Here is a 287,985-nt window from a genome sequence, read left to right on the forward strand (position 1 = left end):
TATTTATGTATACATAGTACCCAATGTGGTTTGATGGGTTAGAACTCTGGAGACCAAGACTCAAATACCCAGTTGACCATGGAAACTCATTGGGGTGTTGAAAGAACTGGTAATACCACTCTTAAAATATCTCATTTACCTTGGAAGCCTTGTTAGGGTTGCTAAAAGTGGCTAACATGACATCACATAACTATGTATAAAAAGCACATGGAGTTGAACTTCCAATGGTTGTATTAGCCCTTCATTTGGACAGAATTAGATTATTTTCTTGCTTGTATCATTTGAATGGATTTGGTAGGTTGATACTGAATCCGATTCTGATCACACAAAACCAGAATTATAGAAAATAAATGGTCTTAATCTTGGTACATAAGGTTTATATTTCAAACAAATCATTTTCCCCCTGCCAACTTTTACTTTGCAGCATTCATACTCGTACATAGTGATTGGAAATACAATAGTGTGGATGATATTGGTCTTTGTCTCCAGGGATGCATATGTACAACTTTTTAAATCATCTTTTCTAATTCCTTTATTCTGAGTCTCAGGTGTCCTCTAATTTCTTGGCTGTAATCTCCATTTGGACTGATGATTGAACCAAGATATACAAGATCTTAAATTATTACAATTTCTTCATTATCAACATTTGTTTGTTTGTTTGTTTAACACCTATCTGGCTGAAGGCCACTCTGGGCAGTTTATGACATAAAAGAACAAAGAACAATCAAAATCAAATTATACTTATAAATCGTAGAAACAACACATCTATAACTTATACAATAAAAACAATCAAACAATTAAAATACATATAACAATACAGTAAATGATGACTTAACATATAAATTGGCAGTAATTATATAGTATTTTGGCTGTAGCAGCAATTTAGGTAAGCTCCATATATGGAATATTTTGAAATGCCTGCCAAAATAAGCTGTTTCTTGAAAATACCCAATGTAGGGGCCAAGCAAATAGTGGGTGGTGACTGATTCCACATCTGAGGAGTAACTACCAAGGAGGCCTGGCTTCTTCTTCTTTTCTTTGCAGGTGGGTCAGTATCTCCACCCATCCTGCCTGGGATGTACAGGTAGGACAGGCAGTCCCAGTGGGGAACAGACTTCATGGGTTAATACCATCACCTTGAAGCTGGGATGGAAATGGACAGGTAACCAATGTAAGACGGCCAGAACCGGGAACATATGTTGGTATATGTTGGCTCCACTTAGGAGCCTGGCTGCCATGTTCTGGACCTGCTGAAGTTTCCATACGAGCCTCATGAGTAGCCAGCCCAACATAGAGAGCATTAAAGTTCTGCAGTTCTTCTGCAGTCATGATTTTTGTCTTCTTGATGTTCACCTGCAGTCCTGCTTTGGTATGTTCTTCTTTCTCTTTCCCTAACAGTCATTTCAAGTCATTGCTTCTTTTTGCAAGTAAATTAACATCCATCTGCACATGTTAAATTATTAATGTTTCTTCCACCATTTTCACTCCTCCTTCATCTGAATCTAACCCAGCTGTCCATATGATATGTCCTGCATACAGATAGAATAGTTCAGATAAGGAGATAAAATGCACTCCTCACCTGACACTTTTGCCTATAGGAAACCTTCTGTCTCTCTATATTCTTTCTGAACAGTAGCTTCTTGCCCACAATACATGTTGCACATCAGGACAGTCAAGTGCTGAGGCACACCTATTTCTTTCAGAACAACCCATAGGTATTCATAATCCATACAGTCAAAGGCTTTGTTATAGTCTATAAAGCATGGCCACGAAATTAAAAGACGCCTGCTTCTTGGGAGGAAAGCGATGACAAACCTTGACAAAATCTTAAAAAGCAGAGATATCACCTTGCCAACAAAAGTCCGAATAGTCAAAGCTATGGTTTTTCCTGTAGTGATGTACGGAAGTGAGAGCTGGACCATAAAGAAAGCTGACCGCCGAAGAATTGATGCCTTTGAATTGTGGTGCTGGAGGAGGCTCTTGAGAGTCCCCTGGACTGCAAGGAGAACAAACCTATCAATTCTAAAGGAAATCAACCCTGAGTGCTCACTGGAAGGACAGATCCTGAAGCTGAGGCTCCAGTACTTTGGCCATCTCATGAGAAGAGAAGACTCCTTGGAAAAAACCTTGATGATGGGAAAGTGTGAAGGCAAGAGGAGAAGGGGATGACAGAGGATGAGATGGTTGGACAGTGTCACCGAAGCAACCAACATGAATCTGACCCAACTCCGGGAGGCAGTGGAAGATAGGAGGGCCTGGTGTGCTCTGGTCCATGGGGTCACGAAGAGTCGGACACGACTAAACGACTAAACGAAACGAATAAAGCATGGACTGATCTTCTGATCTCCAGTGCCTCTTCCTTTTAAAATCTAGCTCAGGCATTTCTCACTCCATATAAGGTAAACATTTTGTTGCAAAACCTGAGCATCATGTTGCTTGCTTGAGAAATTGCAGCAAAGGTCCTATAATTACTGCACTCCTTTGGCATCTCCTTTCTTGGGGTTTGAAACGTGTATTGAGCATTTTGTCTGTGGGCCATTGCCTTACTTTCTATATTTGTTGGCATATTCTTGTTAGGGTTTTGACTGATTCAGTCTCTGTGATTTAAAATAGTTCTGTTGGTATTCTGTGTACCCCTGGTAATTTATTTCTTCCAGTGCTTTCTGTGCAGCTTTCATTTCAGTTTTTAGAATTACAGGTTCTTCATTATAGGATTCCTCTTCAAATAAATCTGCCATTCTTTTATCTTTCTGTATAAGTCTCCAGTGTACTGTTTCCACTTTCTCTTTATTTTATTCTGGTCAGATACTGTGTTTCCTTATTGGTTTTTCTTGGGAGAGATGTTGTGTTTCTTCTCTTCTGTTGTTCTCTTCTGTTTGTTTGCACTGGCCATTATAATACTTCAGCATTGGACTTTCCTTTCACCTCCGTGCACATCAGTCACTAGACATCCTTGACATCTTTTTGGCTTCAACTCAGTTTTGTAATTAGTGATAGTGCTATTTGTACCTGCCCTTTGCTCTTCTGCACTAGCTGATTGAGTGCTTTTCAATTGGGAGTCTCATCTTCTAGTACTATCTCTTGTTTCATTTTAGACTGTTTCCTCATAGGGTTTTCAAAGTGAGAAATGTTGGTGCAGTACTGCCAAATGTCTGTGCAGTACTGCCAAAAGTTAATTGAGTGTCACCACCATCATCTGTGAAAATATCCTCTGTCACCTTTGATTATTGCTGCTGTCCAGTGATGGCTCTTCAGAGGTTTCTCCACCCTCATAACTATTGGAGCTATTCATTCCCTTCTGCTCATGCAGCCATTACTTCTGAAGAGGGTGGATGCATCTTAGTCTGGTGCTTCAACTGTGAACTTTCCATCTTGGGTGATCTTCTTAGGAGCCCAGGCTCATAAAGTAGTCTAACCTCCTGACAGCATTGCTTTCAGCTTCTCTGTCATAATGAAAGCCCCTCACCTCATTAAGATGTTCATCCACGACAAGAGGATGAAGAATCCTAGCAGTTGTAATTTGGCAGAAGTGCTGAGAATCCTATTATTCACCATTAGCAAACTCTACATTCCCCTGTGACTGGACCATGATTGTTAAACTATTCTAAATGAAAAGGGGAGGATCTGTATCTCAATAACAGGCACACTATTTGCATGCAGTAGGTCAAAGTTAAATCAGGACATCACCAGGTACAGCTGGAAACAAATCTTGCCTGAAACCTTGGAGACCTACTGACTATATCTGTTGGGTGAGAGGGATGAACTTTGGTCTGGTTTGATGTAAAGTAACTTCCTATGTTCCTATAAATGAATGGACATTTTGCTAAGGGCAGTTAAAATGAACAGCATAAAAATCATAAGAATGCTCACCACATAGGGAGGGAGTTTCTGAAGAGAATGATAAAGTCACGAATGAGCCAAGGCTTCATTAAGTGACGAGCACTTGCCCCCCCATAGATGGCGCGAGGCTCCGTGTTTCCTACTGGAGCGTTGGAAAAGAGGTGGAGGACGTCTTACGTTATAAAAGACGTCCTCCCGGGTTAACAGCCTCTTCTTTCTCAGGCACCCACCCGCCCACCCTAATTCTAGTGTGAGTTCTTGGCTGGTCGTCTTTAAGGGGCCGGATAGGAATTTTTACCTTCATCCTGATAGGCTTTTGGATGGGGGGATTTTTCGCCTATCCCACACTAGTACGGGTTGTTGGCACTTGATGATGGAATTTGGTCATACTGGCGGGGAGTGGGGAAAAACAGGTATTTCTCGGTGAGTCCCAGTTTTAACATCAGGTAAGCTAACAGCGCATCGGACTTCCCAGGGCTGCGAATCGTGTGATTCAGCACCTGGGCGGGCAAGATGCACTGGGCCACTTCCGGACCAACAGTCAAGGGAAGATGGCTCGAGGTCTAGGGGTGTTTCATTAGTGGCCAACCAGGTTCCTGCAGCCATTGAGACCGCAGGAGCCTGGGGCCGGGGACTCGCCCGTATGATCAAGGATCTATCTGTTCCGCACTACTGCAGGCCCCCCTTTGCCATTTGAATGGCAAAATATTTATGAATGATTATAATTTTAATAAAGTGTGACCCGTTATGTATCCATATTTGTTTGTCTTGTGTCTTTATTCCAGGGTTGGGGGCCAAAGGTCAAAAATGTGCAGGAGACAAGGCTGCAGCTTTGATGAGAAGCTGAGAAATCTCAATGATGAAGCAGAGTCTCACTTAGAAAAGTTCTGAGAATGAAACCTCTGAGAGTCCTCCTCCTACCTCTATCATCTGGTCTCTAACCTGTGCTGAAGCCAGAAAGACTTAGCCATCTTTTTTCAGATATGTACACAGGAATCACTCAGACATCAAGCAACCAGAATTTTGGCAGGTTTTCCACATAGCATTCTCAACACCATCTGATACCTAAGGAGTCCTATAAGATCTTAAAGAGTAACCATTTTATTGTTATATACTAGCTCATTAGATGCTGATAGGACTTGGTACCATTTCACAGTTCTGGAACAGGAGGTGATCTCTAAAACCATTTAAGGGTATTAATTCTGGAGGATTATATTGGGAGTGTGACTGTAAACATTGTGGTGTCATCAGGTTCCGCATTCTTGTCCACTGGTGGCTTAGTCTAAACAAAACATGAGTCATTTCATTTTCAATTTTTGGGTATATTGCAAACAGGCACAGCCATGAAACTGGTTTGCTGATTTCATGCATCATTTCTTTGAAAAATGTCCTGCTTTTCCTTTCTCTTAGTGATGCTACTTCTGGTTGCCAGTATCTTAGACTCTTCTTAAAAACATCACTCAAAGGTGAGGGAAAGCCTCAGTTCTCTTGACGCTTTGGGGGAGGGCAGAGCACTTGGAGTGAACCAAATGTCCACTTGGAGTGAACCAAATGTCCACTTTCAGGCAAACACTGAGAATGCCATTCCAACAACCTAATGAAATAAGTTTCAAACTATGCCTTGAAATTAAATTGAACATTCAGTTTCTTGCCCAAAAAGAGGCAAATGTCCCTGACTTCTCATAAGAGTGATACACTATCTTGCACATGATCTACCCACCTTGTAGCAGATGTGAAATGATATATTTAGTTAGAAAAGTGTAAGTAAAGTCTCACACTCACGCTGGTTCTAACAATGAAAATTAGGAATCCACATTTATTGATATGTACATAAAAAGTACAACACTTAGTGAAACAATTGTCTTCTCTTATTATTTCCAGTATATAAAGAATGTCCAGTTTTGTTTTATACATAAGTTACAGAAATCAGTTCACACAGTAAGAAAGTATTAAAAGCAAACACTTGCTAAAGGTATAAAGAATATTTGATCTATGAAAAATATGCTCAGTAAATGAGATTGTTCTACAACAATACGGAAGTTAAGCAGAGATGATAGAAAGTTTAGTATCTGCATTGATTAGTTTTTACACAAAACGTGTACAGCTACTGTACAGTACATCATTTCAGCCCCTGGACGAACATTTTCAATCAACGCCAAAGACCAAATTCATGTCTTCTTTTGAATGATTTCACTGAATGGATTGATCTTGACAGAAATCATATGAATCCTAAAGTAAAACAAAGACTCTAGCACAGTGATTCCCAACACTGGGTCCTCAGATGCTCCTGAACTACAACTCCCAGAAATCCAAGCCAGCACAGCTATTGGTGAAGGCTTCTGGGAGCTTTAGTTCAAGAACATCTGGGGATCCAAGGTTGGGAACCACTGCTCTAGCATGACCATGTAACAGTTCAGTCTGAAGCATCGTTTACATTGCCTATGATCTCAGAGTTTACGAACACTATGTAGCTTGATAGGGAAAGAGACACATACAAGTCTACATGGATCTGCTTTTTCCATTCCAGATTAAGGGGGAAGGATCCACGCATTTGAGGTCTTCAGGATCAAATTAATCTGTTGAACTTACATTTCAGGAGTGGATACAGACAGTTCACAACAGGAATGACAGATCTAAACATAAATGGTTTGTAGCCTAGTATAAGAGTAATTTTGGGACAGGTAATAGCTAGCTTTATTCTCGGATCATTTACCTCATGGAATACAACACACAAAGAAGTGTTACATTTCTTGAGTGAAAGCAGCACTGGTTTTGCATGCAACTTGTGTTTAATATGCTAGCTTCAGCCCTGTACAGAATTTTAAAAGTGCTGTAAAGTGAATCAATTCAGCAAAGTAAATGAATTATGAACATTTGGGCTCTTTCCTAGTTCTTCCACTTTGTTTAACGATGTAACCTAAAAGTGAGTTTATTGTATATATTCTCATAGACATTCATATTCATAATATAAAACATGTTAGTTCTGGAGGATCAAAATTATGAGAAACAAACATTTAAAACTGATTGGAAGTACACGTCAAACCTCCAACAGTTTATATTTTTTTCCAGACTGACATTTGGATTTAATACAATAGTCAGTGAGCTAGTGAAAGCAAATGAACATCAGAGGAACCTTGAAATGCTGTTGGGCAAGGATGGATTCCATGCTGTAAAGACAAGCTTTGAACCACTTTTGCAAAAGAGCAGAGATACAGCAAGGCTGGTTTTAATTGTGACCCTCGAGCTAACCGATGCAGTGACAGATTAATATCCTACCTCTACATTTCCAACATTATCAAAGATACAGAAGAAAATACTTGACTATCATAAACTCAGAAGAAGCGTATGACTACATTAGTTCATCAATGTCAAAATGGTATTGCATTCACAGTGCAGAAAATTCAGACCGCCACTCACATTCACTAAGTGCCAGAGATTTACAGACTTACACCCACGCTCACACATGCTGCTGGTTAGATATATAAAAACAAAGACTAACATATTTACAGTGGGTTGACTGCAATGAAAGATTTTGAAAATTACTCAAACACAACATGCATTAACATGTTTATATTATCAACATATAAAAATGATTATCAGACTAGGAAGATTACTTTGTTAAATGCCTGGGAATAGAAATACCAAAACAGTAGCCAAATCCAGCCAACCCAACAACAACAAAAGACCCTTTTCCAAGCAAATTGTAAAGTTTCTATTCCAGTTTAACTGACGTTAAATTAAATTAAAATCAAATAGAAACTATTAATACTGTATACACAATTTCACTGAAATTACACCAAGATAAACTATATTATCTACACAAAGTGCGGAGAGGCACTGTTCTTCATGCGGAAAACAACGCACCAAAATTGGTATTTATAAGAACACCATGCTTTGACAGCTATTATTAGTTTTTGTCTCGTCTACTAAACCATGTGCAATTCTAATTTAAAGGATATTTGAAAACTGTGCTTTAAAATATCAGAGGCTTACAAAATAATATTATAGCAACACACCTTCTATATCTACTGTACAATTTCACTCACCCAAACGCAAGGCATGTACAACAGGTTTCACAAGTTAAATGTACCTGTTTTGTGAATCACTGGTGCTTTTGGTACATAGCCTGTGTAGTGTGCTATGTAACCAATGTGCCAAAAGGGGCAATAGCTCTATAGTAATTATGCCCAGCTATATTTGAGTATCAAGAATATTTTTGCTCATACAATGTGCTTGGGTAATAGGAAGGCCATAGGATTACAGATATTTTGTAATTAACTGCTAATAAAGGAGGAAAAATAAACACCACTCCTCCTGGGAAAAATATAATGCTCATTTTCTTACAAATGTTTAAAAAGTCAGGAGGTATTTTTCTATGTGCTAGTTGATTGACATGGTCCTATAAGTTTGTAATTTGGTCCTTTTCTTGAAAAGCAAAAACAAGAAATTAAATTCTGTAGTTCCTTACACAGTCTGAACTTTGATAACTTTCATTGACTTTGCTTGACTGACATGATCTGGGAATTTACTCTTGCCTCTCAGCTGAAAAAGGGATGGCTGCATTAAAATTTGGAATAGATATCCCATGCAGAGCCCATAGGGCATGCTGGTTATTTAATAAATAATTCCTGATGTGTTTTGGTCATTTCTCAAGGACTAGTTAGACACATACTATGCCTCACTCATGTTTAGGGAGGCAATATTCGTGTACAAGACATATCAAAAGTAGAGGTGATCTGCAAAGGTTCCCTTGATGAAGATCATTGTCAAGATTATTTATTAAATAAGTAAATCACCTAATCAGCTAGGCCTTCCATATCCCTTCTTGTATTTCTGAAGCAACCAAAGTTCAGTTCAAAATTCATTGTGAAAGAATTGGAAGCCTTGCCCAGTACATTTCCACTCTGATCCAGCAATAAAGGTCTACGCACATAAACAAGCAAGCATACTCATCTCCATCCACAGAATGGTCTCATAAGAGCACTGCTGAGCTAGGGAGATCCCAGACCATCATTTCTGATACCTGATTGCCCATCACCGTAGCTTGATCAGTGCCTTCTTCAAAAGTTGCATTCCCAGTGAACACAGACTTTGAAATTAATTCCACCGAACTCAGTGAAACTTACAAGTATGTCAAGGAACAAAAAAGAATGGTTGGATCAGAATCATTGTATGAAAGAGGATGGAAACCCTTCTGAAGTTTCCTGGTAAAAAGACCAGGTTAAGGCTGCAATCCTAAACATGTGTGTTAGAATGTAAGCACCATTGAATGGAGTGGGACTTACTTCTGAGTAAACATGCATAAGTTTGCACTCTACATATAAAAAATACATAGATCAGCTATTTTTTCATCTGATCCATCTAAGATTGCTATATCAACATAGTGGTCCATAAGAAACTGCAGCATTTAAACACACCTTTAATTCCTGTTTGTGCTTTGCTTAGAGGTTATAAATAAAGTTTACGGGATTATATTACTTTAACATAAGTCAGGTCATTTTTATTCATCCATATATGTTACAATAAAATCTTCCACTTCCACTTTAATATGGATTCTCTTTAAGGATTGTAATTTTTTCTCTGTTTCTTATATGGTTGTATAAGAAAATATCGTACTGTATGTCTGTAAACATGATAAGAAAATAGTTGTGTGTATGTAAGTTACAGATATGTGAATTCAGTCTACACTGTAGTTCAATGCTGCTGCAGGAGAGGTACTAATACATAAAGTATGAATAAGTAGTTATATCAGTATTGGAGATATATTAAGAAGTAGAAATACATTTCATGTATTCCATAAATTACAGTTCAAATTAGGAAGAAGAAAGGAAGACTTCCGTTGTAATACTCATAAGGAAGTACGAAGAAACTTGCAAGAAGTAAGAAAATGGAATGTTGGAATCTTGAGTACTGACTGGAGGAGGAAAAAATAGCTGTAAGTTCACTTTGCAAATAAACTTTCAAGGCTGTAAAAATAGAATACTGTAGTACAAATCAATACATAATCCATGGTATATACTACCTTAAATCCTGACCCTACTGATATTATTTAAGGATGTAATTTTCCTGTTCAAGCAGCTTTGAATTAACTGGTCTTTTTTTTCCCCCATTTAAAATGACAGAAAGCCAAACAGGCATAGGAGCTTCTAGCGTACATTGTGCTTCTTTCTGTAGCAATAATGGTTCTCAGTAACAGGTGAGATGTCTTATTAACATTGCAGGTTGAGTTGGTGAACAACTAGGTTGGGTAACAGAAAAGCCTCATTGCATGAGATGAGGAGAATCTAAGACACGGCCACTGCCTTTTCCTATACTCTTCTAGGCATTCACAAAGAGAGAGAATGGTGGGATGGCATATTTGCAGCTCCTTTTTATGCTTTCTCTCTTTCACAGTATCCCTCCCACTGTTTCCAAGGAGAAAAATAAATAAATCACACCAGCTCCAAAGCTGGCATAGTTCTGACCTCACTCCAAGACGTGTGAAGAGAACAAAGGACCTTATGAACCCACAGCATCTTCAGAACATCTCCCCCTTTTTCCTTCTCTGACCTCAGAGCTCCATGATCACAGAAGCATGGGCTGTAGATTCTTCTCTAGCTTCACAAGAAGCTTACAAGATCAGGCATCCAAAATGCTAGTGCCCTGATGCAATTGTCAAAAAGAAGGATTGAATCAGAAGATCTTCGTCACCTGCTTCTTACAGTATTTGGCTGCAAGGAATGGACTAAAAAAATGTGTATGAACATAATTTGAGATAGCACTAGCACAAGCCCATTGGTTAAATGGCACAAAGCTCCAGCTGGTGTTAAAAGTTTATTGCCTTCCATAAAACTTCCAACAAATGGTACTCTTAATTATTTCATGTTACTAAATGTCTAGGTAGCGATCCCAAGTCCAAGATGTCCTGGCAAGAAGAAACTATACATGTGAGATTAGGTTGTGGAGATGATTACGGCTGATTTTATGTTCCGCTTATTATATGCTGCAGTCCAATGAGGGAGATAATAAATATGGGATGATAAGATATTTTCAGCTAGTGGGAGAAAGTGCAATATGCAATTCATAATTAGGATGAATGGCAGTTTGACATGAATTGTCCATTTAGATGAAAACGTGCATGAGCTTTCTGTATGAACACTTGGCTTCTTTTCTATTTTCATCATTATTATGTTCCAGTGCCTTGGATTCACAATGGACAAGCATCCTATGAGATGGTTAAGAAGTGTAATCAGATATCCATAGTGGAAAGGCTTTTGAACGGTCAAGCTGACCAGCCAATATGACAGGATTATACAGCAGAAGAATGAATCTGACAAATGCATGCAAACCATGAGCAGAATTGTTGTTCTCCTCTCCCTTGGTTTAGCTTTTAGAAAAAGAATGTCATCAGATTTAAATTCCCTGAGTTATGGAACACAGCAAAAAGTTCCCCAAACCCCTGTAAAAGGCTTCTTTCTGTCTGCAATGGTTTAAAGAGTCATGTCCTAGGCTGGGCACATTATTTCCTATCTTCCTCTCCATTTTTCAGGTTGAGCATTTCTTTTTTTCCCCCCAGTTTGAAATACTGTGTGAAATCAATGGCTAGCTGTTTTAAATTAAATTAGTGCTTTTGAAACTGTTAACATAGAACTTGGCCAGCTCGTTAGCTTACTTCCTCTTTCTCATCCCAGCCAAGTATAAAATATCTGAGAGAAAGAGTACTTCACAAGTAATCAATCACCAGGATAACTCACATATAGCAAGTTAATATTAGTCAGTTCAAATTTGGGGTAGATGGGTTGAATTCTGACTTTCTCATGGCCATCCATAGAAAATTCTATGAAAGAAAGCAAAATAATCCATGGATATATTTCTTCTCCTGTAGATCCAGAGGCCATATTCCAGCCACAAGATCTTCTGGGGTACTGCATCAAACCCCCGCCCCAATGAAACCAGAGGATTTTTGGTGATCTACCACATATTTCAAAAGTGGCTCACACGTTTCAAAAGAGACCCACAGAGAGATCTGTGTGGCACAGAAATGGCCTTATGGCTGCACAGAAACTACAAGCTGCATGGTTCCCATCCCTAATATAATGAAAAGAGCTATCTCTCTTTTCTCTCTCTCTCAGACTCTCTCTCTCTCTCTCTTTATCTTCACACACTACATGCTTGAGAAATCCATAAACAAGATGTCTCAGCACACTTCCCTTCTCCACTTCCTCTTCTTTCTACTGGGTCAATTATACAGCCATTTGCCTCAGCTAAGGATACAAGAATACACCGCCTTTTTCTCCTCATAAATTTAAAATTTTGAAACTTCAAGTTCCATCTGTCCCAAATAATCTGTTTATCAATCAAAAATAAACTGCAATGAATTTTGCCCATTTACACTGGCCAAATTCAGCAGATACTGCTATTCCCTGCCAGGAAAAATGTCATGTTGTACCTGCTACAGATAAAAAGGAGAGGCCTCTTGTTTTTTAAAAAAGCATGCCTAGCATTATTCAGACTTTTAAGCGCAAAGACAAGCATTCTAAACCCCTCTGTCTGGATGAACAAATTTACCAGTTTCACTTTGCTTCACATTCAAATAGTTTCCCCCTCCCAAATATAAAGAAATGTGTGGGGTGTTTCTTTCTTTGCAAATTAAAAAAAAACCAAAAGGCAATGTAATCCTTATCAAACTCCATCTGGAGATCACTGAAATGAAATAAAAAGGGAGTGATGTATTTGGATAGGAGAACTATGCCCAATCCTGTAGTTGATTCCTGTAGTGGCCTGGCAGATTATTTGTGTGGATAAAACAGAGACATGGATTGAAGCCTATGGGGGTCCCTTCTCACCTGTCTGGGGAAAGACAACACCTTTTATGACTTTGCAGAAAAGATCTACCAGAAAAAGAAAGAAAAAGACCCTGTGTAAATTTGCAGATGTTTGCTGCAATAATTGGGATTCTTGTATGATGGGTTGTCTAGAAATTATTACAGTGAAGATAACACAGAAATTAAGAAAAAATGTAACATATTGCCATTTCAAATTCACATTATTGGCACGTCTAAGCCAACATGGCCTTTGACAATGCTCATTCTCTTAAGATTTGAAGTTTGGTTTACCGGACCAAATGAGAGATATTGTGAGACAAGGTATCTAATACCTTAAATAGCTCATTGGAACCAGTATAGACATTCCTGCTAAATGTTGCATAATATTGCTAAGCATACTCATTTCTTAGAAAAAGGAATGTTAGGTAGGCTATTTGCTCTTGAACACATCATCCTTAAAGAATAGCACCTTATTTCCTCCCAAGTCTCAACAAATAGTTAGATGCTATATGCTGAGAACTGGGGTTGTTTTGCTGATCTAGCTGCACTGGAATGTCAGCAAGTTTATGATATACATTTCTATGGTACATATCATGATACTGCTGGACTCAAAGCCCTGCCCAGTTTTTGTTTCTGTAGATGATCAGAATTGCGGTAATTGTTGTTCAAAATCTATAGATATACTCAATTGGGCTAGCTGCAGTGTAGCTGCATTGATATGAGCAGTGCATTGATATGAGCAGGATACCTCCTGGTACGGGTTGTTAACTCTGAAAACAACATGGGGCAAGATTCTTAGTCCCAAATTAATCTCCTGGAAATAAGTTCTATACAAATCTATAAAACAGAGAGCCATGGGCACAATAAATTCAGTTCTGCAGGTTGTTAAGGAAATTAATTCTTTTTGGAAAGCAGTACTATACACATGCACATTGGTGCCTCTGAATACACGTGTGTACACAACTCACAGTCCTAAACAAGTCACTGTTCTTGTACCTTTAAATCTAAACAGAGACTTATGGTTCATAGCAGTGGGGCACAAATGTCAGCACCAAGTGCTATGGCGTAAATTGATGGGTATGTGTATAAATCTGGAAAACATGAGGCCCCAAATTACAAAGCTCTGATTTACAGAGTCTAGATACATTTAGAATTGAGGTGTAATACCATCAACTTTTAAGCTAGCCTGAAGAACAGAAAAGCAAGAATGTCATGTACTAAGAATGGTCAAAGTTCATATAAAACATTCTGCAGTGATAATGGCCCAGAATCCTATCAGGAATTTACACCATTCTAAGGGTAATTGCATAAATCATGACTTGTCCATGACCAGGAATACGAGTGGCCACTTGTGAATTACTGGCAATTTGCAGTCACGATTTTCACAATTATACTTAGAACAAGATAAATCCCTGATAAGATCCTGTGGATCCTCATAGGAGTCTGCAGTGGCTGCTGCATTCAGTCTACACCAAAGTGGCAGCTGGGGAGCTCAGCAGGAATAAAAGACAATGCAAATACTGCACGGTTTCCACAATACTTAATGCTTACAATTTAGCCTGAGTCCCTGAAGTGAGCCAACAATATTGTGGCTTTTTGTTCTTTCCTCTTTATAGCATCTACATTCTCTATGTCTTGAGTGAAGAGAGGAAGCCCAGAAAAAAATGTATCTCTGAAACCAACAGAGTGTCTTCCAGCCACATCCATTCAAATGGTGACACAAGTGAGCCAGGTTGTTATGAATTATTTGATTAAGATGCTAAAGGAATAATGACTTCATAAGACCGTTTCTAAGTTACAAGTATCAGCATCAAGTAAGCAGACTGTTTTTATGCAGATTGTTGTTAAGTTAAATGAAAAACAGTGGACAATCCTGTTGAATCTTCTTATCGCTTTTACCAAAAGACAAATTCCGGGCTTGTTCAAGATAGGTCTGGATTGCTCCTGTCCTTATTTTTCATGTTTCCAAGGTTCTTCTTCGCCAGCATTGAAATCTGCAGATTTGCCATTGGTTGCCAAGGTTACCTGTAAGTAATTATCATCAATACCTAACTTTAAAAATCAAGGCACTTTGGCAGGATAACTCATGAATCAAACAATTAATTTGAATATTTACAAGATTTACATCAAATCCCTGTGTGTTTTTTAATATGTGTTGAATCACTTCTGCCCTTTCAAATTTTCTCACTGTATAAGAACAATTCAAAATTACAAGAGTAGATCCTCTGCAATGCATAAAGTGAAGATAGAAAACATGCACACACACATATATATACACATATATATACACACATATATGTAAACTACACACATGCTGAACTACACAAGGCTAAACACTAAATGGCAAAACTTATCCTCAAAAATGAACTGTTGTATTTTGATTATACATGTTAAAGGTGCAGTTATAGTCAAGTCAAACAATTCTTAACAAGCATGCCCTTTAAATACAAAAAACCCAGTCATTTATATCAGAATCTCTGTTAAAAAGTGCCTTTCAGCAATGACTTGATTAAAATCAGGGAAGACCAAGTATGGTCAATCATTCCATGGGAAATACTGGCTAGTAAGCAACATCTCAGCAGTCAATATATATCTATATTAAAAAAGACATTCAGCCATGCATAATCTTTTTGCTCCAGCGGAGATGCGCCAGGCATCACTAGATGGGCCAAAAATGGCTATGGTACTTGTTTGACTGGTCAGAAATGAACTGGACCTTTACATAGTAAGGGAACCTGTCATCTAATTCTAAATGGAATCTCATTACAGTATTTCCTAGCTTACCTTCCATGTTACTGTCCTCAGCTTCACATGCAAACTTAAAGACAGGACTGATATTCCACATGATGGACAAACTGGATGCATGGAAGCATTGAGACATGAAAACATGAAAAAATGCATCCATGTTTGAAACAAAGCCATCCTTTTCCACACATATTTGAAAGGGAGAGACATGCATTATAAAGAACAGCGGACATTACACATTTGTAGCTGGAATTGTAGGTTAGTTCAGTAACAAAGTTATGTGAAATATGATTAAAAATACAGAGAAAAACCCATGCAACAACAGTCAAAATAGCCTACTAATAAACTTGTATTGGCTGTGAAAATTAGAAAGCCATTTAGAGTACAAAAAAGTAGAAATTCCATATGGTTATATCAGTAATTAGAGGAAAGAAGTAACAACAAAAGCCACTGCTGACCAGAGCTTCAAGAACCTCTCTTTGGCAGTGAATTTTCACACTCACATTCAGAGTTGCTTACTATGTTTAAATTTACTGGGGGCAAATCAGCCAAATATAATTTATTTTATTTTTAAATTTAAATGTATATTTAATGCTTTCATTCAAATATTTGAAACTTAGAAGTTAATACATTTTGAAATAAATCATGGATTTTTTCCTTTGTTTTTATGGTCATATCTAACCATGATGAGGGAACCGTTTAATATATGCCTAATTCATATATTAAACATCATGTTTAATTCTTATCTAAAATGAGATCTGAGGCATTGCGCTCCAGCAATGATATATATCTTTCAAACTATTTCATGTATATTTAGTCATAACCCTTTCAGTTCTAACATTCACTCCTGTTGCTTCTCAACACAGCTTGCAGAAGCTATTATTTTGGACCATAATTCCTGGAACTCCATGATTCTGAAATTATAATCCATCCAAAAATAATTTTTTCCAGACTCTGCTCCCCATTGGGCAAATCCCCATGTTAATTCTGTTCATCTCCTTATTTGGCACTGTCATGATTAAAAGATTGGACACATTCACTTCCACCGTTTTTTGCTACATCTAAACCCTAAACTGTGGTCAATCTTAACTCCCATTCGTTGTAATAAGACAATGTTGATATCCATAATTTTAACTTGTTGGTTTAATTTGGCTAGCAGAATTAAGGTGGAAGCCAATACTGACCAGGAGCTGCAGCAATAGCTAGAACTGTCCCACTTTCTGAGGTTGGAAGAAAACCATAGCTTCCCTTTCTACATTTCCTGGGATCGGGGAGTGGGGGGTTTGTGGCTGCACCAAGCAGCAAGTGCTGCTCTCCATAGATTGGCCCAGGCCCATAGGCCTACTTCTGTTAGATGTCTCCTCAGAGGCAGTTGTTTAGGCCTAGCAGCTCTAAAGCACAAAGCAGGGTGGAGGAGCATGAACAGTTTGCCTTCTGACCCCTGCTGGCGATCCCTGATAGTTGGTTTGATTCATACATTACAAGCTTTCATAAACAGAAGCAAATACTTCTGAATGTCTTCTAGTGGCCTCAGTAGAGGAAAGGAGAAATGGGAGGGCAGAGCTTCATTTGTGGCAGAGCCATCATTAAGGAGCCAATTCTGATACGCAAAGCACCCAGGATACTTTCTCATTCATCCAGTGGAGCTTTCTGAAATTCACTGCACTCTCGGTCAGACCAATTTGCTGTTATTGTCCTTCCTTAAATCATGCTATTTTTTTACAGGCTGGAGTAAGTAGGCAGAAACTGTAAAGTTGGTATAGCCATAATGACCCAAAATGACAATGAAAACAAAGCATAGACATGCTGGATCAGCTCGCAGGTATTGAGAAAGTATGTACAACATATGTGTCTTTACAGTGTATCATGGAAAGCATTAAGCTGGTGTGTGTGTGTGTGTGTGAGAGAGAGAGAGAGTCCTTCCCCCCTTTTTGTGTGCATTCCTTTCTCTTATGAAGCCATATAAAAACAAGACAGTGCCCATATTTTTATCTCCCATTTTCTTACAGTACAACGCAGCTACTTGGAAGTATTTCCCATGCGTTGCAGTGGGAATGAATCTTGCTGAAGTATGAACACAAGATTTCAGCTCTTTAAAAAAAAAAAAAAAAAAAAAGCTCTGGAAATCTGAATCTGTTAGAAAAGATTCCTTCATTAGCTCATTGGTAGATGATAGATGCCATGCCCAGTGCATCATATGGGTGATGGGGTATGCAAGAAGGTGATTTGGATGTGTTCGCATCTGTTGCCACAAAACCTGCAACTTCAAAGTGTGGGCTCAAGAGGCTCAAATCATAGCTCCTTTTGTCACGGACAACTAGATAAATAACAGAAACGGATATAATGCTACAGTCTTCCTGCATCATATTGCCTTCCATAACACATTGCAGAACACAATGTTATTTGTAAACATTGTATGCAATTGCCATTTAAAAAAATACTGGGGTGAAAACCAGTGCAAATAAAATATGAATCCGCATCTTTAAACAGATTAACATGTTAATATCTGCCATTGGTGTTATCACCTTGTCATTAGTGATAAATGTTAGAAGTACATGCAAGTTTAAAAAAAAAGCAAAGGAAGATGAATGATGAGGCTAGATGCAAGTCTCAATATCCATAAATGTGAAAGGTACCTTGCACTCATCTATTATGACAGAGTTATGAGCTGTATAAACACACTGGTTTGAGTTATTTTCCCTGTGGTTTTTCAGGTCATCATAAATTGACTGAGTCTTGGTCATTTCAATATCTTCATGCCCTTTGTGATGGGAATCAATGTTATCCAACTCTGCCTTGGAGAGATGGTACACAATGCCGGCTCCATATGAATCACCCACAACATTGACAGACGTTCTCATTCGGTCTCTGCAAGGGAAACAGAAAGAAGCAAATGGATGGTCTGATGCAGAGAATGATCATTTGATGATGGAGGAAGATGACATATGATTCTATTATCATCCAAACATTGAGATCTGCTAGAGAGAGTCTTGGGGTTATACCACCAGCCAATTAATTAAGACTTATCTCCCAGAGCCATTTCAGTAGTGGTGCTCCAGCTATAGAATATCCTGTCTTTGGTTGTTACATTGGCATTAATATTGATCAGGTTTTGGCACCGGGTGGAAATAAGCCTTTGGATTGCATACTTGGTAGCAGCCATTGGCTCCCAACCTTAGGTCCCCAGATGTTCCTGGACTACAACCTCCAGAAATCCTACCAACATAGTTAGTAGCGAAGGCTTCTGGGAGTTTTAGTTCAAGAACAACTGGGAACCTAAGGTTGGGAACCACTACATTAGAGCAAATTATACAACAAAAGCAAAACCATCATCATCTTGTTTTGTGCTATACATGCTGAAACAGACAACCATAGTGATCTTTTTGGAAATCAATAGGTTACATACATGGAATCTTTGCTAACTGACTATATTTTGGCCATTTTTATACAGTGGGGTCTCGACTTACGAACGACTCGACATACGAACGTTTCGACTTACGAACCGCTCTCATAGGAATATATGGACTCGACTTACGAACTTAGATTCGAGTTACGAACTCTTTTTTTCCCTTTTTTTAAAAGCTAAGTCATCTTAGGTTAAAAGGAAAAAAAGGAAAAAAATATCCCCCTCTAGTGGCAGAAGGCGGAATAGCAGCTTCCCATTAGTTTCTATGGACGAAAAGAGCAGATACGGATTAAATGGTTTTCAATGCATTCCTATGGGAAATGCAGATTCGACTTAAGAACTTTTCGACCTGAGAACTGCCTTCCAATAAGGATTAAGTTCGTAACTCGAGACCCCATTGTATTAGTTGTGTTTGCACTCATAACAAAGGCATAGCAACTGAAGTATTGAAAAGCAAAAGGGTACATGCAGCTAGAGGAATTTTATTCTAAGAGTAGTCTCAGACCATGTGCTGAATCTTCTGAACATGGCCTGTTGAACAACTTTCACTGAGATTGATGATTATGTGGTTTCAAAGAATCAGATCTGGTTTGCAACGACAGTGGTGAGTAGCTTTCAATTTTGCATGCAGTTTTATTCCAGACTTTTCCTTTTAGGAAGAGAAAGCATCTCTGTTTCTGTGGAAAGGGACATGTTGGAGTAGAGAAAGAAGCAACTTGAGAATAAGGGAGAACAGTATTTAGAATGTTTCAGATATCCTTTTTTGCTTACAAAACTTGATGTCTTGTTTGTTTGTGTGTGTGCTGCTGCCGCCTGTACAAGCGACCGAGGCGAAGGCAGCAGAACCCACTGGGGAGCTCGGCTTCACTTCCTGCTTCAGGAAGCAGAAAAGCTTGGGTCTCCTGAGTTCAAATCTGATACCCTATTATTCACTTAATTAATAAAGCAGCCAGAAAGGGCTCAGAACTCAGTAAAGTCAGATGGAGCTTGATTAGGGAAGTAGCCCGTTTGATTTTAGATTTTTTTTTCCTGATAATTGTAGTTTTTTTTAATTTTAATTTTTATAACATGGTACATACATACAAAACAAACAAAAACATATAAGACAATCAAAACCATATACAACAAGCAAAACATATAGGCGGGGAGGTATTTCCCATTCAAGCTTATCCTTATATAATTGTGACTACAACAGATCTTATGCCCTACTCCCATACTAAATCATACTGTATCCATATATATATACACATATTGTATTTCGTATCACTATTTTAAATATTTAATTCAATATCTAGCCTCCTAAATTTATGATAATTTTTATAAATTCTTTCACCTGCATTTCCATCTATCCGATTATCATCATAAACATTTCTGATTTCATCATTAAGATTACTTGTCCATCAATAAGATCCAAACATGGCCAATACAATCATCAAAAATCACCTTTTCTAAAGACACAAAGATATTATCTACATAGTCACTATTATAAATTCACACATATTTGATATCTCTGTATATGTGCCTTAGAAGCAATAGCATCTAAATATTATATTCATCATAAACATTTCTAAGTTCATAAGTAAATGTGCTTGTCTACCAATACAATCCAAACATGGCCAAAACTGCTTATAGATATGTTATGCATATTAATTTGTATATAGAAATATCTCTCTCACACCAATGATTACTATTGTTGTGTTCAGCAAGTAACTTTCTCCCATTTTATTTGTGCTTATCAGCTCCGGTGTCATATATCCAAAATTTGCCTCTTGCCTCCTTTTTACCAGTTTTAAAATGCCATCTATAAAATCTCTTTAAACTATTTTCTCTCCGGTTTACTAATTTTATCCCAATAAAATTAATGTCCTGTTTTCGAAGTAATGCATATCTATCTGATCTGTGGTCATGAATTTCTGCCCCCAGCTTTGCCCATTCCTCTTCCTCATCCCCCAACACCCGCTTTCCTCCCTTTTCATTCCATCCAGCTTTCTGATGAGAACAGTCTCTCTCTTTGGTGATACCATGATGCATTCAGTGGTTTGTCCAGTCGATTTGTCTTTCCTCTCCATCTTAACATACGATCCAAGAAGTGTCGCCTTAATATCTGCCTTAGCTTCTGAGATCTGGGCCTTGATTTGACTAATAATGTTCAATTGAATTTCCTGAATACAAATCTTGAAGTAAACCTCCATTGTGGGTTTAAATAGTAAGGCTCAGTCTATCTCCTTCTTTCCCGGTCATAGCCATAAAAGTCAAGCAATTTAATTACTCAGATTCCTCTCATGATTTATTAGCCAGCCCAAACTCAGACTCCTGTGAAGACCACTCCAATCGTAAATCCAGCCGTAATAAAGATGTTGTTTAGTTTGTAATCCACCTTTGTAGCTCAATGCAGAGTCATTTAGGATTAATTTGATCAGAGTTAGTTAAAGTTCTCAAGCCTCTAATTTATAAAAAAGCCAATTTTCCTATTCATCGGGGTAGGGGGGTTGAGAGAGAGCAGTCAAGAATTAGTTTCATTTTCCATTCTTCTCAGCCGTGACACAGTAAAAAAAATTCCAGCATTTCAGGGTTACCAAAGTTCTTGCCACCTTAAGATCTTTCTCCTTAATATCAGCCTTCAAGAGAAAAGTCTGATCTATTACTTGCTGTAGCTAAATAGCAGATTCATTTAATCTCTGTTCTGTCAGATCTTAAATCTTCATTTTATCATTTTTGTAAGCTGCCCCGAGCAGACTTTGTCTAGAGGGGTGGGGTATAAGTCTAAATAAAGTAAAGTTAAGTTCATACCTCCCCTCTCTCTGGGCAGCTACTCACCATCATCATGGTGACTTCATGAGATAGTTGCATGTAGTAAGGAAAACTCATTCTGAAAGCCAGATTGCCGTCTGAAATTCGGCGTTCCCAAGCCCCACTTGCTGCAAGTCCACTCTTTTGTAGAAAACTTGCCCCCCTTCTCCTGGGGGGTCTGCTGACTCGGAATAAAGCCCAGAGCCCTGGGAATTCCCGTTCTAACTGCCTTTTACTCCGCCCCTCTGAGGGTCTGATTTCAGATTTAAGAGACTTGGTCAGGCAGGGCTAACCACTGTATTTTCTTCAAACTGAGGAAAGGTCCTAGAAGGAGCCAAGAAGGTTTTTGAATGTGTGAATAAAAGCAAACAGCCTTTCTAGAAGGTCCTGCCATTTTAGTGAACAGTTAGATTGTCAACCATGGACGTGGTGTCGCTGCAAGTTAAACCGCAGAAGCCTCTGTGCTGTGAGGCCAGAAGACCAGCAGTCGTAAGATCGAATCCACATGACGGAGTGAGCTCCTGTCGCTTGTCCCCACTCCTGCCAACCTAGCAGTTCGAAAGCATGTAAAATGTGAGTAGATAAATAGGTACCACCACGGTGGGAAGGTAATGCCGTTCCATGTCTAGTCGCACTGGCCACATGCCCATGGAAACTGTCTTTGGACAAACGATGGCTCTATGGCTTGGAAACGGGGATGAGCACCATGCCCTAGGCTGGACTAAATGTCAAGAGGAACCTTTACCTTTTACCTTACCTTAGATTATCAAAGTCCTGTGTGGAGTTAATGTGGATATGCAGAATCAGCAAGCCTGTTATTAAAATATCTACTGTGCCATTGACAAAACAACCATCAAACATGATCCCTTATTGATAGCTTTAAAAATGAACTACGATTTCAATTCTAAATTCTGTTCCATGAACATTTAATGCTCAGGTCAGAGGAAAAGTCGTGTAAAGGAATCCTCTGACTATTAAATAGCATTAACTCTAGTTTACATATTATGCTACCAACAATGTAAAATAATATTATTTACCACTTAGTAATAGAAGATTTATTATACCATATAACCTTTGGTTACTCCTGCTTTCAGTCACATTACCAAGCTCTCCTCTTCAGTGAGGAAGTTAATTGCAGAGCATTTTTGAAGCACTGTGGAACCAGGATGAACCACACTTGACCTTAGTGGGTAGTTTTCCTTAAGCCATATAACAATGGGAACGTATTAAGAACAGGACACTTACCATGACGTTGAAATGAGTATCATCAGATTCAGCCTGATCCCTTAGGCTCCGCTCACTACTGTCCCAGTTTTGACAGGAGTGAGGACACCTTTATTTCTCAGTGGGCCAATCTGCTCTTCACCATGGATGCCTCCATCTTTGGATGAAATTTCCCCCTATGTCTATCAGCACAATATATTTTTGTTTTGTTTACAAGTTTACAACAGAATGGAGGAATTCCTCCTGCTGTTGCCACAACATGGAAGAAGAAAAACTGCCACAGAAACTCATTTTGAGGGTTTCCACAAAAACATCTGCTTCTGCTTCATTGACTATGAAAAAGCTTTTGACTGTGTGGACCACAATAAACTATGGCAAGTTCTTAAAGAAATGGGAGTGCCTGACCACCTTATCTATCTCTTGACGAATCTAGATGTGGGATAGGAAGCAAGACTTAGAACAAGATATGGAACAACTAATTGGTTCAAAACTGTGAAAGGAATATGACAAGGCTGTATATTGTCTCCCTGCTTATTTAAGTTATATGCAGAATACATTATGTGAAAGGCAGGACTGGATGAATCCCAAACCGGAATTAAGATTGCTGGAAGAAAAATTAACAACCTCCGATATGCAGATGATACCACTCTGATGGCAGAAAGTGAGGAGGTATTAAAGAACGTCTTAATGAGGGTGAAAGAGGAGAGTGCAAAAAATGGTCTGAAGTTCAACCTCAAAAAAAATAAGTCATGGCCACTAGTCCCATCACCTCTGGCGAAAAGAAGGGGAAGATATGGAGGCAGTGACATTTTATTTTCCTGGGCTCCATGATTACTGCAGATGGTGACAGCAGCCATGAAATTAAAAGAAGCCTAGTTCTTGGGAGGAAAGTGATGACAAACCTAGACAGCATCTTTAAAAGCAGAGACATCACCTTGCCAACAAAGGTCTGCATAGTCAAAGCTATACTTTTTCCAGTAGCAATGTATGGAAGTGAGAGCTGGACCATAAAGAAAGCTGACTGCCAAAGAATTGATGCTTTAGAATTGTGGTGCTGGAAGTGACTCTTGAGAGTCCCCTGGACTGAAAAGAGAACAAACCTATCCATTTTGAAGGAAATCAATCCTGAGTGTTCACTGGAAGGACAGATCCTGAAGCTGAGGATCCAATACTTTGGCCATCTCATTAGAAGAGAAGACCCTGATGTTGGGAAAGTGTGAAGGCAAGAGAAGGGGATGACAGAAGACGAGATGGTTGGACAGTGTCATCGAAGCTACCGGCATGAATTTGACCAAACTCTGGGAGGCAGTGGCAGATAGGAGGGCCTGGCATGCTCTGGTCCATGGGGTCATGAAGAGTCGGACATGACTTAACGACTAAACAGTAACATAAATGTGAACTCCATTTACATTGGCCTTTATTCTACTTTATTCAATGATTGGGGAGAGGGGATTTTCAATTAATAAATATTAAAATCTGATTTTTTTTCTCAGATCTTAGTTTAATACAATACAATACCAAAGATGATGAAAAATCAGATGTAAAGTAGCACAGGTACTTCCATATCTCAGCAAACAGTGCTGGAACTGGATTTCTAACCATTTACACATTCCTCTTTCTCCTTCAGAGTTTCTCAGGGCATAGCATCTCTGTGCTGGAGACCTTTTCTTGACATTTGCTAAGCCTGTCAATTTCCCCTTTGGAAAGCTACAGTTCTTGGCTACACTTATGACACTGGATTAATTCCAGCAGAGGACAAATAGCACTGTTCTTTAAAATGCCACTTTTTGTTCAGTTTGAAATAGAGGAATAGCAGATATCTGAAAATTTTAGAAAGGATCCCTTGTGAAAACCCTTCTTTTTGTACTTCCCCCACCTCCAACAGAATAAGATGAAATGTGTCTAGTGCATTTTATATGCTTTTAAAAAGAGACTTTGCAGGCCAGAAGGATGGCAATTTTTAATCAGGATCTCTGTGGTATAATAGTAGTTGTGAAGATTTAATCCATACAAACTGTTTTTGTGGGGGTTTTTTTTCAGATTCTGCTTTGTAAAATGATGAGTAACATTTTTCATAACTTGATTTTGAAAGTACAGAACTCTTTATTCTTCCCAAATTTCATTCACTTCCATCTTGATAGATTGATTTTATTCCTATGCTGCCCTTCTCCAGTCAAAGAGACCCAAGGCAGCTCACAGATTGTGAAAAAAAAATGACATGCAACTAAAAGTGCAATAAGTTACATTAAAAAAAAGATTAGGGCTATAATACGTAAAAGACTAGCAGTTTAGTAACACTTCAAAAAATTTTTTAAAATAACATGGTGTTTCAAAAAAGTACAATAAATGTACAGCAAGCTATAGAAAACACCTTTCTTCTGTAGTGACAGTCTTTATCATTTTAATTACTGCCTAAAACTCTTATTTTGAGTACTTATTCTATTTTACTTTCCTCATGTAAATGATGTTGAAAGTTTATTTTTTATTAATGGTGAGACTATTCACTTGACACTGATGGTTGAAATTTCTGCATGCACCTAGGCCATATAAGGCTAATGATGTCATAAGCAGGGTGATTTTTCAGAAATGAATCATTTCCTACTTCTGTTCTGAGGCTTCCATGACTCCCATTCAATCCCTGTCATCATCAGGAAGCCATGGGAGCCATGGGTCAGGAGGAATAATTCTTTAATTAAAAGTCATCCAAGTGGTGGTGATTTTTTGGTAACTAAATACTCCATACTGTTGTTCTGTGGCTTCCAATGGCTTCCCAATTATGAAATTGAGGGGGGGGTAGTCTTGCAACAGACGTAGGAAATGTTTCATTTCTAAGGGGAAAAAAACACTGCTCTTGACGATATCATGAGCCTTATGCAGAGCAGCTGTGCAAACAGGATTTCAGTGAAAGACGTCTGGTTCAAACTAGCCGGACCAACAACAAAGAGAGAGAGAGAGAGGAAGGAAGGAAGGAAGGAAGGAAGGAAGGAAGGAAGGAAGGAAGGAAGGAAGGAAGGAAGGAAGGAAGGAAGGAAGGAAGGAAGGAAGGAAGGAAGAGAATAAATCCATTGCACTTCAAGAAGCTACTACTTGCAATAGTTTTTCCTTTCACAAAATGAAAATGTTAGTAGCCTCATTTGGGCCTTCTAATGTTTGAAACAGTTTTAAATGTGAAGTTACTAGCAAAAAGAAAAAAGAAAGTATTAAAAATGAGCCCTAAATGTGCTGCATAGATTATTATGCTGGTGGAATTGAAATACGTAATATGAAGCTAAATATGCCTCAAACCAGAAAAGCTGAGCAAATCAGGCATAAACTTTTCTATTTATTCTAAAAGTGTGGACCTTGAAAAAGTCACCTTTTTCAACTATATCTTGCAAAATTTCCATTTAGGTAGGGACTACTAGCTAGGCTGGGAGTTGCAGTCCAAAAAAGTATCTTGCGTATGGTCTAGGGAAGACACATCTAGGACTGCTGTTCACACATTCAAGGATGTTTCACGGTTGACCTTCAGGTCCTCTTGTTATTACACTGAGCTCTTCTTCCTCTCTCTGACCTTTTCCATGGAAGCAATGTCATCATTAGAGCTCACCACAGGAATTGCTCAAGGGGACAGGTAGTTCTACCACAACCTACATGTGAAAGGTTTAGATTGATACAACTGGATCTCTCTGCCCAGCCTGCAGCCTCTGCTCAATGAGTTATGGCTCTGGAACCTGTCCATACAGGAGGCAGCTTTCTTTGTTAAGTGACATGTATGGAAATGACATTTCCTTGAAACAACAAACAACTATGCACACTAATTTAACATCCTCCTACTGGCTCTAGGTCTTTGCTCATTTCTAATCCAAAATAAACATGTCTTTAAAATATGAATACACTCTCCTTGTTCCTGCCCTGAGTCATACTTCTATATAAATAAACTAGCAACACTGAATGTAATCTGTGTTTTGCTAACTGCTGAGGTATACCCTGCTTCCCCTATATATTGGTGTCTTCTGTCAGAATTCCAGATTATTTACTATACCTATTTATTAATTCAGAGTTCCAGATTATTTATAACATTCAGGATATGATAAGACTCCCGGGCTCTGGGAACTGACTTGAAGTTGACTCAACCTTCTATCCTTCTGAGGTCAGTAAATTGAATATCCAGCTCACTGGTGTGTGGGTGTGGATGTGCAATGTGTAGCTTGCATAATTAAATTGTAATCCTCTCAGAGAGAGCTTTAAGCACCATGAGGATGTACATAAGCCAGGCAGTGTGCTTTGCTTCACTTTGTGTTATGCTTTGACAGACCTTTTGTTTCAAGTATCATAACAAATCAAATAAATCAAATAAATAAATAAATAAATAAATAAATAAAATAACAATCTTCCTTCTGCCAACCTTATGTCTCTCCACAGAGATAAATGTTGTTCTGAGGTGACTACGACTTTGAGACTGAACTCCTTTGAACTACAACTACTAGTGGCAATGCTGGCTGAGGGATTCTGGGAACTGCAGTAAAAAAAAAAAAAGCTTTATCCATCTCTGATACGTCATTCGAGGCTTGTCTCCAAGGATGAGAGAAAGCAGTGTCCCATCCCTCACGATGCATTTTGCACATATACAATTGTTTCCCCAGAGATCCTTTAGCTTCTCAGTTGTTCTGGTGGTGACTTTTTTTAAAAAAATGTGCTCAAACGTTCCAGTGTGTGCTTGCAGTGGGTTTTTAAGAAATAATTTTATGGTTTTGTTTGATTTCATCTTACTGTTCTGCCTCATTAATATCTGTTGATTTATTACTATTTTCATATGGTGCTTTAAAAACTGATTTAAGGTATATTGTATTGTTTCGGTATATGAACTAATCTGGATTTGTTTTTAAACTGGGGGAAATGCATTAATATATTATGCCAAGTGTTATGAACAGGTAACAGAATTAGTCATAATAGACAATAATGGAGTTATTAATTAGGATGAGACCAGGGCAATCAAAGCAAGAGGATTGTATGCTAACAAAGGCACCTGAACTGTAAGTGTCCAAAGGACAGAGTGCTCCATGCAGAAAAGAAACTGTAAACAGGTGTTTGAACTAGTAAGTCACCAGAAGAGGAACAGATAAACAACAAAAAGTCAACAGGAATCAGAGGAAAACAGTTGAAGATGATGTGATCTGGAAATGATAAAGAAACACCTTTCTGGTGGAGGATCCCAAAGTTGTGGGAAGCCATAAAAAAGGGAGGACTTCTATAGGTGCCTTTAGAAAGGCACCTATAGAAACATTAAGGTGTGCCCATGTCTCCCACTGCCCTTTGTTTGACCTGGCCAACCCCGGGATACAGGTATGTGTGGGTGGATGTACTTATTTGATTTACTGAAAACTCAGAATTAAACTAGATAGCATTAGAAATCCCACTGGTCTCCGTGGCATTCTTTCTCTAATGTATCATTCCACAAGCAGCTCTAAAAAACTTAAGGAATTTGTAACACATGTGCGAGCGTGCACACGTGTTGCACTTGCATGGGCGTGCGCTTGCACACACACACACACACACACACACAGAGAGAGAGAGAGAGAGAGAGAGAGAGAGAGAGAGAGAGAGAGAGCAATTACTGAATCTGCTATTGTGCTATTGCAACAGACACACCAAAAAAAGAGAAGCCTCACTTGTTCTGTAGCTGACCTGGAATTTGTCAAGAGGCCAGGCAGCAAAAAAATGGAAAAAGTTATGTTTTACTATTCAGAATGACCAACTATATATTGGATCCTAGTGTGCACTCAGGAATATGAGGAAAAGAAATAGTTGAGCAGATGGGAGCTCTACTGCAGAGCAGGTGAGGTTAGGATGATTAAGAGAGGTTACAATTTTTATTTTTTTATTTTTTTGGTGTTACTCACAAGAGCCAGTCCACCGCAACTAGTAAGCTGATGTCCTGTGTGGGAAGACCTACAGCTGTGAGAATGAGAAGCATCGTCACCAGTCCTGCGCTAGGTATACTTGCAGCTCCAACACTTGCAAGGGTAGCTGTCAGGCTGTAAAGTTAAGCACATTAGTTTGTTTAATTAGAGTTTATCCACGTATATTTTTCTTAACAATGCTGGAATTACCAGACATCGTCTCTAGCTGTGATCACCAACAAATTCCGTAGCAACACAGCCCCCCACCCATCCAAGCCATTAATTTCATTCTGCCTTTAATAATGTTTTGCCCATTCAAGTGTTTCTAACTAAGCTTACCATATGTTCAGCGAGCTTTTATTTAAAATAACTCTTTTTTGAGCTACTATATCATGATTTTGAAAAAAAAACCACGACATTTTCCTGTTAGAATTGCCATTTAAGAGTGGATGAAGGCAGTATTCAAGAGAGCTGAAAAAGCACAATCAAGTACAACAAGAAACTCTATTCAACATGTTCACATAATTGCCAGATCCTGTTACTTGCTTACTCTGAAGTTAAGTGCAGTGATGTAAATCTCAGCAGTGAGGTGCCTATGGTTACGGAGTTAACACTTGTATACCTAGTCTTGCACTAGGTTTAGATAATAGTAAAGAGGTATGTCATATGTTACACATTTCATATGTTACACCCATGAAATCTCTACACAGGAATCATTTCAACTGCAGTTTACAGAGATGCAGAAAAACCTTCTTTTTGGACCACTACAATTCCTGGGACCAAAACACATGGGAATTGTAGTCCAAAAATACAACTTTTCCCATATTTGGTGACCGCCATCTGTAGAATGTAACACATGATGTGTGTACAAATATGGCAATGGAGAGCCATATTTCTAGCTCTCCATTGCTTATTACAGTGGAGACCTAACTAGTTCTCAGTATGAACAAAGGTTCACAACTATTTCTAAATGCAAACTGCTTTGGAGCAATCATCCCTGGAATATTATTATTATTATTTTACTATTTCTAATGTCAAAACAGGGTTTGGAAATCTGAAGTTGTCTGGATAAAGTTCCCAGACTGATCCACTAGCTGACATGGTTGTTGGTCACATCGAGGATTTGTGAAGTATTAAACAAAAAAGTATATGTTTTCAAGCTTCATGTCAGATAAGAAACCCACCTGACTGTCACTATCTGTCCACCGTCCAATGCGATTCCATTCATCTGTGCTATGAAGATGGCAGCCACTGCTTCATAAAGGGCAGTTCCATCCATATTAATAGTGGCTCCAACGGGCAATACAAATCTTGTCACACGCTTGTCAATACCCAGATTTTCTTCAAGGCAGCGAAAGGTGACAGGTAATGTACCAGCACTGATGGATCAGCGAAAAGGAAAGAGACAAAGGACAATCAGAAAGATTCTGGGATGGCAAGAAACCACCAGACATACCCACCAAAAGGGTCAGTCCTAGCCCACAGTTGATCTCCTTTTTTGTTCTGGAATGGTAGAATCTGGAGCAGCCCATGGACCTGAACAGGGCTCACCTCAGCCCAAAATTTCAATAGTCACCCTCCTCTCCCCAGCTCCAGTCAAGAGCTATTTAAGGTTGAATTTTAAGAATTCTATTGTTACAAATCTGGAGTACACAGTGTGTTGTGATGACACAAAAATCTGCCCATGGTCCTGGAAATGCTTATGGTTTGTTAATTACAGAAGGAGCATCAAGCTAAACAAAATGCTAGAAGTAACACTGTAAACCACAACACAATGTTGTAATAATCATTGTAGTCATGGAACCACAGTCAGTGCCTGGACATCACATATATCAGGAGATGTATTCCCTTTTAAAGTGTTATAGGAAGGGGACTAACAAAAGCATGACGAAGTTAAAATTCAAAAGTAAACAGAGTGCAGTTCAGGATATTGGGTGATTATCGCGTGATCCCTTTGATGTATGGCAGAAATATTTTATTTGTGGATGGCTGTTATTCCTCTTCAGTTTGGTGTCGTTTTCTTGGTTTGATCAACAAAGAGGTCACGGACCACATGGTGAAACGTTGGAAAAAATACAACCTACAAACAACATTCAAGCCCACCACAAAAATACAACAAATGTTATGATCAGCAAAGGACAAAAGGGACCCGCTCACCACTGCAGGAGTATACTAGATACCTTGCAGTTGTGGCCAGATATATATTGGAACCACGAAACACAGCATCCACACCAGAATCAAAGAACATGAGAGACACTGCAGACTAAAACAACGGGAAAAATCGGCAGTAGCTGAACATGCCCTAAAATAAGATGGACATGAGATTCTATTTCAAAACACAAAAGTACTGAACAACACCAGCAATCATTATGTTAGACTGCACAGGGAAGCCATTGAAATCCACAAACACCAGAAGAGCTTCAACAAAAAAGAAGAAAGTTTACAACTCAACAAAGCCTGGCACCCAGTACTGAAAAATACAGCCTGCAAAAAGTCAATGAACCCTATCCAGCCACAAGGACCGGTGATCACTGCACACAAAAGACTAGCTAACGGCACCCATCAATCACAGTGACAGATAATCTCTCCTCCTTATCACAACTATACACTCATAACAAAAAACACACTGATCACTATAATCACCCAATCTCCTCAAAAGGACAAAAGCTGATCCCACATATAAATACTCAATATAAATACTCAGCTATGCAAACAAACTACACCAGAGCACAGACAGAGTTCTGATTCCTGTCCTCTGAAGATGCTGGCCACTGAGACTGGTGAAACGTTAGGAAGAAATACCTTAAGAACATGGCCAAACAGCCCGGAAAACCCACAACAATTATCGGATCCCGGCCGTGAAAGCCTTTGAGAATACAATGGGTAATTACTTCTAATACACATTGGGCAGTGTTTTAAGCCAGATTGTTCAAACTTTATGACATTCTTTTACCAATTGTGAAGTTTATGTGAGTTTAGAAAACATGGTGAAAAATAGACAATGTAATTGGTAGCCAATTTCTGGGTGCTATACTAAATATTTATTTTTATTTATTTATTTAATTTATATCCTGCCCATTTAGACCGAAGTCTACTCTGGGCGGCTAACAACAATATTAAAATAAAAAACAATATTAACATACTAGAAGATGGTGAAATAAGTTAGGTATCAACAGGAGGGAAGGCCTGTCTGAAGAGCCAGGTCTTAAGTTGGCTCTTAAAACCGCCCAGCAAGGGAGCCAGACAAATTTCTGGGGGGAAGATTGTTCCAGAGCTAAGGGGCCACTGCTGAGAAGGCCCACTTCATTGTTCTTTCTCTTTGGGCCTCTCTTGGTGTTAGGTCCTTCAGCCGCCCATCCTGGCTAGAGTGAGTGATACCGGTAGATCTAGGTGGGAGAAGGCATTCTGCCAGATATTGAGGTCCTAAACCATTTAGGGCTTTATATGTAATCATTAATACTTTGAAATCAATGTGGAAATAAACAGGTAGCCAATGCAAGGCCACCAGAGAGGGGGAGATATGGTGTTTTCTCACCCCATTAAGAAATCTGGCTGCTGCATTTTGCTCTATTTGAAGCTTCCGCATCAATCTCAAAGGTAGCCCCACATAGATCGCATTACAGTAGTCTAATATTGAGACTACAACTGCATGGACCAGAGTGGTCAGGACCCCAACATCAAGATAGGGACGCAGCTGGACGATCTGCCGAAGATGAAAGTAGGCGGTGCGGACCACTGACTCTTTCCATGGTAAGCGCTGGATCAAGATGTACCCTCAAGCTGCGAAACTCAGTCTTCATGGTGAGAGTCACCCCCCCCAAAAAAAGTGAGGGAGTTTCCCAAACCACCAATGTCTAGGCCAACCACCCTCAGGACCTACCGTCTTGTCCAAGTTCAGCCTCTGACCATTTGCCTGCATCCATCCCAGTATGGCATCTAGATAGTGCTGAAGGGATGGAAAGGCATCCACTGTTGTAGGAAAAAAAAGGAAATGTAGAGCTGGGCATCATCAATATGCTGATGAACTGACCCAGTGGCCTCGTAGATATTAAACAGCATTGGGGAGATAATTGAGCCCTGCGGAAACCCACAACTGATATTCCACAGAGCTGATACACTGTCCCCAAGCTGTACTCTCTGGGGACAGTCCTCCAAGAAGGATCAGAGCCAGGCTAATGCCAGACCACCAATTCCCAGTTCGAAGAGCCTCCCCAGGAGGATACAATGGTAAACGGTATCGAAGGTGGCTGAGATATCAAGAAGGACCAACAGAGACATTTTGCCCCTGTCAGCCTCCCTCAGGAAGCAATAAAACATGGTGACCAATGCTGTTTCCATACCGTGGCACGGCCTGAAGCCAGACTGAAATAGATCCAGGGCGTTGGTTTCATCCAGAAGTGCCTGAAGCTGGTCAGCCACCACCCTCTCTACCACTTTACTAAGGAAAGAAACATTGGAGATGGGGCTATAATTGTCAATATCGTCTGCCGCCAAATTTGGTTTCTTCCTAAGAGGCCTAATGAATGTCTCCTTGAGGGCAAAGGGAACCTTGCCCTCCTGGAGAGACCCATTAATTATTGCAGTGGCCCATTCAGTTGTTGTAGGCTGTCGACATGTTGGAACATGTCCAAGGAAGCCATGGTTTCCAAGAACTCAAGAGCCTGACTGGAAACCTCCGCCTCTGCAAGGATGTTGAAATCACCCATGACCAAAAGCCTCAGGGATTCCAACAGTGCCGCGGAGATGAAGTCCACCAGCTCTAGTAAGGAAATGGCTGGGTCACGGGGAGCTCAGTAACCCAGCAAGATCCCAATACCATCCCTGGCCCCAATTGACATGTGAAGGGCCTCAAGACCTGGTGTCATCACTGCGGAGGGCCTAACAACCTCTAGAGTGTTTTTATATGCAATGGCTACTCGCCCCCTGCCCCTCCAGTCTACCCTGGTGCTGAACTGCATAACCTGGAGGGCAGGCGAGGGTCAGGCGAACACCCCCTTCCCTGTCCATCCAAGTCTCAGTTAATGCATAATGCATTACCTCAAGGGGGGGGGAACGGGTCCTAACAAGTTACAGAATGAACTTCATTTTAATAAATAACTTACTGTATCTATGTTTCATGACAGCATAGATCACAAATATTGTCCACACTTGTTCATCCCCCCCAAAACTAAGGATGCATGGTTTTCCACCAAAAATCCATACAATGAATCTTTAGCCAAGTATGTTCTGTAAGTGAATAACTGAATCCATCAGAACTCTAGTAGAAAAACGAAGGCAGAAGTTGACATTTCTGTCCCTTGTTGTTGCGTTTCCCCAGTGTCCCCTGTTTGTTTTCCCTCAAACACAGGTCCACCTTTGGACACGATGTGCTATTTTCTCCCTTTACATGCTGCCACCTGTGGATCTTTATCCACACTGTACCAAATATGTTTCTTAGATCCAGGCTGCCAAATATAACAGGTACATTTATTGTTTGATTGGTGAATCACAGAAGAAAAGTCATAGATGTTCTTTTATTGTTCAATCAAACTTGGATAGGTTTACACGTTTGCTTGTTTGTATTCATTCACATTAACCACTGTAACAATATCTTATGACTGTCTATCTATATCTCTTATCTATTCTCTAATACACACCAACTTTCCAAACTCTGTCTTAACACTTCAAAAACTCCTCTCTCTAACACTCCTCAGTCTCCAACAGTTCTCTTGACTCTGCCCTCCTGTCCTGCCATAGGCTCCTGCCCTAGGGCTCCATATGATGGACAGGCGTGACTTGGACAGTCCACCACACTTGTCTTGTTAGGTTTCTGGTAGGTTCATTTTTTTTTGTAGGTTGACATACTGTAGCTCCACTGATAACCCATCTACTCAGGATATATCATATTTCTTCAACTGAAAGCCATTTTTTGTTGTTGTGGGTTTTTCGGGCTCTTTGGCCGTGTTCTGAAGGTTGTTCTTCCTAACGTTTTGCCAGTCTCTGTGGCCGGCATCTTCAGAGGACAGGAGTAGCACTCTGTGCTCTGGTGCAGTTTGTTTGGGAGTTGAGTATTTATAGCCGTTAATTAAGTAATTAATTAATTAATTAATTAATTAATTAATTAATTAATTAATTAATTAATTAATTAATTAATTTATTTATTTATTTATTTATTTATTTATTCATTTATTTAATATCGCGCCTATCTAGTCAGCTCAGGACCACTCTAGGCGGCTTCCAGTAGGAAGCCAGACAGTCTATCTATAGGATTCCAGTGGACTGTCTGGCTTCCTACTGGATTCTCTTACAACAGTTAAAGCCACATCTCGTCCATTCATATAGTAGAAACCTTCAGAAATCATATAACTGATCCAAACCTTGGTTCAACCAAAGCTGTAAGGCAGCAAAACAATTAGTAAATCAGACATACCAGGAATACCTGAGAGCAAAAGACCATGTTAAAAAAGAGGCCCTCCTAAAACTACTGATACATAAAAAAGAATACAAACAGCAGATACATCACAGTAAAAGAGAACACACGAGAGAACTATGGAGGAAGGTGATTGAAGCAGCAAAAGACAAAAATCCATCCCTTTTCTGGAAACTAATCTCAGGCAGACTATCAGAGCCCAAACACCCATTATCCTCTTGTATTCCACCAGATAAATGGGTATCCCACTTTACAAGCATGTACGAGGATGTCATTGTACCCCCTTCTTCACTAATGCTTGGAAGCACTCCCAAATGGCCCCCGGTGACCCCAGGTGAAATAATAGCTCATATAGTTCAGCTAAAAAATGGAAAAGCCCCAGGCCTTGACGGCATCCCACCAGAACTCCTAAAAGAAAACAAGATATGGTGGGGCTCTTTTCTAGCACCTCTCTTTACCCATATTAACGACACAGGCCATATCCCAATATCATGGAAAACAGCCATAGTGGTCCCATTTTATAAGAAGGGAAAAAGGGAAGATCCAGCCAACTACAGGCCAATAAGTTTGCTGAATATTATAAGCAAACTATATGCAAGGCACCTCCTAGACAAACTCCTGGAGTGGATCGAAGTAGAAAATATCATCGGGGCAGAACAAGCACGCTTTCAGCCAGGGAGATCCACAATAGAACAATGCCTAATTATACAGCATCTTATAGAGAAATACTCAGCCAAAGGAGTAACATCACTCTATGCCGCCTTTGTGGACTTTAAATCAGCATTCGATTCTATATCGAGAACACACCTCTGGGACAAACTAACAAACTCATCTTTAGACAAGACTTCTATATCTAATCAGGGCCCTACACGAAGAAACATACTTGAGAGTCAGGTGCAGCAGACAAGGACACCTCATGGAATCTGTGCAAACGCACAGAGGTGTTAGGCAAGGCTGCCTACTGGCACCAGCATTATTCATCTTCTACATAAATGACTTATCAAGCTGGCTTAACACTGCCGATCTCCATTCTCCTAAACTTGTAGCTAGAACAGTGCCAGCTTTACTCTATGCTGATGATACAGTAATTTTATCCAGAACCCCTGTAGGGCTGAGGAGGGCACTTAAGAAGCTTGCCTCATACTGTGAATATAAATCCCTAACTATTAACTATCAGAAGACCAAGATAGCCGCCCGAAGTAGACATGGTCTAGAGGGGCGGGGTAAAAATCAAATAAATAAATAAATAAATAAATAAATAAATAGTCGCCTTTGGACAGAGACTCAAGAGTCGGCAAATAAATGGACACAGTATCGAGCAGGTGAACAGCTTCAAATATCTGGGGGTAGTACTACAGGCCTCGGGATCTAGGCTTCAGCATAGTAAATTTGTGGCAGATCAGGGAGAAAGATCGGCAAATAGTATAGTAAATAGTATAGAAAGTTTATGCTCCTGCCGCCTGAGGGAGATCGAGACCATACAGCACATGTTCTTCACCTGCCCATTGTATGAGGCAGTGCGAAAAGAGACTATAACCCCCTTAATAGATAGATTGCCAGGACGTTAAGAGGGAAATAGGCTTGAGTTCCTTCTCTCAGATGTTGATGTGCAGATCACCTGTCAGGTTGCGAGGTTCTGTGTAGCAATACTTCGATTGTGGAAGTTAAATACCAATTAGATTGCCGTTCCCAGTTGTATGTATGCCAACATGTTCTAATGGAATACTGAAAGTTAGAAATTTTAAGGTTTTTATAAGGTTTTATATCTATGTGACTGGTCTAAGGACTGTAAATAAACTATTATTATTATTATATTATTATTATAGCTGTTGGATCAGCTTTTGACCTTTTCAGGAGATGGGTGAAAGCCATTTTCATTTCACTTTGTAAAATAGCAGGTTCTTCAACAAAACTTTTCTTTGAAGGAATCTGTCATCCGTGCATATATTCTGTATTATCACTTCCATCTTCCTTTTATGTTATCCTGATCATAATATATTCCCCTACTGATTTTTCAACATCCCTCATCTTGGTTTAAAACTTCCTCTGATTTCTTAGAATTTATGGAAGAAATTTCTCATTTTTTTCTTTTCTGTTGCTTTTCTTTTCTTCTGTTTCTTTGCACTGATTATTATGCTTGTTCTTTTTGTCCCTTTGTGCAAGTCACCCAAAAGCTGAATTTAGGAGTCTGACCCTATTTCCCTAAAACACAGTATTAAAAATCCACAGCAAATCGGAAAGGATTTGGCATATCTTTAGCAGATATATAAAATGTATATCAAATACCTTGAGGCAGTGCCTAAAGCAGTAATCCAGGCTTGAAAGATGCCAGCAAAGAATGAAAAGGGATTTTTCCTTGTTATTACAAAGTATAACATAGGCAAGAAGATCCCTCCGTGGATGAGAAGGCCTATGATCACAGTGACCATGTACATTCCAAGCTGTCTTGCAACTACTTCCAAATCTTTGATTGCAATGATTTTTCCACAGATGAGACAGGCAATGCCCAGTGGGGAATACCTGGAACAAAGTGAAATGTAGTTTAAATATATATATATAGAAAGGTAGTTGGAAAATTGTCCCTCAAAGCAATAAATGGAACTGTGTAGTAACTAACTTTAAACAAAAACAAACAAACAAACAAAAACTCCTGGAGATATGAGAATATAAATATTGTTTTAATGCGCCTTCAAGTGGAACCGACCTACCGAAGGTAGAGCTTTCAAGGTAAGTGAGATATTTAAGGACTGGTTTTACCAATTTCTCACCCCCAGTGAGTTTCCAGCTATGAATGGAGATTTGAATCCAGGTCTCCCAAGACCTAAGTCCGCAGCTTGGGGGTCCATCTTGACCCAGCGCTTACCATGGAGTCCCAGGTAGAATCCGTGTTCTGCACTGCCCATCTACATCTTCTGCGGATTGCCCAGCTGCTCTCCTATCTTGATGCTGGGGTGCTCACCACTCTGGTCCATGTGCTCATAATCTTGAGATTAAACTACTGTAATGCACTCTATGTGAGGTTGCCCTTGAGATTGATGCGGAAACTACAAATGGTCCAGAACACAGCCACCAGATTATTAACTGTGGTGAAAAAATATCCACATTTCCCCACTCTGGCGGCCTTACACTGGTTGCCCATTCATTTCCACATTGACTTCAAGGTATTAATGGTTACATATAAAGCCCTAAATGGTTTAGGACTTCGATACCTGACAGAGCCCCTACTCCCACCTAGCTCCATCCATGTCACTTGATCTAGCCAGGCTGGGCGGCTGAGGGCTTGACCCCGAGAGAGGCCTGGAAGGAGAGAACTAGAAACTGGCCTTCTCGGCGGTGGCCCCTCGACTCTGGAACATCTTGCCCCTTGAGATTCGCCCGCCACCCTTGCTGGGAGTGTTTAAGAACAAGCTGAAGACTTGGTTCTTCAGGCAGGCCTTCCCCCCTTCCATTTCTTAGTTCCCCGTGTCTTACCATTTTGGACTTTGCTTATCTCTGTGTTGTTTGATATTGTGTGTTTTAAGTCTTGTTTTATATTCAGACTAAGCCGCCCAGAGTAGATTCGTTGAATCTACATGGGCGGGGTGAAAGCCAATAAATAAATAAATAAATAAATAAATAAATAAATAAATAAATAAACAAACAAACACACACACACACACACACACACACACACACACACACACACACACACACACACACACACACACACACAATAAATAAATAAATAAATCTTCCCGCTATACCACTCTGGGCATCATAATATAATATTAACATGCAATCCACAAAAATCTTATCTCAGCTTTTTTTCATGATTAAGATGTATTTAATGTTCAGGGATTTATTCCTGCACTTGCGCACTCCATGATCCCTATCATTTTCAAGTTTACGGTTTTTTGGTTTGGAAAAGATGAGCATTTCATAACCATCCCCCAGTGTAAACATTGTCAACAAAGAGCCATGACCCAAATATAGAGTAAAGTGAAGAGACTTGGTTCTATTTAGAACTTTTATTGATGCCCCAAATGTCTTCTCTACAATGAAAGGGAACTCATGGGAGTGTCAGGACCCTTGAGGGGAATTGGAAAACTTTATGTGAAAAAGTATCACTGTTGCTGATGACATCATCTGTCTTACACAGTGTAACTTACAGACCAGGGATTCAGCCTATTATTTTGTAGTAGTAGTAGTAGTAGTAGTAGTAGTAGCAGTAGCAGCAGCAGCAGCAGCAGCAGCAGCAGCAGTAGTAGTAGTTTTGTAAAAGCTATCTTTTCTTCCGATTTAAAATGGTATTATTATTAGCCATATGGTGACTGCTTGGCTTCTCTACACCTGCTGGTAAAAAGGTCCTATGACCTTACTCAAGGTACTGAAAGCTTCTAGTTGGGAGCCAATACTCTTATGCCCTGTTTTTAATATTAAGAGTTTTTTTAAAATATAAAACTTATTTTTCTTCCATTTTGAAAACATCAAATTCCAAAAAGTAAAACTGAAATGGGTTTCCAATAATAATAATAATAATAATAATAATAATAATAATAATAATAATAATAATAATAATAATAATAATAATAATAATAATAATAATAATATGCCTGCTTCACTTCTGAGCTCTCTATGAACTAACTGCAGAATGCCTACAAGCTGCAATCAATCAGATATCTATAAACATTTCACATTTACCATTTTACACACTACTTTCTATAAGTGCCAGAGCCTCTTCGCAGAAATGTTTTTTACTGACAATTCTTATAAATTCTCACACAACCCAGGTTTGGTTTATGGCTTTGACATATTCACAAGAATTTAATAGATCGCCCAAGCTGCTGGAGGGAATGTATCTTTTCCTCAGAGAGTAGTTATAAATAGCTGAACAGAATGTGCTTTGGCTGCAAAACAAAGGAAACTTATCTTCCTAGAACAAATATTCCCATCTCCAGAAATGAACAACAGTCATGGGCGGAGCTTCACAAAGCACTCTCCCTTTTTTAAATCACAACTCCCAGAATTCCCCATCCAGCAGGAACAAGTGTCTGTGGTGCCCAAATTCATGTGCACATTCTCCAATCTCTTTGAAGTAAGAACAGGATGCAGTATTGGAAAACAAATGCATTATATGAGTTTTACTGTTCTAGACCAGTGGTTCTTAACCTTTGTTACTCGGATGTTTTTGAACTGCAACTCCCAGAATCCCCAGCCAGCACAGTTGGTGGTGAAGGCTTCTGGGAGTTGCAGTCCAAAACTCCTGAGTAACCCAAGGTTAAGAACCAGTGTTCTAGACCATATCATAAAATATATACACATGAAGAAACTGTACGTAAGGTACAATAAGATATCTGATCATGCAACAGGGTTTGGTGTACCTCAAGTGGGTGATTATGTCAACTTACCACATGATCATTGTTACTAACTTCATTACAATCTCATTCAAGATGTTGAAAAAATCCACCATCATCTTGGCTTGTTCTCCCATTTTGCCCATTGCAATGCCAAACGCAATGAAGAACCCAATGAGACCTATTGAATACATGTTAACATGTTAAAACCATTGTGATTCTTAACAATATAAAGTAAGACCATGCCCGCAATATTATTTGTCAGCTTTCACAGACTTTAAACACAGGAAAAAGTGGCAGATATCACCTTTACTACAAGAAGAAAAAGCCCTGCAGTGAAAGTGCCAGTGTTCTGACTCTGTGAGCCTAAACTCTTTTTCACTACTGGAATCACTCTTAAATAAGTGTAGTAGTGATTCAAAGGGACGTGGTGGCGCTGTGGGCTAAACCGCAGAAGCCTGTGCTGCAGGGTCAGAAGATCCGGCAGTCGTAAGATCGAATCCACGCAACGGAATGAGCACCCGTCGCTTGTCCCAGCTCCTGCCAACCTAGCGGTTCGAAAGCATGCAAATGCAAGTAGATAAATAGGGACCACCTCGGTGGGAAGGTAACAGCATTCCGTGTCTAAATCACACTGGCCATGTGACCACGGAAAGATTGTCTTCGGACAAAACGCTGGCTCTATGGCTTGAAGAGCGGGATGAGCGCCGCCCCCTAGAGTCGGACACGACTGGACAAAAATTGTCAAGGGGAACCTTTACCTTTTACCTAGTGATTCAAATGCTCTTAGGCTGCAACCCATTGCCCATACTCTCTCTACACAACAATCCCATATGTCCTTAGGAAAGGATAAGGATGCTAGAAATGAAGCAACATTGGGAAGGAGATTGGAGTGGTGGTGGGAAGATTGTACAAAAAGGATCGTTCTTGATTTTCCTCTCCTATTGTAATTCCTTCAGCATAAAATTTGCGCTAGAATTAAAAAAAAAAACCTGGCTGTGGAACCAGGGATTGGGAGTCTGAGTCCTCACTATGCCTTGCAGGAGAAGGGGCAGCCTATATGGCATTGGGCAAGTTACACCTAGAAGAAGAGAAAGATGAAGGAGTTCGGATTGTTCTGTGCCTAGAAATCCATGGGAAAGGCAATCAAAATTCAGAATTAACTTGTGAACACATATTATGCTTTGACAAGCCAGTATTAAAGCATATTACTGTTTTTAAAATCAACTTAATGAAAATATAGATATATAAATCGAAGCATTTTAAAATCAATTGGGTTTTTAAAAAATATTTTATGAATTGGAAAGATCAGGAACAGAACAGTTCATATGAGCAATCTCCTGATGACTTGCAATCAGTAACACTAAGTTTGTATCTTGCAGAAGCAGTGCAGCCTAGCATATAAATATAGCATATGAGTACATAGCAAAACAAACGAAAAGGTTGGGCTAAAATTACATTTTTAAAAAAAAAATCAATCACTTCTGTAGACACCTAGTAAACACAAATTGATGTGGGAGTGGGTGTGCATACTCGCTAAAATGCTTTTACACTCCCTGATAGTTTCTCCTTTCAATATCTTCTTTAACTTTTATTTCAAATTTCTTCTGTTTTTAACATGACTGTATGATGCCACTGGAATGTATTCAATAGATGTTTCATAAATGTAAACAATAAAAAAACAGATAAAATAAATACCTAAGACATTCATTCCATCCTTAAACTGAAGGCCTTTCTTAATGACCATCTGAGGTTCTGCAGTCACCTCACTTTCATTCATCATGGCAAAGATGGAGTCTGTAGCATTATCTGGTTCTTCAATCTCTTGAGGGACAAGCACTTTCTTGGTGACTGTTTGAATCTGTAAGGAATCAAATAACAGACAGGCTGCAAATGAAATGGTCAACGTAACTTTCACAGAAGATGGTGTTCCTCAGATTTTGAGCTTGAGTTCCCCTGCTAAACGATTGCCTTTCAAATCAGTTCAGTTTGTCTGTTCCACATCCAGGTGGGCAAAGACACTTGTACAATCCTTAGTAGAAAGATATGGTTGGTTCCAGAGCTTGGGATACCTGTTTACAACCTCCAATGACCATGATAGGTGGTGAATTCTTGGAAGGGCTCTGCAGGTTTGTGCAAGACTAGAGATGAGTCAGAACTTTGTTTCAATTCTTTATTTGAACAAGAATTTGCTAAACCAGCTCAAACTTTCTAACAAAAAAGGGCTTTCAAGCATGAAAGCAAATATTTTATTTGGGGCTTGGAAAGGTTTGGGAATCTGGGAAGATAACAAAGCATAGTGTATCATAATTTGTTTATAACACCCAGTCCCGGTTAATATCTAGCCATATTTTGCACCAACAAATATATTGAGACCATGTCCAAAAATAGTCTAAAATACTGTATTAATCCCAATGTGAAGGTCCCAAGAACAAGGGTAATAGATCCATAGAATCACAGATCGCTGAAGGCAACCTATCTTTGTCAGTGTGGATCAGTAGAAAATCTTTCCTGAACAGCATTTGACCGAACTACATCTTTTTGCACTTTTTAGGAGAAAAATTCTCTCTGCCTCAGGATCATCCTCATTCCTTGATGTTTGTGCCCCCTCCTTTCAGGTGTTCCTTGTTCCTCTTTGGCTGTTGCACATCTTACAGCTTTGGCAGTCTGTAGATGGGAATGGTAGTTCCAGCATCCAGAGAGGCAGCTTATATCAAAGCCCTCTGTTCTGAGTGTCATGTAGAAATGTGTGGCCTTGAAACATAACACATGCAAAATATGGTCAGACCATGACTCAAAGCCTGAGCAGAAGCTCTGAAACAGGCCAACATTCCTGCAACTTCTCCTCTGGAGCTAATTATTATCTTGAGAATTCTGACATCTTTTAAACATTAAGAAAAGCCTGAGAATATTAGAAAGTGTGCAGTAGCTGAGGGCTTGTCGCTGGAGATCTTGCTGAAAACAAAGCAATGGTAGAGATTCTTAGCATCCTTGGAGAGGCCAGGCCTGTCATTATTTGTAAATGTCAGTCAGGCTTTATTGTCGTAAACTATGGTTGCCGGCCAAGTCTCAGGCTTTGACCCCAGAATCTCAGGCAATGTGATACAGCCGACCTGGCAATCCTCGGCAGTTTGGGGGTTCATCCTGACATAACTATCCACTAATCTACTGATTGATCCAAACTTACTCTTATCCCACTACTTCTTTAGAAAACATGCTTTTTTTCTTTTAGTATTGTCTCTTCCCTCCCTCCCTCCCTCCCTCCCTTTCTCTCTCTCTCTCTCTCACACACACACACACGTGCGCGCATGCGCACGCGCGCACGCGCGCACACACACACACTTTGCATTTATTGCTGTGGTATGTCCCCTGTGATACCACAAGAGGGCTTTACAAGGAAAGGTGAATTCCATTAAGCATTGGAAAGCAGCAGTGGAGGTGAAGGGATATCCTACCAGCATTATATAAGTTATTGACTGTTGAGATGTTCATTCACTGAACATCTCCCCATCTATGGTGGATCTCTTGTACAAGATCAGCCCACCTATCATACAGGGTAAAGCAATTGACTCAGGCAACCAGGGGTAGGTGTGTGTGTGTGTGTGTGTGTGTGTGTGTGTGTGTGGTGTGTGTGGTGTGTGTGTGTGTGTGTGTGTGTGTGTGTGTGATGAAAGGGTAGGAAATTGTTCATATATTTTGTTGTTGTATTTTTATACCAAGAGATGGGGACAGGCATTTCTGAATTTTTCCGCATTATGTGCAAAAAATAATAAGCTTCCTTGAATACTAAGCACATTGACTGGAAGAGTGGTAGAAGTGGTGTCTGCTGCTCTGCCTTAGGCAACAAAATGGGATGGCCCTGGACCCTCCCTGTCTCCACCCTGGTGCCCTGGTGCCAAAAAGCAACTGTGGGAATTTCCCTTCTCTCAGCATTGCTGTGCAGCTGACAGCAGCTATTGCAATCCAGGAGGAGAAAGGCAGGATTGAAAGTATGGCTACAACCTGATCTATTGCAAGCACAGAAAACCAGTCACAGGAGTGAGGAGGAACTTTCCAACTATCTCTCTTTAGGTTATTTCTGGGGAATTGGTCTGTTTTACCATAATGTTTAGTATATTCCACTATTCAGCTCTTGCCCCAGCACCTTCAACTCCAACACACCATGACTGGGTGGCATAAGTGGGCTGAACATGGTTGAGTCTGCCTTCCCTGTAACCGTTGTGCTCATCTGCTTGTTGACTTCCCCACAGCTCCCTGTTAGATCATTTACCCCTTGTAATTGTTGAACAAATTTCTTTTCCCCCATCCAAAAAAACCCCACCCACTTTGATTAGGACCTGCTGGGTTAGGACAGCAGTCTTGCTTGGCTACTTTTCTATCCATACCTGAGATAAACATGACCTCCGCAATATCTTTGTCCAAGTTACTTACATCGGTCTCACATCCTTTGTGGCAAGTGGTGGGTGCCATCCCCTCAGAAGAGATGAAATTCCCCACAAATCCTTGGTGACACCACATTTCAACCATCACACACTATGCATAATGTCTGTTCTGCCATCTCAGCACATTGTATTGACAGATTCCAGGCATTTTTGCTAAAGCAGAGATCCTTAGACTCCTGCACCCAGAAGGTGCTTGTCTTGGCTGAAAAGGTGCTTTTCAAAGTGTTCTGTTGAAAAAGTGTCTGTTCCCTCATTCCCTCCCTCTTTTCTTTCCTTTATTTTAAACCTGTCATCTTAGGTTAAAAGGAAAAAAATTCTGCCCCTAGCGGTAGGAATGGATTAATTGGCTTTGCATTAGTTCCTATGGGAACTAATGATTCAAGTTACAAACCGCCCCTCGACCTAAGAACCAAAAACAGCCGGAATGTATTAATTGGTTTTCAATGCATTCCTATGGGAAATGCCGATTCGACTTACAAACTTTTTGACTTACAAACTTCTTTCCAGAACAGATTAAGTTTGTAAGTCAAGGGTTGACTGTACTAGCCCCAGATTTCATACATGCTCATGAAAATCCCTGTATTAAATGAGATCTAAAGTTAATAAGAGTAAAAATTACAGAATTTCTACAGATGCTGACTTTAGTTTCCTGTTTTTGCTTTAAAAAGAGCAAGAAGCCTTTCCCTCATGTCTTCATAAAACTGCACAAAATGTGGAAGGTTGGATGTTTGGTATAGACACACGGCACACACGTAAAACCCACTCCACATTTGCATCCCATGAAGAAGTCACTTAGGCTTTTGTGAACTTAAATGAGAAAGGCTACAGAGGAGTCTGTAAGCCTGTCTAGTCAAACACAAAGTCAAGAGTCTAAATCCAGAATTAATCCTAATAAGAACAAACCCACTGGAATCACTGGGCAGGATCCTCTTGCAGAGCTCTGCCTGCAAGGCAGGAAAGACATCACTGACAGTGGAGGATTGCTCCCAATTAAAGAGTTCCCTTTTCAATTTTGGAGTGTGCACCACTTTGTGTCATTGCGTGCATGTCACATGCACTCTGAAAGTGACAAAGGAATTCTTTAATTAGCAGCAATCTGTTGCTGCCAGTGACATCATTCCCATCGAAGAGGTGGAACTCCGCAAGGGCACACTGGCTAGTGACACTTTCATAAATGGGAAATAATGTAAATCAATTTCAGTGGGTTTACTCTTGTTGGTACTAACACTGGATTTAACTCAAGTGTTTTCACATCTACTAAAATACAATTCCTGGAAACAAACTATTTTAGTGTTTATTACATACTGTTCTAATTTTGGGACGCTCTGTCTACCCACTTCACATGACTCTTATTTTGATGATGCAGTCATTAAATTTTATAACCAGTCAGACTGTAGTTCTTCTGAGCATGCTTCTTTAGAAGTAAGCTACACTTAAATCTGTTGACCTTACTTCTTAGTAGGCATAATTAGGATCGAGTCTTACGCAAATTTGGCTGCCAAGTGGAAGACAGAAATGCAGATTGCTTAGCTCTGTGGCAGCTTGTATTTCTCTTCCAGGAGGTCCAGCCCTGCCTTTCTTCCCCACCCACACAGTACAGCCTCCAGCGACAACCTCTGATAATATACTGTCTTAAATCTTTTAAATGACGGTATATAGGAATGTTTCAGAAAGATTTTGGTGATGGATCTTGCTGGGCCCATTAAAAAGAGGCCAGATAACATAGCTTCAGGAGGAAGGGCAGGGGAAAAAGATGATTAGAGCAGGAAGCAGTTTGTGAATCCTTTAAAAAAAATCACACCAATAGACTTTTCTGAGGAAACATGACTGAGATGTTTATCTGCTGAATAGAAACAGAAAAAGCAGCATCAGCAGCAAAAGGAAAGCATTCTTCCCACCCCATGTTTTATCCAATAGCAACTCTCAGTCCTAATGAGGGAGATACACCCACTAAAGACTGGCCGATCTTCTCATGCCAGTTGTTTCGTCTGGTCTTGGCTCTCTTGTTTTAAACATCCAACTCCTTTGCCATGTGCTCCAGTGGTCACAGATCATACTGTCCACATCTTCTCTACACAGAGGAAATAAAACAGCCAAATGTTTTGGGTTGTTCAAATAGTTTAACACAAAAGCATGATAATATATTCTAAGTCGAAGTGGCAAAAAGAGATGAAAAATAAATGTTCATATATAGTAAAATGTCGAGCATGATCTAATCAGAATGAAGCAGTTTAAACCTAAATGCCTTAATTTAAAACTGGGTTGATTTTTTCCATGACTTTTCAGTTTTTTGTTATACAGTAGGACTGCCGTATCCGTGAGGGGTTGATTCCAAGCCCCCCACCCCCCGCAAATGTGGAAGCATGGAAGCTATACATTACATGGTCTCTGTCTTCCTCTAGCGGCCAGTTCTGCTAAATACACCCTGGAAATATGCATAAATGTGTATTTCTGGTTTTTGTTTGTTTGTTTGTTTTTTAGCATTTTCAGGCAGTGAATAAGTGAATCAGGAAATACTGATCCCATGGATAGGGGATCCTACTGTGTTTAGAACACAAATTGAAGCGAAATATTTGGTTGAACAGCTAAGTACAATGGACATCTAAGGAGCTCTAATCAGAACAGCTATGCAAAAAGCCCATGAAGTCTCTTTTTGAAGAATCTAGAGGAATAAATAGAATTTTAAGGAGGCTCATGAAAGCATGGAAGAAATTAGGCAGTGTTTTCATCACTAGTGAACGGCAAACTGAAAAAAAATTCTTCTGAAGATAGGACAAACTCTGGCATCCAATAGAAGCATTTCTTTTGGCAATAGGTGATTAGGCATAGGGGATCCCAAATGCACATAGAATAAGGCCTAGTTATACAGTAGTAGGATTACTGTAATTGTTCAGGAAGGTGTATAATTGTTTATTACAGTAAAAGTTGTTTATTTTTAATGTGATATACAGTATTACATGTATTAATGGAAGATAAAGGTCTGTTATTCACCTGCTGAAAGCATGCTTGCACAAGGTTTTCAGGGAACAAGTTTCTGATAAGGTCCAAAAAAGCATCAAGACTGGACACTTCATCATTCTTTTTCCCTTCCCCCAGTTGCTTCTTGAGCTTTGGGTTGCCCGGATGAATGGCTAAAACCAGAATGACTCCAAGTACAGCAGCAATGATAGTTGTAGACATATAGTAGACCATTGCTCTTGTTCCTAATCGACCACTAGCCTTAGCATCCAAGCCAGACAGACCTGTTTGGGAGGGAGGGAGAGAGAAAGAAAGAAAGAAAGAAAGAAAGAAAGAAAGAAAGAAAGAATTAGGAGTTAATAAAAATTGGTTACCTCAATATTATGACTCTACAATACCTCAAAAAATGATTATTTATGCTTCAACTTAAAACAAAATGAAGAATATACTTGTAGTAGTTAATACATCAATGGTGGTCTTAGTATTATAACCGTCCACAATGGCCAGGAATAGTTATTATGAATAAAATTTAAAAATAATATTCTCTTTTGTACTAGTTAATTCACTGAATAAATGGATCTTTTTAGCAGTCTATAGAGTCAGTCAGTGTGTGGCAGTTGGCAAAATACCAGACTAGGGCTTAGGAGACCTGGGTTCAAATCCCTACTTGGCCATCAAGTGGCAATGGTAAATCAGCCGCTGAACATCAAGTGTCTTCAGAAACCCTAATAGGATTACCATAACTTGGGAGTCATTTGGTGTAACAATAAGTGCTGTTCTATAATAATAATAATAATAATAATAATAATAATAATAATAATAATAATAATAATAATAATAATAATAATAATAATAATAATAATAATAATAATAATAATAATAATAATAATAATAATAATGCCCCATTGATTCTGATTTATAGTGACCCTCTCCAGGGTTTTTTAAGGATTCAGATTCCTGCATTGACCAGGGGATTGGACTCAGTGGCATTATAGGCCCCTTCTAACTCAATTATTCAATGATTCTAAAAAGTACTCAGACATGGTTTACCATTCCCTACTTTCAGAGATATCCACATATACAGAGGCAGGTTCTTCTCCTGGGAAGCAAAAATGGTGTAGTAAACAGAGTGATGGATAAGGACTCAAGAGGTCTGGGTTCAAATCCCGGCTTATCTGTGGAAGCTCAGTTGGGGTGAGGAACTGATAAAAATACTCCTTAAATATCTTACTTGTCTTGAAGGCTTATTAGGGTTGCTATAAGTCAGTTCTGAGTTGATGGCACATAAGATAGCACATGTGTACACCAAACCCTTAAGCTACATTAATAAGCAGTGGACTCCCCAGGGTTTCTGACAGACACTAATGTTCTGAAATGTACAAATGTTCTCATATATATATATATATATATATATACATCCTACTATACCACTATGTTCAGAGGTGTCCAAACTGGTGTACTTTGGACTGCAGCTTTTGTAGTTCAAATACATTTGAGAACTGATTGAAGTAGGAAACAATTTTTCCTAAATTAAACTAAACTCAGTGCAACTAATTCTGCCTTGGTCCTCTTCAAGATAAATATTTTTAATTAACTAACTTTTTTTTTTTGGACTGTTCAGTCTATTCCTTTACTTATAATATTTTCATAATGCCTTTCCAGGGAAAGTTTCCCCAAGAAACATTAGCAAATGGAACTTTAAAATAATGAAATAAAAACTGTTGGTTAAAACTGTTAAAATAGCTATACAACACTATAGTAAGATGTGTTTTGACACTTGATGAAAAGCAATTGCAAACAATCAGGCATTTTAAAGTGTCTGAGATGGAGTCATGTGCAAATCCTAGAGTAGATCATATCATAACAATGGAGCCACCAGTTTAATGCATCTTATAGCCAGACTGATGTGCATGGCCTCTCTGTTGATCTTAGAGCTTGGACCGGTTCATATAGCTGCAAGTAGTACTTCAATTATCCTGGTCCAAAGCCATATAGGAGTTTAAGGATGACATCCAGCACTTTAAATAGAGACCGCAAATCCACTGACATGCTGTACAGCTGCATCCTCTGTTATTTGAAGCCTCCAAACCATCACGATACGCTGCCCCACAAAGAACACATTATGGTAGATAGACAAGTGTAAGAAAGCACACTTTTTCAAAGCTGAGGCACAGTTGCTGAATCAACTCAAGCTGACACTAGATCAACACTGGTAATCAACATCACCTGCATCTCTCTAGGTAACACTGAGTCCCGGAAAATTCATAAGCTCTGTGGAATTCACTTCTAGTCTCATGCTTCCATCCAAATCATGAGATTTCCCTGCCAAAAGTACTTTGGTTTTATGAGTAGTAAGCTTCTATTTGTTTGTCCTCCTTAATCCCTAAATTCCCCCCGGACATTTTTTTTAGGGTTTGTTATTATGTGCTGTCAATTCCTTTCAAATTTATGTGTCCTCATGAATTAATAACCTCCAAAAGGGTCTTGAAAACTAGAGGTTACGGCTTCTTTTCTTGAGCAAATGCCTCCCATGTTGTCTTCCTCCTTGACTACTATTTTCCGCATTTCCTAGCACTGCTGTATCTTCCGGTGAGTCTTCTCATTTGATGTCCAAAATATGACAGTATCAATTTAATCATTTCGGTTTCTGATGAAAGTTCAGGCTTGATTTCATCTAGAACCCATTTATGTATCTTTCTGTTGGCTTATGGCATCCATAAAGCTCTCTTCCAGCACCACATTATATTTCCTCTCAGCTTTCTACCACCCAGTTTCCACAGCATTACACTGTAACGAGGAATGCCACAGTATGGATGATCTAGGTCATGGTTTCCAGCAATGGAAACATCCTTATACTTTTTTTTCTAGTTGCCCATTCAGATGCCATTCAACATGTTGAATTACATAGTCCTGTTTTTGCACTGGGTTTGGCACAACTAGAAAAAACACCTGCTGGAGGGGTAGTTTATTTTGAATCTATTCTGGTTGCATTTTAGTTTACTTGATTTGGCATGTGTGATTCCCTGTATCCGAATAAACAGTGGGTTCTGCGGGGATTTGCTAAGTGTAATGAGTTCTTGATCGCAGGACAACCTGCAGTCTGAACTCTTCCTTTCTTCCCATACCTTTTTTCTATTTTATCACAGTATCAATGTAGTGCTAAGCCAGTTTAACATGAAATACAAAACAATTAAATATTTAAAAATATGATTTATCGGATATGACCATTCCTAAATTACAGAGGAAATATCTGTCAGAGTAGTTGTGGACTTTGATGTAGGCTACTGATGCTGGCTTTGTTAGATAAAAGCTGCTAAGTCTGACATCAGCAGAATGCGGTGAAGTTCCCAGCACGGAGCAAAAACAGGGAAAACAGGGACTTGGAACACCCGAGCGCTTGTGTACCACATAGTTTACCATTATACTATAGATTGTACCCTACAGATACACACATCAGCAGAAAAATCATGTGACGTTAAATTGATTTCTAAAAAACCCAACCAGCTCGTGATTTAATTCAATAATGTAGTCAAACCCTCAGTTTAATTTCTTCAAGTGTATACTCACAATAGCCATTTTTAAAAAGTTGCTGTAATGTTGATCACACTGCAGAGAACATCATGATCTCATATAACCTCACTATGTTGGAGGCGGTTTTGATGAATTCTGTGCGGGAAAAGCTGACAAGGAATTTAGCTTGAAGTTACAGCTAAATTCAAAACAGCATCAATTCTAGTCTCTTGCAAAAATAAGACAAAGATCCATCACGACTTGATCCTTCTTCATCCAATAAAATCCTCATCTGCCATTTGCCAAAATGTTGCCATTTTAGAAGACATGTGAAAAGTGTGGCATCCTAAGCAATCACTTAATTTTTATAAATATGAACATACCACACCAATCTCCCTAGCAAGAATAATGCGGGTATATAGCATTATGACAAACCAACTGAAATATTGATCTGATGAGCTGCTGCCATGACTCGCTTTAAGGCAATCTCTCACAAAAGATTAGCCTTCTAATTGCCATAATAGAGCTCACCTGTGATTAAACTGGAGATAATTAGAGGAAGAATCAACATTTTCAGCATCCGCATCAGGATGTCTCCTGGGAAGGCTATCAACATGATGACATCCGGATTAATAGGTGTCGCCATGCGAAGGAGGGCTCCACATACTGCACCCATAACGACGCCTGTAGAGATTGAGAAACAAACATGTAAAAGGGGAGCATACAGGACAGAATTCTGAGTAATTCATTTAGAATCCTAGAAAAACAGGTTTCAAACAGATGTTACTATGAGAAACTAAGCATAACAAGTTTCTCGCTCACCAGTCTTCAACCTATCTGCCTGGCATACCCATTTTTTTCTCCTCTGCAGCAGGAAAGTCTGGAGAAGGGGAGAAACTTTCTTACTGTACTCATCAGAAGCAGTTTCTAACATGGTCTGCAGGATGATTCATGGTAGATGGTATAAAACATGGCAGGAACTAAACATTTGCCGATAACCCACAGTAGGCTTTTTCCTGATGGTTATCTGAAAACAGGTGTGAAACCAGCTGTTTTCCATGCCCTGATTTAATGCAAGTCCTCTCATTAAAGCCAGACATTGAGCAGGCTGGCCCATGCAGGAAAGCTTTCTGTTACTACTGACAGCACTGGGGTTGGGGCATGACCTCACTCACTGGACATGCCACAAAAATGGAGCTACTGGGGATGCCTCCCCTGGCAAGAAAAAATCTTGCTAGCCAGCCAGTGCCAAGCTAGTTGAGAGGCCTCCCAGCGCTGGCTGGGCAGTGATACTGTTCTTATCTGGGGGGCAGCTCCAATGGCTCAATTTCTGCTGCAGGTCAAATGGGCAAGAACAGCTGCTCTGACTATGGTGCTGGCTGGCCGTCGATGGAAGCTCTGATGCTGTTTAAAAAGTGCACTTTGGTGCAATTTTAAAACCAGATCACAGCTTGCATTTTGTACAGTGGGTTTTGCTGAACATGAAGTTATTGTCCCGTGTAGAATCTAAAACCCTCATTTGCTGTTCGTGGCAGTCTGATCACATACATCACTGCCATGGCAACTGGCTCTGTTTTTGGACTCTCTGTATTAAACCAGGCTTAATGCCATCTTTGCCCAATGAAGAGTTCTGTGCCATTCAAAAGCTTACGATATTTGTAATTTATTAGATATGCATTGCCCAGAATTTGAACTGCCACTTGTTGAAAGCACTTGGGCCTCCATCAGACATTGTTGTCCAACACACCATGGTCCTCCTGCCTTTCTACCAGTGGAGACCACAGTGGCTTGCTGGGAAAGGGGAAGAGTACTAGCCACTTTCTGCTTCCACCATTTAGGCCACACACGCCAGCTATTAGTGCCCCATTTTGGAAAATATGCATGTTTTCCCCAATGAAGCAAATATTAGTACATCAGTGCCAAACCATCAGGGCTCGGATAGCAGATTATAAAAGAAGGTGCAGTCATAAATCTCCATCTAGTTTGGCACAGATTGTGAATTAGGGGAGGTTTATGGATTGCTGTGGCTGTGTTTGCCTCTTATCCCCCTGTATCTGTCTATTTCTCTCAGTAAAATAGAGCTTCTATCCATCAGAATCACCCAAAGTGGAATAGTTACATAGGGAATTAAGAGTGGCATCATTGAAGAGAATTGATCCAGTGGTGATGGGAGTGGAGAAATTCTGGAGGGGTAGCTATTGGGCGGCAGCAGTGGTCGAAGGTGACAATGGAACAGCACTTTTCATAGACAACAGCAGTAGTAATCAAGCTTCTTAGTACTGCGCAGAAGAAAGCAATGGTAGATCATTTCTGAATGCTTTCTGAAAAGAAACTAGAAGGACTGCAAACTGCAATGTAGTATAAGGAGTGCAAACTGAAGGAAAGACAGTACTTCCAACCACCTGATATTATTATTAATTTGGCATTAATTTGGCTCCAATGGGCTTCACCTAGTGGGCAAACTAAATTTTAACTCCTACTTCCTGGGGGAGGCCCATTGGGCTTTTGAATTGCTGAATTGGGGCTATCGTACTTTGGACATGTCATGAGAAAAAGAGATTCAACTAGAACACACAATAATGTGTGGTAAAATAGAAGTAGGAAAAGATACAGACCTAATATGAAATGGATTGACCCAGCAGTAAAGCATTCCCAGATTCTGGTTTGTGGGACTTACGGTAAATAGCACTGTTAATGACAGAACCTTTAGAAGGTCATTAATTCATAAGGTCACCGTAAATCAGAAATATTCTTATGGCACTTAACAACAAACTGAATGATTTTAAAATAAATTCATATTATTTCAGTCTATCCTCTGAGAAATTTCTTGAGGTGTTGGGCTGTAGTATATAACAATGGATGAATCAAACAAACATTGACAAAGTAGAGCAGGGGTTTTAATCTTTGTTTGGGTCATAGATGTGGAATGACTCTTAAAACATGGAGAAATAGGGAAAATAGTATGTAAATCCTGACTAGACAGTGGACTGGATATCTCAATCTGACCTACTAGGCTAAATGGGGAGTCAGTGTCTGGATGGATGCACTCAGTCTTCGATCCAAAGTTGGCTGCCAGTTGGTTGCAATTCTCTATACTTGGTTGTAATGGTTGCATCTGTCCAGCATTTATAAGACTGTGGACAACACAAAAGAGTTCTGCCTGTTGGTCGAAGGACTCATTAATCAATTTGGCATTATAGCCTGTTTTTGCATCTTTGCTACTCCACGTCTCTTTCCCAGGTTTCAAATGCAGCATTTTCACAATGAGACTCTCTATCATTCAAAGAATGCATGAATTTCCCAGGCGGCTGTGTTAATCTAAGTGAAAATAATCGTCAAGACATTTCTCCTGGGAAAGATTCTTGGTCATTTTAGAATGAACAATCTGAGCCAAAAGGCAATGTCAAATTAAATTTACTGTTAACCTCTTTTCAGGATATATGAATATATTAAAACTATATGTACAGTTTTCCTCCCCTACTATAAGTGTAGCTGCCCATTCATGCTGAAGGGAATAAAGGCAGGCTCTGTGAAGGCTGTGCATTTGACTCTTAGCTTCACAGAACTGTAACATTAAAAAACGCACAAAAACAATCTAGTAAGCCTGGGCAGAAAGCCAACAAACCACACCAAAATGTCAAACTGCTCCATATTTGGAAGCTGCTGTGCTCAGAAGGCAATTGAGAAAACTGGATCACTGTATCGTTGGCCGAGTGTACAGTGAGAGAGAGCGAGAGCTAAAAGGTATCAGTAGCTTGTGAGAAAAGCCAAGGGATGCATGCCTTTCACTCCCCTTTCTCTCTTTCTCCTGGCAAGAGGCAGAGGATTTCAGATGTGAGGATTCTGTTGGTGTTGCTTTGTTTTTGCTAGAGATTGTGAAATGAAGTGGGATTTTTCTTGTGTGTTTGTACATTGAAAAACCATTTGATTCAAAATGTAGGCACAGAACTTGGACTCCTGGACTGTGTAACAGGCCAATATCCTAGTGGTGATGGACTATGTTAGAAAAAGCACACCCGGGGACCAAGCCACCCCAGCCAAAACACCATTGTTGCCTCAGAAGTTCCTGCTGTTGGTACAGTCACCATTGAAATTCAGAGACAAAGGTGCACAGGTATGTTTGCAGATATTTGGACAAAGAAGTGTCCAAACCCATACGTTTGCACTCATCTATTCAGTGGCAATTGCATCAGCTCTCTAGGGTCCAGAATGGCGCTGCAGCACCTTCCTGAACTGCAGAAACCCACTTCCTGACCTTCTTTCTACCAGGGAAGGGAAAGGGGAAAGAAGGTTTTCTTTGTGGCAATGCACATTTGAGGAGCACTTATTTAGGAGTGGTGATAGAACCGATCGGGGCCGAAACAATGTTGGAAGATGATGCAAAACTAATTGGGAACAAGAGGGCAGAGGTCTCTAATCTAGCATTCCAACACTGCTTACCTACTGTATGATGTTAAGGAGGTAGGTTGCATAAGAGAAAAGGCAAGCATAACCTACTACTTTTCGTCTTGCAACCCTGCAAATGCTGGTGGCCATTGATTTAGGTATGGATCTACGTATTTTGGCAACATATGATTAATTCTTAGGACTAATGATTACTACTATTGGATTTATTGACTCACAAAACATCATCTTAAAATGCCCCCCCCGCCACACCAAAGGAGCAGAATCTGTGTTGCCCTGTGGTCTGAAACTTGTGTTAAAGCATCCTCATGGAGTTATTGCCATTACTATCCATTCATGTGCCTCTTACAAAAAAAATCTGACTCAAATAGAAAATTAAGGCCAAGGGTGCAATTACATGGCCAAATACTGTGGGATTTGCTCCACTTACATAGCAGCTGAATTCAACATTTTGGTTTTGTGTATGCGCGTGTGTATGTTTTTTTAAAAAACTGACTGTATGATACAAAGGCTGATTGGAATTAGTCCATCTTTTTTTTCCCTCCCAAAGTGTTTTTCCCACCTCTGTTGTTGGGAGGTTTCTACTTTTTTTAAGCTGGAACAATTTCAATAGGCTTTTCCCCATGTGGTCAGTTGTGATACATTCTTGTAAAGATTTGTGCACATGCGTCTGCGGATCATGTTTCAGAGACATAGGCAGTTGGGCCAGGATGTTCCTGGAGGAGAGGGCATGCAAAAACAAAACACCATGGTTTTTAATGTGTGAGTCCGATGCTAGTCTTGAATCATGTCATATCCTTGTTTGGGAAAGCCCTTTTGTTGTGAAGCAAAAACTAAATACTGTTAATTACCTAATTGACAGATCTGAAAATGCCATTAAAATCACACACACCCCTTCCCATCCATTACTCGTTTCCCTTGCTTTCAAGGAATGCATGCAGGAATTACCTCATCTCTGCTCACATATAGATTTAAACTGTTGGCATGATGAAAAGATACTGTTAAGTATCTTTTTGTGTTATTTTTCTAACAAATGAACAAACAAACAAATAAACAGGTGCTGTAGGCTGGAATGTGACTTGCATCACATCTCAAATCAATCCACAGCCCCTCTGTGAGCACTGACTGTGATTTCAAATGTAATACAGGTTGTGATTCAAATCCAGTGTAGTTGCACCCTTCGTCAGATTGGCCATCATATTTGTGTTGCAGCCAAATAGGTCCTCTAGTTGATAATACACTGCTAATAACATGCAAGGCATTTCACAGGGTATAAGAGAACAGTGTCCTGCCCTGAGAAGTTTTCAACCTAAAATCCAACACAAAGGAAACACCAGGGGGCATGGAAGCAAGGAGGCAAAATGTGGTTGTTTCACGTAAAGGCACTGAGGCATCATTGCATTTGAAGTGCACTCAAAGTGGCAAGAGGGCATGGGAACAAAGAGTTTGTGCAAAGTCTTCCTGGAAAGGGAAGGTTTTAAATCGGGAAGAGAAGAAAATGGACAGCAGTTAGGAACAGGCAAGTGTTCCAGAAAAAAGTTCCTGTTATAAGGCGGAATTACCCAAGTGTAGAACATTTTCTGTTTGGACTACAATGCCTAGAACCCCTCAGTCATAAAGGCCAGTGGCGTAGAATTTTGAGAATCAGAATTCAAAAGCATGACATTTTTGCTCTGAGCAGCAAGGAGAAAGTGCAAAGTCACTACAAGAGCAGAAAACCTTTGGATAGCGGGGGAGTGGGGAGGTCTAATAGAGCCAGAGAACTGATGATTATGGTGAGTATATCTTTACTCTGCTAGCTCATCCCCTAAGAATACAGATTCCAGGTCTGAACTGAAGAAATCAAACATTTCCCAGCTTTACTTACCAAATACAGTAAGTGAAAGGAGCAGGTTTTTTCTAAGTGAAAAGCAGAGGCGCATACAAATATTCTTCGGCCGAGGCTCCACCGGACTCAGGTGACTTTCATGCATTCTCACTTCCACCTGCTTTGGCATGTTGTTGGCACTGAGGAAGAAATGGAGAGGGGCATTGAGATATTCTGAAATGCAACAGTGCATGACGTTATGCTACAAAAAAGGAGGAATGACTGAGTTACTACCGTGTTATATACAGCAGAGCTCAACATTACTGACAAGGTTTGAAATTATAGGTAGATTTCTCATCTTGAAGAAAGAGAGGGGAAATAAAGCAACAATAATGAGTAAATGTCTAACAGAACCCAGTTCTGATGAGAAATTTGAAAACAAGGCCTTGCCTATACATGCTAAAAATTCTCCCATAGTCTGTCTAACAATTTCCCTTTGGCCATTGCTTTGAAGATCGGCACTTATTGCGCTGGGGATCTGCCTTGATTCAAAGCAGCACTTTAACTGAGGTACCTCCTTATTTGCTTCTTCTTCCTTTGAATGCCATCTGCCACATCACAGCTGCTATCCCAAAATGTTAACTTTTTAATGAGGCCAAAATGTGCACTTTAATGGGAAGGGAAAACTTTTCTTTAATGAACTTCAAAATGGAGACTTTGCAAATCCCAAACTTGCCCCTTCCCATGATAGGTATGCATATTAATGCTAAGTTAACATTTGCCACATTAATGATTGCACTTCTAAGCCACACTATGCTCTTCTAGTAACTTAGCATCCCAAATCATAATTAGATTTCAACTGAAAAATTCCTAGCCTGGCACTCCAGATTGCATGGAGAGGAATATTGGGGGGGGGGGGTTGAGACCTCTACTCAAAAAAAAAGAAAAGTTAATTCTCTGCAAACACAGAGATGGGAAAGGAACTAACCACAACAGCGAAGTATATCCATGAACAAGGTTTGTTGTACTGATGTACTGAATGGGTGCACATGTGGTGCCCTGCACTATACATGTAAGGCTTCATGTCTGCACTCCTCAGAGGGACATTAATGTCCCTTACCATTTCCCGTAGTTGAGGTAGGGTTGCTAGGTTTCAGGACACTGGCTGAAGTTTCATGGAACTGCTCTGTTTCAGTAGATCTCTAGGCAAGGAGAAATGTTTCAGAGAGAAGAGCATTGCAGAAAGCAAAAGTTAGATTTTTCTGTCTCGGATGGCTTTAAAACTTAGCCCTCTCTCTCTTCCAGGGCTTACTAGCTCATCACAAAGATTTTGATGTCTGAAAAACTGTATGTATGAGGGGCACATTTTCTGTAAGCAAAGCAAAACAAAACAAAACAAAAACCATAAGCAGGGGCACAAGAATGGAAAGACAGCTGCCAGGTGGACGGACATCCTTGGATCCACCATGCCATTTAGAACAAGGCAACCACCTCCTGGTTGCATGAGTCCAAGCAGAATAGGTTGAAAGCATGGTGGTGGTGGAAGTCCCTATAGGCTAGTAGTGAGTCTTCCACAAATCCAAGCAGCAGTTTGAGGCCTGGAAATACTCCCTATGCCTCATGTGTGCAATAACAAGGCTGCACAAGGTGTGAGCCCTAGAAGAAATGACAGCAACTATAGCAGCTGTGCGGCACATTTTCCCACCTAGCTGACTGCCAGAAACAATATTCCAGCCCTTGCCTCTGGATTTATTTAGAGCCCATTTATCCACATCCTCTGTGCAACACTCTCATCAGTTTACTTTGCTGTCTCCCACAATGTTTCTATATGCCTAAATCTGTGCATAAAGCATACTTCCCTTGTGGTCCTTGATGTGTGAATCGTGGGTCTGCCTGCCCCCTCCCTGACACAATGAAGACCTTTTACAATAAAGTGGTGCCTCGCTTGATGAGGATAATCTGTTCGAGCAAAATCGCTGTAGAACGAAATTGTTGTCAAGTGAAAGTAACAGTTATTTTACTCCAATAATGTGAATGTAATATGTCCCCTGGACTGACAAGAGAACAAATATCCATTTTGAAGAAAATCACCCCTGAGTGTTCACTGGAAGGACAGCCCCTGAAGCTGAGGCTTCAATACTTTGGCCATCTCATGAGAAGACTCCCTGGAAAAGACCCTGATGTTGGGAAAGTCTGAAGGCAAGAGGAGAAGGGGACAACAGAGGATGAGATGGTTGGACAGTGTCATCGAAGCTACCAGCATGAATTTGACACAACTCCAGGAGGCAGTGGAAGACAGGAGGGCCTGGCGTGCTCTGGTCCATGGGGTCACGAAGAGTCGGACACGACTTAACAACTAAACAACAAAATATGTCTTATGTTTTAACATTTTTTCTTGTAGTGCATCTCAATTTTATATCTACCATTGTACCATTAACACATCTTCTCTAGAACAGCGGTCCCCAAACTTTTTTGCCCTGTGGACCAGCTGGGGAGGGCAGGGCACCCCCCCAGTTCATGCACATGCACAAAGGAGAGAGCGAGTTCTCGCGCAGGCATGGGTGCACTCGTGTGCAAAGGGCGGTGCAGCACTTGTGCATGTGCATGCACGCAGGTGCAAACGGGCTGTGGGGGGGGAGGTCTCTCTCCACGGCCCGGCCTGGCTACAGACTAGCACAGGGCCGTGGACCGGGGGTTGGGAACCTCTGCTCTAGAACATATGTGAATAACTATGAACCAGGTATTTTTGTTTTGCTAAATTATAGGCATCTTGGCCAATGGTGAAGGATTATGGAAATTGCAATCTAAGAACATCTGAAAGTTTGCCCCCTCTTGTTCTTTGAAGGAGTTGCAAGCATACCATTGCACATAATAAATGGTTGCTTGTATTCACACTGAAGCAGAAGAAGAGTCCAAAGTTTACCTATGATATGAACATTTATGAGTCTTTTGGAGATCAATGTTAGATATGGCAGATTGTGTTGGGGTTGTTTGGCAAAGGAAACTGGTGAGGTGTGGCTTTAATAATACAAATAAACATCCTCTTATTACAGCAGACAAAAATGGTTCTATCAGGAACCTACAAAGCAGATTGAGCTACAGGTCCTTTATTAGACCACCCCTTATTTATTAATTTACCCCACTGTTTCAATACATTCACTCAGAGACTCTGGCAGTGAAAAAGAATGACAGGTTTCATTTTACTCACAATTCTTCTTCTATATAAACAAAAATCTTATTGTGTGGAAAAATGTTAATGTTACATCACTGAACTTAACTATTTAATTTACTTCATTATTAACAAACTGGTTGCATTACTAACAGAATGCGCCACTCTAACTGTTCACTATTGACTCCATAACTCACACTGACAGAACAGTAAATGAACTCTGATTGGAAAAAAAGGTAGGAAAAGAACTCTGAGGCAGAGAGGGAACTATTGATTGCTACTGAGTTGACAGCAGCCCCAGTCCAGAAAGGTCCCTCCCAGGTAAAAACTCCTTAACTCCACATGAGGGTGCGATATATCCAACAGATTTCAGGTGAATGATTAGCCCTTTAAGTGCTCAGGTTCAATTAAGTTACTTCTTGTAGCATAAACCATTAATTCTTGTGATGTCCAAACCTGCTATCTATGGCTTGCCCTTCCACACCAACCATGATTATAAAACAATTCTGGTTTAAAGGTCAAACACTACCGACAGTTTGTGATATAAATGCAATAAGAAACTTCACTTTGAGTGGAACAACTTGACTAAATCTTAGAATGCAAGAGAAAAAGAGAAAGAAGAGCGGAAGAGCTTGTAGAAGGCTTTCCCTACATGGAAGAGAATGAATGAACCAACCTCATGTCTTGTTGCTTTGTTTCACAGTGGCCTCATAGTAGTGACAAGAAGCATATTCACAAAAGGTAGCAATATTATGTTTGCAAGGACAAGACAATTATATCTCTACCTTATAGCTGTATCCACATGGACTATTTTCATTTCATTTGATCTAGAGCAAATTGTTACTGGATTTCAACTCACAGAAGCTCCAGTCAACACGGTCAATAGTCAGGTATTCTGTAAATTGTAGTTCAACAACTAGGAATTTGGGTACGGAAGATGTTGCTCAAGCGTGTCAGATACATTCATGTCACAGTAGATACAGTTTCAAAACTGCTCTGCCCAAAACACAGCAGGAGCAGAGCTAGAAACTGCTTAGCTCTTTCTGACTATATTGCACCACAAAGCCCCTCCTTAGATGGTAGGACAAAAAGTGTCTGCACATCAAATCCATGCCTATCATAACTAGAGGTGGGGAGAAAAAGGTTCCTTACAATATTAGCAACGTGTGGGCATTCCTAATGGTGTCTTACAGCATAATCAATATGAAGAATTTTGAAGAGACTGCTCAAGATTCCTGTGGAACATCTGTATTTTCTTACAACAGCTTTAAATATATTTACTTGATTTTTGCTTTGTTTTGTTTTGTTTTGCTTTGTTTACATTTTTGCCTGTGCTTCGTACAAAAGCTGCCAGGAGTGTTTTAGCTGCTTACTGAAACCTAACCAAACCCTTCTACTAGCTCAGCTGAAATCTGTGTAATTGTTGGCTGTGATGATTTGTTTGGTGCATTATATTAGTCTGAAAACGTGTTTCACATACTTTGGTGAAACATGCTCTAGTCAGATGACAGCACTTCATGCGTTTGCACAAATACATATATAAATATGGATGGTAATGTCGAGATTTCCAAATAAGGTACAGTGGTGCCTTGCTAGACAGTTACCCCTGTGATGAGATGGGTTTTTGAGTTAAAATCTTTTAAGGCATATGGGTTTTGTAATTAAGAAATGAGCCAGAGAGGTTCCATCTTGTTTCTTTGTATACAGTAACTTTGCTATGCTGACAGGTTGTTTTCTAGGCGAGCAGAGAGAATGTTATTCTGAAAGCCTGAGAAAGGACTCGGTGTGATTAGATAGATGGGAATTGTTGTGGCTCTTTGATAAACCACCGTAACCCAAATAACATCTGGTGTGGATGGGAAAGAAGTCATGTGATGCAACAGGACTGTTTGCCTAGTAACGAACTCTGATTGGATGACATCATGGGAAGGTGCGATGAGCCCTTGCCAGTTACTCTTGAAAAAGGAACTTTTTGCCTATGGACATTGTCTTTCCAAGACCGACCTTTCAGTCATTCGTGACACATGGGACTAACCTTTACTATACTGGATTACCTATGGACTTATGGGATTTTTCCCTAAGGACTATGCATGGACTAATTTCTATGGACTGTTACCTATGGAATATTCTTTATGAACTTCTTTTCTTGGAATACTCCATATGGACTATGCTCTTGTAATTTTCTAAGGACTATGGGACATATAATGGATTTTTACTTTTGTTAAGGGATTTTTATTCTACAGTATCACTGAGGACTATAGCCTTTTTATAACCTACTTGGATTATTTTGTTTTTACTAATGATTTCCTGGACTGGAACTGTTTTTATTCTTTTTAATGGCTTTTTGTGTTTTTGTAAGGTTTTTGAACACTTTTCTATTTTTCATGTTTTCTTTGCCTCACTACATCTTTGTAACTAATCAGCACAATGCTAGTTTATTTGCTTTGGTTTAATTTGGCTTTGATACTTAGTAACATGTTTATTCTTTAATAAAATAAAGATTATAAAACTCAATTGGTTTTCTGAACAGTACACTTGTCATAGGGTCATCTGAGAGTGCTGCCTCGGCCTAGCTTACTTAGAGTCCTGTCAGTGGTGCAAGTTAAGTCTAAGGACTACAAAGCCCACTTGACCTTTTCATAATAATATCTAAGAGTACCAGGGTGTTCTTATGTGGGCAGACCTGTGAGAAGGAGTGTTGTATCATGGCTAGCTGAATTTGGACTCATTCAGCCCATTTTAGCATGTGCAAACTCCTGATTGCTCTCTGTCCAGGCTTACACGTGTTTTTGGACTCGTGTTTGCTGACAACCCCGCATGACAGTTTTTTCGCTAGACATTGACTTTTTGTGATCGCTATAGCAATTCGCAAAGCAGTGATTCCTATGGGGGAATTTCACTGGACAATGTTTGATCCCTGCTTCGCAAACTGATTTTTGCTAGACGACAATTTTGACAGCTCCCTCTGTGCTCGCAAATGGGTGTTTTTGGGACCTAAGCTTCGCAAGACAGTTATTTAAACAGCTGATCAGCAGTTCACAAAGCGGCTTTCCTATGGCCGATCTTTGCTAGACAATGATGATTCTTCCCCATTGGAACGCATTAAACAGGTTTCAATGCATTCCAATGGGGAAATGTTTTTCGCTAGACGATGATTTCGCTAAACAGCAATTTTAGTGGAACAGATTAACATTGTCTATGGAAGCACCACTGTATTGTTGTTGTTGTTTAATCGTTAAGTCATGCTTGACTCTTCGTGATCCTACGGACCAGAGCACAGCAGGCCCCCCCTGTCTTCCATTGCCTCCCGGCAGTGTAGATCATTGTAAAAAGCCTGCCAGAATAGTAAATGGCATAACAGAAGAAATTTCCAAGTTGTGGCACATATTCCCTCCCTGCTTCCTAGTTACTCTGGAGTTTTTAAAATAGTGTTATTTGACCCACATTACAAATGTGCAGGACTGGAAAAGAAATGTTAAATGGGACCTTAGAAAGCCATTATTTTCGGGAGTGTCTTCAGACGCAACCTCACTGGACACATACAGCTGGTGACACAATGTAATTTCTCTTTTACATCAGGACTATCTGTGCAAAGAGTGGCATAGCTAAAGCTGGACCAGCAGGTGAAAATCTAGGTTTACAGATCCTGGAGGGCCCCCAAATGTAGTCACCATGTCTTTTTTAAAAACCCCAAAACAATTCAGAAGAATTCAGTCACACAGCACAGTTAAGGTACATTCACAGCCAGCATTTTCTTCAGACAGCCATTCAAGGGGGGAAAGGAAAGAAAAGGTGCTAATTATTTATTGTTAGGCCCTAAGGTCTGAGGAACAGGCTGGTAATTAGATTCTGCTCAAATCACTGAAGGTTTGAAATTCTTTGATTTTGTTCTCTCTATATTCTTCTTTTATTTTCCTCCCATTATAAATGATCAGAATGTTTTGCTTCTGTGGAGAAATTATGGCAGCCCTTTGAGAAAACTGAAATGAGGCAGTCAGTATTCATAAAGAAAATACCAGAGAAAAAAGCAAGAAAGCAAAAAAGCTGCAAAGAGCCTCTATTTAAAATTTGGATGTTGGTTTTACCAAGTTACAACAGTAATGAGAGTTTCTATCTGTCAGTAAGAAACTGGTGGAAGTTACTTTCCTTTACATAGATTTGAGTCTCTTTAAAGCATGAATGGTTAACTGGGGACCTTCAGATGCTACAGGACTTCAACAATGATACTCAATATCTCACTAATTACTATTCTAGGTAAGGCTAATGGGAGTTGAAGGCAAAAAAATGTTTAAGGCTTAATTGGCTGGGTTACCAATAAACACAGGCTGAGTTCTGACAAGATGGTTCCCAGGCCCAGGAAAATAGTTTTCAGCCTGTTTTGAAGGAGGTTACTTTCAAAGAATGCTTGAATAAACTGACTTACGGTTTGATGATATTCCTATATTCATCATTGTACTAGAGATCCAGAGATCTTTGACTGTTTTCTCTGGCTCCTTTCTGGATAGGGATTGCCTGCACTGATAATCTTTCCTCTCCAATAAGCTCCTGGTTTTGGATAATGCATTCCATATATTGGAATGACCTTAAGGTTAACTCAAAAGGTCCAGTTAGTGTAGACTTGGGGTGCCAGGATTCTTACCACCTTTACTTTCTTCATACCACCCAAATCTTAGAAGAACTCCCCTAGTTGTCTGTTTGCCTCTGGGCCCAATGTAAGATTTTGGTTTGTTTGTTATTGGCTGTCAATTTATAGTAGTCCTAATAGGGCTTTCAAGATAAGTGAGATATTTAATGAGTGGTTTAACCTGTTACACTTCACCAGGAGGTTTCTGTGGCAGAGCTGGGATTCAAAGCCAGTTTTCCTCAGTCCTAGTCCATTCCTCTATCCACTATGCTGGTTCTTGCCTAAATGTACGGTATAGGAATGTTTTAAATAATTCAATTGGCCTCATCTAGAAGTAATCAAAGCATATACTACTGTGGTCACATCCACCTGTACTAGAAAGGATGCAGTTAGCACGTGAGGCATATAAAACCACCTTTGGCCAACATATTTTCATTTGGTTGCAAAGTCATCTTCAGGAGAAAATTGTAAGAATATTACTCTTTCTCCTTATAAACTGGGAAATTCCATGTTTTGCTCCCTATGTACAGTGAACACTGTTTTTGGTTGTTGTGGGTTTTTCAGGCTCTGTGGCTAAATGTTAGGATGAACAACCTTCAGAACATGGCCAAAGAGCCTGAAAAACCCACAACAACCATTAGATCCTGGCCGTGAAAGCCTTCATGAATACAAAATACTGTTTTTCCTTATCTAATCTGTATTTTGTGAATTTAGGGAAATCTAGGTTGATGTTGCCATGGCTGAAGGTCAGCTAGTTATCAAATCAGGGATTATACATTACTAAAACACACTGGTCAGGTTTTGGCCATATGTCTGTTTCCAAGAATTATAAACACACACACACATCCTATAATAAACAAGATGACGGAAGAGAAGCTGTACTCTGCTTTAATGGATTTTTCTAAAAACCTTCTTTGCTGAAGCCCTTTATTAAATTGTGTCCCTGTAATATACATTTATTTCTAGAAGCATGTATGACACAAACAAATTATCACAGGTTGTGGCTCAAATGCAACTCGAAAGTCACAGCATCATTGGTTTTGGCTAGACAGAATAAAGTTTTCTTACTGATATGAACCTGGCTATATTTTTGCAGATAGAATTTGCATCATTATAAGCATAGTTGTAATTATATGCTAGTCTTATCTTTGATAGTGGATTTGAACTTTTCTGCATAATCTGCAGGAATATCATGTTGCTTTGACCATAAATATGAATGAGACAGACATGCAGTTACCCTAAATAAAGGCAGCTACGAAAGCAAGCCACAGGCTTTCAGTCCTTCCTTCCTTTATGAAACAGACAAGGAACATGGATAGACCCATCTTACACGTTTTGCAATAGTTCCAATGAAAAGAGGCAAGGAAGAGTGACCAGATGAATTGGCTAGGCAAAACACACGCTCAGGAAGCATGCAATGATTTGAATATTGGACTAACTGGAGAACCTCAGATTCAAATACACACAGCCGTAAGTAAGCCATTTTGGCACCCAGGGCAAGTGGCACCATCTCCCACCTTTCCAATGTAAAGCATGGGCATCAGTTCCCATGAAAAAGGAGGAACAGAATGTGGCATCCACCCAAAAGAAAAAGAGCTAAGTATTATAATTGAACATCTAATTCAAAAGATGTGCTGACTGTAGAGGTTAGAGTTAAACCTGGGTCTCTTCTCCCAGAAGACCTGTTCCGCCAAGAGAGCTACTTGTGCTGGCCGATCTCAGATATCTGCAGACAGAGCAGTGCAATGGCAGAACGGCTCTAATGGTTACAGTCTGTTGGCAGAAGAGCCTAAAGGAGAGCAGAGAAGTAGGGAACGAGCTGAGTTTTGATATCTATCTTAGGCCCAGTTACACCCATAAGGTCGGCAGAAAGTTAACCAGTTGTTAACATCCCTAGTCAGCAAAGATTTGAATTCACTTGGCTCCTTAGGATTGTATGCTAAGACATATTTAACTTTGTCTTGATCTGTTTCCACACTTCTTCCTTGCTAAATCCTTCCTTTTTTTCTCCTGCCTCTCACCAAATGTAATCCCCTCCCTTTAAATGAAAGGGAGAGCCCCTATCACCACGGTGATTTTCTCCTGTGGCATCAATTCTCTTTGAGACTCATTATGCACAGCTTGCCTTCATTACTTGCAAGGAGAAATCCCATTAAGAGCCACGGATATGAATCTATGAAAGCAAACACACAGAGCCATACCCTGAAAAAAAAAATACAAATCTGTTAGGTTTTGAGGATCTGTTACCTTTTTGTGTGACATTAAAAGGATTACAGAAATCAAGTGTAGCATAATAGAATCTCCCGCGACAAATTATTTTAGGTCCTAAAGCTTAGGATGTGCAGCTTTATCCTTTTTGACAGCTGTTTCTTGAAGCAATATGTACGATCACAGCAGACCCTGATTTGATGAGTGCATGCCATCTGGTGGAGCTGAAAAGGCTTTTTACAGGCAGAAGCTTAAAGAACAAGCCAATCTCTTTTAACCAGTGTGAAATATTCCCCCTTGTTCTTTCCACAATTTAACAGCAACCTTCCTTATCTGTTTTTCAGCCTTGTCTCTGTTCTCAACCCTGTAGAAACCTTGTCTCCTCAACATTCCCAACATTCCCTATTCCTCCCCTTCTCTCTTTGTGCATGTGCTTCTGTATCGCACACTTATAAACATACCAAGAACATGTTAAGGTCCCCCAGAGTGTGCCTCGGAAGAACTGGACAAACAGAACAGGTTACCAAGATTGTGTTTTGTTTCATCTTCATGTGTGGCCTTCATCTGATTGTTCTGAAAGCACACATATATTTACTGAACAAAATAGCAAAAGAATATTTTCATTTATCTACAAGAACAGTCTTGAAAGATGATGCTGTTATGCTGTTAAGGTGCTACATTCAATATGCCAGCAAGTTTGGAAAACTCAACAGTGGCCAGAGGATTGGAAAAGATCAGTCTACATCCCAATCCCAAAGAAAGGCAGTGCCAAAGAATGCTCCAAGTATTGTACAATTGCACTCATTTCACATGCTAGCAAGGTTATGCTCAAAATCCTACAAGGTAGGCTTCAGCAGTATGTGGACCGAGAACTCCCAGAAGTACAAGCGGCATTCCGAAGAGGCAGAGGAACTCGAGACCAAATTGCTAACTTGCGCTGGATTATGGAGAAAGCCAGAGAGTTCCAGAAAAATATCTACTTCTGCTTCATTGACTATGCGAAAGCCTTTGACTGTGTGGACCACAGCAAACTATGGCAAGTTCTTAAAGAAATGGGCGTGCCTGACCACCTTATCCATCTCCTGAGAAACCTATATGTGGGACAGGAAGCAACAGTTAGAACTGGTCATGGAACAACTGAGTGGTTCAAAATTGGGAAAGGAGTACGGCAAGGCTGTATATTGTCCCCCAGCTTATTTAACTTATATGCAGAATACATCATGCGGAAGGCTGGACTGGAAGAAACCCAAGCCGGAATTAAGATTGCCGGAAGAAATATCAACAACCTCCGATATGCAGATGATACCACTCTGATGGCAGAAAGTGAGGAGGAATTAAAGAACCTTGTAATGAGAGTGAAAGAGGAGAGTGCAAAAACGGTCTGAAACTCAACATCAGAAAAACTAAGATCATGGCCACTGGACCCATCACCTCCTGGGAAATAGAAGGGGAAGATATGGAGGCAGTGTCAAATTTTATCTTCCTGGGCTCCATGATCACTGCAGATGGAGACAGCAGCCCTGAAATTAAAAGGCGCCTTCTTCTTGGGAGGAAAGCGATGACAAATCTTGACAGCATCTTGAAAAGCAGAGACATCACCTTGCCAACAAAAGTCCGAATAGTCAAAGCTATGGTTTTTCCTGTCATGATGTATGGAAGTGAGAGCTGGACCATAAAGAAAGCTGACCGCCGAAGAATTGATGCCTTTGAATTGTGGTGCTGGAGGAGGCTCTTGAGAGTCCCCTGGACTGCAAGGAGAACAAACCTATCAGTTCTAAAGGAAATCAACCCTGAATGCTCACTTGAAGGACAGATCCTGAAGCTGAGGCTCCAGTACTTTGGCCATCTCATGAGAAGAAAAGAGTCCTTGGAAAAAACCTTGATGTTAGGAAGGTGTGATGGCAAGAGGAGAAGGGGACGACCGAGGATGAGATGGCTGGACAGTGTCTGCGAAGCAACCAACATGAACCTGACACAACTCCGGGAGACGGTAGAAGACAGGAAGGCCTGGCGTGCTCTGGTCCATGGGGTCACGAAGAGTCGGACACGACTAAATGACTAAACACACAAGAACAGTAAGGGAGATAGACAGATGTATCTGTATAGATATATATTCAGATGGTAGGAATTGGGGAGGGAAATGAAAACGATATGCAATTCTACAAAAATAATAACTGTTGTCCCAATCCATGGCATGCACCAACTCAGTTAAAGGGAAATGAAATAAAAGGCAGAAGAGTAATATATTTGCCAGAGTCCTAATATCCCATTGTCGCTGTAGTAACTCGTGGCTGCAAAAGAAGTGTCTCATAGGCTAAAGTTTGTGTGCAAAATTGTGAAAGTGTTAGAAACGTGTGCTTAAAACTCCTTAAAAAGATTCATTCTGAAACACTTTGACATTAGAAAAAACCTAACAGAAGTTTTTGCAGTGCCACTTTCCAGAATAAATTACTCTAGACTTTGGGTAATCCAGATGTTCTTGCCCTGCAACATTCAGGAGCCTTCACCACTAGCTGTCCTGGCCAGGATTTCTGGGTCCAAGAACATCTGGCAACTCAAGGTTGGGAAGCGCTGTTCTAGACAATTTAATTGAATCTGGTTCATATTGGTAGCTCCATCTAGATTTTTCTCTGATAATTTTGCTCCTCTCCAAAAATTAATACTAACACCAATTAACATAACAATATTGTATCGTCCTTTTTAGCCCATGCAGATAATACCCCTTGTCACAATCCCTTGGCTGATGCCCCCCTAAGCACTCTCCTGATTTCCCCACCATGTCTTGGCAGCTGCTTCCTCATCTTGCAAGATGAATTTTAGGTAGAATAGGGGGAAATGAAGCAGGGAAATATAAAGTAGCAATGGGACCACAGGTGAATTTCCCAGGGAAACCATTTCCTATGTAGCCATAAAAACATGAAATTTCCATACATTTTCCCTAGAACTCTCACAAACTGACAGCTTGTTAAAAGTCACAGATCCATTGCTGCACTGCGGCTTTAAAGCCATGCTAGTACAGCTGCAGGAAACGATGGCAGTATCCTCATATCACCCCATGGTAGCATGATGGCAGCAGACAGAAAGCACTGAACATCTAATTAGGGATGGTGAATGAAGCGACATGGTGCAACACCTGGGAACACAAGCCTGTCAAAGTGTGGAAGGTGTTTCCTGTAGGAAATCAAGAGAACAACAGATTGTTGAACACAGCGGCAGTTCAAACTCCCCTTTGTCCTTCAGTCTTCAAAACTAAGCAAGGATGGTGGCATAACATCACAGCTGAACCACAACCTGGAAGATAGGTCTGTGGTCCCAGGAACATACTTGGGAGCAGAGCAAAACTCAACTCAAAGCAACTCAGCTAAACGTTAACATGTGTTTTGTGTACAGTGGTACTTCGCAAGATGATGACCCCGCTAAACGACGAATCTGCATAATGATGACTTTTTGCAATCGCTATAGTGGGCGATTTTCGCTGGACAATGATTTGGTCCATGCTTCGCGGACCGTTTCTTCGCAAGCCGATGATTTTTACAGCTGATCGGTGGCTGTGCAAAATGGCTTCTCTCTGTTTTCAGAACCTGTGCTTCACAAGCCGACGAATTTTACAGCTGATCGGCACTCACAAAATGGTTGCCCTATGGGCTATCTTCGCAAAACGATGAGGTATTTTCCCCATTGGAATGCATTAAACGGGTTTCAATGCATTCCAATGGGGAAATGGTTTTCTCATGACGATGATTTCGCTAAACAGCGATTTTCACGGAACGGATTATCATCGTCATGTGGGGCACCACTGTATTACAAATTCAAAATATTCTCCCCTTATAGCTGAGTGGTACGTTTGAAGTCTGGGTGCCAACTTGAATCTCCTTCCCCCCCCCCCCCGCTTTGGGCTGCAGGAGGCCCAGAAATGCCCCAAACTTGCCATTTTTCTTTAAAATTGTGAGTGGGGCAGCTGCAGCTTTTGTGGAGTTGTGTGGTTTTTTTTTTAAGGGACCCTGCCCCAAGGCCTAAGAGCAGGAAATTACTGGTCCTAATCTTTTTTTAAGTGGTGTTCTAAACTTGAAGGGGCAATAGGATGACTCTTCAGGATACAAAATGCTGCAGGGGTCCATGAGGTTTCTCGGTTGCACTTCGCCCACCTTTATCATAGCAGAAAGGGGATATTTTACAATCCGTCCCAAAATAAAGCTGCCTTTTTCTTTCAGGGAAAGATACATATGTAACATCGTTCTTCAGCTGAATTTTCCAAACTGTCTTCAAAGGCTGCCCTACATAGAATGTGTTACAGTAATCCAAACAGGAGGTAACTAAGGCATGTGACACTGTAGGCAGACCTGGGCAAAGTGCAGCCCTCCAGATGTTCCTGAACTGCAAATCCCAACATTCCTCACTGTGTGGGCTAGGCCCAAATCTTCTCACTATTGGCTGTGTGGGCTAGGAATTATGGAAGTTGCAGTTCAGCAACATCTGGAGGGCCGCATTTTGCCCATCCCTGGTAGCCATATCCGACATCTTAAGGAATGAGCGCAGTTGGTGCACTAGCTTTAGTTGTGCAAATGCACTCCTGGCCACCGCCGAGACCTGGGCATCCGAGCTCAGGGATGAATCCAGGAATACACCCAATTATGTCATCTTATCAACATGGCCCACAGGATGGCACACCCACCCAAGCAATGAAAGAAAGCAGCTTGGAGGTTCACTTAAGGGACTGCTTACTGAATCATCTTGACATAATTATGTATGGTAGTTTCTTTGTAACTTAGAGAAATTTAGGGACCTCTGGGGAAAGGCAAGAGAAAAAGAGACAAGCTTTGTGTCATCTGTGTGTCTAAAATAATCACCATACATTTGCCTTATACAGTACTGAGAAATGCGGTATAATACCTGCCTAGATTCCACCAGTGTGGAAAATGGGTTTGTCCTGTTGTGCTAAAACTCCCCAGTGCTCCTCTTACTGCATACAGATACTAACATCAAATACAGAGTCTCTTCTACCAGGATGCTGAATCTGAAATGTCCTGGTTTAGATATGAAATAAAAATAAAAGTGTAAGAACCCAGGTCCATTTGCAGTTCTGGCTGCAGGGGTGAAAGAAACAGTAACCTCCAAACATAATGAAGTGGTTGCATAATGATGATTAGAGTCTGTATTCTATCCTATCTTTCACCAAAATTATACATTTGTGTCTGGTTTCCGAAGAAGTTTCACAAAGCATGGAATATGGAAAGAAGCATTCAAGGATATATTAATTGCCCCCTTTCTGTGGCTGGTGCTTAGTGTTTTTGCTTCTCTATGGAAGATTATTTTAATACAGCATAGAAGAAAGTAACTCAGACAATTTCCTTCTAGTCCACCTTGATTTGCTGCTCCCCTAACTCCTTCCCATACTAAGAGTGTTTAAAAGTTCAGAAGGTTGTATTTATACTGTCTTTTAAGCATGCTGTGGCTTGAAAAGTATATTCTTTGCCAAGACATTTAGCTGGAATTATCTTCGCCACCTCTAAAAGGACAACATGCGTAATAATCTCAATTTTAGAAGTATTCTCTATGGATCTGTGTTTTCCATTGTAAGTTCTAAAGTGCATTATATAAACATAATCTAGGATGAAATGTAGAATCACATGGCAGAACTTAAAAGATAGCAAGGGCTAAAAGTCAGCACATGAGGATAAAAATTCCTGGGTTCACTGAAGATAATCAGACAACTGTATATATTTGCCACAGTTTGAGCTTCCTTGCTCCATGCAACCATGACAGTATTATGTATTGAACATGAGTTTTTGACACAGGGTCATGCACTTGCCCACCTCTAGACTGAAGTGGTGTATCACAGGAGGAGGATGACACATGTGAAGAGGTGGATCTGTTTTAAGAGATAGCCCTATTCACATGTTAGGATTGCAAGCATGTATGTTAATCATGGTGGTAACATCTTCCAGGGTCCTACACCACCTGGAAGTAAGGCAGACAATCATGTGTTTTAAATAAAAATCTGCAGAGCAAATGCTTATAAGTGCATTCAGCTAGACATGCATGCAGCATGTCTGTAACCTGGATTAGTGGCAATTATCAAATGCTTATAAGTGCATTCAGTTGAACTTGGCTAGAAGCATCACTTCAGGCAGTCATGATACAGGAAGGTCTGCCTTACTTTTGGGCGAGGAGGAAAGATGGGGGCATGCCTGAATGCTTATTGCCTTGTGGCACAGTGGTTAAACCGCTGTACTGCAGCCAAAACTGTGCTCACGACCTGGGGTTCAATTCCAGGTAGCCGGCTCAAGGTTGACTCTGCCTTCTATCCTTCTGAGGTCAGTAAAATGAGGACCCAGTTCACTGGGGGGGGGGCAATGTGTAGCTTGCATAATTAACTTGTAAACCACCCAGAGAGGAAGCGCTATGGGGCAGTATATAAGCAGCATGCTTTGCTTTGCTTTGCCTGAAAAGTATATGAGATGGTATATGATGTGATTAAGTACAGGACATTGCCAGCCTGAGAGCACAGGCTGTTAAGTAAGCACCTTTAAAAGGAAAAAAAATAGTTACTGTAGGCTTATAGTGTGATTATATACATACTTACTACAGAGTAAGTTCACGTGACTGGAGTTGGTTATATATTTGAATAAACAACACATACAGGATTTGTTAACCCAAGGTTGGTCAGGTAGCACATTTTAAGAAGCAGGAGATTTTCTTTGCTGAATCAAGAATACCTTGAAAATACATTCTGTTGTTTGTAAAAGAATTAGGAAGGGTTTTTTGTTTGTTTTTTTGTTACTGAAGATTTATTTTGGAGAAATCTCTTATTTATTTGTTTGCACCTTCCCTTCTTTATTCTCATGGTTTTATTAAAGAAACCTTTAAACATCTATAGCCATCATTAAAGAACAGCACTGATGACTTGTTACAAAACCCTTTTATTAAACTAAGTAGCGGATTTGCTGTGGATATTGTGCACATCAGGTTTTTCATCTGGTGTGCGTGTATCCACAATTGGCAAAGTGTAATGCTTCCTTTCACCTCTTCTGCCAATGGAAATTCTTGAGAGTGAGATACTGCTAATTTGGCTTGATTTGGTGTTAAGCAACAAGTTAAGTTCGGGAAGGCAAGGAATGATGTCCCTGTTATGCAGGACATGAAGAGTCACTTACCCAACTAAGCTCTCACATCTCACCGACTTAAGAGGATTAGGAAGACATCTGCTAGCATCACAGACAAGGCTGACTACTGTAGATCTAAACTAAGGTTGATCATGTGAACTGCTGGATAGCTCAGTGGTTTAGGTATCTGGTTGTGGATCCAGAGGTTAAGAGTTTGATTTCCCACTGTGCCTCCTTGACACAGTGGGAAATCAAACAAGCTCTGCAATTGTAAGATGGTGATAGTGATGGTAATGGTTATTATTATGTGCCTACCCAGCACATATTTCAAATAAATCAAAATTGACCTAAGTGAATCTTTTATACAACATGGATTGATCTGATCCTTGGGGAAATGGTGGATTTGGCCATATAAGGCAGAAAGCAAATGTGTCGTCATCACAGCTTTTGCTACTGTGTCAGAAGCCCACATTATGTGGGTGGAGACAGGGCTGCTGCAGGTACACTTATCTAATTTTAAAGGTAAAAGTAAAGGTTCCCCTTGACATTTTTAGTCCAGTCGTGTCCGACTCTAGGGGGCGGTGCTCATCTCATTTTTCAAGCTGTAGAGCCAGCGCTTGTCCGAAGACAGTTTCCGTTGTCATGTGGCCAGCGTGACTGGGGAACGCTGTTTTACCTTCCCACTGAGAAGGTACCTATTTATCTACTCACATTTACATGCTTTCAAACTGCTAGGCTGGCAAGGAGCTGGGACAAAGTGACGGGCGCTCACTCCGTTGCGTGGATTCGATCTTACGACTGCTGGTCTTCTGACCTTGCAGCACAAGCTTCTGTGGTTTAGACCACAGCGCCACCACGTCCCTATCTAATTGTAGATCCCTTTAAATTAAAATTAGAGCTGCACTCATTAGTGCCCCAACTCTTCATTCTAGGGAGCATGAGCACTGCAGTGTGGAATAGTTCATTGTTGATTGAGATAGATAGAGGGAGGGCAAGGAGATTGGAATGCTATTTCTAATTCAAAGAAAACATTTTAAAACACAATTGTTCATCCTACTGCCTAGCAATTGTGACCTACTCTGACAGTTTTTAATTAGGTACAGTATACATTTTCTGAATAATAGTGTGATTATTAAGTATTTAACAAAAGTAGTGTGTTTCTTTTTTGCAGTAAGAACCATGTGCCAGATATACATCTCAGACAGCAGATTTTTTTTGTTCACATGCCAAACTTCTAAGAAGTGAAATGCATCCTGTCCAAGACTGTTTCTTAATAGGGCTGTGTCGGACACAATAGAAAAATGATAGGTGACATAAAGTCGTAAATGATATTTTCAGACTGAGTTAAATGTTCACTCATCCTTGAATCCAAGTGCCCCTTAATATTAAAAGTAATTGGATAAGAACATTCTGTGAAATGTTTTAAGGTACTGGTGTTCTTTTGTTGTTTTTCATAGTGTACTTTAAATATATTGGGTTGGACCCAGAATGTAGCATCTGCAAAGGGAAGAAATTCTTCTATGAGAATTTCTTTGAAGAAAGACCTGAGATCCTGCACAGCCTTCTGCTAGAGCCTCTGGCCCTCCAGACCTGCTTTTCTGGAAGGCTGCAAAAAGAGGACGTGCGTGAAAAATCACTAGTTCCCTAGTCCATCTTACTTCAAGGAGAACATCCTGTAACATTCTGCGCATGAGACCTTTGCATCCAGACCATTGTTGGTATTCCTCTAGCAGTGTCACTGTGTGCTCTTTAGAATTATAATCCCATTCATCTCTGCAATAATTCTATAACTGGGCTGAGAAATGTAACAGTGCCCACATCTGAAGATTATAGTTAATGGCTGCAGCAAATAGTCCATTGTCCAATTGACCAAATGACCAAAGAACATTTTTCGATTGAACTTTCAGATTGTTTCAGACATGCAGATCTCCTCTGGACCTGCCAGGTTCTCAAAGGCTTTGTCCCTTGCAGTTGAAACCTTGTTGAATCTTACAGTTCTACATAAAAATCAGACATTACAATACTACCTAACCTTTAGTCCTGGACTTCCAACATCAAAATCCTTCATTATTGGATAATAGTACAGATTTATTTACAGGTTTATTCCAAATGTATCTCACCTTCCTTTTCTCCCATGAATGGGACATAAACTGGCTTAGAATAAAACAGTACAAACACAAATTTATGTATGTGTAAGAAACAACTATGCAAAATCCAATATTGAACTGGATACTTTTTTCTATGCATGTGTGGTGTTTATGCACGCATGTGCATGCATAGGTAAAGGTTCCCCTTGACAATTTGTCCCGTCATGTCCGACTCTAGGGGGCAGTGCTCATCTCCGTTTCCAACCCATAGAGCTAGTGTTTTGTCCGAAGACGGTCTCCATGGTCATGTGGCCAGCGTGATTAGGAATGCCGTTACCTTCCCACAGTGGTGGTACCTATTTACCTGCTTGCATTTTGCATTTTGCATGCTTTCGGACCGCTAGGTTGGTGGGAGCTGGGACAAACGACGGGGTCTCCGTCACATGGATTCGATCTTATGACTGCAGGTCTTCTTACCTTGCAGCACAGAGGCTTCTGTGGTTTAACTCGCAGCACCACCACTTCTTTCTATGCATGTGTGGTATTTGTGCAGGCATGTGCATGCATGCATGCATACTAACTGAAAGTATGACAAAGGATTAATGGCATTGATTTTGATATCCCTAGGGCATATGTGCTTTGCTTTAGAGGGATTTTTCCTTGGTTTTAAAAAATGGTTTTTAGATTTAAAATTAGTTTTTAAAATTAAAATGTTTATCTGCTTTTTTAGCTTTAAAAAATGTATGAAGTCCATTATTCCATATCAAGAGTTCTTCATTTATGGTATACATTTCAGCAATGGTCTTGATATAATACTATACGTTGAACTGCCATGGATTTAAACTGGAGTGATTCAAAGCACATGTTTAATTTTACAAGTTTACTTAACTTTACAGTTTAAATCAGTGGGTCTGTAAAGTGTTTCACTCTGCTGGGTATAGGTAATGGTTTCCCTCATTTTATTGTGAAGTAATTGGCCTGTATTTCCTGTTAATAATGGCCTGGAATATGGAAGCTGCTGAAAGAGATGCTGTCCAAATTCCACAATGCTGTACACTCAAGCTGCTTTCCTGCCATAAAGAATAACCTTTTAGCTGACTTATTAGGGCTTAATAATAAAAAAACCCAAAGCTCTAAAATTTTATTTTGGAGACTGAGGCTTTATAGAAAGTTTTAAAAGTTCTTGCCAGACTCATTTGACCTTTAAAAGATCTTGGAAAAGGACATTTTGTTTCAATTTGTATTACAGGATTTTATAAACTGAGCACAAGTGATGATACTGCCTATTGCTTTCTGAATATTTTAACCTTCATCCTGTCCGATTAAACCACTTGTACTGTGTGACTTCTGGGGTATTTTGTGACTCTGTGGGGATTTTGATGCATTGCAGAAATGACAATGTCCCATACCCACAGGAGTATTTGTGGATACAAAACCAAGAGTATTCTATCATATTTGAACACCCAGAGCTAGAAAACAGCTGTCCGAATGAAATAGAATGCTTATTTTGATTTCCTGGCTGCCTTTCTCTTTTGTGAAAAAGGGAAATCAAGAGAAATCCTGTGTTTTAAAAATAGTACTGTTGTTATTTTGAATTCAAAACAATAAGCCCATTGTTTTGAATTCCCAAACCCAACATAAACCCAGATGGAAAATCATTCAATCAAATCATTTGTAATTAGATCTAGCCTTAATTGGCTCATGGGACAATTTTCTACCCACTGCCCCCTCCAAACTGTCTGCTGACGAAACTGTACCCTCAAAGAAGGGCTGTTCTTTGTACCAGGCACCCAAGCGACAGACCCAATGCTGTGGTGTGGCATCATCAACAATAACAATAATAACAATAATAACAATAATAAGTTAAGCTGCCCAGAGTGGTAGAATATACCAGATCGGCGGGATATAAATCGAACAAATAAAATAAAATATAAAATAAATAAATAAGGCAAGTCTGGGCTGCTTCATTGAATATATTGTGCAGAAGTCAAGGGACATAATTACATCACTTTGAAACAGTGTTCAGGCAGTTGGATATGTTTAGCCTGGAGTAAAAAAAAAGTACTATGGTAGTCATTTTCTGAGAAGTCCCTATTAGAGTTCCAAAAATTTAGCTTATGGGGTGCAAAGGTGTTGCCCTAAAAATGAAAAATTCTTTTAAAATATGTCTCAGAGAAGTGCATTAAAAGTGAAAGTATTACTGAAAAACTGCAGCTGGGGATGTAGCTTATATTACAAAAACAGCATCATTTGTTTTTGGAACACAAAATTGATAAGGTAACAAGACAAAAGTAGTTCACTCAGTTCAAGCCAGTTTTCACATGAAAAAAGAAACAACTGAGGCTGAATATTCAGACCAGGGAGACGTGAAACCAATGTGGAGGATATATCAGGGATCTCCTACCAACACTCCTCAGACTGAAGAAGCTGCTTGGATGAGCAGCGAAATGTTTCAACCTAATAAGAAAGAAGTCCAGTTGCCATGACTTAACTTCCAGATAACCTCACCTGGATGACTGAGAATCTTCACAGAAATCTGCCCTGATGGCCCCTAGCTAAACTTTGCAGGAAGGAGGTACATCATGGATGGCTAAGATTTCAAAAAATCTTGCCTAGATAAGAGAAGGGTCTGAAAGGCAGAGAAATGAGTGAGCTGATTCACCAGGGTCTAGGAAAAAGGTTCCAACAAAAAACAGAAGTTCAAATCTGTGTGAACGTGTGTATTGCCTACACTATTAAATCGACTGGAATATACATAATCATGACAAGTTAATCACACAGTGACAATGATCATTTATTTTACTTAGTTCTCCTTTCTTTCATTTTAAAAATTCATTTGACTCTTTCTTCACATAATTTATATGCCTCTGACTGAGGAAATGAAGCCAAACAGCATAAATATAATCACATGCATTTTTAACTACTAGCTTAGAAATGTATTTTCATTTTATATGCTCAAGTCACGGTGTTTATGGGTGACACGGGTTCTGGCTGCTGCCTTACCCTTCAAAACAATTGGAAAGAACTTTGGGAATTGGCTGAGTTAGTGGTGAACATTCCCAGCACAACAGTTCCCAATTCCCAAGAGCATGGCATGGCTGGTGGCCTTGGTGCAAAAGCTTTAAACCAGAGGTGGGAATAAGCACAGTCCTCCAGATGCATCCCCCAACATTAGCAACCATTGGCTATGCAGGCTAGCTCAAATGCGAGTTGTAGGTCAACAACACTTGGCAGGAAGCACTTTGGTCAGCCCAACTGTAGACTTTTACTTGACTGCACAAACAATAGTAAAAATAATACAGTGGTGCCTCGCTTGACGACAATAATCCGTTCCGTTCAAATCACTGTTAAGCGAAATTGTTGTCAAGCGAATTTTAAAAAACCATTGAAATGCATTGAAAACCCTTCAATGTGTTCCAATGGGCAAAATACCTCCTCATTTTGTGAAGATCCTCCATAGGGCGGCCATTTTCCAGTGCTAAAAACAGCAGGGAACAATTTAGCACAACGGGCGGCCATTTTTAGAGCTGCCGATCAGCTGTTTTAGAATAGTCATCTAGCAAAAAATCGGTTCCAGAAGCAGGGAATGATTATCGTCAAGCAAATTTTTCCCATAGGAACATCGTTTTGCAATTGCAATAACGATCGCAAAAACTTCATCGTAATGCGGATTGTCATTTAACGAGGTAATTGTTAAGCAAGGCACCACTGTAACAATAATTTCATTTAATTCACTTCATAGATGTATATTCACTATTAAAATAAGGTCAGACGTTTGCTGGTAATTTGGAAAAAGTGTTGCCAGCTGTTCCATAACCTTCTTGGTAGAACAGAAACTGCACTACTTATTTATTTACTCATTAATTTATATATGCTGCCTTTCTCCCCATAGGGCACTCTAGGTTTCTCACAGTCAATAAAATTCAAACAACAATCAAAATTTAAAACATCATAAAAAGCAACACTAAAAAATATTAAAATGTAATAATATTATAAGCCATCATTAAAAACCATCTTTAAAGTATTTTTCAGACATTTTAAAATTTCTGAATTCAATAGAGGCAGCAAGTCTTTGCCTGACAAAGAAAGGATAAGAGGGAAGTGACCAACACAGAAAACTTCATTGTAGAGGTTGTAATTCAGAGCAGTGTATAGTTTTTGTGTAGCATGCTGTCAAACATTTGCTGGTGCCAAGTAATGTTTATAGCTATTAATTTAATGCCAAAACTAAATTTATGAAATACTTTCCTGGTATGGCATACAGCAACACTAAGGCAGTCTGAAAAGCAGTTGCCTTGGAAAAGTTCACTGTTGCGAGGCAGTTGTGACTTAGCAGAAATTACCACAGACATAATGCCTACAGCTTTCAAATTCACCTCTGGAATCTTTCCAAGTGTACACACAGACTGATGTAAGTGTGATGCAGCTACAGCCATGTGCGAAAACTCATTTTCACTGTTCACATAGTACACACATTCCAGGCTTCATCATTGACAGCAAATCCTGGCTTTTAAAAGTACAGTAACATTATCAAAGCAGTTTTAACTTATTTGTTGTAGATGTGTGGGAAAAAATTCATGCCCACAGCCTTTTATTATTAGCAGTTCAGCATGTTCTGTTGGGAATCTGTTTCCTCAGATCTGTCAGATCTGGTCCCCACACCCTGCAGAAACATTTCCAATGGAGCCAATGATTTTCAGGTAGTAATAAGGGGCTTCTCAGGCTGAGGTCATGTCTATTGCACTTAGAAACAAGTTATTGGACATGGGCAGGAAAGTACTTAAGAAAAGAAGCAAACCGGTATCTGATGAGGACTAAGGACTACTCTACTTCAGAAACTAGCTGGCTGTCATCAATTACAACTTCCTCTTCCCATTATCAACTGATTGCAGTGAACATGACAGCAGATTTTTTTTTGCACTACATTAGTTCATATTTCCATGGTCACGATGCATAAAAAGCCTATGAATCAATCCTGAGAATTTACGCTAATTTAGTTCTTTTCTTCTTTTGGAAAAAGAAGGTTATTTAAGGTAAAAATATAGAACAATTAAAGGGGTTTTTCCTTAAAACCATTTTCTACAATCTTTCTTCCTGTTACTAGTAAACATCACTGTAAAGTGGGGATGTGCGCTATGGTTCAGGAACATTCAGAATTCACCTAATAATGCAGTGGCCTGTGGCTCATGGCTATTCACAAATCACAATGAAGCCCCAGAAAAATGAACTTGTTTGTTTTTCCAGTTTGTGCCTGAGGGGAGAGAAACCTACCATTTCCATCTCCTCTGCTGTCCACCTGCCCCCTTCCTGCTGTCCTTGTTGCCTCCCTACCTGGTCCAGCCACCACATCCTCCTCCTCCACTCCCACCATCTTCAGAGACAGTGTCCCGGCTTCCCTTCCAGGAACCCAGCCAGCTGTCTCTGAACATGCACAAACCTATCAGAGGATAGGCAGACACATGCGCAGACAGCAGACTCCTGGAAGGGAAGCCAGGCCACTGTGGTGGCAGAGAAGGAAGAAGAGCAGACAGTAAGACCAGGTAGGGAGGCAATGGGGGCAGTGGAAAGGGGGCAGATGGGCATCCGTTTTATGAAAGCAAAACAAAGTTTGGAGCAAAAAAAAGTTAAGCACTTCATTTCATTTTGGCAAAACAGGTTGCACAAACCAAACGATGAACTGAACCATGAACCAGTCCAGTTGGTGTTTTTTTTAGCTGATAGTTTGTTTGTTTGTTTGTTTATTATTCGATTTATACCCCGCCCCTCTAGACAGAGTCTCCTCAGTCAGTTAGTTTAGTTCATGCCCATCTCTTGTTCTGAATATCTGTAATAACAAGTCCTAAGATTCAAAGTTACTCCTTTGAATATAGATGAGAAAACAAAAGGCTAGCTTTCTGCTTACTAGACGAAGAAGTTAAAGTGAAACCTATTTCTCAAGCTTCCTTGAGTGATTTTTAAAGAAATAAAACTTAAGGACACCCTGACAGCAAGGGTAGTGGGGATAGAGAATTCAGTGTCTCCTGACTGGAGCTGTGAAGGAAAGGGGAGGAAACAAGAGCAAAGTCTGTATATTATGCATGTCTATACCAATGAAATCTACACAAACACTAGAAGATACTTTTGTCACATTGATTCCTTCCAATGAAAGGTGGGCATAACTGCTCCCAAATCCCCTGAGCATTTGCTGTTAAGATATGCTCTGGTGGAAGCCTGCACTCCAGCAGTTTTCTCTGTGTCCTTTTCTGAATCATAAAGCTACATTTGCATTCGCTAAATTTCCTTGTATATTGCCAACTTAATATTGTTAGGAATAAGATATAGGATTAGTAGATTCATAAATTAACACATTATAATACTTTATAAATCACCAGGGAAATATATTAGGTGTAGGTATATCAGGCAAAGAAATAAGATTTTGCTCTATATAGACATATATATGAAGTTAATAGAGTTAGTGTCTGTGTATGTGTGTGTGGGTTTGTGTTCTGCTATAGCAGAATCAAATACTGCTCTTCTTTGCATAGAGTCAGCAAGTTAAAGAATCTGCTCCACTACAGATTTGCCTTCATGTGGAAGAAGAAAGAATATCTTTTAGCAACCCTCTTGAATCCTCAAATTAAACAATGGGCAATGGATTCTGGTTCCAAGTGGGAACGATATATGTCCCCATAACATCTTTGTGTAATTCAGTCAAGGCAGTCAAGGCAAGGGGCCAAAAATATAAGGAAAAAAGCACTTTTCTTCCAAAGAGCCAATGTGCCAGAGACGGACAGGGGTGGCATCAGCACTCAAAAGGCTTGGGCGGCAGCAGTGCTGCTGCTTTTGTGATTCGATAAGAGATTGACAAAAGAACATCAGACATTGCCCTCCATATCCAGCACATCCAAAGAAGGATTTACACCAGCTCCCAATCCTAGCAAATCTCCCCTGTGCAAAGCAGCATTGTGGTTGGTGGGAACTCCTCTTCAAGTACATGCACATCTGAGATGGGGGACAAGGAGAATGAGGGGGACTCAGGTGTGTACTATTTCAGAAGCACGTGGCTCTGTAATCACTCCTGTCCCTCTAACTACACTTGCCCCACCAGTTGCTGGAACTAGTATTGATGACGAGATAACAATCCCTGTTTGGAATATGCAGTCAAAAACTGAAACTCAATATTCTGAAAGTATTGTCAGCAGTGTGCAACCGATGTTCATATGGCTGAGTGCATGCACTGTAAGAGAGTGCTCTAACAGGGGTAGGGCATGTGCCACCTCTTCACTCATACCAGGCTTAGCCACCTGAAAACTCAGCACAGGGCATTGCTGCTGGCAAATGAAGTGGGCAATGTGGGAGCAAGTGGTTTCCTTATTGTGAAGGAGATGAGTCATTGGAGGGTAGAGGTTCAGCCACCAGCCCAGAGAAGCAGTGAGGTAGATGGGCAAAAAGCAAGAGGTGGGAGGCAGAAAATGCCAGACCCATATCCCAAAGATAAATTCTAGGCATTGGGCAATTCACAAGGGCAGAATTCAATTTGGTCCTGTTAAATGAAGGTGGGATGGAAGGCATCCACACAGCTCACAACATTCAAGGGAAAAACATGCTGCTGCAGTGGAGTCTAGCTACAGAAAGGTAAGGTCTGCAGGCTGGGAAGATGAAAAAGGTGTGGTGTATGGCCCACACTCCCAACCTGGGGTGCTCTGCAGGATATGGAAGACACCTGAATACCTAATATTACCAAGTAGGCCAGACAGGTGGCAGGACATTTTTACTACAATGTTTAAGATAGTGGTGTTGTAGCAGAAGCAAAATAATTGTGATTGCCACTGCACTACCTAATCCAGGATGTGGTAACTCAATGGAAATCCGCTTTCTACCTACTTGAAAGAATGCAGAAGTAGCCCGGGGCACCCTATGGTTTGTCACCGGAGGCTTCAATCAGTGTGACTGCTCCTTTGGGCAGAGAAGTGTGGGACATTATGGGTCAATCGGTCTATATCCTCTGAAGTTTTGAGAATGAAGCACAGCTCCTTAGTGAGGAGATAGCCATCCTTAGCCTGGTGATCTCAGCGTTCCAGGGCTCAGTTAGCATAATGGAGGGCATAATGAGGGGACAGTCTAGGTGCATGGAGGATTACACAGAGAAAGAACAGCATGTTTTCTGGCCTGAAGCCAACAGCATTGACTTCCAGCCAGCAGTCCAAACAACCTGTTCCTCTACAGGTTTGGCTCCTAGTGGAATAAGGAGTATTTTCTAACAACCCTTCTGGACCCCTGAATTAAACAGTGGGTAATGGATATTAAGCAGCAGCAAGAGAGGGGCAATGTCAGACAACTGTCCATCGCAAAAAGATCCAGCTACCACTGAGGGGCTGCACAGAGCAGGAAGAAACAAGCAATGTCCACAGCACCTCAGATAATTCTAGCAGTTAGTTGTTTGTTTCCATTTATATACCACCTTAAAAAGACCAATTTCTTATCTTACTGGGCTAATAAGGGGTGTCTGACCAAGGTGGCAGTTAAATTGCTGCCTTGCCTACCAACTAGTATGCCCAGTGAGAGACTGTTCTCTCAGGGAGAGGACATTGTCAGTCCACACTATGTGTGCCTGTAACCTGGATCTGTAGAAAAACTTGTTTTCCTTAAGGTCAGCCCGCCAATGTATGGCTTCCCTGAAGTCCCCTTTCAGTAAGTAAGAGAGAATTATATACTCTGCTCATGGTACAAGGTATGCCATGCTTCAATCTTCTGCCCCCTTCTTCTTTCATTCTTCCAACTGCTAATCTAGGGTTGTATTCACTCATTCAACTGTGCGGTTTTTCATGCTGTTGGCACAGTTCCCAACCACCCACTCTCTGCCATTCCAATCTGCCTGCCAGTGCTGTCCAGGGTATTTGCCCACTCTCTAGTCTGACCTGTCCTCTGTATTCTCAATGCTTTTAGCATTTCCAGTGTTCAGGGTTCAACCATGACAGTCATTTCATGATACCTAGGGTCTGCTGGCTGTCGGTGTGCACTCTCTTTCTTTGGCGCAATCACTGGGAAGATGTCAAAGGATAAAAGGAAATCCTTAAACATGTTTTGCATGTACTGTATGTGTTTTTGTAACAGGGAAAGTAATATGACTATATAGTATTCAAATTGGCTATAACAGAGTTCTGGCTATCCAGACATTCCAAATTTTAAAATCCTGAATTCTGAATCTGAAGGGCTATAATTCCAAATCCAAATTTTGGTGCTACTGTAAAGATGGGTCATATCTTGAGATTGTGCTCCTAACTTTACTATATCCTTTTCTTCTCCTAAAGAAGATTTTCTAAGTTAACTAAGGTCAATGTATGCCTCTCTCTGTCTCTGACTCAGTACACCCTTTTAATCTTCTTATGCCTTCATTTTTTTCCCTTAGACATAGACACACTATTTTTTTCCCCTGAGATCTGGAATACCTGGATTTGAAAAAAGTTAATTTATTTCCCTAGTGTTCCCAGAATCCTCCCACCAGCATGGCTATTGGTAGAGGAATTTTGGAAATTGCAGTTTAGAAAAGTAACTTTTCAATGCTCTGGTGTATTCCATAGGCAACCTGCTTTCTCCAGGCTGTTCTGCAGGTAATGAAATTACTTTCAGTTATACAAAAGCTTTGGCTTTTCGAATGTCATTTAAAACACATTCCTAAAACATACAGGTCTCACTAACTTCATAACTTGTTTTGATTCACCCACCAAAAGTTACACCACTTATTTTATGCCAGCAATAGGATTTGGGCCATTATTTATTTGTCTTTTTCAAAAATGAATCAGGTGCCTTATTATATAATAACACAAGGCAATGACAATAGAAGAAAAACTAAGCTTCTTCCCTGAATCACACAGAGAGGGCTTATGGACATTAAAGTCATGGAAGTTAGAACCGTTGAGATAAATGCATAGACATTAAGGCCATCAGCGGCTCTTAATAGGTTAATGGCAGCTGCTGGTAGGTGTGAAATAAAGAGTGCAGGTGCATCAGCTTCCGTAGGTTACCTATGAGTCAGAAAGTGAACAGAAGGTCTAGATAAATGTTTTGTCTGATCCAATATTACTGTTATAACATGGAGATGTTGCTCTCGTTGTCCATCATCACATTTCTGATATCATCAACTACCAAACTATCCATGCACTGAGGAGTACATCTGCAGGGGAACCCTGGCCTGTTGATGTATGTATGTATGCCACCATGATATGGAACCCTTTTCCCAATCTTACAAAACTCCACAGTTCTAGGGAACCAGCTCATGCCGCCAGCTCCACTCTGTAGAGATGTCTCTCAACACTCTGCTAATTTCATTAAATATATATTATATTAATCATTTTTGGACCAACAGGAGACCAGGCAATAAGGATGCTGCCATACTGTGCAAGGACATTGTTAAATATGTTATTCCTTTAATCACCATAATGTATACGAGACAGAGAAAGGTGGAAGGAGAGTAATTGAGAATATTGAGAATAACTCCAGTGCTGCACTAGCACACTTACATCCACACATGAGCTGTTGGGGAGACAGAAATGCTAGACTTCCCTTCAAAACTTCCTGCTTTGTTGAAAAGGGTGGGATCTGAGACTGAGTTTAAGAGCTTTCAATCTCTGGCCTTGAGTAGGAAGTTAGAGCTGTCCAAGGTCCTGCAACATTTTATTCACTTGGGCCTTGTGAGTTCCTGTTTCTGGCTTGAACATGGCAGATCACAGCTGAGTCAGTTCCAAGACTGGTAGGAGACACTTTATTTTTCAGAACTTAGTTTAGAAATAATGACGAAGAAGGGAAGACATTAGTTATGGAACTCTTTTCCTAATCACACAAGACTTGTACTGCAGGCTCCACACTGTAGTGATGCCACTCAACATGGTTAAAGGTGATTCTCCGTCTTCCTATCCCATAATAAGTAAATTGCTATATCTGAAGGATTGGAGATTCGGGACAAATAAAAGGAAGCAAACAGTATATCGTTAATTTGTAAAATTTGCTACTACAAGTTGTATGCATGGCCACCAACCTAGCTGTTTTTAAACGATTCTCCTAATAATGATTCCGTTTATACAACAACAGTCCATAAAGACTATATAATGGCTTTAATTTATTACAGAAAAGTGCAGGTGTTTTCTCTGTCTGCTAGCCTAATCTATCCATCAAGGAAGTGTTTCTGTAGGGAGAATCTAGCTTTGTTGAAAGCCTCCCCAGTGTAACTTGAATGTGATCAGTGAATCAGTGACCTTTCCCCCAAATCAGTAAAATTTATTTCACAGAAATAAGAATGAGAGTTTTGATATAAGAGACACACTTTTAAAAAGTCAAATATATGGCCATCAAATAAATAGTTTGTAAAAAATCTAACACGCAGGAAATAATTTGTCCAAGCAGGATCCCTGCAATGGTAGATGTACCTTTAACTAAAAGGGCTCAAGTAGCCAGTGCTTTCTTCCCAATATCTTATAAAACATCATCTGCTTCTATCAGCTATATTCTCTATAGTAGAATGTAGCCCATCTAATAATATCCAATTTGTAATTTTATTCAGATACTTGCACATTTGAACTATAGTCATTCAAATTAGATCATTTGGCATGTCAGCTGATGTCGTCCAAAACACCCCGCTGGCATCTGTTTCACAGTCTGCATTTCTACTCCATCAGTTCCCATTAGCGTACAATACCAAGGTGAGATCTTGTGTAAATTAAAAAACAGGATCAAATTAGCTAGTGTTTTAATTACAGTAAGTGTAAGGAAGAAGAGACTCCCTGGGGTCTCTCACCTCAATTTTCCTCTTAATCCTCCATTGTCCTTTAAAAGACTCCTCTAGGGCTGATCAACCCTTCTGGCCTGCAGACTGGATGTGATTGGATTGGGAATTTTCTTTAAGACCAGTCCCTCTGAGATGCTTTATCTAAGTAATGAAGGTATTCTCACTCTGCAATAGTTAAATATAATGGGGTAGCTATTCAAGAACTGGAGCTCACAAACCAAACTGAACTCATCTGCATATACTCAGGGATACAGGAATGGATGGCCATCAAGATGTTGTTGCAATATAAATCCAAGGATCCCCTACCACTTGCTTACTGTTTAGGACTGGTGGAGGCATGTGAAGAAGGTTTTGAATAAAGGGTCTGCAGTGTGACCTAGTCAGTTTTAAAAGGCTTCAGTTCAGAGGCAGATTTCTCCAATGCAGTCAAGAGACGAATTAAAAATGACTGAGACACTGGTTTGCTCCATTGATGTGTGGGACATGACTACACTCTTGCTGTATCTCCAGTCATCACTCATGTTCTCTTGGATCACTTACAAACACAGCAATGAAAGTCAGAAAAACTTTCTGTGGAAGAGATAGTCACTGCACTATCAGAGGCGTGTCACAAAATCTCCTGCCACTTGAGATGCAAAGTACCATGTCTTTCTTACTCCTTGATCACTTGTGCATGGCAGTCACCAACAGGCAGTCAGGCGGCCACCCTCCAGGCAAATTTACAGGGAGTGACCTCCCATGGTCCATTGGTTCCTCAGAGGCAAGCATCAGAGAAACAGCTCTCAGAATAGCAGGAACAAAGTGGTGGACTGCAGCAAATTTGCCACTTTCACAGCAACACTGCTTGTCACCTAACAGTAGAGCTGGCCATTCACTATCAGGTTGGACTGCAATGAGAAATTAGGAAAATGAAGCCTTTCTCTGCCACAGATCTATGTCCCTAATAAATTTGCATAGTTATCAAAGCTACTGATACTTGATTAGAGCCTTTGCTCCAGATTTTAAAAGCAAGCTCTTAGTTTAAACCACAGCTGCTTTCAAATATTTTGTGATCACATTCTCTTTTATTAAAAAAATAAGAGAAGGCCAAAGAATAAAGGACTCTTGTAGAAAATGTGAATACAAGGTCTGCAATCACAATCCAACAGAAGAGTTTGGCATGCATATTCATCCTACCACATGCTTGTTATGAGCTGTCAGGTTGCTCCCAACCTATGGAGACCCTACGAATTAGGTAAAGTTTCCCCTTGACATTTAGTCCAGTTGTGTCCGACTCTAGGACGCGATGCTACTCCCCGTCTCCAAGCTGCAGAGCCAGCGTTTGTCCACAGACAGCTTCCGTGGTCACGTGGCCAGTGCGACTAAACACGGAATGCCATTACCTTCCCATCAAGGTGGTACCTATTTATCTACTTGCATTTGCATGCTTTCAAACTACTAGGTTGGCAGGAGCTGGGACAAGCGACGGGAGCTTACTCTGTCACGTGGATTCGATCTTACCACTGCTGCTCTTCTGACCCTGCAGCACAGAGGCTTCAATTAGCAACTTCCTAAATGCAGATGTGCATCCCATGTTATCTATATCCTACTGAAATCACTGGATTTAGATTCCCACCCACCCCCCTTCAGATAGACCACACATTTTCAATAAGACTTACTATGGATGACCCTCGCACATAAATAGCACAAGCTCATTTATTTTAGTATTTTGCCATGATAACACAAAAGAATAAGTATCCCCACCCCAGATGCCAATAGGAATAACCAACTCCAACATCACACGTGTGTTTCTTTCTTTAGTCTCAGATTCTTACAAAGATGGTGTGAAGCTCATCGTGTGTTGAGCCATTTTTGAAAGGAAAAATCCTCTTTCATTTCATTGGATATTTTTCACCTGTTTTTGTCTACCAAATACCTTTCCAAACTTATTTACATGTTATTGTAATGTCTGAAACGATACAGCTGTTCAGTCTCAGAGGAATGGCCAGTAAGGCCAGTGTTTAGATCCACTGGGCTGGCAAACCCTAAATACAGCCTTTTCCATGGTGGTCACTGTGACGGCCTCCTCTCACGTCACAAAGGAGGTGTCACGTCACTCTTACATACACACACTTTATTCACGCTGCCACCAACCATTCCTTCATCTGAGACTCTTCAGGCAAATAAATGATTTTTAAAATAAAAACTTGTGTTTATTTATCATAACAGAAGAAATGGCAAATCACTGTATCAACGAAATAATAAGGCAATCAATATAAAGTATCACACACACACTCTCTTTCAGACCTTCTCTCAAAATATAGCACAGTACTACACGACAGGTACAGTATAAGCCCTAACTCCCTAAGTCCCTACCAGGTCCCTATCCAAACCCTATCTTAGATCCTATCTTAGACCCTATCTAACTCACACCTCATTCACTCCCCCCTTAAATACCATGGCTCCACCCTCTGAAGTCCCACCTCCCGTCATGCTATAGGCAGATGAACTCCAGCCACAGCAATGAAAGGCGGATGACATCATCGCTACCATAACAGTCACCATGGAACAATGGTCAAGCTTCATCAATCCAGCTTTCTGAAAGGTTCAGAAAATCTAGTTATTCTAAGCTGCTTTTAGCTAGATTCTGTCTTGAGCTTTTAAAATAGATTTTATTGCTGCTGTATTAGAAATGCTGTTTTATATTAATCCCTTTAGCATTTAAACTTTCATGTAAGTGGCTTAACTGCTGTTTCAATATGAGTGTACCGTCCTGGAATTATGTAGTTATTTTTTAATGTGTGCTATTATGAGAACACTGAACTTTAAAAGGTGGTCTATAAATATTTAAGGTAGATGTAAAAATACATACAATTTATCAGGGTAAAATCATGCAAAACAGAGAAAATTATTTATTTTATTTATTTATTTATTTTAATTTATACCCCGCCCATTTAATGAGCATGCCACTACTCTGGGAGGCTTACAAAATATTATAAAACATGTAACTAAAAATATTAAAACCATATAAAACATATTAAAAGAAAACAAACAAAGCCCTAGTCACACCCATGAAACCACCAGTCTGGGACATAGGATGGCAGAAAACAGGCAGCATAATTTTATGAAAGGATGGAGCCTGGGAAGGCCTAGGTAAAAAGCCACATTTTAATTTTAAGCTCAGAGGGTGGGGACCAGTCACACTTCCACAGGAAGAGAGTCTTGCTCCAAATGCCATGATTGTCCAAAATGTGTGCACCCACCAGCTTTCTCTCCAGTCTTCTCTCTCCACTTCTGTCTTTTTGATGTGCTAATGCTGTAGAACCACAACATGTACACAAACACCTTTGTGCAGAGCCAGTGGGTTTGAGGATCAGCTGGGAAAGGGTGGAGATGAATATCTAGGCATCTTCTAGGTATCGGACTTGAAACTTTGCTTACAGTATGCCTTTTGTTTTCCTCTACGTTAATTCCTTCTGAAATCTGTTTGAAAGCAGGGGTTCTAGTTTCAGAAACACATAAGAGAATTGTGGTCCAACATCTGGGGCAGCACTACTTCCCCATTACAGTGGACCCTTGACTTACAGACGGCTTGACTTACAGACTTTTTGAGTTACAGACTTCTCTGGCCGCAAAATTTAGGTTTGACTTGCAGACTGAGATTTGAGTTACAGACCAGAAAAAAACCAAAATGGAACAAAAACGGCCTGTTACGGGATGAATCGGTTTTCAATGCACTGTAGGTCAATGGAGACTTGACTTACAGACTTTTTGACTTGAGAACCGCCTTCCAATACGGATTAAGTTCTCAAGTCAAGACCCCACTGTACTAACATGTAATAATTGATGTAAAATGTGTGACCCTCTTCCTTCCATCTAACAACCATATACTGCAGCCTGCAAGATACTTAATATCGTTGTCTCCTCCCTTTCTTCAGGGAGAAATATAATTCCAAGAGTGGCCTTTCATTTCATTAGCATTAATTTAAAACATAACAGATTGACATAGTATAATTTCATGTATAATTTCATGTTATTTTTAAACTGGTGTGAATCAACAACCATATCCTTATATAGAAACAGGCACATTTAAGCTCTCCATTGCCTAGAGAGTACAATCACTGAATTTTAAGTGAGGAAACATTCTAAACAACCTGTTTTAAAAATAAATACATGTGTTCCTTGTTTTATGTGCCATAAAGAACGACCTCAATTCTACCTCAAAAAATGAATTACGGGGTGAGGGAGAATCAGCAACAGTTAGAACCAAACATTGATAAGAATCCTATTGTGTTTGTGTGAGGCATAATGCGCTATAGCTTAACTAACAAGGTGCCAAGAATTGTTGTAAGGTCATGTGCTTGACTGTGCAACCAACACATCCCCTTAACTAGCCACAATTAGCCACAGCAAGCTCTGCAAATCTCACATGAAACACTAGCAGGCTTTACACCTATACTCACAATCTTTCAGTTACAGTAAACCCAGATATTTGACACTTACACAAATGAAAATGGTTTATATTATTTTGCACTACTTATGTTTGACACTTAAAAATAAAACAGGTCAAACATTCTCCTTCTAACCTTCAGATTCAGTATATTTCATTAATTTATCTAAACTTGTCTGACTTAATACCATGGAACAATTATGCTATTGATAAATATAACATAGATTTTATTGCACTACTACTTTCTTCCACTTTAGCAATACATGATTCATAGTTTCCTTTCAACAGTACAGATGTTCTCACCAAAAATGTTTACACAATGTTCACGTATATCCATAAACTGATATAATCCCCAGATTTCATCACCTTCTGTCCTGCCACACCCACCAGACAGAATATGTTTTTCCTAATCTGGTTAAATGTCATTTACCGCTGGAAGCTGGTATGCATGTATTCATGCATATATCTCAGGCATAGATTCCTACCTGGATAGGAAATTATGAGAGCAAATTAACAACAAAATAGAATTATTGTTCCCAACTAGAAGCCTAATCAGACATCTGAGTAAAGAAGTCATGAAGGACACAGAGCTATCTACTCCCCCTACCTGTCATATATTGGCTTAAATCCAGCAGTTTAATTTATACTGCATGAAGCTGATGCCATGATTTCCCATTCCTCCCCCCGCCCCGAAAGGTCCTGAGGATCATGTAGAATCAATTTCATCACTGGAAGGCTGTTGGGGGCTAGGAGCAGGAAGTCTTTAATTACTGAAAATTGCCATCATGGCAAGATTTTACAAGCAGCAGCGTTCATCAGCCATACATGTTGTAAACTTGAGCAGTAGGATTTCAGCCAGTACAGTACAACGTGCCTTCTTCACATTGTCATTTTTGAACTAGTAAAAAGAACAACAACAAAAACCTATGTGGAAAAGATGCAGTAGTTAGCCAGGCTACTGGTTCATGGGAATGGCAGGTTCAATCTCTACTAGTTTCTGAACCTTCCTTTGGTATATCTTGTGAAGTCCCAGGTCCTGAGTCTCATGGGACCTAAAAACCCTGGCTTTCTTAAATTGACAGGTGAAAGAAATGTGTTTGCATTATGGATGAGAAGAACCTTACACTAAAACACAGATCGGTTGGCATCTTCCCCACTGCGCAACTATATTTCTCTGTTGCATTCACACTATCACCTTTTACTGTTATATTAGCAGAGCAACGTCCGTCCCCAGAGGTTGCCATTCTTATTAAGAACAGAGGTCAATGATACAATTATTGATTCTTCCTTCTCTTACGGAAGAGAGAATGGTAAAGCCAAAATTGCTGCTTATGGCGGGCAAGCTCTAAGACAATGCTACTGGAGAAACCCATCAGAGTTCTTAAAAAGTCATGAAAGGTGGGTGCTTATATTTTTGGGGGGGAGAGAGAAAGCACAGATATATTTGCAATGTAACATGTCCCAAGGTAAGCTGGGAATTTCAAATAGTATTTCTTTTAGTATATGAATCCTTAAAGAGAATTCTATCTATCTTCAGTTTCACCGTTCATTATTTGCACGGTGCATGTCATTGATGCTAAGAGAAGGAAAAGATGCCATTCCTTAATGAGATCAATCTAATAAAAACACTCCACTTTATAAACAGAGATAACTGAGGCATGTGAGGCTCATATTTTTGCAAAGTAAAAGTGGGCTTTGCTAGTTGTATGGTGCAATTTTGAGTGTGAATGATGACACACAATCCAGTACAAATTTGGCAGATAGTCTGTGACTGGTGCCCAGAATAAATCTTGGCAGACAGCAAGCATCTAGCAATAGCATCTGTTGTCTCCTCTAATTTTGCCTCCCACAGCAAGTATTTTTGTTTTGATTGGCAGCCTGCAGGTCAATTCCAGACAATAATATCTGGATCTTAGAACACTGGGAGGATAATATAGTGAGATTTGCCCAGTCTATCTAGCCATGGAATTGATGCACTCATTTCAGTGGCTCTTCATTATGTATGATTAGATCTGGATCCAACCCAGGTTTCTGTGTGATTTGTCTGCACTCTCCAGTCACTGGGCTTCACAGCCCTTCTACAACTGGGCTTCGCTTGTTTGCCAACCTTTCTTCATTGTTCCTTTGGCAAACGGACTGCAGCAGATGGGGAAGAAAGGGAAGAAAAAGACAGGAGACAATAGCCAAAATCCTGTTGCTTAGCATAGTAAGTCCCACTAGAGTAAGCCCACTGAATTACTGTAGAGTTGTTGAGTCGACTCCTCCATAATTTCTCTTGATTCAAATGGGCCTACTCTAACAACAACTTACCTGTGCTAAAGTAAGTCATAGTTAGAGTAGCCCTATTGGAATCAATAGAAATTATGGAGGAGTTAATTTACCAATTCAATGCGCCAGCTTCAGTGGGATTTACTATGCTAGGTGACAGGTTGTTCGCCAATGGCTACAAGTTTATCAAATACTTCAGATTTCTGAAAAAAAAAATCAGACAGAATTCACAGTTGATTATCTGAAAAACTATACCTGGCTCCGTGAATGCTTTCCATGATGGAGGGAAGTCACTGAATTTCATTGTGGACCCTGATCTCCTCCTCTTTCCCTTTCACCTTCTCCTTCACCTTTCTCTTTCGACTCCTGCACCACCTCTGCTTTCTCCATGGCAACCATGGCCACTCTTGCTCCCGCCTCTCTATGGCAGGAAGGGGTGTCACCCTCTCTACCAGGACAGGGTAACTGCAAGGCGTGATGGGACAGGTGCCCTGTGCAGTGGAAGGGGGCCACCAGAAAAGGGGGGCATTGCTTTGCTTCCTGACTCAAACAGGGGGGTCACTTGGGTCAATCCTGGGTGGTAACCATATAGACCGTGAGACTGCACATGGCTCCAAGGCTGTTTTTCACGACTCCTTCCTTCTCCTTTTAAAAAGTATAACCATATTGTATATTCATCTCATTCTATAGTCCTTTTGTGCCATGAAGTTGGAAGACTCATTGTTGTTGTTTAGTCGTTAAGTTGTGTCTGACTCTTCATGACTCATAGTGTCCCTAATGGGGTTTTCAAGGTATTTAAGGAATGGCTTTACCATTTTCATTTCCCCTGTGAGTTTCCATGGCTGATCAGGGATTCAAACCTGGGTCTTCTGAGTCCTCTGCCATTATGCCACACTGGATATTTAGAATAGTCCTTTAAAAAAACTTATTCAAAATATTTTTACCTCACCTTTCTCCTTGAAAAGGACCCAAACTTTTTTTTCCCATCAGTAAAAGACAATATTTAAAAGCTTAAAATGAACTGGCAGAATACCTCAGGGAGTTAGATCTCTTGGCTGCAGAACCAGAGGTTGGTAGTTCCCTGCTGTGGCTAATGAAAGAAAAAACAGCTTATGTGGCCATGGGCAAGTGTACAGTTCCAGAGCAGCCCGGAAGAAAGGAATGGTAAACACTTCTGAGTAATCTATACCTAGAAAACCCTGGAAAGGTTTGCTATAAGTCAGAATTGACCTGCAAAACATCAAGGAACTCTACCCAGCCACAAGGACCAGTGATCACTGCACACAAAAGACCAGCTAATGACACCCATCAATCACAGGGACAGATCATCTCTCCCCCTTATCACAACAATACAAACACACACACACACAAAAACACGCTGATCACCATAAACACCCAATCTCCTGAAAAGGACAAAAAGCTGATTCCACAGCTATAAATACTCAACTATCCCACAAACTGCACCAGAGCACAGACAAAATTCTGACTCCTGTCTTCTGAAGATGCCAGCCATAGAGACTGTTTAAATGTTAGGAAGAAAAATCTTAAGAACACAGCCAAATAGCCCGAAAAACCTCAACAACCATCGGATCCCGGCCATGAAAGCCTTCGAGAATACGTCAGGATTGATTTGATGGCAATTTATTATTATTCAAAACAGGAAGCATATGTTGACTCCCTTCATGCATAGTTGTCATGCAACCAGCTGACACTGGTTGGGAGCCTGTCGCATTGTTTCTAGGAATACTAACATGATGGCCATTCACTTAGCTCAATCATTGTGAATCGGTGTATTTTGAGTTTGCATCACATAGGGGGCTGGTAGTATCTTTAGTGACAACATAACATGGCTGTCATCCCTCTGTCTTTTGTACATTGGCTGAAATTCAGTAGGAAGTCACAATTAGAGTAAGTCCATTGAATCAATGGAAGTTATGGGAGAGATGACTTACCAAATCCTTGCTGATTCGATGGCCTCACTCTAGTTGTGACTTACTATGGATTTCATTGATTGTGTGGTTTTTTCCCCCTCACTTCCTAGGGTGAGCACACATAGGATACAGCAGCCATTCAACTAGGAAAGCACCAACAACTCTCTGGTCCCAACACAATGTGAATATTGGATTGTAGATATCTAGACTTTTTCTATAATTTGCACCCTGTATCACCCTTGTCAGAAGATCATTTATGTCATTATTATATTTAAATTTAATAATCAGACTTTTTACATAACAGACAGTCATTGCTAATTTATGGATTTTGTTAGAATGCTCGGTAAGCAAAGTAGTTGTTTGATGCCTTTCTTGCAGCTATTTTCTGGGCACACCTAGAAATGAGTACTCTAGAACAGGGGTCCGTAACCCCCGCCCCACGGACCAGTGCCAGTCTGTGGGCTTCCCAGGACTGGGCTGCGGAGATGGATCTCTGCCCCCCTGCCTGCACGGTGGGGCGTATCCCGCTCGTGGGGGTTGTCATGCTTGTGGAGGGGTTTCATGCTCACGGAGGGGTATCACGCTCGCACTCATGCGTGCAAGAGTGGCATGCTCACCTGCAAGCGAGACATGCTCACCCATGAGCCAGCCTGTCCCCCACGGAGCCTGGCCCCCCGTCCATGGTTCCAAAAAGGTTGGGGACCGCTACTCTAGAATACACTTGGTTGACAGTTATATCAGTGGAATACTCTCAAGGTATAAAACTAGTCCTGTTGAAAATTACTTTAGAAATGTTGGCAATGGTGGTTTCTATTAGCCTTCAGAAATGTCTGTATGCCAAGCTCTAAGAGCATTATCTTTAGATTAAATAATCTAAAGAACTGAGCAAACATTTCCTAGAAAAAAAATTTTGCTAAAAAAATGAGATTTTTCTTTTTCTCATTCTTTTAGTGAACAATAAATGTGCCATCAAGTCAATCTGACTTATGGAAATGCTTTCTTGGGTTTTCTAAGGACAGAGTACTCAGAAGTGGTTTACCATTCTCTTCTTCTCAGGGGCACCCTGAGACTGTGCCGCTTGCCCAAGGCCACCCAGGCAGACTTTTCTTGCAGGAGGCACAATGAGGAATTGAACTCCCAACCTCTGGCTTGGCACCCAGGTACATATTTCACCAGCTAGGTGAAATTATACTGTTGTCTCAGTACTTTACATCATTCTCTTGTAGAGTGACTACCATTCCTCTTTCCCAGTGCTCTGTAATGACATGGCAGCCAATGTCATTATGAAGGATACAAGATGCTGGCTGCAACTGCAGTTGCTGAGGCCCGAAACAAAGCTTGCAAGGGGGATGAAAATGGTCATCCTACCACCACTGCTAATGGTGAAACTGCTGCAGAATTTATCCTTCCCCCAAAAATACTTAATGAAATGATTGCCAGATTGCCAGTTTAGCTGCTAATGAATAATTTGTAGGACTTCACTGATGCTTCCCTTTGCTCATGCATTGAATATTTTGTTTCTATCTTCAATTTCTGACCAATCCTACAAGATACATTGACTTACAAATACAACCTTGCATACTATCTCTAGTCTGAGTAACTGGGAGGGATTTTTCTGGGCTGAAGTAATTGTCTATCTATCCAGCACTAGACAATCATTTCTTCCAGCTTTTCGAAATTCAAAGATAGCATTGCCTCTCTGCTGAGTGTTCTATCCCTCTCTTTTATCAGTTGGTGGCAGTTGTTTGCTGCCATTGATCTGTTTGGTTGGTTGCTAGTATGTGTACAGTAAAGAAAGCAGCATACACAAATCTGCACTTTCAAGTAACTGTAAGTAAATAATTTTTAGTAAGTAATAACTGTAAGTAAATAATTTCATCCATTCTCATATAAATGTCTCAGTCTGAGTTATTGAGACTTTAAGTGCCCGCTAATGTGAAAAGTGTGGACTCTGGAGAACTTATAGCTATTCTCTTCCATGGATCTCTGTACTTCTACTGTGTAGCAAAGAGACTTTTACAAGAAATTCAAAAGCCTTCAACATTGACAGCACCCAGTGATTCTTAATAGTAGCTTTTAATAGTTTCAGATGTCATATTGGCTCAGCAGTAGTAAATGGAAATGCAAATTCAGCTGCAGGCACTGGAAGTAAAGCAGGGAAGAGAATGTAGGGGAAAATCTCTTACACATTCACCATTTTGTATGATACTACATCTGTCTGTCAAATACTATTGACAATTAGCAGTGGCTGATGCATTTTTCCAAAACTGCAGAGAAGAACTGAAATTATGGTAGAATAAAAGTTTGAAAACATAATCACATTTTTTTTCTTGAGAGTGATATAAATCTGATATTTCATTCTTTTAGCAAGTACTTTCGGTCTCTGTATTTACTTTCAGTTTCCCTGTTTTCAATATATGTCATTTATTTTAACAAATCACCAACCCTCTTCTATTTTGGACACCACTGTTGCAAAGCACAGCAGCCTGTCATTGCAACAGCCTGTCTATATTTAATGCCAGCAGATTCTGAAGGTCATTCGACAAATATTACTTTATTAGATCTGAACATAGTAAAAAAGGAGGGGTAGGGAGGCTGACATAGAGAGTAAGCCAAATACAGGCTACTGCACTCTGGAGGACAACCATAAGCACAATTATCCAAGCTGTCTTATAAAGCACATGCACCCATGACACATCTCCTACTGTTCAGCCTACAGGCTTACTGTCATTTGCTATTCATAGCATGCCCTTGAGTGCAAGAATTATATAAATAATGATGGCATTAGAGAAAGGGAATCTAGCTGGGGGAAGCCTTAGGATTCCTTTGGCATCTTTTTTCATCATTTTGCGGTGGATGCCATTTCCACTCACAGCTGAATAGCCCTGGAGCTGTCTGTTACTATTTTCAAACAAGGACAAGTGAAGAGAGAATCCTATCCAGTGTGATCTTCAGGAGAATTTTGCATTTCTGTCCCTTGCCGTCCCTCTGTCAGCTGTCCAGGAAAACAGAATCCATATGCTATATTGCTGGAAAAAAAGCATAACATCCAAAGCTATTTCAGTCCTGGGCTCAATGATGCCCAGGTTAAGGCAGCAGGTTCTTCTACATTTCATTCCCCTACTCTTTCAAAAGTCTTGAAGGAAGGAATTCCAGATGAGAAGGTAGATATCCCCACCCTCTGTAACCTTTGCTACACAGTAGAAGTACAGATTATCTATCTATCTATCTATCTATCTATCTATCTATCTATCTATCTATCTATCTATCTATCTATCTATCTATCTATCTATCTATCTATCTATCTATCTATCTATCTATCTATCTATCTATCTATCTATCTATCTATCTATCTATCTGGATGGATGGATGGATGGATGGATGGATGGATGGATGGATGGATGGATAGATAGATAGATAGATAGATAGATAGATAGATAGATAGATAGATAGATAGATAGATAGATAGATAGATAGATAGATAGATAGATATACACACACACACACACACACACACACACACACACACAGAGTGGTGCCTCGCATTACGACATTAATTCGTTCCAGCGAAATCACTGTAGAACGAAAACTTCTTAAAGCGAAACTAAAAAGCCCATAGAAACGCATTAAAACCCGTTTAATGCGTTCCGATGAGCTGGAAACTCACCGTCCAGCGAAAATCCTCCATAGGGCGACCATTTTTGCTGCCTGTGCAGTGAGGAATCCGTCCCAGAAAACAGGGGGGGGGCATTTTGAAACCGCCGATCAGCTGTCCGAAAATCATCATTTTGCGATGAATCAGTTCCCAAAGCAGGGAACTGATCATCGCAAAGTGAAATTCCCCCATAGGAAACATTGTAAAGCGATTGCAAAAGCGATCGCAAAAAGTTTGTCGTAATGCGGTTTCGTCATTAAACAGAGCGATTGTAAAGCGAGGCAACACTGTATATACAGGTTACAGAGATGGAGATATGTACCTTCTCGTCTCCTTAGATTATGAATGTATATATACACACACACTCTTCTGTTTTGTATGTATACACACACACACTCTTCTGTTTTATAATCTAAGGAACAATGTGCGCCTTTTCCCTAAGCACATGCACACCAAGTGATTTTTTTTAAAAAATGTATCCCGTGCTACTACATTGGACAGTAATTTCAAGAAGGCATCACATGTGGCATATTCTAATGAAATGCATTGTACAGAAATGTGCAATAATCAGTTCCTTGCAAGTGTTGCCAGATCCTTCCAAGGTCAAAAATTCCTCAACATCCTGCAGCTGAGCGTCGGATATTGGGGGGAGGTGCTTACTCGTTCATCAGGTCAGGATTCACCACCTTTGCTCTTGTTTTGCTGATTACTTAACATCGGGATGAAGGACAGAAAGTCAAGAACCAGGCCAAGGGTTCATCAACTTGTTTCAATGCTAGTTTGCCAGGGCAGAGATCAAAATTAGGATTAGCATGAAATAAGGGAGCTCAAAAGAAGTACAATTTTCCTGTTCCTCTAACTGTACACCTGAAACCTGATGGGTTCTGCAGCATACAGTCCTTCTACCTTTACGTTGGGCAGATCAATCATATGTTAAGAGAAATACAGCTACACCTCACCCCATTTCAGATGTTAAAGAGGGTTGAACTCCAAACATAATCACAGCTATAAGGATTTGAAACCAATAACTACTGTGGTGTAGTGGAGCAAGGGTGGTGCAGTGGTCAGAGCATTAGTTAGAGTTCAAATCCCTGCTTGACCATGAAACTCACTAGGTCAGTGTAGCGTTCTCCATTTATTAGATCTATGGTTCTTGTTGTATTATGTAATGGTTTATAAATATTCATGTTGCTGAGAGGCAGAGCCAAGAGAGATGCTATAAGAGGCGGAGTTAGAAGTGAGATTAAGTCAGATAGAGTTAGTGAGAGAAATGTAAGAGTCAGGCAGGAGAGAAAAGCCAGACAGAGTAATAGAGTGTGTAGTTTGGGAAATTTAGACGTGATTAGCTGCTGAAGATATTTATGAATCCCTGTAATCAATAAACCAAAGTTTAATGTGGACCTGAATCTTTCTGAAGTAAATGGTGATTTAGAGATCACCTGGTGGCAGCAAGTGTAAAAGAAGAGAGGGTTTGCCTTCGTGTGCTCTGAAGCTTGAAGGTCAAGCAAGGGGCATGAGGGTGGACATCACAGTCAGTGATGGCGAACCTATGGCATGCGTGCCACATCTGGCACACAGAGCTCTCTCTGTGGGCACCCGAGCCATAAGTTGCCATAGAGAATTACTTACCCATCCTCTGATCTCAGATTTTGGCACTCCCCTCTGCTGGTGCAGTGGTCCAGCGGAGGGGTGCAATGGCAACCATTACCAGACTAGCCCAATGGGGGATTGGAGGACTGGTAAGTATTTCTTTGTTAATATCACCCATAGGAAGGGAAAAAAACCCAAGCATTTAACCCTTGTAGTGCAGGAGCAGTTGTTTTTTCTAAACTAAAACCTCAGCATTTCAGTTTTAATTGCAGTATTGGCACTTTGAAATAAATAAGTTGATTTTGTGTTGCAGTTTGGGCACTCGTGCTCAAAAAGGTTCACCATCACTGCACTAGGTGATCTTTAGCTAGTCACATTCACTCTGCCTGGGCTATGCTACAGGACTGTTGTTGGGATAAAGTGGGGTGGAGAAAGCCATGTACACCACCTTGAGTTCACCACAGGAAAGGTGGGACAAATATAGTTAGGCATCCTTCAGTCTCGAAAGATTATGGGACAAATATATGCAACAAACAAACAAGTTTACCAAAGCTGAGCATAGTACGTAATCTGGACCACCAATATCTCTGTAATGCATTGGTGGATGTTAGGGTGTCCTACTTCTCATTTTTGGCTGTTTACTTCTAAATTTTATACTAACTTTCATTCTGACTTAATTGAGTTCACCAGAGTAGCATCAAATGTCATTGACTCAGTTTATTCCAGCGATTTAGAATGCCTTTATATACCCATGAACCTGGGACTTAAATGGGATTTAGTTCTGAGTTAATATTCATCAGACTGCCCTCTGCATAATCACTTCCTTTCATTCTTTATGGCATGCTCAATAAACGTTTGTGCTATTACTTGCCATTCCCTATGAAAAATTTAATTTAGCCTAAAAACTGAAATGTGTGTACACAGATGATATATAAAACATTACTTGCCTGTACTTAGTGTACCCAAGTGAGCTGTTTAGAGCAAACTAGAATCTAATATCTCCAAGCAAATTAGTTACAGTTTGTGCCTCTGAAAAGATCATGTTGATTACCTGGAAAACAGTGATATTCCAACTATTTTTTCTAGAGATACCTAATGCCAAAATATATTTCCCTCATCCTTTTGAATATCAGCTTTTCTGTAGCTCAACAGCCTTTCTAAAAGTAGTGCCCTTCAGATATGTCTTTATAACTGGTACATTTCAGAGTAGAGTTTGCATCATTATCAGACTACATGACCAGCAACAATCAAGCTATTTGGGATTGATAGGATTTGCAGTCCGGCCCATTACGAGCCCAATGGGTTGGTAAAGTTTGCAGTGCAATAGGTATCTCTGAAAGAGGATTCAAGTCAGTTTAAAAAAAGAAAAATAAATCTGTTTATATCCTTCATACAGACAACTGTCCCATGGATGTTTGAGAATGACTACATCTAGAAATAAATAATTTGCTCTGCCAGTAAAATGTCCCATGATATGGCCTTTCAAGAATAATGAAGGCTCTGTATTGGGTCAGCACCGTACTGCTGCATCAACAAGAGCACTATCAATAGATACTATCCAGTGGTGGCCATGATACGAGTTGTGACTCGTTTTCACCTACCAATGACATAGTAGTTTTTTGAAGTACTGTGAAGTACATGCAACATATTGCTTACATTCCATACAATTAAATGCTAATTGCATTAACATAAAATCTGTATGGATATTATAATACCTGGGGGGGGGGAATCCTAGAGGTAAGTCAAAAGGTATACAGTAGTCAATGTAAAAATTCCATGATATTTTTTTTTAATCTACAGGTCGTATATTTCAATGAATGTATTTGGAAGTACCCTTATGATCCAGAAATAGAAATTAAAATTCAAAAGCCTGATGAAAATTAGTATAGGTACTCTCTCTGTGTGTGTGTCTCTGTCTCTGTCTCTGTCTCTGTCTCTGTCTCTCTCTCTCTCTCTCTCTCTCTCTCACACACACACACACACACACACACACACACAGGTGTCTAATAATGGTATCACCTGCCATTGCTTTTGTATTGTCTAAAAGCTACACTGCTTTCTTTTTTAGATTAAAATTAAAGTACCACAAGCACAAAGCTGCTAATATTATCCATACAGCTTTACCAGAAGGAGGTTCCGCACTCTGAGAAAAAAACAAACCCCTAAACCTTGTAGATCTTAGATATCTCCAGATAACTAACAGAATCAGTACAGAGTTGGCAAAATCCTACACTAGTATTATCTCATCCCACATAAAATATTTAATGAACAGCAATAAAAAAGAACACCCAAGAGTTTTGATTGCATCTAATCATGCTAATTATCAGTCTCCACAGAAGATGTTTCCTAATTTTAGGGTGGCAAAAGTCATTGATCCTACTATCTCAAATTGATTGAAGTTGTGGTATATTCCTTTAGTTAAGCAGCTTTCTGAAACTGCTTACAAATCATGTTAGATTAAGGATGTGTTCACATGACACCAGAACTCACCACCCTGACAATCTGTGAGGTTTCTCAATTTGTAGTTATTTTAACAAAACAATTACAGTAAACTACAGTCAGTTTTGCTAGTCAATATCCTCCATTCATAAGCATGACATCTGCATGGCTGCAAAAAACAATGACTCACTAAAGGGCAGTTGTGGCTAATTGGCAGCCCCTGAACAGGACTTTGAAGATTAAAAAGCAAATTTTTCAGGGCACCTGTGTCCTGGTCAAAATTTAATATGAATTTCACCAATTTAGAGAAAAACTAATGTTATTCTGTCATAGTCTTATCCACATTCTGGGTAGACAGAAGCTTCCTGCTCACCTGCCTTTTTTGGAGAGCCATTCCATTATTAACCCTTTAAAAATGAGTTCACATGATATCTGAACACATGTGCTACATACCAGTGAAGTTGTCTCAACACAGCAGGATCTTCTGGTAAGTGCTGCTTTTCAAGCCCCACAAGGCTTCTCACTCCCATCACAAGAACAAGACAAGGAGCACTTTTTCACTTTCAGGGTCTCTGCAATTTGTGTGGAATGCCTTTGTGCAAAATCTATGTCCTTTCCATGCACACACAAGCATGGAAGGATTTGGTGGTTGCTCAGAAAGATGGAAACAAAATTGTCAGTGTTTCTGATTCTTAAAAACCTGCCCAAATAAAGCAGAAGCCATCTTTTTTTCAGGCAGCTATGCTACATGTGCAAAAATCAGTCTCACCAATGCAAAAACTCTTACTGAAAGTGCCAGGAAATGCCCTGGCACAGGGTCTCACAGGGCATACATACATCATTGAGAAAAAAACTCAAAGAGAATTGATTCTTAAAGTGCCAAAATAGTTTCTGATGGCCACCGTATTTTGGAATGTGCAGTTCCTTCTACAAGGGCCCTTAAACTGCAAGGAAAGACACTAAACTGTTGACTCAGTTGTTTAATTAACACACAACAACATTAAAGTGTATAAAATGAGCCGAGCCAGTGGGATGGCACCAATGAAGTCTAGCCACTTGAAATGTGTTTTCCTTCTTCATAGAGAAAAGGGTATTTAGAAATTAATTATGTTTGAGCTTGTTGTATAAGAATTTTTCCACATCAAACAAAAAGCATTTCCTTTTTTTATTAATTCTGTTACAGCATCTGATTACTAACCATCAGAGGATGAACTATTCCACCATCTAGACTGGTAAATAGATAATAGACTTACTCGCCCCAAGAGTAGAGAAATTGGTCATCCCCGACTTAAAATGTAACCTGGAAGACTTGCCCTATATCCACATCAAATGCTCTCACACACAGCTAAGTCAAAGAGTAAAGCAACTGCCATCGTGTTTTTTTTCCAACCGGAGCTGCACTCCTCTCAACAACTGTTATCAAATAATCTGCATGTACCTTCCTTGTGTACTCCTTGTACCTCTTCCTGGATAAATATATAGTCGTTTATTTTTAGGGAACTTTTTCAACGACTTTTATTTTAAAGCCCAGCTAATCTTGGCTGCTGATGGATGGGGCTGATCTCTTGATAAATCTTAGGGCAGATTTGTGGTGAGCTGCAAGGAGACACTAACTGCCTTTTGAATTAATCCTCCTACATTGGCACTCTTGCAAAAAAAGAAAGAAAAGAAAAGAAATCTGCTGTAAATGCATTATGAAAAGGGTAGTAGAAACTGAGGTGGTTTGTGATTCTTCAGAGTTTTCCTAGATCCAAAGACGCACCCGCATTGGCTGAGTCAGTCTTCTTAGGATGTCTTTAGTCCCATAATAGAAACTGCCAATTCATAACAGTCACACCTCTAATCTGTCATTTCTTTTCAAAGGAGCAACATTCATACTATTCTGTGACATGTTCGAATTAGATCGGGAAGCAGGATTTTTCTGTACAAGACATTTTTCTTTGTAATAGTATACTTGGTTCCCACTGTGTGTTGTAGCTTTCAGTATGAATATCTTGTTCAATGGATTCTGGAAGGCAAAATCATGGTCAGACTACCCTACTGGCCTTTAAATTCAACAACATGCTCCCCACATCCTGTCTGTCACACACATAGTGTTTGCTGAAGAGGTTACCCCCATCCCTGCATGCCACATGACATTACAAAGAACATGCCACTATGTCTCAGTTTTTACCCCTAAAATCACAAGTAATGGGATGGTGCTGATCCGGAATTGAACCTGGGAAATATTAAAGTTTGAAATGGAGGATTGGCTGCTTGTAAAACCTGTGCTTTCCATGAAGCTGCAGCCCTCCTTAAATGTCACAGGGAACTGTGGTTAATTTAAAATTAAAAGTGGCTTCTCTCACAGGTATAAAAAAGAGGCAGTGCCTTGATTTTCAGCACGGTTCAATACTCCAGCAGGAAACTGTGTCTGAACTGAAGCGTTTCCATTGTTGCTGCAAGAGGCTAAAAGAGCTGCCAAATGATATGTGAGAGACAGGAATATAGAATCCATCTTCACTTTTTTTTTTCAAATGAAAGTACATTTCTAGGCTTGGATTATTCCCTGTGCTACCTCTGAAAGAGAAATGAATTACAGTAACTGAATATAAACCTCTTTTTCTAACTTGTTCAAAAACCATCATGACTGGCTGCTTCTTAGCAGAAGGAAACACTGAAAATTAACAATACCAAGGAAGGTGAAACACTTAACACAAAAAATGCATTAGTCTTGGATTTTAGAAATCACATTTGGAACCACACTAGGTGGGTGTATGGTTGCAGCTATACACTATTTTTATTTTATTCACAAAGCAGGGGCTGTATATTTTTAAAAAGGTATTCAGCACATCAGCTAAGAAACCAGATGGTTTTTGTTCCAGCATTGTTAGAGTGAAAGGATTTCTGTAGCTTTTGTGAGCCAGGCAACCTTCACATTTCCTCTGGGGTTTGCACCAACCTGAGGTAGAAAAGTACTGAGAAAACATATTTCCTTCATGGAAGGTAGTGCACCATTGTTACACATTCACATGTCTCATGAATCAAGGTTCGCCTGAAACCGTTTGCTTCCTGAGAAGGAGCAGAAAATGGCACCACGGTACTACATGAAAATACTGTATATACCACACTGTACATATGCACTAGTGCTCCAAGAATAGCATATAGTGTTTAATAACATCAGGCCCAACAATTCTTGAAGATCTGTTCACAGACATGTACATTACTTGAACTAAGGGGTTGATGATAAACATTTAATTATGACAATTAGTAGAGGGCTGTGGTTTTCTTGTTGTCAGGATCAAGGATTTCCCACTGCTTAAAGCTTCACTGATGCATGGCCCAATTTGATGAGCTGGGAGCAATCTTGGCTGCCTTTCTGTTGTGTTGCTTTCTATATTCAACAAGTGTAAGATGCTGGCAGGAAGCTCTGGAAAGCAATACATCTGCCCTTGATGCCAGGAATGTGTGTCTCTGTATGGGGGTTAGGCACTTCTCTATGAGCAAGCACTAATTCATTCATAACTTGTTATGGACATTTTAAGAGATGTGGATAAACTACTTTTTGTGCAGATGAGACACAATTTCTGGAAGGAAAAGAGATCAATCGCTATATTTGTCTTAATAATACTCTGTTGTAGTTGTATTCTAGGGAATGCTTTTGGACCAAATGTTCTCAGTATTTTTGCAATTTCGAGAATAATACTTCTGTGGAAAAATAATGTATTACCCTCTAGAATTTAATGAATTTAAAGGTCCCTCACGTATGCCTGAAGGGAAGAGCAGGCATTACATACACATGACCTTCAAGAGAGCAAATCCAATGAGTTTGGCTGTCGGGAAAACAAAATCCTCTGACAGTTTCAGACAAAGCATTTTTTGTCAGCAGCAAAAGACCAACAGAGCAATCTATGAATTCCTCCTAGTGTTCCCTTCTGAGGGGGGGGGGGGGTGGACCCAGTGCAGCAGCAGATTAGGTGCGAAGAACTGCAGAGCACATTCATGCAGTAGATGGAAAAGAAATACAGTACAAGCATTTCACCTATTGTGACCTTTGTCTGCCTGCACTTCATCCCAAAGAATTTAGAATCATTAAATTGTGCAATGTGAAGCCTGTTCAAACCCTGGACCCTTTTCCTAATATGAAGTTACTACTTCTTCTTCACTGAGGTAACATGAGAATGCTACTGTCTCTGTGGGGTGGCATTCCTCCCCCACCACTGTGGGGTGGGGGAGAAACGGAGCCAGGTGGCCTAGCGCTTGCCTGGCTCCGTTCCTTCTTGGAGGACCGCACCCAGAGAGTACAGCTTGGAGAGAGTGTCTCAGCCCCATGGAGCCTCAACTGTGGGGTCCCGCAGGGGTCGATTATCTCTCCAATGCTGTTTAACATCTACATGAGGCCACTGGGTGGGGTCATCAGGGGGTGTGGGGCATCGTGTCACCAGTATGCTGATGACACACAGCTCTACATCTCCTTTTCATCTACCTCAGTGGATGCCGTTCTGTCCCTTCAGCGCTACCTGGAGACTGTACTGGAATGGATGCAGTTGAATGGGTTGAGGCTGAACCTGGACAAGACGGAGGTCTTGAGGGTGGGTGGTCCTTCCATCAGCGGTATAAGTAACTCCCTTTCTTTTGGGGGGACGACCCTTGCCGCAAAGAGTGAGGTCGGCAGTTTGGGGATACATCTGGACCCGGTGCTTATCATGGAAACCCAGGTGGCGACCGTGGTCCGCTCCGCCTATTTTCATCTATGGTGGATTGCTCAGCTGCGACCATATCTTGATGGGGGGGCCTCACTACTCTAGTCCATGTGCCTGTAATCTCGAGATTAGGCCATTGTAATGCACTCTACGTGGGGCTGCCTTTGAGGCTGACACGGAAATTTCAGATGGTCCAGAATGCAGCAGCCAGGCTTCTTAGTGGGGTGAAAAAACACCAACATATCTCCCCCACTCTGGCTGCTTTGCACTGGTTGCCCATCCGTTTCCGCATTAACTTCAAAGTGCTAATGATCACGTATAAAGCCCTAAATGATTTGGGACCTCAATATTTGGCATATTGTCTTCTCCCACCCAGATCTACCCGAATCACCTGACATAGCCAGCAGGGATGGCTGAGGGGTTTTACGCTGAGGGAGGCCCGGAAGGAAAAAACAAGAAACTGGGCCTTCTTGGCAGTGGGCCCTCGGCTGTGGAACACCCTACCAACAGAAATTCAGCTGGCACCCTTGCTGGGTGTTTTTAAAAGCCAGCTAAAAACTTGGCTATTCAAGCAGACCTTCCCTCCAGCCAATTAAGTCTTTCTTATTTTTCTCCTCTTTTATGCCATGCCATCTTGGCAATCTTCTTCAAATTAATTGTTCAATTGTAATTGTAATTTTATAATTCTATATATTGTATATTTTATATTGTTCTGTTTTATCTATGTAAGCCGCCCCGAGTAGACATGGTCTAGAGGGGGCGGGGTAAAAATCCAATAAATAAATAAATAAATAAATTTATAGATATGGAGTACAACCAAATGGGCCCCTGCTCATGCATGCCTGAGGGATTCTGGGAGTTGTAAGTCTCAAAAGGTAACATTTGGGAGCTCTTGTCATTTAGATGGAAGGAAAGTGAACCTTTCTTTAGACCGGGAATGGGCAAAATGTGGCCCTCTAGGGTCCCCAGCACCCTGCATCCTCCTTAAGATCCAAACAAGATTGTTCAGAGGTCTCCTTGTGCTCCCTAAGAGGTATGGGGGGATTTTGCCATATTGTCTCCTCAGCAACCTATGGCTCCCCACCTGCCCCCAAACTGTAGTTGTGAAAAGATTAACCATTACACAGTGGCTGAAAGCTGATACATACCAAAAAAAGAGATTATTTGGGGAGTGGGCATGGTGTGGGAATGGCTGCAGCCCTCCAAGGCCTCTGGGCAGGCACATGTGCCCTTGGACTTCTGGCAGTAGCCCACCCAGGGTAGACAAGCATATGCTGCCTTTCCCACCTGCTGAAGATCTACCAGCTACCTGTGAAATAAACATGGGCACTATATATGCTGACAAAACTATTTGGAAGCAAATTGCCATTAAGCTTTTTTTTAAAAAATACATAGCCATTATGTGTTACGTACTGGGTCACATGATTTGGCATGCACCACATAATATCTACGAAGATGTCTCAACTTATGGCAATTTGCTTTCACATGCTATACCATTTGTGTAATCACATACAGAATTTCAGCCAACAAATATCATATCTGGCTTTAGCAAACTATATGTCATGTGATCAAACCAAATATATACATGAATGGAGCAGTTTGCTTTTAAAAGCATTACCATCTGTGATGTAAGAAGGGATGGTGATCTATACAGATTTAGAGAAAAAAGCTGATTATAGTCTGAACCTCTTTTTATTTGTTTTGTAATAAACCCAGTCTTACACCAGCATTCTTCTGAAATATCTCTGTTTCTTTAATGGAATTTCATCATTTACAAATGACACTTGCCATCTGTGAGTTCTCGCCTCACAGTTTAACTGAGCCTGAGTCTTTTGGGGGCATTGATTTTCTTCATTCCTCTTTTGTATCTGTTAGTTACTCTACATAGATCGTTTCCATATGTTGTAGTTCTGTTGTTTGTAAGGAAACACTTTTGCAGTAGCAGAAAGGAGAAACGATGGCAGAATTTGGGAGGCATAAACTGTCCCTAATCTTTAGCACTGTAAAATATATTGTGGCTCCAAGATTCATATCGAGATACCTAGGAGTCACACCCAGATCTTTGAGATGTTATTTGCCTGTACTACAAATTCCAGACTTTCCTCCCCAGTATGACCAAGTCACCATGCTGGGAGGGGAATCCAGGGAGATGTAGCTCAAGAAAGTAACATGGCTCAGCTCTGCCTGCACCCACAAATTATCACTAACTCCTCAGACATCAAGATGGATTCTGAGCCATCAAATGCCACTATGACACTATTGCTCACTTTGCCTACAGGGCTGAGGGACATTCTCTTCAGACACTCATCCTCTAGCACCACATATCTGAGTATTTGAATGGCCATGAATGCAGTCTGAAGTGCTGCCTAAGGACAGCTGTTTCCTTTCCTCCCGCAATTGAAAGGCTGTCCAATCCATCTAGAAAGAAAAAGAGCTGAAAGAAAGGAGGGGCCTCAAAATTGCCTTTCCACAGTTAGTACCTCAACAGAAGATTGAATAGATTTCCAGCTCAATTTTAGTACTTATATCTATGAAAGCCATTGTGGTGTAGTAGTAGAGAGTTGGACCATGATTCAAGAATCCCACGTTCAAATCCTTTCTTGGCCATTGAGGATGACATGTTCCATTGTTCCACCTACTGTGGGGAGTGAAAAAATCCTGTCTCTGCAGCTCCATTCATCAAAAGGACCGGTCACCCTTATTAGTTCATATGCACCAACATTGTCATCCACAACAGAAGTCAAAGACAAATTCTATGACGATCTGGCAGCTACTATCAAAAAAATCCTGGAGAGAGAGCCACTGTTCATTCTCAGAGACTTTAACGCTAGAGTTGGTGCTGATCACAACTCTTGGCCCACTTGTTTAGGCTGGTTTGGCATTAGGAAGATGAACCAAAATGGCCAATGCTTACTGGAGTTTTGCTGTTATTACGGTCTTTGTGCAAGCAACACGTTCTTTAATACAAAGCTTCAACACAGAGTCTCTTGGAGACATCCAAGATTGAAGCAGTGACATCAGTTCGATTTGATCTTGACTAGATGCTTTAGCCTGCCTAGTATTACAATCACACACAGTTATCAGGGTGCTGATTGTGATACTGATTACTCCCTGGTGTGTAGCAGAGTCAAACTGTGAATAAAGAGATTGTACCACAGGAAAAAGGAAGGAAGACCATGTATTGGCATCAGCAAGACTCGCGATCAGAGAAAAGTGGAGGAATTTGCTTAAGCACTTGAAGAAACTTTTCTAGGCCCGGCTGGTGCAAATACACCTGAATGATGGGAACAATACAAGAATGCTGTTTATAACTCTGCCTTGTCCACATTTGGCAAGAAGACCAAAAAGACAGCAGACTGGTTTGAAGCCCATTCAGAGGAGCTGATGCCAGCCATCGAGGAAAAGAGAGGAGCTCTAGCAGCATACAAAGGCTCTTCAAGTAGCTCGTAGCAAAGTCCAACAGACTGCCAGGAGATGTTCTAACAATTATTGGCTTCAGCTCTGCTCTCAGATACAGACAGCAGCGGACACAGGTAACTTCAAGGGAATGTATGATGGTATCAAGCAGGCTTTAGGTCCAATAAAGAAGAAATCTGCTCCCTTGAAGTCTACTACAGGTGTGATCATTCAGGACCGAGCACAGTGGATGGAATGCTGGGTGCAGCACTACTCTGAGCTATATTCTATTTATTTATTTATTTATTTATTGGACTTATATACCGCCCCATAGCGCTACAAGCACTCTCCGGGCGGTTTACAATTTAATTATAAAGGCTACACATTGCCACCCCAGCAAGCTGGGTACTCATTTTACCGACCTCGGAAGGATGGAAGGCTGAGTCAACCTTGAGCCGGCTACCTGGGATTTGAACCCCAGGTCGTGAGCACAGTTTTAGCTGCAGTACAGCGTTTTAACCACTGCGCCACGAGGCTCTAGAGAGAATGTAGTAACCAAAGAGACATTAAATAACATCAAGTGCCTGCCTGTCTTGGAAAAGTTAGAGAGTGAACCAACTTTAGCAGAAATAAAAGTGTCCTTGGATTCCCTTCCTTCCAGAAAGGCACCTGGGAAGAATAATATCCCTGCTGAAGTCCTGTAAAGAGACCATCACCAATGAGCTGTATGAAATCTTTTGTCTTTGCTGGAGGGAAGGTGGAGTACCATAGGAGATGAAGGATGCAAATATCGTCACATTGTACAAGAACAAAGGCAACAGGGGCGACTGCAATAACTACCATGGCATCTCAGTGTTGTACGGAAGCTGCTTGCCCATGTTGTGCTAAAGAGGCTCCAGGTGCTTGCAAACAGAGTCTATCCAAAATCGCAGTGTGGATTTCAAGCTAATAGATCCACCATTGACAGAGTATTTCCCCTCAGACAGTTGCAGGAGAAATGTAGGGAACAACAACAGCCAGTCTTTGTGGACTTCATAGATCTTATAAAGGCCTTTGATTTGGTTAGCAGGGTCGGCCTTTCTAAAATACTTCCCAAGATTGGACGTCCATCGACTCCTTAACATCATCAGGTCCTTTCATGAGGGAATGAAGGGCACTGTAGTTTTTGATGGCTCAACATCAGATCCCTTTGACATACGAAGCGGAGTGAAACAGGGCTGTGTCCTCGCACCAACCCTTTTTGGTATCTTTTTTGCTGTCATGCTGAAGCACACTTTTGGAACTGCAACAGAAGGTGTCTATCTCTGGACTAGATCAGATGGAAAGCTCTTTAATCTCTCTAGATTGAGAGTGAAGACCAAAGTCCAACTGGAATGCATGCGGGACTTCCTTTTCACCGATGATGCAGCTGTTGTTGCCCATTCTGCTGAAGAGCTCCAACAACTTATGAATCCTTTTAGTAAAGCCTGCCAAGGTTTTGGATTAACAATCATCCTGAAGAAAACACAAGTCATGGGCCAGGGCGAAGACTCACCTCTATTTACCATCTCTACACAAGAATTGGAGGTTGTTCATGATTTCGTGTACCTTGGCTCAATGATCTCTGACACTCTCTCTCTAGATGTTGAGCTGGATAAAGGCACTGGCAAAGCAGCTACCATGTTCTCTAGACTCACAAAGAGAGTATGGCTTAATAAGAAGCTGACGGCATATACCAAGATCCAGGTCTACAGAGCTCGTGTCCTGAGCAAACGCCTGTACTGCAGTGAGACCTGGACCCTTTGTGCACGGCAGGAGAAGAAGCTGAACACGTTCCATATGCATTGTCTCAATGCATTATTGTTATCACCTAGCAGGACAAAGTTCCAAATAGAGTAGTCCTAGAACGAGCTGGAATTTTTAGCATGTGTACATTACTGAAACAGTGATGTCTACGTTGACTCAGGCATTTTGTGAGAATGGCTGATGGTTGGATTCCAAAAGATCTCCTTTATGGAGAATTAATGCAGGAAAAGCACCCCAGAGGGAGACCACAGCAATACAAAGATATCTGCATGGGATCTGAAGGTCTTAGGAATGGACCTCAACAGATGGGAAACCTTGACATCTGAGTGTTCAGCCTGGAGGCAGGTGGTGCAGCATGGCCTCTCCAAACTTGAAGAGACACTTGTTCAGCAGGCTGAGGCAAAGAGGAAGTCCCAAAACCAGCAAAATCAGGGAGTTGGAGAGGGGGCAGATTGTATTTGTCTTCAGTGTAGAAGGGATTGTCACTCTCAAATTGGCCTTCTGAACCACACTAGACGCTGTTCCAAGACCTCTATTCAGAGCATGATACCATAGTCCCTCGAGATTGAAGGATGCCTACACATTGAGTATGCCAATGATAAACCACTCCTTCAATATCTCACATACCTTTAAATTCCTGTTACAGTTGTTATAACTTGGAAGCAATGTGACAGCACATAATAACAACAAACACACACATAAACACCAGCATGTAAATCAGTGTTCTCTAAGTGACTACTTAGACAACATTCCTACAGCTCTCAATTCCCCATTATTCCTGCTTGCCCTGTTTACCAAGACCCTTTCTGGATTAATCTAAACATCTTTACTAAGTATAGACTGAAAGGTTCTAACTGGGAATAAGGATATATCTCTAACATTGTCTTTACAACAAGTAGGAAAAAAATCAAGAAAGCATGACATAGCTGAGGCTACATTACTACGTCAAGCTCTGATGGTTGGTATACTATTATGAAACTGTTCCTTAAAATACTTTCTTCCTTCAACAGTTATAATGATCTACTCAACCTAATTATATAGAACACCTTTTTTACAACCCAACACAGAACTCTGAGCACTCATAATGCCTGTATTTTTCCCCATATGACCCACTTTTATCTAGGCCAGTTGCATGCTCCCAACAGAGGCTAGTTCTCAGAAGCAGCACTGTCTGTGACAGGCTTAAGGAAAAGACAGCCAATAATGACTCCTCCTATGTGAAACTATGGCAAGGTGGTTTTGAGAAGCTGATACAGAGGTGCTCGTACATGCACAGATCTGTCAACGTGGCCCAAGGAGGTGAGAAGTTTAGCAGACATATGTACTGGAATGATGAGCGCATGCAGCTCTTTTTAGAAAGGAGTTTCTAGCTCCCCAAATCCTTATTTGGTTTATATTTGAGCAAAGTTTGGAAAAATTAATCTTTTTGAGTACAGCTCCCTGTGGACATGATGTGGATTCTGGGGTTTTTAGTCCAAACAGTAATTTCTTTCAAACTCCATGCTGGATAAGAACTGGAAGGAAAGTCCATGCAATTAACAACAAGACTGCCAGAAGAATCCAAATGCAACAGGAAGGGAACACAAGGGGGAGGAATACCCACCTAAAATGCTGCTGTTCTTTTAACATCTGGGCAAAAAGAGCGAGACTGCGGACAGGAGACAAAACGTTAGTCATTGCTTTTGATGTAGGGCCAGTGGCCATTCTGGAACTTGTAATCCAAAAACTCTCACTGTCAACGGTCACGGAGGTTTCCGCGGCTGGCAAAAGGAAGGCCTGCAAAGGTAGACTTTCTTCCACTACAGATCTCTCTTTCTGTAGGCAGACAAGAGATCCACTAAATCTTACAGTCCCAGGAAAATCCTAGGGCTACAATCTGAAAAATAAAGAATACACTATAGGATAGTAAATTCATATGCCTTATTTATAAAAATACACATAATTCCCTGTAGATTTCTTAGCTGTTATTATTATTATTTTAATTCAATTAACTGCATAGTCTACTGCAGGAACAGAAGGGCGAGGTATACATTTCGTGAACTAATGAATAAAATTGCCTGTAGATATACAGTACTGGCATCCAAACAGGATGACCATTTAGTGGAAATGTAAATTATAACTTTACAGATATTTGAAAATACATAACCACTAGGTTTATCTCTCCTTTCCTCGAACTAACATGGAAGTTGGGAATTAGATCTACATTTATTAACATTCAAGATATTAAGATAAGAAATACAGAGAAAAATGTCATTTCAGAGGAGTAGTGTTTTTTTTTTAAAAAAATGAAAATGAAGTTTGTCATGATGACACAGTTGACCAAAGTCTTGACATGTACTGCCATCTGTTGGGAATTATTTAAAACTTCTCCTTCTTTTAAGTTTGCAAGAAATCGGCTCATAAAGATGCCTCTGGGATCTGTATATAACTTTCCTTGAATAACATTAGTCAGGAACTATCATTGGCCCATAAAGATCACCTCATCTGCTTTTCAGAAAAGGGTCTTTGTTACAAGTAAATGAAGATAAACATGAGACTAGAAACTTGATCAAGTACACAGTATTAGGTATTAAAAGACAGGGCAGCCACTTATTCATCACATGACAGGATTTTTTGTCCTCATAAAAATAGAAAGCAAACTCTTTTCTGATGTGCAAAAATTTGCATATGTACAGATACAAATTAGAAAATATTTTTATTGATTTAAACAAAATGAAAAGCATTGCCCAGGTGATGTGTGCACTCACTGCTGAGTTTGGGTGCTACTGACTGGGGATGAGCAATGCCAAGTCCCCCCTTCTTTCTCTTAATATCAGACTTGGGCTAAATAACATTCACATGGAGGACTATCCTCAGGAACCCCTTCATATTGTGGGTTGTTCCCTTTTAAAGAGGATATGTGAGGCAAGGACGAAGACCAAGTACAGTGCAAGGGCAGCAGCCTGCGATCCTAGGCCACTCATCAGGGATTGGGAGCCAGGTGGAAAAGAAGCATTTGAGTGGCCTCCTCAGGCCTTAAATGTTTTAAAAAGATGGCCCCAGAATGGGAAATTTGCTTTCTCAGTTTTCATAATTTAAGGAGAGAAAGCAAAAAGTGCACACTTCTGTTTTTCTCCCACAAAATACCTTGGGTAGGGTCTTTTGGGGTCATGCAAAGACCTTCCTATTTCCTCACTGTCTTGGTTTAATTCAGTATCACATTATTTTGAGCTCATTACTAAGCCTGTTCTTGCCTCACATATCCTCACATAGAATCATAGAATCACAGAGTTGGAAGAGACCACAGGGCCCATTGAGTCCAGCCTCCTGCCATGCAGAAATTCCACCAAAGCACTCCTAACAGATGGCCATCCAGCCTCTGCTTAAAAGCCTCCAAATAAAGAGACTCCACCACACTCTGAGGCAGCATATTCCACTGCTGACCAGCCCTGACTGTAGTTTGAAGCCATTGCTCCTTGTCCTAGTGTCTGGAGCCGTGGAAAACAAACCTTCCCTTCCTCGACATGACATCCCTTCAAATATTACAAATTAAAGCATCTCTGACAGATGGTTGGCCAGTTTTCTCTTGAATGCCTCCAGTGTTGGAGCACTCGCCCCCCCCAAGATAATTGGTTCCATTGTCCTACTGCTCTAACAGTTAAGAAGTTTTTCATCTTGCTGCCCCAGGCAAAATGACAAGAGTTTAAATATGGAGCTGTTGACTTGCTTTCTTGTTAATGGGCAAAATTATCAAACTGGTAAAAATAACCAGAGTGACAAAAGAAGGAGGGAGGGAAGGGGCTAAAGCTTTTTTCATATTATGGAGATGTATTAGATGAGCAGATGTATTGCATAATGGTACATGCTATGGCAGCAGTCTCTTTCCCTTATCAATGTGTGTTCATTATCAAGTGCATAGAAAGCTCTTCCTGCATATGCACCAATTTTATATAGTTTTATGTATAATATATAATCTATATATTTTAGATTGAATATATGTACCCCAATGGGGACTCTGCTATAGTGATGCTGCTTGCTACTCCCACACATTCATTTTAGTTCCCTATAATCTCTGAAAGGGGCCGGGAAATGAAAAGATTCACCAGATTTTTTTATCTGGATCTTGTCTTCATATCAATAGAGCTAGACATTGGCATAAAAAATTGACAACATCAGCATGGTGTCCTAAGAAAGTCCACCACTTTTGTTCGTTCTGGAGTAGGTTTCTTGTGAGAGCCAGTGTGGTGAAACAGAGAGAGAGCCAAACTGGGATGCAGAAGACCTGGGTTTGAATTTTCACTTGGTCATAGAAGCTCACTGGGATGGTGGCCACTCCTTAAACATCTCACTTGCCGCAAAAACTCTGTTAGGATGTCGTATGTTGGAAGCAATGTCACATGCCATAACACACAGCGATATCAGATGAAAAAATTGTCAGAGATCAGCTCCTATCCTGGGTTGAAATAAAGTTATAAGATCTATTAAAAAGTAGATCCCTCTAATAAGCAAATTCTAGAGGAATTACTTTCCCTCCCAAACAAAGAGCAGGATTGCTATTTGATGAGTGAACTAATGGACAAATGAGAACTATGGAGCTGTTTGGGGTACTGCACACCAGTCTACCAGTGAAAAATGTTAATTGATATGAAAGTACAATGCGCCTCCTGAAGCTAGCTGCTACAGAGAAATCAGACAGAAAAGAGGGTAAGTCAAAGTTAGAGCTTGGAAAAAGTAACCCCTTCCACTAACTTGTTACAGGTTTGAAAAATAACTGCTTTTAATTAAAATGTTGAAAATTAAGTCATTCCATTATTTGTTGTGCTGATCTTTTTATTATTACTATTGCTTCCAGCCACCCTCTTTGGAAAGATGAGAAAAAAAGGATTGGTAAGAAAAAAGCATTAAACTTGACCAATTTCTGTCAAATGCTTCTAAAAATTCCTGAAAATGCCCTTTAAGTGTTACTTTTGAAAACAACCAGAAAACATTGCTTGCTGTAGGACCTGTAACTAGTTCCTTTCTGCAAGAAGAGGGTGCAATGACATTACTAGTAAGATGGAAATTACTTTATTAGTGTAATGAGTAATACTGCTAGTCTAAGCTAAGATTTGGTCAAAAAAATTTTCCCGTGCCAATTCAAAAGAAAAGAGAGGGGCCTGCACACTATATTCTGGGGTACCACAACCCTGCCATTAAGACATACTTCCCTTCTCCAGGGGAGCAGATCTCCTCTCTTCCCACAAAGCCTCCTTTATCCTTTCCATTCCATTCCATCCTACTTTTTAATTTTTAAAAGAAAAAATCCATCACACAAGGAACAAAGGATTCCTTTCTCCATTTTGTATGGTAATGGCATAGCCATCATAATGAATATCAAGAGATTAGTGGTAACAGAATTTTAAAAGACGCCTAGACAGGGGCTAACATTTTTCACATTAGGACATTGCAGATAACCAAATTTCCTCCATGGCTCCAGCGGAATTGATGATGTGTTTCAGGCAGTGCAGCAGGATTGATGTCTTCCTATCTTATAATAACAGTAAGATTTGGTTCACACCTTGTGCTGATGCCAGTGTTTCCACATATGATTATTACACACACACACACACACACACACACACACACACACACACACACACACACACACACACACACACACACACACACACACACACACACACACACCAACCACTGTGTGAATTCACAGTAACTGTTGTTTATAAAGCACTACATCCATGAGACAACCACAAGATTCTGTGGCCAGTTTTCTGTCCTTGGGCTCCTGTGGGAGTCATACAGATCACCAATGTCCTCTCCCCACAATCCTGAAAAAATCTGAAGTAGACAGAAATTAACATCTGCTTTTGAATAATTGGAATTCTTGGTGTTAGATGAAATAAAGGATCCTGCAATATATCTAAAAATTGGACTGCTGTTCCCAGGGTCCTATCTTGTAATTGTAAAAACTGGAGATTTCCATGAACAGCAATTTACCTTTTCTTATTAGAATTTTTGTTGCAGGGGGAGGGACACCAGAGGAGTCTGGAGGACTGTGCAAAACAGCATCTTGGCCCACAGTTTGTCCACCTGTGCATAAATAATAGTAATAATAATGAATGCTTACTTATATGTCCTTTTGGTCTCAAGAACAAATATTTTGGAAGCTGCCACCACTTCAGGATATATTTACATATAACCAAACATACTTCCATTTCACATGGTATTAATTTCTGTCCGCCAATGTAACAAGTGTCCAGAAATGTGTATCTACAGGAGCCCGAAAAACCCACAACTATCTACAGGAAATTTAGCTGGCCTGTTACTGAAGTGATTTGATTCACATAATTGTTGTTATTGAGGCTGGTAGTGCTTGGCATTCATTGACTATGCTCCAAAAAGGTTTGAACGGGGGGGGGGGGGAGTAAAAGTGTACAAAAGAATCAGTGTGGAATTCTAACTCTAAATTTTACGGAACTAAAAAAAGAGGACATCTTGAACCAGCCTGGAGCTTTACAATTCAAACCAAAAATTGTGCATGCACGTGTGTATGTATCTTTCGGTTTGCTGAAGGATCCAAAGCAGCTCACAATGATCAGAACAAGTTCAACTAAAAACCCAATAAGTGACAAAATTTTAAAAAAACAATTAAGCCTATACTAGTAATTAAAATGGTTGTCTAAACACTTAAAAGCTTTAAACCAAGAGACTCAAGCCTTGCTCAAATAATTATAACATTGCCTAAAAAGGCAGGTCTTCACCTGTCATCAATAAGATAAAAAGTAGAGGACCAACCTAAGACCTCAAGGAAAAGCATCCCGCCACAGAGAAGGTTCTCTCTCATGCCCCTGTGGTGCCTGTGATGGCAATGGGACCAAGAGGAAAGCTTCTCACTGGCACCTTCACTCACCAGTCAGAGTGTGTTGCTCCTTCCTTCCCCGTTGCACCATCTTCCAGTCTGGGCAGGAGCCGGGACGCGCCTTCTCTGCTCCCTCCAGCAGCTGGCCACAAAAGCTCTGCTACAAGAATCCCTGACCTGCCTTCTCATCTGAGTGGGCAGCTGCTGGAGGAGGCAGAGAAGGGAAGTCCAGGCTCCTGTTTGGACTGGAAGATTGTGTGATGGGGAGGGAAGGAGCAATATGTGCCAATTAGTGAGTGGAGGTCCCAGCAAGGGGGGTGGGGGAAGGTAACATGCAGCAGCTGTGCTGCCGTGTAGATGACTTATGATACAATCCTTCAGACAGCCTGGACCCAAGCTGTTTAGGGTTTTGTAGGTCATAATCAGCACTTTGAATTGGTCCCAGAAATAGACAGGTAGCCAGTAAAGTTGGTGTAGCAGGGGAGAAATATACTTCCTGTCGCTGGCCCCAATCAGCCAGTTCAAACCAGCTGCTGACGTTTTTGAATCATCTTCAAAGACAAACCCATATACAGTGTGTTGCAGTAATCCAAACAAAATAAAACTAAAGCATACATCACTGTAACCAAATCAAATATCTCAACAAGCGCAGCTGGCACACCAGCTTTACTCCTGGTCACTACTGAAACCTAGGCATCCAGACTCAGGGTCGAGCACTCTAGAACATCCAAACTGTGAACACTCACAGCCCTCCCTCATCAGCTTTCCAATTGATCAGGAGCTCCTCTGTCTTGTCTGGATTTTCAATCTATATGGCCTCATCTAGCTCATTACTGATGCCAGGCACTGGCTTACCATTTAGATTGCTTCCTTGGAGCTAGTTAGAAAAGAGAGATAGAGTTGGGTCTCCAGAACTCCAGCCAACCTCTCCCAGCGCTTTCATTAAACAGCATGGGGAACACAATGGAAACCTGAGGGACACCACAGGCCAGTGGGCAGGGCATCAAACAAGAATCCCCCAGCACTTTGGGTTTGCCCATCCAGAAAGGAGGTAAAACAGCACCTCCAAGTCCCTTCCCAGAAATGCATCCCAAAAGCATACCATGGTCAATGGTATGGCCACTGAGAGGTCCAGCAAAACCAATAGGAAAACACTCTCCCTGTCCAAATCCCAGCATAGGTCATTCACTAAGGTGGTCAAAGTTGTTTTTGTCTCATAACAGGGCATGAAGATAGCTTAACATGCATCTAAATAACATACTGAAAGCTTACATTGGAACAATCTCCCTCCAGTGATTCGTGCGGCCCCTTCGCTGGGTATCTTCAAAAACCAACTAAAAACATGGATGTTCGTGCAGGCCTTCCCTCCAGTTAACCCTTGATTACTTCTTTCTTTTTTCTTGCCATCTTGAATAATTTATTAATTTATTAGCTCATGTTATAATTTTTCTGTATATTTGTATGTTTTTATTTGGAAGCCGCCTAGAGTGGTCGTAAGACCAGATGGGTGTGGTATAAATAAAATAAAATAAAATAATACATACATACATACATACATACATACATACATACATACATACATACATACATACATACATACATACATACATACATACATACATACATACATACATACATACATACATACATACAGTGGTGCCTCGCATAACGTTTTTAATTGGTTCAAAAAAAAAAACGTTATGTGAAACATCGTTATGCAAAACACCATTTCCCATAGAGATGCATTGGAAACCGGTTAATCCGTTCCAATAGGCACGGATTGCCGTCCTTAAGCGAAAAAACCCATAGGAAACATCGTTAAACGATACAATGTATCCTCCATTGGAATGTATTGTAGCTGACTCAATACGTTTCAATGGCTTTGCGAAGTCAATTTTTGCAAAATTAAGTGTGTCATAAAAGGGTCAAAAATGGTTTTAAATGCTTGGATTAGCTTCTGCACCCTCTAAAACAGATGCAAAAGTTAATTTGGCTTTGATCTGACTTTTCGTTAATTAATGGTGAATTTTTTCCCCCCAACTTTTGACAGCTGTCAAAATCTGACAGCTCCATTATTTCCTATGGGGGAAGAAAAAATTCACAAAAAATTAATGAAGACTCAGCAACTGTTCTAAATTCTTGGGTTCGTTAGAGGACCCCCTAAGTTGTGTGCAAACCTGATTTGGCGTTGATCTGAACTTTCGTTAATTTTTTGTAAATTGTTTTCTCCCCCATAGGAAAGCATGGAGCTGTCAGATTTTGACAGGTCCATTGGTTCCTATGGGCCAAAAAAAAAAGAATTCACAAAAAATTAACGAAAAGTCAGATCAAAGCCAAATCAGGTTTGCACATGACTTAAGGGGTCCTCTAACGAATCCAAGCATTTAGAACCGTTTTTGACCCTTCTAAGACACTTTTTTAATTGGAAAAAAAAAACATCGTTAAGTGAAGCAGGGGACCTAAAACCAAAAACGTTAAGCGAAGCATGGTCCCCAAATCGCTATGCGAAAATCGCCCATAGGGAAAAACGTTATACGAAGCACAATCTGACTCTGAAAAAATAAACGTTAAGCGAAAAAAACGTTAAACGAAGCAAACGTTATGCGAGGCACCACTGTACATACATACATACATACATACATACATACATACATACATACATACATACATACATACATACATACATACATACATACATACATACATACATACATACATACATACTCTATTGTGGTCTGCTATCAAATTGCATCCGACTTATAGTGATTCTAATAGAGTTTTCAAGGCATGCGAAATATTTAAGGAACAACTTTACCATTGCTACCATCTAGTGAGTTTCCACAGCTGAGTGTGGATTTAAACCCAGCTCTCATAAATCCCTAATCTATCTTTCTCTCCAGTAGATGACACTTGCTCACAGTGTTTACATTCTCATTATTTATTTTCTTTATAATTATTAACTCAGAACAATAGCCCCTACCTCCATATAATGAAAATTTGAGAATTATCAGTGTAACTAAAAGATGCCTACGGATTTTGATTTTTCTGAACTATTCAATCTGGCTGAACTGACGGGAGAAATGAAACAGTTATACACTGCTGTCGCAGTTCGTTAATCTCCTGACACAGTACTTAGCTGAATGATTAATTATATATCAATACATATTTCTAAACACATGCTTTCAGAAAAACAATGTTTAATATTCTGAGAGAAAATCATTTTAAATGTATATTTACATTTGAATATGTGTATATATTTGTTTTCAGTTGTAGATTAATAAAGAAACAGCAGGATAGAACTCAAGCATTGGAAAATGGTCCTCAAGTGGTATCTCGAAGGACTGAAACTTTGCAAATAATGGCATTTCTTTTCTTTTTAAAGCACCTTAGTGCCAGCTCTGTTACACTATGGTGGGGTGAAGGAAGGAAGGAAGGAAGGAAGGAAGGAAGGAAGGAAGGAATTGCAAAACAATCTTGTTTACAGCTTTTTAAGGTAATTCTCCTGTAACTGCACCTCCTGCAGGTCTACAGGAGCTACAAACAAAGCTGTTTAGCCAATTTCCTCCACTAATAGTGTGACCAGTTATCATGAACATACTTGGGGAAACACAAATGTGACTTCAGAGTGAGTGAGTTCACATTTCTCTTACTGGATAGTCACACTCTTAGGGGTTTTCCTCTAACATTTTTGTGTGTTCATACTTCTGTAAACTTTGGAATCCAACAAGCCTTTCAAACACCTTCCTCTTGAACTTAGATGGTGCATTTCTGCGGCATAAAGACCAGCATTGAGAGACTGTTTGCTATGAGCATCTAGTATGCCCCCAACTATACTCTCTCCTGCCACTTCTTCCTGACAAGCTTTTGACATGGCCCTTGTAATGACATGTTCTGGGACAGTTACTTAGTGACCTAGTAATATAATAGGCCTAAGACAAAACAGATTTCTCTATATCATGTTAAATATAATGGCATTAAACGGTTGCAAATTAGTTGAGGATCATCACTTTCTCCACGGAAATTGTACAGGTGGGCCTCATGCTTACTCCCTTAAATTTCAAGGCTTGTTAAAGAGGATGTGTATTTTTTAATTGTGCAAAATTGCCCTGCCTTGAGTTTGCTTCTGCCAACTGTTCTTCTGCAGAAAAATATTCCCAGCTATTTCAGAAGTGGTAAGAGGTTTTCAATTAACACTATCTGACTATGCACCTGCTGGTAAAAATAGATGCGCCCACACTCATGCCACGAGTACAAATATATGTGGGACATGAGGAGTGAGGTGGCTATTTTTAGACCGTACTCTTACCATGTTGTGATTTATATTTTCTGAAATCAAGTAGTTTGTAAGAGGAAGGCATGTGAGTTCACTAATAAGAACATTGCATTCATTAGTTGTTCCTATGTATTAAACCAGGGACCACTGTCTACATATCTGTTTTGCTTAAAAGGTGGGGAAGAGAGCAGCTAAAATCCTGTTGCTAGTGCAGTAAATTGGACTAGAATCATTCACATAGCAAATTGCAGTTGTAGTAGGCCACTTGATTCAATGGAACTTATTATCCCCCTGAAAGTTTCAGATATAATAGGCTGATCTGAATCAATAGAATTTGCAGAAGAGTTTGAATCAATCCCCATTGATTCAAAATGCCTGTTCAAGTGTAACTTACTATGCTGAGTAATAGGATCCCGTCAGTGAATTTTACATCTAAATTGATCATTTCACAAACTGTTGTGCTCAGCAATAAAGTCTGGACCATGTAACAGTAAGAAATTCAGAGTCTGAAACCCATGTGCCTAACTGTAATATTATGTATGAAAATTTCTCCCCACTCCCTCTTTAAACACACTGTAATGGTACATGTTTCATATGTAATGGTTATGTATTATAAATATTACAGACAAAATATCAAAGAAACACATAATATTAAAGAAACACCCCTGTTTCTTAAAACAGAACAGGGATATCTTGAGTCCTAGTATAATATTCAGTTGATTTCATCACATTGGCTCTCAGTTCTGGTCCTATGGACAGATAAAAATTTGAAACCGTCGGGTCCAGTTGTGGGTTGACAACCTAAACACATGATTGATATTCTGTCAATAATTCAAAATAATTTCTGGATTCCAGCTAGATTTCCCCGAAAGTCAAACAGCAGTGGAACCTAACAGATCTTGTATGCAATGATACCACGTCCTAGAGTTCTCTCACTCTGCTCACATCCCACTATCATGGAATGGGCATTTTTCTCCCCAGTTTAAAAACAACAGCTGTTCAAAAGCTGCCCAGAGATTTGCAGCCTTAGCAAGGCAGTCCTTGCTGAAGGATTAGCATGCAAAGTGGAGGTGAAGAGGTCAGATGGGTAAAAAAGATGAAGCTAATTTGCCTGTTGTGCAGCTTATTTTATGCTCAAGAATAAAAACATTCTTCTAGTGCTCCCTTAAAAGCATAGGCAAATCATTTGCTGGAGAGTTTTTTCAAGCTAATAAATATATACATGTGTACATGTAAACAACCTACATATACTCCCACCAGATGCTGCAGACTGGGATGGCATCCCAATGTTAAAAGGCTCTGACACTTGCAGTTGTTTCCGTCCACTTCAATGGAAGACTGGAGCCAGACAAGATTGCGTGTGTGAATCTACTTGAACCTCTGAAATGAAAGAATAATGGGCTTCAGGGATGAAAGCTGAGTATATATATGAAGGTCCCTACACCATACCTAAAAAAGATTGTTAACTCTCTAATTTGAGACCGTTTTAAAAAGACAGAGAGGTGGCATCTTATTTATTATTGTTCTCATTGGCCCAGATCCTCTCTTACCTATTTACACTAGTGTCCTACAAACAGTGTAACTTTTGAAGGCAAATTGCCCCAAGTTAATAAAATAGGATAGACATCAATTGCACTCTGAGTTTTATGATTCAGCATGCAACCAATAATATCTTTTTAATTTTAATTGTATTTTAATCATTTTATCTTTTATTGTATTTTAATTGAATTTTAATTGTTGTAAGCCGCCCAGAGACCTTTGGGTAGAGTGGGCGGCATATAAGTTAAATAAATAAATTATTAATAAACAAACAAACAAACAAATCTACATAGATTTCTTAATTTCAGGCAATTTGCTTTCAAAAGTTATGCCATTTCCATAGCTCTGCGAGAGGATTTTGCCATTGAGCCGTGTGCTGATGGTCCCTGCTCCTGACAGAATGTCTTCATCACCGCTATAGTTATTAAAAGGCAAAAAGTTACAACAAAAGGCATCCGGGGACCCCAGTGACACATACAAAACCAATGCACTTGTGCTTATATAGAAGCTTTTCACCAAAACCAGGAGAAAGTGAAACCTTCCTCATCCTCACACAAGTCCGTTCTCCTTGTACTTGTTTATGATTGAGACCAAAATCTGAAAAAGAGACTCCTTAACTGGAATAAAAGTTAATTTTACTGGAATAAATTTCTGTAATTTTGCTTCGGATTCAATGGTTCCAAATATTATTCAGTTTAAGTTGTTTAATCTTAGTTATTCCCCCTAATTTGTTTTTGTTCTGTACTCTTATCTTTGACTTTACCAGGTGGTGGAACCAATGACAGTGCCTAATGTCACTGGATTTCATAAGTTATTATGAGGAAGGAGGACACTCATTCCCTGTTCCCATTCACTTCTTTCAAGTGCCATGCAATTCCCATGGCCATTGGCAAGGAAGGACGGAAGTAGCATTTTATCATTTTCTGAAGGGTCACCCATTTCCCATCCCAAATTTAGGTACAATCTACTTCTCCCCGGAATCAATGACAATATTCAGTTGCTTTTCACAAATATAGATGGCATCCAAAGATATTTTCTAAAATAGTGAATCTGTTTGCATTTTGGCTGGGATAGATTTTTGCAGAAGCAAAGAATTCTTTCCTTGAGCTGTAAAAATAAGCATTTACAGTATTCTGTTTTGTGTCCTTGAAACCTAAACTACTGAAATCTGTAGAGTTTTACTGGTGACGTTAGTGGGAGCAGGGTCAAGGAACTTTTCATTCTTCAGTTTTATCTGTTCTGCGTGTCCCATTATTGCTAAGTGAGATAAAATACAGAGCAAAGAATTTACTCTTGGAACTGCAGAGCTGGAAGGGACCCTATGGATCATCAAGTCCAGCCCCTGTGAAGAATTAAACTCTCAACCTCTGGCTCCACAGCCAGATGCCTAAGCCAGTGAGCTATCCAGCAGCTGGTTTGTGTTTTTACATTGGGAATGTTGTGGACTAATATTCTAATATAGAAGTTACCTGCATGAATTCATGACAACAGTCGCTCTATTCAGGTTTCCATGTGTGGGCTTTATTACAATGTGAGGATATCCATACTGTTTCCTCTACTTTCTGTTACTCTTCTCTTTGCGCTTCATGTACTGAGGGTGACAGTCAAGTTAAGGAGCCCTCTGTACCCATATATGCAGGCTCTGCACTGTACATAGTCACCAACAACCTGCAAAAGATGGAAACAGAGCGACATGCTCTGCTTTACTCCTCATCCTTGGGTGCTAATTAAAGCCACATACAGGATGCCCAGCTTGGCCATTTCATTTTCAATTTCAAAAGGAGAGCACATATTTCCTGACAAAGCAAAAAAAGAACATGCCATAACATAACAGCTGGTAATGTTACCCTACTATTAATGTTGCCACTGCTTCTACTTCCAGAATTTTATGCTTTGGGTGGAAGGTTGGAAATATGCTTATAGCTGAAAGTGCAGTGAAGATCTTTCTACAGCTGGGACCCTTTAGAGCCTGGATATATTACTTTTTTGGACAACACCTCCCTGAATCCCTTCCACCAACCATGCTGACTTGGAGATTCTTGCAGTTGTCATTCTTCTAACCACCCCCACCCCCCAAAAAAGTTTCGAAGTTCAGCTCCTTGTCACACGGAGCAGTCTATACACTGTCATTTGAAAACATAAGACTTTACATTTCAGGTCTTCCGCTCAGGAAGCAGATATCATAGGGCAGAGATGGCAGAGAAACTGTTGTTCAGAGTCACTTTGTTTAACTTCTACATGTATGAAGACACCGTGTCTCTACATGTATAGAGTACTACTGCAGTTGCATCAGCTCCCTATAATCTTCATTGTGATGAATTCTAGATTTATTTATTTAAACCTTTCTATGCTGCTTATGGGCTTTAACTATTCCTCTCTAATAGAGGACAGGGTTTTATACTCTGCACAACCTTTCTGTACACCACCAATGAATCTAGCACCTCATTGTGTTGACCATAGTTTCCAGTGACCTCCTTGTGTGGGGAAAGAAACAATCCCTTCAACTGCCTGTCCAGGCAACTTCTGTAAACTTCTGTGTAATTGTCATTTGTAAAAGATTTGGGGCCAGCTCTTGTTATAAATGGAAACTTATAAATGGGATCTTTTCAAAGACAATGATAGCCCCAGAAAGGAGACCGCTCCAAAGTACTTGGGTTTCATGTTGGGTTTCAATCATGGTTCAAAAACGTTGTCTCCTTTACACATAAGCCATTAATAAAACAATCCCAGGTGTATCTGCGAAAAGTTACAAACTATTGATACAAAGTCTTCAAAATGAAAGAAAACAAAACAGAAACAACCATTCCAGTTTTTTGATGCTGGACAATGTGCTTCTATGTCCACTATTCGATACACCAGGAAATGGCTCCATTTGCTGCACAACACTCTGCTCTGATTGCCAGCAGAAAAAAGAAAGCATACATAGCAAAAGACAGCCTCAATGTTGACAACAGTCAAAATGCTCTACTGGATACCCTTTTGTGCTCACTACCTTTGCCAATGGTTAAAGAAGCACAATATCCCACATTTATAAAACAGATAATTTTTTTTGGAAGACTTGAATTTCCTGGCTTTTTAAAATAGAAGTTTAAATATGCATACACTACACACAAATTCCAAGAGAAACTTCCCTCACAGTGACAGAGGTTCCCAAAAGATGGGGACATACAGTAAACTGGGATAGGACAGAAGCAAGAACAGCTGGAATGTGGCTATAATTCCTCTGTGCCAAAATATTTTGAGGAGCTGTTTTGGACTTAATGAAATGGTAAAGCAAAGGTCTGAGTAAGTGCAATACATACAACAGGGAAAATATACACCTCTTAACCTCTCAGGTAAACTAATGTTGATATGCTCACAACACAGAATAGAGATTAGAAAGCAATCTTCCAATTTCCAGACCCTTTCCTTGGAGTAGGCAAAAAGGAAGAAAATCTGTATCAATTCTATGAACACATTGTGTTCATGATTTCCAAAACATGCACCCATATCTTTTGAAATAATTTCGAAATAAACTAAGGTCAGCATCATCCATGTTATGTAAAAGAAAGACAGTGAAAAAAGAAAGAGAAAATAATTAACTTGTTTGAAATATGGTGTTGGAGAGCACCTTATAAGGCGATCCAGAGAAGCAGAAAAGTGGGTACTTAATCAAGCCAGAAAACTGAGCACTTAATCTCAATAGAGCAAAAATGATTAAATTGAGGTTATCCGACCACACATATAAAATGAAAATATAGAACTGATTAGAAAAGACAGTATTGCTGGGAAATATAGGAAGAGAAAAGAACCTATTATAAGATGGTGTTGGTTTGCATGATCCGAGCAGAGCTGTTAACGATATGATGGTTTGGAGGTCATTAACTCATAGAGTAACCACAAATCAGAATTGATTTGATGACACATAACCTCTTCGAAGAGGTCATCCTCAGCCACAAAGCAAAAAACAGTAATTCTTAGCTTTCACGAGTGAGCTTCTGAATAGTTGTTTTCTATTCTTTTAAAAATATTTTTAAAAATATTTTTTACAACCAGACACGGAATTTGTTTGTAAGTGTGAATCCCTGTTTGGTCAGGAAGAAGTTAAAAAATCAACTGGGTCCCAACTGAAAAGTTCAAAAGTTCAGATTGCCCCAGACCTGGAGCTGATTTCCCCTTTGAAAATTTGTGTCAGGAACCTGGTCCCAGAAACCTAAATGTTTCCTGAAACCACTCAGGGCTGGGACAAACACATATGTTCTGTAATTTGGTAATGCATAAATACTTTGAATATGCCTTTCAAAATTATATGCTAATTTCCAGGAGATAGATGGCAAAATATCCCCCTTTCTTGAGGACTTAAACTCCATTATTTTCTTTAAAGTAAACCAGGTTAGGGGATTCTTTCCAAATAAAAGTGTGTGGGGTCAACGATTCTCTTTCAAGGTAAGCAAAATTGGTGTTTTCAATTTATATGAGCTATTTTTAAATCTGGGACTATTTAGCGTCACCTATTTCTGAATGGAGGGGGAAAACAGTTTTACTTTTTAAAAAAGTAACTCAAAAACCCTTTGCTGAAACTTCCCTGAATTTGGCTCTGAACAAGAGCACTCTGTTTATCACATTGTGCCAAATTTGATGCTGGTCTGAAGCCCAGTTTAAAAAGTATACATGTTTGTTTGTGCTTCCCTATTTTTAGAATTGTCTTGCAGACTGTTAATTTGCTTTGCCAGCACAAAATCATTGCTGCACTCTTGTGCAGCAATAACTACAACCATTTCCAGTCAAGCAGGAACAAGTCCCCTTGCACAATATGGATTTACTTCTGAGTATCCAGCATCTTACTTCAACCTTACCGTTCATCAGTAAACTGACATATAAAACAACATACCTCCCCATATTACAGCAGCATTCCAACAATTTCCTTGCTCTAATGTCCAAGTCAGGGACTTGCTGTTATAACTAAGTCATTTGAATTTTGCCACTTTGGGAGGTGTGTCTGCATAGACACATTTTGCATTTCAGATTATAGTACCTGGAAATGTGACTTTGGACTGTATGGAGTAAATTACCTTATGCAGAATCAAGCCATTGGTCAATCTAGCTCAATGTTGTCTACATTGACTGGGGTTGGCCCTCCAAGGTTTCAGGCAGGAATCATTATCAGCCTTACCTGGAGAGATGGCAGAGCTCAGACCTTCTGCATAGAAAGCACAGCCTGTCTCACTGGGCTGCAACTGCTTCCCTACTCAGATCAGGGGCGGGGGGGGAGGGGTGGAAAAAGCCATGTGATGATGGGCTGTTTGAGGCACAAAACTATACCTTCAGAATCACTGACTTTCTGTTTTCTTTACAAATGGACATTTATAAATGATTCCATTGAATAGAAATAATGTGCCAGCTTACTTGTTCATAGTCACTGATAAATGCGGCTGAACAAAAATATATCAAGAGTTTTATCTGGAAGTTGAGTCATGGCAACTGGACTTCTTATTAGGTTGAAACGATTTGCTACTCATCCAAATAGCTACTTCAATCTGAGATTTGGTAGGGGACCCCTGATATATTATCCAGGATATATCAGGGACCTTCTACCAAATTTCCTCAGACTGAAGAAGCTACTTGAATGAGTAGCAAAACATTTCAACTAGAGATGGGGGTACTTGTATTCATATACGAATATCCCCACACAGCTGGACTTAATAAGGGTTCAGCCCCAGGGGCTGGACCATCCACTCACATGTCTGCCACTGCTGGTGGCCCCACTTATCCTTCCAATTGCTTCCAGAGAGCCGCTCTCTTCCCGCTCAGCCAGCCACTCCAGGGGGAGGGAGGACAAGTCTCCCTGCACGGCTGCTGAGTGGCTAGTTGAGCAGGAAGAGTGGCACTCCAGGAGTGATTGTAAGGATGAGTGGGGCCACTGCCACCCTCGGATGCATGAGTGGACGGTCCGGCCCCAGGGGCTGGACCCTCATTAAGTTCAGCTCTGTGGGGGCATTCGTATATGAATATGAGTACCCTCATCTCTAGTTTCAACCTAATAAGAAAGAAGTCCAGTTGCCATGACTCAACTTCCTGATAACCTTACCTGGACAAGTGAGACTCTTCACAGATATGAAGAGATTTGATTCTATCTCTCTTGGCTTGAACAGAGACAGAGACTTATTATCTTATTACATATACTAGTCAGCTCATCCATACATGTTTTTCCATATTACCCTGTTTCCCCGAAAATTAGACCTAACCTGAAAATAAGCACTAGTGTGATTTTTCAGGATGCTCGTAATACTGTATAAGGCCTACCCCCTAAATAAGCCCTAGTTGGGTGAAACCCCACCCTCCACCATTGTGCAGCAACTAGAAGAAGATGACATGACTGTATTTGAATAAATGTAGATTGTTGTACATAAAAAAAATCCCCTGAAAATAAGCCCTAATGCATTTTGGAGAAAAAAAAATAATATAAGATCCTCTCTTATTTTTGGGGAAACACAGTACTACTGAAGAGTTGCATGTTTATAGCTACAGTTTCTCTACTTGTGAATTTTGCAGTCCTATTTCCTCTGCTTCCTCTGATTGCTACTGCTAAACTCATCCAAACTATGGGCTATGCTTTTCCATTATACTGAATTTAAATACTTTCCCCCACTTTGTGTGTGTCATTCTATATATCTGTGGTTGAATATGTTTACTACTACCATTAAGAACGTTGTTTTTCATCACCCCAAAGGCTGTCAGGAAGCCTTAACAATCACTGATAAATTACTAGCATGCTGGGCTTCCCACATTTCTGTTACATTAAATACTCCCACCCTCTCTATTACTGTATAAATGTCTGTCTGATGAGGCTACACTCTGGGTATTTGAAAAGGTACACTACAGTCTCCAAACATTGATGCCAAATAAAACTTGCTCACCTGTGATGTGTCATAAGGTTCTTGTTGGTGGTACAGCAACAAACTGACTGCCCTGACCTGCTTTAAAGTATATGAATAATCATAGAAATTGCCCTGCTCCCTTCCTTAACACAGGTGGGATTGTATCCCTCAAGATGGCATGTGCTATCCATTCTGTCTCTACTCATATACCCACCCACCCAGGTCCACAGGAGGTAAAAGGTGCTCATCCCCTCCTGGAATCCTAATGTATTTTAATGTTGTTTAATGTGTACAGCCAGATGTGCTGTATTCTAGTAGCACATGTGGTGTGGCATGCTGTAGTAACAGCACACTAAGCTGTTCCTGTGTACACTCTTCTATCTGCCCAAACACAGAGAGCTTATGGTGTAGCTTTTATTTTCCAGTCCCCTTGCTTTCAAAGGGAGAGCCCTAAACAGAGGCTGAAATATCTAAGTGAAACCAAAGGAATGCACATCAGCAGTGGTTCCCAACCTTGGGTAACCCAGACGTTATTGGACTGAAGTTCCCAAAAACCTTCGCCACCAGCTGTGCTGGCTGGAGTTTTCTGGGAGTTGCAGCCCAAGAACACCTGGGTTACTCAAGGCTGGGAATCACTGCATATAAGTCTCTATATTTGCTGATGCCCTGAGAATAACATTGGCATGGAGAGGACGCCCCTCATGTGGCAGCCAGACAGAGGATGTCCATTCCCACATTCCGTTTCCCAACTATTATCTCGCTTCTCTTCAGTTTGCCTCTAGCTTTGATAACATTTAAAATCGTTTTAAAGGCCAAATGATGCGGTTCCGAAAGCAGGAATATATGCACACATGGTCTCCACATTATTTGATGTGCCTGGCACATGAGGAGCAGAGCGACAGGGCGGATCTTGGTCTGAAGCAGAGCCCTTGATCCCAGGCCCGGGGAACGGGGTGGTGGTGGAAGTCTCCCTTTCAGTACCACAGAGGACACCTCTCGAAACCACTTCCTGCTGGCGGCACCTCTCCGGACACCTGCCTCTGTCCTCTCCCCCCGACGGTGCGGACACTTTTCAGCAACGTGCCTTAAAGCGGCCGCTTGCTTTCAGTCTCCTTTTTGCTTCGGAAGGGCGCGCGCGCGTACACACACAAAACACACACACACACACACCTCCGACAGATATAAACAGAGCCTCTTTTTTACACGCTGTCCTCACAAGGTCCCGTCCAGAGGCGATCACGCTGATCCAACCTGACAGCCAAGCCCCACGGATCAAGAGGCGACCGCCCAGCCTAGACGCCCGGCTGAAGGCGAGACAAAAACCCAGGGGACGGCCCCAGACAGAAGTAGGAAGCACAAACCTCTCAAGCCATCAATCCCAAATCCAGACGTGGCACAAGACCGGCCGATCGACCCCGACGGCTGACGGCGGGAGGACGGACGGACGGGCGGGCACGTCTTTGGCCATGTTTCGCAACAGGGGAAAAACTTCTGGAGCTTTGGCACAGTCGCCAACGAGAGCGCCCCAGACGTGTGCCTACTTGCTCCGTCATCCTAACTCTTGCGCAATCCGCACCTTTCCCTCCAGGATGCCTTCCCGTTGCTTTCCCTGGCGGACGTGTTCCACGGCGTCTGGTACCACCACCCCGATCGCTTGCCAAAAACTCGTTCAACAATTTGGGAGCAGTTTGTTGGCTCCTCTGGTCAGTTTCTCTCCTACATGGAATCGAGGAGTTTCTTGTTCCTCTCGCTGGGGGGTGGGGGTGGGGACGCAAATCCTATGCAGGCCTGCCCCAAAAGAAGTCCCACTGCGCATTTACTCCCTAAGTAATCGTGTTTAGGGTTACCGCCGGAGAGACTGCCCGGTCCCGTTACTCCAGAAGACCATTCCATTCAGCTGCGAGTGAATGCCGGGGAGGTGAACATAGGATTGGGGCCAGGAGTGACTAAAACAACTCCTACTGATTTCTATGGGACTTCTCTCTAAGTGCCTACTGAGGGGTTGCGATGGCGCTGGACTACTGAACGGCAGAGCCCTCCGGCGGGAACTATCCCAATTTTAAAGAAAATCGACATCGCTTTGATCGCGGTCGCCCCCGTAAGGGTTAAAGAAGTAAAGACTAGTATGAAAAGGGAAGCTTTCCTTCCCCAGGAGAGGCTCATATTTGAAATACCATTCTCCAGGCTTTAAGCTCGTAACTGGAAGCCTGTTGGCACGGAGGACCCGGGCGGATCTTCCCGTCAGATAAGCCCATCACATTCCACCGGGAAGCCCCGGGGGCCTCTCGCCGCCCAACCCACTTCCACCCATCCCGGTCTCCCCATCGCCGTCCCCGACCCTCCCCGCCCCATCAAAGGGAAGTGTGTGTGTGTGTGTGGGGGGTATCATTCCACCTCACCCTTCCGTTGATGCCATGGCCTTTTGGGGGAGCCTCCTCCGGCGGTCTGCCTTCAACGATCCGAGGGCTTTCCAGAGTCCGCAGCTGCTTGCAAGGGGGCGAGAAGGAAGGAAGCGTCCGTCCTTTCTATCTCCGGGCGTCGTCGGAGAAGAACCTCTTTAGGTCTTGCCTTGTAAAATCCTCCGGGCTCCGAAAGGCGAGCATCCAAGAAGCCGGGCTCTGGCGATCCCAACCGCCGCCGCCCCCCAACCGCCGCTGCCACCACTACCTCTTCCTCCACCACCTTCACCACCGCCGCCGCCGCCTCCTCTTCCTCCTGGCTCGGAGTGGCGATTTCTTCACGTCGTCGGAGAGCTTGAATGTCTGGAGGAGAGAAGGGCAGTGGCGCAAAAAGGGGAAAGCGGCGGAGAAAGTCCAGGGGGGAGGCGGGCGGGCGAGCGAGGGGGGGGAGAGGCGATGGGCAGCGAGCAGCGGCGAGGCGGAGGCAGCGTGGCCACCGGCCCTTGGCTCCCCGGGTGCTTTGGTTGGTTGGTTGCGCGCTTTCCGCCCTCACTTGGGGAGCCGGCAGGCGATGCCCGAGACTGTGTGTGTGTGTGCGTGCGTGAGAGAGAGAGAGAGAATGGGTGAGAGAGAGGGAGAGAGCAGACAGGGGAGGTTGTCCCTCTCTCTCTCTCTCTCTCTCTCTCTCAGTGTGTGTGTGTGTAAGAGGTGGCGGTGGGACTTCACATTGCCATGGTGTTGGCTGAGGTTGGATTGGAAGGTTTAACTCTGGATTTGCAGTCGATCCCTCTCTATTTTAGGCGAGGGCTGACATCATTCGCCGTGGCAGCGCCGACAGAATAATGCCCCGGCCTCTTTTATTTATAAAGGGGAGAGAAAAGCCCTCCCGGGGGGGGGGGCAGCGCGCGGATCTATAGGAATGAGGGCGATCCCGGCCGAACGGGAAAGGAGGGGGAAGAGGCATGCAAAGGCCGGGGGGACGACTCTCCACCCCCACCCCCCCTTTCTCTTGTTTGCATTTGTTACCGCGCCTTTTTCCTCGAGAGGCTGCGGGCGAAGGGCGAGCGGAGGCAAAGGAGCCGACCGGCGGGGAAAGAGGAGCCTCTCCGGGGAGTCTCCCCTCCCCAGACGATCGATTCCCTTTGTGCTGCTCCGCGCCGCTTTCTGAGCCCAGCCGCAACAACCGCTCTCCCGCGTCAGCTGCCTGTCAGCTCCGCTAACGAGGGAATATCTACACTCCCATCCCTATCATTCTTCAGCGCATCGGATTTCCACACTGCTCGGGTCTCTCATCGCCCCCGCCCCCTTTCTCGTCAGGTTCCTTTGCCTCTCCTCTTCCCTCCCCGCCCCGCCCCCCCACTGGCTTAGGTCTTCAGGAGCCTCACGGCAGCTTTTGATGGCCAATTAGAAGTGCAAGCTAATTAGTGCAAATGATTTCCTTCCTTCTCCTGATAGCTCTTGCTCCTGCTTTGGGGTTCGAAAAATCGGGCTTGTTCTGATCGGATGGAAAGCCAGCATCCTTTGGCCCTTCGAGGAAAGGGTTAAATCCCTGCCCTTCTCCCCCCTCACCCGCCCCCCCCATCAGGCTGTCACATCTCCTGTCCTTTAAAACCTACCTGGATATCCGATTGGAACGTTGACGGAGGAGGAGGGGCTACACTAATGAATTAATACTCACGAGACAAAAGATGGCTTTACAGAAGGCACACAAACACACTCCCGGACAGAAAGGGGATAAGCTTCTTTCCAGTTATCTGGAGGTCTCCCGTTTGTCTCCTATAGAACTAAGGCTGTCATGTACCTCCTTGTCTTGGAAAAAGTCCCATTGAACTCAATGGAACTGCTGTGTGAATAGCCACGAATTTGATTGCTTTATATATTCCTTTATGTAGTGTTCATATGGAGTTATATGTTTTCCATATCCTTGCGTAGACTACCAAAGAAGGGGGGAGAGGCACCTGGATACTCTGAATGGCAAGTAGTTACAAAAGTCTTCAAGTAATTCTCCTTCTCATGACCTCCTCTTCAAAAGCAGATGGATAAAAACAAAGCCTAAAATATTTTTACAATGGTAAGAAGAATATGGAGAATGGAGACAATTTAATGCTTTAAAACTCTTTTTTTTAATGTTGCAGAAACAGATATTTGTCAGAAAGCCCCATAAAATTTGGTGGATCCTAGTAAAACACAAGCAGGGATGTGGTGGCGCTGTGGGTTAAACTGCAGAAGCCTCTGGGCTGCAAGGTCACAAGATCAGCAGTTTGAATCCATGTGATGGAGTGAGCTCCCATCACTTGTCCCAGCTCCTGCCAACCTAGCAGTTCAGAAGCATGTAAAAATGTGAGTAAATAAATAGGTACCACCACAGTGGGAAGGTAACGGCATTCCGTGTTGAGTCACGCTGGCCACGTGACCACGGAAACTGTCTACGGACAAATGCTAGCTCTACAGCTTGGATACGGGGATGAGCACTGCCCCCTAGAGTCAGACACGACTGGACTAAATGTCAAGGGGAACCTTTACCTTTACCTTAATAAAACACAGCTTTTTGCTCCCCATTTCTATACCTTTTATCTCAGGGCATCTAGTTCAGCTTGCTCTTTTCTCTATCTTTTTTCCTCCAATTGTTTCCATGAAAGTACCTGAATTAACTAACAACCACTCCAAATCATTATAACTCAGTGGTTTAAGCATCTGCTTCCAGAGCAAGAGGCTGGGAGTCCAATTCCCCACTGTGCCTCCTTGACAGGAGCTAGACTTGATGATCTGTAGTGTAGCAGTGGTCCCCAGCCTTGAGCCTCCAGATGTTCTTGGACTTCCAGAAATCCTGGCCAGCAGAGGTGGTGGTGAAGGCTTCTGGGAGTTGTGCTCCAAGAACATGAGGAGGTTCAAGGTTGGGGACCACTGATCTATAGGGTCCCTTCCAGCTTTGCAGCTCTAAGACGGTTGTCATCATCATCTTACTGAGGTTTCCTACCAAGCAGGCAGGGGTAGTGTAATTGTTCCATCTGTTTTAAAGAGCTATACAGCAGTAAATTGATACTTTGTATTTGGTCAATCTCAGATGGGTGGATGGGTGGTCTTACAAGTAGCACAGAATTCTTCATCAGACCAAAGGAACAATTGAAGGCAGCTTAATAAGCTGAAAGAAATACACAGTTCAAATAACACATTAGCACTTTTCTAAATATTTTGTGAGCACAGTTACGTCCTGAAAGCCATAATGAGAATATACCATAAGTGTTTGAAATGGTTTAATTTGGAAATAAAAATAGCTTCTTTGGAGCTCTAAGCTCCAGTGACTATAAAAAGCCAGTCCTCTAAGGCTCTGCTGACCTCTGTTGGAGATGCAGTAAATCAATGCTTATTGAAATGGGCATGGGAAAGAGTTGGAAGTGGACTTTTACTGGAAAATTAGAACCATTTGGTTAGTTCTCTTTTCTTCTCTTCAAACAATTTCTTCTTAATTGACATTCTGGGAAGTAGCTGGTAGATTAGTCTCCTTAGAACAAGGTGGAAGAAAGAATAATAGGTATTCTTCTGAAGTGGAACATTGGCTGCTAGAGCCCTCAGAATCATTCGTCCGGGGACTATAAAGCTGGAATAGCAGCTTTACTTGCAGGAGGAAAAGGCCCTTGAAACTTAATACACAATCATGCTTAAATATTGTCTCTCTCCCCCACCAACTCCTTTCGGGAAGCATAGACTAGACAGTCGCCCCAAAGGATATTCTGTGTTTCTGGGGAGGCCAACAAAAGGGTGCAGCTAGGATTGGGCTGGGCCAGGGGCCCCTTGATAGCAGCAGATGATGGGCAGTAACTAGAGATGGGCATGAACTGAACTGTGAACCAACAAACCACCACAAACCGGGCTGGTTCATGGTTCGGTTCATGCATTCTGTTTTGCCAAAACAAAGAGCTGACCTTTTTAATGTCTGGCACTTCATTTTAGCAAAATGGATGGCCCACCCCCTCCCACAGCTCCACTTGCCTCCCTACTTGGTCTTGCTGCCTCCCTCTCTTCCTTCTCTGTTGCCACTATCTTCCAGAAAACAGCAGCCCGGCTGCTCTTCTGGGAGCCAGGCCTACTGTCTTTGGGCATGCGCTGGCTTATCAGTGCAGTGGCAGTAACGACGGCACAACAGGCGAAGGTAAGTTCCTCCCCTGGCACAGGGTTCTGCTCAGTTCTGCGCAGTGAACGACGAACTATGAATCATCATGAACCACCATGTTCCAGGTTTGTGCCCATCTCTAGCCAATATGGCCAGCCTATGTGGACTTACTCTGGTTGCTGCAGTAAAATTGGTATACTTGGGTTTGTGTGTGTTGTTTTTTTTTTAAAATACATTTCATAGGAACCTAGGAAGCTGCCTTATACTGAGTCAGGCACTTAGTCTATCCAGGTCAGTGTTGGTGAAACTGACTGGCAGCAGCTGTGTAGGCAGGACTTGAAAAAACCTCACCAAAATATGCTAGTGTCGAGACATCGGAAGGAAACTCCATTTTATTCATCAGGTCATTCTGGTGTCTTTGTGGGACTTTGAAGTTTGACATTGCACAAGTCCAGGTTTTTCCAGGGTTGAGCAATGCTGGTTTGCCACTGAAATATATTAGAAATGCAGAAGTACCGTAGTTACAAAGCATAGAATGCAGTGGCATGATATGTTAACTGTGTGCTTCACACACAAAAAAAGTTATAAGCATAGCCATTTGAAAAGAAGTCACAAGTGTACTAATTTATGTAATTGCAGGACTGGAACCAAAACACAAAACAGTTTTACAGCGCCAGTCATGTGCATTCCTTGATTGTAATGTGTCCCCTTTATCTCTGCTTCTGAGTTCATCTTCATAAACTGTACTGTGTTGTTTGACAGTTTTCAACCTTGAATGATACAACACTCAGCATGGAACAGGTCCTACCCAACTCTGATACACTGTAGATTACAACAATGGTCTCCTGGTGTGTTTTTTTCTCTCCTCTGAAGTATTCACCGATTTGGAATAATTCTGCTGGGATAATCTGTATTTATCACCGTTTCTTTTTGTTGATGTCTCTGCTAGCTGCTTACTTTGCACATTAACTGAAATTTCCTTCCAAACTATATCCTGTCTTAGGCAGTAACTACACTGGCAAAATAGTACGGGATTTGCTGCAAAAGTAGAACAGATGAAATCAAACTTTTTTAAAAAAGAAAATGGCCACATGATGCAATGGCTGATGAAAATTAGCTCAGCTCTTTTTGCTTCAGATGTGGAGATTTTTCCCCCCTGCAGCTGGGGGCTTCTACTTTTTAAGGGTGATTTGAAAAGTGTTTTCCCTGTGTGATCAGTTTTTTTGTTCCTCCAAAGGATGGAGTTGGGGCATGACTGTGGGTGATATTCTGGTGACATACTAAGCTGGGGACCATGTTTTTGACAGTGGGAGCACCAGTCCCTGCAATCTTTCTCCCTAGCTGCCCCAAAGAATTTTTAATTTTTTTTAAAAAAAATATGAACTGAGTTTAAGCTAGTTCATTTTATCACTGGATTGATACATTAGTTTAGCATTAGATTTTCACAGATAAAGAGAGGGATATATAAACATCAATATGAAATAGAAATAACTCTAATGAACTACAGCATACTACTGTGTTTCCACAGTACAGTACGTGGGCATGTACTTGTATCTTATGGAGAACTTTGAAAACTGTCCCTCTTCTCTAATGCTCTGCAACACTTTAAGCAGCCCACTGTTTTTACAATGAATCATACAAGGATTGCAGGGGATCAGACGAAGAGGGGCTGTGACATGGATTGACTCACATTGGATTGAGGGGTCACTGTGAAAACTGGCACCACCAATACAGTCTGCAGTTTTTGTGTGGTCTCCTAATCCAAATACGAAGAAACATTGACTACATTGCTGTGAACTAAGCAACAACAATGTAGTCACAAGCTGTAGACTATTGTTTTTATGTGACTGTTGTGAGGAAAGCCCACGTCACTCCTGTCACTCATAGCTGGAGCTCATTTGCATGAGTCTATGAGAGGATTGCAGGGGCAGGATCATTCAGTCAGTTAGTTAGAGCAGTGGTTCTTAACCTTGGGTTACTCAGGAGTTTTGGACTGCAACTCCCAGAAGCCTTCACCACCAACTGTGCTGGCTGGGGTTTCTGGGAGTTGCAGTTCAAAAACATCCGAGTAACAAAGGTTAAGAACCACTGAGTTAGAGAAGGGTGTGCGAGGTGTAAAGGAGAGAGGTTGAAGAGTAACAAGAGATAGATAGAGAAATAGAGAGAACTGATATTAATAAAGACAAGCTGGTTAAAGTGAATAAATAAAGCAAATAGTGATTGAATGTGTAACAAAATATACAAGGTTTCAATGATTTTGATTCTATACAATGATTAAAGAACACCTGTGATTCAGATTCAACCTAATATCTTTTAATAAACAAGTTCTGTTGGCAGCAAATGTCTGATTAAAGTGCTTTACAGTACGGATAGGGGAAATCCACTGCTGGCAGCGAAGGAAAGGAAACGTCGCCAGAGTGAACCCTTGGTTTGGGGAAAACAAGCAGGGGAGACTGGGTTAATGTCACAACTGTTTTCATGTTCCAATACAAGATGGTCTTGTTGTGGAGGCCCATACTTTTGCTTCTCTTTATTTATGTGCCCTGATGGTAGGTGAACAAATGTAAAAGACTAGAGTATTCTTATGCAATTCAGTCTTTATTTATTTATTTATTTATTTATTTATTTATTTATTTATTTATTTATTTATTTATTTATTTATTTATTTATACATACATACATACATACATACATACATACATACCCCACCCATCTGGTCTAAAAGACCACTTTAGGCGGCTACCTCTCCTATCCATTCTGCTTCACTCCCTTTGTTTCTGTTGTCAATAAGAGTTCAAATGTATGTATGTATGTATGTATGTATGTATGTATGTATGTATGTATGTATGTATGTATGTATGTATGTATGTATGTATGTATGTATGTATGTATGTATGTTGAAGGACTGACCCAAGCCCATTTGTTTTCAGAGGTGAAGGAAAAGGTGGTGGCCTTCCCATCTCATGTACAAAAGATGACCAGACAGGCAATAGGACCCAATTTCATGACTGTTGAATATGGTGTCCTATCAATAGCTTGGAAGTGCTTTTGAAGGGAGATTACAGCTCACAGAATCACCCAGGCAGTTGAAGTCCTAAAAGTAATGTTCCCAAACTCTGACCTACTAACTTAAGGGGCAACATTCCATGTAGCATGCAGTTCTGTCTTCAAGTATCTTTCCACCAGTCATTGGTCTTCAGCACTCCAAAATGGCTCCATGATTCTGTTTAAGGGTAGAAACAAGTCCCAAAGCTAGCTCCCTCTTTTTAAGTCATCCCACATTTGTTCCAGTCTTCAGCAATTCCAAATATTCCTTTACCTATCACCTTCTCATTTCTTATCAAGTCAGCCTTTGCCTTTAATCTCTGTGTTTATTTTGTTGTCTGTAGTTGTAACTTGCAAAGTTCTAGTCATTCTAGGGATTCTTTACCTTGCAGTAGTTACAGGGACAGGAAAATTCCACTAAGCATAGATTGTCAGATTTTTGCGATAGGAAAAGATACATCGGGTGGAATGCTCCCTTTTATGTAGCTTGTAAAGGTAACCCAGTAACTTTTTCTCTGTACAGCTTACTGCAAATCTCTCTCTCCCCTCCCCCCCCCGGTGTGGCCAATATGCAATGACTGCAGCATCAAACAACAATAAGGTGCATAGCTCAAATCCTGCAAAATAGAAATTCCTTATGACTTGACCTCACTTTATTCAAACACAGTCCTTTTCACCTAATCATATAATCCATTTCCAGCGTTCGAAATATTGAGTGATGAAATATTAAATATGTTTCATTGCTCTTCAGTATTGTGTCTGTTCCATGCTTCCCAAAAATGCACTGGCGTGGAGAATGTCTTAGACATCAGTTCTGTTCTTATGGGCAAGTCTCTAGGAAAATGTGCCAGAATGGTCAATAAATACTGCAGAGAGGAGAGTTAGATTTGGATTGCCAGAAATCTAATTGTTGTTGTTTAGTTGTTGTGTCTGACTCTTCGTGACCCCTTGGACCAGAGCACGCCAGGCCCTCCTGTCTTCCACTGCCTCCTGGTGTTGGGTCAAATTCACTGTCCATCCATCTCGTCCTCTGTCGTCCCCTTCTCCTCTTGCCTTCACACTTTCCTAACATCAGGGTCTCTTCCAGGGAGTCTTCTCTTCTCAAGAGATGGCCAAAGTACTGGAGCCTCAGCTTCAGGATCTGAGAAATCTAATAGTAAGTTGCAACTAGAATTGACCCACTGAATGAATACAACATACAAAGGAGTTGATTCACCAATTATAATGATTATCATGTGCTTTCAAGTTAATTCTTTCTTTTTCTAAATAAGAATATTCAAAAGTGATTTACCAGTCCCTTTTTCTGGGGACATCCTGGGACTGTGCAGCTTTCCGAAGGCCACACAGGCTCACTCTACTAATGTTACAGCACAGTGGGGATTCAAACTCTGTATCTGTAGCCAAATACCTTAACCACTGAGTTATCCAACCAGCTTGACTTATCAAATCCTCACTGATCCAGTGGGCTTAGTCTTGTTTAGACTTCTTACTGGGTTTCAGCTTTTCTCTTCTTGAATTGAATCACTTGGGGAGATTTGGTGAGCGGATGCACCTCTGCTTTGATTATTCCACTTTTGGTAACCTCGTGCGGAGTCCACACTCAAAATGTAATCTACCCTCCTGACAATACTGCTCTCATCTTCCATGACACATACAGACTCACTCACCATGCTAAGGTGTGCATCCAAGAGAGGAAAAGAGCATTAGTCATTTGAACATATAGTATATTGGGATGAAACCTGAGGAAAACATGGAAATGTTTCTACTGGATTATGCTGCAGGACTATCTAGAGTCTCTAGACCATCATTCTGCCCCAAGGATGGCCACCTGGATGCTTCTTGGAAGTCTTTAAATAGGACATGAATGCAACCATTGGGGTGTGCACTCTCTCTTTGACATAAATTCCCAGAATTCTCCAGGGTTTCTGAGAGTTCCAGCCTACAAACAGACATCTCCATTTTGCACATTTGGTGCAGGGCCTACTTTTATCAGTGCATGTCCTTGTTTGTCCTTTGCTTCCTGTTATACATATACAGAAAAAGGAAGTTGCTGCAGTGCTTCCTGGGATTAGTAGTTCTTCAGGAGATATCCTCTATAATGCCAAATGGGCAGGAAGTCTGTGACTCCCAAGAAGAACTGCTGGTACCTTTTTTTTGTTTTTACATTAACAACAGGAAGCAAAGGGTAGAGAAGGCCATATAACCTTGGAGGTAGGCCCTGCACCAGGTGAGGAAAATATAGTTCTCTGGTTCCAGTATGCAAAGAAATCATGCACATTCTTTTCTTCTCTAACAAAATGAAAAACAGACTGAAAGGAATCAATAATCTAATGCTGATTTTCAGGTTATAGCAAACCTTTGTTTATTTGAATATGTAATATATTCTGGAGGGAAAAATACAACATAAAATACAGACAGCTTAGACTATTAACAAACTAATTACCTCTTTTCAACCTCCTATTTTTCTTGAACCTTTGATGAAAATGCATTTCAATACCTTTATCCAACTGATAGTCAAAAACAGGTTAAATACAGCTATTTCTAGCCAGCGTATTTTGGTACTACCCTTAATTGGGTACCATATCGCATTCCCACCAGGAGAATGGGGTCAGCTTAGATTGTCAACCCATCTGCTGCACTCAGACTTTTGGTTCAGATGAACTGATCCTACTGAATAGCTACAATTCTGTGCCAAGCTGGTGAGGCTTTTCCACAATGGGAAACCTAAAGCATCAGAGATGGTGGGTGAAATTATATATTTAACATTTTTTTAAAAAAATATTTCATTTCATATTCTTTTCAATCCAGTCTTTAAAAGGAATTGCTCTAGTGTAGGCAGTGTAAAGTTCAAGGCTGCAAGTTTTATCATAGCCCCAGCTCACCAATCCCATGAGATGCCAGGTTAATTCAGAAGATGATTTTCCTGTTAATGGTATCACTGCAATGCCTCCCGTCTCAGCTGGGCAGATGTTTGAAAAGGCAGTGGGGTGTTGCTTGGCACAAAACATACTGTCAGTGACACTGACATGGATTCCCTTTTCCTCATATTGCTGCTCACACAGTAGGGAATCCACTATCTGAACAGTCCCCATGCGGATTGTGTCATTCTTGTAACCTGGGTCAGTCACATCTGTCAGGATCTTCCAGCCAGTGATTATTATTTGCAGGTCATCTGCAGGTGGGTCAAGATCACGTGTTGATGCCAAACATACAGGTTGGACACGGCTGCTGATTTTGGCTTTATCCAGGAGTTTAATGATGGCTATGTCAGAATCAAGCAATATTGGGTCATAGTTTGGGTGCACTATAATAGCTGAGATCTAGGACAGAAGCCAGAAAAAGTAGAATACTGCTAAATCGTAGGAATTCACAATCAAATGTGCTGCCTACTTCATTTTCAATTTACCAATTTCCTGAATTCTGCACAGTGGGCATGGCAACATTAGTTTACCTGAGAGGTTAAGAGGTGTATATTTTTCTCCCCTGTATGTATTGCACTTACACCTTTGCTTCACCATTTCATTAAGTCCAAAAATAGCCTTTCAAAATATTTTGGAACAGAGGCACTACAGCCAAATCCCAGCTGTCCTTACTTCTGCCCTCCCCTAGCAACCATAGTACAGACTGTGTGCTCAACTTCTGGGATCCTCTCACACTGGGTAATTCTACATGAGGGGAGTTTCTGTTGGAAATTCTACATAGTGTATGTACACTTAAACTTCCATTTCAAAAAGCCAGGAAATTAAGTTCTTCAAAAAACCTCATTTTATGAACGTAGCATATTCTTCTTCTGTATCTACCAGCAATGGCGGTGAGCACAAGAGGGTATCCTGTAGACTGCTGCCCTTTTGTGTTGTCAGTATTGAGGCTGTTTTTTGCTATGTAAAACCTATGTTCACTACCATTTGTGCTTGTCTAAAAGACAGTCCTGACAACTGCTTTCTGTTTGGTAGTGAATGGTAGGGAGCTCAAGAGGGTATCCTGTAGACCAGTGGTCCCCAACCTTTTCCCAACCGTGGACCAGTTGTGGAGGCTGTGGTACGCTTGTGCGGCGGTTGGGTGGGGGTGGCATGCTCACAGGGCTGTGGTGCATTCGTGGGGGTGAAGTACACTCACAGGGAGACCGCTCACATGCATATGCACGGCATGCTCGCAGGGAGCAGAGTGTACTCGTGCGCATGCATGCGGTGGCACTCATGGGGAGTGCTCGCAAGGGGACAGGAGATCTGTGTCTGCAGCCTAGTCCTGCCTAGGCCATGGACCGCTGCCAAGTTGCAGACTGGGGGGTTGGGGACCCCTTCTGTAGACCATCTTGATTGCTGCTATTTGTGTTGTTAACATTCAGACTGCTTTTTGCTACGTAAAGTTTGGCATCCTTTTTCCTACTCACAGTGCAGGCATAGTATTCCTGGAGTTTTGAATTGTGGGGGTAGAAGCACAACATCCCACATCCATTAACTGTTTTTTTTTTAAAGAATAGAATCTACAAATAAACAGTGTTGCAGTACTTGAACATCAAACTCACCCATAAATTCTGTATGGTCTTCTCGTCTCTATCATCATCTCTGTAGAGTTTACCAAGAACAACTTTGATGTCTGCTGTTTTGAGAACAGTAACCTTCCCCAGATTGGTGACGCAGTGGGCTGCAACAACTACTGTGCGTTCATTCAGAAGGGCCCCACTGCAAATCAGTATCCATGCCCCTTTTCTCTGACTGGGACTCTTCACCCCATTGGGTTTCCTATAGATGGCAGCTTGCCATGGCCATATAGTTGTAGAGGATTTTGGAAGAGTGGTGTTTTCTGTCTTTCCACAAACTGTTCCCCCCCAAAATAGAAAATAAAATAAAAGAAATCAAGTGGCTTCTTTTTTTCCTTTGAAACCTCCCTTGGTCCAAATAAACTTTACTTTTCAGTGAGGTCATACACAAAAGAAAAACAATACCAAAGACTATCCAACAGACCTTCTCTGCTATTCTAAATTTACATTCAATTTTTGAGGTAAAATATATTTTGCCATTCACCAAATCAAATTCTGACAAAGACCTACAAGAAGCAGGTTATATTTTAAAGAAAATGTCTAAGACACTAGGCACCAACTTTGCCAAGAAATAAGATATATTTCACATGTGTGCATGAAAATTAGGCTCAGAACAGGAGGTAAGTTGAGAAGATTGTGGCAGTTATGGTTTTCCAAAGCAGCACCCGTTTCCCCCTCACTGAAGCACTGATTCTAATAAACATTTTATTCAGTGAAATAGTCACTGAAATCATATGATGCAATTTTCAGTTGTGCAAGGCTGGTGACATAATCATTTCAACCAAGGCAGTTAAAAATTTCTGATCTCCCCTTAAGATCCTAAGGTTCCCTTGAGTTACTTCCATAGTGGGGAAGCCTTTGGGGGCCACAAGTTGGTAAGAAGTTTGTAATACTGTATCTGCAAATTTGCTTAGCTACTTGACTATGCTCCAAAATGTACAATACACATAAAATAATATTGGCTTACCCAGACCTTGGAGAAATTAGTTTTTAGACTGCAACTCCCAGAATCCTGTAGTCAACACGGTCAGTGGGGGATTCTGGGAGTTGCAGTCCAAAACGTTTCCGGTGTCTGAACTTACCTTGCTAGGCTGCTGCAAAAATTACTAAGGCAATGAGTGTGCATCATCTTAAACACTTCAAATAACCTATATAAACATGACATATTATAAGGTATTTGTTATTATAGCTATTAATTCTGCATAGGTGAGAGTAGGTGAGTATGTTAGTAATAACTTTACTATTTCTGATGTTGTCTTGGCAATTATGCAAACTGCTGTATGTTTTGCACCTATCATCTTACTTGGAATGCATGAAGGAGCTCTCCCACTCCATTTCCCTGTTTTCAGACAGGTTCTCCGGCTACTTCCCAGCCGGCGGTAGAAGGGAGAAATGCAATCATACTGAAGCTGTGTGTGAAGATGCTGGAACCCTGGAGGTAGTTCTCCAAATGGCAACAATGGTCTTTTGGTTGGATATGCTTCCAGCTTCTGCTTGCTAAATGCAGATGAATAGAGCCGATGCAAAGGGGTCTCTCTGTTTGATGCATAAAGAACATGGGAACACACCAAAAAGCTCCCATTAGTATAGCTTTATCAACAGCTGTATTAAGCCCCATTTAAAAACAAAGCCAGTGGTCTCAGAGGACATCCAGAAAAACTTTACACATAACTGTTTATTCTATCCTTATGACCAATAGCTTTCATTGCTCAGAATTCAGCTAAGAGCTTGATGTGCTAATATCAGCAATTACACTGTGTTTAAGCAGAGTTTGGAAAGTTGCTTTAGGACAATTCCTCAGTGAGCATCTTGGGAATTAACCTCCCCAAAATCTGGGTTTAAGCACCTTTCATAGCACTAGATTGTGACAAATGGATCTTACTTTCTCTGGGTTCCATCCCAAGGATAAAAACTGTGAGTAAGACTGAGCATTTCTCACCCCAATGATAGAACGGCCATATCTAAGTGGCAAGATCACATTTATACATGCAGATGCTTCCAGCTCCAGTTCACCAACTCTTCAGTTAAAAGAGCCAGATAGACTGATAACATCTTCTGGCTGTTGCCATGAAGATATACTGCTCATCAGAGTAATTGCATCACTCAACTGTGTGCATCAAAGATTTGACTCACTGCACTTGAAAAAACCATACAAGACTGTTTTTTGAACCAATGTTATTGTTCTTCATACCATTTGTGACTTCAACATCTGTCACCATAATTAATAACTCTTTCTAGCAACAAATAAAAACTAAACAGAAGCAGTTCACTGTATTTTTATTAGGGCATATGTGCATGCACATATGCAAGCACACATACAAAAGGGTGAAACAATGAGATAGGTTTTCCAATTGACAGAACTCTTCCCTAGGCTTCCTGTCAGACCAAAACAAGGTAGAAAAGGGTGGAGGTGGGGAAAGATGCTGCCTATACAAGGCATTACAGGGTTGAAAGTGAAAGAAAAACATTCCAAAGCAGGACTGCAGTTGGAAGTTAAGACAAAAATCATGACTACTGAAGAAATGGTGAAATATTTTGTATATCTTAATTCAGTCATCAATTCAAATAGAGACCGCAGCTGGTAAATCAAAAGAACACTGTGGCTTAGAAAGGCAGCAAAGATTTAATTAGAAAAGACCATCAAGAGAATGGGATGTGTCACTGGAGACCAAGGCCAAGATAATTCATACTATTGTATTCCCCATCACTATGTATGGGTGTGAAAGCTGAACAGTAAAGAAAGCTGATAGGAAGAAAATAGATTTGCTTGAAATATGGTGCTGGAGAAGAGCTTTGCCGGCACCCTGGAATGTCAGAAAGATGATCAAGTGGGTCCTAGAGCAAATGAAGCCTGAACTATTCCTGGAGGAAAAAATTATGAAACTGAGGCTGTTATATTTAGGGTACATCATAAAAAGGCAAGATTTGCTGGAAAAAAACCAGATGGGACATTAAAAAACAAAGATGAACTGATGATGCAGGGATTTGATATAGACTGGTGGTCACATTCTCAATTGATTTCAAGGTATGGTAAAGATAAACAACAAGGTGTTTATGTAGACAGTACTCCCTTTGACAGAGTTATCCTGGATGCCAAAGACAAGCATATTCAAGCACTGTATAATTTTTTATTAGATTTTGATACCCAGGAGGAGGTGGTTAAAGAATGTATGATAAGGTGGGCACAGAATATTGGGCACAATATAAGTTTGGATCAGTGGGAACAAATATGGAAAAATAATATAAAACTCACTAAGACAGTAGCCTTTAAAGAACAAATATATAAATGTTTTATAGATGGTATATAAGTCCCACAAAACTAGCCAAAATGGATGTTAAAATTTCAAATCTTGATTGAAGATGTAAACAAAAAGAAGGTGCTTTTTATCATATATGGTGGTCATGTGGGAAAGCCCAAAAATATTGGGAAAGGGTTGAAGCATTTTTGCAAGAGGTTTTAGAGATTCCAATAGCTTTAACCCCTGAATTTTTTTTTCTTCTAAATATCCCAGATTCAATAGACCCAATGGAAAAATATCTAGTTATCCATATCTTGACAGCTGAAAGAATTCTTTTTGCTAAACATTAGAAAGACCCGGAGAATCCATCTCAAGATGAGTTATTACCAAAAATCCTGGATACGGCAGAAATGGATAAACTATCAGAATGGCTAGATTCAACAAGAAAGATGAATCATGAAGATTGTTGGCATAAATTTTATGACTGGCTTAGAAATAGAATGCAAGTTAATATTTGATCATTGAAAGCCTAAGATCAATTTAGAAATATGTATTATAAATTAATTACACCGGAAACTTACATATCTTTGAAATGTAATAGATAAGAATGAATATTGCAAAATGTTCATGTTGATTTACAACCCCTATTCAATTCCATGTCCCCTGTCTCCTATCCCTACTCCTAACCTAAAAAAAATTTAAAAAGAAAGAAATCTCACTGAATTTCAGCCCATCCTCTGAGTATAAACAAAAGCAGAGCTGCACATGGACGAAGTAGTGGGTGACTCACAGTAAAATTTCAGAGACTGGTTTGTTCTGGTCAGAAGCCATCTTCTGAACAAAGGGAAACATGCACACACACCTCATCCCCTACTGTTATAAGAATGCTGAAGCCACAATTACATGTGTCTGATTCTAAATTATTATTTTACAATTCCATAGATATCATAGCTGTGGAGAATGGAATTGATTACCCTTGTGTTACAAACATATGATTCAGTTCTACTGGATACCAATGAATTCCCCAGTGAACATTATCACATACATATGACATATTCACTGGACCATATGTATACATCTCAAATAAGCACAAGGTACAAGAAGCAGTGAGAGCACATGTAAAATTTACATTCACGCAAGAGAGCTTGGAAAATACTGCTCTGATACATATTATAGTACATCCATTATACTCCAGACATATCTGATATTAGTTGTTGTAGGTTTTTTGGGCTGTTCTGGAGGTTTTTCGTCCTAACGTTTTGCCAGTCTCAGTGGCCAGCATCTTCAGAGGACAGGGGTTAGAACTCTGTCTGTGTTCTGGTGTAGTGTGTGGGATAGTTATTTGTAGCTGTGGATCAGCTTTTTGTCCTTTTTAGGAGAATGGTTGATTATGGTGATCAGGGTGGCTTTTTTTTTTATGGGTGTATTGTTGTGATAAGGGGGAGATGATCTGTCACTGTGATTGAAGGGTGTCATTAGCTAGTCTTTTGTTTGCAGTGATTATCAGTCCTTGTGGCTAGGTAGAATCTGTTTACCTTTTTGCAAGCTGTATTTTTCAGTGCTGGAGCCAGGCTTTGTTGAGTTTTAGACTTTCTTCTTTTTTGTTGAAGCTCTGCTGATGTTTGTGGATTTGTTGGTATTGTCCAGTACATCTATGTTTTGAAACAGGATTTCATGTCCAGCTTGTTTCAGGGCATGTTCAGCTACTGCCAGTTTTTCTGGTTGTTTTAATCTACAGTGTCTTTCATGTTCTTTGATTCTGGTGTGGATGCTGGGACAATGGAGCATCCACACCAGAATCAAAGAACATGAAAGACACTGTAGATTAAAACAACCAGAAAAAATGGCAGTAGCTGAATATGCCCTGAAACAAGCTGGAAATGAAACCCTTTTCCAAAACACAGACGTATTGGACAACACCAGCAATAATTATATTAGACTACACAGGGAAGTCACAAACACTAGCAGAGCTTCAGATTTATTTTAAGCTACTAAAAGAATGTCACTTATATAGGATATAAATGCTGTAATAAGAGATTAGTTGCATCTCTGCTAGAAACTGCAGACAGTAACAACAGAAATTTCATTGAATTTCAGCCCTTAGGGAGAAAGTATACAACATTTGGGAAAATTAGACATTGGGATAAAATCAAGGAGAATATGCTGGTCATGGAGTCGTGTGAAAGAAGATTGTATGATAGTTCCTTCTATTCAATGAGTTTATGCAATGAACTTACAGCTCGAGTATTATCACAGGAGCTTGGACGATTAACCTGCAATCATAGTTATGCCTGTTTTCCAGCTCCTTTAGATTAGAAGACCCTTTCTCTTAATCTCCTCTTTATCTATTTAGTTTTACTCATCCAGGTAGTGACAAAGCTAACACCAGAGCTATCACTAATTGCAGCATTAGTTATAGTGCTTCATAGTGCTTAATGAGATACTGCCTGTTTGTGGGAGATCTACCTGTATGTGGTCTTCTGCTGACACCATCAGTTTGGGCACTATGCCTAGTGGAGCCCAGACCAACTAACAACCATGACTTCCAGAACCTCAATGAAGCTCAGAAGGAGCATTTAACAGGATGATCAACAACTCAACCAAATAAATAGAGAAAGAAAGTAACAACATTTCTCATTAACATTGTAGTTAAGGCATTGCAATCTCACCTTGACTGAACCTGCATTGGGAGTACTTTCTGTCTCACCAGGTCAGAGATCTTTGGCTCTCTACAGGCTAGAAAAAATACAACATTGCACAAATCTTTTCCATGTTCAGAGCTCAAATATTAAGGTTTACATTTCAAATTACCCTTTTCATTTTTATTAATAATAATGAATCAGATTGAGGGACAAGGTGTTTGTGAAATGTGCCTTCTTTCTCTCTCTCTCTTTGTTTTTTGTTCTCAGGGTAACTTTCTTAAAAGAGAAGTTTTAGTTGTGTATATTGAATGGACACACATGCTTAAATGCCATTCAATTCCCCCACCCCATTGGGAAAAAGGTGGCCTACAAATGATACAAAATGAAGGTTTAGATGGATACCTGTTACAAATGATATAGGGATACAGTCCAACAGTGCAATCTAATGAATGTCTGCTCAGAAAACCCATTGAACTCTATAGCAGTTACTCTCAGGTAAGCATGTATAGGTTTACGTGAAGGCTTTCACGGGCAGGATCCAATGGTTGTTGTAGATTTTTCGGGCTCTTTGGCCATGTTCTGAAGGTTGTTCTTCCTAACGTTTCGCCAGTCTCTGTGGCCGGCATCTTCAGAGGACAGAACTCTGTGCTCTGGTGTAGTTGGCTTTGGAGTGGAGTATTTATGGCTGTGAGATGGGCTTATGTCTTTTTCTGTAGATGGGTGATTAGTGTATTTTGTTGTAGGTGTATTGTTGTGATAAGAAGGAGAGATTATCTGTCACTGTGGTTGATGGGTGTCGTTAGCTGATCTTTTGAAAAAACACAACTTACAAACAGTATTCAAGCCCACCACAAAAATACAACAAATGTTACGGTCAACAAAGGAGAGAAGGGACCCCCCTCACCATTGCAGGAGTATACTGGATACCTTGCAGTTGTGGCCAGGTATATATTGGAACCACAAAATGAAGCATCCACACCAGAATCAAAAACATGAGAGACACTGCAGACTAAAACAACCAGAAAAATCTGCAGTAGCTGAACATGCCCTAAAACAAACTGGACATGAAATTCTATTTCAAAATACTGAAATACTGGACAACACCAGCAATCATTATGTCAGAGTGTACAGGGAAGCCATTGAAATCTACAAGCACCAGCAGAACTTCAACAAAAAAGAGGAAGTTTGAAACTCAACAAAACTTGGCTCCCAGCTCTCAAAAAGACAGCGTGCAAAAGGTCAATGAACTCTACCCAGCCACAAGGACTGGGGATTACTACACACAAAAGACCAGCTAACAACACCCATCAACCACAGTGACAGATAATCTCTCCTTATCACAACAATACACCCATAACAAGACACACTAATCACCCATCTACAGAAAAAGACAAAAGCCCATCTCTCAGCCATAAATACTCACTCCCAAGCCAACTACACCAGAGCACAGAGTGCTGTCCTCTGAAGATGCCGGCCACAGAGTCTGGCGAAACGTTAGGAAGAACAACCTTCAGAACACAGCCAAAGAGCCCGAAAAACCCACAACAACCATGTATAGGTTTAACTTAATATTAAAGTTCAGTGCTTGAAAACTAATGCGTAAGTATCAGTTTCAAGTAAAGATCAAACTCTTAGGCTAGCCCATATATAGCTCACATCCACTATCTGTAGGATGTGTGGTTTCGAATGAGGCTGTATATTTTGGGCAAATCATGAAATCACTATAAATTCTAAAGCCCCAGTTCTGTCCTATCCAGCCTTCAATTTCTCTTCAGTCCAATCCAAGTTAATCAAGCTCACATGCAGGGCACTGAGTGAACGTGTACAGTAACAAATAAAAATATAATTATAAGTTAAAATAAGAAAATGCATTATAAGTAATTATAAATCCATCAGGATATTGTATTGTTGTGAAAAGTCAAATTTATAAAATATTTTAGAGCAAAAAATATTTCCCCACACTCTTACCAATGGATTTTTTTAGACAGAATAGTCAATATCAAAACTATAGTTTAAAAATATAATTTACATTTATAGTATATTAGCTTCTGCACATTATATTCATTTTTCTTCCTTCTGGAAAAATATCTTCTTTGTTCTAAAATAAAACTAGGCTGTTATATTTCTAAACAAAATGTACATAGAAAATGAAAACTATGAAACTGATTTTGCAGCTTGGTGCTGATGTAATTCTTGTAAGTCAAATTTAATCATTTATTGACGTGTGTTAGAGCATAGCAACTTTTTTCCAGTTCTTTAATATCCTTTTGATGTACTGAGTATTTAAATTCACTCCACTAGAAGGGGGTTAGGCAAAACAAAGAATGAGGAAGCTGGATCTCAGAAAGCCTTTGGCTGCAATTCTGTACCCCAAAGAATACAAATGTGTCTGCTTTTCAGATTTTGTTTGATTGCATTTCCCATCATCCTGAGCCAATATAGCCAATACTGGCAGATCATGGGAGCTGATGATCAAAAACATCTGGAATTCAAGCATGTCTTCCTTTTGAGTAGCTGTGCATAGGATTGCATTATGACAGAGCTAGCAGGATAGCATGATAAAACTGAAACCTAAAAGCAAATCTGGCTGGCAGGCAAGACTGTACAAGCACAAAAGGTGATGGCAGAAAAAAATTCACTACACAGTAAGTGCTAATGGTTGCCCAGAAAATGGTTGATATTGACTTGGAAATTATTATAAGCCTACCACATCAATAAAAGCCAATGGTGAGTAGAATTAGAAAAATATCACAGTCTTCAGCCCCACATAAACCAACAAAAGCAAAATACTACAGTTCCCAGTTTCAAGATGTGACATGGAAGTCTTACAGAAAACAAGATTTAAGACAGTTATGAAATCTTCAAATACACAGTGGCTGGAATCACTACTAATTTCCTTCACAGGACCTGCAGAAAAAGCCTGGGATACTTCCTTACCTGTGTATCCAAAGCCAATCAACTCTAGTGTTGGCATATTCCCTCCCCCCCACACACAAAAGAGCTTGTATATCAATAAAACAAGCTATATAATAAACCCCATTTTTATACAATTTTAATAAGGAGAATCTAAATTACCTTTTATGCAAATTGGCTGCTTCCCTGACCATTCTCCATTTTCTTGACATGTCCTGTGCTCATTGCCACTGAGAACATAGGAGTTATTGCAAAAGAAAGTAATAATTGTTCCGATTCTTGCATAACGGCCATTCATCAGCGCAGTATCTTCCATCATTTTCCTGTATCCATTGAGTGGAGCACCAGGATCAGAGCAGTTTTTGTCTTCTATGACTAAAGGGGAAATTGGAAGTTATTGTTTTAAGCATTGCAACTAATAAAGAAATATTGAATGAACCATTACAAAAAAGTAATTATATATTGAACTGTTAGATTTTACTGTTTTATTTAGCAAGTAAGAAGCTTTATCCTGAGCCATAACTTGCAATTGTCATGTCAGGGCCCTCATTGCTCTATTGGTTAAGCTTGGATCATAATGAGACTTCCATGCTTAGAGAGCATGTGTCTCTGGCAAGGGAAAGCTAGAACTACACCAAGGAAGAGCAGCTGATGGAAAGAGAAACAGGGTTGTCAGTTTTGGGGAAAATATTGAAAAAGGCATAAACTGAAAGGTGTTCTCCAGCAGAAAGTGCCGGTATTGGCCCCAAGAATCAGAGGTCACAACAGGCAGCAAGAGGCATCTGTATATATAGTTTCTCATTAGGGTGTTATCTTGTGGAACAATCCTAACATATATTAAGAATATAGAAACAATATAGAGATACCAACAAAATTAATGTGAAGCTACAAATTTGTTAGTCTCAGAATAAAATGTCATATTTTCATTATACCAACATCTTTAATGGGAAATGTAATAGCTGGGGGAAAGAAGAATAAATATAAAGCATTCTTACCACATCCAGGATGTTGTGTTGACCAGCTCCCATTTAGCTGACAAGAAGCAAAATGGCTGCCTTTTAAGGTGTAACCTGCGGTGCATTTGAAGTAAACCTGGGACCCGTATTTAAAGTCATCTCCTTCCACAAAACCATGAGCAGGAGTACCTGGAGTCCTACACATCACCACTGACAGTTCAGATATTTCAAAAAAATCCACTTTATTACAAAAACAGGACTGTTTTAGGTTGATATTTTAAAACTTAGAACGTAATAAAAATATTTAGAAATAAGAGTTATAGGAGATTTTTACTGTAAAAAGTCAAAATTGTGACCAGAATCCTATTGCTTATACACACAGTGTAATGGTGTAAATCATAGTGGTGAATTGCTGCTGGTTAAGGAGGCGCTGCTTGTCCTCCTCTTCATACATTAGTTACATGACTGTGCATGGGATGAGAAATATAAGCGGTAACTCCTTTACTAGCAGCAATTTGCCATTGTGATTCACAATATGGGCACTTATTTCAGCATATATAAACAATATTATTCTGGTCAATCCAGAGTACTTTGCAAAGTATCAATTCACTCTCTGAATTCTGATGTGCCTACGTGGCTCACCATATTACTCACTTGCTTGAAAACATGAGTATACACACTTCACTGAGCCTTCTATTTTGCTGTAATCAATATTTTCCATGCTACCCAGAGTTTTCTTTGGAATGTTAGGTATCATTGGACTCCTAGGTCTATAGAACTGAGACTACTGAAAAGGGACTGCATAATTAACTCTGCTGTAGAAAAAGTAACTTCTATAATTATAAGAAAACAATATGGTATGATTCAATGAAAATCATGGATTCTTAAGGTGAACTGATTTAGTTGGAAAGTTATTAATCTTCAATTGAAATTGATAGAATGCAAGAGCTTTACCTTTGCCGGATTGTGCCTGTAATCATGAGTGAAAAGGAGCTTCAAAATGTTCAGTTTCCCCTGCTTTATTATATTAGAATATCTCAGTGACCGATTGCATGTAAACAACATGTCATAAGACCTAAGCTTGGCACAGGCTATGGACTGCAATCATTCCTTTGCTCTGTTTCATAATCACAGCTGAACATCCCGTAATAAGGAGACTTTATCTAAAGTGGAATTAAGCATAATTGTTGATCACAGTGGGTTTAGGATGGGCTGATTTCTTTCTCTTCTAACCCTTCCTTTAAATATAGTTCTTATTGTCTACTTACAATTCACTAAATGAGCAAACACATAGACATCTATGTATCTAAATTATAGATACCTATATAATCAATATATAAAGAATTCATTCTAATAAAATACACCTAAAGCAATAGTTTTAAAAAAGAACTTGTTCAGCGGTTGTTCCCAGGTGATAACTATATTCTAGCAGAGCACTACTAAATGCTTTCCTCCTGCACCCTATAAGATATCCAAGCACTTACTAGATGCTTTATTGTGCTCTTTGCCCTTCGTTTTTCTTATTTTTGAAAGCACCCTTTGATTCCATCATACTCCAATATTCTTCCAGAAATAACTTGTGTCAAACAGTCAACTGGATCTTTAAAAACAACAAAAGCTTCTACATGATGAATTCAAGTATTTCTCATCTCCTACTCTTTAACCTACAACTTCTGAAAATCCTAAATATTATCACGGTGCAGCTCTGTTTAAGTCTTGGGATCTGAATCTATCGGTGTCTATTACTGTGCAAAACTTTTCTCACAATTTTTATGCCATTTATTTAGCTTCTTTCACTGCTGCAACTGACTTTGAAATGACTCTTCTTAACTCCTTGTGTTCTTTGTAGGGACATTTCCTTTCATTCTGGGAATGGCTGTCAATCAGGTTCATAAACCCAACTGACTTTCCCCCCTCAGATTCCATAGTGCACTCAACAGAGTTTTTGCCTAGAACAGAATCCTTTGTAAGAGATATTTTTAAATTCCTTTTAGCAGACATCCCCTGCTTCTTTTACCCTTGGATTTATCTCTGACATTTTATCCTGAAAGCAATTCCGGAAAGAAAGAAGGGAGGAGCAGAATATTCTGTGATAATCTGTTTCACTACATACATACACCAACAAAAGAATTTATATTTAAATCCCATTGAAATCAACACTGAACTATGTGTGCTGGGTCAACAATAGAAATCTGTGACCTGGATAGGTGACATCTGCCAGGCAACAAAAAAAATATACGTGAGCCATTATCATTTGTTAGAAAAGAATGAAAGAGCACAGTCTAACTAAGAATAAGCACATTTCAGTCCCCAAGGCCTAATTTAAAGTCCCATTGACTTAAATAGGTCTACTCTAATTAAAAGTAAGGGTCAAATGGCACTCTACATTAAACATGTAGCATGTGGCTTTGTATCTTTTGCCTCTTCTTTGCTCTTAGCAACAGGGGAGTTTGTGGTTCTCCACATTGACACTAAGGAGGAGGAGGAAAGGAAGAAGGTGCACACAAACGAATTAAATGGATAGCCTCAACTTTATTGGTTACAGCTGCAGAGCCTTGAGATTGCACAGGGGGCAGAACCAGATAACTTGCCTGCCAACTGAGGAATCAATCCACTTGCCCTGCAATACCTGGTGTGACAGGATCTGGGTACCACCTGAATTCTCAAGCTATTTGGCAGATCCCATATTACCTGGGATGTGAGGCCTGACTTTCTTCCCTCAAGGTAGGTAGACTTTCCATGGGAACCTTTGCCCTACGTTCTTTTGTGGGGGGTCTTCACTATTTCCAGGGACACTAAGGGTAGATTTTCTACCTTTTGTACTTTTTGTTTTGTGTGGTTTTCCGCCCCTAGACTGAGCATGTATTCTATACAACTCTTCTCACTCACTTGGGACTATCCCATAGAACTCAACAGGGTTTACAAGTACTTTTCAAAACTTTTTATAATCACTGTTATTCATATTCTTATACTAGGGCAAGGTCTTCTTGAACTGTCCCAATTTACCAAAGCTCCAAAGTGTACATTCATAGAAGCTGCTACATTTTTAAACATTTTTTAGTTCAACTAGGACTCTGGATTTCATTCTTTACCAAGAAAGGATAAGTGTCTGAGTAGGGAGATGTTGTCAAAGAGGTTACAAATGTTTCAAAGTTGTATAACAAGTCTATGACTGGATTAATAGAATTTAATGTCATTCTTCTCATCTTGCTTGTACTATATTTAAAGTCTAATACTATGAGTATATTTAGCACTCAGAGACAATGTAGAATAAATGAAGACAGAGCATCTGAATTTTTAAGTTAAGTATCCACTATTAATAACACTCCGGAGATTTTTATTCCCTTCCTCTCATTTATTTCTGGGCAAAACTGCCATTTAGAAATGAGTTTCTGTATTCAATTTCCTACAGAAAAAAAATGGATTACCCATTTAAGCCACTGCTCCGTCCCTGGAATATTCTATTAAAACTTTCCAAATTCCAACTGTCCTTTGCTCTTGATTCTTTGCATAAATACGAGATCGTTGTAGATTCTATTTTTCTTTTCCTTCTCTATGTCTCCAGCATTATTCAATGCTAAATAATTTATATATTAATCTCATCCATGCACCCTTCAGTTATAATATATCCCACTGCCAAATAGGAAGACTTCTGTATGACCAAATCATTGACATTTGCCAATAAATTATTACAAAACATAAGATGATTGAAGAATGATATCTTCAAGAATTCCAGTGTGAAAGGACTTGATCCACATCTCCTGGATTGATGTATGGACCAGAATTGATACACCTTGGATTTTGCACTTCTTTCAATATTTCAACAGATCTCAGCATCTCAAAATTTTAAAAATATGTGTAAGATTGAAAATGTGCTTGAATAAATATTTAATTGTGAATATTTGTTTCTGAAACTTTGCAGGTTAATCACAAATGGGATCAAATTGATTTAGGGTAAGAACACATGCAAAAATAACAAGGACACAAAAGAGGGCCTTTTCACAGGTTCTGGAATGCACTGCCCTGAAAAGCCAGGTTGGCCCCCTCCCTCTTGTTCGTCTTTAGGCAGGGTTTTGAGTACAAAGTTGTCTCAGGAAAACGTGTTTTGAACTTACAGATGTTTAATTGTTTTTAAATTGTTTTATGCTGTTCAAAGATCTTGATATGTATTTATTTTTTAAATGTGATATTTATGCAGTGTTTTTAAATCAGTTTTATTTTGCTGTGAGCTGCCTTGGATCCCCTTTGGGGGAAAAGGTGGCATATAAGATAAATAAATACATTTTTGGACCTGGTGGATTCCAAGAACTCATGTCTTAATGTATTCATGAAGGCTTTCACGGCCGGGATCTAAAGGTTCCTAACGTTTCGCCAATCTCTGCGGCTGGCACCCAGAGCACAGAGTGCTGTCCTCTGAAGATGCCGGCCACAGAGACTGGTGAAATATTAGGAAGAACAACCTTCAGAACATGGCAAAAGAGGCCGAAAAACCCACAACAACTCATTTCTTACTTACTTCTTTTTGTCTCCATGAAAAACCCTCTTTCTCTTAGCTGACCACTAGTTGCAGAACTTGATACCTGTAGGTGCTATTCCTACTGTTCTCCTTTTTGAATGTGAAATGCCATCAAAATACCAAGCACAAGTTAGTGACTCATAAACTCCTGTATCAGGAGGAGGTCAGGGGAATAGTTGACATTTGATGCTCCATGAGTCCTGTCATGGAACATCAAATGCTAATTCAGGAAGATGGAGGGGGTGCAATACATACCTACATGGACATAGATTCTGCAGCACAAAATCACAGATTCCTCTGTTTGTGTGTGTGAGAGATAATATCTCTGCTTTCTTTCCCTCTGTGGGAGCCCATCTGCCTCGGCTTTCCATATAAAGGGGCTTTCCATATAAATCACTCCTAGCATATTAAAAGGTTATTCATGGTAAACAACTGCTAAATGAGTACACGAATCATGTAATTCTAGGACTAGAAAGCATTGTAGTTTAGTTGTTCCTAACCCCTAATCCTGAAAGCCGCTGGAGAATTGCTAGAGTAACATTTGATCTACAATTCCTGCATTTTAATTTTTTTTCAAACACCCTCCTATCACTACACTTGTTCTAGAGTACATATGGAAAATATTTGGGTCTTCTCATGGGCCTCCCATCTCACACAGTCCAGGGTAAAGCTCTGTGGAAGTGGCAGTCTACCTGGTGGGTCCCCATCCCTATCGTAATGAGACTTCAAAATCCTCAGGTAATCTCCAGCCTAAATTAACATGTCTGTCCCTTAAGTCACGTATCTATTGACTTGCAAAAGATAACAAACATGTCTTAATTCAATTTGGAGAATAACATTATTCTATTTATGAAAAGCATGCTGTTTCCAGCTCCCATTCAAAATTCAGTCACTTCGCAATGTCCAGCATTTTCATGATGTCTAGAAAATGTGCCTCTCCACTTCCTTTGAACTTCATTATAAAGCTAGCAGAAGCATTTTGAATGCACATTCCCTACCTTGAACACAGGAAAGTGTCTAAATGCAGAGAATTCAAGCCACTTCTACCACACTTCAGAATTTTCCTCATTTTTATCATGATTATAAAATGGGATCCTACGCTACCCATGCTCAGAAAAATGCTTTCATCTGTGGACTTACAAAACATCCTCTACCGTTCAAAAGCAAAACATCCTTTTTGTAGTTATGTCCCCCTATGAGAAATAATTAGGATAATGCGATACGGTAAACCCAGCAGCAATGAAGATCTTTTCATGCCTTTCCAGCCAAGTGTAACCCACCCTGATATTTTCCAGCTCCATGCCTCTGTGAATGAGACAGTAACCATGTGAAACTATGCTTGGGTCAGCCACTGTGATGTATTCATCCGGAGGCAATTTGGAGGCTGTTGCTTACAACCAGCCACTTGATCTTTATCAGCATTGTTCTAGTCCCTTAGAAATCTATGTCATTGGATACAACCTTTCCGGTTTATTTGGTTAACCTGCTTTAATTACAGAACTGAACTGGTTTCTGTATAAGCTTGGGCTGAATGAAAGTTATGAAGATCCTCATCCCTCTTCACCTTCTCTCTCTATGTTTCTAGCATTAATAATAAAGACATGCTCAAAAAAAACACTCATCTCTTTTTAAGCACAACTTTGAACCACCATAATATATGTGCATTCTCTTTCTTTTGTACTGAGTTTAAAGGAAGAATGTATTGTAACATCAGTGTTTCTATGCTGCCTTTTCTCCAGTGAGCTCCAGATGACCTATTTGATGCTTCTCCTCCACATAACCTCATAATTTATCCTCATAATATCCTATGAGGAAGAAAAGGCTGAAGAGGAATCACTGGTCTAAGGTTACCAAGTGAGTTTCATGACTCAGCAGGGACTCAAAACTGGAGCTCACAAGTCCAAGACTAACATTCTAACTGCTATTCCCAGTGTCATGGAAGAGATCACTTGACCGGCCTAAATTATCAAGAGTGTCAGTGCATATACCATTCTTTGCTCTCTTTCATCTATAGGCACATGTACTTTACCCTTCCCATTTTTGCTAGGGCATTCCCCTATCTTTCCCCTATCTTTTTTGGTATTAGTTAGTGCTCCATGTTCACCAATATGTATGCTGACCATAGATGGGCCCAAACACAGCTTGCAACTGTAGTTAGAAGTTAAATAGCAAACAGTGGTTTTGACTAACTAGAGTTAGCAAAAACATGTCCTTAACCTCTGGCTCCTACAATGTTCTGGACTTCAGCTCCAAAAAATCCAGCCAACATAGTCAATTGAGTTTTTGGGGACCTGAAGTCTAAAGCATATGGAGGGTCAAATGTTGAGAAACATGACAATATGACATACAGCATTTGAAAGAAATAACAAGGAAGGGAAAATGAGTGAAATACATCTAACTTCATACTAGCAGGGAGCATAATCAGAATGAACGAAAATATAGTAACAAATAAACATGGGGGCAAAGGATTTCAGATTTGGGTCTTATGAAACCTTGCCCATCACTCTGCCTAACAAATGTCTTTCAGAAACCCTAGATGAGATGGCCAGACTATTGGGAAATGATGCTAAAACAGAGTACTTTTCACCAAGAATCTGATCCTTTAAATACAACTTTGAGACTGATTACATAGGTGTTTAGCCTGCCACAGGTCTTTGTTGGAATGAATCCACCTGCCCCCAGAGCAGTCCCACCATACCTTTCTAAGCCCCCATCAGGGGTCTCTACTTTTGGGGGGTGGGTATGATCACTCTGGTTTGGATTAGTTCCAGCATGTATGTTCACTGGAACTGATCCAAAGTAAGCCTTCCAGTATGAATTCACGAGTACCATGAAGTGGCATAATAAGTGAGCCACTTCAGTATATTGGTAAATTAGTCACTTAAATTAAATGTGAATGGATAAATTAATCACTTAATTTAAATGTGAATGAATTGAGAAAAATATTTTTTTAAAAAAATTGAAAAAGTAGTCACTCACTGAAATGTTCTTTATATGGTCCTTTAGTTTCTGACAATTAGTTGAGAAAAGACTTAAGAAAGTATATATAAAGTGTTATAAGACACAGCAATTCAATATATCAATATATTTAATAAACAGAAAGCAAGATACATATAGTGGCTTTGATATCTTGCGAAAGCAGTTCAATTAAGACTGCAACAGGACTGAATCCTTAAAGTATGAGAACAGTACAGTTTCTGTTTCATTTTCTAGTACTAATTACTGGTCTAGTAATTAGGTTGAGAATAGACTTGTATTCTAAAAGAGGCAGAGGTGCTTACATATATTTCATTTGCCCATGGAAAGAAACTGAGAAGTTTATAATGTGATATGTGAAGAAACATATATTGGGAAAACCACCTTTTTTTAGACTATAACTCGCAGAGTGACCAAGCAAGCCTGGGTTCTGTTTCTTTTCTCTGCTAATTGTTAGTATGTCACCACACATAAACTTCTTAAAACTTGTTTGATAGTTTAGTTAGCATACACTGAAAAGATGAAGTTTCAGCTCTTTAATGATTTGAAAATGAGGTTGTGTGCTAAATCAAAAATATCAAGATTAACCTACCATTAATTGGTAGGTTATACAATTACAAATTACAGAATTGCTTTTGGGATGTTCCCTATCACATCATGTAGCGCTTATTTCCTTACTGTAAAAACAAGCTATTTTCCTGTCAAATGTTACAGAAGCATGTTTAATCCTCATTTAGGAGTGTCAAATAATCACATGAAATTTGATTTAAACAGTATATAAACCTTCCTTCCCCGCATCTTGTACCAAGTTTAGATAATCATTTCTCAGTTTAAAAAAACAAACAAGCAAGCCAAGTTTGTTATCCTATAGAGCAGAGACAGGAGCTGTGCAGCCAGCCAGGTGCTGCTAAACTGCAATTTCCATCATCTTTTGCACCCAACTGTGCTGGCTAGGGCTGATGGAAATAGCAGTCCAACAACATCTGGAGGGCACTTATTCCCTCTCCCCACCTTCGCTACAGACAGTAATTGTGTCTCTTTCTCTTGTTACTACAAATTGTAAGGGAGGTTCTTTTGCGTTGACTGGGTCACTAAAGACAAGGAAGCCTTTAAAATAAAAAGGTGCCTTACTAAAAGTTCTCTACATTACTGAGCAATGATAGTGGGCAGGAGTCAAGTACAGTCATATGGGAGAAGAACCAAAAGAAAACTTTCACAGGCCGCCACCCCCCTCCCAAAATCAGAACTGACACTGGCACACTCCAAGACTAGTAGTGATGATGGCACAGTACACAACAGCTCAGCTCAACGGAGTATTCTTCATTAGGATGCAGCACAGCTATCTCCCAGTTGGCAATGGGGACTGAGAAGCTGTAAAGAAATGGAAGTTGGATCTAAGCAATGAATTCCCCATTCAATGCAAGATCCCAGCATTTACTCAAGGACTTGAGTTTACTGTGCTTTGTTCTGCACAATGGGGACAGGAAGTCTCAGAGCAGAAAGGGGTCACAGCCCCTCACTTTGAAGGCCAGCAGTCCCATGGGAGGGTCTGCTGAGCCAGGATGCTGAATCCCATGGCAGGAAAATAGCACCGTTTTAAAGGAATGGGAAGGAGCAGAGACAAACAAAGGCTTTGAAGGAACAGGAGCAGACTCTTTATATACAGCATGCAGGTAGGGGACAGGTGGCAGATGCCAGAAAGCACTGCCCAGGTACAGCCTGCTAAACAAATGCACATCTGAAAGCCCAGAGTGTCAGAGTTACTTGTTAGTAACTGGTCTTGGGCACTAAAGGGCTCTGCAAAAGCAAAATTAAGCACATGAGGCTGCAGTCGGGTGGGGCTGGAAAAACCTGATCACATAAACTTTTAGGTGAGATCTGGTAGCTACTGAAACAACATACATCTTCCAGTTCCTGTCCTGCAAACTGGTTTGCCTTAGTGTGTTCCTCTTGCGGACCGATCTAATTTTCTACTGACTGCTACAGCTGTCTTAATCCTACTATTTGGATTCTTTTTCAGTTTTTAACATTATCTCTGTGGGTCTGTTTAGCACAGGATTGAAGAGGAGGTACTTTATACTGCGTCATACCATTGGTCTATCTGGCCCTATAAATTCTGACCAGCAATGACTCTTGGGTTTCAGGAAAGACTATTTTCTAGCCCCACATGGAGATCCTTGGTATTTCCTTGGCAGTGTTTATCAGACACAGGCTTCCGTAGTTCTTGAAAACAGACAAAACTAAGTTTTGGCTCAGCTTCAGAGGGCCAGCTTCAGGTTTAAGGGCATTAACAATTTCCCGCCCTGCTTTTCTATTTGACCTTTTCAATACTTATTTCTGTTAATTTAATGTAAGTGACACAGCATGGTTAAAACAGATATAGCTCTTTTCTGAATAAGCATCTGCCTGGACCCCATAGAGTTATACTAATCCTATATGAGAGCAAACCTTCATCCAGCAGTATCTCTTTAAGCACCAGTTTTATGCCATTTAGCTATAAATGACAAAGTCCTAGTGGTGAGGGCTTCAGCTGGATATCATTAGCTGCACATGCCAGATACTTTTATGAAACGGTGACTGGCTCCCCAGTGCCAGCAACCAGTATCTTCCTTTGAAATGTTTCTCTCTCTTTTTTTCAGATTGATAGACTAATCAGAATTCATCTAGATAAGGCTTCCACTATTTTAGGAAGACTTGTTCCCGTGATTCATGCCCAGAAGCACTTCTAATAAATAATTCAGTTCCCACATTTAGGGAATTTTATTCAGGCTGTTGGTCAGAATACACTTAAACATTACACCTGCAAAGCATGGAAAAGGCTAAAAGAGTGGACAGACAGACAGACAGACAGACAGACAGACAGACAGACAGACACACACACACACACACACACACACGAGTAGGGCTCCTGATCATGGGAAGTCTGGCTGCCTTCACCCTCACTACACATTTAACTGTATCTATCATTCCTGGCTTGTGCACAATCAGATGAAGAATGCCTCAACAAATTGTTTTTCAAATTAGCACACCACAGGCTCAAATCCAGTCATTAATTGTAACTAGAGTAGATCCATTGGCAGAAATCCTGGTGCTTACCATAGTAAAGTAGGCCCACGGAATCAGTGGGCATTTGATTTAAATGGGCCTACTCTAATTGTGATCGTCTATGCTAAACAACTGGTCATCACAAACACTCTTTTCCAACAACACAAGCAGCGACTCTACACATGGACATCACCAGATGGGCAATACCGAAATCAGATTGATTATGTTCTCTGCAGCCAAAGATGGAGAAGCTCTATACAGTCAGCAAAAACAAGACCTGGAGCTCATTGTAGCTCTGATCATCAGCTTCTTATAGCAAAATTCAAGCTTAAATTGAAGGATGTAGGAAAAACCACTGGGCTAGTCAGGTATAATCTAAACCAAATCCCTTATGAATACACAGTGGAAGTGAAGAACAGATTTAAAGAATTTGGTCGACAGAGTACCTGAAGAACTATGGATGGAGGCTCGTAACTTTGTACAGGAGGCAGCAACAAAAACCATCCCAAAGAAAAGGAAGTGCAAGAAAGCAAAGTGGCTGTCCAATGAGGCCTTACAAATAGCAGAGGAGAGAAGTGAAACAAAATGTAAAGGAGATAGGGAAAGTTATAGAAAGTGGAATGCAGACTTCCAAAGAATAGCAATGAGACAAGAGGACCTTCTTAAATGAACAGTGCAAAGAAATAGAGGAAAATAATAGAAAGGGAAAAACCAGAGATCTGTTCAGGAAAATTGGAGATATTAAAGGAACATTTTGTGCAAAGATGGACATGATAAGGGACAAAAACGGTAGGGACCTCACAGAAGTAGAAGACATCAAGAAGAGGTGGCAAGAATACACAGAGGAATTACACCAGAAAGATCTGGATTTCCCAGACAACCCAGTTAGTGTGGTTGCTGACCTTGAGCCAGTTATCCTGGAGAGTGAAGTTAAGTGGGCCTTAGAAAGCATTCCTAACAACAAGGCCAGTGGAGGTGATGGCATTCCAGTTGAACTATCTAAAATCTTAATAGATGATGCTGTTAAGGTGCTGCACTCAATATGCCAGTAAGTTTGGAAAACTCAGCAGTGGCCAGAGGATTGGAAAAGATCAGTCTACATCCCAATCCCAAAGAAGGGCAGTGTCAAAGAATGTTCCAACTACAATTGCACTCATTTTATCATCAAAGGTTGTTCATTCTACTTTTCATATATTGAACAAAGAGTGGGCTCAAACTGATCCTTACAATAAATAAAGTTGCATTTTGTCAAGTAATCCCTATCAGAAGAAAAAGGGCACATAAGCTACAGGTTCTGCGTACGATTTTCCTGATACTGTTCTGCTACTACCCATGAAGCAATCTGCCTGCCTTCACCCATCAGATGTGTCCACGGTTCCTTCTCCAACTCCTCCAGGCTCAGCTCTGGATCTACCACCATCCCACCCCACTTAGTGGGTTAGAATTTTTTTTAAATCCTAATTTTGCAAACTTGCTGCTAACCACTGAGACATGACTAGGAAAGCAAAATGTTGAAAAATAGTAACAGATTTATAAAAATGAAAGTGTCCCTCTCTTGAATATTCACAGTTACTGCTGGACTCATTAACATGAAACACTAGTTAAACTTTTGAAGCTTCCACCAGAGGAGAGATATGGGGAAGTATGTCGAGATTTCTCCATTAAATGTGAAATGTGCTTGCCAAACTGAAACCTAGCAATATTCAATAACAAATTGGTCAGAAATTGCCAGTTCAGACATTGGTATATAGAATTCTAGAAAATGCAATGTGAATCATATGTTGACAGATAAATAAAACATCTACAGAGGTACAAAGACAGAATTTCATAGGCAAATAAAGGACTTATAAGATTTTCCGTATCATATCTGTAAGCTAAACAGGTTTTTTTTTTTCACACTAGTATAATAAATTAAGCTTTTGGTTATAAACTAAAATAATAATGGGGGGCTTTCCTTGGAAACTGCAATCCATCACTGATACTCATAGTATCAGTGTAGTAGCTAATGTAGTTATTTTAAGCCTTCTTCTAACGTTTCCTCACAAAACAAATGAGCAAAGCAGCCATAATATTTGTTCCTGATAATTCTTGCAAGATTTTGACTTAAAGTAAAAGAAAGGAAAGGATCATTGCATTAAATATTATTTTCTACCCATGTCATCAGCTTGATACGTAGTGTGGTGTACTCCAAATGTCTCACAACTCATATCAGCGCCAGCTAGCATAGCTAATGGTATGAGGGTTGTCCAAAATATCAGAAAGACACCAGGTTGTCTAAGCCTCTCAAATCTTCCACAGTGACAGGAAGCCAATCAACAACTTTTTAAAAAACAACAACTTTCCTTGGTAGGCATTTGGCAAATATCCAGAGCAGTGTCACCATTGGAAAAGGATGGGATGCTGTAGCCCAAAAGCCATATGGAGGTCATAGTTCTGTGGTCCTGCTCAGGAGGAAAAGGAAACCATGACCATGTAGAAAGCACTTAAATGTCTCTCCAAAGGACTTTGTTGAACAGGCAAATGGACAACATGATGCTTTTAAGTGACAGCAACATTCCTTACATGGAACACAGGGATGGCTTCACTGGACGCCTAAACTGGTCTCAAAGCATCTGTTGAGGCAGGAAAACAGCTGGAGGAATGCAGACACTAGCCCATAATTACCTCTGAGATAATATAATTAATTATGCAATGTCCACTCCAGTCCAACTTTGTTCTTGTGAAGAATTTTTTTTATATATAAATTCTTTGTTCATTTCCTTCTGAGCACAACAAAAGGCTTGGTGGATGAGTTATCAAATTCCATCAGCCCCATCACCATATATGGCAATGCTAAATATTTGTTGCATTCACAAAAACACAGGTATCCTGATCATATTATGTACTCACAGCTTTCGCAGCGGTTCCCAGTATAGCCTGCCAGGCAGGCACATTTGTAACCACCAATTTTATCAAGGATGCAGGTTCCATCATGAAGACATGGAGATGAAGAACAACCTGGGGGGAAAAAGCATAAGGCGGATTTCTCAGTTTCTTCCTTCAGTTTCCTTCAACACTCTTATCCTGCCCAAACCCATTCACCACAGTAAAATAGATGCATGGCATGTGTCCTTCAATGAACATTTCTGTTTGGTAGAAGGAAACATAAATCTTTCAGGTTATAAATTGTAGTAAGAAACTGATTCTTAAGATTCTTCTGTTTATCCAGTTTCTTGATGTACTAAGCATTATTCATTGTGATAAACAATAGACAAGACAACAAGAATTAGGGATGAAGCTAAAGTATGCCTGTTGTGGGTTTTTCGGGCTCTTTGCCTAAATGAATGAACTTTCTAAAATGTCTAATTTAAGGGCAAGAGCTGCTCAAGAGACAACCCCTTGATCCTCATATATATCATCTGAGCTGTCTACATATCCTGCTCCCTAAGGGACTAACTTGCTCAAGTAGATAGAAATGAGGTATGTGCACAGTCGTGACCTGACCCATTAAGATTTTAGAAGACCAGAAATAAAGCCATAGGGGGAAAAGTCTGTTGGAAAGAAACTTGCATAACTGTAGAGCTGCAATTATAGCAGTATGGCCTATAGAGATCACATAATAGTGAAATGTCAATAAAGAGATCTAGGGATGCAGGAAGCTCTTTAAAAGGATCTTAATTAAGGCAATGCAAGAATAGAGTCCTCAGCAAAGGTGGGGAGGCAAGGCTTTCCATATCAAACATAATACATCACTGTAATTTATGATAGAAAAGGGAAACATGTAGGCCTCCAAATGCTGGATTTCAGTTATTTTCTGCCCTAACCAGAAGAGTCAATGTCGAATGTGTGCATTGCACTCCAACAATAAAAGCTGGAGGGGTGCATCCCTATGTTCAAAAAGGGCAAAAAAGAGGAACCTGTGAACTACAGGCCAGTCAGCAGGAAATCAATCCCAGACAGAATTCTGGAACAGATTGTGAATGGTCATTCTGCAAGCACGTAGAAAACAATGCAGTAGTAACTAGAAACCAACATGAATTTGTCAAGAATAAATCTTGCCAAACTAACTTGATCTCTCTCTCTTTCTTTTTCTTTTTCTTTTTGATCCAGTCACCTCCCTGACAGACAGAGGGAATGCTGTAGATGTAGTATATCTTGACTTCAGCAAAGCTTTTGACAAAGTACCCCATGATATCCTGATTAGCATGCTAACTAGGTGTGGGCTGGCTAGAGCAAGTGTCAGGTGGATAAACAATTGGCTACAGAATCGTACTCAGAGGGTGATGATTAATGGGTCCTTCTTTAAATGGGAGGAGATAACTAGTGGGGTACCCCAAGGCTCAGTCCTGGGTCCGGTGCTCTTCAATTTTTTTAATGACCTGGATGAGGGAGTGCAGGGAATGTTTGTCAAATTTGCAGATGATACCAAATTAGGTGGAATAGCTAATACCCTAGAACTGGTGTCCCCAACCCCAGGTCTGTGGCCCTATACCGGGACATGGCCGCAGAGACTGGGTTCCTGCCCCCCATGCACACACTCCACTCACACACACACTCACATGCATGCATGCACGGGCCCGCCCACCCATGCACCCACACATGGGTGTCCTGCACACACAGATGCCCCACCCAAACACGCACGTATGCACAGGCACCTGCCCACCTACATGCAGATGCCCCCCCACCCAGACACTATACTGGCCCACGGTTCAGAAAAGGTTGGGGACCACTGCCCTAGAAGACAGAAACAAAATGACCTTGATAGGATGGAACACCGAGCCAAAAGCAACAGAATGAAATTCAACAGGGATAAGTGCAAAGTACTGCACCTCAGAAAAAGAAAACAATTGCACAGTTACAAGATGGGGGATACCTGGCTCAGCAAAACGATGAGTGAGAAGAATCATGAAATCGTCGTAGATCACAAGCTAAATAAGATCCAAATTGTGAGATGTGCCTACAGAAAAGGCAAATGCTATTTTAGGCTGCATTAATAGAAGTATAGTTTGCAAATGCCAAAAGGTGCAACTCCCCCTCTATTCAGCATTGGTTAGGCCTCACCTTGGGTATTGTGTTCAGTTTTGGCACCACACTTCAAGAAGGATGGTAGCAAATTGGAACAAGTTCAGAGGAGGGTGAAAAGGATGATCAGGGAGCTGGAAACCAAATCTTATGAGGAAAGGCTGAAAGAACTAGGCATGTTTAGCCTTGAGAAAAGAAGACTAAGGGGTGATATGACAGCACTTATCAAATATTTGAAAGGCTGTCATACAGAGGAGTGGTAAGATCTGTTCTCGATCATCCCAGAGTACAGGACACACAACAATGGGCTCAAGTTAAAGGAAGCCAGATTTTGGTTGAATATCAGGAAAAACATCCTGTTAGAGCAGTACAACAGTGGAATCTGTTACCTCGTGAGTTGATGACTGTTTCACCAATGGAGGCATTCAAGGAAAACTTAAGATATTCACCTGGCAGATATGCTTTGATTGTATTCCTGCATTGAGCAGGGTGTTGAACTTCATGATTTTGTAGGCCCTTTCCAACTTTACTTTTCTATGATTTCTATGTCTCCTATTTTTTATTTTAAGCACTGATTAACCAAACCAGAACACTTTTCACTTTCCTTTTTCTTCAATAAATAGTAAGGAACCTTAGGATCGTAATTCTAGCATGTAACCATTTATTTTTTAGACCACTACACAATCTGCCATTAACATTAAGCACAGGAGAACAGCCAAGTCAACTCTTGTTCATCTTGTTACACTGGTCTGAACTACTTCTTAGGAGGGTTTGTTTTTTTTTTTTTTGCACCGTGTACCACTTTTAAAAGAAAGATTTCACCCTGCTATATCTTGTTAAATTAGTGCTGCCAGAGGTCTCCATCCCACAGTTTTGTCAAGCCCCCCCTCCAGCCTCTTCACTCCCCATGCAAATCACATTATTTCCCATAAACAGTGTCAGTGGCCAGGTTAATGCTTTGCAAAAGAGAGTGTTTTAAAAGCTTTTCATTTGAGCTGCACCACGTTAAGGCCAGTACAGCTTCACAATAAGGCACACACAATAAAGCTTCCTTATAAAACTGTAAGCCCTTGGTATCCCACTCTGCATAGATTACCACAGTAGCAACTACCCAATCTCTAAATAATTACTGCTAAAAATGGGGTGGGAAGGAAAGTAGGTTGCAGCCGTGGAATACTAAAAGTCTCCTGCTGAGCAGAAGAAACAAGATCCATTCATTCCACCCTGTATGGAGTATGTTAGTCCCATGAGTATGGGAGGCCTTGCTGCAGGATACCCCACACCATGTTAGATTTCAAGGAGCCAACTTTTGTTTTTCATAGACCCATACTTCTTGCATCTCCTATGATGGTACTGTTTGGATTCAATGCAATAGCAAGATGAGAAATCATGATATATATTCGTGAAGGCTTTCACGGCCGGGATCTAATGGTTGTGGGTTTTTCGGGCTCTTTGGCCATGTTCTGAAGGTTGTACTTCCTAACGTTTTGCCAGTCTCTGTGCTGTGGTCCTGTCCTCTGAAGATGCTGGCCACAGAGACTGGCGAAACGTTAGGAAGTACAACCTTCAGAACATGGCCAAAGAGCCCGAAAACCCACAACAACCAATCATGATATAGTCTGTCAGCTGTTAAGGCATCCAGATGTAAAAAATAGCCCTGTTCAACTGAGAGGTAGAGTCAAACTAGATGTGAAAAGAAAGGTGAATTCCTTGTGATTAGCATGTTCTTTTTCTGACAGCTGCAATTCCCAAAGAGGAAACACAAAGGCAATCAGACTTGCAAATGAAGTCCAAGCTTATTTTCCAGTGACCAATCATAAAACAGAGCTCACTGGAATTCAAAATACTGAGATAAGTGAAGATGAACAATACCATGTGCTTTGACAATCAGCAATATTTTGCCATTTAAAGAAGTACCAGTTATGACAAACTAACTGTATTAATTAATTTTACACTCATACCTAGGAAGAAGAAATCTGCATTTAAAGGCATTTCCCTACCAAAAACATGTACTGTCTTGAACAAATAACCAACTCTTCTATTCATTCTACTCTGATTTCAAAACCTTATTTTGTTGTCTTAAATACAATTTCCACAGTACTAATGGACAAACTAAACATTCATGACAGTGTATTCCCTACAATAATCTTATCTTCTTTCCGCAATGGGATTTCCTCAGAAGTATAGTCCTCAGCAATCATGCTTGTACATTCAGCTTGTGTTACTTTCCACAGACTAATACAAAACATACTAAATTAAAGATATGAAGATGAGGAAACACACATTATTTCTCTTTCTTTCTTTCTTTCTTTCTTTCTTTCTTTCTTTCTTTCTTTCTTTCTTTCTTTCTTTCTGTCTGTCTGTCTGTCTGTCTGTCTGTCTGTCTGTCTGTCTGTCTGTCTACTTGCCTGCCTGCCTGCCTGCCTGCCTGCCTGCCTGCCTACCTGCCTACCTGCCTGCCTACCTACCTACCTACCTACCTACCTACCTACCTACCTACCTACCTACCTACCTACCTACCTACCTACCCACCTAATGTATTTTTACCCCACCTTTCTCCTTAAAAAGGTCCAATGCAGCTTGCACTGCTAAAAGACAATGTTTAAAGCTAAAAACAGTGAATATACAAATACGAAAAAAGATCAAACAAATACCCTTCTCCTTCTTACCAGTAATTTCTTCAAAGATGGCATGAAACCCATCAAAGTTCTTAGAACCATCTGACTGGAAGAGAACGTGGAGTGAAGACCCTGAGCTTCGTACTGGTGGAGGTCTGTCATTCCCACAGAAACGCTTAATTATTCTGCTATCAATGCTGTCCCCATCTCGGACTTCCACATAATCATACTGGCACATGTAATCAAACTCCAGACTCAGCATGGCAAACCTTGGAGTTAGAATTAGGAGTGAGGGAAGGGACAATAAAATGAAATGTCAAATGCTCATTTTCCATAGGAATGAATTTCTAAATTACTTGCATGCTATCAGTCTGAAAAAGCCTGGCACTGAAGATCTTCTTTCTTCACACAAGTTTCATACAGAGGGAAGTCTGGCAACAATCTAGTATGGAATGCCGCCCTCCCCCGAGTAAACAATACTGATTTAAATGGATTTAAATGGATAAACAGTATGAATCTGGAGCAAGGAACTTTTATCTGTCATTATGTTATAGTCACATGTTAAGAGGTAGTTAGTGGTATCACCATGAGCATACAGTAGTTGTTTTCTACACAATTGGCCCAAACTGGATAGGCTACTACGCTGGAACTTGAAGCAACCACATTCTAGTTCCCATTGAGCCATGAAGCTCACTGGTGAACATGGGCCAGTTGCTCTCTCTCAGCCAACCCCCCTCAAAGGCTTGATATGAGAATAAAGAGCTCAGGAGAAGACACACATGGACTGCTTTGAGGTAATCATAGGAAGGGTGGGAGATATAAATGCAATTACTAAACATAGAAGGGATTTCATGAATAAGCAGTATTGGATTTACTTTATAAACATACAGAGAATGACGAAAGACATTGTATAGGAAGAGATTCTCAAGGAGAGTGAAAATGTGACCTTCCAATTTTCACATTATGAAAAAGAAATTAGAAAGAGTAATCTACCCTGAATAAACACAAAAATTGGCCAAAATCCAGTTGTAACTCATGAGTGGAGTGGACCTATTGAATCAATGGAACCTACATAGCTTTTGGCTCACCAAATCCCAAATAATTCAACAGGCCTACTCTAGTTGCAACTTACTACTGCAATTCAACCATATAGTAGTACAGACAAAAAAAATCCATTTGAAAACCTAGCTACTAATCAGGGTGTTCTCTCCCCCCTCCCATTTTTGTTGTTTGTTTTGTTTTTTATAAGGAAAGACAATTGGGCAGCACTGAAAGTTCCCTTTTAGGAATTTCTGGATTAGTGGGAATCTAATTTTTCAAAAAAAATTGCAGATGTACTTCTCTCTGTTGGCAGTTGTGATCCAAAGTAAAGTAATGGGACACTGGCATTGGTATAAAATAGGTGGAGAGAGATATCAGGGAACTCTGGGCTTTTTTCATTGTAGCATCAGGGCTAGAAAAAAAATGCACAAGTTCTTCTGACTTTGAGAAGGATGTGCAAAGTTATAAATATTGGGGAGATTTAAGACATCATGGAAGAATTACAAAATAAGTGTTAGAAAGAAATCACTACACATTTAAACTCTACAAAAGAGATGAATGTGCATCTTTAATCAGGTACCAATCTGTGGAGGGAATGGTCCTATTTCAGTGTTAAAACAATCGGCTTGCATGTCCCAAGGTACAGCTGGAGAAAATTTCCAGATTGAAGCCTTAGAAAACAGCTGCTAGTCAAAAACCAATAGGACAAGACTACATGGACCAATGGTCTGACTCAGTGTACAGCAGCTTCATCCCAAACTGCTCAAAATATGTGAGAAATATAAAATAAGTAATATGAACATAAGTAGTGCTGGCTCAGACCAAGATCTCATCTACTCCAGCAGTCTGTTCCCTCTGTGCTCAACCAGATGTCTATGAGAAGCCTGTAAGCAGGACATGAGTTCATATCATCCAGCAACTTGCATTTAGATCAGAAACATACTGAGAAATTTTGGTGCCCAAGGATTTGCTGCTCAATTAATTGGTTATATTTGGGTCATGTAATACTGGCACACATGGGAATATCAGAGCAACACAGGACAGAGGTGTGTGCAGGAAAAGTTGAGTATGAGGTGCAGTGGCCATATTGGTTCCACTTTGCACTTCCTTTCCTTTTAATGTTTCTTCCTTACAAACGAGAAGCATTTGTAGGCAGGCATGTTCATGCTATTCTAGCAGCAGCATCAATGGGTAGGTCTGCATATTTCCAGGAGCAAATTTTGACACCCTGGGTCTAAACCTCAGACACCCCATCTTAGTTAGAAGCAAGCTGCCCATGTTGCTGGAAGTAGTAGATAACTAGTAGCTATTGATACCCTTCAGTGGGAAAACCACCATATTCAGTGTCACCTACCTGCTAGAAAAGTCAGAACTTGGGAATCCTACAATATTCCATTGCTGCTGGGAATACCTGAAATCATCGCTTTCTTCTTCACCTGCTCAAAGGTAAGTTTCTTTGGGGATAAACTTTGGAGATGCTTAAACTCAAGAATTGTAAAGACAACCTAAGAACTGGATGCAAAGACCAAGGCCCACTATATCATTTCTGAATGTTTTCATGTGACATGTGACATAAAAAGAGGGACAGAACCATGTTTAAATCAAATTCAATTTAAGATTAAATTTAGTGACTATGGAATGGGGCAAAATCTACTAGCAATTTCTCTGGGTTCCAGCTTTAAAATACTGGCCTGATATCCGAACATACCTTCTAAGTTTGAGTCATATAAGAAAAAAGAAAGAAAAGAAAAGAAAATTCAGTACACCAGCAGTCAGCTCCTACCTACCTTAACTCAACAACAAACCCAGGTTTGGCATGTATAGTCCACTCACAGTGGGCATTCAGTGGATAACTCTCCAATAAAATCTGGCCCCTTGAAGCCTGGAGAACTTGTCCACACTCTGAAGGAGAGAGGAGATAAGAAGAAGAAGACCATCAGTGTCTATGAGGAAAACAGGACCCAAGAAACATCAAGGTAAAAAAATAAAAATAATCCTGAGCCAGTTAACATGCTAGCAGATCCTCCCTTTTGAATATGGAAAAGAACCATACAAATCGGACATCTTCCCACTTGACAATGATGTATTATAATCTTATAGAACACACAGCCAACAATCGTTAACTTTAAAACAGAACATAGCTTAAGTCATGTTCCCTGCATATGTTCACTCATGTGTATTCCAGAAAGATTCAGAAAAGGTGGTCTAATCAAAGCTATTCTTGAACTACATTTCAAGAAGTTTTCAGGGCTGTGGGCAGGCCAGCTCACATCTCTGAATGTGGCAAGTTATTTTTTCCCACATGCATAGACAGTAGGAGGTGGACTACAAAATATCACCTTCTAGTTGTGATGCATTAAAGGTATGAGTGTATCACATTCAATCACATGCTAAATGCCACATATCTCAGAATTTCCTTCCTACAAGATTCTACAGTGTTAAGACCCATCCATTCTTACAAAAACAAACTGTTTGTCAGGTTATCCTCATTTACCCTCAATTAAGCGCACTTAGATGAAACAGAAAACAAGCTGAGAAGTGTTCATCATAAGTGTTTCATTCCACACTAGTGCTTGTTGGTTCCTGATGTGAAAAGGCTGGAGAATTAATTACTTTGCCCCTATGGCTGTCATTAGGATACCATTGGGAAATGCCAGGAACCCTTGCAACGTACATGATAATGTGGCTTCCCACACTGAAGAGAGGAAATCTAGCACTGTTGCTGGCTCCTACCTCAAAACAACCTGAAACAATGCTGCAGGAAACCTTCTTCAGAGAGCTTGACAAGATCCTTGAATCACCTCAGGGAACATTCCCCTTTTGCTACAAGGGGGCTTTTGAGTCGCCTTTGTTGCTATTGCCTTGGATGAGAAAGAACTCAAAGAGATGGTGCTGTGCAAGGAATACTGAATGCAGCTTTCTTGGGAGAACAGTACAGTCTGAACTTGCAGAACATTCCTGCCAAGGAAACGGTACTGGCCAACAAAGCAGGTGGTCCAAATGCTAAAGGCAGAGCCATTCAAAGAGTGCCCCCAAGGGAAAAGGCTCTCAATTACTACAAACCTTCTTTGCATGAAGCCTATCCATGGTAAACTCCAATCTTTCTTTTCTCTTTGCCTTGCTCACTTCAAGAAAGGTTGATGTAATTCCCCAAGACCCCTGTAAGCAAACTTTTGGGGGAATCCAGCTCCACCATCTTCCAAGCAGAAGGGTCTTTTATTACTCACCAAAGCTTGGAGACCTTGAAAAGTCCTCAAGATTAATTTACACACCAAACACTAATCCCTGCAAATCCTGCCTTATTCTGAACAGGAGGAGACAGAGAGGGAAAAAATCTATTCTGAAAGATTGTCAGCATCACTGTTTCTTTAATGCATGAAAAAAGAAGCAAAACTGTTCAGAATATTTCTAATTTGAGGCAAAAAAAATGACAAAAAGAACAGTGACTAGATCTTTTTAATAACCACAGTTGACATTATGTGTTTGCACCTCCCACCCGTTTATGACTAGGTTAAATCATGGGCTATCTTCTAGATCACAGCTGGGCAATTATAGGGTCTCTAGATGTTGTTAGACCACAACTCCTATTTGGACTAGGCAGTATAGCCAATGGTGATGGATCATGGGAGCTGCAGTCCCACAATGTGCCTGTGAGACTCCAAGTGCCAGTGGACATTCAAAACCAAACTGAAGTATACAGTACTTGGGGTCACCCCACTCCAAAATGCATATCAACAAAACTAGAAAATATGCAGAGAAAACCTTGCAGAATGATTGGGAGATAAAAGGTCCTTATAACACATCTAGAAATTTGCCCTTGTTTGTTAGGGAGGAAAAGGGACAGAATTTTATAAAATCATGTGTGCTATGGAGAACAACCTCCATAAAGTCCTACTCCACCATCTCAGCATGATGTGGAAGTGACACAAGGTTCTCGAAGGCCACACCAATGGACCTTAGGCACTGACAAGCTTACCAGATTGCTAGGGCTTCAAGTACAGTTCTGGATGTGGATTGGGAGGCTGTCATCAGAGAACCAGTTTAGCTAAGCATGGAGACACTTACTATCACAAAGTTGTCTGCCTGGTAACAAACTGGTTACAACAACTAGGTGTGGAACCATTTGGGTTTGTAAAGGTAATAACTAGATCAGTGAAAAAAGCTGTCCATATATTGGTGAGTTACTTGAAGAAGGGTCTGTCAGACAGGATGCAGAGGAGACCCCACAGGAGGACATGAGTAGGACCGAAGCGTAGCAAAATACAGTCGCTGAGCCCACACTCTACAAAAAGAAGAAGAGGAGAGTAGTTGTAGTAGGAGACTCCCTGCTACATGGAATTGAGACCGAAATATGTGGGGAGGATCCATGGACTCACCAGGTATGCTGTCTCCCTGGAGTACAGGTAAGAGATGTGATGGAAGGATTGCTATCACTCATAAGACCTACAGATATATGTCCCTTTCTTCTTGTCCATGTGGGAACAAATGACACAGCCAAGAGGAGCTACCAAGAAATCATGCCTGACTCTGAACCTCTGGGAAGGAAACTCAAGGACTTTGGGTCTCAGATAGTTTTTTCTTCCATCCTACCAGTGCTCGGAAGAGGAATCGAAAGCAAAAGGAAGATCTTTTGGGTGAATGACTGGCTACGAAAGTGGTGTTGACGAGAGGGATTGGGTTTTTGGGACCATGGGCTAAGCTTCCTGGAAGAAGGACTGCTAGCAAGAGATGGATTGCATCTAACAAGGACTGGGAAGAATGTGTTTCACCACAGCATGAAGAACTTCATCAGGAGGGCTTTAAACAAGCATAAAGGGTAGATGAAGCCTTAACACACAATAAGAGGAACAGACCAAACTGATCAAAAGGGCAGCAATAATAACATTAACAATAATAATCAAAATAATAATGGTAACAATAATCATCCTAATAATAATCATAATATCCATAAAAATGTACAAAGACAAACAGACCACAAATCACACACACTCCGATGTCTGTATACGAATGCCAGGAGTATGGGAAACAAACAAGAACTGGAAATTTTAATTCAGGAGGGGAAGTTTGACTTGATAGGAATAACTGAAACTTGGTGGGACAACTCCTATGACTGGAATACAGCAATTGAGGGATATAAAGTGAACATAAAGAACAGAGAGAATAAAAAGGGAGATGGAGTTGTGGTATATGTCACAAATACACATTCCTGTGGGGAAATACAGGAGGATGAGAATGGTTGTCCCATTGAGAGCATCTGGATCAATCTAGTTGGCGCAAAAAAAAAGGAACTTGGTAAATGGAGACTACTACCGACCGCCCAATCAAATTCTGCCAAGAATATGTTGGCCCTTCCAAGAAATTCCTGGCTTCTGTGGCTGATAATTTTCTCCTACAAAAAATGGAGAAAGAAACCAGAGGATTTGCTATCCTTGACTTGATTCTGACCAACAAAGACGACTTGGTGGGGGAAGTGGCACTAAGAGGAACTCTTATGGAGAGAGTGACCATGTCTGTCTAGAATTCTTGATTTCAAAGGAAACGAAAGCAGAGTGTAGCCACACGCATCTGCTGGATTTTTAAAAAGCCAATTTTAATAATCTCAGAACAAGGATAAGTAAGGTCCCATGGCAGGAGCTCCTAAGAAGAAAAGGCGTCCAAGAAGAGTGGGAGCTTCAAAAAAAAAAGAAATTCTAAAGGCACAACTACAAACAATTCCAACAAGAAAAAGAAGGGGGGAGGTGGTGGCAAAAAAGGGCAGTGTGCTTTCACAAAAAGCTCAGGACAGACTTAAAAACCAAAAAAGACATTATAAGAAAAGGAAAGAAGGCCAGGCCACCAAGGATGACTACAGACAAGTAGCAAGGAAATGCAAGGATGGCATTAGGAAGGCAAAAGCTGAGAATGAGCTGAGGTTAGCTAGAGACACTAAAAGAAATAAAAAAGCATTCTTCAGGTATGTGAGTAGCAAAAGGCAAACAAAAGACATAGTGGCACAGCTCCACAATGGAGATGGAAAAATGATAACAGATAAGAAAAAAGCAGAGGTGCTCAATTCTTATTTTAGTTCAGTCTTTTCCCATAAGACAGACTATGAACTTCCAAACAAATTGGAAGTGCAAGGGGGTGGGGAACAGGATTGCAGCTGGAGATAGATAAACAAATAGTCAAGGAATACCTTACCACTTTATAGGGATGTGGTGGTGCTGTGGGTTAAACCACAGAAGCCTCTGTGCTGCAAGGTCAGAAGACCTGCAGTTATAAGATCGAATCCATGTGACAGAGTGAGCCCCTGTCGCTTGTCCCAGCTCCCGCCAACCTAGCTGTTCGAAAACATGCAAAATGCGAGTAGATAAATATGTACCACCACAGTGGGAAGGTAACGGTGTTCCATGTCTAGCCGCGCTGGCCACGTGACCACAGAAGATTGTCTTCAGACAAATGCTAGCTCTATGGTTTGGAAACGGATGAGCACCGCCGGACATGACTGAACAAATTGTCAAGGGGAACCTTTACCTTTACCATACCTTACCACCTTGAACAAGTTCAAATCTCCAGGGCCGGATGAACTGCATCAGAGAGTACTGAAGGAACTGGCTGAAGAACTCTCAGAACCACTAACCATTATTTTCTTGAAATCCTGGAAAACAGGTAAGGTGCCAGAGGATTGGAGGAGGGCCAATGTTGTTCCTATCTTCAAAAAGGGCAAAAAAGAGGAACCTGGGAACTACAGGCCAGTTGGCCGGAAATCAATCCCAGACAAAATTCTGGAACAGATCGTAAGGCGGTCATTCTGCAATCACCTAGAAAACAATGCAGTAATAACTAGAAACCAGCATGATTTGTCAAGAACAAATCCTGCCAAACTAATTTGATCTCTCTTTTTTTGATCCAGTCACCTCCCTGATAGACAGAGGGAATGCTGTAGATCAGGGTTCATCAACCCCCGGTCCGTGGCCCACTGCCAGTCCGCGGGCTGGCTGGAACTGGGCCGCAGACATAGATCTCCGCCCCCCACTTGGGGGGATGTCACCCTCATAGGTGGGCGTGTCTCACTTGCTTATGGTAACCATTCCCCCAATGCCCCTTGTGGGGCAGCCCACATGAGAAATGCTGATGGCCAGCCGTGGGGCTCAGCGCCGCCCCACCCAGGGCAAGTAGATGGGCAGGAGCACATGCCAGAGATCCTACTGCTTCCTGCCTGGCCAACCCTTCCCGGGAAGAGGTGGGCCAGGCCGGATCACATGGGATGCTGCTGCTTGTCCGCAGAACTTCCACCTTCTGGGGCCTACCGTCCAAGCCTCGCTCCCACCCTTGTGGTGGTGACGCAGCCACCCACCCACACTGAAGTGAGATTGGGCCGCCACTTCCCCGAAGAAGGAAGGATGGACCAATGGGCAGGCAGATGGACCGGCAAGCGAGCGACACAGGTGCAGAAGGTGGAGATAAGCGCTGTGTCACTGTCCATGGGAGGAGGAGCCCAGTGCACCCCCGCCCCTTTGCCCTGGGACCCCTGGCAGAGCGGGAAGAGGCGGCGAGGGGGAATCCCTGCATGCCAGCCCGACCCTGTGCCCGCCTCCCATTCAGTGCCATCGCCTCCCCCCTCCGCTCCACTCTCCCCGGGTAGTCCTTCCACCCACAGGTTGCGACATGCCGGCCCTTCCGGGAAAGAGCCCGGCTAGGACAGGGAGAGGTGGCAGCAGCAGCAGGGCCCCCCTTTTGGAGCTTGGAGGTGGCTCCATTGTCGGCTCCCCCCCCCCGTGTTGCCATCCCTGGGAAGAGGAAGAGGAGCCCCGTGCACCTCCACCCCATTGCCCTGGGACCCCTGGCAGAGCGGGAAGAGGAAGTGAGGGGGAAACCCAGCGTGTCAGGCCCAATCCTGCGCCCACCTCCCATTCCACACCATCGCCTCCCCTCCTCGCCTCCGCTCTCCCTGGGCAGCCCTTCCACCCACAGGCCGTGCCATGCCGGCCCTGCTGGGAGAGAGCCCAGCTCGGGTGGGGAGGGGCGGCAGCAGGGCCCCCCTTTCAGAGCTTGGAGGTGGCCAGAGGCTGGTAGCACTGGCCTCTCGGGACCTTGGCCAGGCAAGAGGCCACCTGGGCACACAGGGTGGCCAGCCAAGGGCGCAGCTCGGCAGGGCGTCCCCGCTGCTACTACGACTACTACTACTCCTGAGGTGGTGCAAGGCAGCATCCATGTTCTGGATTTAAAAGCTCCCTGGGCCTGGCCTGGAAAGGTGGGCTGGGCACCCTGGTTGCCTCTGGCAGCAGCCAACAAGCTGTGCCAGGCATGCCTGGCACAAGCCACCAGGTCTTAATTAGCCCTCCCCCTCCTCCTCCTGCCCCCCATTAAGAGGCTGATGGGATGCGCTGAAGGGGGCAGGAGGAGGAGGAGACCAAGACACCCCCGGAAAAGGACCCCACCCCACCCCAGAACTGTGCAGGGATATGTGTGGACCTGGAGGAAGGTGCGCCTTGACGGCTGAGGCTGGCAGGGAAGGGGGAGTGGAGGACACCGGCACGCTGGCACACATTGGAGGGTCAGTTCCTTCTCCCTCCCCCTTTAAAAAGCAGGGGAGAAAAGGTGGTTCCCCAGGAGGCTGAAGAGGCTTGGGACCAGTAAGGTGCTGCTTTAAAAAAAAGGTTTTGGTGGCTTTTGTTTTGGGGGGGGGGGAATTGAGGGTCGGGTTTTTTTGTTTTTTGTTTGTTTGTTTGTTTGTTTTTGCTTTTTGGTGTTTTTTTTTTTCAGTCCCAGCATGGGACTTGCTCTGTTTACATATTTTTATTTTTATTTTGGTGTTTTTTTACCATAGCCCCCCCTTGCTTGGGAACAAAAAGAATTAAAGTTAATAAAGTGTGGTCCTAATTAATCCAACACCTGTGTCTTGCCTGTTTATTCTGGGGTGGGGGGTGGGGACAAAGGGCATAATACATGTAATGTGTTTGATTCATAGCTATCCTCCAACAACCTACTGCATAACAACTACCCCCACGCACAGATGCCCCCACACCCCCATTCACAGATGCCAGTGGCAGCAGCCCCACCCCCACCCCGGTCCTTGGAAGAATGGTCTTCAACAAAACTGGTCCCTGGCATTAAAAAGGTTGGGGATAACTGCTGTAGATGTAGTATATCTTGACTTCCGCAAAGCTTTTGACAAAGTGCCCCATGATATCCTGATTTGCAAGCTAACTAGGTGTGGGCTGGATAGATCAAGTGTCAGATGGATAAACAATTGGCTACAGAATTGTACTCAGAGGGTCATGATTAATGGGTCCTTCTCTAAATGGGAGGAGGTAACTACTGGGGTATTCCAGTCCTGGGCCCGGTGATCTTCAATATTTTTATTAATGGATTGGATGAGGGAGTGCAGGGAATGCTTGTCAGATTTGCAGATGATACCAAATTGGGTGGAATAGCTAATACGATAGACAGAAATAAAATTCAAAATGACCTTGATAAGATGGAGCACTGGGCTGAAAGCAGGAGAATGAAATTCAACAGAGATAAGTGCCAAAGTACTGCACCTCAGAAAAAGAAATCAATTGCACAGTTACAAGATGGGGGATACCTGGCTCAGCAAAACTACGAGTGAGAAGGATCTTGGAATTGTTGTAGATCACAAGCTAAATATGAGCCAACAGTGTGATATGGCTACAAAAAAGGCAAATGCTATTTTAGGCTGCATTAAAAGAAGTAGTTTCCAAATCCTGCGAGTTGCTACTCCCCCTCTATTCATCATTAGTTAGGCGTCACCTTGGGTATTGTGCCCAGTTCTAACAAATTGGAACGAGTTCAGAGGAGGGTGACAAGGATGATCAGGGCGCTGGAAACCAAGCCTTATGAGGAAAGGCTGAAAGAATTGGGCATATTTAGCCTTGAGAAAAGAAGACTTAGGGGTGATATGATAACACTTTTCAAATATTTGAAAGGCTGTCATACAGATCTTTTCTCGATCATCCCAGAGTACAAGACACACAACAATGGGCTCAAGTTAAAAGAAGCCAGATATCAGTTGAATATCAGGAAAAACTTTCTAACTGTTAGAGCAGTACGACAGTGGAACCTGTTACCTCAGGAGTTGCTGAGTGCTCCAACACTGGAGGCATTCAAGAAAAACGTAGATAATCACCTGGCAGATATGCTTTGATTATAGTCCTGCATTGAGCAAGGGGTTGGACTTGATGGCCTTGTAGGCCCCTCCCAACTTTACTTTTCTATGATTCTATGATTCTATAATGGGTGTCTATATGGGACTTTACATGTTCAGAGCAATATTGGGTCAATATATATTTATATAAAACCTAGTTTCGTGTCCAGTTTATAGAGATGGAGTGGATTTCAGCTAATTTACTCTCAGTGAAATTAGTGGGACCCAACTGTTTTAAATCCAAGCTTATGAGTTGGGGAGTGAACCATTCAGATGCTTGCCTTGTATTATGTTGCCATGTTTTTATGAACTATGATTAAAACTGCTATCCTAATCATACTAATCTGGGAGTAAGACTCACTGAAATCAATGGCACTGGACATCTATGGGGCTTCTTTGTCGGTGTCCTCACCAGGAAGCTGCAAAGGGGAAAGAACCAAAGAGCAAACTTTCCCCAGTACTTAATGCATAATGCAGAGCCATCCTTAATATCAGGGAGAGTGAAGCAGTAACCCCATGCAGGAAGAACAGGGTGTCATTAAAGGGCAAGAGATTTTGAGTTGTTTAATTTAATTTAACTTAATTTACATTGCCAGGAGAGTCACTTGTCAGTTTTCCTAATATATGTTAAAATGACTCGATTGGCTTAGGATACCAGCACCTTGTTTTGGGTAGGCGAGGAATATCATTAGCTGCTCTGGTAGAGGCAGCAAAAAGTCTTGGATTGACCAATTTTGCAGAGATATCTGGATGGATTTCGGCATGTTTGTACTCTTGCTCATCATGTCTTCAAAACAAAATATCCACAGTCTCCTTTACACACAGTGAAAAGAATAGAAGATACACTTGATTTAAAACTGTGTTGCATTAATTGAGCTCACAGTCTTAGGTGTACAGAAAAACCCCTGTAGCAGCACCTTTATTGTGGAACTTCTTCCCAAGAGAAGTCGAGATAATGCTACCTATATTTAGTTTCTGGTAGGCAGACCTTTGTTTATGGCCTTTAACTTTTAAGACTGGTTTTAAACTTGGTTCTAAACATTAATCCAAATTCTCTTGCCCACTTACGTTGCATAATACTAACTATGTAACTTTTGGCAGCAAACTACCTTAAGAAATCATCACATACTTTATCATCTGCATACTCAGTTGTGTGAGTCAGCTTGCAACTGATATCTATGATGAGTTTTTAACAATGCAATTTGCCTCCAAAGATTTTGTCATTTGTGTAGCTATGCAAGAGGATTTCGGCCATTGTTTTTAATCTGTTTATAAATAGTGTTTTAAATTTACTTTATTGTATATCAGTTTCAGATTCTTAGTGGGCAGGAAAGCAATACATGATTTAATAAACAAATATAAATAATGAAAATGGCTACATTTTCATTTTAATGAAGAACAAAATTTGCTTGTAAGCCTTCCATTTACTCTGCACTTTCATCCTTGTCCCAGCTATTACTATCTAGTGCAGTCAGTTGTGTCAGCAAAAAGCAGGATTTTATCCATACAAATTGTACTTGGAGATGGGCATATATACTGAAATGAAGTAGCATAATCCTCTAAAGACTTTCAGACTTTACTTTAACAGTTTACACATACTTTGTTGCGGTGATTACTCATTAATGAATAACAATAAATATGTCCAGGTAGGATGAGATTACTTTTTACAACAGCTATTCATGGCCTGCATTTTTTTTCATAGAGGAGCTCCTGAGCACCACCTACTGGACATACTGAAGTATTATGCATACTACAATTTTCAGTGTTTATTTATTTATTTATTTATTTTATTTATTTATTTTATTTCTATCCCGCCTATCTGGTCTTATTCGACCACTCTAGGCGGCTATTTATTTTATTGTTGGTCTGTTTCAACAAAAACAAAAACATCTGACAATTTTAAGACTAATACATTTATTTTGCTGTGATTTTCCATACAGTCAATTTCTTCAAACAAAACAGTTTTTTAAAAGGAGTGAAGCAGGGCCAACCATTCTACGGTGAACCATATTCTGGACACCCAACTAAGCTACAACCTGTATTTTCTCCAGTTCTGTATTTTCTCTAGAACCACTAGTTCTAGAATGAAAAACAGGAAAAGTCTGCTGTGTTTAGTAACTGGATAGCAGTGAGATCTTCAGCAAAAGGAATTTTGCATGACAAGCTACACCTTCAGAAATTATCCCTGCCAGACAATTTAGAACAGTGGTCAGGGAACAGGGGTAAATTACCCCAAATGGGATAAAAATGAATATCCTGGGGGTAATGAGCAGAATGCTACCCCCACCCCCTACTCCCACCCCTGCAGCCGAACTTCAAACTGGAAGCCATCTCGCCCAGCTACCTTCTTTGGTTGCAGCACTTGTAAATCCTCCTTCTTTTAGAGATCGGAGATAAGGCTGCTTGATTGGTTACAGCTATAGAACAGCCCCGGGCAGTCAATTCGGCTTGTGAATGACTGTTTCCGCAGGAGGTGACTGCAAGCAGGAGGAGGGAAAGCTCCAATTAAGGCAGGAAGAAAGGTGCGAGAGAGGGATGGGTGGTTTCATCAGCTTGTTTAGATGTATGTTGAAAATGGAGGGAAGGAAGGAGGGAGGGACCGTGTGTGGGTGTATGTTTCTGAGAGAGAGAGAGAGAGAGAGAGAGAGAGAGAGAGAGAGAGAGACTGACTCTTAACTATGAAAAAAGGAACAGACAAAGAGGACGGAAGGCTTGAATTAAGGGGGGGAAATGGTGGCTTCATCAAGCTTGTTTAAATGTAATGAGAGGAAACAAGCATACTGAACTGAAGCAACTAATTGTTGAAAATTGAGGGAGGAAGGGTTGGTGTGTGTGTGAGAGAGAGGGGGGGGACTCAAAACTATGAAAAAAGTAACAGGTAAAGAGGACGGAAGGCTTGAATTAAGGGGGGGAAACGGTGGCTTCATCAAGCTTGTTTAAATGTTCGGTACATAGCCTGGCAGCCATTGATACTGATGATATATCCTGCTAGTTCTGTACACAGCCTGTGTAGATTCAATAATATTTTGAATTCAAATAATATATGATTTCCTTCCTTTCAAATCAAGGGGGTAATGTCGGCATATATAATTTTTTTGGGGGGGGGTAAAACGTAAAAAGTTCCCTGACCCCTGATTTAGAAGATGCACAGGAACCCTGTCTTCTCTTTCACGTAACTACTCTCTACCTCCTCTCCCACTGGTAGGGTTTCCAGATCTTGGGGCATCAGTTGAGGTCTCTAAGAACTGTTATCTTCTTTTAGTCCCACAAGTGGCTAGACAAGTCTCAGAGACTGGAGAACAAAGTTTGATTTTTCCGTGTGTATTAAAAGTGTGGCACCTATCTCTGTTCACTTTGTATGTTAAAATATTGGGGAGGGGGGAGGAAGAGATAATCCATCTCCACCCTTTCTTCTTTTGTACTAGCCTCACTTTGTAATTGCAAAATGGCAGAATACCAAAAAGCCAGGAGCAAGGGAAGGGGACTGAAAATAAGGTTGGGGAGTACATGCAGTTGTGCCCATTGTGCACAACTTTCTTTTTGGCACAAGAAGGTACTGTGCTATTTTACAAGTACGAAGTGAGGCCTAGCACCAGTGGCAGCACAAACACCACATCGGGGGTGGGGGGGGGTGGGGAGGAACAATTGTGGGCAAGCAGTGAGCCTTCCAAAAGTCCTAGCACTAGCATATGACCTGATGGGTGGGATGATCCCCATTTGTCATGTGTGCTATAGGTACAGGAGCAGGGGATGCTAACCCTAACAGGAGTGATGACACATGTCCAACTGTTAAGCACATTTTTTTGTCTGGATGACAGGAAAGAGTTATTTCTCCATGGTTCTGGGATGCCATATTTCTTGATTGGCCAGGTATTGCCCAGATTCTGGGCCCTTTAAGTTGGATCCCACTTGTGCTCATTTCCACTGTTCCCAAAGCAACTCTGCATTTGCCCGCTCCAATGCCCCATCTCTGTAATGACATAAAGACCTATCTCTGTAACATTACACAGCTTATTGCAAGAAAAAAAATTATTTGTTTTAGAAGGGACACATTCTAGCTATACTTTCTTTCATTCAGGGTTCCATCCGCTATATATAATGCACAGTCTGCAAATACTACTTTCTTGCACTATACCTCCCAGATAACTGGTGAGGGGATTCTGGGACTTGTAGTCCAAAGCACTACTTTTCCTAGCTGTGATACCAAGCACCATTTTTAACCACTCTGGAAGAAACGTATGCCATGGGAGATACTTACTCATGCAGTCCCCTCCATACCATCCTGCTCTGCATTCGGCGCAGTAGATACCCTTGACATAGAAGTTGTCTAGTGTTCCCCCCCAGGATCCATTGCGGCAGGATTTACAGTTCTCAAAAATCATACATCCTAAAAGAAGAATAAAACCATTTGGTAGTCACAGAGAACTACACCTGATCCACCACCTCCTCTCCAACCTGAACAGGAAATTATGCTTACTGATTCCAATTAGAGACATGCAGACCTGTGGTTTTCTGGACTACAGCTTCCAGAATTTTAGAAAGTGTTCTAATGCCCCACTTTTGCCTCTGGAAGTATATGTGTACATACTGATTTATAAGCCCTAATTAAATGCCATACTAATATCAAAGTACAGCAAACACGTGTCAGTAGATATCCCCGTGATGAACTGCTACAGCTTTGCCTGGCACAGCTCCTGGCCTTTACTCCTACTGATCCCATTACTGAAAACTCTGTTGTCTTAAACTGAGTTAGATCACTGAGCCATCTAGTGAAAGAGTGTCTGTTTTTCCAGCTGGAGCTACCTGAGGCCTTTTTCCCAGTCATACAACTTGAGCTTCTTTTCTTCAGAGATGCCAGAAATTGAATCTGCCATTTTCTGTGTGCAAGGCATGAATTCTACCACTAAGCTACTCCACCCCCACCCCCAGTTTATTATACTGGCTTGTATCTTAATGTTTCTGAGCAAATGAGAGATGTTTGTGTGTGTGATCTGAAGATAACTGGTTGGATAACTCAAGGTAGATTTCTGTGGCCAAATGTGGGAAATAAATATGAAGATATTATATTGCATCTTATATAATTTAACACCTTCCCTATAGATTCTAAAAGTATACATCTCAGAGACAGGCAAGACTGGGATATTATAATAATATTCTAGAACCTTCAGAAAGGCATGCAAGGACATAATTATTATGTTGTATTGTATAATTAATTATTTTTTCTTTTGTTATCTGTGTTATTTACATTACGTTATTACCCCTTCCCCTTTTTCTTTCCCTTCCCTTCCTCCCCCCCTTTTTCGTCATGGAATGGAAGGCCTGCCCTCCCAGCGAGGGGCCCCAAAACATCTCTGTGATCACGGGTAGAGGGCGGCATGGCGTTGGCTCCGTCCCTACTCGTGTCAGAAGAGCGGCAAACAGATGCTTAAAGGCTGTTTGTTGTTCTGAGACGGAGACCAACCCCCAGTACCAAGGTAGTCAGACCAGTCAGCCCTCCACCCTATGACTGGTGTTGTTGAATGCTAGGTCTGTATCTAACAAGCCCCAGCTAATTCACGACCTCATCCTGGAGGAAGATGCAGACCTGGCCTGCATAACCGAAACATGGATCGGCAGAGAGGGGGGTCCCCCCCTAGCTCTCATCTGTCCACCCGGTTATGCTGTCCAACACCAGGGTAGACTGGAGGGCCGGGGGGGGAGTAGCCATTGTTTATAAATCCACCTTGGAGGTAGCTAGGCGCTCCTCGGTGGTAAAGCCGGGTCTTGAGGCTCTCCACGTGTCGATTGGGGCCAGGGGCAGTATTGGGATCTTGCTGGGTTACCGTGCTTCCCGCGACCCAGCCATTTCCCTACCGGAGCTGGCGGACTTTGTGTCCGCGGCACTGTTGGGTTCCCCGAAGCTACTGGTTTTGGGGGACTTTAACGTGCATGCAGGGGCAGAGGTTTCCGGGCCAGCTCTTGAGTTCCTGGAGACCATGGCCTTCTTGAACATGTCCCAACATGTCAACGGCCCTACACACGTCATACAGTAGACCTGGTCTTTTCCACCAATGGGAGCGAGAGTGGTCCGATGGTGACTGACCTTGAGTCGGTACCCTTGTCATGGTCGGATCACCACCTAATAAAATGCACCCTCAAAATGGCTCTCCCCCCTCGCAGGGAGCAGGGACCTATTGTTATGGTCCGCCCTCGAAGGCTACTGGATCTGGTTGGATTCCAGGAAGCCATGAGACGGGTTACGGCTGACCTGGCTGGCGCTCCTGTTGAGGCTCTGGTCGACGGCTGGTTCACCGCCGCGACTAGTGCCGTAGACACGATCGCTCCTAAACGCCCTCTCCGCAGCAGAGACCGCCCGGCGCCCTAGTATAACCAGGATCTCCGGACATCAAAGCGGGTCAGGAGACGGCTAGAGCGCAAATGGAGAAAGGACCCGATGGATTTCAATTGCATAGCTGTCAAGGTCGTTACTAACCTTTACCAGGCCAAGGTAAAGGCTGCTAGTCAAACATATCTCGCTAACCGGATAAGCGAAGCTGCTAACCAGCAGGTGGAATTATTCCGTATAGTGCGCAACCTATCCGGAATTGGTCCGAGTGATGGGCCTCCCCCTAGTTTTTCACCGGACCAATTTGCAGCATTTTTTAAATCAAAAGTGGAGGCCATCCGCCGGGACCTCTCTCCTTTTTTGAATACAGTGAGTCGAGCTGAGATGTCCAGCGCTCCGTCCTGCCCGGTGACCTTTGACTCCTTTCAGCCTGTCACGCCCGATACTGTGGCCAGGGTGCTTGATCGCTGTCGTGCCACCACCTCCTCTTTGGACCCTTGCCCGGCCTGGCTAATCAAGGCAGCCAGGCCTTCAACAACGGAATGGGCTACTGTAATAATTAATGGCAGATTCCCTTCTGCCCTCAAGGACACACTCATTAGGCCCATTAGAAAGAAACCTAGCTTGGCGGTGGACGAAATTGGCAATTACAGGCCCGTCGCCAATGTTTCTTTCTTAAGCAAGACACGCAGCTCTACATCTCCTTTTCACCTACCGCAGGAGATGCCGTCCTGTCCCTTCAGCGCTGCCTGGAGACCATACTGGAATGGATGCAGGAGAACGGGCTTATGCTGAACCAGGACAAGACGGAGGTACTAAGGGTGGGCGCCCCCACAATAGGGGATTTGGGAAACTCCCTCACTTTTGGGGGGGTGACCCTGCCCGCCAGGGATGGGGTCCGCAGCTTGGGGATCCATCTAGACCCGGCGCTCACTATGGAATCTCAGGTGGCGTCCGTGGTTCGCACCGCCTTTTTTCATCTTAGGCGGATAGCCCAGCTGCGATCCTACCTTGATGTTGGGGCGCTTACTACCTTGGTGCATGCGCTCGTAATCTCAAGATTAGACCACTGTAATGCGCTCTACATGGGGCTACCTTTGGGGCTGCTGCGGAAACTTCAGGTGGTGCAGAATGCGGCAGCCAGATTACTCAGTGGAGTGAGAAGATACCAACACATTTCACCCACACTGGCCGCATTGCATTGGCTGCCCATCCATTTCTGCATTGACTTCAAAGTGTCGATGCTTGTGTATAAAGCCCTAAACGGTTTAGGACCTCGATACTTGGCGGAACGCCTCCTCCCACCAAGATCTACCCGTGTCACTCATGCGAGCCAGGAGGTGAGACTGAGGAGCCTAACGCCGAGGGAGGCCCGGAAGGAAAAGACGAGAAATCGGGCCTTCTCGGCGGTGGCTCCTCGTCTCTGGAACAACCTACCCCCTGAGATTCGCGCGGCTCCCTCGTTGGGTATTTTTAAGAAACAATTAAAAACATGGATGTTTAGGCAGGCCTTCCCAACAGATAACTCCTGACGATTTTTCCCTCCCCTATAGCTTTCCTATTTTGTTTAATAATTTTTTCTTTTTTTTTCTTTTTTGTTAAGTAATATGGTTATATGTATTTTATTGTATTATTCTTATGTTGTTAGCCACCTAGAGTGGTCCTCACATGACCAGATAGGCGGGATATAAATTAAATAAATAAATAAATAAATAAATAAATAAATAAATAAATAAATAAATAAATAAATAAATAAATAAATAAATAAATAAATAAATAATTTCAAAACTTAAAATCCAAACATGTCTTGAGTAGATGCTTCATCTGCATCTCAGTCTGAAAAATCTGAACAGTCTGAATCTCTCTCTCTTCCTCTTTTTTTTTTTTTTTTTAAATGTATTATGAACAAACATGCAGTGCTACAGAGGTATAAGGTTGACAAAGCATAGACCAGAACAACAGAAACACAATTGACTCACATATATTAATAAACAGAACAGGAGATAACACACCACAGTTGTCAGTTCACCCTGTCACAATTGTGCCAGGCAACAGGAACAAGTAATAAAAGACTGAGGATCTGTGGTTGGAAAAAGCACAACATGTCTAAATCTCCTTCTAGCTCCTTGACTTCATGACAGGGAGACTCTTGACTAAAACAAGCTGTTGGACTAGATTAATAACAGAGCGTTCTCCTTAAAGAATACTACCTTTGGAAATCTAAACATCTTCTTTAAGTAATATATGCTAAAAGACAGGCCAAAGATAAACTATCATCTCTAATGGAAATGTATTTCTCATGACTTCTTCCTTATTCCTTTGCCTTCTTTTTTTCCCCCATCTTCCTTTGCTGAGGAATTCAACAACCTGGTTCCTCTCAAGTTTTGTTTTGCTTTGCTTTAAACAGGCTTTGGAGGCTAAAATCTTCATCCTTGGTCTCAAAGCCAAGGATGACTTTAGCCTCTGGAGGACTTCCAGGCATGCATGGTGAAATTTCAGCTCCTGGTGTTAGTTTCTATTCCTAGCAAAGAGGACATGCCATGGACAATATGCTAAATGCATTAACTCCCATCACCATAGTGAGTCGTTTGTATTGGCATCCATCCACCCATCTCCAAGGAGAGAAAAACAGTGTGCATTCGCCACCTGGCTGCAAGCAGGATCACTGCATGTTTATACAACGACGAGAACTGAATAGGTTGAAGACATCTGGGTAGTAAATCAATATACCTGGGTGAATTAGGCAGGAGTCGCATTCATTGTCCTCATTCCTGCAGCAGGGGATGGTGTAACCTACTACTTCTTTCCGCCCAGGACATACACACTTGATCTGATCATATTCACAACACTCCCGACACATGATATTCCATTCAGCTCCTGGACAGTTTTCATTGATCACCGTATACTCTGGAGAAAAGTAAAAGAAGAAGAGAGTGGGTGGGAGGACCCAATTAATTATTGACATAACACAACCCATTCCATTCTGGGCCAATCAATGTGTTATGCAGGAGATCTGGGATCAGATGACCTGGCACATTCTTTTTTTAAAAAATGGAATGCAGATTTGGGGAAGCTACTAATGTAGGAAAAGCAGTGGGATGAGGCCTCTTAAACATTCCTCTTATATCATTTTTACGTGTTCTGAAGGTTTTTCTTCCTAACGTTTCACCAGTCTCTGTGGCCGGCATCTTCAGATTGATTCGACAATAAGGGGTAGTCTGCTTTGGGGATACTTGAAGCTAATTTTGCTCTGTACGTCCCTGCACTTCTGTGCACCTAGAGGTGGTGTTTTTTTAAAACTAACATTCAAAACTTTGCAACATAAATGACGTTACACACACACACACACACCGGACTAAGTTTCATATACAGGCATGGCAATGAGTGTGGGATCCATTGCTTATTAGACTGGGTGTATTCTCGAATTGTCTTGCTTTTTCTTTCAGGTAACTACAATGAGTCTTCATTACATTGACAAATGAGTATATGTGTGATTTTGGGGTGGATAACTGACTGTCTAGTGCAGAATTTGATAGAATAGGTCAAAATAGTGCCAGGATCTACCTTTCTCCTCTGCCCTTCTATTTTGTTTTATTTAATTTTGTAATGCCTGCTGTTCCTTATTTTCAGAAACATTTATTTCTTGTTGTGGTTTCTTGTGCATATTCCAGAGTGGGTGGGTACAAAGAATTCAACATTTTGATAAGTAGAAGCACTTGGCTAGTAATCAGGGACACTGAGGAGACATCTTCCATGCTCCCAGACTTTTTCTGAGCATGACTTCGATGGGGGGCCGGGGATGAAGCAAGAAAGCAAGCTACTAGGAGTTTTGCCCACAAAGTGAAAGTCCGCCATATTATCAAGGTTTATGGTGCCACATAGTACCAATAACATCACCAACGCCAGTTCACACTTCTGTTTTCCACATTTTCCACTTCAAACCACTTCAATTTGGTACAGGCCACCTCCAGATCAACTTACAAGAGGGCAATCATGATTGATACGGGAAATAGTTATACCGAAATCAGACAGAATGGTATTCATACAACTCAAAATCAAATGAAATGTATCTTGAGATCTTAACCGATAGGACAAAAGGAACAAGACATAAATATTCTGTATTAATAAATACATTTAATGTGTCAAAACAAAAATGGTAAAATTACCTAATGGTGATTAACACATCCCAAATATTTAATGGAAATCCAGTCTTGGGTGTTAGCTTATGTGGCGGAATGCCCACGTCACTCCTGTCCATCATATGGAGCTCAAGTACAGGAGGGGCAGAATTAAAGTGAAAGACAGTTAGAGAGAAAGGGAGATAGATAGGGAATGGAAATAAGAGAGTTAGGACATTGAATTGAGAGAGTTAAGACAGAGATTGGAAAGTTGAAGTGTTATAGAGAATAGGAAAGAGTTAAAAGGAATAGAGAATAGATAGATGGTCAAAGAATATTGTTAAAAGTGGTTATTGTGAATAAAAGCACATACAAGCAAACATGTAATCAAATTCAATTTAATGAATGATCCACAACAGCTTAGTTTGAAGATTAATTGTTAATATCCAGCAGAACAAATCTATTTATATATTAATGTGTCAAAATCAATGTGATGCAATAAGACAGTTGCACCTTGTAGGAACAGGTCAAGAGAACACAGATCTAGTAAAGACAGAAATGTATCATGATATGATTGAAACATTTCTTTCCTGTCCCATGGCCATATCAATACAAGACTGGGTCCCTAGGCTTTCAGGTATTTCGAGGGCCCTCTGCAGAGTGCAAAGAGCCTTTAAAAACTGGAGCCGTAGGGCATCTCAGAAAAAAAATTGATGGGACCTTAGTCCCTGGGGGCGGGGGGGCTAGGCTTCAGCCTAAGCCTTATGAATAATACAGTCCTGTCTAAATTTCTTGCAAACCCAGCACTGGTCATCTCCCTTGTTACTCTTCTCATCCTGCTGTGGGTGATGTGAGTTGCAATGCAATACCTCTGCAAGGTTGGACACAGGTCTTTTAAAGTGATTTTTTTTCTTTAAATTTTCTAAGGGATGAGCCATCATGCAACTATGTGGCATCTGATGGACTAACCCGTTTCATTTGGCATGGGCTTTTGTGGACTGTAGCCCAAGTTTTCAGATGTCTGAGTGTAGTTGTAGCATTCATTTATGAAAACACAGGGATGAAGGAAAGGCAAAACATCCAGCAGTTTTACATTCTAACCAGTGGTCATTTATGGGAATTAGCTTTAATTCACTTTAATTCATTTATCTGCACTTGGGCACACCTGTCATTACCTACTTTCTTTCCTTTGCTCTCAATGACCACTATTAAGGCATGTACCCCCCATGACTCTAAGATCATTCCTATCTTGGACCTTTTGCACTTCCCTCCACCCTAAGTTTGTACAACTACCTATCTGCTGAGGTACACTTGGTGCATCAAATGAACCAGGTTACAGTCCAGAAAATCTTATGGCAAACACAAATATGTTAATTTTAAGATGCCACAAGTCTCTCTTTTGTTTTCATGTTGGATGAAATCCACTTTTTTGACCAAAAACAAGAGTCTGCTTCTCCCATCACAGAAACTGTCTGTATATACTGTATACATGAGTCACTCAACACACTTATGCCAAACCTCCAATGCAACTCTATCCAAAATTGCAGGGCTGTGGAACAAGTGATGACAGAAGCCCCTCAAGAAAAATGCTTTTTGTAGCTGTTCTTAGAAAGGAAGAACCAGAAGGTTGATACATGACTTGTTCCAGAGCAAAGCCAACAGAAAGATCCCAAGGAGTCTTATCTACATATTTTTCAAATATTCAGGATAGGTCTAACCCAGTGATAGTGACTTTCCAGAAGTTTCTCAACTCCAGTCACTCCTCATTGTTGGTTATATTGCTTAGGCATGATGGTATCTTTCCTGAAGAGGACGCAGAGGCAGGAGGGAGCTGTGCTTGGGGGACATTTTAATTGGTGAGATCTTTTCTGGTAGGCTGACCTTTGTACTCCCTGATCACATGGTCTGAGAGGGTGGGGCTTTGGCTTTAAATTAGTGCCAGCAGAAGCTCTAAGCCCCTTTCCTGAAGAGGAAGCAGAGGCAGGAGGGAGCTGTGCTTGGGGGACATTTTAATTGGTGAGATCTTTTCTGGTAGGCTGACCTTTGTACTCCCTGACCACATGGTCTGAGGGGGTGGGGCTTTGGCTTTAAATTAGTGCCAGCAGAAGCTCTAAGCCCCTTTCATGAAGAGGAAGCAGAGGCAGGAGGGAGCTGTGCTTGGGGGACATTTTAACGGCGCGCAAAATTCTCTCATTCTATTTTTGACTCTAATCTGCTAAATAGGATAGCCAAATAGCATTTCATACACCTGGGGGCAGGAATGTTTCAGGAGTAGGATCATACTTCCACACTATTAGGGAGCAGGGCGGGCAGGTGGGACTCATCAGCCATGTAAGGCAGCCTATCTAAGAGAAAGAAAACTCTGATTTCAAACCTCCACTGCCTTGTGGCTATATCCACTGATGGAAAAGGCGTCAGGAGATAACCTTGAGGCAAAATCCAGAGCCAGAGTCCCGTAGACAGTTCGTGTTGTTCTGCCAACTCCTGCGACGTCGCTGGAACCAGTTGTATTGGCTCTTGCCTTTCCATTGGACTATTTCAGTGACGTGGAGAGGGGGGATTTGCTGCTTGGGTAACAGCCTATCCTCCATATTATTCTACTCAGGCTTCGTGCTCTGGAGAGGACACTCCAGCTTTGCATACAGTGTCGAAATAACACAGGAACTAGCAGTTATTGGTTATAAGTCTTGCTCGATTGGCGTAGAGCATGATGCCAGGGGCTACATCTGATGGTGGGAGAGCCGAAAAGCAGATCAATAACTCTGCACCATGCAACAATCAGAAGAAAACATCTGCCCTAAAGTTGGGCACCTGGAATGTTCAGACAATGACCCCTGGCTTTTCTGACAACCTGCAGGAAATAGATGACGTGTGCAAGACAGCTGTCATCGACATCAAACTGAGTAGACTGTGGACGGACATTGTTGCCCTGCAAGAGACGAGATTGCCAGACATGGGATCTGTCAAAGAAAAAAACTTCTCATTCTTCTGGCAGGGAAAACTATTGAATGAGACCAGGGAATATGGTATTGGTCAGAAATACTCTGCTGAGATCCATTGTTCCACCTACTGTGGGGAGTGAAAGAATCCTGTCTCTGCAGCTCCACTCATCAGCGGGACTGGTCACCCTCATTAGTGCATATGCACCAACACTGTCATCCACAACAGAAGTCAAAGATAAATTCTATGACGATTTGGCGGCTACTATCAAAAAAGTCCCTGAGAGAGAGCCGCTGTTCATTCTCAGAGACTTTAACGCTAGAGTCGGTGCTGATCACAACTCTTGGCCCACCTGTCTAGGCCGTTTTGGCATTGGGAAGATAAATGAAAATGGCCAACGCTTGCTGGAGTTTTGCTGTTATTATGGTCTTTGTGTCACTAACACGTTCTTAAATAAAAAGCCCCAACACAGATTTTCCTGGAGACATCCAAGATTGAAGCATTGGCATCAGCTTGATTTGATCCTCACTAGAAGTCCTAGCCTTCCTTGTATTACGATCACACACAGTTACCAGAGTGCTGATTGTGATACTGATCACTCCCTGGTGTGTAGCAGAATAAAACTGTGAACAAAGAGATTGCATCACACTAAAAAGGAAGGAAGACCACATATTGACATCAAGAAGATTCGCAATCAAAGAAAAGTGGAGGAAATTGCCCAAGCGCTTCAGGAAACCCTTCCAGGCCCGGCTGATGCAAATGCACCTGAACAATGGGAACATTTCAAGAACACTGTTTATAACACTGCCTTGTCCACATTTGGCAAGAAGACCAAAAAGATGGCCGACTGGTTCAAAGCCCATTCGGAGGAGCTGATTCCAGCCATCGAGGATAAGAGGAGAGCTCTAGCAGCATACAAAGCCTCTCCTATTGAGTACAACTTGCAGGCTCTTCGAGCTGCTCGTAGCCAAGTCCAACAGACTGCCAGTAGATGTTTCAATGATTATTGGCTTCAGCTCTGCTCTCAGATACAGATAGCAGTGGACACAGGTAACCTCAAGGGAATGTATGACGGTATCAAGCAGGCTTTAGGTCCAATACAGAAGAAATCTGCTCCCTTGAAGTCTGTTACAGGCGTGATCATCCAGGACCGAGCACAGCAGATGGAACGCTGGGTGCAGCACTATTCTGAGCTATATTCTAGAGAGAATGTACTTGTAGCATTCGGCCGTGCCCTCACCTGTCCGTCACAGCTAAGCAGTGGAAAAGCAGCCAATGAGGGAACGGAAGGTGGTGCTAAAGGGGGAGGGGCTGAGATATAAAGGTGTGTATGGAGTATGTGAGAGGGATTCCTGAGTCTGTGGGCCTGTGAGCCAGAAAGTCAGTGAGAGTAGGGTTCTCTGTGTTAGTGAGTACAGTGAGTGAGAGAAATTGATTATCAACTTGTGATTTACTTATTATATATTACTGATCAAATAAACAAGTTTAAGTTTTAAAGCAACACATGTCTCACTGAATAATTACTATTGAAACTGAAATATTGGTGGCAGCAACTGTGCAGAAGAGTGAGGACCTCCTGAAGGCCTGAGATAATAGAAGCTTCAGCGCGCTCGCTACAGTAGTAACCGAAGAGGCATTAAATAACATTGAGTGCCTGCCTGTCTTGGAAGAGCTGAACAGTGAACCAACTTTAGCAGAAATAAAAGCAGCCTTGGATTCCCTTGCCTCTGGCAAGGCACTTGGAAAGGACAACATCCCCGCTGAAGTTTTGAAGTGCTGTAAAGAGATCATCACCACCGAGCTGTATGAAGTCTTTTGTCTTTGCTGGAGAGAAGGTGGAGTACCACAGGACATGAAGGACGCAAACATTGTCACATTGTATAAGAACAAAGGAGACAGGGGCGACTACAAAAACTACCGTGGTATCTCTCTTCTCAGCGTTGTAGGGAAGCTGCTGGCCCGTGTTGTGCTGAAGAGACTCCAGGTGCTTGCAGATAGAGTCTATCCAGAATCACAGTGTGGATTTAAAGCTAATAGATCCACCACCGACATGGTATTTTCCCTCAGACAGTTGAAGGAAAAATGCAGGGAACAACAACAGCCACTCTTTGTGGCCTTCATAGATCTCACAAAGGCCTTTGACTTGGTTACCAGGGACGGACTTTTTAAAATACTTCCCAAGATTGGATGTCCCTCAACTCCTTAATATCATCAGGTCCTTTCATGAGGATATGAAGGGCACTGTAGTTTTTGATGGCTCAACATCAGATCCCTTTGACATCCGAAGCGGAGTAAAACAAAGCTGTGTCCTTGCGCCAACCCTGTTTGGGATCTTCTTTGCTGTCATGCTGAAGCAGGCCTTTGGAACTGCAACAGAAGGTGTCTATCTCCGGACTAGATCAGATGGAAAGCTCTTTAATCTCACTAGATTGAGAGCAAAGACTGAAATGCATGCGGGACTTCCTCTTTGCCGATGATGCAGCCATTGTTGCCCACTTTGCTGAAGAGCTCCAACAACTCATAAATCGTTTTAGCAAGACCTGCCAAGACTTCTAACTATCAGCCTGAAGAAAACACAAGTCATGTGCCAGGGCGTGGACTCACCTCCCTATATTACTATCTCCATGCAAGAATTGGAGGTTGTTCATGAATTTGTGTACCTTGGCTCAACAATCTCTGACACTCTCTCCCTAGATGTCAAGCTGGATAAACGCATTGGGAAAGCAGCTACCATGTTCTCTAGACTCACAGAGTATGGTTTAATAAGAAGTTGACAGCATACACCAAAATCCAGGTCTATAGAGCCTGTGTCCTGAGCACACTCCTATACTGCAGCAAGTCCTGGACCCTTTGTGCACGGCAGGAGAGGAAGCTGAACACCTTCCATATGCGTTGCCTCCAACGCATTTTTGGTATCACTTGGCAGGACAAAGTTCCAAACAGAGTAGTCCTAGAACGAGCTGGAATTTTCAGCATGTATACCTTATTGAAACAGCGCTGTCTACATTGGCTTGGGCACGTCATGAGAATGGCTGATGGTCAGATTCCAAAAGTTCTCCTGTATGAAGAATTAGTGCAGGAAAGCCGCCCCCGAGGGAGACCACAGCTGCAATACAAGGACATCTGCAAGCGGGATCTGAAGGCCTTAGGAATGGACCTCAACAGATGGGAAACTTTGACGTCTGAGCGTTCAGCCTGGAGGCAGGCGGTGCATCATGACCTCTCCCAATTTGAAGAGACACTTGTACAGCAGATTGTATTTGTCTTCAATGTGGAAGAGATTGTCACTCTCGAATTGGCCTTCTCAGCCACACAAGACACTGTTCCAAGACTTCCATACAGAGCACGTTACCATAGTCTCTCGAGACTGAAGGATGCCTACTGGCCGATGGTATCTGAACCAATAACACATGGAGAGTCATCTGGTTTCTATTCCTAGTCAAACCCCTTACAAACTCATTTAAGAAATAGAGTTGCTTGAATTTATTTTTTTTAAAAAAATAGACAATACAAGGAAGCTTGGCACCTATCGCAGCTTCAAAGAAGAAAAATTTGTCAAGATTACAGCAAAAAAAGAAACAGTTAGGTTCCTTTCTCCAACTCCTGGAGGTACTCACATCTTCCCTACAACTGCTATTTACATACTGTATTTTTAAAAAATACACATCAACATTTTTCCCAAGCAACTAACATTATGTCTAATTTTCCTCTAAGTCTCTCTCTTTTTTTCCTGGTTAAGAGCAGTGGAAGACTCCAAAAGATACAGATAATCTCATCCTATACTTCAATGTTTTAAAACTAGCTCAAACTTTCCCTAGCTCCCACATTATGGTCATATATATGGAACTTCAAAAATTTTCTTGGCAGAAAGAATGGATGACATAGTCAGTTGAAGTTTTGACACACAACATAACTTTTTGACCTTTCAGCAAATCTGTTTGCTTCTCTGAAGGTCTGCCACAAAATCTGAGAATTTTTCATGAGTCTGGGGGAGTGGACAATGCATGGAATTTGAATGGACTTTTCCAATCCTGTGATCATCAGAATGCTTCCCCCCCCCCCCCCAAATGCTTAAAACAACTCCATGATGGGATGAGGATGGACATGGGTTTGGAAGAATCAGAATCTCTAGAAAGAATCATTGTCACAGCATTGGCTACTGGAAGATCTTACTGTTGTGTTCTGCTTTACAAGTATGACTCACTGGGGGTGGGAAGGGTGTTACATAAGCAATATCTATACACAGATAGTGTTCAACACATGGTATAAAACAACTTGTTTGGAATGCAACCTTATGAATCATTTTTCCAAACCTTCCAAAAATTCCCAAGCAAGTTGAGTACATAAGGGTGTGATCTTCATGCAGGGAAATTGTTTCCTTCTGATATATTTTTCTGTATATTAAATAATCAGAACTGCATTAGTGCAGGCATGGTATTGAAACTGGAGGTGCTTCTAGGAAGTGAACCTGCACTTCACTCAGTGCTGTTAATCAGTCAATGCTACAGTCAGGACAGGGTTCCCATTTCCAGCCAAATGTTGCAATCCCAGCCAATTCTAGCACATACATGCATCATATATATTCCACCACTTGGAAGGCAACAGATATAGAGAAATCAATAGCATAAAAGGTACTGTTACTACATAACATAACTACAAAAATTACCCCTGATCTGAACTTTTGAGTAGTGACAAATAGCTGTGTGGTCAGTTACAAACGTCCATCACTGAGAAGGCAGACTAGTGCTGCTAAAAGAAAAGCAGTTTGCCTCAGAAACTCTGCAAATATCAGAGGTGGGTGTCTGAACTTCAAAATATAAAATGAATGTTTAGAACCCTTGGTTTTCTGCTCCAACACTTATTTCACTGATGGCAAATTGATGAATCCTCCAGATATTGAAACACATTTGCTCTTGCAAAGCACACTAAATAACCCTTAACCTTAATCCAGGCTAGCAGAAAGCACTTTCTGCCCCTCCCTCCCACCGCGGGCTAGGTGGGAAACGAGAATGAGGTCCTGCTGGCTTGAGGAATCTGAGCAAAGTAACCTAGGGCTACACCTAGGTTTAAAATACTCTACAAGGATGTCCTCTTATCCAGGTTTCTTTGTTTTAATCACTAGCAAAATGTTAAGTTTTGTATGTCTGCATTGCAGACATACCATTCACCATGTAAGAGTGATGTAGCCTGTGGATGACCTGCCATGTCTTCATTGAAACCATCTGGGAACTAATACATAACTACTAACAGAAGCTGCTTTCAGACTGCCCTGATGAAGGCAAATGTTCTTGCTAACACAAAATTATACTTAATTATCAAGAAGGAAATCCTGAGTTAGACCATTACTTAGCTGCTATCAGTACCATGTGTTGGTTTCTCTCCCTGCTCCCTAGCCTCCTACCTAGCCTCAGTTTCTCCTCATTGCCTTTGCCTGCACAGTGGTCAGTGGACTGAGGGGATGTGGAGGCTCCCTAAATTTGGGGACAAAGGCATGGTAACTAAGTTTTTGCTATCAGCGCTGCTTTAGCATCAAGGCACAACGGTGAGCTTGTAGTAAAATGCACTGTAAATAAATCCTTAAGAGGGAGCTGCTTATCTACTTTCTGCAGACAACTTACTAAAGCGGAGTGTAGCTGGACCAGACACTCTTGCCTTCCTTCCTACCATGAATATGATCCTATCACAAACATAGCTCTGATGATTTTAATGGGACCAGCAGAGAGAGAGAGAGACAAAAGGTCTGCTGGCCCTGAGGAAACTGCCAAGGAAATCCATTTTATTTGACTTTGATCCTTTCAAACTCAACAGTAGACCTGATGTATAGCCTTACATATGGAGTTATTTATACACACTGTGAGCTTCAGTGCATGGAATGCCATAGTGTTTACTTAGTATGTGTGATTTTTTCCCTTTTTCTTCTTTTGCTGCTTTTCTTTTCTTTTCTTTTCTTCATGAGGCACCTTTTGTTATCCAGATAACATGTGTCCATGCCTTTTGCTTTCAAAAGACCACCACTTACTCTGTATATACATCAGAGTCCCAGAACACGACACACATTTTACTTTGACACTATTTTCACAAATCATTATTTTATCATGTATTTATACCTGCCTTTCTTCCAAGAAGCGGAAGGCAGCATGCATTTTTATTCTTCATTTCTTTATGTGCCCAACAACCCTATGAGGTGGGCCAGGCTGAGCGATAGTGACAAGCTCAAGTAAATGACTGTACTTTGTCCCAGTTAACCCATCCAACTCTAAAGTCTACATCACACTGCCTCTCCAACTTCTAATAGACATTATATTTTGGCTTATTTCGGAACCCATGTGTATCCCTTTCTTTGAAATAAGCCATTCTGAGTAGTAACGCTGAACTGCAATCTGAGAGATCCTGCCAAGGATTCTGGCAGCAAACATTTTATCAGGCAACAGCATGGCCTTGGCAACCCCAAAGCTGCCAAACAGCTTTTTTTTTTGCAAACGAAAACAGTGCACTTAGAGATAGTCCCAGCAAGTCCATCTTTCCAGGGAAGCATCTTTGCCCTTTCAGTCAAGAAGGAATACCATGCATGTTAGTTCAGCGGTCCAACATTTTAAAAAGAACCTTCTTTAGGAATATTTTCCCTTCGAAGTAAGAGGGCACAGGCGAAAATAAAGCATGAATGGGGAATCAAGCGCAGCTTTTGTTTGGCTCCCGGCCACTTCTTTCTTTAGAGTAAGACTGGAAAGGGGGGGGGGGAGAAATCATCTCCCTGGCAGACCAAACTAACAGCACTTTGTAGAATAAGAGCCGTCTCAACAGCTTTCTCCTCCGTCCGGTCAGTGATAGGAAAATAAAACAAGACGTCGGCGGTCGGAGAGTTATGTTGAACGACGGCGGGCATTGGGTTCAATCTCCCCCCCCCCAAAAAACACACAGACACAAACGCTTCCAGAAAGCTGTCCTAGGAGAACCTCTCTCTCACACACACACACACACACACACACACACACACACACACTCTTTGCAAAGCAGAGTCCCTTCCGCGAGGACCACCTCTTGCTTTCACCGCAGAGCCCGGGAGCTAAAGGGGAGCCGGCCGGCCCGGCAGCCATCCTGCTCAGCCTGCAGCATCGCCCGCCGCTCGCCTACTTACGGTACCTCTTGGCAGGCACGAAATGAAAAGGAGCTGCAGGAGGACGGCGAGTCCGAGGTGCGTCCCGGGAGCGGCTTCCATGATGCGGGGGCTCGTGCGAGGGAGAAGGTGGGTCTCCGCGCTGCTCCGGGAGGGAGGAAAGCGGAGGAGCCGCTTGTGGACCAGGACCTCAGCGAGCCGGCCTTGTGGGGAGGCTCTCCGGTTTCAAACCTCGGCTGAGACCGAGCGGGGCGGGGGGGGGGAGAGAGAACTACTTTCCTGAGGCTCCTCAGAAGCGCGACGACGTCAGCCCCCCCTCCACACACAAACCTCACAGCTGCTACCTTAACCCTTTCTCGGCTCAGGCGGGCCTTCGGTGTCGTGAAGGGTGACCGACCTCAAGAGCAGGACCGGTTTGAAGTTGAACGTCGATCCACCCCCCTCCCCCTTCGCGCCACTTTTCATCCTGAGGGGAGGCAAAGGCATTCCAGATCAGGGACGAGACGGAGTAACTGGCCGTGTGCTTTTGATAGTGAAAGGTGACCAAAAGGGAAGTACCCTCTTTTTTTTAGGACTACTACCCTCAAAAACTGGCTGGAGAATTCGGAGAATTGTAGCCCAAAATGTCACTTTCCCCATCTCTGAGGATTCCTAGGTAGGGCCATCATTCATCGTTTGGGCCAGCAAGTTTTGTTTCCAAGCTCAGTGAGTTGGAGGACACGACTGCCTGAGCCAGGAGTCTCTCTTCTTCCTGGGGAAACAGCCAAGCTGCACAGTCCCATGGTGCTCCCAGAAGATGGCAATGATAAAGCTCTTTGCGTGCTTTGTACCATTAAAACTCTGGCAAGAGTTGCCATGTCAGAATCAAATTGATACCATGTGATTATTATTTTTGAGAAGTAATGAACATGTGCAAAATCCAGAGGGAGTGTCATGAACAAAGATGGCCAAGAAACACCTGGTCCCTGAGATGACTGGCTTATTAAGGCAAATGAGTGAACGACTGCCCCACTTCTGCCTCTGGCTACCACCAGGCATGCTACTGGCCTGCTTAGCTATAGCAAAAGGCCTCTCCATTTGTGTGTGTGTGTGTGTGTGTGTGTGTGTGTGTGTGTGTGTGTGTGTGTGTGTGTGTGTGTGTGTGTGTGTGTGTGTGTGAGAGAGAGAGAGAGAGAGAGAGAGAGAGAGAGAGAGAGAGAGAGAGAGAGAATATCTCTGGCTCCTCCAGTCATTTTGCCCTGTACTTTCAGCCCCACCAACCACAGAGGGCACCAGCCACCACTGCTTGACTCCAAATGGGGCTCCCTAGAGAACCTCACCCTCTTCTGTAGCTCTAAAAGGCGGAATGCCTCTGTGCATTGGAAATGGAGTGAGCCTATTCTAACCAGACCCAAGTAAATCCATGGTGGCAAATTAGGACTTCCAAGAACCTGGCATCAATGCAGGCTCATTTCCAGGCATGAAGAGGCCATAGCTCAGTTGTAAAGTACATGGTTTAAATGCAGACATGCCCAAGTTCAGTCCTTTGCCATTGCCAAAGGCACAGGAGAGACAATTTGATTTGGGCACCCATTATAAGGCATGTTCCTGTTTAGACACGCTGCACTTAACAGCATTCAAAAATGTCCTTCCAACTTTTCAGTTCGAGTTCTTTCGTACTTTTTGCTCCAACACATACAACACTACTGTACTTTGGTTTGAAAACATAATGTAGCTTCTTGAGAGACATTGTGGCTTTCTTCAATGTATGTCATCTAGGCATACTGAAAGCTAGGGTCAGGCCTAATAGGATAGGACACCCAAGCTGTATGAACTCTTTACTTAATCGGCAGTATAATCCTGTCTGGTACATGTTGAGTATCACCAATTATCAGAGAAGTCAGCTGAAATTTCTTCAAGCTGGAGCTAGGAGCTACCCCAAAGGACAAGAGGGGGAATGAGAAAAATGCTTCCTGGTGGGTGTGAAAAGTGCAGTTCTGCACTTTGAACTGGAGAAAAAAAGAGCTGGGATTTTCTAGCCAGAATTGGCTGAAACTGAGGTTGAAGCTTGGGGCTGGCTGACGGCACAAGTTGATCTTTAGGAATCTGATGCAGCCTCAGCAATTTGCTGATGGCAGAACAGCTGCCTTTTCCCCTCTACTGTGCTCAAGTTATACTTTTGTAAGTAAAATAAATATTGCAAGATATGAATGGTGATCTCTAATGCAGAGAAGAGTAAAATCTGTCTCTAGCACCATTCATAGAACTGAAGAGAGGAAGTACAACTGTTATGTATACCCTGCAGATCTTGGATATGTTTTGCAAATCCTCCAGCTAGTGGCTTTTTGAATCTCTGTAACTGGCAGTAGTCTAATTAAAGATTCTCAATATATTTACTTCTCCCTTCAGCACATTAGTGAGGGCATCTTTCAGTAAAGTAGGAGCAAAGTACCTGTCTCTAAAATGCTGCTTTTAGAGGAAATGCCAGGCTGCACTGTAACATCAGGTGGACATTTCTATGATATAGATGGAAGATTGAAACAAGGAGTGCCTTCTGCCCTTTGAGCTAAAAAGCTCAGCCACATGTGCACACAATGCAATATCCAGTATTTTTAAACCTCTGCACATTTTTATTCGCATTCTTACAAGCAAGAATGGTATGTTGGGCTTATGAACTGTGCATATATAATGCAAACCTGATGCTGATGCTGCTTTGAAATGCACCTCACAAGTACCTGCTTCTGTGTTCACATGCAAAGACTTATCATCCAGAATTTCTGTACAACACTACAGTAAAATACTGTAAATTATCTGAAATCTACAATCAGCTGCATATGAGAGGTTTGCCAGATGGTGGAGGAAAACCACCTGTGGGACAAATTTGAAACCCCTTCCATGTGGCAACAGTTTTACGGGCATCCACACAGAACTGGGCATGATCTAAGTCCACAGAGCCATCATTTTGCTTTCCATAATTCAAAATAGGCCAGAAGCTGAACTAGAAATAATAGTTCAAACAATACCATGTATTTGTGGCACCAGTAACATAATAAAAATCTTTCAAGGGGGATTGCTATGTTAATTTGTTGCAGCCTGAAGAGTGTCATGACTCCATAAAGAGTAAAATGTTTTACCCAGCATAGGCTTTCATGGACTGTAGCTGACTTCATCAGAGGCAAGATGCAAGATTACATAAAACATGTAATATCCATCCTATGCAAGTCATCCCACCAGGGTGCCAGGGGGACTGGCACAGTTGCCTGCCCCAAGTAAATTCTGGAAAATGAAATGAAACCTGTTCTGAAACCACTGGAAAGAAAAAAAATACAGGAATAAATGGAATACCAGTAGAACTATTACAAACCACAGAGACTTAGCCAAAATTCTGATAAGAATATGCCGACAAATCTGGAAAATAAAACAGACTGGCAACATTCAATATACATTCCAATATCCCTAAAAAGGAAATGCCAAGGAATGCAGTAACTATAACATTATTGCTTTAATTTCATATGCAAACAAAGTGATGCTCAAGGTGTTGCAACAAATGCTTTTGCCTTATATGGAATAAGAAATGCCTGAAGTTCAAACTGAATTCTGAAAAGGAAGAGGCACTCAAGATCATATTGCAAATATCCATTTGCTACTTAAGCACCCCAAAGAATTTCAGAAGAATATCAGTCTTCGCTTTATAGACTACAGCAAAATCTTTGACTGTGTGGATCATGAGAAACTGTGAGTCATCCTGACAGAAATGGGTGTGCCACAGCACTTTAAGAGCCTTGTGGCGCAGTGGTTAAACCGCTATACTGCAGCCAAAACTGTGCTCACAACCTGGGGTTCAATCCCAGGTAGTGGCTCAAGGTTGACTCAGCCTTCTGTCCTTCCGAGGTCAGTAAAATGAGTACCCAGCTTGCTGGGGGGGGGGCAATGTGTAGCCTGCATAATTAACTTGTAAACTGCCCAGAGAGTGCTTGAAGCACTATGGGGCGGTATATAAGCAGCACGCTTTGCTTTTGCTTTACTTGATTGTCCTGATATGCAATCTGTATTGTAGAGAAGAAGCTACTGTAATGACAAAATATGGAGAGACAGAATGATTTGTTATAGGCAAAGGTGTAAGACAAGGGTGCATTTTATCCCCTTATCTGTTCAGTCTGTACACAAAATATGTCATATGGAAAGCCAGATTCAGATAATGGAGGAGTGAAAATTGGAGGAAGAAACATCAGTAATTTAAGATATGCAGGTGACATCATCTTACTGACAAAAAGCAGCAATGTCTTGAAATGACTTTTCAGGAAAGTGAAAGAAAGAACTGCCAACGCAGGACTGCAGTCAATCAATAAGAAGACCAACAATATCACTACAGAAGAATTATAGGACTTTAACGTTGACAATGAAGAAACTGAAATTATTTGAGATTTTGCATCCCTTGATTCACTCATCAATCCAAATGGAGAGTGTGGCCAAGAAATCAGAAGCCTGGAACTGGCAAGCACAGCAATGAATGAATTAGAAAAGATCATCACATGAAACAATGTTTCACTAGAGACCAAGTCCAAGATGATCTGCACTCTTGGATTTTCTGTCACCATGTATGGACAGTAAAGAAAGCTGGTAGGAAAAGAAATGATTCATTTGAAAAGTGGTGCTGGAGAACAGCTTTACAGATATCCTGGACTGCAAGAAAAATGGACAAATGGGTTCTAGATTAAATTACACTTGAACTATCTCTGGAGGCAAAAAATGATGATACCGAGACCGTCCTTCTTTGTGCACATCATGAGAAGACAGGATTCTCTGGAAAAGACAATAATTCTGGGAAAGGTGGAAGGCAGGAAGAAAAGAAGAAGACCAAATATGAGATGGATTGACTCTAGATTTCAGAGAGGACAGAAAGCCACAGGCTTGAGTTTACAATAGCTGAGCAGAGTTGTTGAGAACAGGACATTTTGGAAATCACTCATTCATAGAGGTGCTATAAATCGGAGACAAGTTGATGGCACATAACAACAGCAAGGTGCCTTGAGACTACTTGTCATTTAGAACAGGACTCGTAATGAAGATGTTAAAACGAGGAACCATCACGGTAGAATGGAAGGAAAACCAGAAACAGAATCAAAAGCAGAATCACAACTGCAATAGATTGTCTTTAAACAGGAGGAGGAGGAGGAACAAGTGCTAGTTTATGATCTCATTTATGTTTCTGGGCAATGGACCAGTAAAACACAGCCAAACGGATATAACTGTATAGTGGAACTAAACAAAGCATGTGTTTTCTTCAATGTTATTTGATGTCTTGCTTTGGTTTTCCTCTTAAAAGAATTTGGAGTTCTTTCTTACATATAGTGTACATAATGTATATCTTTACCGTGACAATATGGTCTGTTTTTTTTTTTTTTAATAACATAAGCAAATCCTGGAATAATTATGAATGTAATTAGAAATGTTACTTCCCATTCACTAGCATTACAGAAATAAACTGATAAAATCAAGACTGCAGTTGTGTCAAAACAGAGAGTATATGTATTGCTAGGAGAACAAGCGGTGGCCCTCCAGATGTTGTTGCACTTCAGCTCCCATAATCTCTTGTCACTGGCTATGCTATAGAGATATCTTATGGGAGTCACAGTTCAACAATAGCTGGAGGTCCATCAGCCCAGCACTGATATAAAGCCCTGTTGGCATGGCGAAGTTTCATGTTAACCATTCATTCATTCATTTATTCATTCGTGAAAGCTCAGCAGTTTAGGTATCTGACTGTGAGCCAGAGGTTGGGTTTGATTCCATACTGTGCCTTCTTGACAGGGCTTGGACTTGATGATCTATAGCAGTGATGGCTACCCAAGTGCCCAAACTGGGGGGGGGGGACCTAGTGGGTGGTGGGCTGCAGCGGAAGTGGAAGTGGTGGAGGAAGGGGGAATCCTGGGCATGGAGGTGCCTCCAGACCCCACTCTGGATCCACTTCCAATCATACCCAACCCCTGCCAGCATTAGTTGCTCCAGATCCTGGCCCACCACCTGTCGGTGTGCTAGCATTGTGGCTGCAGCTGCCTCCTCAGGCTTGGCTGCCAGGGGTAGCAATCCGGCAACTTATGGCTCCTGTGCCCACCGAGAGGGCTCTGCGTGCCAATTGTGGCATGTGTGCCATAGGTTCATCATCACTGATCTATAGGGTCCCTTCCAGCTCTGCAGTTTTAAGATGATAGTTTTGTATCATTTGTAGGCTTCCTTTCTCCTGATGATGAAATCAAAGGCAGCTCACAAAGTTAAATCAAGTAAAATTAAAAATATAATAAATTACACAAAAAAGCAATTGAATGGATTTAAAAGTGATTTAAAACATTCAAAACTTTAAAAACAAAATTACTTAGCTAAAAACCATCATCCATTTTTAAAATTAATTATCAGTTATAGTTAATGAAAAAGCTTTCATCCAGGTACATAAAATATACTGCAACTTTTACTGAGTGACATCTCAAAGTTTTATTTTTTTCCTGACTCTTTGGGAATTGCAGTGTATTTTGCAGTATAAAAATCTACAGATGTGTTTATGAGTGCAGAATAGTAAGTATTCTACAGAACCCAAACACCTAAGCCCTATTCAGGTGTTGTAGCCTGAAAGCAATCTGTGTGATAACCGTTGTAGGGAACAGGGTGTGGGTGTAAGTTCCTACCCCAAGGCTCTCCCAGATGCCAACCAAACCTTCATGCATTGAGGACAATAGTCTGAAGAGGCACTTGTAAAGCATATTTGGTTGCACATGTGTAAAGTGCTTCCATGATCCGGAAGCCTGCCTTATCAGGGCAGCTGATCAAGGAAGTGCTGTAAGCACATTCTCCTGAATGTACGCATGAGCACCTCTTCTGACCTTCACAGCCAAAACAGACATGTTCATATGAGCAAGAATGTTTGTTTTCAGCTGCTGTCGGCCTTCCTTTTCTACAAAGTGTGTATAATTTCAGACAATTCCTGTCTCAAAAATAGCACCAGTGTTTTCCCATTTTGAAACAAATAAAATTCTTGTTTTGAACCCAACATATTAGGAAATGGATGTAAAGCCTGAAGGAAAACAGCTGTTGTTGTTTACTTTCAGGAAAGCTTATTGTTAATGGCATTTTCTATCCCAAAAACAAAATCGACTCTGCTGAGGGAGACGCCCCCCAAAGAATGGTCATTCTTATCCAGGCACCTTACAGCACATCATTTTAACACTGCGGTGGCCCTTATGAGAACATTTTCCATATATGTTGCCTGGTTTCCCTATCTACTGTCCTAATGCAGAAATGACAGCCAGGACAGGGATAGGATGTTGGCTTTTTCTGTCAAGTGGTGCCAATATATGTAATATCTTTAGTTACAGACTTTTGTCTGCTCAAAGCTGATGGGGAGAAGTCTCCCAGTACATTTCACCCAATGCAGAAATACGAATTAATCAGTGTTGGATGTCGCAATGCCATAACCAGGTTGCCTGCCCATGTCAATGACTCTTTTCAGAGTATACGATTCCTTGGCATTGTATCAACCCCACACTTAAGGAGATTGTTTTCCCAGAATAATTTGCACATTGTGCCAGGAACAGACATTTTCTTCTGAACTCAACTTCCCATTCTCCAATAAATAGCTCTGTCCTTAGTGTGTTAATGCATTCAAATCTTTTTAAGAACACAACCCACATGTTGTGACATGTAGCCAGTTTATCAGTGACTCTATGGAACTTTCCTGTTTTCTTGTTTCAAGCAGTTGTAAGTGCACAACATTTATAAAGGCCCTTTATCATTCTAAATTGGCAACAGCACCTGGAGATGGGATGCCGTTGTTTCTCCAAGCCTTCATTTTGTCCATGATACACTTCCAAGGGGAGCAGGAGACCAACTGGTGGCTTCAACTCTGTGATGTCACAGGGCTTCCCTACTTTGATGCTGGCATAGTTCCTCCTCTTGTTTCCTCAAAACACAAGCTGTGTTCCTCTGTTTGTTTCACAGATTGGCCAGAATCTGTTAGGTATGCCTGCCAGCATAACTCCATCAGCCTAACATTCAGCAGCTTGACTCTGTGTGTAATAGGAAATGCCTACATCTTTACTTGAGGAAATTCAGCACTGGCAAAGGTGTTATGCTAGCATTAATGTGCAATAGAATCCTGGTTATTATGTGGTAAAGGATGATACTTGTGGGGAACAGGTCAGTTCAATAGTTTCCAGTACTGTTTCTTGTTTCCACTTTGTTTTTGGCTTTACAGATTCCAAAATAATATATCTCTGGATGCTCTATAGTGTGAACTGTCTATGGAAGTTTGCACCAGATACATCTACTCCTTCCTTTCTTTATAATGGCATATCCAGTTGATCCTTCCTGGACAGAGTCACATAAGAATGCACTTGCTGTCTTCCTCCCTGTACATCTTCTGTTCTTTAGAAAACTATTACCACAGCACCCATCTATTCCACATGTGTCTGAAGACATTTCGAGCATAAAGTATGCTTAAACTCGATGAATGCCTGCAGGAACGTTGTCTTTAGGTTCTCTAAGAAATTTTCAGCTGACAACATGGTGTCTTCAGTGAATGCTTTGACAGTATTACTCTCAAGCACTGATCTCAGTGTTTCAACTGAAAACCCTCTTGGCATTTGCAGGGCATGATGCCTCTGAGAATGGACCATTCTGCACAATCTCATGCTTGCAACTGCATGAGCCAGAGACTGACCCATTCAAAGCAATGGGGCTTTCTGCTTGCAAAAATGGTTAGTGAATTTCCCCTTCTGGAAGTGATGAGAAAAGTGGAAGGATGTGCAGAATGAACCTTTTCTTACACAGCTAAATATAAGCAGGATTCTGGCTTATCTGGTCATTTCATTACACCTCAAGATCGCAACACACATAATAGAGCAACCACTCTGGCCAGATGAATTATGCTACTAATTCCCCTCCCCCCCCCAATTTTTGCTTGTACCAAGCCTTGTGGTGCAGTGGTTAAACTGAGGTACTGCAATCAAGACTTTGCTCACAACCTAAGCTCAATCCTAAGAACCTCAGGTAGCCAGCGCAGAGTTGACTCAGCTTTCCATTCTTCCAAGGTAAGTAAATGATTATCCACATTGCTGGGTGTAGGGGCAATGTGTAGTCTGCATAATTAAATAAAAAACCATCCAGAGAGTGGTTTAAGCACTATGGGTCAGTATATAAGCACCACACTTTGCTTTTTGCTTTGCTTTATACCAGCGAGGACTGATTACTCCCATAAACCCTTTGTACTATGAAGTTACAGTAATGTGAGGTTACATTATCAGTTCCCAATGATACTTCAAGACCACAGCAAAATACAGTAACTGCAAAATGCAGATGAACACAACTTACTTGTTGATGGGGCAGCCATGCATTTATTCTCTAGTGAGCTCTGACTCTTCTTGAAATGCCCAAATCCGACCTAAAAGCAAATAGCTGCTTTTCACACATTCATGAATAAGGTAAATTGTTTCATACAAGTGGTGATGTTTAAGATTGCTATTGTCTTCTACTTTCTCTATTCATGGGAGGAGGGATTGTTTTTGATCTGAGATTCATACCAGCTGATCTTCTTTTGTCCACAGAATGGCATAGGACTTTCCCTACCTCTCAACCCCTTGCTTTGTCTGGAACCAGGGCGGGGGGGGGGGAACCTCCAATGGGGAAAAATGTTTAGCTGAGACTGTTTTTTGTTCCAATGATTTTTGCTCTTGAAAAACAAATAGTAACAACAAGTATAACCAAAGTTGTAGATGGGAGACCGTTTACAACTGTTTAGGTGACAATGCTATAAAATTCCTAGCTAATGCAGTCTAGTTCTGCATGAATTCTGCAACGAACTATGACTCTTGGCACAACAAAATGTCCTATCTGCCTAGATGACGGATGCCACTAGTATTGAGTTATTATTTGTATGAAAATTCCCAACACCCTAATTCCTAAAACAAACAGTCTCTGAACATGAGCAGAATCTTCCCACCAAGTAGAATAGCCATTTGTGAAAGCCACTTCCTCCCAAAGAGAGAGAGAGAGAATCAAAAATAGAGGAAACACGTTACCCAAAAAAGATGGCTGTACATACACAAAGAGCAGAGCATTCTAGGAGAGTGGCTGGGTACAAATTCAGGGTGGGTGGGTTTCCACCTGTTTCCACTATTCCTTCCCTGTCAAGACTCCACACTCTGTCTTAGCCATATTGTGATAAACAGTCCACAAGAAGAATAAGCAATCCAACCTCAGGAATTGTCCCTGCTCTGCCAAAGTGACAGAATGAGGTTCTTGCCTCAGCTCAGACCCACAGATAGGTAATCTATGTATGTCAATAGATGATTGTTAGAAGATGTATTCTTGATACAAAACCACTTGGAATATAGGAAGAAGGTGTAAGATATCAGAGAAAATGATTAGAGACATATCTTTCTTCCTTGCTGTTAAATATGACCTACCCTAGATGTGTGTATATGAAGTAAAGAATGGAGAAAAACTGCCATTTCAAGGGGAAAACAAAAAGAGACAGAGGTGAATGTTTGAGAACTCTGGAAGACAACAGCAGGGGATGCAGGGTACCACCTTTTCTTTATGCAATAAACACAATACATTTAATATCACATGCTGCAGGCACGAAATAGGCATGGAAAATACTTGAATTCAGTTACAAGCATAAATGGAAAATGGCTTTCAAGAAGTAGAAACAGAGGTTACTTTAAATATATATTTGTGTATTGCATGATAATTAAAAATCCATTGTAATCCCAATATTTTTGAACACTTGTGGTGTCAGTAAGTTTGCACGTAATATAAAGTTCCAGTGTAAACAGATAAATTATCAGTGGGGGAATAAAACTGTTGGATGAGATTAAGAGGAACAGCTCTCACTCCTGACTGAATCAGCCAAACTTCTTCTTCTTCTTCTTCTTCTTCTTCTTCTTCTTCTTCTTCTTCTTCTTCTTCTTCTTCTTCTGTAACACACATGTAAAACAAACAGATCAGTAGGATGAAGAGCCTTTTAGTAAGGTCGTGTAGTTCAGTCTCATTTAAACCAGGAATATTGGCAGACAATAGACTCATAGCATGATCTAATTATGTTTGGTATTTCAAGGACAGGGGGGCAAGACAGGAGAAAATAAGAACTGGCGGAGAAATATTGGTTTCAGTTTTGGCAACTTTGCAGATGCTGTAACTATCCCTATGGAAATCTCATCAAGGTTTTGGGAAGGCAGCTTTCCAGATTTTCCCCCCTTCCCAAACAGTTTGGTAGATAATCTTGCTTGAAAGAAAATAGTGGTTAAATCCAAGCAGTATATATTATTAACAACCAACCATACCCCACTACCATTCCAGTGCTGTGTGCCTTCCAAAATGGCATTATCCTGCAAATGAGCAAGCATTGTTACATTCAGCTTACAGCCTACTATAAATATACTCTTTAGGAATTCAGGAAGATACTCTTGGCTGCTTTGCTGTATCTAGTGGAAGGTAACTGTGATTGGGAACTGTGCGAAATTGAGCCACGGGGGGGGGGGAGACAAATGCATATTTACAAGATGGGGGATACTTGGCTTAGTAATACTACATGTGAGAAGAACCTTGGAGTTGCTCAAAAGCTGAATACAAGCCAACAGTGTGATGTGGTTGCAAAAAAGGCAAATGCTATTTAGGATGCATTAACAGAAGTATAGTCACCAAATCTTGTGAGAACCTAGTTCCCCACTATTCAGCACTGGTTAGGCATCATCTAGACTACTGTGTCCAGTACACCACACTAAGAAGGATGCCAGCAAACTGGAACAAGTCCAAAGGAAGGCAACAAGGATAATCAAGGAACTGGAAACCAAACCCTATGAAGAAAGTCTGAAAGAAGATAAGACAGCACTTTTCAAAAACTTGAAAGGTTGTCATACAGAGGAGGGGCAGGATCTGTTCTCGATCATCCCAGAGTGAAGGATGTGCAACAATGGGTTCAAGTTACAGGAAACCAGATTTCAGTTGAATACCAGGAAAGGCAGCCTGACTGTTAAGAGCAGTACAATAATGGAACCAATTACCTCGAGAGGTGGTGAGCGCTCCAATGCTGTAGCCATTTGAGAGAAAAATGGACAACCCTCTGTCAGATCTGCTTTGATTTGGATTCCTGTGTTGAGCAGGGGTTTGGCCTCATAAGCCCCTTCCAGTTCAATTATTCTATGATTTGATCCTGTTCTATCAGACTTAATGGGTTGCTTTGAGAAATCAGTGTCAGAACCATAACTAGGGCAAGGGCAATTAGGATTTTTGCTTCAGAGTACTAAGATTTAGAGGCTGGTGAAATCTAGACATGAACCTACTGGTGAATGTTAGGAAAATAAGTGGCAACAACCTATAACTCTATTTGCTTCTTATTTGCTCCCCCTCTTTTTTTTTAAAAGCATAACTTTTTCTTTCTTTTTGGGGTGGGGTACCCCAGTCTCCTCCTTGTTTTTCTCAGAGGGCTGACTTAGGGTAGTAAGAGACTGTGCTGCTTTCTCAAGATACCAAGATTGCTATTTACACCTCTGATCACTATATGGCATCTTCAAATCCTACTTGTAAAATGTGTGTAACAATACTACTACTGCAGAGAAATACAGACAGTACTGCCACTACTTACCTTAGGGAGATATAATAACCTGTCATGAGCATTTGCACATGTAGAAAAAAAATTTCAGAGATACCACCGCTACGGCAAATTAACCATTGCTTTATTATTTTATTTCCTTGCCTTACTGAGAGACTTATTTCATGCATGTTTGTGAGGAGGCTGCTCCAGTCATCCTAGATGGGCCATCCACCATCACCCCATGCCCCCTAGTAGACCCAATGGAGATCCCAGCAGCAGGGCACCAGGGGGACATGGAAAGGAGACAGAGGCAATGGGGGGGGTGGAGTTGGAGATTGTGGAGGAGGGTGGAAGAGTTGAACACAAAGAGAGTGGAAGAGGCAAAGGAAGAGCTGGACCCCGTATTTTGTGCCTTAGATGAGGACTGCCCACTGATTGTGCAAAACCCAAAAATTGGGAAGTGAGTCAAAGTGCAACTGGCTAAAAGGCCTATGCAAGGAAGAAGCACGCCACTCTTCAACCCACACCCACCTTGACCCCCTGGACACCTTGGAGACAAACTAGGCACCTGGGTCCCAACAAAGGTGCTGGAAGAAGAAGTGTCAAGATCAGAAGCAACAGGGACTTGGGGGCTATGAGAGCCTATGCACGCCCAACAATGAAAGCTGTCCCTAAAGGGTATTTGCTGGCAGGGGTCAGTGTGGAGAACTAGGCCTCAGCCAAGGACTATGGACAGAGCAAACCCAGTGAGTGGAACTTAGGTTCAGGCAAAGGTTGGACCTGGCCAATTTAGCCCCCCCCCCCCCGCAAACTGTTGAGATGGGAGCAGCCAGCACCCAACCTAGCTTTGTACCCCAACCCTGTACATTAATAAAATCTAGTTCTAGCACAAATCTAGTTGTGATTCTATGGAACCCATGGCTGAGAAGACCTCCCTGCTACCCCTGGCCTGGGCAGGCACAGTGGTGAGCATAATATTTTAGCCTTTTCAAAGGAAGGTCCTACTTGAGGGAATAAGGTAGAACAGAAATAAAATGAATGAATGAAAGAATGAACATCACAGTCAAACTGAGAAACATTATATTATTATTTATCTTAGACAGTATGAGTGAAATCCAAATTGTTCCTTTCAATGTATCTGAGAATGTGCTTACACAACAGCTACTCAAAAGCTGAGCCCAATGCTTTACTGTTCCTAAACTGTAATCAAATATGCATAGATCTCCCTGCTTATCACCGCCTCTTATTTTCTTGTCCTTTATATTGTCCTCCTGGATGGAATGGTTGATTCTTAGGTATCAGGGGAAAAACCTAGTACAATGCATATTATCACCCCATGATGGCAGTGGTGGTGTTGAAGGTGATGCTCCATTGAGTAGCAACAACAGCAACCTTAGAACTGCTGAGTTGGAAGGGAACCTATGGATCATTGAGTCCAGCCCCTAATAAAGAGGCCCAGTGGGGAATCGAACTCTCAACCTCTGGCTTCACATCCAGAGACCTAAACCACTGAGCTATCCAGCAGTTCTTTGATGGGGAATATCACATGGCCCTCTGGATTGTGCTCCTGACAAGGCAGATGTTTATCTTTCAATACTGACAGCTAAAACTACAACAAGCATCCTCTTAGCTTGAACAATAGTCTGCAAGATGCTGCAGCAGTTGATGGAACCCTAGTGTGTCACTGTGAAGAAGGGGTAGCTGTCGGGAGGTGTACGTAGCTGCAGTCTCTAAGCAGTCATCAAAATCATCAAAGACAGCCAATACTTTGGTCCAGCATTGAGTTTAGGAAGGCATGATTGTCACAAGATCGGTATAGGACAAGAAGAGTCACAGCTTTCTCATCAAATGTACTTAGTACAGCTGGTCATTGCCATGACCTGAGGTTTCCTTGGGAACTCATGTTCCCATAGATCTAGGCAAGAAACTAAGGGAGGGTCAGAAGCAGTTCATTTGTAACAATGATTCATCTTGCCTCCATACACTGTCATCCTGACAAGGATAAACATGAAGCCAATTTTCCATGAATAAAATGTAAACACTGTTGAATCCACTGGCCGTGGACAGCTAGCAGTAACTCAAAAATTAACCTATTTCTACTTGGCATATGATTTTTTCCAGCTCCTTCAGGAAAAAAAAAACCTCTATCTGATTTATTTCTAATCAGTGAATTACTGTATGTGCCACTTGTCTTTGGTTAGGAATCTAATGAATAGTTTCAACACGTATTTTCAAATATTGGAAACAAAAATTTGACGTGCATCTGCACAACATAGTAAAGCTGGTTTTACATCAGTTTAGACATTAGGAGCCCATCCTAAGGAATCCTGGGTTTTTCAGCTTCTCAGCTGCTGGAGAACTGTAGTCAATTCTCCAGCAGACAATTCCAAGTATCTCATCAAATAGCAAATCCCAGGATTTTTTAGGAGGAAACCATGATGGCTGAAGCAGTATCAATTTGACATGACTGTACAGTGCAGATACAGCTATGGTCCCAGGTGCAACCTAAGCATGTTCACTGCCTGCAGAGGAAAGGAAAGCACCTTCCCCCCTAGGGCTAAGCCATCACTCTCTCCAAAACACCATGTCCCCCACTCCGCCCCCAGCAAATGCAAATTAAAGACCAATTCTTCTGTTTCTGAACTCTTCCCAGCTGTGTGCACTTTTCCAAGAGAAACAAGACTTTCTGCAGCACTGTGACGTCCAGAAATGCAGGGCTGGCTCTCCACAAATCTGGCTCCTTTTTGTGAATGATGATTACAAGAAGGCTCTTGGAAGTGAGGTATGGAGCCTAGCAGCCCCAGAGATCACCATTCCCATCATGCTTTGATCCAGAGGACCCCCTCAGAAATAGCATTCACAGGGCTCTGAGTGATGCCTCTGGAAGCCCCATTGCCACCACCTCTTCATGTTCTTCTTGATGCAGCACACGCTGCTGGGAAGAGATCAGAAGGAGGGAAGGGGTATTTCTCGTGATGGCCCTGGGCAGCAGTGAAAAGGAAGAGCCGTTCTTTTGCCTTCTCCAAAGCCCCACCACTTGAAGTGAGTTGGGGATAAATGTTAAAGCTAGCCCTCTTAGGTCCCGGAACTATTTAGAAACTTGCATCACTGGGATTTGGGGGGGAGGGGAGGTATTTACACAAAACAGGTTCCTCCTCTTTGCAAACATTCTTTCTACGACAACAACACTGGTAAGGGACACACAACCGATGGAGGTTGTGAATGAGGGCCTTATGGACAGCCATGCCCCCACCAAATATATCTGTGTGGAAGACAACTCTAGAATAGGGCTTGTAAAAAACAACAACAAAAAGCACCTCTTTGTCCATACTCGTTTACATTTTACATCTGATGACTAATGGTGTTTCTTGTAACGTCAAAGAGGTGAAGCAATCAAGGATTTGGAGTGAAACCAGAACATTCCTTGGGTCAACCAAATGCAGATACAATCATGTCAAGATTCTTGCTAAATAGACACAGGACCTGGGTAGAACCTAGATGACAAGGTAAACCTGACACCTATATTTAACAGATACTTATGACACATGAGAAGTCGTACCAGAGTCAGTGCTGCTGCTGGAGCTCCCAGAAAGCTCCCCACTTACCCACAGAGAGCTTCTTCCAGGCCCTGCATTATTGCTGCCAGAACAAGGACAACAAAAAAAAAGCTCACAAGTCATGATGCTAGTCCTCCATATCTCCACTTTGTTCCAAAAGGAACAATAGGGACAAGTGTATCCATCTACCAGCTCTCCTGCTGTGCCTGACTCTTAATTCTTGATGTTCCAGCACTGTAGCAGCATGTAAACAACAGATTAAAGCTGAGCCAGTGAGCCCTGATTCTATCTAGGAATGGGTGGCAGATGATGTTTTAACAAAACGTTCATCTCATTAAGTGCTGTTTACCCTGAGATATGTCTTCCTGCTGGATACCTGGGGAAACAGCAATTTCCTGAGACTTCAGCAGTGCCTCAAGAACTGGCAACCCTAGAATGAAGTTTAAACTTGGTGTAAACCACCATTTGTTATTAGAAGACCTACAGGCATCACAGAAATTATATGACTAAACACAATCTGTGTGTTTTAATCTGCCTTCAAATCCACTACATTGATGTATTAAAGGTGGAGGTTATACAAAATTGTTATGCAGGCAGGTACAGGTATTCTTGTTAAGAAAATGTGAAATAAACCAGTTAACAGCCAAGGCAATGAGGTAAGAGCCAAGCAATCCAAATGGAAAAGCAATCTAAGTACAGGCTGGAAAACCGAGAAATATATTTACAGAACAGGAAGGGAGCATCAGAAGCTCCAAGTCAAATGTTTACCCTTAAGTGCTCAGATCAAGCCTGGACTGTCACCAGAAGCCAAAATGAATAAACTATAGTACCATGGGCATATTATAGTGGGGTCTTGACTTGAGAACTTAATTTGTATTGGAAGGCGGTTCTCAAGTCAAAAAGTCTGTAAGTCAAGTCTCCATTGACCTACAGTGCATTGAAAACCGATTAATCCCGTAACAGGCCGTTTTTGTTCCATTTTGGTTTTTTTCTGGTCTGTAAGTCAAATCTCAGTCTGCAAGTCAAACCTAAATTTTGCGGCCAGAGAAGTCTGTAACTCAAAAAGTCTGTAAGTCAAGCCGTCTGTAAGTCAAGGTCCACTATATGAGAAAACAAGACACACTGGAAAAGACAATAATGCTCGTAAAATTAAGGCACCTGGAAGGAGGAAAACTTAATATGGAATAGATTGACCAGTAAAGGAGGCCATGCCCTGTAGTTTGCAACACCTAACTAAGAAAGGCAGTTAATGATAGATCTTTGTGGATGTAATTTATTCATAGGGATGCCTTAAGTGAAAAATGACAGCAGTGGATAGCCAGAAGGAAATGCATATTAGAGTTGCCTGTCTTCTTGATTTGTCACCACAGCCATCTGTATATAGTCTGTAGACATATTTTTGGATTGCTGCTCCCATAATTGCCCAGGAAGCACCTCCCTGAACTGGACTGCAACTCCCAAAATTCTCCAAGAATTCCCCGACCCCAGCAGAATTCTGAGAGTTGCAGTCTAACAGCACAAATCTGCACACTTACATTGGCTGGAACTCCACACAGTAGCACACTGTGTGAAGTTGTGGAATAGCCACCAACCTTAATAATTCTAAAATGGTGCTCGAGATATTTGTAGAGAATTGGGCTATCATTGGTGACTTTAATAATGATGATGGATATATACCCCTTCCACCACTAGTGACAAGATATCTGTGGGCATAAATTGATGGGAAATGAACATGGGACAAGTACTGTCACATTGATACCCTTTCTTGTGGGCTTTCCATAGCAGAAGTGGATGGTCAGTGTGGATTAGATAGGACTACTGGTGCAATCTAACTTTGTTCTTCTTGTGTTCTGAAATGCTTCTGTCTAACTGGTTTCCATTCTGGTGCAAGGAGAAGAGTACCGGTGTCCGTTCCTTCAAGTCAGCTGTTGTATGAGAGCACTAAATGCAGTACATATGTTTTATGTTGGCCCTTTGCCCTTAAAAAGCTGTTTCCTTACTGGAAGAAGATGCAGCTTAGAAACTATTTGGTGTTTTCCATTATTTGCTTCTCCTCTTATAGGTTCGTCAATGGCAAATTGATGCCATACTGCTTCTTGCTTTACTGATAATGATAATTTCTTTTGTCTTCTAACAAAGCAGTGCTAGCATACAAAAAACCAAAGACATGCCTTTCAACAAAATTCAAGAAGAATCACAGCTGTGAGACTGCTGTGAGATTAAGCTCAAACCCTCCCCCACAAAATGTCTATTGCGTAAAGTTCAGTGCTAGAGAAAGTCCATTAGGTCACATTCACAAGTGATGGTAAGGACAATTTCTTGGAGTTTTTAAAACCTTGCATACTGCCTGAATAAGGTGCAGCTAGGAGGAACCTTTCTGGACTGGGGTGACTATCAGTCTTTTCAGCACTAACCAATATTTTCCTCCTGCCACTGAATTAAAAGAGCCTTGCCTCTTTGCTGTGTCTTTTCCCCCTCTCTTGAGTCTGCTGAAGACTGTTGCTGAAGGCAGTCATATTTGTTAGTTTACTGTTGATCTGGCCAATAGTAGGAGAGCCATTGTGTACATACATTTTATCCCTAAGTGCCATATCGAGCAAAGAAAGACTCACATTTTAATTTATAATGGGTTATGGCTGACCAACACAGGCATATCTAATTACTCCCTAAACCTCTGCTAATGCAGACCACATATTGCACAGCCTGTAACTTTAAACATTTATTTCAGATATATGTAAATTTGGTATCTCTGGGAGGGACAAATCTTGCCCACTGGATCTGCCAGGGATCAACAAAATTGCAAACAAGGAACCTAAAAGTGGCTATGTATACATAAGTCCATTTTGGTGGAGTTTTATGTATACCCACCCTCACATGCTATCTGCAATTTGAGTGATTGTGAGGGACTTTTTGGTTTGTTGCCTGTCTATCCAGCACTAACCAACCATTCCTTCCAGCTTTTGAAATTCAAAGAGAAATCCTGCTTCTCTGCTGAATGTTCTATCCCTTTCTCTCATTAATTGGTAGCAGTTGGTGTTTTGCTTGTTTGCTTGTTTGTTTGCTGTTGATCTGTTTGGTTGGTTGCTAATAAGTGAGCAGTAAAGAAAGCAGCATACACAAGTCTGTATTCTTTGTCCTACAAATATCTAAGAGGAAGTTACTGAGCCTTTAAGTGCCTGTTAATGAGAAAGAGCTGAACTCTAGGAAATGTGAAGCTTTTTTCCTCTGTGGTTCTCTTTACTTTTGCTGAGAATTTTACCAGAAATGTAAAAATCTGCAACACTTAAAAAGCAAGCAAACAAAAAAACCCAGGAGCTACAATCTATTTGAAAAATAAACTTCCAGGAGCAGCAACTCACCTACCCACCCACCCCCATTTGAAGGAAAAGGGAGGCACTAGAAAATGGCTTGGGAACACAAAACATCTTAGGAGCTTAATGCAGCCTCAGAACCACACCTGATTTATTTGTGTGTGAGGTCTCACTCAGTTGCCCTAAGATCACAAGCACAAGCTATTGAGTGGATGATTTCAACACTTCATAAGAGAATACATCTTAATTCTATTAAATCTGGAGTCTGGAAAAGAGCTGAATTCTCATCAGAAACACAAAAACATTAAATAATAGCTAATTTGGCATGAAACTTGTTAATAGCAGCTTTCTCCGAAAATAGGAGATGAGTCAAAAACACCAAATAAATAATAACTCAGCCTTGTTTTATAAGACATGAGCAAGGAATCAGTGTGTCAGAGGAGTGAATAAGGGTTTGTTTACTTCTTCATTCAACTGCATTTCGCCAATATTCAGAGTCAGTCCGATGTGCAAACATGTTTCATATGCCTCCTATTTTGTCCTCACAAGAGTCCTCTGAGATTGCACAACTGATGCATTTCTACAGGGTGCAAACCCCTTGCACATCTACTCCACCTGCACACCTCCCCCCGCCCCCAGTAACAGGATTTTGTCTTGTGTATTTAAGATTAAGTTTGCTAAAAGAAAGATATTTTAGAAAGTGCTTCTTTTGCTTATTTCAAAAAATACTTCATAATAAGTGTTGCAAATTAGACTACCAGGGCATGGCATGAAATCATTCAACCTTCTGTTCACATAAAGGGTTTTGTGTCTTTGGCTTGCATACCTTGGACACAGAAGTATGTAATTGTGTATAAAATTAGTCCCTTGCTGTGAAAGAAACTAGAAAATGATCAGCAATATGGCTGCTTCTGAGATGCAATCATGGGTGAAGTAATTTCTGTGACACATGAGGTGAGGAATCTGCAAATTTAGCAGAATGAGGTCGAGATTATTTGTTAGTGCCTGTTAGGTGACAGAACAGACACTACAATTCCAGACAGCACATGATCTATACCACTTTAGAGTGTGTCCTTGTACTGAAAATAGGGGGGAGAAAGGTCTTTGCAAATAGAAAAATAGCACATGAGGAAGTACCTTTGGCTGAAGAGCTGGCTTTTTATTTGCAAACAGCTTTTAAATATAGCATTTAAAACTCTCTCTCTCTCTCTCTCTCTCTCTCTCTCTCTCTCTCTCTCTCTCTCTCTCTCTATATATATATATATATATATATATATATATATATATATCTTTTAAATATAGCATTTAAAACTCACTCACTCACTTACTCACTCACTCACTCACTACAGACAGACAGACAGACAGACAGACACACACACACACACACACACACACACACACACACCATTGCTGAATAGAGGAGAACTAGTACTTCAAGGGATTGCAGGACTATGCTTCTGCTAATGAATCCTAAAATAGTATTTGCCTTTTTTGCAGCCACATCACACTGTTGGCTCCCATTCAGCTTTTGATCTACAACAATTCCAAGATCTTTCTCACTTGTAGTATTAATAAGCCATGTATCCCCTATCTTGTAACTGTGCATTTTGTCGTCACCTCTAGGTGTATAACTTTGCACTTGTCCCTGTTAAATGTCCTGCTGTTTTCAGCACAGTGCTCAAGCCTGTCCATATATTTTTGAAATTTCTTCCTGTCTTCCAAGGTATTAGCATACTGAAAGCATTCCTAACTAAGCTGTGGCAGGGGTTCCAGAGTACCATTCTACCATAACTCAGTTATGGATGACTTGAGCAGGTCTTCTATTAATTCATTTTAAAAGCAATTATGCTCAAGCACTGAAATAAACTCCTACCTCCTCTTACAACAAAAGAACAGGAGGTAATTCCAAAACTAGTGCCACTTATCTTTCCTTTTCCAGACCAAAAGCAAGGAAATTGCCCCTAACTTTGTTGGCCAGTTTTGTCCACAATTTCTGGCAGCCAAAAACAAAACAAAAGAAACTCACAAAGAAATAGATGAACAAACAACTGGAAATATTCAGCCAAATTTCAGCAACTTTTCCACTGAAACCAATGGTACCTTAAGATTCACATTTGGTTGGTTAATGAATACAATATTAAATTGCTGTTCTGCTGCTTATTAGAACTATGCATTATATGGGCATGTGCTGCGGTGTGTGGAAAAATCTGATATAATTATTTTATTTAAAACATTTTAACCTGTCTTTTTCCTTAAGAAGTACCCAAAGCAGCTGACATCATTAAAAGATAATACTTTAGCGTAAAATATTTTAAAATAATCAAACGAATACCACACTAAGTATGGTAAACAAGATCAACACCAAAAACACCTTCAAAGCAGCAAAGGCACAACACCCCATTTGGAAACCCCTCTCAGATAGCCAAACACTAAGGGAGAAGCTTTCTGAAGAGATCTGAGTCTGGGTACAGGGACAGAGAAGGCCCCCTCTCATGTCCCCACTAAATGTACTTGTAAAGGTGGTGAGAGAAAGGCTTTAATGATCTCCACAGATGGGAGGGCTGATCAAAGAGGGAGACACAGTCCTTGAGATAGTTTGAACCCAAGCTGTTTAAGTTTTCAGAGGTTCAAACCAGCACTTTGAATTGTGCCTGGGACCAGATCAGAACCAGTTGAGCTGCTATAAGAACGATGTTATGGGATCCATGCAACCAGCCCCAGTAATAATCTGGCTGCAGCATTTTGGACTTGCTGAAGTTTCCAAACACTTTCCAAAGGCAGCCCCATGAAGAGCATGTTACAGTAATCCAGCCAGGATGTAATCAAGGCATGTGTCATTATGGCCACATAAGACCTCTCTAGTAGTGGGCACACCTGGCACACTAGTTTTAATTGTGCAAATGAACTTCTGGTTCCTGTGCAAATGAACTCCCACTGATACCTGGGCATCCAGGCTAAGAGATGAGTCCAGCAGAAATTCAGAAGGTGCTTCTAAAGAGATGGTGGCTACCATGTGTTTCCAGGGGAAGTGTAACACTATCCCACACAGGCTGCATCCCTATTCCTTGATCTGCCTTTCAACTGACCAAGAGCACCTCTCTCTTGTCTGGAGTAAGTTGCAGTTTATTCACCCCTATCTAGTCTATTACTTATGTCAGACACTGATCTAGAGCTGAAATAGCTTCCTCAGATTTCGATGGCAAGGACAGGCAGAGTTGGGTGTCATCTGCATACTGGTGACACTGAACCCCAAAACTCAGGAGAATCTCTCCCAACAGTTTTATGCAGATGTTAACTAGCATAGGAGTCAAAACAGAACCCTGAGGGAGACACCACAGGCCAATGGCCAGGGTGTTGAAGAAGAATCCCCCAGCACCTCCTTCTGAGTTATCTCCTCCAGGAAGGACTAGAGACACCATGGAGCAGTGCCTCCAAGTCCCATCCCAGTGAGATGCCCCCAGAAGAATACTATGGTTGATAGTATCGAAAGCCACTGAGAGGTCCAGCAGAACCAAAAGGAACACATTTTCACTGTCTAGTTCCCAGATAGATCATCCACCAAGGTGATCCAAGCAATCTCTGTCCCATAACCACATCTGAAGCCAAATTGAAATGGATCTAGATAATCCATCTCATCTAGGAATTCCTGGAGCCGAGAAGCCATGACCTGCTAAGTCTAGCACCTTGCTCAAGAATGGAAGATTAGAGACTGGTTGGTAATTATCCAGTCCTGTGGGGTCGAAGGAGGGCTTTTTCAGCAATGGTCTAACTATTGCCTCCTTAAAGCATGTGGGACTCCTTCACTGTTGCAAGGAGGCATTCACCACTCCTCCTACCTACTGGACCAGTCTCTTCCTGGCAGCTGTTATAAGCTAGGAAGGGCAAGGATCCAAGAGATGTGTGGTAGCCTTCACCTCTTTAGAAGATTTACAGTGTGTGCACTGAAATCCCATGCAAAGCTTGTGCATTCCAGTAACCCATTATATCTCTGAGCAACGGACATTCCAGTGTATCTTATGATCCACTTATAACTCTTTAAAAGTTGAAAGAAAAAAATGAGGAAAGCACCACAGTCAAAATATGACCTATTAAAGCAGCTCTGAAACATGTGCAATAAAATCCAAAGGAACACAAATTGAAGGGTTGGGGAGGGGCAGGCATGAGGGAAGGAACAGAAATTCACCACTGTGGAAAAAAAGGGAGAAATTATATAGTTATGCATAAATGAAGCACACAGATGTCTCTGAGGGTTTTAAATAATAAAATTATGGGGAAAGCTTGACAATCAAAAATAGACACATTTTATTAAGTTCCTGCCTTTTAAGCGTGCATTTAATTTTTAGGAAGGCAATGAATTGATTTATACACCTCAAAATAAGGATCTAATGAGAACTCAGCATTTTTTTTTAGTGCAGGTAAGAAGAAATGTTGAGCACTGTTTCTTCTTCTTCGTCTTTGGGCAGGAAGGAGGGACTTCTTGGCCAATTTCTGTATCAGATTAAATATGACAGTTCTGCTCCCTTTGGGCCTGAAGTATTTTTGCTTGTATGGCAGTAGATAAGATTTATTTAGGTATTGATAAGGCATTGTCTGGGAAGTACCAGTTCTTGTGCAGCATCTAAAGAACTGTGCACAGGATTTCCTGGAAAGAAACTGTGGACATTTTGCTAGCCAGAGAATCTGGGGAAGGAGGGGAAAAAAAGGCAGAAAATCCTGTAGGAAGGTGTGGGATTGAACAGCATCTTGTCTGATAACCCTACTTCACAAGCATTGTGAATAACTCTGAAGATGACCTCTAGAGTCCAGAAACAATGTCATGGGCAGAATCCCAGTGGTTATTTACACCAGAGTAAGTACAATGGTAAAAATCAAGGCAGCAAATTGCTACTACTGTAGTTAATGAGCTGCTGCTTGTAAACTACCTAGAGAGTGTTTGAAGCACTATGGGGTGGTATATAAGCAGCACGCTTTGCTTTATACCTTTTTGTGGTCTGAGTCATGTGATGGGCGTGCAGTGAGAAATACAAGTGGTAATTTATTAACTAACTGCAATTCACTGCTGCAATTTACACCATTGCCCTTACATTGACATAAAGAACCATAGCTTTTTGGCCACTATTGGTAAATTGATCTTTTAAATATCAGTAACAAATTTGTTTTGTTTTGTTTTGAACTCATAATCACAAACAATCAACATGCAGTAATTGACTGCCATCTGATTTCAAGGTTAGACCCTGCTCTTCTTTGTGTTTGACTTCTGCACTAGGAATACTGATGGCCAAGCAGACAGCTTGCTTCTGGAGGTCAATAAACAGAGTAAGGAAGCATAGGGAACATTATCAAAATGCAGGCTAGCAATCACAATCTGTATGGGAGCTTTGCTTCTGCATAGCCTTGAGACAGGACTGGCTGGTGGTTCCAGTTAGAGAAGAGCTATTGAATCAGTGGGATTTGCACAAGTATCAAGTCACTGTCCCACTGTTGATTCAATGGGTCTATTTTAGTTTAGACCAACAACTCAATCCAGACTGTCTGTTTTGATTCACTTTAACACAGATCTTAAAGATTCCAGTTATCTTTGATCCTGCATGTCACCATGACCTGAATCAACATGTCTGAGCAGTGATGAAATAAAGGCTCCAAGGCTTGTCTCTATACTGGGAATTCAACCTCATGCCTTCAATTCCTCTCTAGTTCACGGAATTTGGGAAGCCAAATTCCAAACAAGTTTCCTCTGCATCCATACTTGGCTCTGTCATAGTGAGGGGGCCCTAGATTCTGCTCTGTTCTGCAGATAAAGCAGTCCTCATGGGAAGAGAATGGAAAAGTTAGTTTTTGGACTAATTACTGTTCACCATTTAACCTCCCCAACATTGACATTCTGGCTGGAGGAACCTGGGAATTGTAGCCCTCTGAAGTGCCTTTTCTGAGCTATGCATCTGGCCAAATCATGACTGCACTGGGAACAGAAACCTTTTGAATTACATCTCTTTTGTACGCTGTAGGGGAAAACCTGACCACAGCAAACCTGCAATTCAAACCTTTTCCTGCCTTTTCATCTCAAGTAATTAACACAGTCCTGCCTGTTTTTAATCACATTTGTTCTACTGCTTTAATTATATTTTTGGAGTGAGGGTGAGGGGTATATCTGTAAATTCTATTTATTTTCCCTGTTGTCATGGTAGTTAGTTTTTCCATCTTACATGCTTTTATTCTCTCTTTCTCCATCCCACATTACTCCTTTTACAATATTTCACCAATTCATATTCCAGACTAGGGACTCCAACTATTTTCTGACAAGAAGAAATTGAGATGAGAAGTATCAAATGCTATAGAAATCTGGGATCTATGTCATTGTGCCTAGGAACAGGGACACTTGCTCAAGAGAAGGAAGATGTGAACAAAGAGTCAGAAAAGCTTGGAGAGTTCCAGGAGCACCTCTGAGATTTTTGCAGCGTTGATCTAAACTGGAGGTTCATGTGAAAAGAAAGAATAAAAACAGGAATTATTATGCCTCAACCACATTGAGACAAGACAAAGTGTTTCCATGGCCAAAGCCTTTTCCCCTTTGGCTAAGGCCTTAGAAAGGGGGGGGGGAATCAAAGCTCTCATATTCATCAAAATATGAGTTCAGATCTCATTATGGTCTCTTGGAACCACTGGGGAATAAGGGAAAAAGTCCTTGGTCACTGACCCAGGTTTCATGGAATTCATTCCCTCACTAGCAATCTGTTTAAAGAACACTTTATTGGATCAATAAAAATACTAAATTGATTTTTTTTCTTTTGGCGTTTTAAAGAGTTCATTTGCTTCTTTCTCTAAAAATAACGGTACCTGTATATGACAGGATACGGAAGAGGCTGTTGTTCTGTTGTCATACAGTGGTGCCTCGCTAGACGATGATAATCTGTTCCACTGAAATAGCTGTTTAGCGAAATCATTGTCTAGCGAAAAGCATTTCCACATTGGAGTGCATTGAAACCTGTTTAATGTGTTCCAATGGGGAAGAATCGTCGTTGTCTAGCACAGATCGGACATAGGAAAGCCGCTTTGCAAACCGCTGATCAGCTGTTTAAATTGCTGTCTTGAGAAGCTTAGGTCCTGAAAACACCTGTTTTGCGAGCGCGGAGGAAAGCTGTCAAAATTGTCGTCTAGCAAAAATCAGTTTGTGAAGCAGGGACCAAACATTGTCCAGCAAAATTCCCCCACAGGAATCACTGTTTTGCGAATCGCTATAGCGATCGCAAAAAGTCAATGTCTAGCGAAAAAACTGTCATGCGGGGTAACTGTCTAGCGAAGCACTACTGTATTATTAAAGTCGTCTATAATTACCAATTGATACATCATTCGTCACATGTTATCTGAAGGCTGAACCCCTAAGTGAGGGTTTCCATATATGAGATTCATTGATTAGGCACCAGTTAGAATTTTCATGATATTTAATATAATCACAGATGCAAGAGAAGCAAGAAGCCATGTTAGCCCCTTCCTCTTGTCCTTCCATCCTCAGGCAAGTCTTTAAAAGCCTTTTCAGGAGGGCTTTTAAGCAATTGTGTCTCAGGAATGCTTTGTTAGATATCTTTAAATGTTTTTTAAATTGTTTTAATCTTGGTATTAATCGCTCTTAATTGGTTTTTTAATATTGCAATTATGTGGTATTTTAAAACTGTTGGTTGTCATATAGTTTTAACTGTTGAAGACCACTTTGGAGCCCTTATGGGAAGAAAGGGAGCATACAGTATACGTCAGTCAGTCAGTCAGTCAGTCAGTCAGTCAGTCAGTCAGTCGGTGGGGCAGCTATGTACCTTTAATGAGCAAATAGGTTCAAATTCTACAGAGCCGGGAAACTGGAGGTTAACCGATTTGTTCCATGATAACAAATGGCAATGTACAATGTCACAAAGCACCTCATCCCCATTCACTGCCATGTTTCCTTTGACTTCCAGGATGAAAAGCATGGAGGTTCTGAAGCTAGTGAAGAGTCCTAGTTCTATAATGTCTTCGGAAGCATCTCAGCATTACCTCATTGCTAGAGTCTCCTGTGAGCTGATACATGCAAGTTTGTTGCTTACAACAGTAGCCGGCAAGATGAAATCAAGAGTGAGATTGGGGTTATGATGGTGTTTGTGTGATGTTATGCTACAAATGAATTATATCACAATTCAATTTTTTTATTATGTGTTACAATTCCCTGGTCAGGATCTCTCACCATAGCCACTCTACCCCCTTATTTATCCTGGAGGAGTCAGATGTGGTGAAGGTTATGGAACCTGACTGGAACTGTATCACTCCCATACATCAGTGGTTCTTAACCTTTGTTACTTGGATGCTTTTGAACTGCAACTCCCAGAAACCCCAGTCAGGACAGCTGGTGGTGAAGGCTTCTGGGAGTTGCAGTCCAAAACTCCTGGGTAACCCAAGGTTAAGAACCAGTGCCATACATTACCATTAACTCAGCTATGCTTTCAGGGAGTTCAAATGAAAATCCATGAGGCCTCGCACTGAGAAGCAAGGTACCTCCCTTGCAAGGATCGAGCTGCCACCACACTCATACAAACACCCCAAAAAATCCTGGTAGCTTGGTGAAGGCATGACCTGGCTTTGGTACCATCAACCCTCTGAGCCAAACAATCCAGACTGCTGCTTAAAGGGATGTTTTTGTATTGTATTAAAGAGAGAAACAAAGGCTAAAAGGACAAAAGGCAAATGCTTCAAACAATTACAGAAGGATGCCCCAAAATACTGGGAAAATCCTGAGACAGTTTTAAGGCCCTTTAAGACACACACACACACACAGAGAGAGAGAGAGAGAGAGAGAGAGAGAGAGAGAGAGAAGGCTAAACTTATCTAACTGATACTCACACCTTAGCAAAGAGGTAACATAGTCCTGGGACATACATAGAGTGCATCCTTCCTGGCATGGCTTTGTAGGATGGCAAATGGACACAGTCACTATCTTCTGATTAAGTCTGAGTCATCTAACCAGATTTTTTAATACTTTAAATACATTATATGGCCCAGTCCAAGCCTGTCTTAATCAACATCTTAATCCACTTTCTTGTTTACCCAAAACAAAGCGATATTCTTCCCCTCTTCCTTTCACACAGCTGTAATCTTCCCTCAATTTGCATAAAGGGAGCAGACTAGCTTTTGGAGTCAAGAATTAAGGTGGAAATGTTAAATCCCATTGTTACTGCTTTGACGTCCCCTCAGGCAGGAAATCAACTGAAGGTCTCACTTTCCCCTTTGTTTTTGGCCAATACTGACCCTTGCCTTCTCAACCAACTTTCCCAGGTACATAGATGCCTTGAAGTTTCTAACTGAACTCTGTGCCCCATGCCCCCCCCCCCCGAGTTTCACAGCATGACTAACAGAAGAAAAAACTCATTCACTGCCTGACTGACGTGGTTAAGCAAATATACTGTATATTCAACTTTTGTGGATTTGTGTGTGTGTGAGAGAGAGAGTGTTTGTATAAATGTGGAATGTTAGATGAGCTTGTGTATGTGTGTGTCTTGGAATATCTATGCCTATTTATCTAAATTGACATCTACTTCTATATCTAAACCAACAGTATGTCTATATGTTCCAGGACTTGGCAGTTACTAGAGAATTCAGGGTTTTTCAAAAACTGTTCCAGTCATAATCTGTGATTCTAGAAATGGCTCATGGGAAGCTGCCTGAGTGTCATCTTACTCCTTACTCCCTATCCATCAAGTGCGACACAGTGATGTAACCCGAGTGAACCTGCCACTGAACTGCAAAGCCACGTTTGCAAGGGCAGTTTGCATTTACCCTTAACTACTAAGAAACATGGCTAGATTTCTATCCATTTCTTTGCATAAAACATATTTTAGAACAGCACTTCCATATCTTTAAAAAAAATCCCAGAAATTTCTGAGCCATATACCCCAGATTCATACTATGGCACTGCAAGGTCTGGGCAATGGCTTCTTTTGTTTTGTTTTTGTTTCCCCCATTCCCAAATTCTGTTTGCAACTGCTTTGTTATGATTGTTGCTATTTATGTTGCATGTTTAGTCATGTGCTGTTTTTCTGCCAAACTGAATGACTGGAATTTTTATAAAGGCAGGGGAGACGGAAAAACAGGCTTTAATGCACTTATGGGGAAGAATTAAAAGGCTCACACTGAAATCCATCATTGACACAGGCTAGAATATGAGTCCAGTGGAACAAAACATATAGACATACAAAAGAGATAGTTTGGGCCAAGAAACCCCACCCCAACCCCTTCTTTGTCTCCCATGTATCCTTCTTCTAAAGGCAGTGTTCATGGATTGTTGTGTTTAATCCATAAAAGGCACATGAGGTCGAGAAGGGCAGACAACATGGGGTAGGGTGTGCCTGAGGCTACCAAATGAGCTTCATAGGACTGGAGAGATTTAAAACAGCAAGCTATGCTAGCTATGATATTAAGCTTAGACACAGATGAGGTCCACAGCCATCATAGCTTACTAATTCTCTAAATCATATCATTTATATACTACAACAAGCCATTTGGAACTCAACATTCCTGTGGTCTGATACTCACAAAATGGAGGAAACCCACTACTATAGTATCCCTGATACATAGCCATTCGATTTCTGATCTAAAAAAACCCCAGTGAATGGTAAAGCAGCATATTCTGAGATAATCTGTTCCATAATTACAAAGCCCATAATATTGGATATGTCTTCAAAACAATTAGCTGAAATCTTCTGTCTTGATTCAGATGTGTTGGTTTCAATCTTGACATCTGGGGTAGCAGGTGTTTTTTTTAACATGACAGTTCTTCAGTTAAATGGAGACAGTTGTCATATTGCCTCTTTCCTGCTCTCTGGTCTAAGCATACCCTGTAATTTCAGCTTTGTCCCACAAGGGATGGTCTCAGTGACCCATAGCCAGTTTGTCACAGTTAATGTGGAATCAGAACTCATATATCAAAATGAACAAAAGTGGGCATTTTGTATCCAATCCCTAAAATGAACATTCTTGATTGCTTTTGTAAGAGCTGGAACCTCATCAACTGGTCGTGTAGGACAATCTTATTTCAAGTGGCAGTAGTTTTCTTCATTCCATTGACAAGGAGCAACCAATTTTGACAGGTTATATGTCTACATGACATGTAGACAGGTTATATGTCTCAGTTTTATTTAAACAAAATATAGAGAGATTCCTTAAGCCATGGTGTCAACACAAAAAATATTTTCTGTCATGCCCAGGGAATCTAATAGAATGTTTTTTTTACTTAACAAGCAATATGTCCAGGGACTAATGAAGACTAAATGCCCTGCAACAAGCAATGTGCCTGGTAGGCCTACCATGGGATTACAGACTATTAGAAAAACATGTTTCTGGAAAGCTGAATAATAGGCCACACTAAAAGTGGAAAAGTAAAAAAAAAAGAGGGGGGTCTGGCAAAGTTAGAATTACAGGAACAGAAAACATTATACTGTGTGACTGAATGGCAAGTTAAACAACTGAAACAGGGATCTGTGAAGAAAATAACCGAAAAGCCACTAAAGTGGTGATCCTTAAGCCATGGCTGAGGACCACACCATACCTTTTCACATGGATGAAAAGCTCTTTAATCTCTCCAGATTGAGAGCAAAGACCAAAGTCCAACAGAAATGCATGCAGGACTTCCTCTTTGCAGATGATGCACCCATTGTTGCCCATTCTGCTGAAGACCTCCAACAACTCATGAATCATTTCAGCAAGGCCTGCCAAGACTTTGGACTAACAATCAGCCTGAAAAAAACATAAGTCATGGGCCAGGGCGTGTACTCACCTCCTTCTATTACCATCTCCACACAAGAATTGGAGGTTGTTCATGACTTTGTGTACCTTGGCTCCAACATCTCTGACACCCTGTCCCTGGATGTCGAGCTGGATAAACGCATTGGCAAAGCAGCTACCATGTTCTCTAGACTCACAAAGAGAGTATGGCTCAATAAGAAGCTGACGACACATACCAAGATCCAGGTCTACAGAGCCTGTGTCCTGAGCACACTCCTGTACTGCAGTGAGTCCTGGACCCTTTGTGCATGGCAGGAGAAGAAGCTGAACACCTTCCATATGCGTTGCCTCCAACAGATTTTTGGCATCACCTGGCAGGACAAAGTTCCAAACAGAGTAGTCCTAGAATGAGCTGGAATATTCAGCATGTATACATTACTGAAACAGCGACGTCTACTTGGGCACGTCGTGAGAATGGCTGATGGTCGGATCCCAAAGGATCTCCTGTATGGAGAATTAGTGCATGGAAATCGCCCCAGAGGGAGACCACAGCTGCGATACAAGGATATCTGCAAGCGGGATCTGAAGGCCTTAGGAATAGACCTCAACAGATGGGAAACCCTGACATCTGACTGTTCAGCCTGGAGGCAGGCAGTGCATCACGGACTCTCCCAATTCGAAGAGACCCTTGTCCAGCAGGCCAAGGTAAAGAGGAAGTCACAAAAGCACAAAACCAGGGAGCTGGACAGGGGACAGATTGGATTTGTCTTCCGTGTGGAAGAGATTGTCACTCTCGAATTGGCCTCTTCAGCCACACTAGACGCTGTTCCAAGTCCTCCATACAGAGCACGTCACCATAGTCTTTCGAGACTGAAGGATGCCTAACTAACTAAGATGCATAGTGAAAAATGCAGAGGTGAAAAAGATGGTGGGGGGAGAAGAGTTAAGAGTTAACATTTCAGTGTATTCTTATTGAGACCGATATTCAAATAGTCCACTGATTTTTCAGTCTCTGGTGGCAGATTTGAAAATTCTGCTACATGCTGAAGTGTCCTTTCAAAGAGCTTTGCCTCTTCTGCAGTACAAGAACTTCAAAGAACCCCACGGTGCAACAGTTCTCCCCAATGTGTTCACATAATAATTAATCTGACCCAATATGCAATGAATTGTGCCATTATAGTGGGGAAATTTGTGTTCATACCCCCCCCAAGTACCTGTGCTGTTCAAAAATTCAAGTAATGCAAACACCGCATTATGTGCAACGTCAGCTGATAATGTAAGAAATGAGTAGCCCAAGTTCCTCTAGAACCTTAGATTGTGATCAAGTGTGGCCATTTCTCCTCCTCTGCTAAAGATATGCAATGCAGACTTCACTGTTTCTCTCCACCAGTTTTCAGTAATGTTTCAAGGACAAGGGAAATAATTCTAGAATATGGAGATGCCTTTCCTAACAAATCATATGAAGCAGTCAGCATTATAGTAAGGATTATGTGCTGCCAGAAAAAAAACACAATATGCCATTGTGAAAAGGGACCTTCCAACATGAAATGTTTATTTCTCAAACAAAGCTTGGAATATTATTTTTTTAAAGTAATTTGTTCCTCATTAGCTGTTAATAATTGTGTGCTGTCCTCTAAAATAGAGGAGAACAGCAAAATGGAGAGGGCTTTTTCCAGAAGATTGAAAATGTTAAAGGGAAATTTAGGCTTGCATTAGGAATGCTGAATGACCAGCAGGGAAGCACACTATCTGACCATGAGAAAATAAAGAGAAGGTGGAAACAGTAAACTGAAGACCTATACAGAAGGAAGGAAAAATGACAGACTGTTTTGAACAAGAATTTTATGATGAGGAACCTACAGTTCTAGAAAGTAAAGTGAAAGCTGCTTTGAAAGCACTGGGAATAAATAAATCACCAGGAGTATATGGAATACCAGTGGAAGTATTTCAAGACACAGAGACTGAATCTGTCAAAATCCTGAAAAGAATACACCAACAAATCTAGTAACCCACAGATTGGAAGTATTCAATATACATTCCAGTCCCCCTAGAAAGGAAATGCCGAGGAGTGAAGCAATTATAGCATCATTGTTTTAATTTCCTATGCAAGCAAGTGATGTTCAAGGTATTGCCAAAAAAAATGCTTGTGTGGAGTGAGAGATGCCTAAAATTTGAGCTTGATTATAAATCAGAAGAGGCACCCAAGATGATATTGCAAATATCCACTGACTACTGCAGCACACCAAAGAATTTCAGAAAAATATCAATCTACACTTTGTAGACTACAGCAAAGTCTTTGACTGTGTGGATCATGAGAAATTATGGGCTGTTCCAAAATAAATGGGTGTGCATCAGCACTTGCTTGTCCTGGTGTGTTAACCTGTATTATGGACAAGAAGCTACTATTAGGATGGAATGTGGAGAAACAGAATGGTTTCCTATAGGTAAAGGTGCATTTTATCAATTCAGTCTGTATGCAGAACGTATATGGAAAGCCAAGCTAGATACAGATGAAGGAGAAGTGAAAATGGGTGGAACAAATATTAGTAATCTAATATATGCAGATGACACCATCTTACTAGCAGAAAGCAGCAATGATTTGAAATGATTTTCAGTGAAGGTGAAAGAAGAAAGTGCCGAAGCAGGACTGCAATTGAACATTAAGAAGACCGAAACCATCACTACAGAAGAACCACACAACTTTAATGTTGACAATTAAGAAATAGGGATAGTAAAAACCTTGTACAGTATACCACAGTTCAGTCATCAACCCAACAGGAGACAGCAGAAAAGAAATCAGAAGCCTGAGACTGGGAAGGGCAGCAATGAAGGAATTCGAAAAATTTACTTACTTACTTACTTACTAGCTTACTTACTTACTTACTTACTTACTTACTTACTTACTTACTTACTTACTTACTTACTTACTTACTTACTTACTTACTTACTTACTTCTTTAGTCAGTCACTCAGTCACTCAGTCACTCAGTCACTCAGTCACTCAGTCAGTCAATTTGTATCCCACTCCCATTAGTGTCACAGCACTACTCTGAGTCGGTTACAACTTGTAAAATAGAAAACAAAAATTAAAAATAGAAATTCTGTATAAAAACCAGTAGCAATATCCATTGGCTAAAAAAAAACAACCCAACCTAGATGGCACTGACTAATGCCAGAGTGGATGGAGGAAAAGAGGAGAGGGAAGTAGAGGAGGGGAGAGAGAAAAAGGGGGGAAGGAGAAGGGGAAGGATTGTTAAGTGTAAAGATGTCTTCCTGGAGACAAAGACCAAGCTCATCCACACTCTTTTTTTCCTGATCACCATCAATGGATGTAAAAGCTGGACAGTAAAGAAAGCTGACAGGAGGGAAAAAATGATTCATTCAAAATATGGAAATCCTGGAAAGACAAAGAAGAGGATCCTAGAGGAAATCAAGCCTGAACTATCTCTGGAGGCAAAAATGATGAAACTGCCCTACTTTGGGCACATCAGAAGGCAGCAAGATACTCAGGAAAAGTCAATGATACTAGGAAAGATTGAAGGCAGCAGGAAAAAAAAAAGAAAGGCCAACAACTACAGTGGTATCTCGACTTATGAACGGCTCTACTTACGAACATTTTGAGTTACGAACAGCTCCGTTTGCAAAATTTTGCTTCAACTTGCAAACGGAGCTTTGACTTACAAACCAAAAAAACCTTTCCTGACCTTTTTTTTAACCTAAGTTCATATTAGGTCAAAAGGAGAAGAAGAGATTTCTCCCCCTAGTGGTAGAACATGGATTAACCGGCTTTGCATTAGTTCCTATGGGAACTAATGCTTCTACTTGCGAACAGCACCTCAACATAAGAACGAAAAACAGCCAGAATGGATTAAATGGTTTTCAGTGCATTCCTATGGCAAATTTTGCTTCGACTTATGACCGTTTCGATGTACGAACGCTGTTCCAATACAGATTAAATTCGTAAGTCAAGGTACCACTGTAGATGGATTGACTGTCTAAAAAAATCCACAGGCTTGCGTTTACAGGAACTGAGCAAGCCTGTTGAGGACCAGACATTTTGGAGATTGCTCATTCATAAAAGCTGCCATAAATTGGAGGAGTCTGGAGAACAGCACCATTTTGCATTATTACTGGCAAATTCCATTGTATGTAGGCTTTTAGGTGTTATTACAGGTAACTCCAGGCAGCAATGAAAATACAGGGGTTTGTTATAGTGGAGCACTGTTTGCAGATTACAATCACATACCATTGTATGTGGACTCAAATAGCTTCCATTTTAAAAATAAAATCCAATATATATTGAAATTGTAGCTTGAACACAGATTGGCAATTGTATATGCAGCAGAAGTCCTTTCCTTTGTAGATAGCAACAGGATTCCATGAAAACTCCCCAACAGCAGAAGAAGGAGGGGAAAAGGACCTTTCCCGGGTCAGCTCTCCACATGGCTCCCAAACTCTTTGGAGCAGTTTGTAAGAAAAGGGAAATAACGTCGCCCTGCTGTCTTCCTCCAGCACTAGTCAAATTCCACTAAATATGGATCTGGATGAAACACAGCAGTAGTAAAGTAAGGAAGTGGGGCAAGCCTCCCATAAGCAACCCAGAGGTTACTGAATTAATAAGTGCACGTGAAACAACCTGCAGTCTCAAAAATGCTGTCTAGCTCTCTTGCAAGTAACCAGCCTCCTTGGAATAAGCCTGTGCTGCACCGCTTGGCAGTGGCATTGATTTCATTCTGAGCTGGCACGTTCAGCACCCGGCTTCAGATGCTTTCTCTCCAATTAAGCACCTCCTGTCACTGGTTGCACCCTAGAATAAAGGGTGTCAAATGGTCTGAACTACAGAAGGAGCCTGCGCTTGATGTGACTTCGATAACTTTAATAAAGCCAGCCTGTCATTCAGATCAGAAAAAAACGTTTCTTCTTAAAAGCCACTTTCATCATGTGGCTTTGTCTTCCCAAATCTTTCCACATAAATGGTGATAAAGGCACAGTTACTAATCAGGAGCCTGACCTATAGCAAGTTATAATAGTATAACACCAGCAAAGGACTGAACACTTAGAGACAAAGAAATGCAGTTTAGAGCACAGAAATAGCAGGAAAAATTAACCTTTACTTTGCTGGCCAGGTTTTTTTTTGTGCCAGTTTTCCTTTTCCCAAGGTCCAGTTCATGTTTATTTCTTACATACCCCAGGACTTCGATCATGTTAGTGTTCTAGAGATGGGACTCAGGCAGACTTTGGGGTCTGAGAAATCAGACATGCAAACAAACCTTCAAATTGCGTGGTGTGTAAAAAAACGCCTGCCATGAGCTCAGGTAACTTAAGTGACAGATACCTGTGACATACAGCTTGTTCCTTCACTAGAGAGTTCCCAAATCCACCAGTAAAAAATTGTTAGAAAATCATTTCCTTCTTCTGTAATATGAATGTAATATTTGTTAGATTCCTGTTCTGGATTAACATGGTCACCTATGAATGTCTACTTTTTTAAAAAGTCCTAATGAGTTCAGTCAGGTTTACATTATCATCGTCGTTTAGTCGTTTAGTCGTGTCTGACTTTTCGTTACCCCATGGACCAGAGCTGCTGTTAAATACCCATTACATTATGGTAATGGGTATTTAACAGCAGCTTCTTGACAATCACATTCTTCCAGGGATTCTCAACATTTCACTTTGGGTGCTGAGGATTTTGATGCCTGTGTAATCAGAAGATATCAATATCTGTACCTAATAGGGTTTCCAAGGTACAGTATATGATATATTTAAGGAATGTTTTATCAGTGTCGTTCCTCAGTGAGTTTTCATGGCCAAGCAGGAATTTGAACCCAGTTCCCTGAGTTCTAGTTTATTATGGTATTCATTACACCACACTGGATCTCTTCATACTATGGAACAAACAAAACAATAGATACATGGCTGCTGTAGTGACACAGTCTTTGCCAAGCTGAAAGAAATGGAACAATATGGACAATCTACAAACTTGGATATTTCCAGTGGCTCCATGATCAGCGTGTGCCATGATAACATGATAATATCATTTGCCTCAAGATAAAAAGGATGCTTTTTTCTCTGGGAATAAAGAAAGGTGGTGCAATGCTCTTTTTCTCCTGACTTGCCACCTACCAATAAAAATCTGAATCGTAATGACGAGAGGATCTAAGCCAATCAGAGTGCAGGAAAATCAGGGATTTGAGTGGAACAAAAATCAATTCGTTCTTGGAAGAGAGAGGGGAGGACATGCAAACATTTATAGTGTATCAACTCACTTTTAAGTTTTGAGGATGTTGACTGCTTTGTGGCCTTTGGGTCTTAGTTTACCTTTTTGCCTTAGCCTTGTGAGAGGTTTCAGGTTTTTATAAAAGGTTAGATTCCTTGATTTGGGAGACTCTACACTTCTCCAATCAGAATTTTCCCTTGTGATTTTTTTATTTTTTTTTTACACAGGACTAGGTTTTCTGGCTTCTAGATAGCTCGGTGAGTTAGAGCCAGAGACTGGGACTTTTAGTCCGCATGGTGCTTCCTCGGAAAACAGCAAACTATGTAGTCTTAGACAAGCTGCACAATCCCAGGGTGCCCTCAGAAAGGAATGGTAAGCTACATCTGTGTACGCTCTACTTAGAAAGAGAAGGGCCGCCATAAATTGGAATGGACTTATTTATTTATTTATTTATTTTTATTTATTTATTTATTTGATTTATATCCCACCCATCTGGTCTATACAACCACTTTAGACTTGACTCTCATTCCCTTACTTTCTCCTTTTGTTCTGTCCCTGCTCCCCCGCATACACACTTTATTTTACATTTTTTATTATTCACAAAAAGGAGGTCAGAACTAGTTATATAATAAAAGATGAACATGCCATTAGGATTCCTTTATAAGAAATCAACATCTTTGTGGTGTTAACAGATGAATGTGTGATATTATAATCAATGCAAAGTAACAATCTTCCACTTAATGCTGCTGTGTGCCTTGGTTGTTTTTTTTATTGTCATTCTGCTGAAGACACCATTTAAAAAAGAAAATACCCAGCTTCAGCCTTGATAATTTGAAGTCCCAAGAAAATTGAGTAGCGGTGAGTGGATTCATTTAGGTTAAGTAATATTGTGTTTCCAAACTACAATGCAGGATCCAATCTATGAGGCTGGCATATACCAATCTCTTTACAAGACAAGGCAGACCAAGACAAAATGGCCTCAGAAAAATGGGGCAGCTTCAGTTAATTTGGTCATTCATTGTATCACTGCTCAGTTGCAACATGCACATTCTGCTTTAAGTCTGCTGCTAAACTGGAAACTGTTCCCCTATCCTCTATACTACTGTGCTCTACTCAGTGTACCATAACAAGCAAATGGAGCATAGCAGGTAGAGGACTGTTGGAAGATCTTGAGGGGGGGGGAGGCTATATAGAGAGATTAAGGAGAGGCACATGATGGAAGGCAACAGCTACTCTCCTTTCTGAAGTGCTTTTTTGATACAATGCTTTGGCATCACATGTTCGCTTCGCTTCCTTCTGTCCCTCCTTTGGCCCCGACACTGTTTTTCTCCAACTTCCCTCCTGCTCTTATTCCAGATTCCTCCTCTTTCTTCACACCACAATGAAATTAGGCAGAATGCCACAGATATTCCACCCCTGCCTTGAACAACCCATTCTCCATTGCTAGCTCATGCTCATTGAGCGCACGGGGTGGGGAACATGTATCTCTCCAGATGGCTGCTGGACTTGCCATGCCCACCAGCCTTGACCAGGACAGCCCCCTGCTCAGGGATGATGAGCACTTCAAATAACATCTGGAAAGCCACAGTGTGCCCGCCTCTGATCTAAGGTTTTCTTTTTTCTTAAAGTCCTCTACAAAACTTCAGCTTTGTCACTAAAACACTTCTTTGGAAAATAAGAGATGCTCTAATTACATGGCATTTCGTCCTGAGAGGATTGTTCTCCCATTTCCCCCAAACCCGTATTAATGCCATGTCAAGTTGACATGGCATGTAAGCTTTTTGATGACTCAGCCTTTGTTTCAATCCATGTCAACTGCTTGGAAAGTAAACATCTTCACTTTCTCTGTGAGGGTGTGATGCCATCACTTGCTTTCTGCTGCTTTGTTTTTATCACCACATTTTGTGACTCAGAAGATAGACACCTGCAGTGATAGAACTCTCTTTGTTCATTGCACATTCAGTGCTATGTATGGTATGTAGGATTATTTCCTTTCTCTCCTTCCTCTGCAGGGATTTATTGGATGGCTCTCAGATGAATGTTTACAGGAAGTTCTGAGGCTCGGCTCAAAGTCATTTATAAAATAAAATGCAGAAGATCTAAACAAAACAAAAAGGCAGTTTCGAGAAGAGGGTGTTAGTGGTCTTGTTCCCTGCATCTGTTTAACGCAATGATAACTTGCTGTTGATCAAACAAAATGTTTGATAAACAGCTACATTGGATCCTTTTAAAGAGAAAAGTGGGCTAAAGTGCTTTAAATAAATAAATAATAATATTTTTTAAAAAAATTCAGTGAGAATTGCTGGATAGCTCAGTGGTTTAGGCATTAAGCTGCAAAGCCTGAGGATGGGAGTTCAATTCCCCGCTGTGCCTCCTTGACAGACTGGACTTGATGATCCATAGGGTCCCTTCCAGAATACATCATGCGGAAGGCTGGACTGGAGGAATCCCAAGCCGGAATTAAGATTGCCAGAAGAAATATCAACAACCTCCGATATGCAGATGATACCACTCTGATGGCAGAAAGTGAGGAGGAACTAAAGAACCTTGTAATGAGGGTGAAAGAGGAGAGTGCAAAAAACGGTCTGAAACTCAACATCAAAAAAACTAAGATCATGGCCACTGGTCCCATCACCTCCTGGCAAATAGAAGGGGAAGATATGGAGGTAGTGACAGATTTTACTTTCTTGGGCTCCATAACCACTGCAGATGGAGACAGCAGCCACGAAATTAAAAGACACCTGCTTCTTGGGAGGAAAGCGATGACAAACCTTGACAGCATCTTAAAAAGCAGAGACATCACCTTGCCAACAAAAGTCCGAATAGTCAAAGCTATGGTTTTTCCTGTAGTGATGTATGGAAGTGAGAGCTGGACCATAAAGAAAGCTGACCGCCAAAGAATTGATGCCTTTGAATTGTGGTGCTGGAGGAGACTCCTGAGAGTCCCCTGGACTGCAAGGAGAACAAACCTATCAATTCTAAAGGAAATCAACCCTGAGTGCTCCCTGGAAGGACAGATCCTGATGCTGAGGCTCCAATACTTTGGCCATCTCATGAGAAGAGAGGACTCCCTGGAAAAGACCTTAATGTTGGGAAAGTGTGAAGGCAAGAGGAGAAGGGGACGACAGAGGATGAGATGGTTGGACAGTGTCACCGAAGCAACCAACATGAATCTGACCCAACTCCGGGAGGCAGTGGAAGATAGGAGGGCCTGGCGTGCTCTGGTCCATGGGGTCACGAAGAGTCGGACACGACTAAACGACTAAACAAATGAACGAAGGGTCCCTTCCAGCTCTGCAGTTCTAAGATTAAGATTAAGGTGGATGGAGAAAGAATTAGGAAGGTTACTGTTTTTGAATTACAGTCTCCAGAAACCACAAGTTGGCATGGCCACTAGTTCAAGAAAGTAATATTTCCAAGCTCTGGACAATGATATCAAGTTATTTTTATGCATGTTGTGGTGCCTAAGGGTTGTCAGTAGGCATGAGATTTTTTTTCTTTAACATTTTATTAGTTTTTCAATATATCTACATTCAGTTCGTGCTTTTTAAACATTGTGTTACATGGGTTGCTTATAATTATTGTTTTTGCATCTTGGTGTCTTCTTAGTTGTCCCTTCTAAATCTATACATTTTTAAGCATTTGAACCAATCATGTGTGTATTTTAGAGTACAGTGTTGACTACTATCATAATATTGCTCTCATAGTATATAATGTCCTCAGAATCCTCTAATAAAACACCTAATAAAAGCAATTGTGGTTTCAAATCTATACAATTTTGAGGCAATTTAACCAACCAACTTTGTATTTTATACCAATAAGAACTAAATAGATTCCTAACACATAATAAATGTTATCTAAAACATTTTATATAGATTTTATGTATATAATTGTTTAGCCATTTCAGTCTCAATTTTCTGTCACGTCTATATCAATATCATATCTAATATACCGTATGTTAATTAAGTACTATTTGTGTTACCTCTTTCTTATGTTTAGCTTCAGTTTACCTTAAGAACCCCCATATTATGCCTTTACACTGATTAGTGATCTATTATTTCAGTTTGATTCCCTTTCCTAATATGTAGTAAAATATGTCCCCTTACAATTGCAGAAGTTAGGTATATACATGCTTTCAATGCAGAAGCCCCCCCTAATTTTTTTCCATAATCTTTCTATGTAGCTCCTTCTCTTGTTTGTCTTTTCCCAATTCTTATTCCTATCTCTCTAAAAATGTTGCTGTCCCTTGTACCATCTGAGATCATTTTATGCACTTGGTCTATCTCTAATATATTTTCCATGATGTTTTTAACTAAATCTGCTGCTTCTCTCCCCTTATCTTCCCTTAGCACATCTGAGACTCTCCAGGGTTAGAATTAGATCTCCTAAATTTTCTCCTCTGATTTACTCCAGCCCCTCGTATGATTGGCATACATCATCCACCACCCTCTCATTTCCTTGTTCATTATTCCCTGTTTCCCGATTGTTACATACAGCACTGATGTTACCTGTCTGTCATGGGTTTGGAGGGAAAGTTCCATCCTATGGGGAGTGGAAGGCGGGACATCAGGAGGAGGGGCTGTACTGTATATATATGTGAAGCCTGTGTGGTGAAGTTCAGGAGACGCTGGGATGTGACGAAGCAGCAGCTGGGAAGAAGAAGCTGGTGTGGGAGTCTGTGTGTCAGACAGGGTACTACTGTGTGTCAGAGTACCAACCTGATAGGTTCAGGTGTCTGAATGGTTAGCCAGAACTGATAGGTTCAGGGTCTGTGCTTCAAGTTAAGGGTTCTGTGTGAACCAAACTGTATGCATGTATGAATGAGACTAAGCCACGTTACTATATTTTATTCACCTGATTATTTTACTTTGCCTGTGTGTTGTTTTAAATAAACCTTATTCTTTTATTGGTTAAAAATCCATCCCTGGTCTGTGTGACTTCTTATAGGGAATGGTTGGTGGCAGCTTAGTTAACGTGTGGCAGATCCCAGTAGGTCTGGGTTTGTCACATTGATTGGTGTCCAGCGTGTGGGATACGACTGGTCCAGTTGTCCAGCGGTCCAGCAAAACCTTGGCAAGTGTGCCCAGAGCAAGGGGGGTCTAGTCAGGGACAATCTGAGGCGCGTAGGTAATCTTCTAGGTGTACCTCACGGGGAGGTGCGCTAGTGGAAGAACGTGCCAACTGGGGAGACTAGATTAGGGTGCTCTGAGGCAGCCTGTTTTTGGCGGGAAAAAAGCTGAGGCAAAACTGTATAGTAACAGTGATTTAGCCTGCCTGCTGAGAGGCCCAGCAGAGGGGGGTAGACGCTAGCTTGCAACTGTTGCAAGTAGTGCTGAAGGACAGCAGCAATCTATAGGGAAAGCTGGTTCTGAGGCAAAAGAGAAAAAAAAAAGTGGTCGTTTTATTTTGAGGCTTGACTTTTTAAAGCAGCCTGTTCTGGGGGGGAGTATGCCCTTGACTCGAAGCCAAATGGCAGAAATGGGTGAAGTGAAAGACCCCCAGATTGACCAAGGTTCTGAGGATGAATTTGGCTCAGTGCAAGGTGACAGCACAGGAGAGCAGAACCCAGAACTCAGAAAATTGCTCATAGCCCAACAGCATGAACTGAGGATGAGGCAATTTGAAATGGAGGAAAGGGAAAGAGAGGAAAGATTAGAGAGAGAAAGAAGGCAATTTGAATTGGAATTGCAGAGAGAGAAAATGGCGTTTGAATTAAAAAAATTGGAACTGATGAACCAGAACAATAATAACAATAGGGATTCTGAGGGAGGCCAACTGTCTAAAGCTGACCTGAAGAAATTCCCTGTGTACCACAAGGGAGATTGTCCTGAGGTGTTCTTTTCCCTAGTGGAAAGAGCGTTTGTGGACTTCTCAGTGAGGGAAACTGAGAAGATGACCATCATGCGATCTTTAATCAGTGGCAGCCTGGCTGAGGTCTATGCCGAGATGCCTGAGGAACTGATGAAAGATTTTGCAGAGTTTAAAAAACTGGTGTTTGCAAGACATGGGATAAATGCGGAACAGCTGAGGCAAAGATTCAGGTCCCTCACAAAGAAACCAGAGCAGACTTTTACCCAAGTGGGGGCCCAATTGGTGAGGCTGCTTGAGAAATGGCTATCTCAGGAGGGGACAGAGACCTACCAGCAGCTTAAAGACTTGATAGCGCTGGAACAATTCTATTCAGTCCTGCATGGGGAACTGAAATTCCAGGTGAGGGAAAGGAAACCAAAATCTGTGGCAGAAGCCGCAGAGATCGCAGATTTTATTTACCAGATAAGAAAGCCCTTAGGTGAGGAGAAATCTGTAGGAAAACCCAAAGAAACCTACAGCAAGTACTCTCAGGGACCAGGGAAAAGCCAGCAAGGGGGAGGGGCCCATGGTGAAGGGAAGCCCTCAGACATGAAACCAAGACCTCAGATTTTGGAGGGAAAACCAAAACAAGATGAGAGAGAATCAAAATACACCAGAAAATGTTATTTCTGTCAGGGAAAGGGCCATCTAATCTCAGAGTGTGAGAAATTAAGGCAGCTAAAAGGAATGGTGCCTCAGGATTCGAGTGGAACCAAGCCAAAAGCTGTGTTCTGTGTCCAGAAAGAGCAAGGCTCATTGTCACTGAGGGAGCCTGTTGCCATGGCTACTCAATCTGAAACAGCTACATCTGCTGATCAGGCTGAGGAAAATGGTCCTCTGGTAGAGGTCAGGCGCTGCCTGCTGGTGAGAACAGATTCCCAGTTGTTTGAGACAGCAGGGGTGGACGTAGGAATACTTGGCCATCAGTATCGGGGGCTGCGGGACACTTGTTCCCAGGTGACCCTGTGCCATCCAGATATTATTCCTAGGGAGTATGTAATCCCAAATGAGAGCATGAAGGTGGCAGGGATTGAGGGGCAGGTGATCTCTCTGCCAGTAGCGGAGGTACCTGTCAACTTTCAAGGCTGGAGGGGAGTTTGGCGGCTAGCAATTTCATCGACTCTGCCAGCAGCCGTGCTCGTGGGAAATGACCTGGCTGAACATGTGAAACGGGTGCTAGTGATTACACGCTCACAAGCCACCACGGGGACAGTTCAGGGGGGTAATGATGAGCCCGAGAAGGAAGCAGAGGGGAGTTCAGAAGCTGTGGTGGAAACCTTAACCACAGACAGCAGATTTGGACAAGAGCAAAAGGCAGACGCCACTCTCCAAAAGTGTTTTGAACAGGTGACTGACGCCCAGCTAACACCTGAAACCCCAGTGAGATTTCTGGAGAAAAAGGGGATTTTATATAGAGAGACCCTGAGGAATATCTCAAAAGGGGGAGATGGGATCAGAAGTCAGCTGGTGGTACCTGAAAAGTATCGCCCCATGATCTTACAAAGGGGGCACTCTGACATGTTTGCTGCACACTTAGGGGTGAACAAAACACAGCAGAGAATCACACAGAATTTCTACTGGCCTGACATAGGGAAGCAGATCAGGGAGTTCTGTAAACAATGTGATGTGTGTCAAAGGCAGGGGAATAACCGCGACAGGACCAAAGCAAAGTTGTGCCCTTTGCCTGTGATTGACACTCCGTTCAAATGCATAGGGGTGGATATTGTGGGACCTTTGCCCAAGGCCACAAAGAGGGGGAACAGGTTCATTCTCACCATTGTGGACCATGCCACGAGGTACCCTGAAGCCATACCCTTGACTAACATTGAAACTAACACAGTGGCAGATGCCTTGGTGGGGTATATGTCCAGGATGGGATTTGCCTCAGAAATAATCACAGATTTGGGCGCATCGTTCACATCAAAGCTCATGAAACGCTTATGGCAAATCTGTGGAATTAAGCACAAGGAAACTACTGCCTATCATCCTGAAAGTAATGGGTTAACTGAGAAGTTCAATGGGACTCTAATGCGCATGATTAGGGCTTACTTGGCAGAGAATCCAAACAATTGGGACCAGAAGCTGCAATCCCTTTTGTTTGCTTATCGATCAGTGCCACAAGCCAGTACCGGGTTCAGTCCGTTTGAACTTTTATTTGGGAGAAGGGTGAAAGGGCCCCTTGATTTGATCAAACAAGATTGGGAGCAGATCACCCAGGATGACCCACAGGACGATGTGACATATATAGACACCCTAATGAATGACCTAAAGAGAAACCTACAGCTGGCAGCAGAGACCCTGCAAGCTCAAAAGGTCAGAAAGAAAGATTGGGATGACCAGGAAGGCAGGGAGAGGCACTTTGACCCAGGGGAGGAAGTGCTTTGGCCTAGGCCCTGCAAAGAGAACAAACCGCAGCTGGGTAGCCCAGAAATAAAATACTTGGGTCACATGGTAGGGGGAGGAGTGATAAAACCCCTGGAGGCCAAAATAGAAGCTGTTCGTGATTGGCCCAGACCCAACACCAAGAAAAAAGTCAAATTATTTCTTGGGTTGGTGGGCTACTACAGAAAGTTCATCCCGAGGTTTAGCGAGATTGCGGCTCCGCTGACCGATCTGACGAGGAAGAAGACTGATGACCGCATCCCGTGGACCAGCGACTGTGAGGAGGCGTTCCAGAGGTTGAAGGAGGCGCTCGTCCAGTATCCAGTGCTGCGTGCTCCAGACTTCGACCGGGAGTTCATCATCTACACCGATGCGTCTAACAGCGGGGTAGGAGCAGTTCTTTGCCAGGAGGATGAGAATGGTGACCAGCATCCAGTGTCCTACCTGAGTAGGAAACTCCAGAAAGGTGAGAGACATTTGGCAACCGTGGAGAAGGAGTGTCTGGCAATAGTCTACGCGATCCAGAAGGCCAAGCCTTACATCTGGGGAAGACATTTTGTTCTGTGCACTGACCATTCACCACTGCAATGGTTAAAGACAATGAAAACCCACAATAGTAAACCTATGAGGTGGGCTTTAAACTTGCAGGACTATGACTTTGAAGTGAAGGTGGTCAGAGGGTCAGTGAACTGTGTTGCTGACGCCTTGTCAAGAAGACCTGAAGAATGAAGACGGCAAAAGAAACATGGACTATGTATATATATTGATGACAAAGGTTAAATGTACCTGTTTTTTTGAACTTGGTTTGTATGAATAAAGGTAAATTGATGTAATGTATATGGTAAATGTTTAAAGGCCTAATTGCTATGGTTAACTTAGAATGTAAGTATAAGTAAGTATGATATGGTATGTATAACTGTTGTTGTGTGTTTTATCCAGGTTGTTTTTTGGGAAAAAGCACCTTAGCTTTCCCCCTACAAAACAACTTATAAAGAGGGGAGGTGTTACATACAGCACTGATGTTACCTGTCTGTCATGGGTTTGGAGGGAAAGTTCCATCCTATGGGGAGTGGAAGGCGGGACATCAGGAGGAGGGGCTGTACTGTATATATATGTGAAGCCTGTGTGGTGAAGTTCAGGAGACGCTGGGATGTGACGAAGCAGCAGCTGGGAAGAAGAAGCTGGTGTGGGAGTCTGTGTGTCAGACAGGGTACTACTGTGTGTCAGAGTACCAACCTGATAGGTTCAGGTGTCTGAATGGTTAGCCAGAACTGATAGGTTCAGGGTCTGTGCTTCAAGTTAAGGGTTCTGTGTGAACCAAACTGTATGCATGTATGAATGAGACTAAGCCACGTTACTATATTTTATTCACCTGATTATTTTACTTTGCCTGTGTGTTGTTTTAAATAAACCTTATTCTTTTATTGGTTAAAAATCCATCCCTGGTCTGTGTGACTTCTTATAGGGAATGGTTGGTGGCAGCTTAGTTAACGTGTGGCAGATCCCAGTAGGTCTGGGTTTGTCACACCGATAACTATAGTCTTTCCTTAACTGCTCATTAAATAATTTTGCCTCTTCATTGTGGGACACATCAGAATTCAACCCAGGATACGGAGCTCTATCCTCCTGCTGCTGTCTTGTCACACCGTCAATCCAGAAGTCTGTAGGCATGAGATTTTTACATTACTTTTCAATACACCTACCAGAATTCAGCAGGAATTCTCCCAGCTAGAATTCTGGTAGCTTCCTGTGTCTAGTTGTCATCTGGGTAGAGCATGGAACAATATCATTATACAGCAATTAGTTACTATTATAATTCCAAGCTCCCCCCAATAGTTAGCATCATTTACGAGTAATTACAGGTTAGTTTTTTAAGGTAGGTGTGTATGTGTTTAATCTGAATGTTATAAGGCGCTCACCTATGGTACAAAACCTTCTTCCCAAGTATTTACCTACTACTTTCCCACCCCATGTTCCGCAGCACCCACAGTGGAGCATGGGGCCACATAACAGAGCACAGGCAGTCTAGTATATGAACCAGGTTGTATTCCTCCTCTACAATGTCATCCTAATGAAGAAAATAACTTTTCAGAAGAATGGTGTTGAAGTTAGAGCTCTAATGCAATGCACTCTTAGTCTTAATGTTACAGAGGAAGGAGCTAATGAACTAATACATAATTATTTATAACGACTTGGTTGTAAACGTTGAAATTGGGAAAGGGAGAGAAAGGGAATCTTGAGTTTGAAATAATTGAAATAACATGTATTCTCAAATCAATTTAATACATAAAAGCTTTAGAGATTTTAAAGTATTTGTATGAATAACAGACACACTAACAGTATTGGAATGAACAGCAAGAAGGATCTATCTACCACATCTATCTGTTTCAGTTTCCAGTGAGGTTCAAGGCAAATAAGGGTTGTGGAAAGTCTGGGAAAACAGATATTGATGGTTGTTGTGATTTTTTCGGGCTGTTCAGCCATGTTCTGGAGGTTTTTCTTCCTAACTCTTTGCCAGTCTCTGTGGCTGGCATCCACTGAGACTGGAAAAACGTTAGGAAGAAAAACCTCCAGAACACAGCCAAACAGCCCAGAAAAACTGCAACAGCCATCAGATCCCAGTTGTGAAAGCCTTCAAGAACACATTAAAACAGAAATTCTTCCTCCTCACAGGAATTCTGTTATTTGCTTTGGAAGTTTCAGAACACTACACATGAAACATATTTCTCTGCTCATCAAGCACACGGTGGCCTACCCAAAGTTACAGAAGGAAGCATGGATGACTTTACACATTAAACCTTTCCTGCACAAATGTCACTTTCTTTCAAGAAGTGACACATAATCTATAGACATTTGGTCTTTTGTTATTATTTCATCTGCTAGCCTGTCTCTTGTGCACAATTCTGCCTGACAGGTTGCATTACAATACTTCCCTCTTCCCCAATTTTATTTGTTACATTTTGATATTTCATACTGCTTACTTAGTCTTAAAATGTCCTTTGCACCAGAAACAGCTTACACATTAAACATAGAAATAGAATTTAGATATGTTGGGTGTGGGGTGATCAGGTAAAGGTAAAAGGTAAAGGTTCCCCTTGACATTTAGTCCAGTCGAGTCTGACTCTAGGGCGTGGTGCTCACCCCCGTTTCCAAGCCATAGAGCCAGTGTTCGTCTGAAGACAGTTTCAGTGGTCATGTGGCCAGCGCGACTAGACATGGAACGGCATTACCTTCCCATCAAGGTGGTACTTATTTATCTATTTGCATTTTACATGCTTTCGAACTGCTAGGTTGGCAGGAGCTGGGACAAGCAACGGGAGCTCACTCTGCCACATGGATTCGATCTTACGACTGCTGGTCTTCTGACCCAGCAGCACACAAAGGCTTCTGTGGTTTAACCTGCAGTGCTACCATGATCAAGTAAAGGTACTTGAAATTTGTCTCCTAAAAGAAGGGACAGATCACAAGACTTGGAGAAATTCATAACCAACCTTAGTGATTATATCATTTTCTGGCACAGACATTTATAAAGACTGTCTGTTGCTTGTCCTGCAGATAACACAACCATAGAACCAGATATCTGAACCTACACAATATGAGTTGCCCAACAATGCTAAAATTTCTGATAGAAAAGGGACTTGATATTCCTGAATCCAAGCTCTGCTTCCTAACTCAAGAGTGGGCAATACACAGGCTGTGGCCTGCATTTCTCTTCTCTGCCTCTCTGTGGTCCTTGAGCCATCCCTGCCTCTCCAGCTGTCATGACATTTTAAAAAATGCAGTCAAAACAAGGAAGATGGTGCTGTTGGAAGCAACAGGAGTGAACCTTTTCTTCTAAAGTAAGGTGGAAGTTTCTGCTTCATCAGTGAGTTCCTTTTGTGTCTGTGCTGTGTTTTTTTAAAAAATCAAACAAACAAACTGAAGACAAACTTCTGGTCACTTCTGGTTTGGGGATTAAAACCTAAATCACATTTTTTGTTGGGGTGCAGCTTGCCTTGGGTCACTTGAAGAATCAAAATTAGACCAGAATTTGCTCATCCTTGCTCCAGTGGTCCCCAACCTTGGTCCTCCAGATGTTCCCGGACTTCAACTCCCAGAAATCCTGACCAGCAGAGGTGGTGGTGAAGGCTTCTGGGAGTTGTTGTCCAAGAACATCTGGAGGCCCAAGGTTGGGGACCACTAATTCCTATATTTCCTTTGTTATAAAGAGTAAACTTACTCCTCCCCTTCCTCCCTCCACCATACTACCACAAGTTCCCTCCAGTGGTCTAACTTTCCTGTTAAATTCCTCTGACAGTCTACATCAGGTGTTAAGTGACCTTTTTATAGGAAGGACCACACTCCCTTGGGGCAGTCAGCCGGGGTCTGCATGCCGGTGATGGCAGGCCTGATGTCAAGAGGGAATGCAGTGAGAGACAGACATAGAGCAGTTTGTCTCTTTCCTCAGTTTCCACTATCATATTTTCTCTTGTGTTCTCCTAAACCAGTCTGTCTCTCTCTCTTTCAGCCTAGGCCTCCCTCCTTCCTTTTTTCATTTCCATTCAAAAGACTGCTGGAAAAAAAGACCTGATCTGACTGGAACCGATTACTTTTGGCTTTTGAAATAAGAGTTGAGACCTATATGTGTTGGGACAAAGGCTGCATTTTGTTCATTCCTTGTTTTATAACCTCAGTTCACCAATGCATATATGGCTGATACATCTATTGCCTCCTCTTCTAATATTTATAATACTAAGAAGGTGCTGTCAAGTCCATTGTCTTTCATGGTGAGCCTTCCCAGGCTTTTCTAGAAGTAAAATACAGTACTAGCCAATGTCTTCTTGTAGAGGTTCTCTGGGATCATGTAGTTTACCCAAGGCCACATAGGCTGGCTATTTTCCTGTAAGGCAATGTGAGAAATCAAACTCGCCAAATCCTATGCTCTGACTCACTGGGCTATCCAAACTCCTACTATTTTCTCTACTTACTGGCTAATTGGAGTTTTATTTACAACTTCACATGCTGTTTGTAGTTTGAGTGACTAGTAGGACTTTTCGGGGATATGATGATTGTCTGTTTACCCAGCATTAACCAGTAATTCCTTCCAGCTTTTCAAATTCAAAGAGAGCACCACCTCTCTGCTAAGAGTTTTATCTCTCTTTTATTGGTTGATGGCAGTTTTTTGTTGCTGTTTATCAGTTTGGTTGATTGCTAGTATGTGTGCAGTAAAGAAAGCAATATACATAAGGCTGGTCTACAAACAACTATAAGTACTGTATTGCTTTTTCTTTCTTTCTTTCTTTCTCCTACGGGTGTCTCAGACTGAGTTAGTAGTAGTTTAGTCATGTCCGACTCTTCATGACCCCATGGACCAGAGCATGCCAGGCCCTCCTATCTTGCACTGCCTCCCGGAGTTGTGTCAAATTCATGTTGGTTGCTTCGCAGACACTGTCCAGCCATCTCATTCTTGGTCGTCCCCTTCTCCTCTTGCCATCACACTTTCCCAACATCAAGGTTTTTTCCAAGGAGTCTTCTCTTCTCATGAGATGGCCAAAGTACTGGAGCCTCAGCTTCAGGATCTGTCCTTCCAGTGAGCACTCAGGGTTGATTTCCTTTAGAATTGATAGGTTTGTTCTCTTTGCAGTCCAGGGGATTCTCAAGAGCCTCCTCCAGCACCACAATTCAAAGGCATCCATTCTTCGGCGGTCCGTTTTCTTTATGGTCCAGCTCTCACTTCCATAAATCACGACAGGAAAAACCATGGCTTTGACTATTAGGAGTTTTGTTGACAAGGTGATGTCTCTGCTTTTTAAGATGCTGTCAAGATTTGTCATCGCTTTCCTCCCAAGAAGCAGGTGTCTTTTAATTTCGTGGCTGCTGTCTCCATCTGCAGTAATCATGGAGCCCAAGAAGGTAAAATCTGTCACTGCCTCCATATTTTCCCCTTCGATTTCCCAGGAGATGATGGGACCAGTGGCCATGATCTTAGTTTTTTTGATGTTGAGTTTCAGACCGTTTTTTGCACTCTCTTCTTTCACCCTCATTACAAGGTTCTTTAGTTCCTCCTCACTTTCTGCCATCAGAGTGGTATCATCTGCATATCGGAGGTTGTTGATGTTTCTTCCGGCAATCTTAATTCCACCTTGGGATTCCTCCAGTCCAGCCTTCCGCATGATGTATTCTGCATATAAGTTAAATAAGCTGGGGGACAATATACAGCCTTGTCGTACTCCTTTCCCAATGTTGGACCAATCAGTTGTTCCATATCCAGTTCTAACTGTTGCTTCCTGTCCCACATATAGGTTTCTCAGGAGGTGGTCAGGCACTACCATTTCTTTAAGAACTTGCCATAGTTTGCTGTGGTCCACACAGTCAAAGGCTTTTGCACAGTCAATGAAGCAGAAGTAGATATTTTTCTGGAACTCTCTGGCTTTCTCCATAATCCAGTGTATGTTAGCAATTTGGTCTCTAGTTCCTCTGCCTTTTCGGAATCCAGCTTGTACTTCTGGGAGTTCTCAGTCCACATACTGCTGAAGCCTACGTTGCAGGATTTTGAGCATAACCTTGCTAGCGTGTGAAATGAGTGCAATTGTACAGTAGTTGGAGCATTCTTTGGCACTGCCTTTCTTTGGGACTGGGATGTAGACTGATCTTTTCCAATCCTCTGGCCACTCTTAGGTTTTCCAAACTTGCTGGCATATTGAATGTAGCACCTTAACAGCATCATCTTTCAAGATTTTAAATAGTTCATCTGGAATGCCATCACCTCCACTGGCCTTGTTGTTAGCCAGGCTTTCTAAGGCCCACTTGACTTCACTCTCCAGGATGTCTGGCTCAAGGTCAGCATTGTCTGGGTTGTCCGGGATATCCAAATCTTTCTGATATAATTCCTCTGTGTATTCTTGCCACCTCTTCTTGATGTCTTCTGCTTCTGTTAGGTCCCTCCCATTTTTGTCCTTTATCATGTCCTTCTTTGCGCAAAATGTTCCTCTAATATCTCCAATTTTCCTGAACAGATCTCTGGTTTTTGAGTTACCGAGACTTTAATGCTAGATAATGAGAAAAGGGTAGGCTCTGGAGAACCTTGTAGTTATTCTCGTCTGTGGATCTCTGTACTTCCACAATGCAGCAAAAAGAGAATTTTACAGAAATTTGAAACTGCAAGAATTGGCTATATGACTAAAAATACCTTCCCGTTGCTCTCAGAGAGTCTTGCATGGAAAAAAAATGCTACTGGTGGAATGTTGCCAAGCTGATTTGTAGAGGTTTTGGAAGACCACATGCCTGAAAAGGGAGAACGAGAGTGATCTAATTATCTCTCTGATATGAATGAAGGTGTTTTGTGTTTCTGCTGGAGATGCCACAAGTGAGATGTGTCCGTGACAGAGAGATAAACAAACACAGACTAGAAATGAGGATAATATAAGGTGAGATGGAGCACAAAGAAACTAAACAGAAAGATAAATGGGGTGATTTGCAGAATCTGAAAACCATTAACTGCTATCATTGAGAAACTACTTCTTTCATTTTATTTATTTGTGAGGAAAAGAAAAGAGAAAGGATTTTGAAGGGTTGGGTGAAAATGAGGCAAATACATGTTCCCCCTAAGTATGGTACCACAAAACGTCCCTTGCAAAGGTGATCTCTGGCTCTCTTTGCAAGACAAACATTTCTCCCCAGTAAATTAGGCATACTAAGTGGGAAGAACATTTTGAAATGCACTAGCTCACAAGGGAGTAGCTTTATCCAAGCAAACAGTTTCTTTCCAATTAGATCTCTTAACTTAAACATGGAACTGGTCAGCTTAGTTGGCCAGACTGTAAAAATGCAGCTAAAATGGGCCCTGGTTTTGAAGTAGATGAAGCATTTTTTACTACCGAAATGTGCAGTGTAAATGTGAAGTATTATTACTGCTGTGATGCACTTATCACATTTTCCCTCTGTGCAAAGTTTGAAGCAGCTCCCAGTCGGTGTGATCAAAGAATTTTATTCAAGCACACACCAGTGTTAGGCCTATGGTGTCACTGAATACAAAATAGAATAGCTGTCTGAGTGCATCCGATGCTGTTTTAAATTTAAAAGGAGCTCTGTCACTTTATCTGAAAAGCATACCGTTTTTTGGTTCTGGTAAGGATGGAAACTGGCCCACAGCAACTTTGAAGTTGTTTGCCTCCACAGAGATAATGCCTGTGTGATAAGCATTCTTAGGGGGGAAAGGAAAGAAAGGAAAGAACGGAAAAGAAAATTGAAGGCAGTAAAGATAGTTCCAGTCATAAAAGCATGAGAGAGGAAGTGATCGGGAAATTCAGCCCCAACTCTCAGTGTTAGTTTTGCTGCTTTATCTTGCTCCCACTGCTGCAAAAGCTGGTGCTGGTTGAAAATCCTGTTCCTGAATGACTCCAGAGAACTGGAGTAAATAAACAGCATCATTTTTGCTTGGCACACAGGCATTAAAATGGCGGGTACTTCCAGATAGTACCCAGCATGGTGTAGTGGATAGAGTGATGATGATGATGATGATGATGATGATGATGATGATGATGATGATGATGATGATGATGATGATTATTATTATTATTATTATTATTATTATTATTATTATTATTATTATTATTATTATTATATTTATATTTATATTTATATTTATATTTATATTTATATTTATATGGACTAGGACTTTGGAGTAGAGGGTTCAAATATGGGCTCAGCCCATGGAAACTCACTGAGGGAATCCTTAAATACCTCACTTACCCTGAAAGCCCTATTAGGGTTGCTATAAGTTGGTTCTGACTTGACAGCACCTAACAACAACTTCCATATAGACAACTGTTAGTGTTACCAATCAAAGGCCATTTAAATGTGGAACTATCCTGTCTTTCTCTCCTTAATGTATTTGTTGTAGTAAAAGAATGAAGAAAGCAGCAGTGAGATAGATGAAAAGATTCTTAATGGAAGCTCTCCCTGTCTAGACCAGCCCCAAACACACATATTTATAAATGATGAGGTAGGAGGAGTTCTTTATTAAAGGCAGCATGTGAGGTTGTAAATAAAACTCCAATACTATTTGCTTTTCATTGTGATGCTGGGGACTTCAACATCCATGCCTAGGCCACTGTATCAGGATGGCGACTATTTTGCCACCAGCTGTAAGGAATGTGCACAACATTTTGCAGACAAAGTCACTTGGACCTGCTCTGACTTGGATACTGTAGTTAATGGTTGTCCTGTGTGTGTAATTTTGGGCCCCTCTTGTCCATTGGTAATGGATACCCTGAGGATACAGACGGGATTCTTGGAGAGGTGAAAAGTTACCACATGTCTTGCCCTTCGTGGCTTATATGGCAGAGCGCCTTTTCCCACCTAGATCTACCCGAGTCACTCTTTTTAGCCAGGAAAGATGGCTGAGGGGCCTAACGCCAAGAGAGGCCCAGAAAGAAAGAACCAGAAACCTTGCTGCTGGAAATTACCCTGGCACCCTCGCTGCGTGTTTTTAAGAGTCATTTAAAGACCTGGCTCTTCAGGCAGGCCTTCCCTCCAGTCAACACCTGATTTTATTTTTTCTTTAGCTTTTTTCCCCCCATCTTGATCTTCTAATTTGCCGATATAATTATGTGATTGATCTACATATACTTTGATGATTTTTGATTGTATTTTATAATGTTTTATTCTTCTTTGTAAGCCAGCCAGAGTAGACTCTGTCTAGAGGGGTGGGGTATAATTTGAAAAATAAATAAAATAAATAAATAAATTATAAAAGCAGGCAGCGGGGGAATGGCAGAGCAGGTAAGTGGAAGTGGTGAACGCTGTCAATTACCTACTTTTAAATTATTTCCTCTATCTCATTTTCCCCTATTGGCTGCTTTATTGTATCTCAATCCATTGCTTGAAATCTATTCCCCACATTCTTTTCTTTATATTTCTTAATTCTTTCTAGGAATGATTTCTCCATGGTGTATAATTTTTGAAAAAAATCACGGAAGACCTTTAATTCATCTCTCATCAAGGGAAATATATGTAGCCTGACCTTTGCTTTGAGGCTATAGCACAGTAACAGTTCAGATTTTAATCTGACTTTCGCAAATGTTTCTTTCTTTCTTTAAAGGCTTGCAAAATGGACCACAATATCTCTGGAATCATCTCCCCCCTCCCCCTGCATTTCAGCCCCACTCTATAAATCTCTCCAGATCTTCTTCCACACAACCCAGTATTGCGGCCACTGTGTTAATCTTTTGTAATGAAGGGTACCAAGACTATCTCCTGGCTTTTTGCCTGTCTCTAATGCATTAATCAATCAGCCAGAGACAGAGAGATCCAATATACTGTATATGTGTTTATTTTCAGCTGAAAGCAAGCAAATAGACGCAAACTTAACTCGCAGAAATATGGGGAGAAGAAGCGTGCCCAGATACAAAAGTACTGTATACATTTTTATAAGGCAGACATGAAAGAGGGACTAAGGGGGTGGGTGGGAGAAGGAGGAGAAATGGGAGGAGGTTCTGTAATTGGGAGGAAGTTCTGCAGGTGTTCTGGGGCTGAGGACAATAATTCATTCCTCCCAGCTTTGTGTCAGATGCCCGGACTTCTCCAAGGACAAATTTCCAATTTAGAAACACTTTAATTGTAAAGTGAAAGAAACTCAGATGGACACTCCCTCTTCCCTTGTTCATTCTTGCCAGCCTGAGCAAAACCTTAATATAACTGGTTTACACATTCATATAGCAGCTTTTTATTATCAGGATAAATACTTCCTGGTTTCAGTAGTAGTGATGCTCTGTCTTTCACTTCATCAACAAGTTCAGGCAGTTCAAGGAGTTTCACTTCCTGTCTGTTATCTGAGCTTTGGACCTCGGAGCGCGCTTTGACATCTTCAAAGACCTCAGCAGTTTCAGCTCTCTGCAACCGTGCTGAACTAGATCCTACCTGCTGTGAGGGAATCAGATGGGTTGTGTTGTACTTCTCCAGGCTTCTACAGGTGATGCTTACCCTGCATGAGAAAGATTATTTGTTTTGTTCTGTTCAAGACTGAACTAAGGAAGTACCACACTGAGCCAGAGACGTCACATTCCATTCCTAATTGCTCATTACAGAAATTCTCATGGGAATTGAAAGGAGGGGTAGAAAGAAATTACATTTTGAGGGTGAAGTTGCTGCACAAAGGACTTGAACCTGATTGGATAACATCATGTTGGGGGAACATAGATTTAAGATCTAGCAAGAGACTAGTTTGGAGGGAAGGTTTTTTTTAGCTATCCTTTCATCTGTCTGTCTGCTGATGATGGATTAGGTATAGAGACACAGTAGCAGAAATTCAGTCATGATTACTTAGCTGGTAAATAGTTTTTAGGCAGAAGTAATTTTTAAAGCTTTCATAAAGCTCAATTAATTATTTGATAAAGCATTGCTTACTGCTATTGCATGGTTTTAGAAATGTACTACTACTTTTTGAATTCTTTATACAGTACCTTTTAAAATGTTAATAAACTTTCACATTTTTATCCAAGTGTGATCCCTGGGAGGAAAGGGCTTTGAGTGTCTAAAAAAGGTGCCTTGGGCAAGAGGCTACATTCACTAAGTTTATTATTCTGAGTGGTCTGCCTTGTCTGGTTGGTGTGCTAGGTACAAAGTGCACAATCAGGGGATAATTCTGTCTCACATAAGTAGACAGGTGAAAATCTGTTTGCCCGTAGTGCTAATTCACACAGCCTCTGGGTCTCACCCAGCCTAGGGTTCAAAAGGTGGTGAGGATAGTACTACAGTACTACAGAGGCTCCTTTGCCTGGTAGAATGCCCTCAGGGTGTACACCTGCTTTGAAGCTTTTGCTGCTTGACAAATAGGGTGAGATTTATCATGTAGCCAAACTTTTCTTCCCCCTCTTCTCTTTCTTCTGTTGCAGCATTCAAAATGACACTGAAAAAATTTCTTACAGAGCTGAGTGAAAATCTTCACCCCTGGGCTGTTTCTCTGGGATGGGACTTTGAGGCACTGCTTTACCATGGCTCTGATTCTTTATGGAGGAGATGACTTAGGGTGTTGGGGGACTCCTGACCATTGACCTGTAGTAATCTCAGGGTTCTATTTGGTCCCCAAGGCTATTTAACTTATACATGAAACTATTGAGAAAGGTTGTCCCAGAATGTTGGTGTTTGGTGTCACCAGTATGTTGATGATGTCCAACTCTCTCTCTCTTCTTTCCATCCAAATCTGAGGAAGCTATTACAGTTCTAAATTGGTGTCAGGTTTCAGTAATGGATTGGATGAGGGTGAATAAACTAAAGCTTAATCTGGACAAGACAGAGGTGCTCCAGGGCAGTCAAAAGGCAAATTCGGCCTGTATTCGACCCTGGTAATAACTGTAATTCAGTCTAGAAGTGGGTGCCTTTGAAGACAGTTTGGAAACATCAAAACGCAGCAGCCAGACTGCTGACTGGAGCCACTTACATGGAACGTATCTCTCTTTGCAACAGTTTTGTTGCCTGTCAATTCATTTCTGGGTCTAATTCAAAGTGCAGGTTTATGATTTATGATTTGGATCCAGGCTATCTGAAGTGCCAGATCTCCTCATATGAGCCTCCCCAGAACTTAGGATCTTCTGAGAAGGCCTCCTCTCTGTACCACTGTGAAAATCTCTCCCTCTGGAGGTTAGGTTGCCCCCCCCCCAGTGCATTTTGGAACACTGTGACATGATCTAGTGTAAGTTATTTCCCACTGTCCACACAACAAGTTGGAGCATTTTGGTCCAGTGGCAGGTCCACTGTTTTCTGGGCAGTCTTCTGAATTCTGCAGGCTTTATTTTCAAAGAAACAAATTTAGGATTGTGACACCAGACTGTATTTTACAGTACATGCAGATAAATTACATATATACATGTTCCATAGAAATGATACATAGCTGTATTTCTCTCTCTTTTTTGCTAAGATAAATATAAATATTCTTTTGTCTTTGTGAATCATTTTTGAAACAGAATAAGCAGAAAACTCAAAGAGCTGTGTATCATCAAACCAGCTGATGAAGGCTCATGCCTGCCAAGAACCAAGCATCAAAACTAATTTGAATGGATTTGATGTTCAAAATGGCTGCTGGCCATGGTTACCTATGAAGTGTTGTGTAACATGAAACTGTCTTGTACATAAATCACTGAGTTTCAGTGTCCTGCATCTGGCGCTTAGATTTCTTGGTTAATGTCAAAAAAGACATTTGTTTCTTATAGCATTCTGTGAAGGAAAAAGCATTGTGGGTTCCTAACTGAGCCAAACCTTGGAGGCTATTGAATTCTGAAATTTTAGGAGGATCCCTAGAGGATCTCCATGTCACCATCACATCGTAAAGTTAACAAAAACTTGCCTCCATCATGAGCATGCAAATCCAATCAAATCTTTTTTTATTACAGGGAACATCTTTAAAAAGATACCAATGGCCATCTAAGCCTTAGATTGAGTAGCGTGTATTAGAAAACAAAAGAGTATAATGAAAAACACAATAGTTCTCTGGTACCTTAAAGACATCAAAAGGGGGGGGGGGAGTATCAGCTTTCATGGGCCACAGTCCACATCTTCAGATACATCCCACTTCTTCAGAAGTATGTGCAAAAGCGGGCTGCAGCTTGTGAAAGGTTATGTCAAGTATAGCTCAGTGATTTAGGCATCTGGCTACAGACCACAGATAAGCACTCTGGAAATTGTGGTGATGAAATTGCATATCTAAAAGTTCAGGGCCAGTCTTTATTGAGCATTTGTTCAACTTTCCTTGTGCTTGAGATACCAGTACTGCACCCCAGTGTCCATATGATGTAGGACTGAAACTAGTATCAACAGAGTCAAAGAAGGACCACTCCCTCAGTTTTCCAGTTTACAAAAAAAATATATACCACTGTTAGGTGGCACTGTATTTTTGTTCTGCTGTGCTGTGATATGTTTCAATGGAGGATCTGCTCATGTGGACTACATTCTTGCATGCTGATCCATGCACTTTATGTATGGAGGTCATTTGACGATATCGCCTTATGAATGTATTTGTGCTAGTCAGCCTCTACCCCTCCATGCCTTACTGCTACTCCTCTTAAGTTTTCTTGGCATGTTAGCTGTCTTTGTGTTCTGCTTTTTCATTTTTTTTTATGTTGTCACTTTTGCACCCTAGCACAAAAATGAACACTAAAGGTAAAAATAAAATAAAACTATGAAGCATTGCACCCCAAAAGAACAATATTTGAGAAGGGTGGGTGAGTGGTACAAAGAGGGAAGGGAGGAGAGAGTAAAGTAGGCGGGTGAGGGCAGAGAAGGTCTTGGCCAAGTTTGTCTTATGCTTTCTATTATTGTTATCACTTTTGCATCTCAGCCCAACAGTAAAAATATAAAATTAAACAAATGTTGGAAAGCACTGCAGAGAAAACATGAAGATGAGAACAGGGGATAGATTAAAGAAGGAGTTAAGAGAAGAGAATGTGAGCAGGGTGGGAGAGAACGGAGATGATAGAGGATGACAATCTATATCAGGAGTGAGACCTCAAGGACAAATTCCAGATGTACATGGACAAGCAGGACCAGGAGGATGCAGAGCATCCCACTACATACAGCAACATGTACCTCCTCATTTGCAGATGCCAATATTAGTATAAACTGTTCAAATCTGCAACAAAAAAAAATACCAGAACAAGCCAGAGCAACCGCATACATGTAGATGATCCCTCATTATCAATGTGACAAGCTAAAGACCTGTCCTTTTAATTTTCTGAGGTAATTATTTAAAAAGGGACGTGGTGGCACTGTGGGCTAAACCACAGAAGCCTGTGCTGCAGGGTCAGAAGACCAGCAGTCACAAGATCGAATCCACATGATGGAGTGAGCTCCCATCGCTTTGTCCCAGCTCCTCACCAACCTAGCAGTTCAAAAGCATGCAAATGCAAGTAGGTAAATAGGTACCACCTCAGTGGGAAGGTAAAACAGTGTTCCCTAGTCACGCTGGCCACGTGGCAATGGAAACTGTCTTTGGATAAGCGCTGGCTCTACAGCTTGAAAATGGGATGAGCACCGCCCCCTAGAGTCGGACACGACTGGACAAAAAAATGTCAAGGGGAACCTTTACCTTTAATTCTCTAAAGCACCCTGTACATCGTTGCATTCAATAAACAACAATGATCTTCCTTGGAGTAGGCTATGTAAATTAATCCTTCTCAGGTGACCTTCTAAGATGATTTTGCATTCTGATCTGACAGTAGGTTGCCGGAATTTCATTCAGCTGAAACTTTGACACTCGTCCTTACATGTGGCAATGGGACCTTACTGAAGAAAGAGTCCCTTAGAAATGTAGAATGAAATAATAAATACTCCTAATACATTGAACTGTGCACTAAATTACTAGAAATTATTCAGATTTCTGAGAACTGATGTGATGTATTAACCTGTTAAGAGACTGGCCACGGTGTTCAAAGGTAATGTGGAGCAGAAAATTTTCCCATGTAAAATTTTGGTAACTAAAAATAATATTGTTTCATAAAATGCCTTAGTTACTCTGCACAGATGTCAAATTGCTTCAGTCTAAAACTGAACTAAGTGATGTAAGTGATCATGCAGGCAGTGACAGTGGAATTGGAGGTGACCCAATGACTTTACTGGAAGACAGTGAAACCACAGCATAAAATATGCCATTAACTGTGCATGCCAAAACTGGGGTGTCGGTGGTTTTCAGTGCCTTTTCCCTTTGAATTTAAAGAAATGATGCAAGGGAAATAAACACTGGCTGAAATTCTGTTGTGTAGCATAAGCAAATTCATAAGTCTGGGTTTTGTCTCCATGTCTGAAAGCTCAGAGAAGGGTAGCAGTGCTCTGAGCTTTGGCAATTCTAATCCCAAAAGAACAGTTCCTATCAGAAAGCACGATTAGTCTCTGGACATCCCTTTAAACTATATCATTTTGTGTGGACAGTATTACTCCCATCCCAAAAACATTGGGATGAGCTGCCTAAGCTGTACCAGTACGTTTGCTTTGCCCCACACCCTGACTTTGTCTCGCTTGACAGATGGGGTGGAGTGAAGCAGACTGAGCTAATGGTTCAGCTAGGGAACATACGCGTTGTTCCAACCTTGCCTTTTTCCAAGCACCAACATGGTCTAGATTCTGGAGCCATGTTGGCTCTACCTTCTCCAAGGTGTGGATGGAGCAAAGCTGGTTCCTTCTTGGTCTACATTCTTCTCAAGGTTGTAAACTCCTGCCCCTTCTCCCTTTGGACCAAATTCAGGGCAGCCAAATTCAAGCCTTCCAGCAAAATTTTAATTCTGCACACAGCCATGCCTTGGACCGATCTGTATCTTTTCTAAACTGCTGCCAACGTTAATAAGATCCTTCCTCTGGATAAATGACAGGCATTTCACTGCTAATAGCATGTTTTCATGTTCTCAGCTTTTATGCTAGGCAATTTAATCAGTTTTGTAAGCCATGGTCTGTTTGCTTAGTTGCAAGCAATAGTGTATCAATTTTTACATTTAATTTTGTTTTACTTACAATTGCAAGAATCCTTTGCCAATAGGATTTCCCGGACTGAAGTTTTGCTCATTTTGAAGCATAATTTAATTTTTGTTGGAAATAGATTTGCTTCACCATGAATTACTAGTAAACCTACCGTCTCTATATTTACATCTGCCTCCTTAATTCGCTTTTTCAGTACATAGTGATTCTTTTTGATAAGTACTCTGTGCCACTGCTCTCCTCTTTCTTTCTTTCTTTCCTCCCTCCCTCCCTCCCTTCCTTCCTTCTTATAACTCCCACCCCCAACTACCACAGTTTATTGCTGGATAAAAAATAATTATACAGAGTAATGGGCCTGTTCCTATAAGGGATTGTGAATTGTGGTAAGTGCCATCGATGGCATATCTGAGCCTCACTGTTAAAAAATGTTCAGATTTGAGAGATAAAGAGCCAGATTTCAACATATCATCATCCCACACATTGAAAGGATTTTTGGAGCTAGAAAAGAGGGGAAAAATCCATAATTCATTGCTATCAGCACCGGCATACTGCTGGCACTAAATAAATATTAAAGAGCAGCACACCACCAAAGAAGAATGTGATGTGATAAGAACTGTGACAGTCAGCAATTGGAGGATAGTGGCAACTTTTCACCCAAATGCCAGAAGTGTTTTTCACTGCCACAGAACTGTATGTAAGAGGACAGAACAAGAAACAGGGGGAGGGGGCTGCTGGAGAAAGCAATCCCTCAGTGAGTTGTGTGTTTCTCTACAAGCAGCCCATAGTGTGAGATGGAAAAGCATGAAACCCGGATGCCCTCTCAATACTTATAGGAGGCAGAATATGATATGAGAAGAATTATTTATGAGAAACTCTTGGGTTTCCCACAAAGATTGCTTTGCTTATGGCTAACCACTGTTTTCTTTAAACAAAGTATTCTGAACTTCACACATGGGTCCTGCCTGCATCAAAGTGTGGCAATGCGTCCCAGCCCTCAAAGAAAAGTGTCCATCTCGTATCTGGGTTCTTTTGACACTTCCTCTTCAAACTGTACAAGTCAGCTTTTGTGTGCTATGTGCAGGCTTCCCACAGGCCAATGGCTGGCTGATATTTAAATCTTCTTGGCACATGGATGCAGCAATGGGGAGTTCACACCGGACTTGGTTTCAAAGGGTCCTGATAAAATAAAACTACCCTGTTTCCCTGAAATTAAGACCTAACCTGAAAATAAGCCCTAGTATGATTTTTCAGGATGTTCATAATATAAGCTCTACCCCAAAAATTTGCAAGGTGCTCTACGTGGGACTGCCTTTGAAGAGGGTCCGGCGATTGCAACTGGTCCAGAATTGAGCTGCGTGGCTGGTGAATGGTGGGGCCGCTAGGGAACACATCAAACCAATTCTATTTAAGTTAAATTGGTTACCAGTTGCTGCCCGGGCCCAATTCAAAGTGCTTGTTTTGACATATAAAGCCATAAACGGTTTGGGCCCTGGATACCTGAAGGACCACCTCCTTCCATATGAGCCTACCCGGCAGTTAAGATCTAGCCAGGAGGCCCTTTGGAAAGAGCTGTCCCTCAAGGAGGTAAGAGAGATGGCTTCTAGACAAAGGGCCTTTTCGGGCAGCTGCCCCCAAACTATGGAATGCCCTCCCGACTGAGATTCGTCTACCGACCCTGATGACATTTCGTCGCCAGGTCAAAACCTTCCTGTTCCAGAAGGTTCTTAATTGAAATAATAGCAACGGTGGGTCCTGATGGCAATTTTAGAGTATCGATTTTAATTGTATTTTAATTGTTTTATCTTTTTATTGTATTTTAATTGTTGTAAGCTTCCCAGAGACCTTTGGGTAGAGTGGGCGGCATATAAGTTAAATAAATAAATAAATAAATAAATAAATAAATAAATAAATAAATAAATAAATAAATAAACAATACATACATACATACATACATACATACATACATACATACATACATACATACATACATACATAAAATAAGCCCCTGTTAAGTGAAACCCCGCCACCCATCATTGTGCAGCATTATGCAACAACCAGAAGAAGATGACATGACTGTAAAATAAAACATCGCCTGAAAATAAGCCCTAATGTGTTTTGGGGGGCAAAAATTAATATAAGACCCTGTCTTATTTTCAGTATGGCAACCATAAAGCAAGGCATGAGATGTGATGGGAGATATTTGGGCAACAGTTAGTTGCTTTAAAGGCCAGTTTCTCAGCCAAAGAGGCATGACAACAGCTGGCCAGTATTTGGCAACCCATCCTGATCTTCCCAATCTTTTAGAAGCCCCAGAGCTCCCACAGTGCTCCAGTCCGCAACATCAGAGTTTGGTTGCCTGTGTAAGTAGGCTTGCATATGATAATAGTGCAAGATAGTTTGAAGCGTACTGTGTTGACAGTACCCTCGTTCACACAGTTTGGTAAACCGTGGATGTGCAGAAACCCTGTGCTTATTGTGGGTGGGCACCTGACTGCTCCTGTTAGAAGAGGGGCAGGGTAAACAAGCTATATATTGGGCTTTGTTTGTTGTGATGTATCAACCCAGCTAGAGCAGCTAGAAATATGAGGATCACCCATCAGCCATGTATGGCAGCAAATTTCATTTTTACAGCCCCTGGCAAGTGGCAAAAACAAAGTCCTGGTACATTTGCCTACAAGAGTACTGCACTGGACTACATTTACATTCATTGACATCCATGTGCCAAAAAGACATATCTGCTACTTATAAAAATTGAAATTTAAGTGGGGCAAGGGAAAAGATGATTATTGGCCATAAAGGAATCTTTCAGTGCTTCTGGGTTTCCTCCACATTTCCTCCATAATGGTTAGGGAGTCTTAGGTGGTAAAACAATCATAGGACAAATGGCTATAACTTTGATCGGCTCCCGCAGAACCGATGGTGGTGATGGTGGAGTCATGCTAGCTCTGATCCAAAGACATCTAGAAGGCCACACTGTCCCTGTCCCTCTTGTAAATGAACGCCCTGAGTATCTTCCTTTTAAAATCTTGTATTTTTATTTGAGAAGAACAACAGAAGCTTGCTAATTTCTAATGGCAAAGTAACTGTTGGCCTGTAGGTGGGGTAAGTGCAACATGGTTGGAAGCACAGCACTTTCCCATAATGGTTAAATTAAAATACATACCTTCTTCAGAGACTGGTAGGAAAGAAGAATGGAGTAGGAAAAATTTCTCTTCTTTGAGTTTGGAAAGACCAAACCTTTAAAGAACTGCCCGTAGTTAAGTCAATTTTATTCACTCACACTTTGATCTCTGCATATGTGAGAAGAAAACTCATCCTTTTATCTTAAAACCCAATTTTTTAAAAATTGACAATATATTTTGATATAATGTTTAAAAGTATTTGATGTTTTAATTGTATTTTACTTGATTTTGGTAAGAAAGCTGTTCTCATCATGTCTCACCTTTGTCATCAACCGAATGCTGTCTTGGATTATTAGCCTCAGTTAGCCTCACCTGCAAAATGGAAATAACATTAACTTCACTTGACAGAGTTGCAGCTTAGGGGAGTACCCCAAAGACTTTGTAACTAAAATGAGATGACAAAAAAAACTAGTAGGAGGTCTATTTTGTTAACATCACCTTTCTTATAAATTTTGCACAATACGTTCATTATCACAAATGAGTAATTTTAGTATTCAAGTCTTAAAAAAGGTTCCCCTTGACAATTTTTGTCCAGTCGTGTCCGACTCTAGGGGGCGGCGCTCATCCCGCTCTTCAAGCCATAGAGCCAGCGTTTGTCCGAAGACAATCTTTCCGTGGTCACATGGCCAGTGTGATTTAGACACGGAACGCTGTTTACCTTCCCACCGAGGTGGTCCCTATTTATCTACTCGCATTTGCATGCTTTCGAACCGCTAGGTTGGCGGGAGCTGGGACAGGCGACGGGTGCTCATTCTGTCGCGTGGATTCGAACTTACAACTGCTGGTCTTCTGACCCTGCAGCACAGGCTTCTGTGGTTTAGCCCACAGCGCCACCACGTTCAAGTCTTAAAATGGATTAAAATGTTGAATTGCCATTTTAAAAAATGTCATCATAAAGTACTTTGTGAAAGATCTATGCATCTCATTTCATAGTGGGTGGATTACATCTACAATTAATGCCCTATTCAGGCATTATTCATATAGATCTGCTAAAAACCCATGGAGAAGGAGTGCACTACCCCTCTGTTTCTTGCTGTTTCTGTCACACACACCTATCTGTAGAAGGCAATTTTACTGAACTGGAGGATCTTTTTGCTCTGAGGGTGTTGCCATTGGCTTTTAAATCCTGGAGAAATCTGTACTTAGAATTGCATGGACAGCCTCCATGGATTGAGGGGGCTGACCTATTCAGAAGATTACTTGTGGATACAGAGTAAGAGAAGAACTAATGGAGGAGTGGATTTGTGCATTACACATATAGTCCTCACTTTAGTAGTATCCCATCTGAAGGGCCACAATAGCTCAGTTACGCACTCAGAAGGTCCCAGGTTCAAACCCCAACATTTCCAAGGTAGGATTCAAACCATGGTGAGCAGTACCTTTGACAGAAAGATGAGAGACAGTATTTGTGCTTGCTACCTCAAGCACTGCTTGTAGTGGAAATGCTGGATATGTTCAATTAATAAAGAGTATAGTTTTCAACCCTGAGTTCTCACTGGAAGGTCAGATCCTGAAGCTGAGGCTCCAACACTTTGGCCATCTCATGAGAAGAGAGTGTTACATACAGCACTGATGTTACCTGTCTGTCATGGGTTTGGAGGGAAAGTTCCATCCTATGGGGAGTGGAAGGCGGGACATCAGGAGGAGGGGCTGTACTGTATATATATGTGAAGCCTGTGTGGTGGAGGGAGACACTGGGATGTGACGAAGCAGCAGCTGGGAAGAAGAAGCTGGTGTGGGAGTCTGTGTGTCAGACAGGGTACTACTGTGTGTCAGAGTACCAACCTGATAGGTTCAGGTGTCTGTTGGTTAGCCAGAACTGATAGGTTCAGGGTCTGTGCTTCAAGTTAAGGGTTCTGTGTGAACCAAACTGTGTGTATGTATGAGTGAGAATAAGCCACGTTACTTTATCTTATTCACCTGATCGTTTTATTTTTCCCTGTGTGTATTTAAATAAACCTTATTCTTTTTTTATTTGTTAAAATCCATCCCTGGTCTGTGTGACTTCTTATAGGGAATGGTTGGTGGCAGCTTAGTTAACGTGTGGCAGATCCCAGTAGGTCTGGGTTTGTCACATTGATTGGTGTCCAGCGTGTGGGATACGACTGGTCCAGTTGTCCAGCGGTCCAGCAAAGCCTTGGCAAGTGTGCCCAGAGCAAGGGGGGTCTAGTCAGGGACAATCTGAGGCGCGTAGGTAATCTTCTAGGTGTACCTCACGGGGAGGTGCGCTAGTGGAAGAACGTGCCAACTGGGGAGACTAGATTAGGGTGCTCTGAGGCAGCCTGGTTTTGGCGGGAAAAAAGCTGAGGCAAAACTGTGTAGTAGCAGTGATTTAGCCTGCCGGCTGAGAGGCCCAGCAGAGGGGGGTAGTCTCTAACTCGCTACAGTTGCAAGTAGTGCTGAAGAACAGCAGCAATCTATAGAAAGCTGGTTCTGAGGCAAAAGAGGAAAAAAGTGGTCGTTTTATTTTGAGGCTTGACTTTTTAAAGCAGCCTGTTCTGAGGGGGGATTATGCCCTTGACTCGAAGCCAAATGGCAGAAATGGGTGAAGTGAAAGACCCCCAGGTTGACCAAGGTTCTGAGGAGGAATTTGGCTCAGTGCAGGGTGACAGCACGGGAGAACAGAACCCAGAGCTCAGAAAATTGCTCATAGCCCAACAGCATGAACTGAGGGTGAGGGAAATGGAGGAAAGATTAGAGAGAGAGAGAATGGAAAAGGAAGAAAGATTAGAGAGACAGAGAATGGAATTGGAATTGCAGAGAGAGAAAATGGCGTTTGAATTAAGAAAATTGGAACTGATGAACCAGAATAATAATAACAATACGGATTCTGAGGGAGGCCAATTGTCTAAGGCTGACCTGAAGAAATTCCCTGTGTACCACAAGGGAGATTGTCCTGAGGTATTCTTTTCCTTAGTGGAAAGAGCGTTTGTGGACTTCTCAGTGAGGGAAACTGAGAAGATGACCATCATGCGATCTTTAATCAGTGGTAGCCTGGCTGAGGTCTATGCCGAGATGCCTGAGGAACTGATGAAAGATTTTGCAGAGTTTAAAAAACTGGTGTTTGCCAGACATGGGATAAATGCGGAGCAGCTGAGACAAAGATTCAGGTCCCTCACAAAAAAACCAGAGCAGACTTTTACCCAAGTGGGGGCCCAATTGGTGAGGCTGCTTGAGAAATGGCTATCTCAGGAGGGGACAGAGACCTATGAGCAGCTTAAAGACTTGATAGCACTGGAACAGTTCTATTCAGTCCTGCATGGGGAATTGAAATTCCAGGTGAGGGAAAGGAAACCAAAATCTGTGGTGGAAGCTGCCGAGATCGCAGATTTTATTTCGCAAATAAGAAAGCCCTTGGGTGAGGGGAAATCTGTAGGTAAACCCAAAGAAACCTACAGCAAGTACTCTCAGGGACCAGGGAAAAGCCAGCAAGGGGGAGGGGCCCATGGTGAAGGGAAGCCCTCAGACATGAAACCAAGACCTCAGATTTTGGAGGGAAAACCAAAACAAGATGAGATAGAATCTAAATACACCAGAAAATGTTATTTCTGTCAGGGAAAGGGCCATCTAATCTCAGAGTGTGAGAAATTAAAGCAGCTAAAAGGAATGGTGCCTCAGGATTCTAGTGGAACCAAGCCAAAAGCCGTGTTCTGTGTCCAGAGAGAGCAAGGCTCATTGTCACTGAGGGAGCCTGTTGCCATGGCTGCTCAGTCTGGAACGGCTGCATCTGCTGATCAGGCTGAGGAAGGTGGTCCTCTTGTGGAGGTCAAGCGATGCTTGCTCGTGAGAACAGATTCTCAGTTGTTTGAGACAGCAGGGGTGGACGTAGGAATACTTGGCCGTCAGTATCGGGGGCTGCGGGACACTTGTTCTCAGGTGACCCTGTGCCATCCAGATATTATTCCTAGGGAATATATAATCCCGAATGAGAGCATAAAGGTAGCAGGGATTGAGGGGCAGATAATCTCACTCCCAGTCGCGGAGGTACCTGTCAACTTTCAAGGCTGGAGGGGAGTTTGGCGGCTAGCGATTTCATCGACTCTGCCAGCAGCCGTGCTCGTGGGAAATGACCTGGCTGAACATGTGAAAAGGGTGCTAGTGATTACACGCTCACAAGCCACCACGGGGACAGTTCAAGGGGGTAATGATGAGCCAGAGACGGAAGCAGGTGGGGGAAGTTCAGAAGCTGTGGTGGAAACCTTAACCACAGACAGCAGGTTTGGACAAGAGCAAAAAGCAGACGCCACTCTCCAAAAGTGTTTTGAACAGGTGACTGACGCCCAGCTAACACCTGAAACCCCAGTGAGATTTCTGGAGAAAAAGGGGATTTTATATAGAGAGACCCTGAGGAATATCTCAAAAGGGGGAGATGGGATCAGAAGTCAGCTAGTGGTGCCTGAAAAGTATCACCCCATGATCTTACAAAGGGGGCACTCTGACATGTTTGCTGCACACTTAGGGGTGAACAAAACACAGCAGAGAATCACACAGAATTTTTACTGGCCTGACATAGGGAAGCAGATCAGGGAGTTCTGTAAACAATGTGATGTGTGTCAAAGGCAGGGGAATAGCCGCGATAGGACCAAAGCAAAGTTGTGCCCTTTGCCTGTGATTGACACTCCGTTCAAATGCATAGGGGTGGATATTGTGGGACCTTTGCCCAAGGCCACAAAGAGGGGGAACAGGTTCATTCTCACAATTGTGGACCATGCCACAAGGTACCCTGAAGCCATACCCTTGACTAACATTGAAACTAACACAGTGGCAGATGCCTTGGTGGGGTATATGTCCAGGATGGGATTTGCCTCAGAAATAATCACAGATTTGGGCGCATCGTTCACATCAAAGCTCATGAAACGCTTATGGCAAATCTGTGGAATTAAGCACAAGGAAACCACTGCTTATCATCCTGAAAGTAATGGGTTAACTGAGAAGTTCAATGGGACTCTAATGCGCATGATTAGGGCTTACTTGGCAGAGAATCCAAACAATTGGGACCAGAAGCTGCAATCCCTTTTGTTTGCTTATCGATCAGTGCCCCAAGCCAGTACCGGGTTCAGTCCGTTTGAACTTTTATTTGGGAGAAGGGTGAAAGGGCCACTTGATTTGATCAAACAAAATTGGGAGCAGATCACCCAGGATGACCCACAAGACGTGGTGACATACATAGACACCTTGATGAATGACCTAAAGAGAAATCTAGAGCTGGCAGCAGAAAACCTGCAAGCTCAGAAGGTCAGACAGAAAACATGGTATGACCACAAAGCTAGAGAGAGGCACTTTGACCCAGGGGAGGAAGTGCTTTGGCTTAGGCCCTGCAGAGAGAATAAACTGCAGCTCAAATGGGCAGGACCATATAGGGTCATTTCCAAAATGTCAGACCTGAACTACCTAATAGAGCAGGAGGAGAACCAAGCAAGGAGGGTGGTTCATGTGAATGCCCTAAAACCCTACTACAGAGGGGAACAGAGGGTTTTATTCTCGATAAAAGCAGCTGAGAGTGAGGAAGCTGAATTACCCTTCTGGGAGGGTAGAGGGGAAGTAAAATACAACCCAGAGGAGGTAAAGATCAGTCCTGCACTCACCCAAGACCAGCAGCAAGAACTAAAAATGCTGCTTAGTAAATATCAACAGGTGTTTTCCAACAAGCCGGGGATAGTGAAGGGAGTGATGCATCGGATCCACACAGGGGATGCACCCCCGCAGGCAGTATCCCCATACCGAGTAACGGGACCCTATAGGGACAAGGTGCGGAAGGAGCTGGACGAGATGCTTAGGGAGAACATAATCGTCCCCTCTTCTAGTCCTTGGTCCTCTCCGATAGTCCTTGTGGACAAGCCTGATGGGAGCATTAGGTTTTGTGTCGATTACAGGAAATTAAACCGTGTAACCACTCCTGATGCCTACCCAATGCCCAGGCTAGACAACCTGATTGAAACCATAGGGGGTTGTCGGTTCATCTCATCATTGGACCTGGTAAAGGGATATTGGCAATTAAGAATTGATCCCAGGGATCAAGCAAAGACTGCCTTTTGCAGCCCTTTTGGTCTCTATGAGTTTCGAGTCCTGAGCTTTGGTCTCAGAAATGCGCCAGCCACATTCCAAAGGCTGATGGACCAGACCTTGGCAGGGCTCAGTGACTTTACAGTGGCCTACATTGACGACATAGGGATCTTCAGTAATACCTGGGAAGATCACCTGATACACCTGGAGTTAGTGCTGCAGAGGTTAAGTGCAGCAGGGCTAACAGTAAAGGCCAGCAAGTGTCAGCTGGGTAGCCCAGAAATAAAATACTTGGGTCACATGGTAGGGGGAGGAGTGATAAAACCCCTGGAGGCCAAAATAGAAGCTGTTCGTGATTGGCCCAGACCCAACACCAAGAAAAAAGTCAAATCATTTCTTGGGTTGGTGGGCTACTACAGAAAGTTCATCCCGAGGTTTAGCGAGATTGCGGCTCCGCTGACCGATCTGACGAGGAAGACGGCTGATGACCGCATCCCGTGGACCAGCGACTGTGAGGCGGCGTTCCAGAGGTTGAAGGAGGCGTTAATCAACTATCCAGTGCTGCGTGCTCCAGACTTCGACAGGGAGTTCATCATCTACACCGATGCGTCTAACAGCGGGGTAGGAGCAGTTCTTTGCCAGGAGGATGAGAATGGTGACCAGCATCCAGTGTCCTACCTGAGTAGGAAACTCCAGAAAGGTGAGAGACATTTGGCAACCGTGGAGAAGGAGTGTCTGGCAATAGTCTACGCGATCCAGAAGGCCAAGCCTTACATCTGGGGAAGACATTTTGTTCTGTGCACTGACCATTCACCACTGCAATGGTTAAAGACAATGAAAACCCACAATAGCAAACTTATGAGGTGGGCTTTAAACCTACAGGACTATGACTTTGAAGTGAAAGTGGTCAGAGGGTCAGTGAACTGTGTTGCTGACGCCTTGTCAAGAAGACCTGAAGATTGAAGACGGCGAAAGAAACATGGACTATGTGTATATAATGATGACAAAAAGTTAAATGTACCTGTTTTTTTTTGAACTTGGTTTGTATGAATAAAGGTAAATTGATGTAATGTATATGGTAAATGTTTAAATGCCTAATTGCTATGGTTAACTTAGAATGTAAGTATAAGTAAGTATGATATGGTATGTATAACTGTTGTTGTGTGTTTTGTCCAGGTTGTTTTTTGGGAAAAAGCACCTTAGCTTTCCCCCTACAAAACAACTTATAAAGAGGGGAGGTGTTACATACAGCACTGATGTTACCTGTCTGTCATGGGTTTGGAGGGAAAGTTCCATCCTATGGGGAGTGGAAGGCGGGACATCAGGAGGAGGGGCTGTACTGTATATATATGTGAAGCCTGTGTGGTGGAGGGAGACACTGGGATGTGATGAAGCAGCAGCTGGGAAGAAGAAGCTGGTGTGGGAGTCTGTGTGTCAGACAGGGTACTACTGTGTGTCAGAGTACCAACCTGATAGGTTCAGGTGTCTGTTGGTTAGCCAGAACTGATAGGTTCAGGGTCTGTGCTTCAAGTTAAGGGTTCTGTGTGAACCAAACTGTGTGTATGTATGAGTGAGAATAAGCCACGTTACTTTATCTTATTCACCTGATCGTTTTATTTTTCCCTGTGTGTATTTAAATAAACCTTATTCTTTTTTTATTTGTTAAAATCCATCCCTGGTCTGTGTGACTTCTTATAGGGAATGGTTGGTGGCAGCTTAGTTAACGTGTGGCAGATCCCAGTAGGTCTGGGTTTGTCACAGAGAGGACTCCCTGGAAAAGACCCTGATGTTGGGAAAGTGTGAGGGCAAGAGGAGAAGGGGATGACAGAGGATGAGATGGTTGGACAGTGTCACCGAAGCTACCAACATGAATTTGACCCAACTCTGGGAGGCAGTGGAAGACAGGAGGGCCTGGCGTACTCTGGTCCATGAGGTCACGAAGAGTCAGACACAACAACTAAACAACAATAGCTTTCACTATTCTGTTGGATCATAGTGACACTGACTGCAGTTCTTTGCACACTTTTCTAGGAATGTAGAAATGAGCACAATGGGATTTACTTCTGGGGAAACATGCATACGATTTCATGAGACTAAACCAGGAAACTTTGCTTGTTTGCCAAGCCCTTTTTTAAGACAAGCCAATATTCAGTTTGCTCCATAAGTAGCTTGGGAATAATCATCTACCTGACAAGGTTATTGGTAAAGAATTGCTGAAATATAATTCCCATGAGAACTCTGAACATCTTGAGCTTAAACTGCCTGAAGAAATGTTATATCATGCTATTAATTTTGTCAATCTTCACAAAAATCCCATTTTCCTCCACATGATGGAGCCCTCATGTGATCCCAGGATAACATTAATTTCTAATTACTTGTAAAACTTGACATTTTATATTAAAACACCAAACACATTTATTAGTTGTGTAAATAATGAATTGGGGTTAGTGGATTAATACATTCTAATATATGACGGGAAGAAGCAATTATGTAATTTTACTATCAGTGGTGAAGAAAATTAAGCTGTAGATAGTTTGTACACCTACTGAATATTCATAAAGGTTGGTTCCACTTTCTGATAGACTGTTATAGAGATATAGATACTATTGGTGACACAGATTGCCAGTACTCAGAAAATGGATAATAGTGTCGGATCAGAATTGGGCTGAAGTACATAGCCTGGCATGACCTTGCTCATTAGCCAGGACAGCTAAATAGCGCTTCTATTCAGTCAAGAGACAATAGTTGTAAACCACAGGTATGGACTGGTGTGTTTACAACCTTTAATCTTCTGCATTTCTATTCAGATGTAACCCCCATCGGATTAAGCAGGATTTACTCTCAAGTGAATCTAAAATGGCTTCATGAAAAATTACTATTTGCAGATGGCAGCTCCTGGAATTTCCCAGTGAGCATGGACTCTCTGGCTCAGGGATTCTAGAAATTAGTGGGACCAAAAAGTAACTTTTCTAAGATGAGGATCACAATCTTGTAGACATTTCAGTTGGAAACAGAATGCTGAGCTAAATTCAGCACGTCAGTTCTGGTGTGCCTTTGACCAACTGTCCCATAGGCAGTGCTGCCTTAATACCAGGAAAAACCATCTGCTTCCCACCATGTATTTTGGATTACAATTTCCTTAATCCCTGTTGGACCATGAACAGTGCTGGCTGTGCTTATGGGAACTGTAGTCCAATGCATTCAGAGGGTAATGGCTCAGTAGCCACTTATTTAACACAACACTGAGCACTCTTCCCATACTTGGATGAAAAAAAATCCTATACAAGGAAGTGCTAATCCTTTAAAGAAGTAATACATTAAAAATGTAAAAAAAATAAAATAAATATTAAATAGTCTTGGCCATCACATTGCTGAACATGAGAGACGTTATGATTATCTCTGACATTTAAGCATGCACATCCTGGGGTTTGTACACATTTCAAATGCAGTGGGTTAGCACTACTAGATAGGGGGAAACTGTATTTCCCCATGCTCATATATTTGTTGTTTGAAAAAAGGGTGACCCTACACAATGAATTAGCAAGAACTTCACATTTTTGTTTGGAAAACTCATGTTTGTAAATTTAAGACGAAAAGGTACAATTGTATTCAGTCCCATCAACATTTCATTTGCACTAATTTATCAAGAGTCAATATGGTGTAGTGGAGAGAGTGATAGTTAAGACCTGGGTTCAAATCTCTGCTCTGCCATGGATCGTTGGCAATGGTGACAATGGTAAGCCACCCCTTCAGCAGCTCACCTGCCTTGAAACCCTCTTAGGGTCATCATCAATTGGATGGTGACCCTAATAGGATGGTGACTTGACAAATAGATTAGGCTGCACCTAGACATGACGAATTCTGGGGGTAACAATTCCAAACTATGGCAAAAGTTCCAAAACTCTTCATCTTAGGTAGGAAGGCTGAAGTGGGGGAAGAGAAAGGGCGGCGGGGGGGGGGGGGAATCTTAAGTTATGAAGCTATGGAAGAAGAAAGAAGAATGAACCCATCAGATTCTTCTGTGAATAATTTGCCCTTGGAGGGTTCCTTCCGGAAGTGGTTAGTTTTAATCTCTCACAATACAGTAATTGTTGCCTATTTCCCCATCTCTTCATAGCAATAATGTACCATATGCCAAACCTTGGCATTTTTATCCATTCTTCACACATAATGCATGACTCCATACACTGTCTCCAAAGGCATGTGAAAACAGTCATGCCAGAAGTGCTTCTTGAGAGCCAACCTGTAATAAAGCATGACATTTGGTGGAATGGAATGAATTCAAAAGCAAAGCGTGGCTTGAACCTAAAATACAACTGAAATCTCTGTCCATTGATACAGAGTTAATCTATAAGTAAGGCATGCTGAGCACTGTTGGAAGGACTTCTGAAGATGACAACTGCTACTGAGCAGGTGAAGAGAGTTGGTTGCTGCTAATGACTTTGACCTGATGTTCTCCGCACTGCCTCCGTCTCTCCTCCCTCCCTTCGAATCTGTCGGAGGCTAAAAACCAAGTGCGGGCATTTACTGTATTTACTTGAAACCATCATTGACAAATTTCCCGATTTAAAGTCTCCACTTAATCAGTTCAATACATAACTAAGAGAAGTCATAATTGCTTCCATAACCACTGCTTGGAATATATTAAGCATTAAGCATATTAAACAAGAATTAAAACAAAGATGCAGAATAATTACCGTATGCCTGTTTTTATTTGCTCACTTACACTGGCACCACACCATGCACCAGGCTGTCTAGGCAGTTTACAATCACACATTTAAAGCCATAAACAAGGAACAAAATGTAAAACTGCGCAACTATCCCGCAAAGCCAAGCTTTCTCTCTCTCTCTCTCTCTTTCTCTCTCTCTCTCTCTCTCTGTGTGTGTGTGTGTGTGTGTGTGTGTGTGTGTGTGTGTGTGTGTGTGTGTGTGTGTGTGTGTGTGTGTGTGTTTCACTGAACCACGTCCCACAGAGAGCAAGAATAAGGTAAGTCACACTTGCCTCCCTCGGCCACGCCCCATCGTAGCGAGACCGGCCGGGGGGGGGGGGGGAGGGACAGCACCAGGGCATGTGTGTCCCCTGAGTCTTCGCCCTCCTTATGGAGGTGCTGGGGTGGTCCAGCCCCCGCCGTCGGGGCAATCATCCTTCTCCCCAACCCCTACGGCTGCCCGAGCAGACGAGGGGTGCTCTGCCCGCGCCAGCATCGCGGTGCTCTCGGCCATTTCAAAGGGCGCCCTTTGCTGTGCGTGAGGGGAGTCAAAGGCTTAGGTGGGGCAGGCAGCTGCCTTGCGAGCGGCACAGAACTCTTTATCCCGACCCAGAAGCCCCCCTTGCCGTGAACCCCGTCGCCCGAAGTTATGCCTCCACCCGAGTCCCCTGCTCGGCTCCTCACACACACAGACACACAGACACACAGACGACAGCGGGGAGCCCTTTGAAGCCCAGCCTCACAACGTGCCTGGCTCCCATCCTTTATTCTGAACGTGCCGACTCCTTTGTGCTCTCCCGAGCGGGGCGGGCGGAGGGAGGCGCGGGCGGAGGCGCCCCGTCCCTCATCCCGTCATCCCGCCGAGAGGCCGCCGACAGTCGGCTGAGGACAAAGCGGCGGGCTGGGAGAGGGCGGCAGCCGTCCTCGGGAAGATGTGTGTGGGGGGGTGAGAGGAGGAGCCCCCGCTTCTGGCAAGCGCCCCCCGCCGCCCACGGGGGCCCACCCTTTCCCGAGCCATCGCTGCTTTAAGCGGCAAGCCATGCTGGGCGGTGGGCTGGGTCCCCTCGCTCTCTCTCTCCCCCCCACGTGGTCTCGGTGCTGGTGAATTTCAATCGCTGGAGGGTCTCGGTGCAGACGCCGGTCCCGCAGCCGAGACGGGGGGGGGGGCCTCCGTCCGGAGCAGAGATCGCCCCTTTGCGGGAGCCACCCGCCTCCGTGTTGGTGGAAGGCAGCCTAGCGCCAGCGCCTTGAACCGGCCCGCCCGCTCGCCCGCCGCCACCATGAACCGAAGCAGCCCGGATCGGGCAAACGGCGGGGTTGAGAAGCCGCCGGGTCCCCGCGGCGCAGCGGACTGAGCGAGCGGCGGCGGCAGCAGCGAGGGACAACGATCGCAGCCGCGGGAGGAGAATGCAACGCGCGGGTCTGGCCGGGCTGGGCTCCGTAGCCGCGCTCTGGCTGCTGCTGCTGGCCTTGGCTTCGCTGGCGGGATTGTGGAGCGGGCGGATCGTGGAGCCCGGCATCCTCGGAGCGCGGTTCCCGCAGGAGGCGCGCCGGCCACCCGGATCGGAGGTCAGAGGCGTCGAACCGCCGCCGGAGGCAGCTACAAGTCGTCTCCTCCGCCCTCCGAGTCACGCCGCCCAGAAAACTTTCCGAGCGCTGCTCACGCTGCCGGGACAGGCCGGCGAGCCCCAGGAGGGGCCGGGCGAAAGCGGGCAGGAGCCGCCGCCCTCGCCCTCGGCTCCTCGATCGCGCTGGGAGAGGCCCGGGGCGGCCCGGGGCGCGGCGGAGCCGCTCTCCTCCTCCTCCTCCTCGCCGGTGCGCGGCGGGATCTTCTGGAGCCGGGCGCTGGAGGCTCAGGTGCCTCCAGGCTTCTCGCCGGCGGCGGCGGCCTCGTGGCTGCGGGCGGCCCGGGAGGGGCGCGTGGTGGCGCTGGAGCGGGGCGCCTGCGGCCGCAGCTCCAACCGGCTGGCCCGGCTGTCGGACGGGAGCCGCGCCTGCGTGCGCTACGGGATCAACCCGGAGCAGGTCCAGGGCGAGGCGCTCTCCTACCACCTGGCCGGGCTGCTGGGCATGCAGGAGCGCCTGCCGCCCGTGGCCCTCTCGCGGGTGGAGGCGCGCGGCGGCGGCGGCGGGCAGTGGGCGTCGGTGCGCGAGGAGCTGCGCGGCTCGCACTGGGCCGACGGCGCCGTGGTCAGCCTGGCCCGCTGGGTGGACAACCTGACCGACGTGGTGGCCCCGGCCCCGTGGCGAGCCGAGGCGGGCCGGCGCCTGCAGCCCCTGGCGGCGGGGGAGCTGCGAGGCCTGGGCCCGGCGCAGCTGGTGGAGCTGGTGCAGTGGAGCGACCTGATCCTCTTCGACTACCTGACGGCCAACTTCGACCGGCTGGTCAGCAACCTCTTCAGCCTGCAGTGGGACCCGCGGGTCATGCACCGAGCCACCAGCAACCTCCACCGGGCCCCCAACGGCGGGCTGGTCTTCCTCGACAACGAGGCCGGCCTGGCGCACGGCTACCGGCTCCTCGCCATGTGGGACAAGTACAACGAGCCTTTGCTGCGCTCCGTCTGCGTCTTCCGCGAGGCCACCGCCCAGAAGGTGCGCGACTTGCACCGCCACCGGAACGCGGCCGCCGAGCTGCTCCGGCTCTACCGGACTCAGGAGCCCCTGGCCGAGCTGCTCGGCTTCCTCTCCGACCAGCAAGCCCAGCTGCTCCAAGACCGCATCGACTTGGTCCACAAGCACATTTTGCACTGCAAAGCCAAGGCCGCCGCTGGCGCCCTGTGACCTCCTTGGCCGGGCTGTGAAGAGGAGGAAGGGGGGGCTTGGAAGGAGGGGCCCCTGGAGCTGAGGGGGAATCCCCCACCGGGGGGGGGAATCCTTCGCCCTGCTGCCCACCTGGAAGGGGTCAGCCTGTGCCTCTAGTCCCAGCCCTGTTACTGGAATCCCGTCTGGGAAGTGTGTGAGGACTCCCGGCGAAACATTGTGACAGGGAGTCTTTTGCTAGGAGAGGGGTAGCCAATAGACCCTCTCAGATCCAGACATTTTAAGACTGGGATCCAGCGATGGAATACAGCCTTCTTTTGTTTGACATGGTTTTAAGCCCCAGCCCCGGAAGTCAAAAGCTCTGGCTGAGCAGCTTTCCGTATCCAAGGTGGCCAACTTCCCATTGCCCTGCCATCACCTGAGAACTGGCAGGCGGAGAGATCTGCACACTGTCGTCTTTTAAGCATCAGCCATAATATTGGTTCCTTGCACCTGTTCTGCAGTTTTTGTCTGTCCGGAGACTAGGCCAGCAAGGACCTTCGCATTGCCCCACCCCCTTTTTTGGTCCGAAGTAGTTTGTGTTCTGAGTTCTTTGCAGGACCCAGTAAACACCCTGATGTGTCGCAGCGGTGTTGCTGGAGCTAAGTAGGCAATTTGCCCCTTGGATGGGAGACCACAGCGATACCCCATACGAGATGAAAGTCTTAAGTGTAATAAGTATCTATTTGAAGTGCTATACATTTCACTGTAATGGTTTCACACTGGGATTTTCTTCCCAGCGTGTCTTCCCCCTTAATGGCTCTTAAGAGTTTCCCCATAATAATTCATTTTGCTACTTTTTCCTGTCTAGTTGGGACCAGTGGCCACAGAAATTTACCCATCACGCTCTTGGCTTTGAAACTGAACGTGATTTTAAACTGATGCCACAATCTGTTTTTGGACTGTACTTTCACGTGCGTCTCCCCAACCGTAATGGACATAGGCAGTGTCAGAACGTAATAGGAAGAAATGTGCAGAGAAAATCCCTGTTCGAATAGCTCTTAGTCCTGATGAGTGCAAAGCATTGGGCAAAACTCTGTTTCTCAGTGTGTCTGTTTTGTATGTAACCACTACTGTACAATAAAATAATTGACTAATGGGGGTGACAGAGAAGAAAGGATTCCCAGGTTTATGGTATTGTCCATGTAGTAAATTTCTGATGCATTAATCCGGAGGAAGAAAAAAATCAGTTTCATGCACTTTATTTTGATTTTTCTTATTTTTTTATATGAAAAGACCTTTTTATTTTAAAAAAAAGTCTGCATTTTAGGTACATGACGTATGTTCTTAAGCTGTTCTGTAACATACTAAAGAAATGGATATTTCAGTAAAAATGTGTTAATGTTTTGCCTTCTTTGTGCTCGAGT

At 41.6% G+C, this 287,985-nt stretch overlaps 3 protein-coding genes and 2 long non-coding RNA genes across 10 annotated transcripts; 2 read left to right on the forward strand and 3 right to left on the reverse strand.

Moving 5' to 3' along the window:
- Nucleotides 1-5,627: 5,627 nt before the first annotated feature.
- SLC1A2 (solute carrier family 1 member 2) lies at nt 5,628-137,883 on the reverse strand. Of its 5 annotated transcripts, none has more exons than XM_020782801.3 (11): nt 136,585-137,883; nt 57,615-57,754; nt 51,875-52,027; nt 47,867-48,117; nt 42,132-42,294; nt 40,488-40,614; nt 37,387-37,620; nt 29,876-30,070; nt 28,692-28,826; nt 18,026-18,257; nt 5,628-14,669 (listed from the first exon to the last, which is right to left on the reverse strand). In XM_020782801.3, the coding sequence occupies exons 1-11, from the start codon at nt 136,599-136,601 to the stop codon at nt 14,595-14,597; spliced, it is 1,722 nt and encodes a 573-aa protein (XP_020638460.1). In that variant the 5' UTR covers nt 136,602-137,883; the 3' UTR covers nt 5,628-14,594. The 5 variants fall into 5 exon arrangements, with proteins under 5 accessions (XP_020638460.1, XP_020638461.1, XP_072842047.1 ...); XM_020782802.3 differs by lacking the exon at nt 136,585-137,883 and adding an exon at nt 135,547-136,444; XM_072985946.2 differs by lacking the exon at nt 136,585-137,883 and adding an exon at nt 132,481-132,575.
- Nucleotides 137,884-146,074: 8,191 nt separating this feature from the next.
- Nucleotides 146,075-208,114, reverse strand: PAMR1 (peptidase domain containing associated with muscle regeneration 1). Of its 2 annotated transcripts, none has more exons than XM_020782875.3 (12): nt 207,898-208,114; nt 196,430-196,606; nt 191,633-191,761; nt 179,015-179,129; nt 176,238-176,455; nt 171,457-171,564; nt 158,070-158,240; nt 157,237-157,449; nt 154,189-154,255; nt 149,584-149,816; nt 148,266-148,558; nt 146,075-147,060 (listed from the first exon to the last, which is right to left on the reverse strand). In XM_020782875.3, the coding sequence occupies exons 1-12, from the start codon at nt 207,971-207,973 to the stop codon at nt 146,524-146,526; spliced, it is 2,337 nt and encodes a 778-aa protein (XP_020638534.2). In that variant the 5' UTR covers nt 207,974-208,114; the 3' UTR covers nt 146,075-146,523. The 2 variants fall into 2 exon arrangements, with proteins under 2 accessions (XP_020638534.2, XP_020638536.2); XM_020782877.3 differs by having other exon boundaries at nt 207,893-208,093.
- On the forward strand, nt 196,690-213,355 carry LOC140703137 (uncharacterized). The gene is made up of 2 exons (XR_012082478.2): nt 196,690-207,949; nt 208,237-213,355. It is a non-coding gene; the product is annotated as an uncharacterized LOC140703137 (long non-coding RNA).
- Nucleotides 213,356-218,417: 5,062 nt separating this feature from the next.
- On the reverse strand, nt 218,418-238,821 carry LOC144586009 (uncharacterized). The gene is made up of 2 exons (XR_013540686.1): nt 236,164-238,821; nt 218,418-218,817 (listed from the first exon to the last, which is right to left on the reverse strand). It is a non-coding gene; the product is annotated as an uncharacterized LOC144586009 (long non-coding RNA).
- Nucleotides 238,822-284,210: 45,389 nt separating this feature from the next.
- FJX1 (four-jointed box kinase 1) lies at nt 284,211-287,968 on the forward strand. The gene has a single exon (XM_072985947.2). It carries the CDS (start codon nt 285,227-285,229, stop codon nt 286,598-286,600), a length of 1,374 nt encoding a protein of 457 aa, XP_072842048.2. The 5' UTR covers nt 284,211-285,226; the 3' UTR covers nt 286,601-287,968.
- The last annotated feature ends 17 nt before the right edge of the window (nt 287,969-287,985 follow it).

Source organism: Pogona vitticeps, chromosome 1 (genome assembly GCF_051106095.1).
Source record: "Pogona vitticeps strain Pit_001003342236 chromosome 1, PviZW2.1, whole genome shotgun sequence".
Taxonomy (NCBI): domain Eukaryota; kingdom Metazoa; phylum Chordata; class Lepidosauria; order Squamata; family Agamidae; genus Pogona; species Pogona vitticeps.

Coding starts and splice junctions, on each gene's coding strand:
- SLC1A2 (XM_020782801.3), bottom strand. Junction 48,118..51,874: donor TATCTCCAGTTTAATCACAG/GTGAGCTCTATT, acceptor CCTCCCAAACAG/GTCTGTCTGGCTTGGATGCT. Junction 30,071..37,386: donor GCTTTAGGCACTGCCTCAAG/GTATTTGATATA, acceptor CTGATCCATCAG/TGCTGGTACATTACCTGTCA.
- FJX1 (XM_072985947.2), top strand. CDS start 285,227: ATGCAACGCGCGGGTCTGGCCGGGCTGGGCTCCGTAGCCGCGCTCTGG.
- PAMR1 (XM_020782875.3), bottom strand. CDS start 207,973: ATGGAAGCCGCTCCCGGGACGCACCTCGGACTCGCCGTCCTCCTGCAG. Junction 191,762..196,429: donor CTCCTGCCTAATTCACCCAG/GTATATTGATTT, acceptor TTCTTCTTTTAG/GATGTATGATTTTTGAGAAC. Junction 147,061..148,265: donor AGACCATACAGAATTTATGG/GTGAGTTTGATG, acceptor CTTCTGTCCTAG/ATCTCAGCTATTATAGTGCA.